This window comes from Vanellus vanellus (assembly GCF_965231255.1).
Source record: "Vanellus vanellus genome assembly, chromosome: 2".
Classification (NCBI taxonomy): domain Eukaryota; kingdom Metazoa; phylum Chordata; class Aves; order Charadriiformes; family Charadriidae; genus Vanellus; species Vanellus vanellus.
This window is the reverse complement of record NC_138906.1, coordinates 118,709,816-118,963,968: the sequence shown is the minus strand read 5'-3', so window position 1 is coordinate 118,963,968 and position 254,153 is coordinate 118,709,816. Positions and strand designations below refer to the sequence as shown.

Genomic DNA, 254,153 nt, shown 5'->3' with positions numbered 1-254,153 from the left:
ATCTCCTGCCAGCCCAGGGCTTTGGTAACATTTTGACTGCTACATGAAGCTCCATAAAAGTGATCCAGAGTGTTAAAAATTATGCCAAAAGCTACCAACTAAACAATAAGCAAGGAGATGTCCTCCTCAGATGTAGCATCTTTGTCTGTCAGTCTGTCCAGCAACAGAAACACAGCGGAGCAGTTGGCAGCATTTTGCAGTGCATATGCAGCACTATGGGGATCCATCCCTAACCCTACAGTCTATGTACGTGCATTTTTGTGGGTAGGGGAGGACCGGTTACTGAGCAAACCAACCAGGGCATATCTCTCACTGGCGCAAGTACATCAGAAATTTAGCTGTCGGGCGCAACAGCGCAGATGCTGTACAAGTGGTACACGTATTTTCTGCACAGGCATATGTGTGACACTGTGGTTTAGTACCCACAGCTACTATGCAATGCACCTCTTCCCCAGGTCTGTGACGCGAGTTAGGGGAGAAGTGCACAGTGTGCAGGTGTTCCAACAGCTGGTGAGGGTGTTGCATGTAGCCACACTCAGACAAGCCCACTAATTAATGCAGGCATGGGAAATGAATGCTCAGCAGCAATTTTTGGCCTTTGTTGTGGTTGAGATGCTTAGACATACTACTAGTGCCTGCGCGGGGAAGGTAGTGCAAATTGTAGATGGTTTGTGAAGAGCTGTGTTTTAACCATGTTGCTGGAAGACGTCCCATTAAAACCCAGTCATTTTTTCTGTATAAACAGTATATACTAAATCCTGTTAGCCACAAACCCATTAGAGATTATTTTATAGTGAGTTGTTTCAACTGAATTGTTGCACTTCTGCTTCAGTGAGTTAAAATCTTTTAGTGAGCTAGCACAAATGAATGTAGTTTACTTAATGCAAATTAGCCATACATATTACCAAATCATAAAGTTATTCTTTTTATGAATAAGTTAGGTAAGAAGTCAGGGTTCTGGTGAAGAGAACAGAAGTGGGCATACCTTTGCTTGCGAGCTGAACTGCTATTCAATTTCTGTTCAGTTTTAGAAAAGAAAGCTTTAAGTTTCCCAACACCACCAGAAAAATCTATTCGTTTAGGTAATTCATGCTGCTGTATTTTTAAATTATAATAATGTTGTGCCTAACAGAAACTTGCAGACAAACTGGTACAGAACCAAAGAATTATACAAGATGCTTAGAAGATGATTGTATCCAGGGCTAAGTTCTGCAAAAGACTGAAAAATACTGAGCATGCAGAAATCTCAAGAGCCTTATTGGGAACTTAAGTTGCACAGCACGTCATGGGACTGGACTCTAACTTCTTCAACAAGCAGCACTGGAGAGGATAGGTTTATTTGGAGCCCCCAGTGGATTGAAGATGAACATATTGTTTCGGAGAATGCTAGAGGGACTCTAGGCAGCCTGGCCTCAATATTGATCTTTCTCCCTAAAGTTTCTTCGGATCAACAGCTAGGAAGAGCCACGTTCTTAAGACGAAAAGTCCTTTCCCAGTTGTAAAGGAGGAGGATAATCATTAGAAGGCCTTCAGTAGTCATCATGGATGAGCAATAAATACACTTAACATCAGACAGGCTGTAATGATCAAGCAGTCTTCCTGAAAACTGTGGAAGCATTCACTGTTGGTGAGGATCTCCTATTTTTTCCTGACAGCAGAGCATAGGAGAGAGGACAGGGCAAGCCAACAGTGGTCCTGTGACAGCTGAAGTAAGCAAGTGGCCAGTATCTGCAGGTGACCTCTCCTTTCTGGTAGGTGTATTTTCTTGTGAGAGTGGTCTCATCCCAAAGGGGGCAGCTACTCAGCAAAAAGCTGCTTCTTGAACTTTGCCTGTCCATGGGAAGATGCATGTCTGCTCCCCACTGTTTAGAGTAGGACTTTCCAAGTTATGCGTCCAGCTGCCTCTGTGCCTGGCCACCACAGCCAGGGCTCTTGTGCAACAAGAAAAGAACACATGGGATGCTGCGTTCCATACAGAGCATCTGCTGACCACCTTCTGAGAGGATGCAGTTACCAGGTCCTCTTTTTTTGAGCGATATTGGACTATAACTGGCTTTTCTCATTTCTAAACAAAATTTGAAATGTGGGGCTAGTACATGTTGGCAGAAGAGGCTTGTAGCTCCCTCTTTGCTCTCATTAGTGCTGGCTGATATGGCACACGTCTGTGGGGGGCTCCGTGGTGGAGAACTGGCACTGAAGTCTTTCTCTGCCCCATCCAGGCTGAAGTTCAATCTAGCTTCAGCAAAGACACTTCAGCCAACACGGGATTTTTAGGCATGGAAGCCTTCCCGTTGGGAGTATCTGTTTTATCTCGGAGCCTTTGGAGAGAGGGCTGGGTTTAGTTTTGGGTTCCCTGTAACCAAAAGGTGCTTATTCTGCCTGTAGATGGCGTTGAAAGTTGCAATATCGTTTCTCACCATGCAATTAACCTTTTCACAAAGAAACCTTAATAATTCTTAGTGTTTCTGTAGCTGCTGTTATCTTTAAAGTGCTCAGTAAATACTGCTGTGGTTTGTTTGTTGTTCTAAAAGGCAAACCTGCTTTCCCTTTGTGGCTGAAGTGATTCACTAATATTGACAGTAGTTCTTTGCATAGTTGCCGTGCCTTTTGTGCAAGGCTTTCAAAGTGGTCTGTGGACACTATTACCTTTGTAAGTTCCAAAATGCATTGCTGGGGGAGGCAGGGAAATAGATTATTTCATTCACACGCCAGTGAAATGCAGCAGCTGTTCACCAGTTCATGTCAATAGACAAGGGTAAATTTAGACTAGAAATTAAGGGGCACCAAATCCATTTCATAGATGTCAGGGTGAAGGTAGGTACCATACAATGACGTGAACTAGAACAGGATAACAGGCCAAATTTTTTTTGTGTGTTGGCTTTTGGGGTTTCTTTTCCCCCAAAAGTGTCATATATATATGTATATATATATATATATCTCCATCTTACACCCCCAAAAGATCTGCTCCACTAGCACACTGCTTTTAGGCTTGCCCCTCTGCGCATTCAGATCACGGGGCCCAACTTGCTGTCCTCTCCACCTGGGATTTCTGCAGGTGCTATAGCCTGGTGACTTCCTATCAGCTGCAAGTGAGTACAAAGGATATGCAACCAAGAACAGGCTACACCAATGAGTCAAGGAAAAGTATAGGGCATCTTTCTTTTATTTCACTAGTATCAAGCCATTGTAGGATGGGGATGAGCACAAGGAAAGGCCCATGGAGTATAGAGAGAAGTGGTATCCCATCAGTGACATCATAATGGTGTAGCCTCAGAGGTCTCAAACACATGGAGCTCTTCATTTAAGATGCTCTCTGCAGTGCACTGTGCAGGGACATCTATTTAACAATGATACAAAAGGCAATGTTGTACCTCCTGACTTGCACATGCCGTTCTTCCCTTGGAGCAAAACCATCTCACTATTGATCCACCCACCTTTGTTTAGTTTAGAACAGCTGAGACGATTATACCACCACATCAAACACCTGCAGGTCATATTTAATGCACTTTAACAACAACTATTATTTACCTCAGAGTCAGAGCCTAATTGCAAGAATAATTCACGCTCTTTATTCAGCCAGTCATGGTGACTATTGGGAAATCTAAAAGTAAACTAAATCTTGTTTTGTCTGAGAAATTTCAGAATTGTTGTACAGAAAATGAGGTAGCACAAACCCTGGGCCATTTGTACTTCACTTAACATGAACACTGAACAGACATGAAACACTGCCTTTGTCTGGAACCCTTGAGTCAGCGGTGTTAAAATGTTGTTAGTTATGAGTCCAAACAGAGATTATACACAAGGCTCTTTTTTCCAGCAACAGAATATTGAACTGCACACATGGGACTAAATGAAGTTGGGCCTTCTCACAGCAGCTCTGCATTTGGTCCTTGGGAACATCACAATAGTTTCATACTTTTCTCAATTCCAGTTTGTTTTGACCTGCCCTTTTATGCATTTGATAAAACCTATATACATTTATGTAACTCTGTGTAAGACTAACATTCTGCAACAGGAATGTTGCTTTGCTAAGACACAGTTTTCCATACCATCATTTCAATAAAAAATAATATACTACTGGGATTATCTTGTCTGCACACTTCAATATTTCCTTCCTATTTTCTGCATTCTACTCTTTCTCTTTGTAGGATACCAGAATTAACTTCCTATTTACATAAAGACCACTGTTTTATTCCACTTGATTGATTAGACTTTTATTATTTTACAGGTCTTTACAGATGAGATAGCCATCACAAAACAAATAAAGCCAATGCCCTGGCTAGAGAAACAGGAAAACTTAATTTAGCATGACATAACAAGGTTTGTTTCAAAGATCCAGACATCACTGACAGACTCCCCTTGACATTAACATCCATTAGGTCAGATCTGAAGGGAAGATTATAAAAAGCAACTTAGGAACCAAAGGAATAAGACTATACTTTTGTTCAGTTAGTCAAACATGTCTTGGTGGTTCTGTTATTATTCCTAACTGTAAAACTGGCCCTTACACTGATCTGACCTACTTCAGTTTAAAAAAAAAAAAAGCCTATACTTTGCTGGTACGCTTATTATGGTATGCAGTGGATTATGAATGTTATAGAAGAGGAGTGAGTCTACACTGAAAACTGTATTTTTGACCTTGTGTTTGACATCCAAGGCTCTTTGCCTCATTCCTACAATTTTCTATTGTGGTGAGCAACATTTTAAACCATCATCAAAAATTCCTACAGCCAGAACTCGGTAAAGCATCTCCATCTATTCAGAGAGTATCAAGAGAAATTGCTGTAACTTGTTCATGGCCTAAATCACTACAAAGGATGATTTCTGGTAATGGAAAGCTCCTTAATTTTGAACATGAAAGCATAACAAAACAGTGTCAAGAGACTAAAACTAGACAAATTCAAACTTCAAGCTGTGGATTTTCAAGAGTGAGGATAATTATCCATTGAAAAAAATTGCTGAGATGATTCCTTCATCATTTGACTTTAAAAAACAAAAAACAAACAAACAAAAAAACCAACCAACCAAACAACAACAAACAAAACAAACAAACAAACAAACAAACAAAAAAAACAAATTACTTTTCATTCTGAAAGATGTGTTTCACCTGAAACATTTTGTGTTTGACTCAGAAATTACTAGACAAAATTATGTGATACGCAGGAACTAACATTATGTGATCATAATAGTCTCCTTGATCTTAAAATATATGAATCAATACCGTTTTTGCTTTATTTCCTCAGTGATTTAAAGAGATGCTAACTCTCATGAGATCAATAACAAGACCATATGCCTAGCAACTGTGACTGTAGCTGCACTGCAAAATGAAATATGAGACACATACCTAAGATGTCTCTAAAAAATCCATTTCGCTCTCACAATGTTGACAAGGCATTTTAACTGGACTAATACTTTAATGTCCTGCTTTTAACGCCGAGTCAGTTCATTCAGAGCTGGCACATGGGTTGTGTAGTGCTGCACCTTGCCAGGGAGCAGTGATCAGCAGAGCAATCTGGGATGTGCCAGTGGGGAACACAGCTAAGTCAGGAAGGAACAAGGGACGCGACTTTTTGTTATGGCAAATGTTTCACTGGCTTGGATGCGCAGATGGAGCATGACACTAACCTACAACACAGACCTGAAGCAGACTGCAATTTTGTAAGTACTGCACAGATGTGTTCTTGGGTGGTATACATGTATACGTGTATGCCTACATATTTTGTGTCCAGCATATGGGTATGGGCTCCTATAATCACCTTGGAAAAGTGATACCAGAACCTTCTGGTCTGCTTGTCCCACTATATCGCATGAAAGGGCAGAAGAACTATTCCACTTTCTGAGGACTCCAAGAACAGTCTCTCCAGGCACTCCCTTGGCCATGCTACTGCAGTGGACCATACTCAGTGGGGTAAACTGTTATAAAACTGACAAAATGTCTTCCAGTCCAGCCATAAACAGCCTGTTCCTCAGGTGAAGTGTGGCTCATAAACCCGTCTCCTGTTCCTCCTGCCAAGTCAGATTTCGGTAGCCCTGAGGGACTCCCCTCTGAGAGTTCTGCCCGTATTTTCCACTTTGACAGCAAATCCTGAATTACGCACCAAGGGGCAGCATGGTGCTCACGGGGACTCAGTAAACCCATGTTAATGCAAACCAGGAGCCATACACAGCCATTAATAGGTCAAACCTTGAATTTGTTAGCATATCAGTGCTTATGCACAGTATCTGGCACAAGTACACACTGCACCTATTTGCTCACAGCAACAAGCGCAGCTTGTCTCCAGAGTCTGCTGCAATAATAAGCTGCATTTCTACAGTGTTTTCCTTCAACAGCTCACTGGTTGACACCTGGTTTTGGAGTTCTTAGGCCACATGTTACCATACAACTGGCATGAGTTTACAGAAGAAGAAGTTGCACTGGAGAGGTTGGGACCTCCCCAGATCATCCAGCAAGTTTGTAGCAAAACTGGAGCAAACTTTGAAGTTCAAGTCCCAAGCTTTTGCTATTAGGCAATGAATAACTTTGCCTCATTGTAATAAAAATTAACAAGTTTCAACGGCTTCAATGATAAATGCAGAAAGGATGGGATCTTAAAGAGTAACTATAGGACTTTCTAAGATTAGATAGGGACACACTGGCACAGGTTGGTAGAGCAGCCATCAAAATACACTAGGGCAGATACAAAGATGAAAAGATAAAAAGGCTTGATTCAGCATCACCTGACATACTACGCATATACTTAAGTGAGTACTGGCAGCATCAGGCAGATTGCCGTCAGCCCCCTCAGTCTGATTTGATCCCACGTGGGAAGTCTGAAGCAAAGAGCATCTGACCAAAGTAATGGGTACGTCGAGGCGGGTATAATTAAAAGGCGAGCAGGCCGCCACAGGCGAGGAAGGCTGACAAATGGGAGCTGATGAAAAGCATACGATTTGCTTACAAAACCAAATAGGAAACACCAGCTTTGTCTAGTGCAAGTATTATTCTGGTTTAGCTGGAAAAACAGTCTTGGAACAAGTTGTAGTGGCTTGGGGCTGGCTCTACAAAAAAACGGAGGTGTGAGAAACTGAATGAAACTTCTCACCCACTTGTTGCAGCTTGTCTTCACACAGATTGCAAGATGTCCAAGGAGAATATCCTGCTTTCCCATGTGCTTGTGCATGGTGTTGCTTAACGTAGCTCCCACTTTTTGCAAGTGCTTCTGGATGCTATTGCAATAGAAATAATAAAGGCTCATAATAAATTATGGAGAATAAACAGCGATGGACATTTTAATTGATTTGCTGCAAAGCAATCACGTACTGTGTTTCCATTTCTACGTGCAAGTAATTCTTCAGATTGCCATCTAGAAATTGCAAGGTCATTATTACTACTAGGTGCTTGAGTTTCTAGTGGAAGCGGCAACACAGGTTTCATTTCTGCATTGAGCAAAGCAATGGAAACAGAGTGAGGCCCACACCTCTGAAAGCAACATTCAGGGCTTTCCATCAAAGATGTAGAACAGAACAAAGCAGGCAGCTATTTTACACGAGCTTCCCAGCAGGCACCTTTACACCATTCGGTGTATCCATTGAGGGAAAGAACTCATTTGATCCTAATGGACAATTAAAGGACTTGTTTGGTGTGATAGAGGCAACAAGTGACACCTTACATTGTGAATTAATATTGGCCTCTTCTTCCAGGCAGCAAAATTTTTGTCTGTGTTGCTGCAAACCAGAATAAGTATTCCCCATTAGCCTTCCAAGCGGACAGTTCCTAACAGCTATGCATAATCCTGTGTTTAAAAGGAAACCTTATAATACAACTTGATAAATATCCTTCAGTGAGAGCAGCTGGGGGTAGGGACGATCTCTTTTGGGCCATGTGTACCACAGACAAGGCAATGAGCTGTTGGCAGCATTGATCTGGGTTAACTAGTCAGGGCTACTTTTTCCCTGCCTGGAAGGAAAGAGATAACTTTAAGATGACCCAGTCAACGGTGCCAACTTTATCATCGTTAACACTCACACAACTGCACTTAAATGCCTGGGAGCTGCTAGGGATAGCTCAGCATCCTCACCCCCTGAATATGGCATGTGGCCACCATGAAGTCCGGAGGCTGCAGCAGGACTGAAGGAGTAGCCTGCTCTGGTTTGCTGACTGCCAGTGTACAGAGGAGACGTAAACCCAGATGTATGTTTGGGTTTCTGCATCTGCCATTATGCAAGACTTCAGAAGTCTGTAAGACCAAAGATAGGCTTAACCTGATTAGTGTTTGTTAATCAGTCTTCACACCTATACCACTTCACTTTAGCTTGTGAGTGCAAAAAGGCAAGCGCTCTCTGAGGGATTGCACTGGAATAACAGTGTGAATTTAGACGGCTATCTTGAGATAGACATCCATCAGAGATTTAGATAGATATTAAAATACTACCTCTTCTCTCTGTTTATACTGTAGGTGGTAGACAAGTGTGATATTATGGACTTAAGAGTTTCTGGTGGAAGTTGTCACTGCAATAGATTCCCTTTTGCTTGTTTCACAACATTATACATTGGTTCTCTCTCACCTGTGATTCCTAAATAACTTCTCTATGTAACTCATTCAGAAAGGAAAAGCCATTTCTGTTTAGTCAGTTTTGCTATCCTTCACCTTTTTCACAAGCACTGAAACAAGGTTCTTGTATTTTTTTAACCTGTAGATACGCAAGCTATGCTCACTGCATCCTCTACTTACGTAGAGTGCCTAGAAAATACGGCGGCAGCTGGGTCCCCTGCTTTTAGGATCACACTGCATAGTGCTGAATAACTTTGTTTTTATTTATGACCTCAAAGTTAAAACACAATATAACTTTAGCTACTCTAGCTTTGTTTAGCACTTGCTAAATGCCAAGTCCAGCACCTGGGATGGAATAACTCCATAGAAAAGTACAAGCCGGACAGCAACTGGGCGGAAAGCAATTTTGCAGAAAAGAACAAGGTGGTTGGGCTGGGCGAGATGCTGAACATGAGTCAGCGGGCTGTATCAGCAAGGGGGCAGACAGTCAATCAAGCATTGGGTTTATTCTTCTCTCTTTGAGACTTGTAAGACCACATCTGGAGTACTATGTCCAGGTTTGGGCTCCCCAGAATAAAAACAAAACAAAACAAAACAAAACACCACAACTGACATACTGGAGCAAGTCCAGTTTACTGCCACCGCGATGGCTGGGGCTGCTGGAGCACATGAGCTGTGTTTGCTCAGCCCTAAGCAGAAAGCGGGCTCTGGGGACACCTTACTGCTCTTGGCAGCTACCAAATGGGAGGTTGTAATGAAGGGGGAGCCACGCTCTTCTCAGGCAGGCACAGTGACAGGACAAGAGGCAACACACTCAAGCTGGAACATGGGAAAAATCTCTTTAGATAGAAGAAAAAAACACTTTACTTTAAGCGTGGCCGAAGAGTGGAACAGTTTGTCCAAAGAGGCTGTGAAATCTGTCCAAAACACAACCGGACAATTCCCGGAGCCACCTGATCTAACCGCATTCTGCTTTCAGTAGAAAGTTGGGACTGCGTGACCCTCCAGGGGGTCCCCGGCCAACACGTTAAGCTATGACGCCAAGACTAGCCCGCATTTTTGTCAGCAGAGGGCAATATCAGATACATTACACGTTTTCTTCCAGCGGCGCAGTGTGCGTTAACCCGCCCGCCCGCCCGCCCAGGCGATGAAGGCGGTGGGGAAATCAGAGAAGGGCGCCCCCCCCCCCCCCCCCGGGAACGCCTCGCACCCCGCCTTCAGCGCGCCTCCCGCCAGCCACGTCCCAAACAAACACACAAAACAAACGGCTCATAAGCAAACAAGCAGCTCCCAAAACAACAGAGGGGCAGAAGCCAATCGGCGCTCCCAAAACTGCTGACTGCAGGACCGGTCAGGCCACCCCCCTGTGAGCCGTTCAGCGGCCCCACCAGCCGCTTCCGCCAGCACCCGCAGCCCCCGGGACCGCCATTTTCTTCTACCCGGCGGCCGGAGCTGCCTCGCTTGGGAGTCCTATTTAACGGCGGCTGCACGGGACGGCGAGGCGAACGCTTGGAAGTCGTGAATTGGTAACTTGGAAGCCAAATTAAGGCGCTTCTGCCAAAGCCAGAATCTTTAATGCGACCTCGACACTTATAAGATACGGGATTAACACTCCCGCGCCCGTTACACAGCTGCTGACCGGCTGCCGCCGCAGCCTCAGCGGCTTTCCCTGCTCTAGAGAGCCACAGCTTCGCTCTGACGCCGGTCCCAGCTGCCCCACCGCCCCCTGGGCAGATCACCGCCACCGCCCCGTGAGGCGCGGGCCCGCCCGTGGCGTGAGGCGCGGCCCCGCCCCACCGCCGGCGGGAGGCGGTGCCCGGGGGCGGGGCGGCGGATGGCGGTTGGCGGTTGGCGGCGGCGCGTGGGCGCGGCTTACCCCCCTCGCCCAATCCCGCCCGCCCGTCCCCCGCCGCTCCTCGAAGGGGCCGGACTGGAACCGGCAGCACCGCCCGGCCTGGCGCGGCAGCGGGGCCCTTCCGGACCTGCGCGGGCGCGGCTGCCCGCCTCTTTCGCTTCCCTCCTCCTCCTCCTCCTCCTCCTGTTCTTCACCGCCTCTCGGTGACTGCGGCCGAGAGCCCTGCCGGCCCCCCGCACCCCTGCCTGCGCCGCCATGGGGAGCCTGCAAGGCAGCCCCGGGCGGGGCGGCCTCGGCCTGCTCGTCTTCCTCTTCCTTCTGCTTCTGTCCCCCGTGCGGGTGAGTCTCTCCCGGGGGAGGCCGGGCCCCCCGGCACCATTGGGAGGAGAGGGAGGGAGCAGCGGGCGTCCGCCGTGAGTGAGCGGGGTCCCCGCCGGGTGTTGCTTCAGGGCGGTGTAGGGGGGGGACGGACCCGCGGTGGCTCCCCGCGCTGCCTGGAGCCGACGGTCTCCCAGGAGGGGAAATGCGCTGAGGGAGGCGGCTGTCCCGTCAGCCGCCAGCTGCGAGTTAAGCCGGTGGGCTTGGGGCGGCGCGAAACTGAAGTGTGGTACCGGCGTGTGCTGCCCTCCGTGGGGCTCTCCCACCCCTTTTCCCCTCACTCCGCGGCTCGGTGGCGGGCGGGACGGCGCGGTGACACAGCAGGCCCGCCTTGCCAGCACCTGCGGCGCGAAAGCGGGGCGTGCTCGGGCTCGGCAAACTTCAACTTCTGCCCAGTCAGTCCCTAGCGCCCTGCTGTTACCGCAGGCAGCGGCGGCAGCTGCCCGGGATGCCGCGTTCCTGTGGTGTGCCCTGGTTATGCAATGCCCGGTGCATGTGAGTAGCCATCCAGTCACATGTTGGTGCAGAGGCTTGCGTGTGTCCTCAGTGTCTGCTTCGGTTTGCTCAAGAGTGTTTTTTATGCTAGGTGACAGCTTGCTGGAAGTAATAGGCTGTGTGTAGCAAGAGCTGCTATTTATTGATGCGCCAATATTAAGACCACGCATTTCCTTAAAATTGAGGACTAGAATAAGTTGGACATCTTGGTACTTTAGGAAAAAATAGTGTAAAACCTTTGCTCCTCTCTTTTCTGTCACCTTTTGTTTATGCTGTAGTCCAAGATAGGAGTGAAATACTCCACATTCCTCTGGACAAACAAGGAGTGTCTTGTAAGCCTTAGTAGTGGCTTGGTGGTTGTGTTTATTTTTTCCTCTCTAATCAACTTGGAAACATACTTTCTAGGTCCGGTTTTATGCTTAACCCTTTTTAAACTCACAAGTTTCTCATTCTGTGTGTGTTCTGAGGTTCTCCTATCCTCTTCAAACAACCTTTAAAGAGTTTGAACAAAAAACTAGGAATTCATTTGTTTACTAAACAATCAGCTTCTCCAGTGATAATAATGACTCATGATCTCCAGGTGGGTATGTAATGGACTCCACACCTTATCAAGACTCTTTTATAATGATCTTGGAGGGTGAGATACCATCTTGTAGTAATGAGGTGTGTTCTAGGCTGGTAAGGAAATTACAAGACGCTTTCCTTTAGGTGATGGAAGGATACTGAGCTAAAGGAACTTGAAACAAGTTCCCCTAAGATGTAGGAGATCCTTGTAGAGGGTGTGGCTTTGTGGTTCACAAGAAGTAAACATTGCAAAATGACTTTAAACGTGCAGGTTTCAGTTTTGTAAGACAGCAAAACTTGGTATTTTTTTTTCCGTTAACTCTTATTTACAGCCTAACACTCCACAAATTGGACCTTGATATCTTTCAAGTTGGTCCTTCAATTAAACTGGTTGCAGAAGAGAAACTTTGTGAAGTTGAACCTGTTTTCTCACTTAAGTATACTGGCAGTCTGATGTTTTTATGCTTTTGGTTGTGTAGTGTATAAACCAAAATGCCATATGTCATGTTTCTTCTTTTTAAAGAAGTCAGTGGACTAGAGTGGCATTTCAGTTTGCAGTCCTTCCATTATGTATGCTTTCACAATGAACTTGAAGTGTTCAGCCTGTATAGGATGCATCTTTCACTCTGAACAGTGCATGGTACAAGACTTGTGCCAGCTAGCCTGTTACTAGTTGATAGTTAACTACCCATTAATGCCATCCAAGAACTATGTTGAAAATCTCTGCTCCTTTAGTCCTATTTCTGAATGTGAACTTACAGGAGGGTGAAGTCTTAAAACTGTTCTTATTCTTTTATGAACATCCTGATGTACTGGATGGCATCTTGTGTGCAGCTGTTTTGGTTGATCCCGGTATAATTATACTAAAACACAGGCTGTCAAATTAGCGGCTAAGCATGGTTGGATACTGGTTTCCTATCAGCAACTGGGATCCCAAGCTGTAGGATATATTTGTTTCTGAAGTCCTATGGGAAGATGTTAATGGCAGGTGCTGCTCTGTTTCAAACTTGCCAAGTGGCCTTCAGTGCAATGTTACCTGACCTTGGGCACAAAGTTATGAAATGCCTGCGTGGAGCAACTTGCTTGGCAGGGATGGCAATGTGGCTTCACAAGATGGTAACCACTTTACTTAAGTTACTTCCTGGAAAATCAGGAGTGACTTGTTCATAGTCTTTCTGGATGGAAAGTGAGGCTGCCACCTTAGAAGGGGAGAGCTGACTGAAGGGGATGGCTGGTAGAACTGAACAGTACTTTGCTGGGTAGTAGACAAAACAATCTAAGTGTTGTGTGTTATTACTCTTCCCCTGCAGGGCATCAGAGGTATTTTTGGTGCAGATGGCCTTAGTTGCAGACAGCTGCTAGTCTGGGGCTCTGTGCTTTCTGATCATGCATGCATGCAGTAAGTGTGTCTTTCCCAATAAATCATTGTCAGCTAACAGCAGCTTGCTCCCCAAGATACAGAACTATTACCATTATTGCACCTTTCTTTTCCTACTTGACCTAGACTTTCCTGTGACAGGTGAAGTGTGCTTGGATAACTCCAGAACTGGGGCTTTCTTTGCCTGACCAGGAGTAGCTAATGATTTTCTGGCTGAAAGGTAACAGTCCATTACCTATGAACAAAGGAACAAGAGGAGCTTGGCAGTCAAAGCTTGTCTCTGAATTGGCTACCTCTGAACATGTTACTGAAAGAGGCAAAGTAAGAGTAAGAAGGAAACTTCACAGGTTTGATTTAGTCTGTGGGCATCCTCTCATAGGGAGGGCTGTGAGGTAATGTGCAACTTCTGGGGCAGATCTGCAAACTTGAGCTGGTCCCCTGTTTTCATAAACCAGTCTTGCTGTTTATTGAGGGTAATGTGGTATTATTTTTCCCTAGAACTCAATTTCTCAAGCTAGTGGGCAATATCAGCTATTAAGTGTGAGGTGGACTAGATACTAACAGGGGTGGTGGGGGGAGGTATGCTGTTTCCTGGAATCTTTCTTCTTGCCCTTCAAGATCCCAGATGTACCATCCTACATGAAGGAAGGGGAAACAGCTGTATCTGATGCTGTTGCCTTTTGCATGCATTAATAATCTTAATTTGGAGAGCCAAACAATGTTCACTTGTCATCTGGTATTTGCAAGACTACAAGTAGTTGCTGTTTCTGTATACAATGTCATCATTGTTCTTTGTCTGCTTAACAGCTACATAATCATTGTTGGTGATGGCTAATGTTGCTGGAAGCATTGAAGATTATTGATTTGTTTCAACATGCAGTTGAAGAAACTCGGACTGAAGTAAATGTGTTTATGATCTGTTGGAACACTAGTTTTATTACAAATAAATGATAATGGCTGAGAACCAGAAAGCTGTAATAGAACCTTTGTAGAATGCTAATAGGCATGAAATGTCCATACTTGCTTGTGTGGAAGTTCTTTATTAGGGTTCCTGGAGCTCTGACCTGAGGTGAAATTTCTCTTCAAACAGAATACGTCTACCAGAAGTAGGAATACACTTCTTCTGGACGCTGGGGATGTACTGAAGGCTAATGTTTGTGTACTGCCTGATAGTTTCTATGCTGTGCTGGGGGCAGGACAGAACAGGCTTAATGTAAGGTTATGTTGCTATTGCTTTGTAAAGTACTTGGGAAAGTCCGATTTTAAATATGGAACATTTAGTAATGTGATATCTAAAAAAATAACAAAAGCAACCCTATTTAAGTCTTATGGAGTATCTTGCTTTGTTTAGAAGGCAGTTGGGTTCAATATAGTGTTCCTCTGTTAATTTAGGGGCTAGGGGGGCTTTTGCCCATTTAAGAAAGGTGATTGTTCACGCAAATCTTAGTGACTCAAAAGTCTGACTCTGCAAGCAGTTAATTGTGACCTATTTACAACCACAGTGACTCATCCCTATCTCTTCCTAGCAGTTTAGGAATGTCCTTCTGAAAGAATGGAAAGAGCAAAGTACTTGTCTTATTCTGTAACTTAATCTAGTTTTTACTAGAGGGTTTTGGTGGGGAAGAACTTCAAGCTAGATCTTATCAGTGGTAGTGGAGTAGTTACATAGTTACTTGTAGTATCCCTGAATACTGTCTGAACCCTAGGGACCAGCCCTCTCGCATATTTTGTGGCTGACTTGGTGATGAGCATGCTATTGACTTGTTAATGTCTGAGAGCTATGTTCCTGACTTTAGGCTGCTGACTTCGAGTGATCTGGTGGTTTTTAGGCTTATTGACTTTGTTCAACCACTGTAAATCAAGGATCACCAAAGCTTATGGATTCAGAGGAAAAAAAAATCGGACTTTTACAGTGAGAATCTGCTAGGTTATGGCATAAATCTTAGGTTGCCTCTGAAATTGAATTCTTGGTGTTAATACTGAAATAGTGTTCAAACTTGGCAGTTCTAGGTCCAAGTGCTCTTCTAGTAGTTCAGAGTAACTGACCTGTTCAGCTTTTCTAAACAGGCTGAAAGTTTGTTTTTTCCATTGTAGGTTTTATCTTTTACTTCAGTAATATGGTTCTAAATTCTTTATTCAAATGACAAGTGTAAACTAACGCTAATCCAAAACACCTCATCTTGCTTCTTGTGTGTTTAACTGAATGATTTTTGGTGCATGACCAAGTGTCATGTGCAAGTAAGTTGCTTTATGCTTTCTCCTGAAAACGATGGCGAAAAGCCTTGTAAGTAAATTCATAGACATAATGCAGCTTGTGTTTTATTTTGTATCTGTGTAGTTAAAACCAAGGAAGTGTTACCTTGAAATACAGATAACGTTTTTAAAACAATAGAACTATCAGTCAGCCTGACATAGCTGAAATTTACTGTAAGCTTTTCTATGTAAGAAGTGCCCTGATAAGTGGTTTGGTTTTTTTGGTGGTGTTTTGGGTTTTTTTTTTGTAACTACTAAAACAAAGTTATACAAAGTTTACAAAGTTACTGTGAACTAGCATTACTAGTTTTACCACACTTTCCACTCTGGAAGAAGCTATGTATTTCTGAAAACAGTAGGTTGATAATTTTGTGGGGTTTAAAAATTGAGAAGTGTTAGATAACAAGACTTAATGAAGCATAGAAAACATTTGGGTTTGTGTTTTGTTGTGGTGTGTTTTTTTTTTTTTTTTTTTTTAGAAAGTGTTCATAGAAAGTATGATTACAAACCATTCTAGACTAAACATGGAAGCCAGCCTGATACCAAATAAATACCTAATTCTGTTCTCACGGGCAGTAGTAAGCTGCTTGAAATTCTTTGCCCTTTTGCAAGAATAACAGTGAATCTGTGCTATCTCTTGAAGAGATGATTAATTCACTTCTAACACCGGTACATCAAACATTAAACAATCTTCTTTCCCCACTAGTAGATTGTTTGCTATTAAAACTGAGGTATGCAGTTGTGAGGAAGCAGAGGTGGAGATAGCAAGATTACATTGTAAATTTCTTCATGCATCAAATTAGTTTCTGTAAATAGTCTCCAAGTTATGAGAATTTCACTTTTTGGTTTATGCTGGTGTAAAACATTCAGTGTTTACAAATGCAATCTTAAGGGGTGGTTTCCAATGTGCATGTAAGAATATGGTGATACTTGGTGATCTGGACGAGTGGTACTTAAAGTGACTTTTGGACCTGGCTTATAGTGAGTAACTTTGAATCGGGCTATGTTGTAGGTTGAGTTAAAGGAAAAACAATTCTAGCAGGTCAGGTAAACAGGTGATGGTTATTTTCCCAGATTTAAAACAAAACAAAACAAAAAAATTACTGATGTACTTTTTGAAGAACTGTCAGTGTTGTTCAGCACAAAAATGGATGTTGTGGAGGCATTGTAATTCTGGGTAGCTCTTGGGTATTATGAATACAGCCTTTCAGGGGCCTCTCTGGTCAGTAAACAATATTATTCATGGTCAAGCACAAAGCGCAGCAGTCTGTCCTTGCAGTGTAAGCATATGGTGTTTTTACAAATGCTAGGTCAAGGTTGTTCAGGAGATGAAAATAGGTAATTTATCTCTCGAACTGTATCATGCAAACTTCTGACCAGAGCTGGCAGAAGTGTAGTAAATGTTTGTGTAGTTTGCTTTCCACTTGCAGCCCAGGTGCATGGGAAGACCTTGGAGCTGTCTTAAAGCTTTTGCTGTAAATAACTTTTGTTATTGCAAGTGTTAATTTTCAGAATAAATACTTTGGTTTAGCATTTCGGATGTCTCACTGTCAGTACCACTGAACAAAAGTACAAGGCGTGCAAGGTGCTATTGTCCTCTTTCAATTTCCTTCCTTTATTTTATGCATGTAATAAATAACTGATTTCTGAATTTTTCAATAGTCCCTTAAATTGAAGCATATTTAAAATGAGATTTGAAGCTTTTTTTTTTACTTAGCACCTTAAGCCTATATAAATGTTGCATGCTTAGGCTTGAAAGTGGTGATGAAGAGCATCCTTTGAGATTGACAATACATGGCATTCTGTGGCAAGTGCAGAGCTGTGATGTTCTGCTTCAGAATTCTCTTTATGCTGCTACTTCCTCAGTTTATCACTGCAAGTGACTGAGTTTGCAAGGATTAAAAGGTGGCAGAAGGAACCGAAATATTGCATATAAGCAATGCACTTCTCTCTATGTACACTGATGCACGTGCTCTAAAGTGACAGTTCAACCCACTAATCATATGCTTTGTCTTGCATGAACAAATTATTTTCTGCATTGCCTTATGTGTGGGGATGCTTTTCAAGTATTGATTTAGGCTTTTCTTAAGTCACTTTTGTATTGGGTCTTAACTATAGTTGGTGCACTTCCTGTTTCTAGGCTAGGCAAGGAAGGGTGGGGTGCTGAGCTGGACATCAGTGGTGATGTGCACAGTGTCAAAACCACATGCTTTTGTTAATGGGTGTTTTAGGCCGTATATGCTGATGTTTAATTGAGCAGGAAGTTATCTAATCTGGATTGTAAATTACTTTTGGAATGGTAGTACATATATTCTACAGTAGCTGAGGAATTTGGCAACTGTTCCTTGCAGTTAATCAGTTATCTTATGTGATTAGGTACTTCCACAACTGTGTGTCTGGTATGGGGAATGTGGAATTGCTTCTGGAGACAAGAGATACAACTGTGCATATAATGGACCACCAATAGCACTACCAGAGGATGGCTATGACTTAATGCAGGTAAGCTTCTTATGGAGGTCTGCTGCTAAAATATAGCTCCCCTACATTTTAGAGTTCTGTCTTGAGTTCTGTTGGACCTGCGCTATGACCTGAAGCTCTCTCGTCCTAACTTGATGAGAAAGTCAGCAGGTTATCTCTGATTTCTCAGGTGCAGCTTGTAGCCCCGACTGTGTGAAGGTAATATACCTCAGTTTCTGTTCAGAGGTATGAAAAGTCTCCAACACGTGATTACAGGCTTTCACAAACATATGATTGCTTCACTTACCTGCATATTTTCCTCACACGTTTGAGCACTCTTTAGTCAGACTGTTCTTTTAGGACTCTTCCAAACTACAATACATTCTGCAGTTATGCACTTCTGATCTCTAAAGGACAAGACTAAACTGTGTTTTCCATCAAATGATCATTCCTGATCTCTTCCTTAAATAGGAAGGCAGTAACTGACACTTTGTCCAAGTTTGCTCCATTTGAATAAGTTCTCTCCTTAGCTGTGCCCAGTGTGAGACCGCATTTCTATATCTGGGCTTTAGCTATCAAAGTGAACAAAACCAAAGTCAAAATAGTGTTTGTGGATTTGATTCACAACATAGGATGATGTTGCCAAACTTGCCTTCTGGCAGATAGTTCAAAGCTTTAACGTGTGAAATAACTATAGAGTTAAACAATGGTTTGGGTAGTGGAAGGTGTGACTTAAATATGTAAGTGAGTTAAGTACTGTTTTGTACTGTTTCTGAAGACTTAATACACAGTTCTTGTATGTTACTATCAGTTATACTTGTATTAAATGCATTTGTCTCTTCAATAAACTGAACATGAAATAGCTCTTCCAGGTAATCAATGATTTTGTGGTTTGTGGCTTGCCTTCTGAGACTTTAGAATCTGATACTATCCAGAAGGTATACTAGAGGATAAGCTGCAGGAATACTTTCAACTTGGATAAACATGTGTTGTTGTCTTACTAATAGACTCTCAAATACTGTTATCTTTCTATATATAGACCCTGGTGACTAAAGATCATCTGAAGGAGCTTTTTAAAAGGAAGTGATGAGTTGAATAAAAGAAGTGATTCTTCTCCCTATTCTCTAAAGAATCTCGTTGGCTAGACTGATTTTTTTTTTTTTTTTTTTTTCTATGCATCTCCCACAGCAACAGCTACTGTCTTCTGAGATATGCAGTAGCAGAATCCATAACTATAAGTTCTGAAGTCTTAAACATGCTTTTTCCTTCCTCTGCCCCTGATCTCAATACTGTTTTTATTTAAGGAACTCTGTCCAGGTTTATTCTTTGGCAATGTTAGCACTTGCTGTGATGTTCGTCAGCTTCAGACTTTGAAAAACAACTTGCAGCTGCCTCTGCAGTTTCTCTCCAGGTATGCTAATGAATGGCAAAACTAGAGCTTTGTAACATAATAAGAAAGCACATTAAGACTCTTCTGTTGAAGTAGACTGCAGAAAACTTGGTAGTTTCATTTAAATGCTTATTGGAGCAAGCTCTTGGAGAGACTTTCTCATCCATATCAGGAGGCTTTAATTTCATGAAACAACTGCTTGTGGTCTGGATTGAGTTAGTTGGTAGAATACACATTACCTTCGTTTGTCTCAAGCTACTGTATTTGTAATGAAGGCTTCAGAAGAGGGTGACATAAAGTACTGTTCAATTTCCGTGTTCTAATAGAAGTCTTCCTGCAAACAGCATTAAAGTTTTCCTTCAAATTCTTCTTGTATTTGCTATTTGAGGTAGGCAATTTCGCTAGGAAGGAATTATGTTGATGCTACTGATGAGTAATAAGCAATTTTAAGCACAAGCTAATATTGTATTGCAAATGAAAAACTTGCAGAATTTAAATACTTTTTTTTCCTGTCACTCTGAGCAGAATGTGTATGCTTGCTGTGTAGGTCAAATCAAATATGCCTTGCATCTTTACCTCTTAATCTGATTGCTGTTCTTTGACTTTCCTACCCAGATGTCCATCGTGTTTTTACAACTTGATAAACCTTTTCTGTGAACTGACTTGCAGTCCCTATCAGTCTGACTTTTTGAATGTTACAAGCACCATACCTTATTATGATCCAGTTTTAAAAGAGAACAAAAGTAGCATTACAGAGCTGCAGTACTTTATTGGAGAAAGCTTTGCAAATGGTGAGTAAACAGCATGTTAATTTTATAGAATCATAGAATGGTTTGGATTGGAAAGGACCTTGAAGATCATCTAGTCCAACCCGCCTGCCATAGGCAGGGATACCTCCCACTAGACCAGGTTGCCCAAGGTCATGTCCAGCCTGGCCTTGAACACCTCCAGGGATGGGGCCTCAACAACCTCTCTGGGCAACCTGTTCCAGTGCCTTACCACCCTTAAAGTGAAAAAGTTCTTCCTAATGTTTAATCTAAACCTGCCCTCTTCCAGTTTAAAGCCATTCCCCCTCATCCCATCGCTACATGCCCTAGTAAAAAGTCCTTCCCCAGCTCTCCTGTAGGCCCCCTTTAGGTACTGGAAGGCTGCAATAAGATTTCCCTGGAGCCTTCTCTTCTCCCGGCTGAACAGCCCCAACTCTTTCAGCCTCTCCTCATAGGAGAGGTGCTCCAGCCCTCGAATCATCCTCGTGGCTCTCCTCTGGATATGCTCCAGCAGGTCCATGTCTTATGTTGGGGACTCCAGAGCTGGATGCAGTACTCCAGGTGGGGTCTCACAAGAGTGGAGTAGAGGGGCAGAATCATCTCCTTTGACCTGCTGGCCACACTTCTTTTGATGCAGCCCAGGATATGGTTGGCAATTCAGTCTTTGTACACTTTATGCAGAAACCTTTAATCAAGTTGAGACACTAGAAAGTTATATATGGCCTACAGGTCAGAAGAACCTTAAATATTTGTCATAACATTCCCTGAAAGGAACTTTATATTAAACTCATATTTACTGAAACAGTAAAGTAGGTTCTAGTGTAATTCAGATTAAGGTGGCCTACTCAGAGTAAGATATCTGTAATAAAGCATTGCAGCCTTGAATACTGTAAATACAACTGAAAGCATCATTTCACTATCTTAAGATGTTGCCTCTTGAAAGCTATAAGCATGTTCTTTGAACTTGGCAAGTCTTTAATTATTGGAAATATTTGGAATGCTCACTCAAATAATAACATTGGTTTAATGATTCTTCTGTCTTCATGCACTCTTCCTAGCAATGTATAATGCCTGCAAAGATGTGGAGGCTCCATCAAGTAATGTTAAAGCACTGGGACTGCTGTGTGGGAAGGATGTCAAGGACTGCAATGCAACCAACTGGATTGAGTACATGTTTAGTAAAGACAATGGGCAAACTCCTTTCAGCATTATTCCTATATTTTCAGGTAAGAAACTGAATAGTCCTTGCCTTTGAAGCCTCTGTCAAAGACTATGTGCTATAGCTAGTATACTGAGTTGTTAAATAGCTGCCCAGCAATGAATGGCTGCAGTTAGAGGTTTTCAAAGCAATGTAAGATAATCAGTTTATCTTTTTACGTTTCTGCTTGGAAGTCATACTCTGCTTACTTTGTATGCAGCTTCTTGCTGTATGGATATCTCAAACTCATTAAGGCATGGACAGAGCTTAGGCAACTGGATAGCTTGTATTCCTTGGTACTACCCTGATTCTTTAGGATTTCTTTGTAAGGAAATCGTTACACATTTCGCAATCTGAACAGATGAGGGGGATGACAAATCATTGCTGGGATGATAGAAGTATGTGCTTATTAGTTTAACAGACTGAAGCGTTCTAAAACATAACCAGTCATTTAGTTAGTAGAAAACTGCAAGTAGTCTTACCTGCTGTGGAAAAGGCAGTGGCTTCTTCAGCTTTAAGACCAAGCAAAGCTATTCTCTATATGGAAGCTCCTAGCCTCTAAAGGGTTAATGTGTTTAACTGGGAAGCTTGTGTTGTGAAGGTCTGAATTTTTACCAGGGTAGTAAACTGGCTTTGCAACTTGTGATTTGTTGTAGATGTTCCTGTCCATGGAATGAATCCTATGAACAATGCTACCAAAGGCTGTAATGAGTCTGTGGATGATTCGACAGGACCATGCAGCTGTCAGGACTGTGCAATTGTTTGCGGTCCAAAACCTCAACCCCCTCCATTGCCTGCTCCTTGGCTTTTGTTTGGTTTGGATGCTATGTATGTCATCATGTGGATCTCCTACATGGGATTTCTACTCATATTTTTTGCACTAGTTTTTGGAGTCTGGTGTTACAGGTAAAGCATTCAAAAATGCTCAGCTCTGAAAGTCAGTTGCCTTTTCCCTGAAAACTTCCTTTGCCCAGGACAGAATGCTTATATCTCTACTTCTTCACCCAGCCAAAAGTCATGTTCTGTGGCAGATGCTTATACTTACAGGGAATGTTCTAACAACTAAAGCCGTGTGGTAGAAAGTGAGCGCAGAAGTTGGTTTAGTTGATGTGCAACTCTACAATTGTCTGTAGCTACAGGATCAAATACACAAATCAATAACTTTCATAGCAAGAATTCGAGAGTATGCAAAAGTATGGGGAAATGCATATATCTGCTTCATCTGATTGACATTAAGCCTTTGTGGTAAAGAGTAAGGTCTCAGTTCAACTGTGCCTGTTCTTGGATGGTATACATTAAGATACCAGAGCACTGCCTTCCAGGAGCAGTGAACTGCCTTTGTGCTCAAATGTCAAACTTCTCTGGAAGCTGTGGGGTTTTACAGTGCTTTAAGACTGGGTCAGTATGCTAACAAACCAACATCTTGGAGAACCCATATGACTAAGTAAAAATGCAGTCCTGTTCTCGTCTTCAAATTACTTGTTCCCTAAGTTTTAATTGGAATGAGCTAGAAAATTCAAGCGATGGAGAGGGCTGTTTACCACATGCAGTGTTTTGTTAGTCTCCATTACTTCTGGCTATTGCTAAACACTTTTTTGCACGTGTGACACACCATACTTTGTCAGGAGATGTGGCTGAGTGGGAAAGAATCAACTAAAAATTTAAGTTAAAGATAATGGGATTGTAGGAACTCAATTCAGCATCAGTGGGAGAGAGAAAGATCTAGTATTGGCAGCAACATGGAATCATAACATAGTTTTCGTGCAGTCTAATACTTGCAACAAAACAATCATTGCAGTATTGCAAATTAAGTAATGAATACTTTTCCTGAGTCTCCTGTGTTGAAAAAATCTAAATTGAAGCTTAGCTTCTATTTAGTTAATGGTATTTTGTAAAGTAAGGGGCAGCAAGCTGGCTTCTTTGCGCTATGTGATACTTACTAGTAAAGTGCATAAGTAACTGAAGCTGTAAATGCGTTGGTGTGGGTGTGCTAGCAATCTGGAGCAGTGGAAACCTATTAGTAATTCTTTAAAGCGTTTTCCAGAGGCTTTCACTATCTAATATTGTTAAGTATAGTGGTACCTTTCAGTACAACTTTAATATTGTTCAATTATAATCAGGAATCTGAAATTGCTGTATAATAAGAACTAAATCTGTGTGGAAGAGGGTAGTGGGTATGACAAACTTATGACATGCTCAGCAGCCTTATCTCACTGGGCAACATGCATAGCAAACTACATGAAATGGTAAGGGTGTTTCAGCTGTCTGGTTCATAGCCCAAAACATCCTGCCATAACTGGAGGTCTGATTAGATTACCCTGAGGAGGCTATTGAACTTATCTCCTGCTCTGGGTATTAGGAATGAGTATAAACAATTTACCTATATCTAAATGTTCTGTGCTATAACTGCTTGTCTTCAGGACAGGAACAAAGTACCCTACTTTTCTTTTTTCTCACTTGACCCTTTCTTCATGTTTAGCAGGTGTAACTTAAGGAATTTGACTAATGAAGTAAAATATTTCTAATGTAGATATCTCTTGCAAATGTTTATCACCCTAAGTTATGACCAATTTAAATAGATTCTCTGTGCTGTTAATGCTGATGATCTTCTAAATATGCATAAAGAATGTATGCTTGATCCAAGCTGGAAAAGTTTATTAAGACAGCCAACATGAGTGTAAATTGTTCCAAAGAACCATAAAGCTGGAGACTGCTGTTCTTGAGTGGATAGGTGTAGGGGGAACATGGTGCCTATAGATTTTGGAGGAGTCAAATAGCAAATTTATTACTAATAATTCTTACTCTATTCTATTCTTACTGTACAAACCCCAAAAGATACACTTTTTGGGGATGCAGGGTAACATAGCTTTCTGTCTTGCAGGAGGCGGCACTTTGTCTCGGAGTACACACCAATTGACAGCAATATAACCTTTTCTGTGAATTCCCATCGTGACAATGGTATGTCTTGGATAAGAGTAATAGATTTATTGGAAACTCGGCTTAAGTGCATCCCCTTCCTGTGGGTGGGGTCTGGAATTTTAGCTTTGTTAGGCAATATAATTCATTCTTATGGGGCTTTATTTCAGTCTTTTAGCCAATATCTCTCTTCTTTCAGAGCAGTACTTAACCATATTTTGCTGGATGCTGAAAGCCCTGCTTTCACAGTTTATGGGTCTAGCTATGCTAATAGGAAGTTCTGGAGTGCTTTGTAGCTGGGTGTGAAGGGGACAACAACACTAAAATCAATTTGATCACGTTCTGACCCATCTATGTATCCGTTCAAAGCGTGCCATGAAAGAACTGTAGTTTAATTTGTGTAGCAGCTGAGGTAGCTCATTTTAATGCTTATGTATCTTTCAGCTGCTTCCTGCCTTTATTTGTTGTGCTGACAGCTGTCAAAGATAATTTTGCATTAGAAGGGGCAGTGTTAGGTACAAGCTGGTTTCTACCTTCTTGCCTTCAGTCAAGGATTGGTCCCTGGGTCTGACTGTCAGTGTAGACATAGCTTGTGGTGCTTACTACAAACAGAGCTAGAATAAAATTTCGTCTTTCCTAGTGGACTTCAAGAAAATGCTGCTTAACTGATTTCTCCAACATTTACTGTTTACTTCTTGCTCCTACAGGGAAAATTACCTGTGGTGAAAGGCTTGGTGAAAGGTTTGAAAATGGCCTAAGGATGACATTCACATCATGGGGGGCTTTCTGTGTCAGAAATCCACGTCCTGTTATCCTTTTCTCTGTGGTCTTCATTGCAATGTGTTGCTCAGGCTTTGTGTACGTTAAAGCAACTACAAACCCTGTAGATCTCTGGTCAGCCCCAAGCAGCCAAGCTCGCAAGGAGAAGGAGTACTTTGACACGCACTTTGGACCTTTCTTTCGTACTGAACAACTTATTATTCAAGCACCAAACAGTCATCCAGACACCTATGTGCCTTACCCATCGGGAGCAGATGTACCTTTTGGGCCTCCACTTAGCAAAGAGATTCTCCATCAGGTAATTACGACTTCCCAAGAGCAAAGACGTAAACATGTCTAACAGGTACAACCATATGGAGTTGGCTTCCATCTGTAATGCCGTGCATCCATCAAAGCAGTCACTAGATATTCGTATTAAAAATCCTAGTCTTACTATTAAAGCTTTTGGCTGAAAACCTTGTCTCTTGACCTCGTCTGTTAGAGGTAGACTTGCAAGCTAAGTCCCGGTAAGTATTCTTAGTGTGAACACAGAAATAATGATATTTAGTCACGTGCTTCTATTGATGTGTGCCACTCCTGTTGGAAGCTTACAGGAATATAGCATGCACTTAAGTCCTGTCTTGCAATGGAAATTCTTTCTTGTGCTGCTCTTAAACTATGGTTTGGTTTGTTATTTTGTTGGTTTTGGTTTTGTTTTCAAGGTGCTGGATTTGCAGGATGCTATTGTCAACATAACTGCTTCTTTTGACAATGAGACTGTAATGCTAAAAGACATTTGCCTGGCTCCTCTTGCTCCCTACAACAACAACTGCACTATCCTGAGTGTACTCAACTACTTTCAGAACAGTCATTCTGTACTAGATCACGCTGTTGGGGATGAGTTCTTTGTCTATGCTGACTACCACACTCACTTCTTATACTGTGTTCGGTAAGCAGTATGATTACATGTTTTTCCAGGCCAACTAGGTCTTTGTCTTGCTGGCAAACAAAACTAGCTAGTTTTCGCTGCCCCCTTGAACCTTTTCTTACTCCTTTTTAAACTCGCAATACTATGTGGAACTGCAGATTAGTACAGATTGCTTCTGTTTCTTTGTCTTGGTACTTCAGCAGGAGTTGCATTTTAATCAGTTTTCAGGCGAAGCATGGTTTGGTGCAGCCACTGGGTCTGTTTTACCTTAACTGTGTTTCAAACACTTCTGAGAAATAGAATTCTGATGCAGAAGACAGTTTCTGAGCTTTCACTTCAGTTTATAGTTCAGTTGGGTAGATGCCACTCCTTGTCTGGGAAGCTATAAGGAAGACACCTTAAAACTGTATTTAAATTCAATACAAACATAGCACAAGGGCAATGTCTGGCTAGCAGTCTTATCTCATTTCTTTCTTGATAGTCAGTTATAACACAACTGCTTTTTACTCTTTTGTCCTGTGGTGCTGTCCCTTAGTTGTCAAGCAGAAGCTAACAATTATTGCTGGTGATCTCTTTAGGGCTCCAGCATCACTGAATGACACAAGCTTTCTTCATGATCCCTGCTTAGGAACATTTGGTGGACCTGTATTTCCATGGCTGGTGTTGGGGGGATATGATGGTAGGTGGCAAACAGTGTTGTAGTTTAATTCTTGAAAGTACATACTTGTGTGCTACCTTTGGCACCAAAGGTGCATTTTCATTCAACACGTGTTTAAATGCACTTCAGAGAAGCTGGAGTTTTGTTAAACTTGCAGTAATAAGGGTATTTTAAATAACTTTTCAGTAGATCAGTGCTGGCATTGGAAGCATCAAATGCAAGCAGTCTACCTCCAGAGTAGTCTATTGCCAGAACATACTTGTCTTGTTGAGAAGTATGCAAGTGTTCAGTCTACTTTGGGCCTGCTAAAGGATCTTTAGTTTTTGGAGACTAGATACTTCATATCTTTATCTCAAGTTGACATGCAAAACGTGTATTCCAGCTTTTGACTTAAAGTTTTGTTACTGATCTGACAAAGCAGTTAAGAATAGATTAAGATGTTGACTAGGAAAACCCTTTCATAGTTATTCTGAAGCCAGAATTTTGTTGAGGCAATTTATCCAATTAAACATAATTTGATAAATACATCAAACACAAATGTACTAAAACAGCCCTTGAAGGCAAGCACTTGATTAAACTGTAGATTGTTGTACTTGCTTTGAGTAAAACCTGAGTAAGCAAGTGGCACCATGTTTAAGAAACTACATCCTGTTATCTCACTAGATAGAAAGTCATAAGGGCTGGTTATATAGTAGCCCATTGTCTAACCATGCAACAATTGAATGTTGGGGTGCCATGAATGTGGTAAGTAATAAATTATTACTTTTGAATACAATCTGGAGTGCTTATTAAGTTCCGTTCTTATTGCAGTAATATCTATTCTTATTTCAGCAGGTTTTTTTGAGGACTCAATGTTCTTTAAACAGATTGCATTTTACAGAGCTGTGGGGATGGGTTTGCTTTGGACAATGCTAATTTTAAACTTCATTGTACCTGTGTACCTGCCTATACTGGAATGTAAGCTTTATTTTGTAATGCCTAATATTTTTTTTTTTCCTATTTTATAGATGATAACTATAATAATGCTACAGCTCTTGTTATTACTTTTCCTGTCAACAACTACTACAATGACTCAAGAAAGCTAATGAAAGCCTTGGCATGGGAAAAAGAGTAAGTAGGCTTCCTGTATTCTGAAATGCGTACATTACTTAAAGCAACCTTTAAATGTAGATACATGAAAAACACCTGTACTGCACTGACAGTTTCTCAGTATAACTATGGGGATGTTTTGAGAAGCAGCAAAGCCTGTTAATAACAGACTATACCGATCATAAGACTTTCACTTTATCTGGCATACTTCACTTCCTTTAAGGAGATAGGTTCTGGTCTTGTTAGTGACCATCTAGTCCAGTAGTACTTGCTGATAAGTAATTTTAGAAAGGATTTAATATATTTAACTTTGGCTAAAATTACACAGGAAGAGTCTCCAGTCTGCTGGACCGCTACCACCAGTGGAAAGGTCCAGCATTATCCTGTAATTCTTAAACTGTAATTTTTACAAAAGTCTTCCAGATAAGGATCTAAAGCTTTCACCCCTTCACCATCTTGAAGAGCTGATGTTGGCTTACACAGGCCAACTGCTCTGGCTAACAGTTTAGTTGCGTACTACTAGAAAGTCTGAGACTTAAGTACAAGTATGACTAGTGTCGACTTGTTACAAGCACCTCGCTTCAGTTAGGGGAACTGAAATAAGGGCAAATAAATTGTTCGAATACTGTAACGAAGCTGCAGTCATATTATGTGCGTACTTTTAGGTCTAGCTTTGAGGGAAAACTGCACTTGTACTTTGAAATAGTTTGTGTATGCAAAGTATCTTGTCCTCAAATTCTGGAGAGAACGCGGAATGTATTTCAGCATAGTGTATTTCTAGTGCTTGGAGTAGAGTATGTGCTTGGATGTGTAGTCAGCATCCTGCTTTTAAAAAATAGGAAGGTCCCTCAAAGTACTGTTTGGCCTCAGTGCACTCTTGTACCACACATATGACTTAAATTTGCCTTCAGTGGACTTCCAGATATTTCTAATACTAGATGTTTTATCCTTTAAAGTGTGACTGACTTTTTTTCTTTTAGGTTTATTAACTTTTTGAAGAACTATGATAATCCAAACTTAACTATATCATTTTCTGCGGAACGGAGTATTGAAGATGAAATCAATCGTGAAAGTGAGAGTGATGTTGGCACTGTGTTGATAAGCTATATTGTAATGTTTGTGTACATCTCCATAGCTTTGGGACGTATCCAGGGCTGTAGAAGACTGCTGGTATGTGTATAGTTCTTATTGCTATAAACACTGAAGCTACAGCTTGCTGACTGTTTTTTCTTAGCTTTAAGTGACTGAAATGTTTTTGCAGACTGCTTGCATTCAATCTTATCTTTAAAACATTGAGTATTCTTGGGCAGGAGCTAGGGGGAGCATTGTCCTTCTTGTCATACTTGACAATTCTTGTGCTTTGTGGCCTCAACTGAGTCTATTTTCACTTGAGATATGCAGTTAACTTAAGCTTTAAGGCTCGTAGCCTCAAGTTTTTTTTCATACCTGGATCTTCAAAAGAACCAGAAAAGTAATCTTTCTACTAACTACACTAAATATAAGAATATGTTTTTTACCTTTGTTATAATCTGTCCTGTGTGATGATGCTGGTTTGGTTGACAGTCATTACAACTTTTTTAGGTGGATTCAAAGATCTCCCTGGGAATTGCAGGCATCCTGATTGTACTGAGCTCGGTGGCATGTTCTATAGGCATTTTCAGCTACTTTGGAATCCCACTGACACTGATTGTGATAGAAGTAATTCCCTTCTTGGTGCTGGCTATTGGGGTGGACAATATTTTCATTATAGTCCAGACACTTCAGGTATGTATTCTTTTATACAGACTCTCCTAAATGTGCCTGTTATCTTTGAAGGCTGTTAACTTGGCACAGAAGTTCTTTTGGCATTCCAGTACTCAGCCCAGTCTGACCAGCTCTGGACTCTCTCAGGATATCTAGTGGTCTTGAAGAGAGGCAAGATTATGTGTACCCCAATCCTCCACAAAAACAATAAAGCATCTGCTTTTTCTTACTGCTGGCTGATATCAAGCTCTGGTCCACATACTAATGATGTACAAATTAATAATAATTTTAACATCCTTCTCTGGTAGTTGTAGAACTTGACTATTTTGATCACTTGTAATTCTCGTGTATTGTGAGCAGTAATCATGGACTAAACTACATGCTTTGGACCAGGGACTTCTGACGTTAAGGCTTAGTGGGTAATCGGCTTTGTAATTTGACAGGCTCAATAACCCACTGAAACTGGCACTGCCCCTGGCAAGTGTGTAGTTTTGGCTGAAGCACTGAACTTGCTTCTGTATTTTAAGTTTGAAGCAAGGCAACAAGGGATGCTCATGCTGCTTTTGTACTAGAGAATCTCTGTTGTGTTTTTTTTTTTATCTAGCTCATGTTAAGGCAGTGAAAATGATAAAAGATAGATTTAGATGATTAAAAGTTGGTGGTTTCTTTAAGCCACATGAAAGCACTTTCTAAAGTACATGATTCCTAATTGTAATAAATTATTACCTTAAAACAGAGAGATGAACGCCTCCAGGGTGAAACTCTAGATAAACAGATTGGCAGAGTCTTGGGAGATGTGGCACCCAGTATGTTTCTCTCATCTTTTTCGGAGGCTGTGGCATTCTTTCTTGGTAAGACTTCTTTAATATTTGATAATAAGGGCCTTATCATAGCTGCCTGTTGCAAGAATAAATGCAAAGGTAAAATATAAAAACAAAGGAAGAATTTTTAGAATAAGTTTGGACTTGTTCATTGCTGTAACAAGTTTAACTTGACCTTTGCTGAGGATAGGCATTTTAGTACTTTGAGACTGGCACAGTTAAAAAGATGTAATTCTCAATCTGTCAAGCTCTTCAGCTTGAAAGACTGGAGCTTTTTACTGATTTGTAGTGACTGACAAGACTAAATTTGACTTCAGTAATGTATCAAATGTCAAGGTGTATTAAGTCCTATACTGCGATTGGTCATCTTGCCACTGCTTGGAAAAATGCCCTTATGACACGTTATGTTTGAGGTTCAATCTTACAGTATGTGTTAGAGGCATGTCTTATGCTGTTACCCTTCAAGTATGAATCAGCCTGCTTTCATAATGAACTTATTTACTGAGAGTGTAATTTGCCATTGGTTCAACTTGCATTCAGTGGTTTAATATTGAAGCAAGATCTTGCTTGGCAGCACTCCTTAACTACTCTCTTACACAGCAGCCTGCACAAGACTAGTAACTTTAGAATTGAGAAATGTCTTAAAGCTTGTCACTTTGCACAGCCTTAATGCTGTCAAACAGGTCAAAGACAGCAGTTATAGGCAGGCTTATATCAGCTGTTTTCTTTACTCTGAAGAGAAGGGCTCTTTGTCCTTCTATAAAGCTAGCACAAACTGGATATCTATTTAGAAAATGCTCATGCATTTCTAAGAGAAGGGAGCTTGCTTAACAAACTGGGTCACTTCCTTCAGGAACACTGTCTACGATGCCAGCGGTTCGCACATTCTCCCTTTTTGCTGGAATGGCTGTGCTCATAGACTTTATTCTTCAAGTCACTTGCTTTGTAAGTCTCCTGGGCTTGGATATTAAGCGTCAAGAGGTGAGTATAAATGCACATGTAACTGCAGTGTAATAGGGATGGCTTCTTGTGTGGAACTGTATAAACCTGGCATTTAATCCATTTTCAGAGGAATAGACTGGATATTCTGTGCTGCATCAAGAGCAATGAAGAAATGAGTGGAGTTCAGCGTTCAGAGAGCATCTTATTTTTGTTCTTCAAAAATCTGTATTCTCCATATCTGCTTATGGATTGGATGAGACCAATAGTAGTATGTATACTCTGTTTAAAGTAAATAGTAATCTAAACTTGAGCGAAAGTGTAGTGAGCCTGAAGATCTAAATACTGAAGAGAAATCTACAACTCAATGAAATAAATAAAGCTTTTAGTATTTTGCTTTCAGCATTAGTATTGGAATAAGCTTTTGTAACTACAGGTGTATTTCTAGTAAGTAGAGGCTTGATCTTGAATTGCCAAAAACACAGATTTAAGAGTTGCTTTACTGACAATCAAATCACTTTGGGCGTATGTCAAAAATCATCACGTGTTGGCTCCTACACTGCATTAATCTAGAGTGTTGTTGCTGAATCTGTGATACAGTTTGAGGTTACTATGCTTATTTACAGAAGGTGTTTCGCATATCTTTCACTGCTGCCTTCTAAGTATAAATTTCCCCTTTCAGCTCGAAAGGGAGCTTTGAGTAGCTAGGTTTTAGGTTTGTACTACACCTGTGTAGCATACTTAAACTAGAGCCTCTTTCTATTATTCCTTTTAACTTAACAAATTACTTCTATTGCTTGTTGTTTCTGCACAGTTCCACTTCCATGAATTTGCTTTTTTTTTTTTTGCAGATAGCAGTGTTTGTGGGTGTTCTGTCATTCAGCACAGCAGTTATGCACAATGTAGAGATTGGACTGGATCAGTCTCTCTCAATGCCAGATGTAAGTCTTAAGATCATGTTGCTCTTCAGCAATTTGTGGCTGAACTGAAACCTTGATACCTTGTTGTACTACCTGAACATTATGTAATAATAACTCAAAACTTTCCTTTTAAGGACTCCTATGTAATGGATTACTTCAGCCAACTCAGCAAGTACCTGCATGCAGGTCCTCCTGTCTACTTCGTCCTAGAAGAAGGGCACAACTACACCTCTTTGGAAGGGCAGAACATGGTGTGTGGTGGAATGGGATGTAATAATGATTCACTTGTCCAGCAAGTCTTCAATGCTGCAGAAATTGGTAGCTAGTAAGTTTTTCATACTTTTTTCTGCATAATCACATGGAAGAGATGTAGCTGACTGGTGTGTCCTTTTAATTTAGCTCAGGCTCAGCTGTTGATTGTACAACTGCACTATTGTACTTGCTTTATACTGTGGTTGGGGGGAAGGGAAGAAGCTGTGGCAATCTCCTAGAATGAGGCTAAAACCTGTCTGGACTGGTGGGATATATTCATTTACTTGAGTTTGGAAAAGGGGCTTGATCCTTCAAGGAATCTGGGAGGGGTAGGAATTAAAACTCATGAAAACTTCTCAGTATGGTTAAGCTCTCCTAGAAAATTACTTGCATGCTTCGCTTCTAAACTTGGTGGATAAATTAGCCTAGCCTAGTAAGGCTAAGCAGGAATTGTATCTAGAGTTTGGTACCTAACAACTGGAGAAAGTCTTTCCACTGTAGTTCAGTGGTTTTACTTTAGCCTAACTGAAGGAGAAGCCTTGCTTGAAAACTGAGGCAACAATATCTGGAATAAGATGGGGCATAGAGTGGACAGGGGAATGGATAGCCGAGCTTGGCAGTGGAATTTGAATGCAAGGAAAAAGCTCCTGCTGTTTGTTAGCTGCAGTGTTATGAGTGAGACTGGCTCCTGGATGGGGTACCAGAGCAGGGGACTTATATGGAGAGCTAAGTAGCTTGGGCCAGAATGAGTTGACATGGTGTAAGTCATCACTGGAGAGATCAAGGGATGTGTTCTGGGCTGAAACATACAATTACTGATGATGGATATGTTACATTATTTTATTAGCACGAGGATAGGCTATGCCCCATCATCCTGGATTGATGACTACTTTGACTGGGTGAAGCCGCAGTCATCCTGTTGCAGAATCTACAATACCACTGGACAGTTCTGCAATGCTTCAGGTATCAGCATCCATCTTGTTGCTAGGGGATTAGCTTGGTTTATAAGTTCTACAGCCAAAACATTTTATCATGGTGTGAGTGAGGTGAATAGCTGTGAGCAGGCACCTCTTGAGTTGCCCTCTAATTTGTTTGAATTGCTGTTTTGGTGAACTTAAATATTCTACTGGAATCTGCAGGCTGAAGATGGTTTATCTAGACAGCAAATGTAATGAGTATTCAAAAAAAAAAAACCAACTTGTTATAAAAATGTTGATCCTTCTGCTAGTTTCATTAGCGCACGCAAGCTTAGTGTTCTATTTTTGTTCAGATCCTTCAGTTTGGTATTGTTCTCATCGGTCTAATGTAGATAGTTCACAAGTGACAGTTCTCTGGTAACCCTTGCCTTAGTAGAAATAAACAAAGGGCTACAAATTTTATACAGAGTTTAAGGTCTGATCAATTATTTTATCAGAAAAAATGCTTTTTATGGAATTGTATCCTGTAGTGTTGCAAGTCAGAAGCTATTAGTGTTAGAACAAAGAATTCTTGAACCTGCAGCTGACCTTCTTCCTGTATTTTTTCAGTTACTGATCCATCCTGCACTCGTTGTCGACCACTGACTCCAGAAGGCAAGCAGAGGCCACAGGGCAAAGACTTCATGACGTTTTTGCCAATGTTCCTATCGGACAACCCTAATCCTAAATGTGGCAAAGGGTAAGAGCCATGATCTATATATCTTGCTTAGACCAGTGTGTCAAAGACATTTGCTGTGGAAGTGTGGCTTATGTCTGCAAGGGTGGATATCTAATGTCCTTCTAAAAGGCATACAAACATTGACATCTCACCTGTTATAGTAGTTTTCTGAAACAAAACCGGGAAAACAAATGCATCATCAACTAAATGGAACAGCAGCTTTCCCCTGTACAAAGAGGAACAACTTCTATAGTCAGTCTGTTCTAGTATATCCTGTGCGATCTTGAAATGTATTGTCCTCTGATGCTTTTGTCAGTTTTGGAAGCTGTTAGAAACACAATTTTAAGTTATAAAGCTAATACATTTGAATGGTACTCACTGACACTGACATATAAAATGTTACTATGTTTATGTAGAGGACATGCTGCGTATAACTCTGCTGTCAACTTTATAAACAACAAATCTGAGGTTGGAGCTACTTATTTTATGACTTACCATACTGTACTGAAAACATCATCTGATTTTATTGATGCTATGAAGAAAGCTCGGATGATAGCAGATAACATTACTGAAACCATGGGCATCAAAGAGAAGAACTACCGGGTGTTTCCTTACAGGTATGCTTAGATCTTTCTTGCCTTAGTGACAAATACTTAACTTGAGGAACTGAGAAAAAGTACTGGTGAATAACACCTTAGAGATTTGAGTTTTGTCTTACAGGAAGAGAGTTTTGTCTTACATTCCAGAGACTCTGGAATGTCTAGTGAAACTACAAAAATACAACTTGCATCCACAGCACTAACTTCACTTTACTGTGGTTGATAAGTAACTTAAATCAAGAAACCTGTCCTGTACCATAAAGGTAGCTCTGGCTTCAGCTTGGACACTTCCTAGCTTTCATAGTAGGGTTTAATAGTTCTAGCTTAAGCAGATATGTCAACCTGGGTTGTTGCAAGCGGTGATGTGAATGTATTGACTTCAAACTTATTTAAACTTAAAGCGAAGACAGCAGTGATGTCACGTACTACTTGTCTAATCCTTGCATAATTCACATTAACAAAAGACTCTGTATAAGAGTACCCCAATATAATTGAGTTGGAATTGGTATCTGCACAGCTGAAATAATAATGTTTCTGCTTCAAAGAATCCTATCCATCCTTATGGTCTGACTGCATAATGAATCAGTTCAGACCTGCAATAGTTCCTGCAGATACCACAATCAGCCTGAGGAGTTACCTTCTGGCAACTACTGCAGCTGCTTATACTGAAGTGTTGGAATTACCCTGATGTCCAGATACAACCTTTATTTGAAGCATTAGTGAAGAGTTGTCATATGCCAGCATTCCATAGGAGTCATTCCACTGATGCTAGGAAGCCATTTCCTGTTGGTGACTCCTATAAGGGGGAAACTTCTTTTATCCTTTGGACAGAAGCTAATCTAATATTAGCATGTAACAAGGAAGATGGCTAACTACAACTTCTGTTCTTTTCCACAGTGTGTTTTATGTCTTCTATGAACAATACTTGACAATTGTGCATGATGCTATCTTTAACCTCTGCATCTCCTTGGGATCAATATTTTTGGTGACAACTGTGCTGCTTGGTTTTGAAGTATGGGCTGCTGTTATAGTTTCAATAACTATTGCTATGATAATCATCAACATGTTTGGAGTGATGTGGCTCTGGGGCATCAGCTTGAATGCAGTTTCATTAGTAAATCTTGTCATGGTAAGTTAACAAGACATCCCTCTGCTTTTGGTTCAAGTCTTGAACACTTCTGTGTATCTTATGTATATATTCATCATGCCAAATAGTATTTTCTCTTAAACTTTGACAGGCATGTGAACAGTAGTGGAACTATCTTAATATGTCTAGATGCTGTGTAGAAAACAGGTTTATTCTGACAGCTAGTCCTAGAACTGGTAAGATACAGCAATTGAACTGTAAGCTATACTGCATCTGGTGGTGGGTCTTTTCTGTTCTGCAGCAACAGTTGTATTGCTACTATATAATCTAGGTGCTGTTGCACATCAACAGAGGCTCTTCACACCTAAGGTAAGGACACGTACGTTAGTGCTAAGGCTTCTGCTGTATTTATGTGCTACAGAGTAGATCTGTGACTTGCTAGTGCCAGCACTGTTCTTCCATAAATGGAAACCACTTGTGCAGAGAGTGCCTTGGTGAAACACTCCAGAACTTAGTCACTAATAGCTGAGTAGCTTACCTTGCTCTCCAGAGATTTACTGCAGATCTGAGAAACTTGTGAGAGTCAACTGGTGTTCCATCTTACAACTAGACATATGTTCATGCAAGTCTACCTGCTAGATAAGTCTAAGATTTGCCAACTATTCAATCAGTGTTATAAATGACTACTTAAACAGCTTGTTTTTAAGATTAAACTAAAGTGTTAAACTCTGCTGAATCTCTATGGTATCAGATCAGCATGTATACTCAGTGGTACTCTAAAGCAATGTTATTGTAGGTAATAACTGTAAACCAATTTTAGTGTTCATGACATGCACTGTGTTGAAGCCAGCTTTCTTCAACATCAAGAAACTTTTGTTCTCCAAAACAATCTTATGTTCTGATTCCTATTTAATCAGATTAACTGTCCATTAGTAATGACTGGTAGTAAAATGCCACACAGTAACCACATAATGCTGAGCTTTAACCCCGGGAACTGAACACAGCTGCTAGAACCTCTCTAGCCCATTTAGAGTTCAGAGTAGAGACCTTACATGAAAATATCATTTAGATGACCACTTGGTATGTTTCTTTTTATCTCTCTAGAGTTGTGGTATTGCTGTGGAATTCTGCAGTCATGTGACAAGAGCGTTCACTGTTAGTACTAAGGGCAGTAGAGTAGAGCGTGCAGAAGAAGCTCTGTCTCACATGGGCAGTTCAGTAAGTATCTAACTGTATGGGGGGAAATGAGTAGCCAAGCTACAACTTTACAGATTATGCCAATATCCTTAAGCCATAAGGATGGCCTTGCCTTTTCTTTTTGGAATACTTGATTAAAACTCTTAAAGGTCAACCTAGGGTTCTACTAGTAATAGGGTTGATCAAGACTCAATTTTTAGTCTGATGGTGCTACTACGTAATAGTAGGGAACAGAGCTAAAAGCCTTAGCTGAACTAGTAGTTTGGATTAACCTTGAATTGTCCTGTTAAACTTTAAGTGCTTCTCTTTTCCAAATAATCAGAGGTGCTTAGGAAAAGTTGTTCTGAATATGGGATGCAACTGAAGCTTTGGGAAGGCAAGCAGGGCTCAGCATTTAGGCAGTACTGTCGTGTCACTTAGACTAAGATAAGCACCCTGGGTGGGGTTGGACTAGACTGTTCTGGTGATACATGTACTGGACCCAGGTAAGGGACTTCACTGGAATGCGAGTTACTTTGGTAATGACTTTCATCTGTATCTGCCTAAGTAAAAATAAAGCTAGGTGGCTGTGCAGATTAGAGTGGACTTTTAATCATACTGAGCCTGGCCTGTGGTGTCAGGCTCTAGCGGGACCAAGAAGTTGAACTCTTGTCCTGAGCAGGTCTTGGATTTGGTTCTAAGGGCTAACAGGTAAGAAGGTATACTGCATATAGGAGCCTCAAATTACATAAGAATTTTAGCAAATGTTAAATACTTAACGTCCTCCTTACCACTTAAACCCACTTTTTTTATTGACAGGTTTTCAGTGGTATCACACTGACCAAATTTGGAGGAATTGTAGTACTGGCTTTTTCCAAATCTCAAATCTTCAAGATATTCTACTTCAGGATGTACCTAGCTATGGTTCTGCTGGGAGCAACACATGGGCTAATATTTCTTCCAGTTCTGCTTAGTTACATAGGTAAGGTGTGAACGTCTGCTCTAATACACAATTCAAACCAAAATAGCGAGCTACCTGTGGACACTTTGCAACCCTTCCTATTTAATGGATAGAAAGATTAAAAAGCAGTACTCGAACATACCTCCGTCATTCAAGTAGCCAGTCTGTTGGAAAGCAAGGGTTGACAGGTGGCAGTGCAAGCTCACCACTACAGGCATGCTGAACTGAAGCAACCACAGCCTGCCCCACATGGTTGCACTGTGCTGTTCTTCATGGAGGTGGCTGTCTAAGCCCATATACCCCAACGGAGAGCAGCATGATTAATGTCTCCAAACCTGGGGACAGGATGGTGGGGGGAAGCAACAAGCGTTCCTGCATCTCGCTTTGCAGTAAAGGATGGTCCAAACACTGTCCTCTTGAATTTGGAAATTCATGTCTATGGTGTAGTTCTTCAAAACAGACTTTAACTGAGCCTTACTTAAAGGGGTTAAGACTGATGGGGATTCACCTACTGCCCTTGCTGCTGCTGCTGACAGCTATTAACAGCTGAGCAGAAGCATGTTTCTGGTCTCATCAATGTCAGGCTAGACTTAGACAACTAAGATCGTGCAGGCTTCTTGATGACGGACTGATCTGCTGTAATGTTGAGACTTCGGAATAACTCTGTTTTCTCTCATTCAGGCCCATCAGTAAATAAAGCTAAAACTCGTGCTGCACAAGAGAGGACCAGAGGTACAGAACGGGAGAGACTCCTCTACTTCTAGTTTTTAACAGTGTTCAGTGGACTCTATGAACTGTGGCTTAAGCCCAACTCTTCTTAAGAACTGAAGCGCAGCAATGTTCAATGACTATCACACTGTAACCACCACTGACTTGACTCTTGCACAGATTCAACTAGAAGATATCAGCTGCAGCTTTGGACATAGCTTTAAACTCAGGAAATGCTACGTGTGGCTCATGTAACAGTATTACTAAAACTAGCTGTGTTAACAAGATGACTAAAACACTTCTGTTTTCAAGAGGTTCCATCTTTTTCTTCTAAAAACCTAAACCAGCTGTATTGCAAGTTGAATAGCTTTTTTGTCAATGAAACTGAGGTGACATGTGTACGAGACTGGACTGCTAAACTACTGACACTAATTTTAAATGCAGGTCAATGCAATTTTTGTCTCTTTTTAGGGGGAAGCCATCACAAGTTGTAATATTTTTAGTACTATTTGCCAAAATGTCTTGTATATACTTTATTATAAAATAGCAATTTTGTAGTTCAAAAATCTACTTAAATGCAATAAATTAAGTTTATACATTTCAGTGGAAGAGTCTTTCAGAATGTTGTGGGCTTCATGAGAGCTTGTTCTCCAAAAACTTGTTTGAAGAAGGCGACGTGTTCTTCACAGTGCTCACCTAAGGCAGGGCAGAATAAAAGTTAACATTAACTTTTTAAAACTCAAACTGAGAAGCAAGATTGCATAGTTTCACTTAACTCAAAACCTTATCTTTAATGCCTTTGAGTAAGGGAGTTTAACAATTTTAAAGCAGTAGAATACTGAGGTATCTCTAGTCCTGTGACAAGTATTCTTGTGGTGAAGCAGATGTCTGATCTAGTTCCTGTATCTAACCAGCAGATTTATATCCATAAGAGTTCTGTACTGTTGAGATACAAGATCTTAGAGTGGGATTCTGTGGCTATAAACTAGCTGGTTAAGAACGTGTTGCTGGAGCAAGCAGTTTAGTTTGTGGTTTTTTTTTTTTAAAGTGAGAGAAACTGCAGTATAAAACAGGCCTGGAATTTTTGTAATCCTTGGAACCAGACAACTGAGCTCACAGGTTTCTAGACCCAGTTCCTAGCTTCAGGAGAAAGCACTAATTAGAGATAATGGCTTTGCTAAACTAAGCAGTGGAAGCAACTGCTAAGCAAACAGGTTAGCTTAATCTGCAAGTTCCTGTTTGGCTCGGTCTGTCTACTCCTGGGTGCAGTATAAAAAGGAGTAAAACAAGTTAACCTTAGAACTATGCTTAAAGGAAGTCTAAAATACAGGCTAGAATGCACCAAGGGTTTTATCATATAATACAGGCTCAGCTGGATTGGAAGTGAAACAAGTCTTAGTTCTGTTTGTGTGACTGAGTATCTTGGTCTAACTGCTCATTGCTTACCTGGTGTGAAACTAGGGTTTCCTCGTAACCGCTGATTTCTTTGTTCAAAGAATCTGAATATAGTATAGAAAAGCATGTCATCTTCTGCTTGTTTTGCTGCGTCAAGGAATTTGCGGGCCGAAATGCTGTCGTGTCCTCCAATGCCCCTGATGAATCTCAAGGCAGCCAAAACTTGGTGTTTGGACAACAGAACTTCCACTATTTCATCATTTGCTGTGGAAAGTCTCTGTGAAGTCAATCACAGCTGTAAGACTATGCTTCTAACAAATGACTGAGATGCTAGCTAGTCACTTCAAGCTCAGTCAGGTAAGCTGTTTGACAAGTCTAACCCACATGTGACACGGAGTTACTATAGTCTGAAATGCTTACTTTTAACATGTCCAGAGAGAGCTGATGTGCAGGAGGGTAAATGCTTTCCAGGGACAGTAACAGACAAGCCTAGGGCAAAAGCAGAAATAACCTTAAAATTCTGAAGGCTTCCTACCTCCACCACTAGCTTATTGAAGCAATTTGTCTTACATACCAAAGGTTTTGAGTCACTGAGCACATGGTACTGCAGAAACTGATGGAGCATGTAGAACAAGTTGTGTTGAACGAGGGTTTTGATGACCAGCTCATACAAATAGTGCTGTGAATGCAGGAAGGAGACCATCAAAGGTATGTTTCAATACCAGTTTTTACAAACTAGAAGGTAGTATTGTATAGCACTTGGATGTGTGACCAAGACTGCTCTGAAACTCCATGTAATTCCATGGAGTGAGGTAATACACTTGGCATGTAAGTACTTTTACCTGAACTGCAATCTGGAACTGGTTAAGAGAGCGAATGTATTCCATCAAGACTGCTATAGTGAACTTATGAGGTGCTTCCTGGACAAGAAAGAAAAGTGTTAGGTGGAACTTGCATAGCTTCCCCTGGTAATGACAACCCTGTAAAAATGGGCATCAAAATACCCTAATCCTGACAATAAAGCCTTCTGCAGGCTATTTCAAGCAGACAAGCTTGCTGCTCTGAGACTGCTGCCAAACTAGCACTTAAAATTAACTTACCTTCTTCTCTGTAAATACAGATAAAACATGTGTGTACATGTCAGACTGGTCAATAACTGCTTGAGTGCGGACTGGACGTTTCAGGAGTGGATTACTTCTACTCAGGCCTGCTTCTACCACCTGCAAGAAGAAAGCCTTTTTAAAAGAAAACTGTAGTGTTGTAGTACAGTTTTAGTCAGTCTCATCTGCATAGGGACTGGTTTTCACTAGGAACATAATTATGCACATATTTTGTTACTGAGCAAACTAACACCTATGGTCATGTCATTCTAGATGCATTCTGTTCAGTGTGGGCTTTAGTATTAGATCTAAAACTGTTTTTAAAAGTTTTATGAATATAGCTGCTATTATATGACTAAAAGCCAGGAGATGACTCAAACTTACTACGATGACACAGGCATTCAGCTTTAGAAGGATTTTCAGTATGTGAGTTAGTGCTTGAACTTGGTATTTTAACAGAAGTAATTATGAGATGCAGTGGTATGATGTGCCATAAAATCAGTGGTTTGGAACCTGTAACTATCAAAATAGTTTCTAAATTGCTTTTTGAGCTTCTACCTTCTTTCTGCTTTCAAGCACTGGGGTATGTTACTTGTCATGCTGGAGATGGGCTACGCAGCATCTGCCAAAACAGAGTGCTACGTGGGGGTCTTAGTGCACCTTGCACAGTAGACCACCTTCTGTGAGCCTGAGGCAGCCAGGACCCGGGGGCAGGCCTAGATCTCCGAAGTAGGAAAGAGCAGGTATTTTGCCTTCACCATGATGCAACCTGAAATGCAAATAGCATCATCCTGTCTTTGTAAGCTGCTGTAGCTAACATGGTTTACCATAGTATAGCTTTGCTCAGCTTCCAAGTACTTCTTATATTCATGATTCAGTTTGTCAAAAACAGTTGCAATCACAGACAGTGATCCCCTTTCTGGCTCACTGAGCACTGAAAAGATAAAAAGAAAAAAGAACTATGAGGAGAAATAACCAGGGGCTTAATGTTGCCTTATTCAAAAGGTGATCCCTACTCAAAACTCGATTCTAAACTTCAGAGAAGCACTTTCAGTTCTGTCAGATGTATTTTAACTAAATAGGGGAAGTGGGGGAGTTAAATTGTTTCATGTGGTTATGTAATTCCTTTAGAATGGTGACTGAGGGTAGTCTACGCAAATGACATTTTACAGTCCAATTAACTTGTGTGAGCATTTATAAATAAGTGTACTTTCAAGATACAGACAAAATACATGAACTTACTTTGAGAGCATACAGATAAGATAACCATTTTGCATTCTTTCCTTTGGAGAAGGAAATCCATTAGTTTTCCTTTATCTAGCAAGAGGTTTACTACAGGTTCAAGTTTGACTTGAAGACTCCAGAGGTAACCTTGATTTGAAGGAGTAAAACAAAAAGTGAATTGCCTTATATAGTATAGCCTATACGTCCAACTTTTCCACCTTAAATAAGAATGCATCTTGATTATGACTTATTTGCCTTCCTCAATCTACATTTTATAGCAGCGTTACCCCTGAAAAGTTGTAGTAAAGATATGGGCATCCTCAGTTATCGCTACCAGGAGTAGTCATCTTACTAGGAACATCTGCTTAGTCCCTTTAAGTTGCTTTGTGCACTGAAGGTATCTAGCCCCCTTTGACACTGAGCAGAGTTGAGTCAAACAGGTCACCACTTACCTTCACTTGCACTGATGATAATATCAGGTTGAAAGACAATCCAAGAAGAAGAATCTAAATGTTAAAGTTCTAACATCCATATTAACATGATTCTAAACCATTGCTACTAAATTCACATTACTGTACTGAAGCAGATCCCATTAACATACTTTCGTTTACTGTCACCTTTTCTTGCAAGGTCTTGAACTATATTCTTGGAATTATATCCTCAATTTCATGATGTACTGTTCAGTAATTTCATACATGCATCTCGGATGACCAGGAAATGTGGTATTATGTTATACTAGATTTCCATATTTAGAACTATGAAAGCATTACAGTCTTTACAAAGCATACTATTTTGTCTTGAAGTAAATGTGCATTATCAGCTAAAGCTGGACTTAATGGGTTGATGTAACAAATGCAAGCTTCTTCCATGCTTGTATGTAGAATGAGGCTCCAGAAATACTCTACAAGTGCAAGAGTCTTAAAAGGATACAGAGTTTACATGGAACAGGAGACTGACTTGTCACAGAGGCTGGACCTGTAGAAAAATTAACATCAGGTGAAGAACAGTAGTACTCTGGCAGCTGTCCTACACTAACAAAATACAGTCTTACACTGAAAAGGCAAGTATGGATTGTAACATGTCTAGCAGTCCTACAGGTTGCAGGCAAAAGGTACACCCATTTGTGTAGCCAGATCTTCTACAAAGAAAGTCTGACACTGAGAAGGCAAATTCTTCAAAGCATGTTCGTTTTGTTTTTTTCAGGCAAGTGAAATCATGCATACAGAAATATTCCATCTCCAGTACTATAATTCTAAATACATAGACCCCATTTGCTGTATTTATATGTAACGACTTTAGTTTCTTAAAAAGTGAGACTGGTTTGTACTTTCTGATCCTAATCCTTGTTTCATATAAACCTACACCTGCAGATTTATCTGTCATAGTTGCTATTAGTGACTTCAAAATTCAGATGTTAAAGAGCTTTTAAGGTACAATCATTCCTATAGAAGCATCTTTCTCTTCTATAGAGAACCACACTGCTTTGCCATATGAACTATGTTCAGACTACTTGTAGCTACTTCCAGCTTGAGGCTAATTACCTGCTATGCTTCTAGGACAGGAGCACAGAAAGATAATCCAAGAAGATGACCAAGTGTTGAAGTCCTGACATGGATCTTAGCATTGCTTCTAAACTGGTCCGAAACTTCATTCTAAGCTTGGATTGACTTTCAGTCTCTTTATTATTTAACTTCCTAAGTCACATAATGACTTAAGCCAGAAAAGCATGAAGTGCTTTTGCGTACATACACTAGCTTTTATAGTTGTGGCCAAAAAAATAAAGACAACCACAACTTTGGAGTGTAAAAGCAAAGTACTATGGGAAGTATGCACCTTAAACAGCAACTCTTAGTTTTCTGCAATAGGCACAAGTTTGGAACACAAGTTTATGCTCAATTCCTTCTTACCTTCTTTCCTCACTCACCTAAATACGTATAATAGAATGTTAGTAACTAGCATCCTAAAAACTGAAATGCTCTTGTATACCAGCTGTTACATTTGAATAATCTTGATAACTGTGAGAGTATTTATCATGGAGTAGTTCTACCTGCTACAGGTATTTGATAGGGTTGTATAGATCGAGGCGGAAGTACAAATTGATGGATGGTAGTAGACCCATCAAATTCTCCTTTTAGCTTGATGTCAAATATAACTGAAGTCTGCAATTAAGAAGAAGAAATTAGTATTCACAAATGTGAATTACCACCCATTTGCATGTATTCAGGCTGCTTTTCATATTTCCATCTTGTGTTGTCCCTTACAATTGTAGAATGGTTTGGGGCGGAAGGGATGTGTTATGGGCAGGAACATCTTTCACTAGATGAGGTTGCTCAAAGCCCTTTCCAACCTGACATTGAACATTTCCAATGATCGGGCAATCCACAACTTATCTGAGCAAGCTGGTCCCTGGTCTCACCACCCTCATTGTAAAACATTTCTGTCTTGTATCCAATCTAAATCTACCTTCATTCAGTTTAAAACCATTGCCTGTTGAACTGTCACTACAGGCCTTGGTAAAAGCTCTCTCTCGTTCTGCCTTATAAAAGGGTGTATAAGAGATTTATGTCAAATCCACTGCTTAGTTATGAATGCTAGAAACTGTGAGGAAAATTCTGATTCTTCCTATGAAATCCTCATACTATTACCATTCAGTCTTGTTCAGCTCAGGTCACTAATGCTTCTAGCCAGTATGGACAACATTTTTAGCCTTGCACAGTGGAAGTTAGCTTCAATTCCAGCGCTAATGAAACATGACTTCAGTTATTGGTATCTATCCTATTCAGTCTGATTTTGTTTTCTGTGTTTATATAGTCATGTTTATAGCTTGACCAAAATATAGCTGGAGAATAAGTGCTCTGGGTTAAACGCTAATGTGGAGAATTAACATTAATTATAACTGAAACATCAACTAATCATCCTAATGAGATAACATGCTTCAGTTCTTGAAGCTGCCTAAGAGAAGTTAATACAAGAAGCCAAAGACTTTCCACAAGTTGAGCAAAGTACCATTTTAGCTTTACGCTGATCAAGCCTTGCTACTGAGACTACAGACAAGAAAGTTTTACTTATGCTACCATATGTCTAAGATCATTTGTGTTCATAGAAGTTTTTGTAGATCCAGGCCTTCAAACTAAAGGAGCATAAGTTTGTGTCATAGAAACATATCATTCAAATGTGTGTGACAGAGGTTTTTGGGATAAATAACTTAGTATCCAATTTAGCTCTTCGTATAATGCCTTAAAAGCCTACACAGTGCAGCAGCAAAGTATCATAGGAAACTAACAAGAAGAAAAAAAAAATAAGCGTAGGAAAAAACAGGCATTAACAACACCCCTGAATAAATGTTAGCGCAACAAAGTGAAAGGATAGTTTTGAATCTCTTATACCCTTATGGTTTTGTTCCTGCAAATACTCTGGCTTTTGGAAAAGCTAAGCACATGCAAATATATTTTCTAGAGCTAACAGGCATCATTATTAAAATCTGCCCAGAGCTTTTAAAAATTAAGGCACAACATAATAAAGATAAATCACACCTCAGTATCCTGATGATGTACTACCACCAAGTTATCCACAACATTAAGTGCAAACTTTCCAGTTCTATTCAGCTTTAAAATATGTGTCTTCTTACAGGAGCCCTCTCTACAGAAAGAGATGAGAAGAACTGGTCACTAAGCCTGTTTAAACAAGAAAAGCAGATGTCTCTTACACACGTGTGAATTGCCACTAGTGTTCTTCATTCTACTCTTACCTTGGTAAGTGATAGAGGACTACTTCTGCTCCTGTACTATTGGAAGTCCTTGAGTGATGCCTCAAATAGAGAACATAGAGCTGTCCATATCTAATAAGACAACAGGATTAAAGCATTAGTTTCAAATAAGAGCTCTACTAGTCTGTTAGAGCCACACATTTTATCCTAAAAGAACAGATGTGAGATTACCTAAGTCAAGTGATCAACTAATTAAAAGTGGAAGACTAAAACAACACTTGATAAATGAAAATGCACTGCCTATACTGATGCAAGTTAGGCATCTAATGACAACTCTACCAACACATCAATTCAAAAATTAAGCATTCTCAAAATTTCTGTACTAATCGAGAACAACTTCATGCGAGAATTCTCAGTTAGCTTCCCCTTCCTGCTTTGGCCCAGAGGAGTTGTTTAGATGCTTTGTTCAAGGCAGTAACTGAAGTACTTTAAAGCAGTAGCAATGCTAAAACAAGAAACAAGTGCAACCATGTTAATGTTCTTGTTTTTTCTTAGCATCCCCAAACTGTCATACTTTTCCAAGAAAGGCTTGATTTGTTAGATACCTACATGGTAGCCATAGCAATATCTCTTTCAGAAAGGCTGAGCTTGGAGGACTTGGGTGCTGCAGGTAACTCGATTTCAAATTTTGATAGTTTTGACATTGTTCCACTCTGTTAAACAGCAAAAAAACCCAAAGAAATCCATTGTTAAGACTTGAAACAGAAAGGTCGCCAGTAACCTTTAATCAAACGCTGCACCAATAGCACCCCCATGAGGTGAAGAATAATGAAAGCCGGAAAAAAAAAAAAAAAAAAAAAAAAAGGGTTGACACTTTTTTTCCTACTGTGCTCATAAACACGTACTTCTGGTATTATAATTTTAGCAGCTTTATCATCTTGATTTTATAACGCCAGCTTCAACTAGAAAAACACTTCAATTTTAATCAAGTCAAGACAAATTTGTATGCAGATCCTATTTACAACTGGTTTGGAGATCTCAAACAGGAGTTCTCTCTTCCATATGCTCCAACTCTTAAATAACTGCTTATTGGGAAGGGGAAAATATCAGTACCACCTACCAGTCACAATCTCCTTTGTTCCTGCTAACTCCAGAATCTGCTTTATGCTCAGACTATATTCCTGCTCTTGCCCAAGGTTTCCTCTCTCCTCTTCCTCTTTTCCCATAGAATTTATATTTAATCAAGTTTTCAGACTTTCCAAAACTTCTACTGAAATTCACTTCCCATTCTCATTAACTCATTCTTGAGTGTAAAGTGTGAACACTACAGAAATATATCATTTGCTAAAGCTCTGTTTTCAAAGACTTTTAATACAGTACCTTTCTCAGGAAATCTTTAAAGATTACCTTCTGAACACAAAGTAAAAAATTATTTCGCTTCAAGCTACAACTTGACACAAAAGGTCATGCTTCCTCCTCCTTAACATAAGTCCTTAAAAAAAAAAGGTGTGAAGGCTAGTAAGTTCCACCTAGCCGCCCTGTCATTTCAGGATCCAATACAGACCCTACACAAGATCAAAGCAGGAAACCCATTTGAACAAGCTTCTTTTTAATCTCTTCCCTTAGACTACCAGAGAAGTCTTCCTAATCCTTTGAATGAAGCAAGACAGACTCTGTAGTTCTTTTCCTCATTTTTTAAATCATCTTACTGCATGATTAACTTAAAACAGATTCTAATTTTTACTACATGCTTTTTCCAAGCCAAAAAGAAAAATATTTTCCCAGTAACCTTAAGTGTTGCCCACACAGAAGAACACTATGAGAAACACATACTGTAAACAAAGCACTCTCATGTTCAGAACAATAGTTGTTTCTTCAGCACTACCTTTTTATCTCTTTTTCAAATTCATCGACTCACATTTGGGAGGTTGTAGTTATAATCACAAGTGAAAGGCCCTTAATTTTTCTATATTAACACATTACACAATGCAAGTGCCCATAGTAAAATTAAATAATACACACACTTATTTAAGTGAAAAAAAAAGATCCCTTGAAAGCTATTTAAGTTGTCAAATATTGGGTCACTAATATTTTTGTTTTCCCCTTTCTCAAGGTCAACTGTCCAACATTAGCTGGACACACCTCTTTCCAAAGAGGACACGTGAAAGAGCAAATTACTTAATTTTAAGCCATGACCTAGGAGCTACCCTTTGTCCTTCACTTATAGAATCATAGAATTGCTGAGGTTGGAAGGGACCTTTAAGATCATCAAGTCCAACCATTAACCTACCCTGACAAAAAACACTTCTAAACCATGTCCCTAAGTACCACATCTACCCTTTTTTTTAAACACCTCCAGGGATGGCGAATCAACCACCTCCCTGGGCAGCCTATTCCAATGTTTAATAACCCTTTCAGTGAAAAAAATGTTTCCTAATATCCAATCTAAACCTCCTTGAACTCATTTCCTCTCATCCTTATTGTCATATAAGGATGTGAACACATGCACCTCTTGGAAGAAATCCAGGAAAAGCAATGGAATATTTAAGTGAAGAAGCAGCCTAAAAAAACAGAAGCACACAAAATGAAAAGTTTGGAACATATCCCTTTACCTTGAAATAGAATGGCTGCAGCACATTGCCAAGGACAGTGGTCGATAGAAGAATAACAGAGCTCTCGGGACAATACATGTACCAGTTGACATTAATACTCTGATTCTTTAGAAGTTTTAAACTTCGTTTCTCTGGTAATACCTGGAAACACAGAATATTAGAATTATATTACCATCAGGATTCCCACAGCATAATGGTACTACACAGTAGCTAGGAATGTTAAGTGAGAAACAGTGAAGTGTAAGTGCTAGAATTAAAAATCAGAAACTTGACAATTACAGCTTAGGCCACAATTTACTGTAGCTAAGGAAATGCACACCAAATCCTCCTCAAATTCTAATGAGTTGAAAGGCGCTGACTCTTCCCCCTCATCCAGGTCTGGGTATAAATTCTGTCCATAATGGAGAAAACACCTAGCTTGATGCAACTAGTGACGTTTTAGTAAAAACTTATTACAATATCTTTGCTGCCTTCACTCCCCAGCTTCCTTAGTCTTCTAAGAACTAAGATTGTATATAAATTTATTCTCTTTATTTTAAGGGCTTAAATAACTTCTCTTCACACTTACTTTATTTGGTGCTTTTACCTGCAGGGTTGACATTCATAATCCTTTTAGGAGCCAAATATATTTTTCTCCCTGAATCAGCAGGAAATAATGCTGCTTTTTCAGTTACGTACTTTAGTACTAGCTATTAGTAACACCATGTCTTTGCTCCAGGAGTGGAACTATTGAGAAGTGCACAACTTTGGAGGAAGTTTACAGTATCCCTCATCATGAATGTCAGAAAGGGCTTTTATTAATTAGATTTCTCCAAAAATCAAATGCAAAGGTAATTACACATAACACAGAGGAACTCGGGCAGAGATCAACATAGGAGGAAGCTGACAATTTGCAGAAGGATATCACTATCTTAGTCAATTATTTGTTCTTTACTGCTTTTTAAGCATGCACACATCCTCCCCAATGGTGACTTGTTTTGTGTGAAGTGATATTTGACATTAGATCTAGATACTCATTCCCATACAAGCCAAGACCACCTATCAATCTAGAGTTCTCAAGGCTTAATTCAGTACTCCTTTATACAAAGTCTTTGTTAGCTGTGCTAAATAACCTGTTAGTGTTAAGTTCCCCCTACCCCAAAAAGTATTCCTCTCAAAGAAAAATAATTGTAGTCTGCCAACAAAACAGCAGAATTTCTTTTTTTAAGTAGTGCTTTCTCAATCAGAGAGCTAGAAGAAAGGAATTCAAAGATACAGACACAAATTTACATTTTCAAATCTCTAAATACGTCTATCCTACAGGAGGAGTTATTTGTATTACCTGATAGAATTCAATTCCTTGATCTGTGATGAAGACTATTTCTGTAGAACTTGTCCAGCAGAATCCTAGAATATTGGCATTCTTTGTCTTTTAACAAACAAGCAAACAAACACTCTTTTACTTGGAAAAATTAACTATTCAGATAAGCTAATATTACTAAATGAAGAATGCGAGACCAAAGGCAATTTAGTTATCCAATCACTGGAGTTAATACTTTTGGCCAACTAGACACCCAGCACACATCAGCTACTTCTGTAAAGACTTCCAAAATTATGTATGAAAACAACTACTGTATGACCTGAAGTTTTGGTAGAATGTAAGACTTACAAGTTTATTACACAGCCAAATTTTCTTTTTGCCCTAAATACAACCAAGTTCTTCTGGTTCAAATCATACCACCAATTCAACCAATTCCTGACATGAAAAGCGGGTTCCTTCTGTTGACAGAAATTAAGAACTAAGTGGAAGTATTTGCCATGACTTCACTCAGAACACTATCATAAGCAGTTTGGTAGAATGCTTTACTCGAACACCTAATCCTAAATAATGAAGCAGAGTACTTCAGCTTTAAAGTCTACAGGAATAAAGGGATCCATGCAAATCAGATGTTTAAAAATTTACTTTAGCGTTCTATTACCCCAAAATGTAATTTATCTTAGTTAAAAGTTGGAAAGTACCAAACAATGACAATGTACTTGTTTCTGGTAAAATAATGATAAAAAAAATTACAAGGGCTGTTTAAAAATACCAAACATCGTATGCAAACTAGTAATAGTTTACTATCACTGATCAGTGAAATTAGGGTTAAACACCCACATTAACATATTTGGCATTAGTATAATTACTGTCTACTATTATTGCATCATCAGCACTCTGTCTCTTGATCTTCTCAAACCTTGACATTTGTTGCCTCCACAGCATTTACAGTCCTTTCTAGGAAAGAATTAAAGTGACTGGACCACGAAGTTCTTTATGATATTTTTAATACCTGTTCATTTACTTCAATTCAGATAGGTAGTAGTGACTACATATCTCATTTACTTCATGTTAGTGTTTTGGAAGGTATCTCAATTAGTTCTTTTGTAGAGAAGAGGCCACCAGAGTAACTAACATTAGAGTTTTACTTAAGCATATAGGCTTGAGAGACTTAACTCACCTTACATTCCTGTGTATATTCTACCTGAGGGCTATCTGGAATAAAATTCAAAAAATCCTGCAAAAACACCCATGAAGTGTATTAGCAATTACAAAGCACAGACAAGATACATACATACAAGAGAATAGATATTAGTTTATCAAATTATTTTGGATGAGATAACATAGAGGAAAAACTTGACTTACTATATTCCCCTTCACCCCTGCCAGGGAATTCTTTATAGAAGTTGGCTCCCTCCCCCCCACTTTTTCTTAAATGATGACACTAGCAAGACAACAATGTTGCCTGTTCAGCCTCTCAGGACGATAGAGGAACTTTCACTACAGCAGATGTTAGCCACCGGACCTCTTGAATATTTGTCTCAGAGGCTTCTACTCTGGTACTGTAAGTAGGTTTCCAGCTCCAATTCCCTATCTGCAGGGTGTAGGTTCCTTACCACACTCTTCAAAGTTCTCTGCATAGCCAGTATCTTGTTCCCCAAGGAAAACTTGATGCACTTCACTTCTCCTTTGTCTTCCATCCTGTACAGAATGAAAAAGAAGTTATGGAAATATCACCTAAAAGTTTCTTACAGAAGTCTGTAGTACACCATCAAAAAGACAATGACAGAAGAAAAAAGTGTAACACAAATGCTTTTGAATACAACTTATGGATGTTGCCTAACAAGTATAGGATTCAAAATTCAGACAGGAAGATAACGGCAGTTCACTCTTCAGAAGTTCTGAACACATCTGTTACAGAAACATGGCTAAGGTCACACAAATTAGTACCTGAAGTTACTACAAATGCTCAGCTCTGTTGGCCTATGACATGGAACTGGAAGACTGTGGGACTATTCAAACTGGTGTTCTCAGTTCTGCCCCAGTGAGTCTGAAGTTCTGTGACACTCACCGACGTCCTGCAATCAGCTCATTTACTTCCAGAACTACTGCTAATTGACACAAGCCTACTTGCTTCTCCATTAGGACACATCCTCTAGAAGAATTTCTGATGTTAAAGGGAGAGTGAGGCTGTTTTCACACCATTAAAAAAAAAATAAATGTATTCTTAACAAAGAGGCATCAGTACAATTTGCATAAATAAGGTAGTTCTACTTCCAGTATGCATTAACTCCAGGCAAAGAGACAGCTAGATAGTCAAGCAGGAAAACTGTGGAACTTTCTGAAGTTCACTGAGTATTTTCAGCTCCATCAGGATTTGTGACAAGGGCAGTCAAATAAAAAAGTCAAATGAAAACGGCAACTTTCAGGACAGGCCCTATGCAATGCCTGACAGACCACAGTAAACACACCTTAACTACAAATTGCTTCATCCATATGTCGATTGAAGCAAACTTCTGAGTAAAAGAATACTTCTTACGTATGGACAGCAGAGTTCAATGAGACATCATGCTTAACAGAGGCATATATAAAATAGTTTTCTAAAGACAAAGCAGTTTCATTGGAAGCACTGTTCTCAGACTTTGAAAATTAAAAATCCACAAGAAATGGAAGACATAAAAGAAGCCAATTTAGATTAGACATGAAACAGAATGCAAGAAACGTACCCGTAGGAAACACTGTACCTGAATCACAGGCCTGAAATTCAGAAATTACAGTTCTCTACACACTTAAATTTAGTTCATTTTGTTTAACTTGATAAACTGCATCAGTGGATAAGTCACTGCTGCAGTAGGAATCACAAGTTTGAATCCCCACACTCTCTCACATGTAGAATCGTAGAATCGTTTAGGGTGGAAGACATCTAAGATCATAGAGTCCAACCATTAACCTAGCACTGCCAAGTACACCGCTTAAACGCATCCGTAAGTACCACATCTACATGACTTTTAAATACCCCAGGGATGGTGACTCAAACACTTCCCTGGGCAGCCTGTTCCAACACTTGACAACCCTTCTGGTGAAGAAATTTTTCCTAATATCCAATCTAAACCTCCCTTAGTGCAACTTGAGGCCACTTCCTCTTGTCCTATTGCTTATTATTTGAGAAAAGGAACCAACCCCCACCTTGCTACAACCTCCTTTCAGGTAGTTGTAGAGAGCAATAAGGTCTCCCCTCAGTCTCCTTTTACCCAGACTAAACAACCCCAGCTCCTCGTGAGACTTGTGCTCTAGACCCCTCAGCAGCTTCATTGCCCTTCTCTGGACACACTCCAGCACCTCAATGTCTGTCTTGTAGTGAGGGGCCCAAATCAGAATGTAGTATTCGAGGTGCTGCCTCACCAGTGCCAAGTACAGGGGGATGATCACTTCCCTAGTCCTGCTGGCCACACTACTCCTGATACAAGCCAGGATGCTGTTGGCCTTGTTGGCCACCTGGGCACACTACTGGCTCACATTCAGTCAGCTGTCAACCAACACCACCAGGTCCTTTTCTGCCAGGCAGCTTTCCAGCCACTCTTCCCCGAACCTGTAGCATTGCATGGGGTTGTTGTGACTCAAGTGCAGGACCTGGCACCTGGCCTTGTTGAACCTCATACCACCGGCCTTGGACCATCGATCCAGCCTGTCCAGGTCCCTCTGTAGAACCTTTCTGTCCTCAAGCAGATCAAGAGTCCCATCCAACTTGGTGTCATCTGCAAACATACTGAGGGTGTGCTCAATATCCTCATCCAAATCACTGATAAAGATATTAAACAGGACTGGCCCTAATACTCAGCCATGGCGAACACCACTTGTAACTGGATGCCAACTGGATTTAACTCCACTCACAATTCTTTGGGCCTGACCATCCAGCCAGTTTTTTACCCAGCGGAGAGTACGCCCGTCCAAGCCATGAGCAGCCAGTTTCTCCAGGAGAATGCTGTGGGAAACAAAGGTTTTACTGAAGTCTAGGAAGACAACACCCACAGCCTTTTCCTCATCTACTAAGTGAGTCACCTTGTCATAGAAGGTGATCAGGTTAGTCAAGCAGGACCTACCTTTCATAAACCCATGCTGACTGGGCCTGGCTGTCCTGTACATGCCATGTGATGGCACTCAAGATGATCTGTTTCATAACCTTCCCAGCACTGAGGTCAGGCTGGCAGGCCTGTAGTTCCCCAGATCCTCCTTCCAGCCCTTCTTGTAGATGGGCATCACATTTGCTAACCTCCAGTCAATTGGGACCCCCCTGGTTTGCCAGGACTACTGATAAATGATGGAAAGTGAGCACTTCCGCCAGCTCTCTCAGTACCCTTGTGTGGATCCCATTCAGCCCCACAGACTTGCATGCATTTAAGTGGACCAGCAGGTTGCTAACCATTTCCACCTGGGTTATGGGGGCTTTACTCTGCTCCCCATCCCCATCTTCCAGCTCAGGGGGCTGGGTAACCCAAGAACTACTGGCCTTACTATTAAAGGCTGAGGCAAAGAAGGCATTAAGACCTCAGCCTTTTCCTCATCTTTTCTCACTATGTTTCCCCCTGCATCCAATAAAAGATCGAGATTGTCCTTAGCCCTCCTTTTGTTGTTAATGTATTTATAGAAATAATGTCTTTTACTGCAGTAGCCAAATGAAGTTCTAGCTGGGCTTTCGCCCTTCTAATTTCCTCCCTGCATAACCTCATGACATCCTTGTGGTCCTTCCGAGTTGCCTGCCCCTTCTTCCAAAGGTCATATACTCTCCTCTTTTTCCTGAGTTCCAGCCAAAGCTCTCTGTTCACTCAGGCCAGTCTTCCTCCCCGCTGGCTCATCTTTTGGCACATGGGGACAGCCTGCTCCTGCACCTTTAAGATTTCCTTCTTGAAGAATGTCCAAACTTCTTGGACTCCTTTGCCCTTCAGGACTGCCTCCCAAGGGATTCTGTCAACCAGTCTCCTAAGCAGGTCAAAGTTTGCCCTCTGGAAGTCCAACATAGCAGTTCTGCTGACACCCCCCCCCTCCTTACTTCTCCAAGAATTGAAAATTCTATCATTTCATGATCACTATGCCCAAGACAGCCTCCAACCGTCACATCACCCACTAGTCCTTCTCTGTTCACAAACAGGTCCAGTGGCACACCTTCCCTAGTTGGCTCCCTCACCAGCTGTGTCAGGAAGTTATCTTCCACACACTCCAGGAACTTCCTAGACTGTTTCCTCTCCGCTGTATTGTATTTCCAGCAGACATCTGGTAAGTTGAAGTCCTCCATGAGAACAAGGGCTAGCTATTGTGAGATGCCTCCCAGCTGCTTACAGAATATATATTATACATACATATATATATATATTCCTAGAAGCTATGCTAAGACACATGGAGGACAGGGAGGTGATTCAACACAGCCAGCATAGCTTCACCAAGGGCAAGTCCTGCCTGATCAACCTAGTGGCCTTCTATGATGGGGTGACTACATCAGTGGACAAGGGAAGAGCTATGGATGTCATCTATATGGATTTCTGTAAGGCCTTTGACACAGTTCCCCACAACATCCTTCCCTATATACTGGAGAGATACAGATTTGATGGGTGCACTGTTCAGTGGATGAGGAATTGATTGGATGGTCACATCCAGAGGGTAGTGGTCAACAGCTCAATGTCCAGATGGCGATGAGTGGTGTCCCTCAGGGATCCATACTGGGACCAGTACTGTTTAGTATCTTCATTAATGACACAGTGGGATTGAGGGCACCCTCAACAAGTTTGCAGATGACACCAAACTGAGTGGTGCAGTTGACTCACTAGAGGGACAGGATGCCACCCAGAGGGACCTAGACAAGCTTGAGAAGTGGGCCTATGTGAACCTCACGAGGTTCAACAAGGCCAAGTGCAGGGTCCCGCACCTGGTTCGGCACAACCCCTGGTATCAATACAGGCTGGGGGATGAAGGGATTGAGAGCAGCTCTGTGGAGAAGGACTTGGGGGTACTGGTGGAAGAAAACCTGGGCATGAGCCAACAATGTGTGCTCACAGCCCAGAAGACCAATCGTATCCTGAGCTGCATCAAAAGAGATGTGGCCAGCAGGGTGACGGAGGTGATTCTGCCCCTCTACTCTGCTCTCATGAGACCCCACCTGGAGTACTGCATCCAGCTCTGGGGCCCTCAGCACACAAAAGACACGGACCTGTTGGAGCGGGTCCAGAGGAAGGCCGCAAAAATGATCAGAGGGATGGAACAGCTCTCCTATGCGGACAGGCTTAGAGAGTTGGGGTTGTTCAGCCTGTAGAAGAGAAGGCTCCAGGAAGACCTTATTATGGCCTTTCAGTACTTAAAGGGGGCTTATAAGAAAGATGGGGACAAACTTCAACAGCATAGGGTCTTGCACCTTGGGAGCAATAACCCCATGCACCAGTACAGGTTAGGTGTTGACCTGCTGGAAAGGGACCCGGGTGTCCTGGTGGACAACAAGTTGACCATAAGCCAGCAATGTGCCCTTGTGGTGCATTACAAAGAGCATGGCCAGCAGGTTGAGGGAGCTTATCCTTCCCCTCTACTCTGCCCTGGTGAGGCAACATCTGGAGTACTGTGTCCAGTTTTGGGCTCCCCAGTTCAAGAAAGTGAAGGAACTAATGGAGAGAGTGAGGGAACTACTGGAGAGAGTCCAGCAGTGGGCTACGAAGATGATCAAGGGACTGGAGCATCTCGCTTACAAGAAAAGGCTGAAAAACCTGAGTCTGTTTAGCCTGGAGAAGAGAGGACTGAGAAGGGATCTCATCAATGCTTACAAATACCTAAAGGGTGGGTGTCAAGAGGATGGGGCCAGACTCATTCCAGTGGTGCACAGTGACAGGAGGCAAAGGGCACAAACTGGAACACAGGAAATTCCATATGAACATGAGGAAAAACTTTGTGGGTGACAGAGCACTGGAACATGCTGCCCAGAGAGGTTGTGGAGTCTCCCACTCTGGAGATACTCAAAACCTGCCTGGATGCATTCCTGTCCAGCCTGCTCCAGGCGAACCTACAGAATCACAGAATCACAGAATTATCAGAGTTGGAAGGGACCTCTAGAGATCATCTAGTCCAACTCTCCTGCTAAAGCAGGATTGCCTAGAGCACATTAGCAGGGAGTCAGATTAGACAATCTCCGAAGGTCCCTTCCAACCCCTACCATTCCATGACTCTGTGAAACGTTTTAGCAGTTGCGATAGGACAAGGGGTAATGGTTTTAAACTGAAAGAGGGAAGATTCAGACTGGATAGATGGAAGAAATTTTTTACAATGAGGGTGGTGAAAACACTGGCACAGGTTGCCCAGAGAGGTGGTGGTAGATGCCCATCCCTGGAAACGTTCAAGGTCAGGTTGGATGGGGCTCTGAGCAACCTGATCTAGTTGAAGACGTACCTGCTCATCCCAGGGTGCATTGCACTAGATGACCTTTAAAGGTCCCTTCCAACCCAAACTATTATATATATTCCTTATAAAATGCTTTAATTAAAAAAAAAAAGAAGCTATAGACAAATACACCCCCCCCAGAAGACTATAAATTCATGAGGGCAAAGCATGCCATCTTAATTGCAAGATTTTTTCTACAAACAAAATCAAAAGATGATGACAACTACTTATAAGTTTTATGCCTGAGTTACAGTAGATCAGAACTAAATATCCCACAATTTTAAGACTGCAGAATTCTATCCCAAGACAACAAAGATGAAGGTGCCTTACCTGAAGGAAATGGGATTTCTGTCCTCCAAACCTTTAACAACAACTCCTGTGGCTCCACCAGATCGAACAGCGAAAACCTATAAAAAAATTTTGAACACATTTGTAGCTTATTCAAAATCATAACCTTAACATTCTGTCTTAAATCCATACCTTTAATTTTTTTACTACACACAATTTTTATTCTTTCACAGATCTGCCAATTCACACTGAGATTCAGTAAATAATTAATTCTTTCCTCTGGAGTTCCAAGTTTACTTAGAGTTGACAGGTTTCCAATGGTACTGTAACAGTCTTGTAGGCATATGCTGAACTACTGGGCAAGTTAAATGAGTAAAAGTTCGTATAAGCTTTCTCTTTTTTATTTTTATATTTGTATTTTCCTATGTCACGTACTAGTAAAAGTATGTGAGACATCAGGGCATTGTTTAAAACAAAAAAAAACAACCTTGGGGATTGTGAAAAGATGTAACTCAATGACCCGGAGGCTTGATCTTGTCAGAACATGTTATTAGATAGGAATAGTTTAATAGTAATCTGCAGTTTTGTGTGTACCTAAGAACTTTCTGCCAACTTGCACTAGCAACTTAAAGAATTCCTTTAGCACAACTCTACATATATATGTATAGAACCTGCTACAGCTATACCACTTACTAAGCTGGAATAAGAGAACATTAAAAAAGTCATGCTGTTACTAACTTTAACTGGCTTAGAAGAAGAAAGTCAGGCAGATGCCTTATTTGTACTTGTGGTAAGTGCAGAAATACTAGACACCCAGATCAGGTCTCAGAATAACAGATATATTGTTTTGTAATATTAGCTATGCTATTGTTGCAGCGTGCTCATGCAATACAGGTGTCAAGGCTATAAATTGCAAGCAAGTCCACAGCCTTACTAGAATGATAAATAAATAGTTTAACTACTTTTAGTATCAACGTAGATAGAAAGTGAAGGCAACACTCTCTTACTTTTTGTGAGATGAGAAGATAGCAAGGACAGATCACTCAGAAGGTCATTCATGTGGGAAACTGTCATTGAAATGCTAGTTACAAATGATTTAGAGACACGGTGGAAATTAAACAATTTCAGAGCAGCAAGAAAACATGGGGAATTAAATTTACAGTTGAAAATAAGTTTCTTTCAAATGAGCTCTTAACAACCAATTTCTGTGCAGTTACATCACATCCACACTACGATATATTGTCTTCTGACAGGCCCATTTAAGTAATCTTATTTCAACTGGCCCTCAAAATATAAGTAAAGGATTATGGTTTATAAAGAGAAAAGACACCAATAATTCTGAACAGAGTGCAACAGCAAGAAACATCTCAGAAATACTCCTCCCTGTCCAAATATGCCATTGATCATGTCCACACCGCACGTGTCAAAACCATGCCATTCATATGAAGAAGCTTGAACGTTTCAGTTCTGTGAACACTGAGGTCACAGAACAGTTCTGGGAATTAGACAGCGGAATGCGTCCACATCTATATAAGTCTCATGACAGACTGTGGAGCTTTTAGCTATGAGTTGAGTACTCAGAAGCCCACAGGGATATCAAGAAGAAAGATGCTTAAAAGAACTAAAGCCAAGAAACGAAAAGCAAAGCATTGACTCAGGTCTGAGCTACAAGTAAAGCTACAAATATTATTTTTTATTAATATACTGAACTTTAGGAATAGAAAAGGGGAAAAAAAAAATCAGAGATACAAAACTAGCAGTGAAGTGACAAAGTTTGCCAGTGATGTTGGGACATTTGGAATAGAAAAAAGTGCTGACTGAAGAACTCCAGAAAGACTTTAAGGCAGTGAGTAAAGGCAGGTGAAATTCAACCTAAAAGATCTGTTGATGCATTTGAGAAAAGAAATTTCTATCGCCTCTAGCAAGATGACAGGTCCTGGAGCCAGCCACCCAGCAGCAGCAAGTAGCAGTTCCACAGAAGGGGAACAACCAGCCCCATGCTCAGCAGCCGAGGGGTAAGACACCAAACCAAGGCATGAGAGCCTCCAGATCCCTCTCCTCAGAGAGGCAACAGAGCAGCGGCGGGAACGGCTGAGGAAACAGGCCCGAAGCCGCGACCCCAGCCTGCAGAGCCCTGCGAGGCGCGGAGGGGGTGCCCGGGGACCCGCCGGCCGCTCCCTCTGCTCAGACGCCCACCAGGGCAGGCCGGGGGCTGGGCACCCACACACGGCAGCGGCTCTCCCTTACACAGCCCGCGGGTGGGCCGACGTCCTGAGGCGACGAGCCGTCGCCGGTCGACAAACACCACCACCACCACCACCACCCCTCCCTCATCTGCGGCCTGTCAGAAGCGGGGACGGAGCACGGCCTCCCCCCGCCGCCCCCACCTGCTTGTTGGCCTCGTCGAAGAAGACGCAGTTGACGGGGTTGGCCTTCTCGAAGTGCACGGGCCGCGCGCACAGCGCCAAGTAGCAGCCATCCTCCCCGGCTCTTGCTCTCCCTTCTCCGTCTCCTCCGCCTTCTCCTCCCGGCGCCTCTTCCTCCCCCGGCGGCGGCTCGCGGCTCATGGCGGCGGCGGCGCGCGCGGCGCAAGTCACCCGCCGCACAAACGGTACCTTCAACCGAACCCACCCCACCTACCCGGCCGGCCAGCCGGCCGCTTCCTGTTTACACTCCCCTCACACGTGACGCGGGACCGGCCTGCCTTAAAGGCGCAGGGCCGCCCAGGCGGCGGCAGGGGCGGGCGGGGAGCGCGCGGCTGACCACCACCACCGCCGGAGAAGGAGGAGGAAGCGGCGGGCCCCGCCCCCGCCCTCGGGCGCGCCGGCCTCTCCCACGCGCGGGGGAGGTGCCGCGGGCTGCCCCGCCCACCCCGTTGGTCTCTTCACGGTCTCGGTTGACCTCGGCGGGCGGCGGTCTCCGTGGGAAGGGGTCCGCCGTGGCCACAGGGATCCCGCCGTGGCAACCGGCGCCTTCCTTCCCGGAGAGGGGCCGCGGTTCATGCGCAGGCTGCGGTGACGGCGGGCTGGGAAGGGCGGGGTTTCGGTACGGGTCCGCCGTGCGGCCTGGCGCTGAAATGCCCTCCCGTGCGCGGGAAGGGGCTCTCGGGTGGGCGAGCGCTGGGTTTGATGGGCTCCGGGGTGGTAATAGTCACAGCCGAGACGTGTCGCGCAGGAGATAGCTCCGTAAAAGGTGGGGCCAAACGTATTTTTCTCATAAAACCCACCAAAGCTTTTTTTTTGGGGGGGGGGGGGAAGGACCCAGCAGCTGAAAAGCAGCAGCCGCTATTTATGCTGCTTTTGGGCGTGAAACTGCGCTGTGTAAAACAGAGCAGAAAGGGAAGTCATCCTCCAAAATACTGCTTATTTCAGGAACAATATTACTAAAGCATTACTGAAGTTGAAGTCTGCTATTTCTCAGCATTTATACTTATTTGTATTTTAGTTCAGACAAACTAGCAATAGGTTTTTTTGGTTGATGCACTGGCTAATACCTTAGTGCACTACTTGCAAAACCTACAGTATAATTTAGAAATGGTATAAGCACATCATCAATTGCATGTCTGCTTATTAGTTTAGAAAGGGAAATAAAGGAAATTAAAAAATAGAGGGGGGGAAGACTGAGATACCAACTTAAAAGTTCAGATTAGACTGGAGCGGCACAACTTAGTAAAGGAGAAATAAAAATTTAAGTACCTATGATTCTATAGTAACACAGTATCATGCAAACAACTGTTTGCTGACTTGGGATCCCGTTAGTCCAATTGTGATGATTTCACATCAGACTAGAGAAACTGAAGTCGGAACTAGGAATTACAGCAAGCTATTTGTCCTGCAGAACCCTCCTGCGTCATCAAACAATTCTACATTAACTAAAGAGGGAGCACAAGTATTTCCATAGCATATGAACTATCTTAAAGTTTATCATTCTTTACAAAATGAAAAAAACTCATTGCACATTAGCAAAAAAAGTTTAGTTAATCCAAGGTCAGAAGTTAAGAAATTCTACTGACGTTTAACCTTCTCCTACTTCCTTACAGGACAGCAAGCACATTTCTACAATTGCAGCAAGAATATTAAGGTAGTGGAAACCGAGGGGGAAATCAGCAGGCAAGTATATAGACACACAACTTGAAACTATTGCGATAGTTTTAGAATGGGCCCTTAGAGTAGTCATAATGTCAGAAAAAGTTAACTACGCCGATTATCAATGAAAAATCTAGGTTTACTTCTAAGATTCTGTTTGCTTAATAATAATCCTAGAACCTTTTATTTCAAAGGAGTCCAGCAAAATGCTTGTTTTAGCAACTTCTTGTTTTCAGCTACTCAACAACATGCCCGGATGCCAAAATCCCAAAGCAAATTCCTGAGCCAATTTTACTGCTGGAAATGAAGAGATGTTTAGGCAACAGAATCGGGCCCAGCAACTTTAAATCAGACTTGAGGACCACAGTTGTTTGTGTGCTTTTTTAATCTGTACTAGACATATTTTAGAAAGAAATTAAGCATGACAGTAACAACTGAAGCACAACGAAACAAGCAGATGCCCCCGTTTCAAATGACAGCTCAAAAAACACCCTCCCCTCTCTTCCCCTCACTTGATGCAGATCTCTTTAACAATCAACATCTTTCCTTGACAAACACATTGTAAGACATTAGCAACTGCTTTGAGGTAATTATTTCCGTAAGAAACATTAGAGTATTGAAACTTGCAATAAACCTAGCACAGGACTAGGCTTTTCTTTTTAAAAGCCTTCTCCTCTGAATGCTTTGAGGAAGATGTGGTTGTATTTGACAACAGCAGCTTTCAGTCTTCCTGAAGGAGTTAGATAACTGCAGCACCTCCCTTCGCAGTACCTACTCCGTTCTTTCCCCAACATTGTTATTTTGGGCAATGGCTTCACTGAGCAATTAGGAATACACTTAAGTCTCCAAAAGATGTAAGTTCCTTTATTTCAAAAGTAAGGGGTAAGTGAAGACAACTGTCTAATTTAGAAAAGGGAAGAGGATCCAAATACTGGGATGAAACTGGCAAAAACTTCAAGGTTGTTTACTGTCTATGTAATACGCACCATAACAGTCATTTTTCTGTTGTTTTAATAAATTAGTATAGTCCTTCCCTAACACTGCTTTAGTGCAGCACTAAGGATCAATGAAGGCTTGTACGAAGCAAAGAACCACGCAAGAGTACCACCACAAGATCTTGAGTTTTTACTTCACCACCATCTTTCCAACAACAAAAAAAATTAAAAAAAAAAAATCATCACTTTCACAGCACACTGTGAGAATGTCACATGTACCAACACTATAATATTCTGCTTGATAAAGAGCAGCATCAGAAACAGCAATCAGTTAAAATTAAGTTGATCAGAATTTCCCAATTCCAAGCCATCCCACTAGATCAGCTCATTTTTAAATGTGTTGTTTTGGAGAGAAACATTCCTAGATTTTTAGAACTTGCTAAAATAAAAAGACTGACATTAAGAATAAAAGCATGAGAAAAAGACAAATTTGAGTTTTCTTTTTGCACTTGTAAGCAAAAAGCTTCATTTAAAAATAACAATGACTGCTATTTAGTTTTCACAGTCTGCAATTATCTTTGGGGTAAGAATATTTGTTGCTTTACCCAGAATTTCCATTTAAAGACAGGATTATTATAGAGATTTATTTATTTGGGTTTTTCTTGCACTGAGTTCTTGGAACCATTTGTATATTAAGAGTGAAGACATCTGAACTTACGCTTTGTTATGCAACTTGGATGCAGCTCTCAGGATTTTCTGGCATATCACCAAAGTCGTCCTCTGCTGGTTGGATTAAAATCTGTTTCTCATATAGTACCCAATTATGTTTACAGAGATAGAGCCACATTCCGTGTACTTCAAATGAAAGGGTCCAGACTTTTGCATATATAAAGACATTGCTTTGTTAATTTAAACATTTTCATGTGATTGCAGCGCATAGTTTGGCTTTCCATTTTGCCCTTGGTGAAGAAGGATGAAAGGTTCACTGACATTGTGTCCATACACAATTTTTAATTAGTTTTTCAAGTAGCAATAGGGAAAAAAGAGGGATTCTCCTAGTGTGCTTTCCCACTAAATACTTTAGATGATCTAGATGATTTTTAATGAAAAAAAAAAAAAAACACAAACTAAAACATATAAGCTCTGAATCATGCAAAATACGACCCCCTCAGCTACATTAGTCTAACATAACTGGGCAATTGGTGAAGTTGTCAGACCATCCAAAGAGGTAGTGACAGTCCATTCTCACAGTGCCAGCCTGAAGTGTGGGCTAAGTTAAAAAAAAAAAAAAAAAAAAAAAGAAAAACCAAACCAAAAACCAAACCACTGAGGCACCACCATACGCTCGCTGTTTTCCTTTTTGGTATTCCCAGTCAACCACTCTCCCTTGACATTGGTAGTTGACGTTAACCACTGCACCAACATAGTCAGAAGCAGTAAATTTGTGTTTCGTTTTGTTAGTAGCTCTGCACACAGTGCTATTCATCATATATAGGTGGGTCTCCATCACCTGAAAACATTGCCAGTTTCTTTCCATGATTCTGCACGTGATCTTCGTTCATCTTCTCCAAAGCTTCAATCTAGAGAGCCAAAAATAAATCCATGCTGAAATCACAAAACCACACCTCCACCAGCATGTTTCTAAAGGGTGTTAAAAGGTTGCTTCAGATGACTGATCAGGCATGTACAATATTCATATTTCAACGATTCACTCACATGTGTGGGACAATATACTTTGGAAGTACAGCTTGAAACATTTGTTCTCAGCAAACTAGTGAAAGGAGTGCTCCTTTCAAGTTTCATGCTGTATAACTGAAATGTATGAGTTGCAGGGAGGACTGGATGATTCTAAAGACTTCAGCTGTATTCCCCAGAGCACAGAAGTGTCCCTTTCTCCAACTCTGAACACCTCTACTGTAACTCAGCAAGTCCATCAGCATTGCAGAAATTCCAAGTAATACTAAGATTAAAAATCCACTGCAATCGCTTTTAATGGTGAAAGTTGAAGACAGTTATACTTAAATGTTTTGTGCAATCAATGTAACACTATGGTAGCTTATTATCTTCAGATTGTTATGTTTGGGTTACTTCCTCTTTTACACTGGGGGAGATAATTTTCGTTTCTAGAGACTAAAGTCAAAATCTGAAGTTTAAGGATGGGCTGCTCAAATTCACCTACATGTAGACAGCAATGTAAGCCTTTCCCATAATACTTAACAGCAAAAAAGATGATGTAAAACAACAACAAAACCCACGCCCCACACCAACGCTCACAATACAGCCAGTGAGGGAATTGGTTTTTGCTTAACTGATACATAAGGATCTCTGAAAAGTGACATTGTGTTCCCTTTATGCCTCTTCCTCAGTTTGAGGACCTATCCCAGGAGTTAACTAGTTTCAAGCTCCCACCTACTACATGCTGGACTAGCATAAACCTACACTGTCATTGGAGATTTGGTAGAATTGCCATGTAACCCTTACTTTAATTAGTAAATATGGGATGTTTGACAACTTATTTTTATAAATGTCTGGTATCAGGATGCACATCTTGATGAGTTAGAGCTAAAATTTGAAAATTAGAAGCCAAAGGTGACTAAAGATTCCTAGTCCACATTTCTATTAGTGTGATTTTTAGGCTTGAAATTTGAAAATGCTAGCCTAAACTTTAAGTTCCAGTAAATTAAAATCTAAAACACGAAAAATAAGTAGTAGAACAATTACTATTTTTCACCCAGCTTTCCATTCTCTGCACATCCTTTAACATATGTAAGGAAAGACAACAAAGCTAGCTTAACACTGAAAGAAGCAACCATATGCAACATGAAGCCTTTTATACTTGGAAACAGGAAGATCAAGAAAGGGAGTAGAGAGCTCCGTCAAGCTCAGTTTCAGAAAACGTTTTTACTATGTTGAAATTATCAAGTTTGAAAAAAGATGCAGAACGATATATGAAATTATACACGCACACACTAATCATACAAACTAAACTTGGAAAGTTAACGTATTACAATAGCTACTAGCTAACAAATTAAAGTGTTAGACACAGAGAAAGCTATACCTCTGCTTGGAAGTCTACTTCATTGTCAGCTGTAATATTAAAACCTGAGACAGCATTGAAGAGTTCACGCTCATTAAGTGCTTCTGCTACACCTGCTTTCTGGAAGAACTAATCAAGATAAAAAGCATACATTAAACACTTCACTACACAAAACAAAACACTCCTCTTCCTTCCCCAAGTTACAATTACAATATTTAGTCAAAGTGACATTTTTGCTTTTGTTGACTTACAGATAAAAATAACTGAAAGAAGTTTTAAATTCCAGCAGTACCATTTTATTCTTCCACACTTTTTTCCACTTTTGGAGAACACCACCATCAGTATGGACAATACATAAGAGTGATCTTACACGTAGGTGGTGGTGATCAATTTTTACAGAGCTGTATTGGTTGATTTTTAGTTAGCTCTGAATTGATTTTATCTTTGAAAACATTCAGCATAACAGAGGATTGTCAAATGAAGTGGTCCTACCTGTGAAACATTCCTACAGTCTCTGAACAAAAACTCAAGTCCATGAGGATGGGTTGGCTCCACAGACTGACTGACATCAATAAGCCAGACCTGTAGTCAGAGAGAGACAGCAATTCACTTTGTATTAACATTTCACATTAGATGAAACCTTTCCTCCCCACATTAAGAATAAGCTTACCTTCCCATCATGCCAAAGCATGTTGTATTCACTCAGATCTGCATGGACCAGGTTGCACTCCTTATACAACTGTTGCATCATCTGCAAGAAACCAAATTAATGAATGAATTAAGTATGCTATATTCCAAATAAATATTGTTTGCATAACTATAACAAAAAAAACTTTCCCCAATCACCCACCCGGTTTACATAATTTTTTTCCAAGTCTTCAATGAAGTTTCATACACAGAATCGCAGTTTTGGTAAACTGCCAGCAAACTAAGCTTTTATCACTGAGCTTAGCTTTGGCAAGTCAGAAGAATCAGTCTGGTAAACTCATGTCAGCTCTGCCAACCAGTCCAAGTGCATGAGACAGATAAAGATGTTCGCTAAATATACCTGTCATTCTCACCCCTATCACACGAGAAAGTCGTCTCACAGTTTTAGATACTGAATCCTAACTAGTATGCATATTCACTTAAAACATGGTTGTGTTGCTCTACTGGTCTCAAGATTTGAGGCACAGAACATTTGTGTTATGAAGCTGCTAGGTTGGTTGGTTGTGTTTTGTTGCATTGTTTGGGTTTTTTTAATGTCTACAGGAAGCTAATAGCAAGTGGACAGTTAACAGGTACATGTTTGAACCAATTGCAGTAGAGTATCCACCATGCAATATTCTAATTCATTCACCGATTTCTAGATTTGTTAAAAAGGGGAATGAAGGGGGATTATCCACTGGAGAGGGCTTAAGCATTGTAAGTTAAGTATTTGGTGAGCTCAGAAAAACTTCAGAGAACTTTCTAAACCACATACTGCTTCTGTAAAAGCACGATTACTTGCTCACAATTCCTCTGCTGCTAAATTTTTGTTTATCATCAAGTTCCAGCATATTTTCTACTCAGATTAAGATTCAACTTATTGTATTTTTTTTTTTAGTGCATAATTTCTTGTTTGTTCTAAGTCACACATTAAACAGCAGCAAAATAAGCCTTTGGACTCCGTATCTTGAAAGTGATGCAAGCATCCTGAAAAGTAAATAAATGCTGATTTGTCCTTTAAGTTATTCCCCTAAAAGAAAACACAACCCAGAATTGGAGGAGAAATCAGCATTGTCTTACATTAAGAATCTGATAGTAGGCCTTTTTCATATCTTCACTACTAAGTGTTACATCCTTTAGTTTAGGAGCTGGGACTTGATCCTGGCCAATGAAAGACATAACCAAGACGTGTTTCTTAAGGATAACCACTTGAGGACAAGGAATTCCTGCATTTTGCATTCTGTGGATCAGAAAATAGATACCAATTAACAAAACAAAACCTCCAAATGCCTACAGTTCTAGTTCCTGCTTGCTCATTTCCAATCTTAGAGCTGTGTGTGAGAAACTTGATCCAGAGTCAAAAGTCTTCGACAATAGCCCAAATCAAAAACTGAATAAAAATATGTATTTCACATAGGAAAATTCAGATCTTAAAGTCATAAGTAGGTCTAAAACCACTGAAAACTAATTACTTTTACAGCTTGCCCCTGTTAACTTCACAGGCTTATAAATTCTTCAGCCAAATCCCTGAAGATGCTGACAATTCATTAAACTGTAAGAAACCAGAGGCTTATTCAATCTGTGTCAGGTTGTATATTATTTAGCCTAAAAAGCAAATCTAAACTTCCACCCAAACATAGTGTATCTTTCTTAAATAGAGAATAGGAAAACAACAGTCATTTGGCAACTATCCTTTTTATTTTTTCTGCATTACCTTGTTAAGTTATGCATTTCTTTCTCAGCCCACATACGAATAATCTTTCGTGGATTCAATTTACTGAAGCGGTCTTTAAATCTGTAGTCATCCTTAATGTATTTGTCACGGTTCTTGAATTCATTAAGAGTTGTTTTAAACACTTTGATGGCACATTCTGGAGGTATAACTTTATCTTCAGTTGCACTTCTCGTGGGAAAAGTAAAAAATATAAGAGTTAACTATTCACCTCTTTACAAGTAAATGGATGGGTTTAGGTTTTTTATAACATTGCAAGACACTGATTTTTAAATATAAGGGAGAAGATCTGATTTTCTATAAAATTTGGAAGCCAATTCAAGTTAATGCATGTACATGCTAATGGATGCACTTGCTTCAACAAATTACAAGTGAAAAAGTCTTGCATTAAAACAATAACGGTACTATCACAATATTTTGTTAAGCACCACAAAGATATCGCCCATTGAGTAATACTAAGCAAAAGAACACTCCTGAACATCATTCAAGCAAAGGTCAACTGAAAAAAAAAAAAAAAAAAAAAAGAGAAAGAGAAAGCACATCTTTTCTCCTCACCCTCAACTGACTTCTCTCTTGATGTGTTTAAATAGGCTACCTGTACTTGGGTTTTATTAGTTCTTTCTTACTTCACTTTAAACTAGCGGTGTTTCAATGCACTACAATCACTAACATACTACAATCCTTCCAGCATGGTAGTCTTTAAAACTGTACTGTTGCATGACTTGCAAATTGAACAGCATCCCAACACTATTCTCAAGGTAAACTAAAAAGTAACAAACAGCACCTCCACTGAACTGCACAGATGGAGCTGATAATACAGCGATCTGTACGGAAAGACAATCTTCAGGTAGACTGTGCTCAATATGACAGCTCTGTAGTCCGGGGCAGGTCAATGGAAAGAGTTCCCCAAAATCTCAATACCTCTTTATTTATTTTTTTTTAAAGGAGTACACGTTTTTCCATAGAAAGCTACAGTGGATTCGTCCCCATTCACTAAATGGTCCCCCAGACCCCAGAAGGATAGTGGGTTGTTTTTTTTTTTTTTTTTTTTTTTTTACTTTAAGTTTGGTACCATATGGTTTTCAGGTTTTATTATTATCTGCATATACGTGAATACAAACTTTAAGTCTTGGGAATCTCTGGTACTTAAAGCTACTGTCAGTAACAAACAATATACTTACTTTCCTCCATATGCATGAAAAACAACGGATTCTTTTCCTGTGCTGATGCAGCCTGTTATGGTCTCCAGCATCCCAGCATTGACCATCTTGTACAGAAGTAAACGTGTTTTAGGATCCACTGCTTTCTCCTACAGGCAAGAAATGAATACTCAGTTCTTAAAAATAATTCTTTGCTTTACACTGAGTTTAGAGTATGTATATACCGCAAGTATTCATTCAACTAGGTGGAAAGAATAATGTATTAAGAGCATTCTCTCAACTGATAGGAAAAAAAAAAAAAACAACCAAACAACACAAACACAAAACCACACACAACACAAACCAAACAAACAGATGAAGCAAAGCCAAACTGTGCTCCAGTACAGTCATATTAAGATTTCATACCCTCAGGTACCTTATCAGCTGTATTTTACATGATATTTTGCCAAGAACATAAAGTACAGACTGTGGCTCAAGAGCACTTTCTACAGTGTTTTAAATAAGTCTTTACAAATCATTAATCAAAATATCCCAAATATTATACTCCTTTTATATCAGTAATAATAAAATAAAGCAAAACACCCAAATTTGAAGAAGTCCACAGCAGGAATTACCAGAGGCCCTGCTCTAAACTCACCCATACATAAGCATACGAACTGACTTCCTAAGTTAAGGCACCTCATCTTCCTGAAACTTGCAAAGACGACAGATATTTGGAGCCACATGGTTCAACTGCAGAGGATTAGTCCTCTGGATGGTTTCTATGAATAATTTCTAGGTGGTTTATTCATTGTAGCTGATTAAGAGACAAGTTTAGGAAGACAAAGAGGAAAAAAAATGGAAGCTGCTTGCTTTTATTTTTATACGGCTCTCAGTAATGCAGCTCAAATAAAGACAGTCTTTTTTCCAGTAGGAGCTGGCTGATACCGTCTCCTTCAGCAATGTTAACACAATATTGCTTAACTGTTTTACTAAAAATTGAATGTTTCAAGAAATTACCAAAACAGCGTTCAGCTGTTACGCAAGATAACAAGTATACAGAGAGACTTTATTAAAACATACAGCAGTGGAGTGCTCCTTCTTTTCATGGAGCCTTGCACTTCGACGTTCCTCAGAGTACGCGTGTTGCTTTAAGGCATTGAAGACTTGATTTGACAGCTTTAAGTCCATCCCGATTCCATCCCCAACTTGGAATTCAGGTGCAAACTACAAGTAGAAATAACAGAAATTTAAGCATTACTCCTAGCAGACACCAAAAGTTGGCACAAGCAGAAGTTTCTCATTCTGATTTGCAAAAACCACCTAGGGTGGATTAGGACCTATGCGAAACCCACTTTGTGTAATGTTGTCGCTATGTTAAAAAAAACATATTGCTGTAAACTCTAGCACTTAAGTTCTGCCCAAATTGATACAAGATTACCTAACATCCTGTCAAAATAGCACTTGCAGCATTTCCTTATTTGCAGAAGTTACCAGCTACATTAAAGAAAACAGAAGGTATGTACTATGGATAAACAGACTGAAAAGCTCTATGTCAAACAATTGACTTACTCATAAGTTACACGGCTCATCAGGCAAAATGAATTAAAAAAAAAAAAAAAGAGTAGGTTACACAACAGCTGTGCTTTTCAAAAATAGCCTTGGTATTTTATTTGCCTGTGTACCAAACTTGCTGATAGTGTTGTTTTGTCAAAACAGTTCTGTGCAAATTCTTGAATCATGGTCATTAACAAACCATTATTAAACAAGAAACCCGCACAACTCAAACTGCCAATTTGAATAACTAATCCAGACATATTTTTTTTCCATCAGATGAAAGCAATGCAATCAGCACCGTATACAGTAGCACAGATGGACAAGCATTAGTTCTTTGGTTGAATTACAGCATTCCAGTTTTACACACAAAATAAGTTTTCACTTACATTTTCCATGCGAGCAGTGTTCTTTCTTCCACATACCACTTCATCATGTTTAGTAGTAATATCTTTTCCTTTTCCTATAAAGCCCTTTCTCGGTGTTGTAGTAGGTTTATCTGCCAACGGTGAGAAAAATAAATCTAACTTCACATCTAAACAAACATAACTAATGCTCATAAAGGTTCCACAATGCCCACAAGTGTAACCTCATTTTATCTATTAAACAGAATAAAATACTTCAATTGTATGATCTTAATGCAGTCTTCTCTTACCCTAAACATGACAACTTCTTTTGCTATGTTATTTCTGTCTTGTCTGGGTTGTCAGACACACTTTTGGCGTGTTAAAGACAGGAATATTCAATACCATGTGCAGATGCCACTAGCCAAACGTAGATGACATATGCATATCCCACAATACTTTCCACGTACAATAGTTATTTTACCAGATTCAGCCACCAAAGCCAATATACCAGCAGACAGAAGCCAGAAGTTTCCCACCCAGCTTCCTGCATAACACCTCCCAATTAGGTGACCTGTTTTTACATACAACGGGTATGTCTCCTTACATTCAAAAAACCTAATTTAACTATGTCATATTCTTAGGTCTACTAACCAAAGAAATTGTATTGTTTAAAACTGCCACATACCTGCTCTGTAAGGATCATGACGGGTATCCTGCCAATCAACCTCATCCTCTGAGCTGTCACTGTCATAGGGATGGACCTTCCGATAATTTTCGAAGGATATGGAGACTTGAGAAACAAAACAAATAAGTCTGTGATTATTAGGGATTTGCTACTTTCTCACAGCTCTGTCAACTTAAGCAGAGTGCCAAGAATAACTCCGAAGCAAAAAATATTTCTTCGGATGAGGGTACCTTTGCTATCTCCATTGATCTTCTTCTCTTCACGCCGAAGCTGTGCATCATATTCCCTGTCAAATTCCATCTGCAGCATCTGAGCTAGCATTAGGTCACTAGAAGTGTCAATATTTTCTCCTGTAATAAACGGTCCTTCAGCAACGCTATGTAAAATGAAAACAGAAGTTTAAAAAATTAAACATAATAATCTAAATAGAAACACCACTTCATGCCATTTCATCACTTTATACAAAAGACCTCATGCAGGCCTGCATGGAAACTAACAGATCTCAACTGTCTGCCCCCCACCGCCAAGCCAACACTAAATATTAATAGAGCATGACTTCATTTCTCTTTTCTACTCCTTTATAATGCAAATAGTACTTAAACTTTTACTTGTTTACCATTCTGTAAGAAGAACTAGGCTCTAGTTTTAAGATGCCTTTCATGAAAGGCAAAGAAGGCATACAGGTGCATGTGTACATATATTTTTATAAATAAATAAATAAAAATTAAAACCAAAACAAAACAGTATTGCTTTGCTCTGCTTTACCAAAAAGACCACAGGCAAAATTTGTATGACTTTAGCACTAGTAAGCTCTTGGCCTATGTTTAGAGCTTAAGTATGAGGAAGATACAGGTGATACACCTGACAGTTCTAGAAATAACGTACAGTTAATAAGAGTTTCTAAAAGGGAAGAAAAAAAAAATTCTGACAACTTTTCTCAAAACGTAGCTTACATACTGGCTTAATGCACCCAAAACAATGCAAAGAAAATATAAAGAAAGAAGGGCAGGCAACAGAGAAAAGAATCTAAGGAACATTTTTAACTGGGGAAGCCATCTTCACAAAAAAAACCACAGAAGAAGCAGAGTTAGGAGATAATAGGCAAAGCATTTCCTATATTGCTACTTCTTAAGCACACTGTAAGAAAACGCACAAGAGATAGAAGATGGCTTCACAACTATGGAGATCACTAATCCAGGATTTAAACTTACGCAACCACTTCAGGAAAAGCAGCATTTTCCTCTTCCAGCTGCAGCTCTTTTGCCAGCTGTTCACTCATTACGTCAGCAAGGGAACATGATATTGATGTTGTGCTGGGGGCTCCCCACGGACACTGTAAATAAATATTTTCTTCAAGTCAGGGAGAAATGCAGTGGCAACACAATAATCAGGATAATTAGCAAACACTGGCTCTAGAATAAGCTCATGTAATCTTATAAGAGCTTGTCTTCTACAGATACGTAGGGAATTACGATGAACTAAAGTACAGAAAACACCTCAAGGAGTAGTTTCATAAACTCAATAGGAAGAGCTGTGATTGAAAGGATGTTCACAGTCACTTACTAATGGGAGGCAAGGGGGGGAGAAGCCAGTTTGTCAGTACCTTCTGAAGACAGGGGCAAAGACTTCCCAGAAAGTTTGCTTACAAGTGTACAAACAGACTATGTGAAACTTCTCTTGGAGTAACACAATATTAATGGCTTATGCACAGCTTCCTCTCCCGCTTCTAGAGCCCTGGAAGGACCGTCATCATAAACATCTCCTCAAAAACGCAGAAACACACACACAACTTTGCCTGGAGAGGCCGGGGGGGGGGGGGGGGGGGGGGGTCAGGTGGTGGTGGCGTTGGGGAATGCTGAATCCAACCAAGCTGTGACTCACTCCCAAACTCACTCAGATCCAAGCCCCTGCTCACCAGCGGAGCTTGGAGAGAAGCCACTCGTTTATCAGCGCCTCAACAGCAACCTCTCTGCACCTCATTGCTAGCGGCAAGCGAACCACGCCGTACACCCGTCCAGCGCCGCTCACCGCTCCTCACTCCGGCAGCGCAGCCAAGCGCCCCCTTTGCCAAATAACTGTTGCCTTGTTGACACCGCTCCACAGCGCCCACTCGACAGCCTCAGCCCCGCTCAGAGGGAGGCGGGCGGAAAGTAGAGCAGTAGCAGGGCCCAGCCGCCGCCGTTAAGGCCCGGCGCGGCGGGCCCGCCGCGCCGGGCCTTAACGGCGGCGGCTGGGCCCATGTCGTCGTTGTCCCCCCGGCCCGGCCCGCCCCTCACCTTGCTCTGCCAGGCGGTACTCGGGCCGGCTTCGGGGGGAGCGGCGGCGACTCCTACCGGGTCCATCTGCGCATACAAAGGGCCGAGCGACAGGGCGAGAGCGGTGGTGGCGGCGGTGGGATCTCTCCTCAGGGCAGCGACGCTCCGAATGCCAAAACTTCCGGGTTCTCCTCCCCTTCTCTCTCAGCGTCACCTGCCGGCAGGCTCCCGATTGGCCGGCGGCGCGGGGCCTCACCCGCCTTTCCGGTGATGTCAGCGTTGGGCGGTCGGTGGGGTCGCGGAGTGGAGGCCGGAGCTTCTCTGGGGAGGGCGGGAGGTTGCCCGCCCGCCCGCCTACTCGCCCGCACCCCGGGGGCTAATGGCTGTCGCGGGGGGGCGAGGGTGATGGCGGCCGGGCCGATGGCGGGGAACCGTGCTGACGGCAAACCTAGTAGGATGACGTCGGATAGGTGACGTTTGCTTTTATCTAAGGAACTACCCGAGAGAAGGGTAAAAAAATCCCAACCAACAACCCACCCCATAAGCAAACAAATGGATGTGATCCCGATCCCATAACTCACTGTAAAGACAAAATTAAATACTTCATATGTGATCTTATCCCTAAATGAGGTTTTTCTCACCCGGTGCGCAAGAGCCAATCAACACACCCAGTCGTGATACTTGGGTTTATTGCAATTCTGCAGAATTGGGTGCCCAGCGTTTACCACCAGCCAGCACGGCTCAAACCGCCCAATATTTAGAGCGACAAAATACAGCTGGATGATCAATAATGATTCATTCGGTGCTGCTATACATACTATACATATGCATCTCAGCTCATGTTTAAACCATTTGGGGAGGTTAGCTGATTAGCACACTCATTATGCACAGAGGGGTGTATTTTAGCATTATAATTCCCCAAGGTTAGTTTGGGCGACACTCTTGGCTGAAATTTGGTCCAGAAGTTACGTTTTTTGTTATCTTACCTCTAAGTCTGTAACTGCAAAAGAACACATAAGACACATTGTTTTTTTTTCACATCCTGTTCAATGTTAGGTACACACCTTGAGGCCCCAACCATGTCCCAACCAAAACTTCTTGCTAAACTTTTAAAGTTTCTCTTTAGACCTCAATCTGACACCTGTTACACCTCAATTTTGCATGTAATGTTTATCTGGAAAATAGTACTGCAATTAAAATGCCTTATTTCCAGGACAGGGATGGTGTTTCGCTACAACACAGTCGCTGTCTGACATCTGCTTGAGCAAGTTTCCTAGCAGGAAGGAAGCCTAGAAACCTCCTCAGGCCTGGGTCACCACCAGCGATCAGAGGTTGTCTGCAAACACAGACAGATGTGCTGTCACAGCTGCTGTTGATAACCAGAAAACTGGCCTCATGAAGCTGGAGGGCTCCGGGTGCGGGAGGAGTGGTAAGGGGTCGTACCGCTCCTGCGGCATCCCCTGGCCTGCTTGGGGTAAGGTCCCTCTTACTGTCCTGGTTTGAGCAACACAGGACTAATTTCTTTCAGTGATCTTACTTTTCAGTAAAGTCTCTCCTAATGCTTGGGAAACCTGCACTATTAGAAGACTCTAGTGCCTGGATTTGTGAAAATATTTGCTTTATAGCCAGCTATGGTATGTGGGTTTCAAGGTCTCAGTGGTGTCAAGCTAGCCAGGTGCAGGGATGAGGATGAGCAAGACCCAGGCACTTGACCCAAGCTGGCCAACAGGATTATTTCATACCATTAATATCACATTCAATATAAATTAGAAAGTTTGCTGAGGAGTTCTCTCTTTCCCTTGATGGCTGCCACCCTGAGAACTTCTTGCCCTGGTGCCGGACCCCTGAGCCCTTCCCTTCCTCCCGAAACCGTAGCGCTGGCAGAGTCCCACATTTGCTGTCCACTGCTGTGAGTGCACGGCTTCCTACTGATAGCATGGGCCGAGTATAATCCTTGTATATTCTGTATTGGTATCAGGATCAATATTAGTTCTTTATTATTAATAATGTTAATTATTTAGTTGTATTGTGTAAAATCTGTTTAGATTTCAATTCTCGTTTTTCATTGTATTTCCAATTCCCCTTCCTGGGTGGGGAGGGGTCATCAGGTGGTAGAATAAGTGTCTAAACAACAGCAAATTGTTGTGGGTTCCTCAAACCATAACAGTTACACATCCAGCAAAGCCCACGGTGCCAGGGCAGGCCCAGCAAAAGCCACTCTCATCGACTCTCAGGCATGCAAGAATCAGCTTTGTCAGCCAAAGTTCATCTAATTTGTCCTTAACAACCTGCAATGACGTAAGCCATTACAATCTCCCAAGACAATCTGTTCCAGCGTTCATTACTGCAGAAAGTCCCCAAGTAAAGGGCAGATGGTTTGGAAGAGGGTGGGGACCCAGGTCGTAACGCACAACCTGTGCTGTGCACCACGTAGCACAGGCACGACACAGGCGTGTGCCATGGAGGCACGAGGGCAGCCGAGCCTGGTGATGGGGTACCAGCGTGGTTCTTATCCTCTCTGCCTTTAGCCCTGGCAGAAAGAGATTATTTCTTTCCCTTTGCAGCCACCTTTTGGGGCATGAAGATTGCTGCCATGCCCGCTTCAACCTCCTTTGGCTAAATTTATCAGTTCTATAAATGAGCGGAATGTCAAAGCAATGTCCTGCTGCCCCAAGAAAATCATTACTCCAGCTCAACTGTACAAGCACTGATTAAGAAAACTGGTTTGGGTAGTTTTTGATTCAAAAAGACATTAACAATGACTTAATATTCCTATGTCTTTTTATTCAGTTTTTAATTTTCAGAAATAAGTGCTTTATATTAGTCTCTTAAATATTACCTGATTAGGCTTTGACCCCACGAGCTCTTATACGAATGAATCAAGCTTTGAGCTGAATTATATTAAGAAGAAATGTTCTGTAAAATGACATGCAAATCAAATCATTTGCCACACATTCACATCTCCTAATAAAAAGTTAAAAATATAGATAGAGCAGAAACTTCCCTTCATATTACTCAAAATAATTCAAAAGCTGTATAGCAATTACTTAATATGTAATTCCAGTAAGTCGTGATAAACAACATTGGCAGAAATTTATATCTTCATTCTTAATCCCACATTGTAAATGACTTAGAAGAATTCAAATCTGCTTCTGCATTTTGCTGTAGGAAGATGTATCATCTTTGGCTGAGTCTCCCACTTTTAGTAAGAAGTAATACAGGAAACACAGAGGGAGATCATGGTAGTATTTTCCATGAAAATGATACTCCACTAAAATAAAAAGTCAAAAGTATTTTTATCACATCCTTACATTGGTCTTTGCAGATACCTGTAAACTTTCCTTATGCTTTTTTTAAGCTTTACAGGCTGTGTTTGTGGTGCAATGTAAAGTATACTTTTGCCTGCAAAGGACACATTTGATATGCATACAGATTTTCAGAGCTTTTTAACACATGGCCTGCGAAGTGGCAATGCTGTATCACTTACCCAGCCATCTCTATCGCATCCGTTACGGTGGCATGTCAGTGATCTCTGTAGGCCTGGATGGACCAAACCTTCCAGTGCTGGAAATCTGATGTGTGTTTTGCACCACCTTCTTACAAACCAGATAGGATTGTGTCTGGTGGACCAAAATGCTTGAATTTGTCTTGGTGCCATGGAGACCGTTCAGCTGTTGCACTGTCTGCTGCCTTTGTCTTTTGAGGCTAAATGTAGCAGGTCAGACAAACTCATTTTGTGGGCCGGATTTGGCCTCTGGTGTACCAGTTAGGGCCCCCCTCACCCCTCAGTTAAGGCCACGCTCTGTTCCTTATATATGGTGCTTTGCTCTGTCGTCTAAAACCAAGGTGTATGTGTACAGAGAGGGCCCTATACTTTGCATCACCTGAGCAAAGTCAAGGTGAGAACTGCTGAGATAGGGCCTTGCTAATACCAGATCTGTGAAGAACGAGGCTTACCTAGGCCATCATAAAGGAACGCCCAGTAAGCGTGACTAGGTAGGGCATGTCTTTCGCTGCTTCCCTACCTCCCTGGGATATTTATAGGTTACACCTCATGGATGAATCGTAGAATCACAGAATCATAGAATGGTTTAGGTTGGAAGGGACCTTTAAAGGTTACCTAGTCCAACCCCCCTGCAATAAGCAGGGACATCTTCAACTCGACCAGGTTGCTCAGAGCCCCATCCAACCTGACCTTGAATGTTTCCAGGGATGGGGCACCTACCACCTCTCTGGGCAACCTGTGCCAGTGTTTCACCACTCTCATCACAAAAAATTTCTTCCTTATATCTAGTCTAAATCTTCTTTTTTTCTTTTTCTTTTTTAGTTTAAAGGCATTACTCCTTGTCCTATTACAACTAAAAAGTTTGTCGCTATCTTTCTTATAAGCCCCCTTTAGGTACTGAAGGCCACTACAGGGTCTCCCCAAAGCCTTCTCTTCTCCAGGCTGAACACCCCCAACTCTCTCAGCCTCTCCTCACAGGAGAGGTGCTCCAGCCCTCGGATCATCTTCGTGGCCCTCCTCTGGACTCGCTCCAGCAGGTCCATGTCCTTCTTATGTTGGGGGCTCCAGAGCTGGACGCAGTACTCCAGGTGGGGTCTCACCAGATCAGGGGGGCAGAATCACCGGCCCCGGCCCAGACTGTCACTGTCACTGTCACTGTCACTGTCACTGTCACTGTCACTGTCACTGTCACTGTCACCCCCACCCCACCCCACCCCACCCCACCCCCACCCCCAGCCCCAGCCCCAGCCCCCCTTCGGCGGGGCCGCGCGGTCCCGCTGCCGGGCGGCAGCCGCGGCCCTTTAAGGAGGCGGCGCCCGGCGGCGGGGGCCCGGTGTCCCATTGGCGGCGGCGTCGCGGCGCCACGTCTGGCTGCCATGGCCGCCGCCGGCCGGGCCCGCGCAGCCCGGCGGGGCGTACGGTGACAGATGTATTTGAAGAGGCCGGCGGGCGGTCTCGCCTTCTGCCTCTTCTACCTGGCGTCCTGCTTCACCAACAAGGTGAGGGCGGGCGCGGAGCCGCCCCAGACGCGGGGGGGCCGGGCCGGGCAGCGGGAGAGGCCGGGCAGTTGCTCCGCTGTAGAATGAGCGGGGGGAGGGCGGGCGCGGCTGAGAGGGCGAGGTAAGTGCAGGGAGCCCGGAGGGGGAGGATGAGGGCGGCCGGTGCCCTCCGCTTGTCCAGCCCTGCTCAGGGAGAGCCGGCGGGTCAGCCCCTCCTGGGACAGGGCTACCTCACGAATTGGGAAAAAAATACCCAAAGCCCTGGCGTTTTGGTGGATAAGAAGCTCAACGTGAGCCGGCAAATGTGGGCTCGCAGCCCAGAAAGCCCACGGCGTCCTGGGGTGCACCCAAAGAAGCATGGCCAGCAGGGCAAGGGAGGTGATTCTGCCCCTCTGCCCCGCTCTGGTGAGACCCCACCTGGAGTACTGCGTCCAGCTCTGGAATCCTCAGCACAAGAAGGACGGGGACCTGTTGGAGCGGGCCCAGAGGAGGGCCACGAGGATGATCCGAGGGCTGGAGCACCTCTGCTATGAGGACAGGCTGAGAGAGTTGGGGGTGTTCAGCCTGGAGAAGAGAAGGCTCTGGGGAGACCCTGTAGTGGCCTTCCAGTACCTAAAGGGCACCTACAAGAGGGCTGGAGAGGGACTTTTTACAAGGGTGTGTAGTGATCAGACGAGGAGTAATGGCTTCAAACTGGAAGAGGGTAAATTTAGACTAGATATTAGGAAAAAAATTTTCGCCATGAGGGTGTTGAGGCACTGGAATAGGCTGCCCAGAGTTGTGGAGGCCCCATCCCTGGAGGTGTTCGAGGCCAGGTTGGATGGGGCTTTGAGCAACCTGGTCTAGTGGGACGTGTCCCTGTCCATGGCATGGGGTTGGAGCTATATGGTCTTTAAGGCCCCTTTCAACCCAAATCATGCTATGATTTCAGCCCAAAGGCCAGCCACCCATCAGCCATCCATCATTGAGGAGATCGATGTCTTCTCCCACTGGTCTCAATTTTCTGTGTGGGAGATGTCTTGACCTTTTCATGACATGTACGTTTCAACAACACCATATTTAAGACAGTAAAGGGGTGACATTGTATTATTCAAATGAATGAAATGTTAGTTATAGAGCCAGAAGTTATGCTGCTTTGAAAGCATCAGTGATGCTGCATGTATTTTATTATTGAGTATCTAGTGATCACTGAATGCATTGTCATTTCCAAAAGATCTGTTAACAGGAACAGTAATACAAAGTATCCAAGGAAAAGGTCTGAAATATTCAAAGCATTATAGTAGTGGTGAAACAAATACTAACTTCAACGGATCCTTTGACAGCTTAATTAACCTGCAAATTAAGGACAAGAAGTCTGTTTTCCACTGTGCAGCTTAATTGCCTGTTGGTAATGCTGAAATGTCTATGAAGGAGTAGGCTAAAGATAGTTACACTGTGAATAAAATTGTATAGTTTAAACATAGTTTGAAGTAGCTTGTTCACTCTGGGAGGAGGAAATAGAGTAACTACTCCTTAATGTCCTATTTATTAGAGAGTGTGTCTGTGTTTCTGGTGCAGATTTCTATAAGAAAAGATGTTTTTGGAGCAGGTAGGGTATGGATTTCCAAAGGGACAGTTAGAAAAAAAAGCAGCATTTTGGAGGTGAAAATGAAATCTTTTCTCAGCATTGGCTACTGGTTTTTGTGCCAAGGTACAGTTGCCATTAAGGATGTCAGAAGTAGACTGAAGTCCAGACGTGTAGCAAAGTTTGTAAGGAGAGATAATACACTTGATTTGACAGGCTGCTAGGAGCAGTGATTAGTTAAACAGAAAGGGGCTAGAAGAGCTGCCAGATTGTGTTGTGCATTGGAAAAGGTTCTTAACTGTAAGAAAGGCTTAGCTATACTTGAGAGGAAGTTGGAAGGACTTTGACACAGGGCCTTCATTTGCAAACCTGAATGTAGTTTTTAATGTATAAGTACCCAGAATATAGATGTTTTAGTTTTTGCAGGTGGTATGTAAATGCAAGTGGGGGTACAGACACCTGATTTAAAACCCTTGTGGCCGTTCAGACAAATGTATGTGTAACATGACTCTCTGTGAATCGGTACGCTTTGTCTCTGTATATTGATGCCAGCTTCTTGGGTGTTTTTTGGGTGTTCCTAAAACCTGGACCTTACAACGTGCTCAGCACAATTTCCTCTCTGTTGAAAGTTTCCGCTTCTTTTGCCATTGACAACTTCTGCTGGCTCCTGGAAGGAATGGCAGGTACCTTTCCTTTCCTCTGAGGAAGCTTCAGTCATAGAATCACAGAATGGTTTAGGTTGGAAGGGACCTTAAAGATCATCTTGTTCCAACCTCCCTGCTGTGGGCAGGGACACCTCCCACTAGACCGGGTTGCTCAAAGCCCCATCCAGCCTGGACTTGAATGTTTCCAGGGATGGGGCATCCCCAACTCTGGGCAACCTGTTCCAGTGCCTCACTACCTTTCTTCATAGGAGAGGTGCTCCAGCCCTCTGATCATCTTTGTGGCCCTTCTTTGGACTCATTTCAGCAGGTCCATGCCCTTCTTATGTTGGAGCTGGATGCAGTACTCCAGGTGGGGTCTTATGAGAGTGGAGTAGAGAGGCAGAATCACCTCCCTTGACCTGCTGGCCATGCTTCCTTTGATGCAGCCCAGGATACCGTCATTCTTCTCCTTTGCAGAAATGGTATTTATATACTTCATTACAGGAAGTTGATAGATCCTGATATACACATCAAAAGGCATATGCATTTCTGCCTCATGTTTGCTTGTATGCATATATAGTGGGAAAAAACACTAGCGTCCATATGTGCAGACCCCGACAAAGCGTGCTAAAGCAACGACACAGAGGCTTTGCTTTTTCTCCCACATCTTACATCTCCAAAGAGCTTCATGGGCTGCTTAATATTTTACACAAAATGGTGTGTGAACCGTGTGTGGGTCTGTAAGATGAGTTAATCATCAGGAGACAATTACATAGAGATCATTGGTCTTGATTCTGCTAAAGATTGCCTTGGTGGTATGATATGATTTTAATTGTCAAGTTCTTATGTCTTTTCGTTCCTGTTAATTCTTTTTCCATTCAGTGTGATACATGGAGTGTGTTTAGAAGGTGAAAGATCAGTTCAGAAGGTAGCCTTCTCCCCATTGTTCGGTGTGTCTGCTCCATATCTCATGTACTTTTGCAGCTGCTACCTTCCACAGTGACTTGGGCAGTGTCCAGAAGTTCTAGCCTGGGAAGAGAAATTGCTGAAAACTGTTTTTGTCTTTTTATTTTTCTTTGTTTTGGTAGAAACTTTTTGTGTTTTGTTGCTCTTGTGATTGTTTGTTAATGTTGTAATGCTGTAGGTGTTTGATGTCCATTAATTTCGTATTTGTTTTCCAGTATGTCCTGTCTGTCCTGAAATTTACCTACCCTACCCTTTTTCAAGGGTAAGTACTGTTTTAAGAATACAACTGTTTGAAAAATTACTTTAATCAGTAAATGTCTTGCTGTTTCGTGCTGAAACCTACTTTAGTACCTCTTGTCATTACTGGCTTTTGCTGTCTAGAGAACATACTTCATGAAGCCTTAGTAAAGCAGTCATTAATGTGTCTTGGTTAATTTTTAAACATCATGGTAGTGACATAATTAAGATATATAGACTCCATAATTTTTCATTTTTCTGGAAGTCTTATGCTTCAGCATAGAAAAGTAGCAATTATAGTACTGCCTGCCTTCTTTGGAAATGGCAGTCATGGATAATGTACAGTTGTGTATTCTTTCACTATGCTAATGAAAACCAGCCTTAAACCCATGTTTAGGCATACACAAACACCATGTTGCTTATTTTCATGCTTAGCTGTTGTTGTAACTCTGCATCGCAAGTCGCTATCATATCTTAACGACTGTAATGAGACATTTAATGTTTTGTCAAATATCCATATATACCATCAGTACTGTTAATTGGTGAGACATTTAGTGAAAATCTGGCCTCTTAGAGTCAAGACTTCCCCCATTTGTTCTTTTGAGATAGTGGTAAAGTCTGTAGACACTGCATATCTTTAATTTCTTTACTGCTGCTTAGCATGGCTTATGTTTTTGCCTGATGTGCAGCTCCAGGACTGCAGTCAACTCTAGGAATAATTGCCTTGGGAATCTCCATTTTCTTTGAGTGTACTCAGCTCTATTAAATATGCAATGAATGCTTTCTTCAGTTCTGACACACATACACGCACAGATTGTCTCTTGGACAATCTTTTATCATATGGGGAAAGGGTTTTGGGTAATGTATGTAAAATTCAAGTGTGGTAAATCAACAGTAAAAAAGTGGCAAGCAAATGCCTTATGGTATCTGTGTTACCACAGTTAATTCCTTTTTCTATTTTTTGGAAATGCATCTCAGCATCTTATTTTTCCATAAGTTCTGTCTTTTAAAGGTGACCTTTCCTTGAAAATTAAGTGGCTCAGATGTGCTTTCATTTAGAGTTATGACAAATGAGCAAAGGAGGAGGAGTGTTATTCTCAGTTCATATTGCTGTTTGTTGTCATTGGTTTTGTTCCCTATGTAATCTAAGACTATATTGCATTGTGCTAAGGATGTGGAACTCAGTTACTAACTTCACCTTTTTAAAATGAGCAGCATATGAGAGAAGTTGAAGTGAGCTGTGGTAGTAGCATTGAATATTCATCATACCCATGTGGACAGTGAGCTTGCTCTTCTCTGACACTGTCCAACTGTATGTAATTCTGCATAGAGTGAATATTTGTTTATTTGTGTATGTGTGAAAGAGATTTAAAATAATTGCTTAAATGAATTGCAATGAATGGGAATAATAAATAAATTCACCTCTGTATCTGTTACAGATGTACTACAGTGATTTAACACTGTAGTACAGTATCTCTGAACTATGCTAGATGTTCAAGGATTTTCATCAAAGAAACATGAAACATGTCTCTGAAAACCACTAGCTTAAGGAAGAAGGAAGCTAGTACCTTATTTTAAAGCTTAAAAAAATTCAGTGTGCATAACTACTAATTTAAGTTATCTGCAAGCATTTCCAAGGTCTCACCTACTGTTTCCATAACAGACTAAGGAAGACCTTTATGGTAGGGTAAGTCATTAGATAGGTAAGTCAATGCAGAATATATGTAATTGTTACATACCTTTTCAACGAGAAGACGGCAGTTTTGTGGTTTGTATGCAAGGTTATCTGGCTGGAAAGATATTTTCTCTAGAGGCTCTGAACCAGAGGCTCATGCAGCATAATGATGTTATTGTTGATGACACTTCACTTGGTGCTTGCTACACAAGATGCCGGGCGGGGGAAAAAGCAGTTTGAATTTGAGGGAGTGTGTAATTTAAGCCCAGCATGAATAACCATGGGAAGTCATAGAGCTAATGTTTGAAACTACTAGGACTACACACATCATCCTTGGGGCTTAATACTTCAGCTGAAACGAGTTTTTTAAATCCTAAAATCAGGTTTATTTATCCTAAGAATAACAGTTTCTGTATGAAAAGAGTTTCACCTCTTGTCACAAACCTTGCCTCACTTGCATCTTCAGATTGTCACAGTTGTAACATCACTATTATTATTGTAAACCTTGTGTGGGAAGAGATGATACAATGGGGATTCAGTAACATGACTAAGAGAATTGTGGTAGGTGGTAATTTACAAAACTTTTGAAACAGGAGCTGGAAGAACCAAAGTATTAGAAAATTTGGAGGAAATGAAGGCCCACAAAAATGAAATATTCAAAGGGGAATAGTGGCATCCCTGATAACCTGGAAAAAGGGTAGATAACTAGTCATGGGTGAGCTGTGAGAAATTCTGTGGTCATGCTCCACGTGGTTATAAAGGACAAACAATTCAGAGGGGCTGTTTTGTTTCTATTTTAGGTGGCAGACATTAGTGGGTGGACTTCTGCTTCACGTCTCCTGGAAGCTGGGCTGGGTGGAGATAAACTTGTGTTCAAGGTACCATGGGTTTTTCAGTATCTGCTAAATACTTATTTTCTGTAGGTGGGTTACAACATAGTTGAGTTGGTTGTGGAAGTTCCTAACTTGCTAAAATATGAGTCAGTGTGTGTGTGTTTGTATGTGTTCTACTTCACAGGTGTGGGAGAGATCTTGTGTTTTAGTCTAATGATTGTTCCACGACACACATTTCAACTGCTTACTAATGTAAAGTGGATTCAATTCAACCTTGGTAAGATGATCAAAAAAGCATAGCCATTAGTGAAAACTATAAGGTTAACTTATCCAACCGTCTGTCCACATCTCTTCCCTGGATTATTTACAATATTATAAGAGAAACCTTGGTAATGTTAGTTAAGAGCATTGACACATGCTTCCCCAAAACCTCAGTGTAGTGAAGTCCACAAATGTGATCTGCCTTTTTTTCTAAGAAGGGTGTTCCATAAATGGGAATCATTCATCCTTGCCTAACTCTAGCATTTATAACTGCCCAGCAAGAGCAGCCATTGCAGTACAGGATTGATATAATAACCAAACTCCAAATTAGAAGGTCCTTTGTCAACAAAGATCATCTGCTTGAACTGAGTGTGATGGCAATTCAGTAGAGTTGTCCAGCATAGTGTACTCTGCTCAGGTGGATCCATTCTGCAGTATGGACTGTGGCATATCTTTTTTATTTTGCAAAATGTTATAAGTTAGAAGATGTATGCCCACAGCAACTGTGTGACTTGACTCTGAAGCTGAGGAAATTGGATTAAATGATTGCCAGAGCTCCCTTCTAATGTAACTTTTTTTTCAGTGATTCTGTATTACCAAGTGACAACTGGTGAATTTTCTGTTTGGATTTCCAACAGTTGGCTTGCGAAACTGAATCTCCTCATTTGAAATGAAATCCTGTGTGTATGTCAGAAGAACCAGGCTAAGTTCTGTTTTCAAGTCCATGCAAATGACTACATCATCATTGAAACTTAAGTGAAGTTGTAAATGGAAACAGAATTTAACTTATCTTTTATCTGCAGTGTAGGCAAAACAAGGATATTGGTGGAAAAGCTGTCAGTGATAGAGGTAGAGACAGGATTAAGGTCCAAACCTTGCTTTAGTGGCAGTTACTGATACATATATTATTCTCAAATGTATATTGCTTATGCAGATTTTGTCTTCACAGAACAATCTAAAGGACAAAGAAATACAGCCATCAGTAATGTCCTTTTTAGTTCAACATTTTGTTACTAGATAGTTACTTTTGCTTTAAATCATGAAATTAAAGAAGTTGAATCTTTTTTTTCCAGCTTGGAAAAGATATTTTCATTTTTTTCAAAACTTGGAAGACATTAAAGAAAATACTGGACAAGAACCATTTTCTGCTGTTGAAGAGAATGTTTTTATCCACGAAAAGTTTTGGTGGAAATTTAGCTCACGTTTTGACAATGGAGACTTCAGACCACTAGATGTCAGCACGCTATAGGAAAAGTGATTAAAATGCATCTTGAGAAACCTCTTTATTAGTTTAGCTAATACAGAACGCCTGTTCTGGAATAGACTGAATGAAATGACCAGAATTAATTGACATATTTTGGCTATAATTCAGACAACTACTTAAGCATGTATTTAAATCTGTCTGTCTTCAGAAGGCTTAGGCACATGCTTAAATGCTTTGCTGAACTGGACTTGTAGCATATATCTCTTGTATTAAAAAAAACCCCAAACCAAAAAAACAACAAAAAACCACATCCAGGACCCCCCAAAAACCAACCAAACAAAAAACTCCCCAACAAAGAAACATAATGTCTCAAAGCTTCTGTCTACCACTTCCTCTCAAGCTCTCTTCCCCCTCCGAAGGTGAGGTCATTTCCCCCTTCTCTTACAGAATATTGGTTTCTGAATCTATCTGGTTTTTATTTTTTTGGTGCATGTGTAGGATACTTAAGAATACCATATCCAGTCCCTAGTCTTGTCACGCTTCAAATAATAAACTGCTGCCCATTTGTTTGTTTATTTCCAAAGTCTCAGTATTTCTGTCATGTGAACTGATCTCATATGCTTTCTGAGCCAGTTCAGGTTATCCCAAAGTGTCTCAGCAGAATTATTTTATTACATAGAGGTCATCACCCTTTGTCTAAAGTCAGGAATACTAGCTTCACAATAAAGACCAAATAAGAACATATTACTTAGAGTAATTTCTCTTCGGTTTTGTGGTTATCCTGCTTTTCATCTGCACACCCTCCCCCAGTACTCCCGACTTTAAGGGACTTTGCCACCATCATCGTTGCTTCTAAAGCGTGAATAGTGACTGTCTGCAAAACTTCTATGCAAAACAAGGGCTCTGTGGAGCACACAGAAATACGTGTAGCATCTGCATAATGCTTCCAGTGCTGTGATCTGCCACCCAGCTTCTGCCTAACCCTCGTAGGCACGAATCCTATGTGTTCTGGTTGGCATTTCTTGTAGGGCTGAAATTTTCCCCACAGCGAAGCAGCAGCTCAGAGCCTTGCTTAAACAAAAGCTCCAAAGTGTGATTTAGAGGAAGCTACCCCTTGTCTTTAGTTGGCTTCCGATCTAGTCCTACAATCACAGGCTCGTCACTGAGCTTTCCTGTTTTGCATGTACATCTCTGTATTGCCAACTTAAGAAGCTACTAATTGGTTTACATACAAGACAGATTGTTGGTGCTGACACGTTACATCAAACATCCATGCATTCTTTTTCAGTCTTGAAATTCCCACTTGGCAGCATAAAATTCTACCCTTACATCATGGAAAAAGCATCTGAAGTCCTTTTCCATTGCACTTTGCGGTATTGGTTTGGAGTTGAAGATATATTTGGGATTCCTGGAATTTGGTGGCGGGTAGCATGAAAGAGCGTTATGTTCTAAATGAAAATTCAGTTTTCATCGTGTCTTTCTTTCATCTTTTCTTTTCTTCCCTCCCCTGTTCTTCCATTTGTTGCAGTTCCAGTAGGGTGGGGGTATTTTTGTTGGTGTTTGATGTGAACTTGTTGGTAATGAGGTATGACAGTTTTAGATACTGGTCTTGGTGACATTCCAGTTGAAGTCAATAACCTTAAAAGAAACAGTGTTTTTATAAAAAAAATGATGGTGACTACCCCCAAAACCAGAGTAAATATTTATGCCAGTGAAAGGATCTAAAGATTACTCTATTTTTGTTATCCTGGGGTTTTGATCAAGTATAGAAAATTATGTATTAAAAACAAAAGAGGAAATGTGATGTTCAGGTTTTTTTTCCTTTTCTGTGTTCATATGACTCTTCCGGGTTGTTTCATCTTCATTCAGCCTGTTCTACTTTCAGCGTTTTGTGATCAATTTCTCTGGTGTTCCATGAAGTATGGTAGTGTAGCGGTACCTATAATTACATTTTAATTCTGACATGCTAGTTGGAAGTGTAATCCAAAATAAGGAACTAGAAGCAGTTTGATTTCCTTTTGAGAACCAGCATTATTCACTAACATTTTCTTGACTTCAGTTCAAAGCTTGGGAAGAGTAAATGGGGGTAGCATTGTCTTCCGTCCTGGGAAGCCTTTGGATCCTTTCCTCCCTTGCTCAAAATCTTACATTATTCTCTCTTAAATTTACCACCTACCCAATCCCTTTCTCCCCTTATGTACCAAGATCAAAAAAGGAAAAGTGCAAATTTTGAAGGCCCTTCTCAGAACTGAAACCTGACCCTACTGCAATAACCATGGCTAAAAAATATATCAGATCAATCTGTGATGACTTCATTCCTCCATTAGTTGTCAAACTGCCTCTAGGAGTTTGGCTTAGTCAAAGGAGTATCATTAGGAAATCTCAAGAGACAGGCTCCCACAGAGACAATCTGATCTTTAGGAAGAATCTCTTTGTAAATCTGGTTGAGAAATGAATGTGTGGGTGGGCAAGTGTATTTGTACGTAGTGAAAATGTGTGCTGTCTGTGCAAGTACACCATTTTATGCCTTCATTTGTCATTTTTTCTTCCTTTTACAGTGCATCAAGGAAATTAGTTGAAATTTCTCTCCTTTAGAACCAATAGGAGTAACTGCCATGAAACAAACAATTTTGCAGGGAGAGGAGCCAGGGAAAGAGTAAAAGAAAGAAAATATATCTGCAGAGAGCTCCTATCTGGGATTAGATGAAGTGATTAATTTCTGTCTCAGACTTCATTATTACATGGGAAGACTACTGAACAATCAGACAATGAATTTAATATGCACACCTTTGAAATATATGTACATAGATACATATTATTATATTCCTTGCAAGCAACTGTTGCTGACTGTATGTAAACAGAATGTGGTGAAGTAATGGGATTTTAATTGTTTTCACAGGTCTGAAATCCTGTCATGGCTTCCTGCTTCAGTACTGTTTGTTGGCATCATTTATGCTGGCTCTAGGGCACTATCTAGATTGGTAAGAAATGCACACAAGTAGAAGTCAGTTCTCTATTACCTCTATAAGCAAAGAACATTCCTTTCATACAAGGTGTTTAATGCTGCTCCTGGGCTGGGGGGAAAGGGGGAAGGAGGGGTTTAAATAATACATACATTGTTAATGGTGCTAGAGCAGCAGTCCAGTCCTATGAAGCGTAGAGCTGTTTCGAAAAGCACTTCCACGACAGTCCAAAGCACTCAGCATCTCTCCAGAGCACTCAGTGTTTTGCGGAACAGATCCTCAGTGATCTGAATTGTGCAAGTAGGGAAGAAGCTGAGGAAGTTACTAGCGGTAACTTTGAAAAAGGGGGAATGAGGCTGTGGGATCTGTGGAAAATACTTCCAGGCAAAGGATGAAGACCATTTCAGTGAGAGGCTTTTGATGCTTTACAGGATTTGAAAAAATAAATTGAAAGTTGGAAAGAGATTATGGGAAGGGTTAGGTTAATCAGTTTTATGATCCATTTGAATCACAATAACCTACTGAACGTTTAGAGGATATCAAATCTGCTTTGACTGAAGTTGAATGTTTTTTACTTAAATGATATAGTCTTTTGTAAAAAAAAAAGAAAAGTGGTGACATGAATTTTTAGAAAACAGCAATGTTTTACTGCTGTTATGCACTCTGCAAGGTCAGATTCTGCACGAGTTCCCTTCTGCGTTCTGTCAATGCGTTTTAATCTAACTCCAGAGCCAGCTCGCTCCTGCCAGCTCCTAAACCCCAAGAAGACTCAAAAGGGAATTTTTGACAAGATTCTGCTTGTAGTGATCCCTTGAACATCCCAGTGGAGAGGAAGGGCAGAAAAGGACAGGAGGTCTCTGTCCTCACAAACAAGACTGGGGGCCTCATCTCGGACCCAAGTGACCTCTGGAAACCACAGGCATGTGCTCAGAAGCCCCATGCCTCCAGGTTAGCTCTGTTTTGGGGTAATTGCATTTATTTCCTCTTAGTTCCTTGTGAAAGCAAGTTCGATTGGGCTTCCCTGGTGTAAACTGAGCAAAGATCCCTAAGGCAGAGCCCTGCCTAGAAACAGCAGTAAAGCCTTGGAAGCAGCACCTTTTCTGTCTGCTCACCTGGGAGGTGGAGGAGGTATGAATCACATCCTCTTTGCTATTTTTTCTTATTTCCTAGTCATCCTGTAAGTTACCTTGTTTCCCTCTGTCCCTGCTCTGGTCATCGAAGAGTGAGATGCACTGGAGCTTCAGAAGGGCTGTAAATGGTTTTGATTTGCATCCCAGCCCTTCTTAAGGAGCATCTCCCATTTCTGAATGGCTTTTTGTTGTACGTGAATGGGGATTTTGAGGCCATTCTGTTGGCCATTTTAGGAGGAAAGATGAAAGGATAAGTAGTCTTCGGCCATGGTTACAAGTAATGCCTTGTACTGGGGCTAAATTCAATCCTACATGGAAGCTTTACTTACAATGACTTTGCATACAACAATTTCATGACACAGTGAGAAGGAAAATGAACTATCCCAAACTCCTACCTGAACTGGGTCACCTCATCAGTGTATTTGAATTAAGTGGGTTTATTCCTGAAGCAGAAATTCCATGCACTTTTTTGATCAAAGCCAAGGAGACCCGCTTTCAAACACTCCTGTATACTGGCAGGGCTACAATCTTAATCTCTGTTTGTGCCTCTCCCTAGAGGTGCTGGCAGCCTCCCCTGCCCAGGAGTTCGGGGCTGGAACTGGAGGAGGGCTGCTTAGCTCTGGACTGTGATGCATTAACAGAAGTATGCAGAGCTGCGAGGGGAGGTTTGTACAGAGTCTATTCACCCTGCCTGCCCAACCAGTAAACCTTTCTTTTCGTAAGTATTAGGCCCACTCACAAATTTAAGAAATGCTCACATCAAAGACAGGAGACATATGGAGAAGGTTAACTGGGCTAGGCAAACTGGAGCCATTGTTGGCTCCAAAACATATTTGGAAGAGCCAAAAGCAGGGGGGAGGAAAGAAAAACCCAATAAATTGGCTTCACAAAAGGAAGAATGTAGATTCTGCTGTCACCTTTCCTTGTGTATGGTTATTTCTTGTATTCCCTATTATTGTGTCAGGCTCAGGATGCTTATGTTAGATACTTCTGGTTTTATGTTCTCAGTTGTCCAGCAACAAGGTTGAGAATTGGTTTTCAGAATTGGTGAAGCTGGGGCTGACAACTTCATGCCAGTTGTGTTTGCATGATTTTCATTCCTTGCTAATTTAGAGGTGTTAAAAGTTATCTTGGTGTAACTGTTGTGTTTGTGGATCCACCCAAGTTGTCATTATGACTTAAAATGTTTAATTAGTGATGTTTATCTAGCTTTATGGGCATGAAAAGAAAAAGGCAGAAAATACAGTTGTCTGAATACAAAGTCAAATTTGAGAGATATTTGCTGCTTATATTGCCTGGTACTTAAAAGGCATGGACATCACTGAGAAATTAACTCATTCTCTATTCATGTGATTTAAATACAATACACAAGTGGGGAAATACTGCTTCCTAAAACTGCTTTAGTCTTTATATTATCTTAATTGGAGCAGAGAATTGCTTCCGTTTCAGCTGTCTGAGAAACCATGGATCTGATTTGGAGGAAATATTATGAGCCACTAATTCTGGTTGGGTTTGCCTGGGGCAACGAGTGTTTGATTCATTATTGTTATCATTGGGGTTTGTTTCTTAATGATTTCATGTTGGGATGGTGTCCAGATACCTCAGTAGGTATAATTTCAACATCACTTGTGTATGAACATTTCTACCCTAATTTCAGGCAGCTCTTCCTAGCAGTAACTGAAAGCAATGACCTAACATCATCTTGCCCATAATTCTGTTGCTAGGAGTCACACTGTATTCTTAGTACCAGTAGACAGAGACAGGAAAATGAATGAGAACTGTTTACTGTGGAGGCTGCAGATATTTAAACAGAGAGGCAAAACTAGAGGCAGAAACCCGGACCAAATTTCACTGAGGTAACTGTGTACAAACACACCGACTGAGCACTCGAAAGTAGGAGAAGCAGCAAGCAGGGTCTGCATTTAAAGATGCCTATGCCATGTAATAGTGATTGGAATGGGTCTAAGTCCTTTTTAGGAGATGTGGCATGGGTTTACAGCTTAAAAAACAAAACCAAACCCAATACCACCAACATGGGGACAACTGTGCCTAAGAGGAGTGCCCCTTTCTATGTGTGTGACTGCTCTGGGTTGATTTGGGCATTTTTGTTCTCTCCCAATGGCAGCCAATCCCGGTGTTCCTCACCGTGCACAATGCGGCAGAAGTTATAACCTGTGGGTTCCAGAAGTTTGTGCAGAAAGAGGTAATTGATCTATTAATTGATACAATCAAGGTAACTCCTGTAATATAATTCCCCTATAACAAGACGCCTAATTTCTGTTAATATGGGTGTTAGTGCTTTTATAGTGTCGCTGTGATAGCTAGTCATTAATGAGACGCAGAGAGCTTTGCTGTTGACAAGTATCTATATTGATGTTTTCTTTTGCCCTTTAGTTAATGAAACACTGCAAATGTGTATCGATAGTTTGATCTGCATTTTTAAGACTGGCTTGGTCCTGCTTGTTCTTTCCTTTTGAAAATGAATATCACCTCTCTCTCTCATCCCATGTAAGAATCTCATTGTTTGAGCTGAGAGGGAGGAGGACTGGGACCTTAGATCTAACCAGTATAATATATCTAGTATTTGATGTATTGTATGGTTATAGATAGATCAGATCTCCACATGAAATGCTGGAAACAGTGCATTTTTTTTATTTGTTTTGAAAGCTTGAGAATCTGTCCCAAGACCTATTAAAGTCAGAAGAATAATTCATGTTCCCTTTAGTAAGAACTGGCTTTGTTTCTCACAACCTGTATTGGGGATCCCTCTTTTTAGGCTATGAAATGCTTTTCTAATTGACCAGAGAGATCCTGTGTGAGGTAACACTGGGAAATCATTCATCACAGAGTTGTTTCTACAGTGGCCTCTGGGTAGCTGTGGAAGGGATCTTCCATTCACTACCTTTGTTGTTTACTTAGAAGACAAATAAATGGCCCATGTTTGCTACTCTGAGCAAACTGAAGAGGTCACTGTGGTTATGCCTAAGGGACATAGCAGTGTGTACCATGGCATGGCCCTGTGGCATTGGCATTAGTGTCCCTGTCAAAGTGTTTCATATTTTCCTTCTAGCTCACGTATGTTATGTCTCCTCTCTTGGAAGGTGAAAGCACTATGGACAGGATAATGCAAACACAGGTCTTGCTGGGAAGCTTCTGGAGAATAATTTTGGACCACAGGATTGAGAAACTCTCATGAGTTTAGACCAAGACTGATTTGGCTGGGGTAGTACCTAATTAATTAAGAATACTCAATATTTGAGTACATACAATACATAATTATGGTATAGTTCTATTAAGTTTGAGGACCAGGTGTAAAGTTCATGTCTTGTTCTAGGTTTACCTGCTGGTAAATATAAAATATAAATCAGGTTGAAGTAGCCTAATCTGTAGTCCAGGTTCTTTTTTTCAAATTAAATTTGCTCAGCAGTGCTCAAACATAATGACCTGTTGAATGTTGCTTACTGGATTTTTTTAATGTGTCATTACTTTCCTTTTTTTGGAAGCAGAAAGCACTATTTCACCAGTTTTATATTTAAATTTTAGGTTTTTTAATCATACTTTCTCTTTTACAGCAGACCTCTCATCTGAAAGTCTGTAGGTAAGCTTTTAAAACTGCTCAGATTCTGCTTCAGACTTGTTTTGGCTCCAGCTTCTGTATTTGCTTCAGATAATGGCACACCAAAACAATGAAGAATGTAAGGCACATTCCCATGGGCAGTGAGCCTAAATTGCAACATAGGAGTAATTAAGTATTTTATTTTTTTTTTAACAATTTCCTAAACAGATACATTTTTTTTTCTCCTTATAAAAATAAAAAAATCTAGAAGGTCAGTCTTCCTGAATAACAAAGCTGTGCTTTTAAGTATGTTTTTGGAAAGGAGATAGAAATCAGGTTTGAAGTTCCAGTGGGTAATCTTAAACAGTAAGAGAAAGATAATTAATGTGATAGAAAATAGCTAAAAATGCCTTTCCTAAGAAAGAAAAGGTGACTGATACTCAGTTCTGCTAGAATCATTCATACTAAGCTACAACCTACCAACCCTCCTTGGCCCTAGTTGTTTAGGCTTCAAAAAGGAGACAAAGAGACAAACAGAAGTCAGCCAGTCGTGCATTAAAAGTTTCATTCTTCCCCCCTATCCCCTTGAAGAATGTGTATTTGCTGTCCTCCACATTCTGTAATTTTTTAGCTGTACTTAGCATAGATAATGTTGGGTTATTATCTAGTGTACTTACAGGCACCATCTTCCTTATTTCTTCCTGTTGTTTCCATTATCTGACTTACTGTGGCCTTGTTTTCACCACTGGATTATTGTCAAGGGTACCAGGGGTTTTATCATCTTTATTCTGTCTTTTCCTATGCCCCTAGAGAGCAGGAAAATAAGCTGCAAAAGCAAATGTTTGTTATTATTAATAGTGACAGTCCATAGAAATTTCACTTCGGTGTATTCAGTGTAGCCTGTAGAAATACTGACTGAGCCACAGGTTAAGAATTTATTTAGTTCAAGTCAAGGGACAAGGGAAGGACTTGTGCTGTCCTTAAGCCATTTCTAGTGTAATACCACTCAGTCCCACTTTGCTTTGTGCTCTGGAGTTACAACGTAACTTTTAATGGAATCAACCTCTTGATTCTTGCACAACTTTTTGGTAGCCATTCACATCTAGAAATTGGTTGATTTTGGGCTTTCTGAAGCAGCCTAGGGAAGCCACATGGCAAGTGAAGAATAATATTCCCTACCAAAAAACTTGTTTTCATCACTGCTGAGATGTTTTGTGCTGCTTCCCTTCGCATACACCTTTGCTGTGTAAGAGTTATGAAGGATGCATGATATAAAACTTAATTTTGATGGCAGAAATTACTTCTTAAGTATAGAATAAAAATTAAACAAATGAAATGTCAGTGTAAAATTGAGTGGAATTGCCTATACTTTGCTGAGCGTACAAATCCAGGTTACAAGCTTTCGGTCTTGTTTGTATTTTTTTTCTCTTCTCCACAGTGTGCTGTTCCTCCTGGTAGCAGCAGTGTGCCTTCCTTTATGTGACACACAGGTGAGCTCTGCTTTGTAAAGCAGCTCGAGTTGGACCTTGATGTTTGACATCTTGTTAGCATGAGAGGGCTGCAGTTTCACTTGCATGCTAGGGTGGGATTCCTTCGAAGGAATTGTAAATGCTACCTATTGCTATGTTGTAGTCTTGCTGGTTTTAATGTGTTTGCATCATGGTGAAACCTCTGAGCGGTGTGGACATACAGCACATCGGTGAAAGTGGTAGCTGGGGAAACCATGGCTTAACTTCTTACAGGGCTTGGAGCGAATCACTTAGGTTTGCATTAATTGCATGTATTTTCAGGGGTTTCCTAAATTAGCTTTGTAATCACTCTACATGCTTTCTGTAGCTACTGGAGAAAGAAAGGAGGTAACTTAAGAGAGAGTGCTTAGTCCAGCAAAGATCTATTTCTTGGAGATGCCTTTCTCTTTTGGAGACTTAGGAAGGCTGCTTCCTTGTCTTAGATACTTCAGTTAATATCAGTGCTCAGTTGGGGTGAATCTGGGAACTTGTCTGGATGCATCTGATCAAATGTAGCCATCACATCAGAAGTGTTGCACCTGCGCTAGCTCCCTTCATAGTCCATGGTGCAGAGCAGGAGCTTCTGGTGTATAAGTCATCTCTCCTGAAAGCAGACATCTAAAATATGGCAGGTGAATTCCTCTCAAAAATGTTTATTTTTTCCCATTGATTGTGAAGACAGCCTACCCTGTCTGTTTAAAGTACTCTTTTGGATACTCTGTGGTTAGTTGGAGCATTGGGGAGAGAGACTGCTTAGCTGCTGCAGAGTCTGAGAGGAGAAAGGAGACAAGACAAACACCTGAGTGATGTTCCTCTGATCCTCTCGCCCCTCCCTGACTGCCAGTATAAGACTAAACGGACTGTGGGCCATATGCTCAGATTGTTTAAAATGGTGTACGTACCTGAAAGAAATGGAGCTATTCTCGCCAAAACTAGCTGGGACCCTGGCTAACTGGCATATGCTGGGTCTCTAAGTGGGACAGGAAAAACTTTAGTCTTCCTAGTCTTCTTTAGTCATCTTCTCTTTCTTTGTAACATAGCTCCCACTCACTGTACTTGCTTTGTGAAGCTAACTGCAGGGAAATAACAATACTTGTGTTTATGCAAATGTGCTTTTATTTATGTAGATGTTCTTTATTGCAGTTTGATCCAAACGGTTATTTATGGGCTGTAATTCACTTGATCTGTGTTGGTAAGTCATTTTCTTTTGGAAAAAAAATAATTAGGAAGAGTAAATGTGTTGGAGAAATCAGCTTTACTATGAAATTACTGATGTTTAATGTTCTTGATGTAAGAAACACTTGGAAAGAATGAAGCAGCTCAGTAAATAAAGTGCATTCCTTTTATAGCTTTTACGTTGAAAAAACAACATAATAAACTAGATATTGCAGTCAGTTAACAGTGGATGAGAAAATGCACATACAATTTTAATCAGCATGGGAGTTTTTGATGGTTGCATACCAAGAGACACTTCTTTCTGAGGGGAGAAGAAACATAAAAAAACAAGCAATAGCTCATAGCTGGAGCTTTATTGAACACACTGATTTTATTTAAAAACAAAAAATATTCTAAAATATCATGGAATATGCTCCCAAAAGAAAGATGTTGAAATGTTGCGGGTTTTTATGCAATCGTATGCTTTTTTTTTTTTAAATTAACAACGAGTTGCATAACCTGTCAGGTTTTCTTTTGTCTTTTTCAAACTAAAAATTGATTTGGATAAATCATAATTCTTCCCTGAAAAGGTAGAAACAGTCAGACCCAGAAAACCTGAAAAAAAGAAGAGTAGTAATTTTTAACTAGGATATTTGTGTCTTTTAGAGTATTAGGCTGGATAATAAGGGACTTGTATTTGGTTCTTAGCTGTCTCATAGACTTAGTGAGTGACTCATTCATATGTTGTCTTGTCTGCAAATTAGGGATGATTCCTTCTTTATTTTGTCTATTCATACTGTAAAAGTTTCAGGGCAGAGGTAATGTGTTTATATGTATTTGTCTAGGGAGGTCTAGAAATCCCATTCTAAAATGTTGTTAACATACAAATAAGAAATAGCGTTTTTCTTTTCCTTTAGGAAATGTTATATGGTAAACATTTCATCATTTAGGTAAAACAAAAAGCTAAGGATTTTTCACTTCAAATACTTGTTTGCTGTAAGGAGTGATGTTTCTGCTTTCTCAAAGCCAAGAGGTCTCATTTGTAAAGCAGTGCTAGGTCACGGAGGTGGAAAACTGCTTAGAGAGTCTTCAGGAGGCCCCTTCTGTGTGCTTGAAATGCGTAGGAAGTGCCAACATAATGTTTAGGCTCAGAATATAGCTTCTTTCCATTTCTTTTGTTTTTGAGAGAAAGTTGTTGATATACTGTTGGGGTCTTTTTGTGTAATTAGATTTCCTATCAGCTGACACAGAATAAAGATGCTACGAGAAAGGGCAAACAGATGAACTAATTTATTGCACAGTTAATCAAGACAGCATTAGAGAAAGGACATGTGTTCTACCCTAGCTTGACTAACGGAGGCTGAATTGAGGACATCTATTACATACTGTTCTACTGGATTTGCTTTTCATGTTCTGGTTTTCTTTGTGAATCAAAAAACCCCAAACAACAAAGCCTTGAAGAAAGGGTCTGAAAAAACAGAGCCTGATGCTGTATTGTTCCTTCCTTGAGTGCTTAAAGCTTTTCCCAGAATAGAAATGGGAGCTAACCAAGAGGTGGGTAGGTCAAGAATGTAAAGAACCTGGAGACCCTAAAGCTGAGAGAGCTCTAAACAGGAAAGGTGGCTCAGAGCCAATAGCTGTAGGGGTCTACATAGATGAACACATCATAGAAGTTACCCAAAAAATGGGGTGGGCTGAAGAACCCATTCTGTGACACTTTTCTGTATGTATTGACACACACTCCTTTGTAGTTGCCATGAGCTAGGAGTTGTCTCTTCTTTAAAAGGACTAGCAGAAACACGTAGCATGACAGTACTCTGAGATGATAACACTATGAAAACCATTAATTTGAAGTGATAGGTTCATTTTACTCATGGTTTACACTTTGTGCGGTGTTGCTAAACTGTAATTCAGAGGGGTTTCACATCTGCCAGTACCACAGCCAAACAAGCTGTTGTTTGTCAGACTGATTGCATGTTATGGCAATTACACATGTCATTTCAATTACAGGGGCTTACAAAGTATTTCACAAGTTATGGAAACCTAGCTCTTTAAGGTAATGTGTTTTCATTTTCTTTTAAAAAGAAAGAGATTGCTATCAAAGAGTGTTAGAGACAATTCTGTGTAGCAGTCAGGTAAACTGTAGGGATCTCTGCATTATCAGTGTGAGCTGGGCCACTTGGTTAATCATTAATGACTTCTCTTGCAAGAGGAGCCTTATTTATTGTTGATAACAACAGCATGTGGTTATTGATAGTTATACTGTGAACTTGAACACTGAATTAGTTTTAAACAGTGTGTTATCAATTTATGATGACTCAGTCCTGGAAAAAGAACCCCTAATTACTGGCACAGGCATTAAGAGGAAATGTTAGTTTGTGTTGGTCTTGAAAGCTGCATGGTTTGAATCTCAGTATCTCCCTTTGTGACACAGTCTTGTAAGTGTTTAGCAGCTGGTGACTTGCCACGGGACTGGAATGGCTGAGTACCTTAAAAACCTTCAAACCTTGCACTAATCCCATGTGCGTGTTAGCCAGGCAATAGCTGTTTTGAAAGCAGGTGGCATTACATGTTCACAGTGTCTATAATCTGCAGTTGTCTGTAGGGATGGAGATAGATATGTTGCCCCTGCATGTTATATGTATGTACGTAATATGTGCCTGTATAGAATGTGGATAAGCTTATTTCAAAACCATTTTCCATCTCTGTTTAAAGGATCTAAATTTTAGTCAGTCTCACTTTATCTTCACTTTAAATGAGACTCCTACTGACATAGTAACAACAGAAGTAATGTGCAAATGATGTGTAAATTAGTATACTGATTAATGTATTGATAATATTATAGATTATGGTTATAATGCACATAATTATAATAGAATGTTAGTATTACCTAATTATAACATTGTGTCATATATTATATAATGTTAATATTATGTAATATTACATTGTTATAATACTACTTAATATACTGATCTCTTATACCAAATGAACTCCATTACTAAAAGAACAAACACCTTTTTTTCTTTTCCTCCTCTCCCAGTGATCTGGAGCAACAGTACATCAACTATGTATTCAGGTAAAATGAATAAGGCTTTGATACATGATAGCTGGTTTTATGTGGTATATGTTTTCATTTTCAACCGTGGCATGTTTAGGAAACTTATAGCTACTGCTACTTAAATGTATTTATTTAGCAGGACATTCACTGAAAGAACAGTGCTAAGCTGAATGGCTTAGCAGCTGAATTTTTTTGGCTCTGCTTATAGGTGGACATGCCAATATACACCTGGGGAGGTAACGAGGTGTTAATTATGAATTTTTTAATCACCATGTGCAGAAGTGATCTATCATTTCCAGAAATAATATTTACAGAGTAACTCCTTGGCAATACCTCACTTCAGAAAATAAAACTTGTACAAAATTGCCAGAAGGGGAGGTAGTGATTACAACAGTACGATGTGCAATGAACATGAGCATTAACTGATTGTTTGGAGTGCTGTTAGTGGGATTGAGTAATTCAGACTTTCAATTGTTTTTCTGATTTGGACATATAAAAGTGACTTGTTATTTTGTAGTTAGTGAGAGAGCCTGAGTCACTGACCAGACTCCCCTGCTTTTTTTTATTTAAAAAAAAAAAAAGTTATTTCTTTCCTTAAAGAGCCATATAAGCCAGAACATTCAGTGTGCATGGCTTCTGCTAGATTTTTATGAGGCTTTGTTTGAAGTGAGTAATATAGAAACTTTGCTAGATCCTCCTCCATCCATAATCACGTCCTGTATATGTTGACCTCTATTCTTGGAACGGTACCTAAAGCTGTATGGGAACACTCTGGAGTAGGGACACTAAGTTCTAAGAAAAGATTGTCAAAAGGAATGAGAGAGAGCAGAAGTTAGCAATAAGCATAACAAAAATGAAGTTGTGCTTGTCCATTTGTTTAGATGAGTGTGTGCTCTTGTCTGACCACATTAAAGATGCTTGGTAGGAACTCATCAGGGACACCAGTGTAGGACAGTTACTTCACTTCAATTCCCATTTACCTTGTGAGCATCATCAACATGATAATACTGTGTATCTCCTTCTATCTTAGTTCAATCAAATCTCCTATTTCCATAAATAAGTAATGCAGGCCTCTGATTTTGTGTTTGTATGATTCCACTGTATATTCACCAGGGTTTTATGTGTTCACAATATCTTAATATCAGTTTGCTTGAAGTATGTGCTTGTTTAAGTTGGTTGTTGTTTTCTATCTACCATGAAGTGCAAAGCAAGTCAGTTTTACTCAGAGAAGGTAGTTGTGTTTATTGAAAGTGTTTTGAAGTATTAGTCATGGAACTTGCAAATATGCTGCTGTGTGCAGAAATAACCAATGAAGTCTTGAATAAGCTGTAGCTATTTGTCTGTGTTGAAGGGACAATCATGAAACAAGCAGTAAAATCAATTGATTTTTCATTTGGCACCTGCCTCACTATGGCTCTCAGTTGTCGTTTTAGTTGAAAATTGTATCTGGGCCTGAACCTTTAAACTCAGATTTTGACTGAAGGTCTTAATTTTGCAGCTTTGATTGAAAAGTCAGGGCTGGGTTCCTGCTGTGTTAGTTGATGATATCCTTTGAAGTCTGTGAAGTTGTGTCCAGCAGAGAGCAGGAGTTCCACATTACATGGAAAGTATGATTATTGATTTAAAGGCTTTTGAAAGGAAGAAACTTCTTGCTGAGGAACTGTGAGGTGCAGTGGTATGTATTATAAAACTGTTCTTTTAAAAAACAAAAACAAAAACAAAAACAAAACCACAAAACACACAAAAAAAAGGAATTTTGCAAATTGGAAGATGGCTATTTTACCATCTGCTTAAAAGCACAAATGTGTTATCAAAGCTTGCAAAGATTTCCACCATTAAGGGGCTTAAAGATCAGTATAGCTTGTGAGATGATGGTGCAAAGCAATTGCTGGAAAACAGGTGGTTACAAGGAGGTTGAGGACCAGATGCTTATTTGTTTGGCTTGGGTCTGTGGATATCTATATGTCTGTGTGTCTATATATGTACGTATGTATGTACTTCTAAGTGTTAAAGAAGGTTGCAGTCCATAGCATTTGGACCTCATCTTGTCTAGGGAAAATAAATAGTACCATTGGCAATGGGATAAGTGACAACTGATTTTTGTTTTGTCCTGATAATGGATGATGTTTGAAAGGGTGTGAAATTTGGCAGAAGCGCTCTCCTTGTTTGTGACCTCCGTGATGTGCCACTGCTGTGAAAGTCCTCCAGTGTCTAATGGGGCTGAAATCTTTCTGCTGCAGAAGGCACTGGCAAGGTTTGTCTCTTTGTGAGACCTCAGCTGTGTGGGCACGGCCAGATAGTGTTTAGAATCATAGAATCGTAGAATCATTTAGGTTGGAAAAGACCCTTAAGATCATTGAGTCCAAATGTTAACCTAACACTGCCAAGTCCACCACTAAACCATGTCCCTCGGCACCACGTACACACGTCTTTTAAACACCTCCAGGGATGGTGACTCAACCACTTCCCTGGGCAGCCTGCTCCAGTGCTTGATGACCCTTTTGGTGAAGAAATTGTTTCCTAATATATAGGAAAATATATAGGCTTGTTACAGTAGAGGCTGTTCAATGCATTTCCGTTTGGTATGAAACCACAGTTGTACTCTGAGTGTAGAGACTGCCTGGACAGAACAGATCAAAAGTTCTGCCCCAAGATACTGTATGTTAGAATGTACCCATATGTTAGGTTAAAATATATATATATTTAGATTTAAAAGAAACTTTAACTGTATTGGCTCTGTTGGACACTTCCAGAGGTGTAACTGAAAGTCTCCTGACATATACTGTCCCTACATGCCATGCACTGTTTCTTGTTTTAAAATCTGGAACAATTTGGGAGGGGAGAACATCTTAAGCAAACGTACATGAACTTTCCAGAACCAAATAGATCTGAATAAATATTTGCTGATGTTGAAAGTGTGGTGTTCTTTTCACTTCATCACTTACAGCATGATTATTCAATGGCTTTTAAAAAAGGAGCCAGACCAGGAACAAGTGTAGGAGGGAAAACGAAGCTGTGCTATGCAGAGATGGGAGGGGTGATGTTGCTTCTCAGTGCCCAACCCCATCCTGTTCATCCATCTCCCTTGTGTTTAAGCATGTGGAGCAGGGAGGGGGAGGAATAGAAGAGAGCAAATGTACTTCCAAGAACCTCCCTCTAATCCTTCAGTCTTATTCCCACCACCTTCTTTTTACTGCAGTGCTGTATTTCCCTGCACTCTGACTTCTGCTGTAGTGTTCTACTTCCTAGTGGTTTTTCCAGTAATATTGCATTTTCTTTTATTTCTTTCCAGTCCCCCACTTTTTATCAAGGAGGGAGCCAGATTTCTGTCCCCCCAGCTACCTGGCAAGGGGTAGTGTTGGGGGTGGGTGTGTGTGTAGTAATGTCTACCTGGCATGTTGAGGGATACATAATGTGTCTTAGAAGTGGGTCGCAGCTCATCTTGGGCTTTTTCCTATGCTGAGGCAGGTAGAGATACGTTATTTCTTGTGGAGAACCTGGAAGAAAGTTTCAGTACATCCCAATACCTGTCACTGTCTGATGTTTGTTCACAAAGGCATGCCAGATAGCCAAGCAGTCACTGGTGAGGAGAAAACCAGACTTGCAGCCTGAATGTTGCAAATGGTGAATAAATGGCATTGACAAAGGTGTGAGGTAAAGGCTCTACTCTATGAAGCTGAACTGCAGCTGAACTACATCTGGCTTCTGGAAGAGCTGCTAACCTGTCACTCTTGTGAATTAAAAAAACTGCAGTAGATTTTCTGCAATAGGGAGGGCAGCTTTGCAGGCATGAATTGCTGTTCTTGCTGACAAAACCTCTTTTTAGCCAGAAAGAAAACCATGAGTGACCCAGCCCTCAGTATTGAGTACCTGGGGAAAAGGAGAGGAGCAGAGAGATCTGGCACAGGGATTTTGGTTTTGCTGCAGCCTGATGCTCAGGCTGTCCTGCTGGAAACCTCTGAATCCCTAATCTGGTTTTACAGCATCATCGTGTCTTTTCTACTGATGTTCCGGTCAGAGCAGAGTTACAGTACAGTTTTAATGCCATCTAACCCGTGTGCCTCAACCTGCCCCACACTTCGCAAAGAAGGTTTTGTTTTTCCTTCTATGTTTTCTTTGGATTGAGGCCTGGGATGTCTGGTAGGGTTATCAATTCCTTTTGGTTGCAGAAGGAAGTTTCTCTCTGAGCATTTCCCAATCTGACTGTTTTTTTGTTTAAAAATTAATAATGCAAAAAGCAAAAGCGGAGAAATATGGCTTAGTCATAATTCTCATCAATGTTGATACAGTTTCATTTGCCCTGCCAGTCTCCTGTTTTCTCTGTTATTCAGTCAAAAGTAATAGGCTTTTGCTTCCTTTTCTCTCTTTACCAGGAAGCTGAGGAATTGGGCCTGTTTATTGTGAATTCCTCTTGGCATCCCATGCGGGGAGAGCGCATATGTATGGGGAGGAGGGGTGGGGGGGGAATTGCCTACTGTAAGTGATCTGCATTGCCTTGCTTTGTATCTTTGTGACAACCACATCTTTTAAAAACATGTATAAATATTGACAACATGAACATACTGTACCAGCTGATGCCTTTCAAAGACATTGTATAAAACGTTAAGCCTAAAATACCCACCTGCCTGTCACTCATGGACTGTTTCCTCCTTCAGCCTATGTTCTTCCACAGCTGATTTCAGTGACAGGCTTCCCCCCGAGGCTTCCCTGGCCACGGGATTTCCATGCTCTTTGCAGTTCCTTTTGCAACCGATGTCTCTGCGAATGATGCTGGGGTTCACCAAAGCATGCTGAGGGCAGGCCACCAAGCGCAGTAGCCTGGTGGCTCACGTAGAGAACTGGGACCAGCTGAGAACGAGCAGGCTCGGACATGGTAGCTGCGCTAACGCTGGAAATGGGAGTTGGCCTGGTATAAGCACCACACTGATGACACTGTACTGCTGCAGGTACCTCATTTACAGCGAGTTCAGTTTTCTAGCTGTATCCTTGTGTGTTGGGAACCACTTCCAGCTCTTTTTCTGCCTTAACTTCATTTTGCAGACGTCCATTCCTCCACTGGCTGGGTTGGCACTTTACTGCTGTTACTGGGCCTAATGAATTTTAAGAATCACTGGTAATTCGCCAGGGAAAATAGCCTAGCTTTAGCATTCATAACATTAACAAATGTCTTTTCACCTTTGGAAGTGCAGTGCTTGCTGCTTATCAAGAGGAAACCTCTCTAGATACTATTTTCTCCTTCTCCCTCTTGTCTTCTGTGTTTGTCATGGACATGTATTGATGGCAATTGGAGGAAGCTGGGCTCTGCTTTGGAGACATGAACGCTTCTCCCATCTTACAATGCCCCAGAATGTGTTTCTGTAGACTTCTAACCTTGGAAACAACATGTAATGAAAAAACTTGGAAAAAAATCAGAAATTTACTAGGAGAATCAGTAGCACTGAAAAAGGCTCTGTACAGCCTATACTGCAAACTCAGAGGATGAAGTCTTTGTAGGACCTCAGAAATCTGAAGTTGTGCTCTAGGGAAAGAACTGGTCACAGCTGATTTTCTTGTTCACTTGCATCTTTCTGAAAACAGTGCATCATTTGGGCTGGTGTTTGGTTTCATTTTCATGCATTATTTTTTAAACTTGTTTAACTGCAGCATTTGTCCTTTCTCTGGCATTTTGGGCATGAATGTGCATTGCATGTACAATCACATGTGTAAGACTCTATATTGACTCTTAGATGCAATACATGCACATCCCTATAAAGCGGACATTGGTATGCACACAGCTGAAATTAATCCTCAGACAGAGAGACACTCAAGTCTAGACACAGGTACAATTCTCTGTAGATTCTGTCTCAGTGGTGTCACCAGCTGGCTGAACAGCAGGTCTGTTGAAAAGGACTTGGGGGTAACAGTGAATGCTGAGATATGTATGAGACAGTAGTGCGTGCTCATGGCAAATTAAGGCAAACCATTTATTTGGTTACATTAGAAGCAGTGTGGCTGTCAGATAAAGAGAAGTTATTACGAGCGTTGCTGAGGCGGTAGCTGGAATACTTTATTCAGTTTTGGGCGTCCCAGTTCAAGAAAGATACTGAGAAACTGAAGATCTAGCCGAGAGCTACTGGCGTTGTTAAGGACTTAAAACACATGGCCTACTGCAAGGAGAGTTTGAAGGAGCTAGTCTTGTTGAGACTCGCAAAGTGGATACCAAGGTGCAACCTAAAAACTACCTACACCTTGAAAGGGAGCTGCAAAGACGACAGAGCCAAACTCTTCTAAGGAACGGTAGATGGTATACCCTTTGCTTGAAGGGTAGGGTGGCCCTGGGACAAGTTACCCAGAGAAGTGTGGAATATCTATGCTGAGAGGTTTTTGAGACCTGGCTTTTTGAGATGGAGCACAGAGGACGTGATTAAATATTGATGATAGTCCTGCTTCGGGTGAGAGTTTGTATTTGGTGACACCGGAGATTCCTTCCCAACCAACTTTTTTTTTTTTTTAAATTGATACTTATGCCTCAGTTATTCTATTTAACTTGAATAAGTTTCACCATGAAAAAAAACAAACACAAAGCTGTCAATTTATAATGTTCATATAATATGTCATGCCATAAATTCTGTAGTATGCAATTAATCTTTTTTTATTTTTTAGTGTTGTGCTGTTGGCCTCTGCATCCCATCCAGCAGGTAAAGTGGATTAAGTTGTTCCTTTCTTAAGTTTCCATATTGCCTTTTATTTCCATGTATGTTTTTAGAGGCCAAACCCTATAGGATTTTAGCCCTGGTATTCAACAGGAATATGACCAATAATATGATATCATGTAGGAAGAGGAGAGGAGGGTATATAACACTGTGTAATTTGCGTGATATTTACTAACACCTTTCTTAGCTGCCCTTTGCAAAGAAGCAGCATAGGACAGACAAAGAACACCTTTTGAGGTTGTGCATAGTAAAGAATAAGGATTCCCTAGGAGAATATGTCCTCTTCAGAGCAGTGTCCCAGCAGTCCATATAGAACGGTTTCCTTCTCTGCATTGCCCTCAATGTTATGCAGAGATTTCATATTGTTGCTTTCATAAAATGTATCCCATCACTTGAGCCCATGGCAGGATTTGAAGTAGCGAAAATTCAAAGGCTAAAAATGGAGAAATTGAATGTTTGATGGTGGGTAGTATTCCTATCATGCTGGTGTTTAAATAGTTAGAAGGATAAAGATGATAATCTGTTGCTTTGACTAGACTTTTGCTCAGTCAGAAAAACAAAGGAAGAAGCATTTAAATAAACATAAATTCCCCCTTTTGCCTGGTGATGCATATTGTGTATATAGCATTCCCCCACCAGGATAGACAGACATGTTAAGCAAAATAGTCCTGTATTTCAAAAAGTGAAAGATGGTTCTTCCTCTGAATCTGTAAAGCCAAGAACAACCAGGGTCCAGGTTCCTGGAAATGCAAGTACTCGAGAGCTCTGCTTGGATCTGGGAGAACTTTGTTAAACCTCTCAACTTGCCCTGTGTGACAGAGTTCAAATGCCAGAGGGGGAGGCAGCCAACATATATGTCTGTGTTTCCTGTTGCTTCAGTAGGAACTATCATGAGCCCTGTAATAAAAGAAGTGGGGATGTGCATGTCTATCCACTAGCAACTGTTGCTTAAGCAGGATCTTCTGTATACTAGCAAAGAATACTCTTACATATCCCTTTCCCCTTTTTCAGCCGAAGGCAGGACCTAGCTAGAAGCAAGGTCGGAGAGAAATCATTAAACACATTAGAAATGTGGAAAGCATCATAAATGAAAAGTCAGCCAGCTGTAAAGGCTCAAAGGAATGTTAAACTAGTAATGTTCATATAATTGCTGTTCGCCTGCTTATAACAGTGGGTAATTTTCTTCCCCTGTGTTCCACTGTGTATATTGCTTTGTCCCTCAGGTGATCTCTTCAGTGCCTTGGACTTTCCATTCCTGTACTTCTACAGGTTTCATAGCAGCTGCTGCGCCAGGTAACCTCTCTATAACAGGACATGGGAATGTTTTCAAAAGAAGAGATCCCGTTGACTTCCAACCTTGACTCTCAGTTAAAAATTTTTGGAGCGTGCAAAACCTTAGTTATACTAGTTTCTGCTGGAATAAGCCAGTCAGACTGCAGAGAGTATGTATCTCTGGATATGCATTTGAAGGCCCAAGATTCAAATATGCTGGAAGTATATGTGTTTATTTGAGTGAGCATGTTCTGATCAGGAGAGTTCCCAGTCACCAGTAAAATAATTTTTACCTAACGTAGCAAAGCTTTGATAAATAGCATCTCTCAAATGCTTCTCAAGTCGGATTAGCCCTTGTAAAACTTGCTGTTTGCAGTGATTACAAAGTATTAGTCTTCAGCAGTATATGGGTGTACATGGATTTATTTGTCTGTACATCTTGTTATTTGGCAGAATGCTTTTTTTGGGTAAAAGGGAAAAGCTTTAACAAGCATTCCTTTATTTTGAGTAGCAAAAGTTCACTACCCAGCAGTGTAATTCTCACAGGACAATGTAAGTATGTTTTCTATAGGTCTTAATTATCTCAAAAAAAAATTATTCCTGTCGTTCCCCGCCTGTCTTTTGCCAAATGGAAGATGTTCTTTTAGAGGGGAAAAAATACTTTCATGCTAACTGATGGGAAAAATATTTCCCAATTCTTAGGGATTTTCTTAATTGTATCCATAATTTCCATTAAGATGGGATATTAAAAATGGTTGTTAAATAGTTTCCCTATGTACATATTTTTTTGGTATGAAAGTGTCTCTTTTCAAGAGTGGACTATCCGCACTACAAGTAACTTGCGATTAGGTATTAATGAATAAGTTGTTCCATGGTAGGTAGGTGAAATCTATTTCTTCTTGAAGGCAAGGTCTAACTGGAGCCACTTAAGAGATATATCTGTCTAGCCCAGGTATTCTTCTCTTCACTTCATTAGAATTTTACCACTGTTGTAGCCTCCCACTACTGTTTCCATTGGCTCAGCTTCAGTACATTTGTAGTAGACAGCACTGTACACTACAGCAAGTGGAAAGGAATAGTTAGATGGAGAAACAAGCATTTCAGCTGCTCTCCTACATCTTGTAATCTAGTGTCTTTGTAGATGTAAAGGATTCGAAGGAAAACTTCTGCAATGTAAAGTAAGGGTAACTGATGCAGCTAAATCTACTACCAGTGCGGAATGTCTGAAGCATTAATAATAAGGTGCAAAGTGCTCCACTTATTTAATGGAAGAAATCGGTGTTAACTGTTACATCAGTATTTCAGATATTATAATTAGCTGTTTCACTTTTGCCTCTGAATTTGTCTCTGAAGTCCTTCTCAGCAGGACAGAAGATGTGGAACAAACTTAAGACAGCTGCAGGACTTTCAAAAGTTTGTGCAATGCTGCTTCATTGAACTCACTGATTTCTCAGAGTGGAATGCTCTACTGTTCAGCGCTTCTCTGCAACAGGGAGCTGAGTTTGGGTCTATCTTTTATCATGAAAGCAGCATCTGCTTTCTTGGCTCCAGGCACAGCGGATAGTCCTTTGGGGTCTCATGTTACGGCTCAATGTAAGAAACCCTACTACCTTCTATTCCTGGGCAGTTATCTAACCATACTCTTTGGTGTGTCAAAAACACCTGTACTGACATGTGGCTGAGACACAACTTTGCCACATGTACTGAGCAGGGAGCAGAACTTGGCTGAGGTGCCAGAGCCCAGCATGGAACTTCTGACCTGGGGAGCTACCATCTTCCACTCTTCCTGCTATTGCAGAGAGGGCACCAACTGCATTGCATCAGTATCCAGAAGAGCATACCTTCTTTGAATACCAAGGCAGTTTTTGCCACACCATCTGTGTGTTGTGTTGATCCTATCTCCTTTCCCATGCAGCTTCCCACAGTACTTTGTAACCTCTTCTGCCTCTCAACCAGCCACACAGTAATTTATGCCTTACATATTTTGAAGTCCTTTTCTATTCCCTGCTTGCTGGTCTACACTATTTCACTGGTTCACAACCAGTGGGTTGTAAGTATGTCACAAGTGAAACAAAATCCAGAGCCAAAGCTTGTAAGCTCTGTGAGGTCCAGTGAGATGTGGAACAGAGTTTCCTTAAGAGTAGTCTTGGCTACAGGGGCACTGGGGACTACTGTCCTATATGACTTGAGAATCAAAATTTACTTAATTGTCAGCAGAGAGCTTTGGAGTGTTCTGTTCCCAGCACTACTGAGTCATCTGTCTATGTGTTACACAGTAGAGATGTATTTGACTTCCTAATTGGAATTTAGGCTTCATGAAGTTTAAACAGCTTGAAAGCTTCAGGCAGAAACTTTCCAGTGGTTATTTTTTCAGTTCAAGGCTCTGTGGAGGTTGAAGTGAGTTAGCTGCCAAACATGTGTGGCTCCTGTTGAAATTAGCATTGCCTTTATTCAGAGCCGTTTTAGTGCCTGAAGTTAATATTTCACCTCATGTTTCCAATAATCTCTACTTTTCTGATTATGCAAGTGCATTAGAGACCAGGCATAAGAGTGTCAGACTTACTTTACTCAGACTCTAGTCACTGACTGAACAAAACCCAAGATGTAGTGGATATAATGTAAGCTCTTTGTCCACCAGCTTTCTTTCTCCAAATGGGATTAACACTGCTTGAAGGGTGACTGTTCAGTTCTGCATTAGGAAAACCAAGGTGCCTGTAAGAGGTTGCTCAGTTGAAATTAAGAGACTTTGTTAACAAACTTTTGCTATCCCTTGCAGTGGACTGTTGGGATTCTTTCTGATGTTGCACACGGTGAAGCTAAAAAGCAGCACAACCTCAGGGCAATATGCAGCATGGAGTTTCCTTGCAAAGGTAAGAGAAAGACTGTCACAGGAACACAGTGGATCTGTGGTTCTCCCAGGAGAACTGAGGAATTTTTGCATCTCTCTAGTTTCCCTTGCTATTCCTGGTTGACGCTCCTAGGGCCTGTCTGTGCAGCCTGCATGTAGAGTTGAGGCAACAAATATCAGGTGCATAAGCCAGGATCATTAGCTGAGGTGAAATACTGTGTATATATAGACTGAGTTTAATGGAGCTGGGCTGGTTATTGCAGCTAAGAATTTGGCCTACTGAATCCCAGTAATACAGATCTATACCTTCCAAAGGTGTTTTGGAGAAGAATACTCCTTCTGAGAGTCTGTGCAGCAGCCATTGTTTCCAGTGTGTCTTCCCAGAGCCAAGAGTTAAAACTAGCTCCCTGAGGGTCAGTACCAGAACTCCCACTGCTATCATTGCAGGGGAGAGTGGTGGGTGTCACTTGCCTTGACGTTAACAAGGCTTTTGACAGTATCTCCAACAATGTTCTTATATCCAAATTAGACTGTTACAGTCTGGATGGGCAGACAGTTAGATGGGTAAAAAAAATGGTTGGATGGTCAGGCTCAGAAGGTAAAGGTTGATGATTTGTACTCTAACCAGCGGTTTGTGACAACTGGAGTAGCACAGGGGTCTGTCCTGGGACCCGTTCTGCTTAACGTCTTTATTGAACAATCAGAAGTAGAGCGCACTGACGTTTGCAAAGGACACCAAACTGGGAGGAGCAGTCAACGCTGAAGGACAGGGTTGCCTTCTAGAGGGACCTGGGCAGGGTGGAGGAATGGCCTTACAGAAATCTTAGAAAATTCAGCAAGGACAGATGCGATGCCCTGCACATGAGAAGGAGAGCCCCTGGCAATAATACACGGGGCACTGAATGGCTTAGAAGCAGCTCTGTTGCAAAGGACCCAGGGACTTTGGTAGACAGCAAGCTCAACATGAACCAGCAGTGTGCCCTGGCAGCTAAGAAAGCCAAAAGTATCTTGGGTCGTACTAACAGTAGCACAGGCAGTAAATTCATGGATGTGATCGTGCCCCTCTACTCACCACTTGTTAGACCACATCTGGAATAGGGAGCCTTGTTTTAGGCACCTCAGTACAAGGAAGACATTGGAGCTGGAGCGAGTTCAGCAGAGGGCTGCCAAGAAAGTCAGGGGGCTGGAGCACTTGCCTTGTGAGGAGTGACTGCCGGACCAGGCTTGTTCAGCCTGGAAGAGAGACAGCTTTGGGGGCACCTAACAAACAGCAGCCACCCAGTAGCTATGCAGAAATTACCGAGACGCAGCCAGGCTCTTCACAGTGGTGCATGGAGTGGGATAACAAGCGTAAGTTGAAATGAGAAATTCAAAATGGGTATAAGGAAAAACTTTTTCACCCCGAGGACAAGTCAGGCAGGGGCATAGGTTGCCCAGGGAGGCTGTGCAGTCTCCATCTTTGAAGGTTTTCAAGACTCAACTGGACAAAACCCTTAGCAACCTGGTCTGATCTCCTGAGGTCCATTCCTACTGGAATTATCCTATGATCTGCAGATCTAGGATCTGGCTGTACTTGATTTAAGTTATTAACAGCTCATTTGTTAAATTATCAGTGTAAATGCCATCAGAAGAGCTTGTCAGACACTTTTTCCTTGGTTAGATTTTACTTTGTTTCATCAATCTCAGCTAGGTCATCTGAAAACTGCAACCTTCACATGTGGTTTGTGATCACAGCTTTCCTACTACAGTGAATGAAGCTGTTACCTTAAAAAAAAAAAAAAGTAGACTTGCATAATATGCTTGTTTAGAAACTGTAGTCAAATAAGTCTTTAGTTTTTCTGGGGATAACAAGTAGGGAGTGATATGGCTTGTTTTGTGCTTTGCGAGCTGTTCCACACTGTACAAGTCACAGAGTTTCTCACCAGTTTGAATTTCTTCCAAACATTCTGACTGTGCAGATTTTAGTACCTTAGCTTTCTTCTTGCTCCTTGGTAGCAAGTCAACTGATCTAAAGCTTGTTCTTGCATCTTTTTTTTTATTTTTTTTATTTTTTTTAACATTCTGTGTTGGAGATGGGAATAGCTGGCTCTGCTAGTAGGTATTGTGAATAAGGAGAAATGGTTCTACATGTGGTATTTATGACCTATCTGGAAAAAAAATGCAGGCAAAGATGTGTTGTGAAATATATATTTTAAGTAGATTTGGGTCCTTCCCAGATGAAGTGGATCAGAGCCACAAAGTCTGGGCTGGATCAAAGCTTTCCTGAAGTTCAAGAGTTTCTAGATTTGTGGGGTTTTGGCCAACTCTAGACATAAATTAGTTTGTTATAGCCACTGTTGTCAATGAAGTTACGTGCCTTTATAGCAATTAAAGATTTGTCCCTGTGTCACTATGATAATTTAATCTGTTCTTCAGCCTTAAAAGTCTGCTTGTTAATGTGCATGGTTTAATTATCTTGCTTAGGAAGGTTTTTGTAACAGAGCAAATTAGTCCTTTTCCTGTTGTAGCTTCAACCAAGCACTCAAATTTTATGCCTTGAGTTCAAAGAGGGAAATAAGTAATAAGCACATGACATCTGTCTGTAGCACTAATAATTTTATCAAAAGTAGCAGTTTCCCTAATATCTTTCACTAGTGTTTTAAAGCTTGCTATAAGAATGGGCTCTGTCATACCCATCTGAGGCAGCATGAGGAGCACTGAGGAACTGCTGCTCCAGGTGCTAAAATGCAGCTGATTTTAGGGCAGAAGTCAGTGAATGCTTGAAAAAATCGCTAAAACTATACATCAGTTTTAGAACAGGGATAAAAAGAAACTGCAGAGACAGACATGGATAGGCAGAAAGCAAGAGCTGAGCTGGAGCTTGCCAGGGCTGATCTACCAGCTCTTGCAAAATTCTCGCAAGGTATCTTGTAGCTGTAAGGAACCATAAATCTACTTATGGGGTAGTTAAGAAGAGTCTTATCTATCTGATCACTAATGCTGCTTCCTGCAGGTGTTTGGAAGTGTTAAAACTGCATACTGATCAATACTGATCCAGCCCAACATTGCCTGCGTATGACAACCGTCTCAATAACATCTTAAGTCATCAGACGTGAAGAAAAGTAGTATTTAACTAGTACTGTAAAAATCTGTCTAAATCCAAGTGTGTGACTCCCTTTAGAAAAAAAAAAAAAAGAGGAAGGAAGTTAATGTGGATGAAGAATAAAGATAGAAACTGTTTGAATCTGGACTTGCAGAATGAGATACAGTGGAAAAAAAACAACAGCTTTGTGTTCCCACATGAGCATTTTTCTTGGATTGAGTAGTGCCCTAGATCATCCTCTTAATCTCTCAGACTGACTGGAGTTTTCACCAGCAGTTGGAAAGGAGCAGCATTTCAGGCCAGAATATGTTTATCTTGCTAATGAGCCAAGAAAGGAGAACGCTGTAGTCCTCAGACAACAGTGCAGGCCTCTAGGGAGGTGCAGAGAATCAGAAAATCTGTTTTCCATTTGGATGCTTTGTACCTGTGTGACTGATGAGCTGGGGCTGAGATTGTTGCCACCACTTCATTTCTTGTTAAGTGCTGATAGACCAATAAACTAACCATGAGATCTGATTGGGTCTGTTTTGCCGATTCAAAGAGACATTCTTTGTGAAGCCCACATATTTGGCCTCCCTGCCCTCTAATTTTTCATTCACTTAAAAACTGGAGCTGGGTCATAACTTGTTTTTATGACACTTACTTTGGCTGCGGCGATTTAATCATTGTATGAGGTTTTTAAATTCTTCCCCATAATGATTTCTGACAGCTTTCATGTCAAAGCATTGCTTTGTGCAGAGACAGACGAAACACAGGTTTCATCTCTATGTATAGCCCTGTGTGATATTCATAATGACAAATGCTCTCTGCACTTTTGCTGTGGAAGCAAATACTGTGTGTCTTAGTCATATCTGTATAGATTCGTAAGAAATGCCAAAAAATTGCTAAAGTGATCTGTAAAACAACAAAAAAATGCTTTTAAGAAGCCTGAGAAATATGGAGTGTTTTGTCATAGCCTTGCACAGATTTGATCCCCAGAAGAGCAAGGATTTGAACCTACACTGAGATTTCTTGTTTTAGTTTGAAAGCTGTGCTAGTATCATGGGTCATGTACTGGAAAGAAAAACTGGAGATGCTCATATATACAGACAGAAGCATCTGGTGAGAACACTAATGAGCTCTAACAGTGCTGTCAGTGAGTTTGTTTAAATTAAGGCTGCCAATCTATATCTGGTGGTGAAACCTGTTAGTGTCTCCAAAAGTTAAGCAGCAGAAATAATTTAAAACATGAATAGAAGAGGAAAATGGTATTTCAGAACATTTCTTCAGCAAGATACTGTTTACTCATGAATTCATACTCCCATGTCATGTTTAGTGTCATCCCAATAAGCTTGTAGTAGGGAATTCAGCATGTTTCCAACAGGGAACCTATTGAGACAGCTTGTTATAAAGAGAAAGAATTAATGGGAAGATCAGTGGAAAGTGGTTTTTGGATTCTCTTTTTCTTCATCCCTCCTCTGAAGAAATGAAGTTGGATAACTGAAATCAAGCTGCTTTGAGTTTTACACTGTTTTTCTTATGCATTGGTTGTAAGAAAATTTAGATTAATCTGAGTATGCAGCTCTTTTTTATATGGCCATCCCGTGCACCATTACGTAGTCTCTAGTGTATCTGAATAGTGTTGGAGGGTCCCTGATACAGAAAAGCATCCCCTGACAGCTGCTTTGGTTCCTTGTTTGTTACCTTTGGAAATGTTTGCACTGGGTCACCCTATATTGCCAGACATTGCGAAAGTACTTTTGCAGGAGCATCTGAAAGAGTATCTTATTTGTTGGTCTTATTTACCTAACGGTAGCCCACTGTACTTCTATTCCCAAAATATATAACAGCTATTCAGAATGCTTCCTGTAGTCTTTGCTTTTATATTTTGTGTCTGTGTATCTGCTTCTTTGGTCCCCACAGTCTCTTGAAGAGAATGGATAGATGAGATCCATCTTCATGTCAGAGCAAAAAAATGATGATATCCCTTCTAAAGACTGGAAAAGTACTGATGTTTTTTATTAAAGCAGAAATTCTCTTTTTCCTGCTTCTCATAAAACGGAGAGGCCACAACTGCAAGTCTTCTGGGGCTCCTAGCCTGGTTATGCTCACTGCACCTCTCTTCACAGATAGCATTCCACATGAGAATTTTATCTGCTTTAATTCCAGGGGCAAACCAACCAAGAGAAATAAAAGGAATTCATGTTTTTTCCACATTTTTGCAGTCTTAAAGCCTCTGCTAAAGCATGTGCTTCTATTTGTATATCTTAATTCCTCTCTCCCTGCTGCTTAGCATGCAAGTGCTATAAAATATTCTGGTCCAGAATGTCAAGTCCTTACTTCTGCTGAGGGCTGTTTGCTTGCAGAAATAGGTGCCACTTTAAGAGTCCTGCCATTGGTGCCTTCTGAAGCAAATGGCTCTCCTTGTTCATCTCTGCCCTGATGGGAGAGGGTTCTAGATTAAATAAACTGTTTAAAAATTTTATATGTATATCGTAACCAGAACAAGAATGTGTTTGGTTATCCAGCACTTGCCCACTTGGTTATATTGTAGACTGAAGTAGTCTCTTCTTTGCATGCTGCTGTGCTCAGACAAAAGCGACAGTGAGATTCTTGGCTGAAAATCACATTGCTTTCTTGGCTTGGACCTCCTAAAGCTTTATGCAAAAATGTCATAAACTCCCACTGGTATTCCATAAAGACAGTGCATTTTCATTGGGCAAAGATCCTGCACTGCATGCGAGGCTGTCTCAAGATCTGCCCAATCTGAAAAAAACGTGCAGCTCCAAGCCAAAGCCCTGGGAGACAGGAAGAATTGTGTGCTAGACCTGGCTGGACTCTGCTAGTAGGTACCATTCATGGCACCAGTGTGATCTGTAGTGCATCTCTAAAAGAGGGAGTTTCCACAACCCTAAAGCTTTCAATTATGGTGAGAAGGGGTTCATAAAAGAAAAAGTTAGCTTCTTCCATCTGTGCACCTTGTGTACTCTTATGCATGTGGATATGCATGCACATATGCATAAACACAATTAAAAATAGTGAAAATCCTTATTGATTTGTGGTTGGTCCTCACTGTATGTAATATGTACATTTATTCTTGACACATACATTTGATTCCTGTGAATCACCATGGGGACTAAGCACATACCTTGGAAAAGAAAATGTGTTTCTCTGCTGATCTTAACAAGCAGATAAGGCAATCATTGTGCTCTTATCTGCATCTTCAGGGTCTATAAAAAAGAGCAGTTGCTGAAACCTTTAAAGTATAGGTTTTTGGGTAGTTTCCATGGAGACAGCTTGATAGTTATGTTGTAGCATCCAACACTAATTACACCATATAATTGTTGGGAAGACATCAGTCTCCATAACAACTCCTTTGTGTGCTACATGACCACTAAGCTAAGTGGCACAGGCTCCCAGGGGCACAAATGCAACTTAAGGAAGCTGTCTTGTAAGAATAGCTGAGACTTGGAGATTCTGAATCTCCAGGTAATGGAAAATTTTAATATGTACACTAAGAGGTGATGTATAGGGCTGCAGTGGTGTATCTGTTGAAAAAGGCAGCTACACAGCTTTTGGGCATGACATAGTCACACGAATAATTACATAAAGTTATGTGTTGCAACTTGGGGGTAGTATCGCAGCACAATTTTCATCTGTGCTTGAGATTATAAATCTAGTCTCAGCTGACATTAATTGATAGATTGAGCCCCAAGAGATGCTCTGAACCAGTTTGTTTCCTTTTATCCATCATGATATCCGTTTGAAGTGCGTCATGTACATTCGGTATTGTCATTCTCTTGAACATAAAGCAAACTGCAGAACCGCTAGCTTGGAGTGTGTCTTTGGAAGGTATTTTTTTGCCCCTACCCTTGACAAACCATCTCTATATACTTGACAGTAGAAAATGACAATATAAAAGTAGATTTTGTCAAATCTAACAGAATGTTGAATTGCAGAGGATACAGGTTCATTGGTTCATCTGCATAACAGATTCCTGGTCTCTCATGTTTTTATTTGGTCTTTTAGAGTTACTTACGTATGTAGAGCTGAGGCTGGGAGATGAATCATAAGTGTGACAAAGAGAAGACAAAAGAATGAGGACTGTTTTGGAAATCATTTCTGTTGCTAATGTACTGATATAAATGCCAAAATTATATGAGAGAACCGTGCACTATATAACATACAAATGTAGAAGGTTTCAAAGCTAGCTAAGGCTAGGTTTTCAAAAATGAGCAAAAATACCCATATTCTCCTCCCGTTTGGGTTCCCTGTTCTTTTCAGGATCGCTAGCTGCTTTTTTGATTCTTAAAAACCTTCATGGGTGAAATGTCTCTGGACTGCCTGACAAATCTTGAGCCTGATCATTGGCGTCTCTGATAGGCACTTGGTGTCACACTCCATGTTGCTTTCTTCAGAAACTTCTCATGTTAGTGAGCTGCTGCTGTCTGAAATGGGGCTCCCTGTCTTTGTCTTCCTCTCCCTCCCTAACTCAGAACCAATCTTTGCAAAATCTCAAGTGTGTTCATTTCTCAATCCCATCCGTACGCTGCTGCTGTCTGAAATGGGCTCCCTGTCTTTGTCTTCCTCTCCCTCCCTAACTCAGAACCAATCTTTGCAAAATCTCAAGTGTGTTCATTTCTCAATCCCATCCGTACGCCTGTTTAAGGATTAGATTTTGACTTTCAACAGAAGTCAGCAAACAGCCATAGGGCTCGGGGCAAGGCAGACAGAATGGCTTATGGCCTGTCCCTGAAATGTGTATTGCTCAGGGAAATCACATAGCCTTCAAACAATCTTAGGAGATGACGGTGGGCTGTTCTTGTCCTGTCCACAGCTGGCACAGAGAGGAAGAGGGCAGAGTCCATCTTTCTCTCCATGCATGTTGCTGTGGATGGTTGTCCTAAGCGGGCAGAAAGGAACAGGTCTTCTTGCAGAGTCTTCCCCACCTTTTCTGAGGGAATGGGAGGCCAAAGACTGTAGTCAACCGTAGTCACTTCTGTCACTGTCTTCCCATGCACGGGACGCGCAGGGATCGCCGAGGCCCACAGGGCTAAGTGTGTAACTTTGTGACATGGCTCATAAAAGGCATTGCTCAAAATGGATTAGCTGTGTTAAAACTTTAAAAAACATTGTTTCAAGTATCACATTTTTTAAGGTTTCTGATTGACTATTTTGACCTTTTGTAACAGTGACTGGTTAGAAAGCCCTGCAAAGACTTTTGTTTTTGAATGGAAAAATAAAACCTTAAAGAATACCAATTCTTACTTGCAGTCCTTAGCATAATAATAATAATAATAATAGCATGTTGACTTCTTTCCATTACATCATTACTAAAACAGCATAAACACACCAGAGAATGACAATGCAGAGACTTTGTCTCTGTTATTATTGTTGGGTTGTACAGAAAGGGGTCAGCAGGGAGATTAAGTTATCTGGTCTGGGAATTGTTTGTTTATTAATTAGGTTTTCCCAAAGGAGTTGTGAGATGGGAAATACAATAGGAAATGGACTTTATACATGCACAGAAATACCAAAACTGTGTCATGTGGGAGAGAGGTTGATGGAAACTTGCTATTTTTGCTAACAGATTTTAAAAAAATACTTGATTACGCATCCCGAAGTTTCCTATGCTATTTTTGATACTAGTGATATCCTCCACAGAGTTCTGAGTTAGTCATGACAGAAAAATGTTTTACATCTGATAATGTTGACAAGGAACATAAGCACTTCAGGTGTTTCTATAGATTTTAACAATAGAAAAATGCACTGTATTGCTTTTCACTAAAATACTGCCCTTAAGCTGGGTGTCCTCATTGGTTCTGACAATGTCCTTGAACCCTTTCAGCAACGTTTGTACTTTCCATGTGTAAGTAAAGCAGCATGCATAGGATTTGTTCTCTGATAGTAGTGATACTGGGGGCAAGAAGAGGTTTGAAGATGTACTCAAAAACCATACAGTCTTGAACTGACAATGGCCTCAACCTGCAGTGTTCAGCTTGAGACCTTTGGGCAATCTAGCATGGAAAGAGCAGTCACTGAGGATGTGGGAAGCATCCTACCCAGCTCAAGAATTATCACAGCCACCGAGCGGTCTATTCTTAAAAATATTGTCTTCCACCACAGTGCCAATGTATTCTGCCTCCAGGAAACTCAAGTCAATTTTCCTTTTCTACGTGAACCCCAGCTGCCAGCAACTTTACACTCTGCCTGCTCGAACCAGCTTTTTTTTCCTCCTGGATGCCAGCTGAGCCATCACTGAGCCGCTGCTGTGGGAGGTCATGGTCCGCCTGTGCAGGGTTTGGAATTGCCTCCTCTCTCGCCTTCAGTCAGAGGTCCTGAGGTCCCGATACTGCAAGGCAGTTATAGTAACAGTTCCTGCCTGATCTGGCTACTGGCCCACCCACTGGCATCGAGCACTTAGGAGGAAGATAGACATAGGCAGATGCTGAGCTCAGTCCTTCCCCAGGAGCCAACTCCTTTTGTGCCAGATGAACGTAGCAAACTCTCAGCTTGCCTGTTCAATTCGCCACCTAAGTGTGACAATGAAAAGCATGATCATCTTATCCGGGTTATCAGCCTTCTCTGTCTCTTTATGGTAATCCCTGTTTCATGATCTCATAAGGGTTAGATGAGGTGAAGGATAAGTTGGAATGCCAAAAGGCTAGCTCTTGTTGAACTTAACATAAGATGAAGTGTATTTTATTGCGGTATTTTACAGTGGCAGAGTGTTAGAACAGCTGGCTGCTCCCCAAAACTGAAAAGCAATACTTTTCAGATCAGATAGAAAAAATAGTTCTTTAACACAGTATTCTGTATTACTGACCAGTAAAATTCAGGGTATCAAGCAGAAGAGAATACTGAGACAATTCACTGAGTAAAAGTATAGAGAGGTGTATATTTTTTACAGGTTCAGATCTGCTCAAAAGGTTTCAGTGACTGGGTCGCTAGTAATTTCAGCAGAAGCAGACATTATTTGTAAATCTTTCTAGGACAGAAGTGGAAAGATTAATAAACTGCATGCCATGGTATGCAAGTTTTGTATCAGCTAAAGGTCAAGATGCAAATCCCTCCTTTTCTCTGATGTGCACATCAACTGCAGACTTGCTGCATTAGGGAAGGATCATAAATTCTCCTGAATTCTCTGCCATCAACCACTACTTGATTAAACAAACCCTTGGTCCACTCCAGTTGGTGTCCATGATCCTAATGGGTTGAACACTTCACTGCTGTTGTTGCTGTTCCAATGCTTACTCCATTACACAAATATTTAATAATTCATAAAATAAGAACAACATGATGAATCACGTTGCCCTGTCAACTTCTGAGCTCAGAGGTTTCAGGGGAGAGACTAAATGGCAGGAGCAGTTTAAGGCCTTTGCAGTAATGGGGCAGCGTGTAAGGAAAAGAGACTCCTTGACAGACTGAAAAGACAGAGGAAAAGTACAGTTAAGCATTACAGTGCATTCCGCCTTTATAGGAAACAGGAGGCATTTGGTATAACCTGAAAATACAAGTATATTTCAGCTTTTGGTCAATTATATGTGCATCAATGGTCAATCTTGTAACAGCAAGAATGGACAAAGCCCTTTTTGGTAGAGTCAAAGAAAATCAAAGTTATTTGGGCTAAAGAAGCCTTCTCATGCAGGGCTGTGCAGGGTTTTCCCTTTGTGTCCTTAATATAGAACCGGAACACTGAGAGTAATAATGGTATCTGGATTACATTTTTAGTTGTCATATTTAAGAGAAATATTTAAATATGAACAGAGGCACTGTTAAAATTGAGGTCTGTACTATAACCACTCTACGTTTTATATGCTGAAGATTGGTAGTACTTCACCAGCTATCTCATTAGTCATAGGAAGGAAAAATATATGTTTTGGCCATTATCTCCAGTAGTGGAGGGCAAATGCTTCATGTTTTCACTTTCTCTTTATTATAACAGAAAGTCTGATGTTTTTGTTTGAGTGAAAGTGGGGTGGAGTGGCTACCTGATGTTCAAAAAGAAATAGCTACCATAATTTTCAACCCAACCTAGTATTTTACAAGGGGCCAAGAGTTTTGGTTTTCTTTAAAAGTCTCAGGATATCTTTCACTTTTTGTATGAGAGCAAAATGAGTTATGATGTGCTTGTAATAGTTCAGTCCTGTCTCATCAGTGATGTATGTTTATATATTTCTATGCTATATATAGTATGTGTTTATATATGAACCTATATATTGATATATGTTTATACATTGATAGGCCTTTCTGAAAGAAAGGTCTTGTCTTGTTCATGTCTGATCATTGTACATATGACCATAATACACTGTTTCTCACAAGAGAAGAATTTTCTTATGAATTCTGTTAATTACACCCAGTAACCTTCTTTACTTTTTGAACTTAAGTATTGTAAGGGGCCTCTGCAACATAAAATAATTGGTGTAGCTTTCTCTGTGGTGGCTTTTGTGAGGTTTAAAAAAATAAAGACACAGTGCAGAACCAAGGAAATTAAGGTATTGCCAAGAATCAGAAAGACTATCCATTAGCTACACGTTAAATCTTTGTATGTCTGAGAGCTGTAAGACAGGTACCACGTACTGTAAAGAGGTGAAGGCAGAGGGGTCTCTAGAATTAATTCGGAGGCAAGAAACAGAAGGGGTTTTTTGAGCCCTTTCTGCATTGTAGGATAGTGCTGGGTGTACAGCTGGGTTCCAGCATGACCTAGTAACTGCAGCTTCAGTATCCCCTAATGGCTCGTTTTCTCCAGCAGCCAAACTGCTAATGCGATGCATACGGTGCAAGAACAATAGCTTGGTCACCCCTTTGTCTGATGAGGAATAAAAGAATAATGAAGTTAGACAACAATTTGGCAGTTCTTTTAGCATTCACATGATGCTAAGGATTAAAAAATAGTTACTGTAGCATATTAATCTGAAAGGATTACGCATTAATCCGTGACAGTGTATTAATCTGATAAGACAGGATGCTGAATGACTTTAAGGAAGCTGATACAACCACCTTTTGCTTCAGTCTTGCAGGATCAATGTCTTGGTTGTATTGGTCGTCACATCCTGGAAACAAAAAGAACATTTGAAAAACAGCACTGAGAAAAATCTTCATAAATGCAATAGAAAGTAGCGGATGGATACCTAATTCTCGAAATACTTGAACTTCATATGAGTATCTAGGTATAGAAATGCAGAGGATTGTCTGCCCTTTAAAAGCATACTAGGGATAATTAGGAAATCTGCTTTCTTACAGCAATTGAATGCTCATATATAGAAATACTCCTCTGTGATAGAGATTATTGTTTTGGGTGTTGGTAAGGTAAAAAAAAAACAGTTTAAAAATATCCGATGATTTTGTTAGAGGTAAACATTTATACTGGTTCTGTTCTGAAAACATTTTAGGGGGCAGGTTGTTGATTTGATCTACCCTCCTTCTCTTTTTTAGTATGTTTTATGTTTTAAATACAACACAGATGATTTCAGGCTGGGTCAGAAGTTAATTGCTATGAAAACAAGATAGATTCATTTACACTAAAACTAAATTTTATCGTTCTCATTAGGCATTTGACAGCCAGGGCGTGTTTAAGCACTGGCTCTTTTGAGTCGCAATGCATGGAACTAATTGTGTTCTTAAAGAACCCCTGGAATTTACCATTATTGTTTTAATAATGCTCAAAAAAATAAAGAGGAATAAAATATAAGGAAAGGGCAGAAGGGAGTGACCAAAACCTCCTTTGAGAGAAACGTGCTTGAGGGAAGCTGGAGGTCGGAGAGCAGGCATTCAGGCAAATATGAAATAAAGGATCTCAAAGAATTTTACAGCAGCTGGTAAAACTTCTGTGTGGCTGGATCAAAGCTACGTGGATCATGAAGTTACTGTCACCGTTGCCATGGTGCCACCGTTGCCATGGTGCCAGCATCACTTATCATTTAAGCAACAATGCTGCCCAGGCCCATGCATCTCTTGATCAAGGGTGTCAGGGAGGGTTAAAGGGTTTTCTTCCTTCAGGAGAGCTGAGCAGAGTCCGCCTGTGAGCAATGTGCACCTACATATGCTGTAATGCCCAAACTCATTGCACTGTCTACTGAATTCATAGACTGACAGTCTCCGGTTAAGTCTGTCAGGAAACAAAAACCCTTAGGGCATGTGTGCACTTTGGTCAGGCTGTGATGCAGTAGACATGCTCAGGTTAGCTTTAAACTAATGAGCAGAATTGGGAGCAAAACCTGTTTTGCTTTCCCCCTTTCTCCAATGTATTTCACTTTGGATTGCTTCGTTCCCTGGTTTGGGCTGCTCGGCTTTTCAGGCAGGATCACAGCATTGCTTTTTCCTTTGGGAATAGCCATTATTTTGGTGATTCAAGGCTAAAGCTTCATTATTTTTCCTTGGAAAAAGCTGCATCTCTGCCTAAAATCCTTCCCTGTTGGTGGATTTATTAGTGCTGCTCCTTCCGGGGGCTGCGCTGTCACCCGGAACCATCAGGTTAAGCAGCATGTTTTGTATTTCCTTTCAATTGTTAACAACAAACCCTCAGAACAAAGTTGAAAACTCTCACAGGTCCTTTCAATGTGTTGATTAATACAATGGAATCAATATCTGGGGGAAGGAGGCTTTATAGGAGAATTGGTTGGAGGAATTTTGCCCCCATTTGCTATATCTCTTTTAACCAGAGATTGGCTTTGGCACTTTAAAGTTGGTTTAAAGTAGCTTTTGAGCTTCTAGAAATAATCTGGGTTGCATGGAAAGCCTTTTTGTTGCAATAGGCAATATGTTTGAAAGCTCCCAGGGAAGTTTTTATTTCCGTGATAGATATCCCCAAAGCTGACCTGAAATTAAACAATTAATGCTTGTTTGATTTTGGTCTGATTGTGCATGCAGTATTAAGTCAGGTACTGTGCAGGACTGGGAATATCTTCTGTGCACAGTATCTGCAGCTGTTAATGGTGCTTTATTTTGACTGATGACCATGGGAGGAAAATAGTATATTTATTTTTTCCCCGTGTTTTCTTTGTATTTTGTTTTTTCCTGCTGCCCTATTCACAAGCAGTCCGATTGTACTTGACTTTAGTTCTAGTCCTCTTTCTTGCAAGGAAGGATGTGTACCATGTTTGTCATCTTCAGCAGAGATTTTTGCTGCCTGCTTATGGCAGGTTTCCAGTGCCTGTACCAGCCTTCAACAATGAGTGTGCTTACTGGTGGTCATTGGTGCATCTCGTTGTTCATTGCTGACTTTCTGCGGTTTGTGAAATTTCACAGTCAGCACCTGCTCTATGAAGATCTCCTCCCAAGTCTGCATTATTTCAAAAAGGCTTGTCATTATACGCTGAACCACTTCAGTCAGGGGAGATCCAGGTACCCTTGGTGTCCTTCCATGTATTTGGCTGTCACAGTCAATGTGTTCTTCATCTGTTTCAGTAGATGCTGGATCTCTCTGAATCAAAGTATTCTTGCTGAGGTGCAGAGAAGTTACCCATCTGGCAATGTTTTGTTGCCTTAACTTTGGGTGTAGCAAAGCAGAGGAGATCTAGATAGAAATGGCTTGTAGTCCAAATGAGATGAAAACTGTATGTAAACAAGGAGGAATGGTGTTAATAGCTCAGAAAAATCATGTAAATTAATGAATACAGAAGATTAACTGTTCCTTTCTTCCTCTTCGAAGATTTTTGTTTCATTTTTGCTAGATCCCCATACCTGACATAGCATTTTATATTTGTGTACACGCATGTACATGTGCTTACTCTTAAGTAGTTGTATACACAAACGAGATGTAACTGAAATTTGGGAAATTATTTCAGTGGCTATCCCTCAAGAAACAGAAGAGTATATGTTGTTACTGGTGTTTGCCTGCTGTAATTTTTGCCTTTTTTGTAGTATTGGATTTCAGTTTTCAGTGGCACTAACACTGATCCATTTCCCTGGTGATTTTTGATGATTATCTTAGCATCTGGTTAAAACATGCAGAAGAGGGACAAAACAAATATTATGTCTATAAAAAGCTTGACATCATTGCTTTAATTCCACCAGTAGAGTGAAAACAAAGGTTATGTACATCAGAAGCTTTTTCCTGATGTTTTGAGAAGATGACCTGATGATAAATAGCATGATTTATTTTGAATAGTGAGTGAACTTGATGAGCCATTTCAAAACACTGTCTTTGGAAAAAATACGCGTTTTTTGTAAGGACAGAGGTTTTGGCAGTTTGGGGAAGTGAGGTTACAAAGATTGGCTCTGTGTACACAAACTAAGGAAAACTTTTGTAAAGTATTCTGTGTTCACTTACAGAAAAAACTATGACATTTAACTTTCTTGCAGCTTAAGGAAACACTTTTTATATGGTATATGCAAGTATAGTTGTAATATTAACAAATCATGGTCGTGCCTGGACTAAATCCCCCATATCTTTCCATTCCAGATAGGAAGATTAAATCAGAATCTAAATTTTGAAAATGTCCTCATCCTTGTTCTTGGCTATATAAACAACATGTTCTTGAACACCTCAGAAATGCTAGATACTCAAAAGTTACAGCCAGCTTTTGCAGCTTGAAAATCTTTCTCTAAAGTTATTGTGAAGTCAGAGATGGAAAGGACCAACAATAGCTTGGTCAAGAATGACATATTTATCTAGCCAGTGCTGGCTGGTTTGAACTGATCGAAAATTAACACCGTAGAGGCTGTGCTATAACCACAGCTGGTCGGTGGAGAAGGCAAGGCAGCAAAGAATGCAGAGCCCTGCATTTCTGTATCTCCCAGGATCCAAGTTTCTTCTTTGTCAGGGACCGGGAAGCCTTAGGAATGCCATTGCTATCTCCTGTCTTCAAGTCACATGTCAGACTTACCAGAATTTTCTGATGTTATGTGGTCAAGAAATAGATCTAATAGGGAGGCTGGCTCAGCAGTCATCTTGCCTGTTCTTAAGGCCCTCCAGCAAAGAATTCTCCAAACATTCTTTATTTTTTATTTCGTTATCTATAAAACTAAACTAATTTCTAATTCTAAATTAATTTCTATTTTTTTTCCTAATTTTTTAAAACCACTTTTAGGAAACAAATTTTGCCTTCTCTTCTGAACATTTTTTCTTGTCTGACCGTAATGTGATTAGGAGAAAGGAGGGGATCATTCATGTCATGAGTTGTGTAGTGGTCTGTCTATCAAAGGTCCTTGGGAACTCTTTAAAGCTAGTGGTAATAGTGCCTCCCTCCACTCATGAATCACTAAAGCAAATTTACAAATGCAGAGGCATGAGAACACATTCTTTCCTATTCCTGCTTTTGCCTGTGCAAGGGTCATTTTACATGCTGGATTTGTCCCTACTGTGCAACAAGTTCTTCCACACATTAGGATGTTTCTGCTTTATGAATCTTAGTCTGTTACCTGGCATTACAATGATGCTGTCGTGCTTATTGTTGCTGGTAATTCAGCCTGATAAGGAGCAGACTCTGGACCTGTGGAATCGACTCCCTTCTTCTCTTTGGATCCTGAAATTGAGCACTGTGTTGTCCTTCAGAGCAGCTTGTTAAATGTAAATGGTGATGTAAGCAGTGTGTGGGATGTTGTATGGCATCTGGGCCTGTCTTTTGTTCCCAGAATGATGGGAATGCCTGAAATTTTCACCCGTTTTTTGTGGGGAACTGAATCTGGGAATCTCTTCTAGCCAAGAAGAAATTTGAAACCTCTTGACTGTCCCACTTCTTGTGGGTTAATACTGTGGTGCCCCACATCCCTCTGCTTTGCCAGGCTGTGGTGTACCAGTACCCAGAGCTCAGCCTTTCAGACAGGCATTTCACCACTAAGCAGACACAGACTTTTCCCTTCCTAAGTGATTCCTCATGATTCTTTCTTAAAGCTTCACCAGAGTTGATGCCTTACCAACATCTGATGAGTTACCTTTGATGGCTGTGATTTCTCTGATGCACAAACCCTAGAGCTTTCGCGTGTCCATGGTCATTAGGTACAATGAGTTCAGCTTCAGCTGTTTCTGTTTCGGTGTTTACGATGAGGACATCTTTCCTATAACTGAATCTCCTTGAAATATGTTGCTTCTAGAGAGCTAGAATAGAGCTAGAACTGGTTTTGATTGAGATAACAAACAGTCTGAAATGCCAAGATTTTTGTTTATTTATAAAATTACTTGTAAATAACTCAGTGATTTGAACTACAGATATAGTTGAGATCAAGAAAAATAGGTGTTAATAAAGCGTTCCTTTAAATGGGTCTTGTTTCTACAGTACAATGTAGTGACACATTAAATTTAGACTGACTGTTTTAAGAAACAATCTTTTTTCCTTTTTTTTTTTTTTTTTTTTGTCCATGGACGTGTTTGAAATGATTTCTCAGGAAAGATTTCAGCTCACATGGAAATGTTTTGTTAAATGATGCTACACTTGGATTTTTTTCCTAATCAGTGAAAGCTGTGTCAGAATTTTGTAGAAATGTTCACGGTATGAATGTTTTTCGAAATAGCTATTGCAGTCCTGACTAGTCACAGTTCCTTTAAGTAAGTAGGCAGAGTCTGTCGAGCTATTCCTGTTTCTAAAAATTGTTGGGGTTCAAGCAGCCAGTCTGTATCTTTCGGTAGAAATAGTGACTGTATGTCAGAATCTCGGGGACCTTTGTTCAAAATACGCTGATTATAGCTAATTAAAATTTTCCTTTCCATCTTCTAGTTTTAAAGATTCAGCACCAAAATATATTTGGAAATCATTTACTTTAGATTGTCCTTTTAATTGCTTTCTTTTGTCTTGCAAGCTCATTCCTTTTCCTAAGGCATCTGAATGCCTAGGAAGACAACTGACCTTTAAAGTGAAGAAAGAGAGATTACTGCACTTAGCTGTTGGTTTGGTTTTGTTTTGTTTTTTTAAGGACATTCAGAACATCAATGTAGGTGGGTTTTTTTTAAAGCTAAATGTGCACTTAAAACACTTCAGAAAATGCTGAAATGTACTTGAAGGAAAATTACCTCCTGAACTATGTCCCTAGACTTTAGATTCTTCCCCTGGAACAAATTATATGGTTAGCTTCCCTGAAAAATTGTTTTTCATTTTTGAATGTATTCCTCTTTAGATAAACAATCAAAGGTGGATGTTTTAGCAATGTGTTTTCCTTTTGTGTTTTTTTTTCTTACACACGCGTACTTCATGTGCTCTTCCAACCCACATTTTGTTTCTCTTTGGCACTGAGACAGTCTTACATAATTTTTCAAAAATACAACAGTGTTCTGCTGTAATAGTCCAAAAGGCTACAGCCTGCATTTTTGCAGAGGTTTGGGGTGATCGCAGTAGAATGGTGTATTGTTTTTGATAAGGCCTGTGTTCGGAGGGTTCTTAAATGCCTTTTTCTCTGCTGTTGGCCTCTTCTCAAGTTCTAATAAACAGGACTCTACAAGGGAGTGGGTGACACAACTTTAACTCATGTCACTTCTCAAATACAGCACTTCAGTTTCTTTCAGGAGAACAGCTTAAAGACAAGAATGCTCTGTAGATACCACAGCTACCATCCTTCATTAGTTCCTGTTTACATACTTGGTAATGAATATTGTATATTTTTATGTAATAAACTAGTATTAGCCTAAGATAAACTCAGCGCAGTTGATTCTTCAATCATTCACATTGATGTGAAAAATTGTTCCTTGTAGGTCACTGCAGCTGCTGCAAGGTGTGTAAGGGGAGAATCCAGCCTGCTAGAACAAGATCCAGCTGTATTTGAGAGTGCTGCACTTGAACTGACAGATATCCAGCCTAGGAGCTGTATTTAGGTGAAGTGCATGAAAGATTCAGCTCCTGAATGGTTAACTTGCACTGTTTGTAGTAGGTGTCAGCTCCCTCTGGCTGCAAATGACTATGAGACAGGCCAAGGTGTGACCTGAATGTAGTCGGTTGCAATATCATCTTCTTGAGTTTTGAAGAATAACTCTCAGTTTGTGACTTGTCCTTCTCCTCTGTCAGTCTCTTTGGGGTGCATCTATTTAGTCTTATATTTGCTTGTATGTATACATTCAAGGCTGTAGGGGTAGAGTTGTTACGTATCTTTGATTTTTCCCCTGGAGTGGGAGCTCACTTTTTCTGTTAGCTTCGAGCTTTAGAGTATTGCCCATGTTGTATGCTACTGTCATAGGTAATGTGCAAATAGTTAGATGAATGAATAGTTTGTGTCAGGAGGTACGTCTGTGGTTATACTGATACCAGCAATTTGATTGCTATGCAGGAACGGAGTGGATCAAGTCCATCTCATGCCTCATTCCCTCTGGAAGCTGCCTGTGCTATAGGCAAATGGAGAACAGTCAGGGTGTGATTTATGGTCACGTCTAGGAAAAAAAAGCCATCTTCTGCGTGCGTGTATCTCCCTAAAGTAGAGAACATCCCCAAACAGGCCAGAGGAGGCACTCACTCTATAGTCCCCATGGAGCACCACCGCTCCTGTGTGGTGCTTACTGCCGTTGCGTGGTCTCACTACCAGCTGAAGATTATTATCCCTCTTAAAGTAGAGCTGGAGAAGTGATGTACAACCATCTCTTCATCATCCACTGCTGCTTGTGATCCTGCACTGATTACACTCCATAACAAATGTAGTGGGTATTGATTAACAAACTGTTAGTGCAAGGTCTGGTGCACAGAGTCTACTCTTTAATGGCATTTGCTTCCCTACTGCACATGTAGTAGTGTTTCAACAAGTAATAGATTATGGAATGAAGTTTCTGCTCTCTCCCCTGGGAGCCAACTAGACAAACAATGATTAGGAAATCTTAGCTGATAATTGTTTAAATGTTTTCTTTCTTAATTTCATCTTTTTCCTTGGGCAATTTTGTACTATCCTAAATAGTTCCTTTCATTCCTCAGTGCTTGTGTTTCCCAAGTATTTGTAAATCACTACCAAGTCTTCCTTTCCCACAGGCATTGCTTATCCTAACTGTTGACTGAAAATCAATCCCCCCATCTAATGACTCTGTCACTGTTCTCTGAACTCTTTCCATTTTACATTATCCATCTGGCAACAAAATGTCCAAAACTGCTCACAGGGCTGCAGATGTGGTAGCTCCGTAGCTGTTGAGGCAGGGATCTGTTACAAACCATTGTATGTCGGGATGTAGCATTTCTGGGATCAGGACCATGAAAATATAAAGTCGTTTGCCCCCAGCTTCTCTGCCCAGGACGCCTCGGTGTAATGAGAGTTTTGTAACATTAACCTACTGAAGTTACATTGCTTTTGTTTACCCCATACCCTGTTCCTTTTTTCGGCTTTTCTACACCCACAAACACATTTCAAGCTCTCATTCTCCTCAGAAATATAAGCCTTTTCAAGCCCAGGATCTGACTGCTCTCCCCAGTATGCTGTCGGCAAATAAAAGCTAGCAGGTTTCCAGGCCAGGCTGGCTGGGATGTGCGATAAGGGACCCTCTGCTCTGGTTCCCTGCCCTGCCTCTGCTGTCTTCCAGGTTCTGTTGGAGTTAAAATTGAACTGCGATGCGTGACCGTCCTGCTATTTTCTCCATTGGTATCCCAGCCTAATGAGCAGCACGTTTTGCATGTGCTTTTGCAGCAATACCCCACAGTCAGGTTCCTGCCCCAAGCTGGCTGCGCAGCTCTTGTGTCCCTCTCTGTTGGGTCTTTTTCTGCCGTTTCTGGCCTGTCTCCCACTGTCCAGAGGGGAAAGGAGGTGCCTGTATGTAGTCTCTGTACTTGCATAAGGAAGGGAGATTGGGCTGGAGTGGAAGCTCCCCGTTTAGCAATGTCTCACTGTGTAGTATGGACTCGTTGGGTTTCTCCCGCCCATTGACTATCTATTTTAGGTACTGCATCTAATGGTTAAGAAAACAAAGAAAAAAAAGAAAAGAAAAATATGTGACTGCACGCCTCAAAATTGAATTTCAGCAAAAGTATTTCAGTTTTCATTTGTGATATCACAAGTTCACAGAGTGGTGTTTTTTTTTCCTTTCAATTTAACAGGTTATCACTGCTAGCTTATCACCGTTCTTCTTTGTCATGACTGCCAATGTACTAACAATTTCTTGGTAAGTGCCTACGTGAGCTTTTTTCTTAACAGTAAAAATGAATTTCCACACAGTGCGTCATGTGGAAATAGTTTTTAAATGTCAAGTTCGGTTAGTGCCAGTAATATTTTGCATGTAAGGAGAACCAGGTGTGCAATGATGGATGCAGTACAGTAATACAAATAGAAGAGTGTTTCTTCTGCCTATGTGGGAGAATATGGACATTTTGGACATTAAGCCTCACCACAATTCACTCAGCATGTTTTACAGCCAGACAAATGGATGCAATAGGCAAATAAATGACCCATTCAAAGTCATGCTATAAATTAGTGGCCAAATTGGAAATAAAACACAGGAGTCATGGTTTGGTGACAGCGTCTTTTTAACCAATACAGTGCATTCATGTTTCCCTAACACAGTGTGTACTATGAATGCATAAAATGAAGACAGTAGAAAAATAATGATAATAAACTTTTTCCAAAGCTGTATCTGGATTTTGTAATGTGTGGCCACACACGATGAATCACCTAACCTGAATTTTTTAGGTAGTGATATAAAGGATTGGGGTGCAAACTTCTTTTGTTAGAGACCAAGGTTTTCGTCTGTACAGCACTCAGTGAAAGGGAATCCCAGCCCGTGGCTGATGCTCTTAAATGCTTCAACCATGCAAATAAAAAATAAATACAGGGTTAGGCATGTGTCTCTGAGGACAGATTTGTTGTTGGAAATAAAAATCTGTTTGCTCTTGAAAAGCTTTAAGCTTCCCCCCTCCACCCCCCCAGTTTGATTACCATCCTAAAGATTCAGCTCTGCACTGAATGGAATTAGCATATTCTTTTTTTCAGGTGTGATAAAGAAGTTACAGGAAGGAGAATCTCAGTTTAAATTAGCCCCATATACATATGTGTGAATATGCATCCCCATAGGTATGTTAGGCACATGTAATCTCAAATACTAAAATAAGTAATGTGTCATTTTTTTTAGCTCTTTGAATACATTTGTGGCCTATGTGTGTGTAAGAGGCTGAACTAATATCAATGCACCTAAACCACTCCTAGTCTGGACCATTAACTTGCCATTCCTCACCAGGTTTTACATGTGTTTGTGCAGGTCTGTCACGTGCGTGCTAGAGGTAGGCTTTTATAATATGTATGTATTCACTGACATGTATACTAAAAAATCACGTGTACCTTTGTTAATTTGAGCACATCGGCCCGTATAGTTGCACACATACCACATGCCCTATATGCACTGAAAGTAATATAAATGATGAGCACATCTTTATCTTTAAAAGAAACTTTGCTTTAGCCCTTGGGCCACTGTTCCACTTTGCTTATTGTAATTCAAAAAGATAACCATTCTATTTATTTATTTATTTATTTGAGTTCTGTTATTGCTTGTGGATCAGCAGTGCCTTGGCTATCAGCAAAGCTCTGGAAATAGTTTGTTAGATGATAGCAGCTGCAAAGCACTCACGAGATCATTAATCACTGAGTTTTTTAATGTTGCTCCAGTGTTGTCATGGACAATATCGTATGTTAATTTCTGAGTGATGGGCAAATGCAGTTAGCTGTCACCCCACCATAAACAGAAGCCAGAAGATTTGCCAGATGGTAAATTGAAGGTAAACCAAGGGTTGGCATTTAGCCATGTTTTTTGCGTTGCTTCGTCTTGAAGTTATAATGATGGTTTCTATTGGCCTAGTAATCTGGTGAGTATAGATTGCATGGGCATGTGAGTACCTGAGATTTCAAATGCTTCAGAAAGGAATTCTTCATCTCTCATATAGGACATAATATATAAATGAACAGTTTAGGTAGAGGCACCTTTTTACAGAACAGGCCTGTACGGTTTACTGATTTTTGTACAGAACTGCCAGTATAATTTTTAGAATGCTACAGCAGATAGCTGTGGGGTTTTTTTAAAGTCTCCATTAAAAATGTTGTAGAAAACAACGCATCTATAGAAGTGAAAAAAACAAAGATTGAGTCATTTCCAAGACTCTGTTAGGTTTAGTTCTTCCTGTATTCAGTAGGCTTTTTCCTTAGGATAAAGAAGAAGAATACAGTATCCACCCTTAGCTTCTGAAGGAATTAATGCAGAGGGTAGTTTATAACTGGAGCTGAAATCCAGGCAAGACATAAGGGTTAACCCTCTCCAGAGAGAAGTGCTCAGAGGTTGTTAGTTATTACAGGCGAACAGACTCACATGTTTTAGATCTTTTTGAAAAGCTTGCAGCCCTCCAAGCCCTTTGCTTCTTGTTCGTAATTCCACACCCAAAGGTATTCTGTCTCCACAGTAGACTGTCCACAGACTGTCCATAGCACCTACTTTCCGGGGCTGTTTCCTGTGTAATTGTAAGATACTGTATTGTTGTTATACAATGTTTGTTCCTCTCGGGAACAAGGGCAATTATGTGATTTTTAAAACGGCTCACCAAAGCTAAGATTTAAGTGATTGTAATGCTATTAAAGACCAGAGAGCCTTCAGCTTTACATGCTTTTTTTTTTTTCCCAAGAAAAAAAAAGCCCTCTCACAAATGAACTTAACAGAAGATTGTTTTGTTTATAAAGTTTGTTAAGGAGCTTTTCTGTTTCATAAGCTAACAGAGCTATGAGGCTAAGATGAAAGGTCAGTACACTTAGCTTTGCACTGTTATAAAAGGGGAGACGAGTCCGTATCTTACCATATTCCTGTCAGCTATGATAGATAGCAGAGGAGATTTGGGGATTGTTAACTATTGCATGGATTGAGAGGGTTGATAGCTTATTTCAGTGAATGGGTTTGTTTGTAAAACCATTCATCCTGATTTGGAACCCTGCTTCCAGCCCGAGTCTTGGAGAGAAGCGTCAGTGCCACCACTGCGCTGTGAGCAGCACAGGAAGGAAGCGCTTGGGCACACGTGCCATTGCGGCTGGGGCAGGTTCTTTCACCAGGTTCCTCACAAAGAGAAGCAAATACGGGAATTGCTACCAGCCTCGGTACACCAGTGGGATCTCCCCAGAGCAAAATTCTTTTTCCTGATTTCCTCAAGTCCCCAAAACTTAGGCTTTACATCTCCTCCTGACTTCATCAAGTGGCAAGTTTTCGGGACAGAACACAAACAGAAATTGCAAGAGGGAATCATTAACCTAATGAGGTTCAAGCTCTCGTGCCTTCCTTTCCTATTCTTGCTAGCGTGCAGCTATTCTTGTAATAACTAGGTGCAACCTTCTTTGTCTAGATTTCTGACCATGTATTTTCATGTGAATACTACCAGCCCTAAAATATAGGAAGGGTAGTGTCTGATAAGATTGGTTAAATACGACATTTCTGGTTTCAGCCTTTTCTTAGCACGATGAATGAAAAAATCACCTGGGTTACTGTCTCTAGGTTGAAATGTGTTTACACAAAATAATACCTTTCTCCTAGTGTTGTGCTGTTTGGCATTGTATCAAGTAGAGGGACTTGCCTGATGCTAAATTTGTGGTATACTTTGTTTACAGCCTTGTGATCAGTGGAGTTGGAGAAGCTTTGCTTGTTTACACTGAAAGGACAGGCTCATAAAGAGGAACCAGATCTCACCAGCTGGAAAAGAGCTGACTTGCAGCCGAGAGACCCTATCATGAATAAAATGCGGCAGCAGAAATGAAGAAGTGCGACCAAACACAAGGAAAGAGACCTATTGTTTTTCTATTAAGAAAGAAAAACTATGCTATTAATAGTGCTAGTAAGAGAGCAGCATAGTTGGCAGGATGGTTAGGAGCCTTTGCTTCAAAGCACAAGACAAACTATTTCTGATTGATGTGGTAAAGGAAAAACTGCACTGTCTCATGCTGATGGCTCTGTGTGAGAACGTCTCAGCAGCAGCTTCTTGCACAGGGAACCGAACTCAGGAAAAGCAGCATGCCCCACTGGATGCCCCCAGTTCTTTTGTTGGGAGCTGACAGCAGGTTGTGCCAAACAATGCGTGAGCCCAGATCCTGCCATGAATTCACGATCAGGAAGGATGAATTTTGTCTCCAACTGTTCTGTAAGCAGCAAGCTGCTGCACACAGGTCTCTAGTCACGTCATCTGAACTGGCACGGTGACTGAGGCCATGGGGCTTCTGGAGATAATTCCCTTCTGGAACTGTGGTGCGTTGACAGCTTTGCAGAATGGGGAAATCAGCAATAAATCTCAATATCTGTAGTGATGGCTCTCTGTGTATTTTTTTCCTCTCTCCTTCTCCGAGATTTCTCTTGAACTCTGCAAATTTTTGTCAGCTGGAGGGGGTGAAGGGACACATACTCTTCCCAGCAGTGGTTTGTCTCTTAAATTATTGCAAGAGGCAACAAAGATTATGAACCTTGAATGAATGTCATAAAGAGTGTAAGGCAATTAATCTCAAGAGTTCTTAAAATAATTATTTCATTTCTGGTTGCTTAATGGCTGTTAGAAATTAGTCTTGATGTATTAGTGCCCGGGAAAGCAATCTATGTGAAAGTAATATTAAATGATGAGTCGATAATATTGTGGGGAAGATCTACATGGTAAAGGGAGCTTGATAACAAATCTTCAATGAGGAGAGGGACTTGTCTCACGTGACAGTAGATATCCGAAGTGTAGTCCCTTAATCTAAGTTGACAGTTTCCTTCATAAGTCAATGGAAAGAGAGGGGTGCCCTCACAGAGATGATTCTTCTTGAATAGATTGCTGTGTTAAAATGACTGAAAGACCCTCTGGAAGTGCTCATCTCTTTGTAGATGGAAACTAGATGACTGGTCTGGACAAGACACATGGCTTTTAGAAGGCTACAGTTAGCAGAGTCATGTTGCTTCAATCTAACAAATTCCACCAGCTGTGTTTTAAAGCATAGCTACATTTTAACTTCAAATAAAACACCATAGTTTAACAAAGAAGGTAAATTTTACAAAGGATTGCAGTCAATTTCTATGATTGGAGAGTTTTAGGTAAAGATTAGTTGATTTTCAGAAAAAAATGCTGTAGTTTTTAAAAAAGAGCATTCGGAGAAGTACTCTGGCCTGTATTGTACCTAAGCTTATCCCAGTTAATCACAAGGGATGTGTTTATACTGGCATGTTGTCCATGTATGTTGGGTCGTGCTCTGGCTTGAGTTTGGTGTGAGCTGTTTTCTTGCCAGGTGATAAAACTCAGGTTTGGGAAGAAAGGAGGCGAGAGGGACAAGCGTGAAAGAAACACGTACTTGAACTTGAGCAACTAGTCCTGAAACCAACATGAGCCACCTGGCACGGGGACTCGAGCCCATACTCACACCCAGCGAGCCACGCCACAGCCAGCCATGGACCCTCGCGGCCCTCCTGTCTGTAAATTCTGACAGTGCTGGGAGCGACGGGTGCAGCATGCGGGCTCTCGCCAGACAACTAGCTCTGCCAGCCACTTGTGGCAATATGGTAGGATCCTTGCCATGCCACCTTTCTGCTGATTTAGAAGTGACTAGTGAAAGAGTCCCTGTGTGATAGCTGAGGTTTTGCAATCGTAGCTGGAACCGTTGCTGTGGGAAAAAGCTCATCGTGTACCTCTCTTCTTGCATAACTTTCAGGGGTAGGCTGCAGTCCGGATGGTTTTTTTCTTCCTCTCTTGTCTGTGCTGTTCGTAGCAGTATGCCAAACCCCAGAACACCCATTTGCTTTCTTGCTGGTGGTCTCAGCGGAAAGCCAGTGGCCAAATCAGCAGCTGGAGTTGCTGTAGCTCTTTGGTTGCAGAGGGCATGCGAGGGGCAGCTGCGGGAAGGTTGTTGGGCTGCAGCAGGCATTATGTTGTCCGGGCTGGGGGAAATTCAGTCTCTGCAGTTGCTGAATTAGTCTCCCCCTGCATAGTAAGTCCACTACCTTTCTATATAACTTCATGCATATGTACATATTTTATATAACTTCATGCAATGCTGAGCTGTGTGCTTCTGCTTTCATTTTTGTGCCTTATCACAATGTGCTTCCATTTCTAAGACTCTGCTTGATGTAAGTAAGTAAAATACTGCAGGTTTAAATTGATTTCCACATAAGCAAATCGAGGAGGCGGAGTTAACAGGGAAGTTGGGCTCCTCTGTCAAACATGACTGGGAAGAAAAGGCACCCCCTGAACCACTTTGATCTGCTTCAGGTGAGGATGACTCCTCCAGACCAGCACAAGACTCGTCAGTCTTGCTGAAGACTAGAAGTTGGGTGGAAGTGGAGCTCCAGGGCCTTCAAAACCCATCTTTGCATATCTGGAGTTGTCTCAAGGTGCTAAAGGCATGGGTTGGCTTCCTTCTTCAGGCCATGGCAGAAGTGACACCAGAACTGGGGGTCCGGTGTGGCAGCTGCCCCGGTGGGAGTGCCTGTGAGCAAAGGGTTGCTCAAGCACTGCCGGCAGCGAGCCGTCGGAGGCTTAGCCCCGCTCATGGGAAAAGGCTGCAGAGAGAGAGCCCTTTGGAGGGCTTCTGGCCATTGGGACAAGCGGTGCCTTTGTCAAGGCACAAGTGCTGGGGTGGAGATGTCAGCCCCGGAACGGTGAGCGGCAGCCCTAAGATGACGTCTCAGCCAGCAGTTCAGAGCAGGCGCGCGACACAACTCTACGGATGAGCCATGGGAGGGGAGACCCCGGCTCCCCCCTCCGCTGCTTGTGGGGAGGGGAGCGTTCCCACTTAGCGGCACCCAGGGGAGAAGAGACATGGAGAGATGCCGGTTGGGCTGCCTGGTCCTGGCAGCAAACAGCCCCAGGCAGGGAGGCGATCACAGCAGAGGGGAAATGTGGGGAGGATGGGGATGTACTGGGGGATTGTGGAGACTGGTGACTGGAGCGGACGCAGCAGAGCAAACCTCATGGTTTCTTGAGGAAGCAGCAGCCTAATCTTTAATTCAGTCCTGCCTCAGAAGGAGGGATACTGCATGGTAAAAAAAACACACTTCAGGGTTGTTATAATGATCTTCAAAGCAGGAAACCTCAGAAGTTCAGGCTTAAGATGGCTCTTGCAAGACTAGTGAATGGTTATGTTCAGTAATTTAGAGAACAAATGTGCAAAGGGTGGGTTATTTATATCTAATTGATCTTTTTTCCAGTCAAAGATACAAAGTGACAAACACACAGCTCTGAGGAAGGAAGAGTTCCTTTACGTTGCAAGGATGCAATGACGCTAATTAATGCCTGAAAGCAAAGCAATGGATCTGTCACTCGGCTGGCGAAAGAACCTCTGGTTTTATCAGTATGTGTCATTTAAGGAACTCACTGTCTGAAGGCTCCCCAGTTCTTGGCCATGTGGGACTAGCAAGAGAGAATTCAGAGTGCGCTGGTCTTTCTGAGGGACAGCAGGTCCCTGGAGGCTGTCCCATTACACCGTTTTCAAATCTACTGGTTTTGATCAAACCATTCTGACAGTGATTTTCCTGAATCCTGTAATACCTTTTTCACAGAATCACAGAATGGTCAGGGTTGGAAGGGACCTCTGGAGATTATCTAGGCCAATCCCCCTGCCAGAGCAGGGTCACCTACAAGAGGTTGCACAGGATGGCATCCAGGCGGGTTTTGAATATCTCCAGTGTGGGAGACTCCACAACATCTCTGGGCAGCCCGTCCCAGTGCTCTGCCACCCTCAAAGTAAAGAAGTCCTTCCTCAAGTTAAGATGGAACTTCCAATGTTCAAGTTTGTGCCCGTTCCCTCTTGTTCTATCACTGGGCACCACTGAAAAAAGACTGTTCCCATCCCCCTGGCACCCTCCCCTTAAGTATTTATAAGTATGGGTAAGATTCCCCCTGAGTCTTCTCTTCTCCAGACTAAAAAGACCCAAGTCCCTCAGTCTTTCCTCATAAAAAAGATGCTCCAGTCCCCTCATCATCTTTCTAGCCCTTTGCTGTGCCCTCTCCAGCAGCTCCCTGTCCTTCTTGAACGGGGGAGCCCAGAACTGGACACAGTACTCCAGATGTGGCCTCACCAGGGCAGAGTAGAGGGGGAGAATGACCTCTCTCCACCTGCTGACCACACTCTTCTTGATGTACCCCAGGATGCCATTGGCCTTCTTGGCCACCAGGGCACATTGCTGGCTCATGGTCACCCTGTTGTCCACCAGGACTCTTATCTATCTCTGATCTTATCTTGCTTACACTTTTATTTTCCATATGTCTTTTTTTTTTTTTTTTCTTGCTGAAGTAATTGGTTTGGGGCAAGGCTTGTATTATCTGCTGCAGAGGAGTGACTCGCGCGTGTGGCTGACCTTCATGATAAAGAGCCTTTACTTAAAGCCAAGAGCCATGGAAAGAAGCCTGAAATAGTGTAAAGCTGATGGATGTTGACTACAAGTGGGTTAGTAAAACGCAGGCAGCAGAGATGCTGTTTCAAAATAATCTTCTGGATCTGGCGGCTGTGACATTGCTTCCAGCAAAAAATGTTATTAAAGGAATTAAATGAACCTGATGCTTACCACTGAAGCGATTCTGTTGTTGCGTGGCTGTTTTGCTTTGTGTTGGAATAGAATCTATGCCAATCTTTCAGTACCAGTTTAATACTGAAGCTGAAAATCTGCAGAGCAAATGATCTTAGCAAAAAGCAATAGGAAAAGCTTTTTTTTTTTTTGGTATTTTTTAAAAAAAGCAATGGACCTATTAAAACACTCAATAAGGGAGAGAGTTCTGATGTACTATTACTCTTTTTAACAACTATGTCCAAGTTGGATGAGTGTATATATATGTTTATGTTCTTGTTTCTCATCCTCAAACAAGAAGATCTGAAGAATTCAAGAAAAGCGATGTCAACATAGGACATGTTTTGAAAAGGATGCTTTTATTAAGTATTGCAGAAAAGTTAGTTGCCGGGAGCTGTACTGAGTGCTGAGGAAAGGTTTCTTCCAGCTTTGTTTTACCTGTAAGCTAAAGGAGATGGGAGGGTTGAAGAAAACTCCAGAGCAAATTTGTCTTGCCCGGAGCAGAAGCTGAATGAAGAGCTTTCGAACAGATCATCTGCTACTGTGAACCGGGCAACAGGCTCAGTGTGAAACTTTAATCCTGTTCCAGACGACAGACACAGGGACAGGCTCATTTTGTTTGAAAAGAAGGCGTGGGTGAGGGGAGGGAGATCGGGGGCAGGACTGAAAAAAAATTCAGGCCAAAATACTTTTTGTACCAGGAGGTAAAATGGGAAGAGATTTGCTTCTGAAAAATGTGTTGCTTGTTCATAGTTTTTGGTGTTTGTTTTTTTTTTTTTTATTAGGGTATATTACAAATACATGTCTGTTTAGTCCCGAAAAGGAATTAGAGGAGCCCGTGAAGGTTGTGTAACCATTTCCATATTAATTGCCTGGTTTGAGATGCTTAACCCTTTTTTAACTATGCTTTGAAAGTGACATTGTGTAAGCCTTGATTTCTGCTGGAAAATTGTCTATTTTTTGGAAGAATGCAGGCGAAAAAGTTGTGCTTGCTCTTCTTGATCACTGAGGTGGAGAGTGTACCTCCTCTTTACTGTCTGGGATGGGAAGCAATCAGTGTTCTTCCTTTTAATAAACATCTTGGCTTCCAGAATCGGGGGGGGGGGGTGGGGGGTGGGGGTTGGCCACTTGGCGTGTTGAGTTCTTGATTTGATGGTATATAAAATCTCTTTGAAAACCAGACTGAGAGCGTGCTTAGTATATTTTACCTTATGCTCTGTCATTAAGATTTAAAAACATACAGCTCAGAACTTGTTCAGTTGCCAGCTTGTCGCCTGGATAGAGAAGCCGGTATGTAGAAGAATATAGTAAGATGGGTGCGAGCCTCTCTGAACGCTCCTGCCGGGCAATGGATGAAACCCCGTAACTGCATTTGCAGATGTGACTGTAGGATATGCTGTGTAATGTCAGGAACTGAGAGCGCTCGAGCTTTTCTTCCCGCTGTTTGCCATCAGCACTGCCGTACCTTTCATGACTCCCCACAAAAGTCATTTTGAGAGGGAGGCAAACCTGCGCTTTTACGGATGAGGCTGGTGAAGAGGTGGTTGCTCTACCCTAAGACTTATGTGTGTTCGCGCACTTGAGGGCCACTGCGCCTTGGGAAGCAGACGTAAGGCCCACTTTCGTGTAGAAGTTTGATCCATGTTTACACTTACACTTCTGATTTCTGTAGCCCCCGCCGATGGGGAAAGGTGGTGCACCGACAAGTTTGTTTACGCTGGAGTGGCAGGCATCCAGCGCCTTGCGATACCGCGTAAGAACGACGGCTGCCCGCGGCAAGCTGGCTCAATAAAACAAGCCTCCAGCACAACCCCTTCGAAACTGATAAGGAGAAGGGTTGATGTTGTTTGGAGGAAATGGGTATTCCAGTTGAGAAACTGCTAGTTTGGAGTTATGCTCCTTAAACCACTAGGCAACACAGATGGAAAGGAAAGGTGGAGAGGTGGGAACGCCATTTGCCGTGCCTCAGCGCAGAAGGAGTATCGCTAACACCAGCTAGAGTAACAAGAGGATTAAAGTTTCTACTAAGAGGACTGTGGTTCAAGCACGAAGCTGCTGTTAAGTCGAAATGTTTTGGACGCTTGCGAATGCCCACTGTAAGAATTACGCTGCTGTAATTAGCAGTCACATCGTAAGAGCAGAAAGCATTTGGGGGGGGGGGTGGGAAACACCACAGGACAAATATTTCTCAGACTTTCCTTTGAAAGCTGTGGTGGCTGAGCCAGTCTGGCTAATCGTCTCCTCTAGCTCTGGGTGGAGATGGGAACCACAAGGGATTTTTGCTGTTTTTCTGTCGCACACCTTCTGGGACACCAAGGGATGAGCTTTGGCTTCAAACAAGGCATGGAGAACTTCTCTTGAGGAGTCACCTCTCCCTCACTGATGCCTAAGAATCACTCTCTTCTTTGCCTTCTCAGGGGAGGGGTCCCTGTGCCTCCGTGCCAGTTACCTGCACAGGTTCACAAGTTAGCAAGCGAAGTTCATTCACGTTGGAGCAGTCAGAAGAAATTTTAATAGAGGCCCTCCCTCCCCATAAGTCTGCAGCCCTGTGGGCAGTCCAATGCCAGCAAAAAAAGATTATCAACATGTTGCCAGGGGTGCTCAGCAGCTCTCTGCGGGATCAGCCTTACAGTGAGTTTCTTCAATTAAGCTGAACGACGAAAGTGCCAATGCCATTTCGGTGTCACCGGAGATGAAGCTCGAGGTGAAGTTGTACGCGACTCTACAGGCATTGCCCTGGATCTCACTTGCCAGCCGTTGAACGACCCGCTCTACTTGGGTAGCAAACTTCAGCAGTTAGTGGAGAACACCCCAATAGCTCCAATAGCTGTAGTGCAAGAGACACAGTAACTTTTAGCAGGCAGAAGAAGACAGCGTCCAAGTTCTTCTCTTTGCCATCCTGCTTCTGGCTGTCCCACTGCCGAAGACTGAGATCCGCAAACCACTCCAGCGATGGCTGCGCAGAAAATGGAGTTGAACTTTCTTTCAAACATTACGTTCCTTCAGGGCGAAGTTAATTGTTTTCTCTCATTTAATGTCTCCAGTTACATTCAATGAATTAGGATGTAGGAGAGACACAGAAGCTAAACATTTCAGCAAGGCGGCTTTTATTTCTTTATTATACTTGTCTGTTCATACTGTCTTCGGTACGGGTGCTCCTTGGGCTTATTATTGATGATGAATAAGAACAGACTGTGCGGAGATTAGCGCAGATGGTTGTAGCCTCAAGACTTCATGAGCTGTAACCAAAGAAAATAAATCTCTACTTTCAAGGCGAGCCTTACACAACAGAATTGCATGTGGCTCCGCTGTATTCAAAGTGGAATATTAAAATTGCTGAGCAAGGAATTGAATGGCTCGTGTTGTGAATCGCCGTGTTGTATGGCTTACCGCAGCCTCGCGGATGGAAAAAACTCAACTATATTGTTTTCGTTTGGTTTTAAACAAACAAACAAACAAACAAGCCCAGAAAACAAACCCTCTGTGATTCAGAAATCTTTGCAGAAAAGCAGTGTAGTTCACCGGAGCAAATGCTGGATTGCCAAGGCAGCGCCACTGAAAATTTTGACAGAGGAACCCTTAACCTCCCGCTACAGTAATTGTTGTAAAAACTAGAAAATAACTTCCCCTTTCCCTTCAAAATCTGTCTCGTGTTTTTTGCTCTTCTTGTTTCTGAAAATGTGACACAAGGGCACCATTCCGGTTCAAACTCCTCTTTGAAACCATGGAAAGTCAGTTTTAAAGGAGTACATGCAGCAGGAAGCAGCTGAGATGATGGTGTGACCTCTTGCTGCCAACATCTGGGGCTTCAGCAAGAGTTTTCTAGACTAGCGGAAACTTGGGTCTATTACTGTGTTCTGCGCTGTGAGTTAATAAACAACATCTTCTTTTAAACTGATGCAACTTAAATCTGCTTATCAATCAATCACGATACTCTATTCACTTCGTATGGGCTTCAGGCTGGATACAGCTCCCGTAAACAGATGGCTGTGCTGATGGGAATGTCTTAGGCTGTGACTACAGCCAGGAGGAGGAAAATAACGGAGTATTGTATTGCACCAGCTCCCAGTCCACTCAATCGCTTCATCCAAAGGTAAAGACTGGAGGGTTTTGCAAGTGTTTATGTTTTTTAGGGAAAAGAGAGAAGCGAACATACTCTTAAAGAGCCAATGTCTTTCATGTTGGTCTCTCTGAGAGACTTCACGAACTCACTTCGTGACAAATTCTTTCATGAGCTGGAGATTGAGCTATCTTGCCTTAATAGGAAGGTACAAAGTACTCTGAAATATTTTTGACCACTCCAAAAATATATTCCTGCTATAGAATTCTATCATCGTTTTCCATGTGATAGTTTAAAAACAAACAATAAAGCGAGCCCGTGGCATGAGATTTCAGCTGGAGCATTCCTTAAGGTTTTGGAGTTGTGGAGTTTTTTTGGGTGTAGACTCCATTAAGTTTCCATGTCATCATACCGGTTTCATCTCCTCCTCTATTCTATAGTAGTCTTATGTAAATAACCATAGTTACAGTTATGCTAAAAATAAGTATTTCTTTTACTGTATTGCTACACTCAACTGAAAAAAAAATCATATGAGAACAGTATTGTTATTAAATCAATCAGTAGGTTTAAGAGCAGCAATTCTGCTTGTTTTTCCAGCTTTTTATTTATCTGGTTTGCCGCTTGAGAATCCCTTTGCTAGGAGCTAAGCTCAGTTGCACTTTGAAAAGTCTGTTCATTGATTTACTGGCTTCTGCTCTGTGGACAGCAGCAACAGAGGTGTAGATGGGTTTCCATGTGCCTTGATGGGCTTCTCCAATGCCTGCTCAGATCTTCAGTGAAGGCCACGACCATGACTTCTTCCCTCTACTCAGCTGCTTATTTTAATGAAACTATAGAATGGTGTCCCCGAGACTCCTACCACTTCCTCAGACCTAGTGACAAGTACAGAAGCGAGCAGGGGAGGCCCAAGTGTCATCAGGTGCGTCTCAGATCTTTAAGAAATTAAGGAGACAGTAACTTGGATGGTTAGCAAATTTACTGTCACAGTGATAGATGTCCTATCGTATACATTCAAAAGATCAATTTTGTGAAGTGTCTGAACTTCCTCCTGGTGAGGAATGTTTCAATTTCTCAGCCCTGTGCCTTTGCAAACTTTCATGCTACCCTCCTTCATCTTTCTAACTAACGAGCTGCTTTGGGTCACAGACTGCCATTTCTTTAATATTTGTCTGTAATAATTGTGCTGCCACCATCAATTAAATTCACCAGATATTTTTCTTCCTGATCTCCTGCAGCTTTAATCTGAAACTTTCCATTTTCCTGTCCATGGACACCATCACAGCCTGAACCGGGTCCAATTTTCCATTAATGGACACAGCAGGCTTTTAAAATAAATCAGACAAAGGGTGGAGTCTGCAGCTCCGGATGCATCGTGTGAAAAAGTCAGCCAGACCCAACTCCCAGAGCTGCACCAGCTTCTTTCTGCTTATCTTTGCCTTTACTGAAATAATAAAAGGTAAACCAAAAGCATGGGAAAAAAAAAAAACACCAACAGCAAACCACCTAAACAGCAGCAGTCGAGCAAAAAGCACCTAACAAGGAATAAAAGAGGAAACAGGATCTGACAGTTCATAATCTATCTACATGATCCATAATTTAAACTGTGGTACCTGAAATGAAATGTTCCTTAGAGGCTGCATCTGAATGCAATGCCTCAGATGCTCCACTGACTGGTAGAGGTCTCACTTGGCATGGTATTTCTCAGGGTAGAGGAAAGGAAAGATTGGGTACTGGACAAAAAAAAAAAAAAAGTCATTTTTTTCTTCTGTGTAGGTTGTTGCCTTAATTCAACTCCAATCTGCACAGAAAGAAGATGATATACAGGGCACCCTGGAAGGCAGATGACAGCTTGTGGAGTCTTAGATTCAGAAAACATTAATGAACCTCTCGGGCTGTCACGGGAGATGAGCACATTGCAGTTCTGGCGTTGGCTTTGTGTGCATGGTAATCTTTGCCCCACAGAAATACCCCAGATGCTGATTGGCGTTCAGTCTCTGCTGCTCACTGGAGGATGTTTCAAGATAGCCGGGAGGATGTCGCTCTGGAAGAAGGCACTAAACACTGAGCTTTCAAAAGCACTCTGTGCCTTTGAAAGATGTGCATCTAAATGCCGTGGGATTGCTTATAAGCTTGAGTTGGTCTAGTTTTGTCTAGAAAAAGTGCTCACAACTAGAAGAGACTGAGATTGGAACCACCTAGTGATGTTTGGAAATGTGATGGACTTTTGTCCATCTGAAATGTCCCAATCATGCTTAGATGTTTCATTAAAATTCTTGTGCTCCGTGAGGAGCTAAATTGCAGTTAGTGTGTGGGTTGCATCACGGTAGGACAGAGCACAGACCAAGTGCTCTTTGAATAGCTCACTTTGGGCCCTGAAGGCAGAAGGAAGGTTGCTGATGGTTGTATTCCAACCATGCTATTCAGCACCCTTTTAGTCCTCTCACAGCTGATGGGAGAAGAGAGATCCTTTTCTTAAGAAAAGATGATGAAGATGAAGATGATGATGATGATGATGATGATGATGATGATGAGTAGGTAGTCATTGCTTCAATTCTCCTTTCTTTAGATGGGCATGTCTTTAACATGGCCCAGTTCTCCCTTTTCCTATAGGGATGCTCGCGTGGACAAATGCGTCGATGGCTCCTTGCATCCCCTGTTTTTGCCAGTGCTGCGGGTTTCCTTTTAAAGGAAAGGTGAATGGGTGGTGGGTGGGTGCGCAGCCAGATCTTACCCCAACGTGCAACCAAGAGGTAGCCAATGTATACAGGTGGGAACCAGGCCCACCGTGCTCTCCTGCCCTGCACTGACAACAGAGCTTAGAACTTTCCTGGCTAGAAAGGACTGCGCGTGGCAGGAGCCGATTGCCTCGCAGGCTGTGCTCTCACTCACAGAAGTGGGAGGACATGAGGAAGGTGTCCGAGGTTCAGGCCTCTGGTTAAGGGTGTTCACACATGCATCGTTCTGAGGAACATCCAGCTGCCGGCAAGTGGGGAGGGACATGGGAAATAGCACGATCTGGGCCATTAATCCAATTCAGATGGTAACAATTCAGTCATTTTTGCTCTCAGTGGGATGACAGCAGTTTAGAAATAAAAGCCTTTTATCTGTCTTTTTAAAACTTTACAGCTACTATGTTTTTACTTTAGGTTTTAATCTTTTTTAACAACAACAACAAAAAATTACAATTAGGCTTCTTCGGTTGTCAGCAGAAAATACCGCTGGAAATCACCGACTCCCATTGTTTTCTGCATATTTATAATTTTGTGACCGGTTCCTCCCTCCCTCGCGCAGCTTATCAGGCCGTTCAGCTCTGCAATTCTTCTCAGTCTATGCCCCGTGCGTCATCAGCCCTCCCTGTCCACAGTGGCTATTTGGTCAAGGCAACGTCGAAGGGTGGAAGGGTGGGGGAGGCCATCACAAGTGTGTGGCTTTACCAGTCAGGGACTGCCACCCGAGCTCCTTGCAAGGGGGGAGCAGACCAACACGTAACGCATCTCTTGAGCTTACCATTTGGTAAGCTTGCCTTTTTTTTTTTTTTTTTTTTTTTTTTTAGCGTTCTATAAATATGTTGAGATTTGCCATCTTACCTGCTTTTTATTTCAATCTGCATGTATGGGATGCTTGGATAAGTGTGAGAGAAGGAGAAAGAGCTGAGACCAGTGGACCCCTAAGAACCCAGGGGTTCCTAAGATGCAAACAGATGGGCAGAAATTTAGGGACCAGTATGGGGACCCTTTTGCCTTCTGGTGTGAAAGACTACAAGCTGATGCTGCAACGGCCATTCCCGTGCTGCGACATGATGCCTTTGTCCTTTTTAAAAAGCCGGTAGAGTGCAATCATGTGAGCAACTAAATTACTGGTGTGACAACAAGAGGAGAAACAGGTGGCTTGAGGTAGTCTAGACGTCTCCAAATTTTTCCTCGCTTGTAAGGCCTCTACAGGCACTGAAGAAAAGCTCCTCTAAAGCTTAGGCTAAATACTGACAGAAAATCCCAATATTCTCTCTTCTAAATCAATGAACAGAATCCATTCCTGGTGAACCAGTCTCTGTTTATGAACACAGGGGATTTACTACTGGTTCATAAATAAACCCTTCTGCCTGTTCCTCCTCTTGGTCTCCCAGTCAACTCTCCAAGTAAAAACCCTCCAGCTGTTGGTGGAGGGAAGCGATGGGGAAGAGGGAAACCTGCCCTTCGTGTCTGTACGTGCTGGAAAGGAGAGAAGAGTACAAAGGCACGCTCTGGGTGCTGGTGAATTAAAAATAAGGGAAGTTTAGGCCTCGAGTCAGTGGTTCTGAAAACCTCAGTGGACATACCCACTGATGGGAGCCAAGGCAACACTTCACTGCGTTTGGAAGCTCTGGGAAGAGGATTATTTTCTTGCCTCTCCATTCTCGTTTTAGTGTCTTGTCTAACCAAATGCCAGAACTTTGTTAAGAATATCTGCTGCTGCGGAAGACACCCCCCATCCCAGAGTTCCCACAGGGAAAAGATTTCAGTTTCAAGTTACATGAGATACTGACATGAGTTCGAAAAGTTATAAACTAGTCACCAATGAAATTTGATTGCAAACTGGAAGGCTTCTTCTGGTTTGAGGAACTAAGTCACAGAGCATCTGCCTAAACAGCGTAGCAGAGGCGAGGGTCCAAGCTGGTTTAAGAGGATGCTCAGCAAGATTATGGAAAAGGGTGTATGATAGACTAGAGGAATACCTAGGAAGGGCAAATTAACTTGTGGTGGTAGCCAATATTTAGCTCCCGCTAAGGGAAGGAAGCATTTGCTGTTCAAGCCAGCAGCAGCTTCTTGGTCCCTCCTGCCTTGCTTTGAAGGTATACAAGCCATTTTCCAAGGTCACAGGTCCTGCTCTTTCCCAGTAGCACACGATATCCATTGCTTCTCCTCTCACTGTTGGTCCTGGTATTTTCTGTCGGGGGCCTGGGCAAGGTTTCTTTTGTTTACAGTGACTTGAAATCTCTCCTCTGAGCTCATCCGGGCCAGCAGGCTCCAGGCTGGGGAGGGGAGTCTCTGGCTGTATGGGCTCACGCTGAAGCTGGCGGGAAGGAACAAGGTTTAGGGTTTCAGAAAGGCCTTTTTGCTTCTCTGCAACTTTCTTTGAAGGGATGCACCTGAAGTTTCGTTTTCCTTGTTTTTTTTTTTTCTCCTGGTCTTCACTACAAAGTTTGAAATGGAAGATGAACACACCAAGTTCAAATCTGCCTCCCACAGTCCTCCTTCCACCCCCCAAAAGGTGCAACCTGGGACAGATTTCAGTCTCAGCTGGTGATGTTGGCATTGTTGCTGTGATGGCTCAGTCTCTCACCTCGCTAAACCACTTCTACTTTTTTTTTTTTTTTTTCCTTTTTAAATGTTTAACATGGGGCTTGGTGCCAAAATCCTTTAGCGTTGTGGGAAGGTGCTATCGTCTCCCAACAAACTACTCCTCACCGCTTCCAGGGAAGGCTTATGCTGTGGGCTCTGTATTTTAGGAGGCTGGAGCAATTAGCTGAAGTTACATCATTTAAAGACAATATAGACTATCCCAAAGAAACCATTGCCTGTTAGTGAGTAGTTTTGGATGACGATTAGTAAAGCATTTTTCTGTATATTTGTATGATCTGGGGGTCTGCATAAATCCAGCTAATACTTGTATGGCCACAAACATGATTTATGGTTAAGGTCTCTAGAGAACCCAGACAGTGATGGGTGGAGGTGGGGAGCCAAACCTCTGGCATAACTTTATTAGTGTGGAATGAAAATGGACAATAAATGGGTGTTGTTTGGTGAGAACACCTAAATAGGTGTTGGATTTAGGGGGTGTCATAGGTGGAAAAAAATAGCTGGAATGCCAATAGGTGGTGGATAATTGGGTGTGTGGTGGTGGATAATTGGGTGTGTGTGCACACGAATGTCCCAAACTGAACTTGCTACCTCCCACGGGGAAGAGGCTGTTTGTGAACTACAACTGGTACGGAGGCCAGTTGTAAATTTTACTACAACCTGGACTAAACCAAAGTGGCGTACCCCAAATTCTCCAGTGAATAAGGGGTTGTGAGACACGACCAACGCTGAGGAGCCTGCTAGTGCCTCATCCTTCACACCGATGGTTTGGACCAGGAGAACCAGGGGCTGGCAGCTCCAGGAGGAAGAGCTGCTGCCAAAAAGAAGAGCTTAAAAAAAAACCCCAAACCCAAAACAATGGTCTGGGAAAAAGAAGATTAAGATCTGGGCTGGAGGAAAGATCCTGGAAGTGAGGGCTCTACAGGGAGATGAATGACAGGAGATGGCGAGGGCCCTTGGGCAATCCCACCATTGGCTTCTTAATAAGCAGCTTTATGTCCCAGAGAAAGACGAAACCAAAACCATTTGACACATACAGGCGACAGAACAGAATAATTTTACATACTGTCACTGGTGGAAAAGAGTCTGGGTTTTTCAATTTTTTTTAAAACTTTTATTTATTTTTTTAGAAAAGGAATAAACTCTGCATGGTAGAGTGTACGGTATATAATTTCAAAACAGAACAAGTGATATGGAATGGATTATTTTCCCAAACTATTTCAAGTTGAACCTAAAATCATTTGTAAATCAACACTCATTACCATGTAAGACAAAGGCAAACAATCAACATGGTTTTTTGTTTGGTACAGATTTCCTCTACCACTTCAGCCTGAATTTTCCCAGGGTTGGGGAGAATAGGGGGGCAAATCCTGCCCGTTGTCCTAACCATAATTGTACTGACCAAGCTTTGTGCTCTGAGATCTAGCATCATATGGCTTTATATACGTTCCTAAGTGAACAGTGCAACATCATCACCATCTTAAGTGTTTATTCCACATTCAAACTGTAACTGAGCATCACTCTGAAACCCTTTCCCGCCCCCAAAACAACAACGACGAGAACAGCAATGAAAAGCAGAAAGCCTCCAGCAGTCAGATTTCATCCCAGAAATCTGTGTAAACTGTAGATCAGGGTTGGGTAGCAGCACAGAAGACAAAAGATGTGACAGCATGATTCAATAGCGTCTCTAAAGACTACTGTAAGACTGTCATTCTTTAGTCTGCATCTTGCAATCACAATTTGCTTTTTCCCTGCAATACTATAAAGCAACATAAAAAAAAAATCAAGACTCAAAACCAAAAGGCGGAAGCCTTTACGGAAAGGTAAAGCTTCTGCTTAGCCTTGAGTGGTCACTATTAGAAACAGATCTCTGCAATCAGAAGCAAATCTTGAACATATATACACGATTTCGGTGGGAAGGGATGCAGCCGAGGACGGAAGCCCCCCTGGCAGACCCACAGACCGTTTCGGCTTGCAGGTCAACACTGCCCTGCTGTTTTGGGTTGAATAACCTGGCAGGGCAGACGTAGGCGTTAGGCACGCTCCAGGCTCTCGGCTCCTCTGTTCCTTGGCTGCGTGGGGGTTGGGAGGAGGAGGAGGAGGAGGAGGGAGCGGGAGCGCCGTCGAAGGCCCCCTTCCCTCGCTCCACAGTCGGCCAAGTGATGCGTGGGTTGCAGAGGCACGGGGCGTTGCACCAGGGAGGTAAGTGTGCATGCTCTTCTCTTTACCCTCTCCTCCCCAATCCCGTTGGAATGTATCTAATCAGTAATTAGATAAGTATTAATAATGGTGGTAAGCTAGCACAGTCACCCTCCCCCTTAAAATGGAGGGAGAGCAACAGCATCAAACAAATTCCCCTTTGTCCTGACATGTGTAACCTTTCCAGATCCTATAGAGCAATCATACGCAGGCGTTCTTCATATTAGAATTTAAAGGAGTCAAAGCTGGTAAAGAAACTGGATGTTTCCTGGCCTAACTGAAGGAAATAATAAAACTGATTAAAGAGCGAAAGAAAGTAAGCATTAGTGTGTTTACGTCCTCTGGTATGTCCCATTTCTCTGTGTTCTGCTCACAAGCCCTTTCCATACTCTGAGCAAGCACTCCCAAACTTAGAGTGGTAAGGCTTCAGCTAAAATCTCATGCTTGAGATTTTATTTTATTTCATTTTTTTTAATAAATACCATAACTGTAAGTATTTGACTTTACTGGATCCGTGCAGGGCATGTTGAGGGCAAGGCTTGTTAAGTGAACCAGCACAGGAGAAGATTGGACAGGGGTGTAATCTCACGGGATAACGACAAGTGAAGGATGTCCGTAAGCATGGCGCTAGCTTAGTGGGTGCGCAGCGTCGGGGAGCTTGGATGAAACCCTCCGGCTTTCTGGGTGTCCAGTCAGAACCAGGGAAGCTGCAAGAAGTTTTACTGTAAAACTCCAGTACTGAAATGTCTAAAGGAACCGGACCTTTAACTTCAATGGGCACTGATTTTAGGTTTTGCACAGTCGATTCTAGTTAAAAGCCAAAAACTTTAACGATAGCTGATGCCCCTGCTGTCGGAGCCTTAAGACACCTGTTACACTGCTGAGCCCTACTCTTTTTTTTTTTTTTTTAATAAAACACTGTTTTAAGATACAGCACAATAAATGTGCTTATTACGCACTCTAACATAGAGCACAGAAATACAACACTACAGAGTGCAAGTCTAACCATCTCCACAGTGGGAAAAGTGCGAAGGTTAAAAATATGCATGTGGCTTAACACAAGATATTTTTAAAAAACATGACATGGAAATCTCATACTAATGATTTCATCTTTATCACAAACATGACTGAAAACTCAAGGTCAGTTGCCGATCCTTCTCTCGTAGTAGTAGTAGTAGTAGTAGTGTAATCCTTTCAAAGGTACAATGTTGGAAAGATCAGAGAATAAAAAAACCAAGTGTCCAAAAATGATCCCGTTTACCACTTTTCCAGTAGTTATGTTTTTCAAGAAGTAAACACGTAAGGTCACCTTGATCTTCGCCATCGGTAACTGATACACTCGGAAACAGCTAAGCCAACCACCTGCACTGAGATCAGTTCGGTGTCGCACACGCACACGCACACGGCTACACACACAAACACCCCACAGGAAAAAGTGCACTTTCAATTGCTGATACAAAAATAGATTGGCACATTCTTTTTGACACAGTGAAGATATCCTCTTTAAAAGCTTTTTCACGTTAAGAAGTCCTCTTGGAAGTTGCAGCAGGTCTGTAGAAAAAGCGCTATGAGAATGCACTCACGTGGGCTTCCAGGGTTTGTGTGATGGAGAGAGGGGTGGTCATGGAGGCTGCCCTTCAAATTTTTGCCTACTTTTCTAGCTGTAGTCCCCACAGGTAGGGTCAGTCACCACCCAGTTTCAGCACGATAACCATTTACCAACAGCTCAGTCTTCACCTGCTTTGAGAAAGTAACGATACGTAAATTTGTCAAAGCTGAGTCTCATGTCGATGCAGTGTTTCCTATAAGTTGACGGAAAAACTGTTTTGGGGAGAGAGAGAGTGAAGTGTTAGGAGTCTGATTTTGCATTTCCAGTAGTAACTGCGGCTCAGGAGAGCCAAGTGGGAACAGTCGGGAGCCCCTTCCCCGCAGGGCAGCCAGCGCTAGGAGTTCTGCACCAAGCGTCTGTAGTGCGGCATCACTTCGTGCTCAGGAAGGTGGAGAGCAAACTCCAAGGCCACCAGCACCGGGAACTCGAAGGCGATCAGCTCTCGCCTGTTCAGCCGGAACTTCTCTTCCAGTTTCTGCAACGACAGCCCAGGAGAAAAAAATAAATAAATAAAAAAAAAGTCTTTGTCAATGAGGCTTTGACTTTCTAGTGCTTTCTTACAGATGACATGATTCAAAACACGCGTGCTGCTGTCAGCAAACCTCTGCCCTGCTGGGCTCGCATGGCTCTAGGTTTAGAAAATGAGAGCAGGATGAACTGGATGTACTGATTCCTTGCTGTGAAGGTGAACTTACAAAGCTGAGCCAGCCATGCTATTTCTGACATGTTTGTCATTTCGCTCATTCCATCTCCAGCAGATACATCTTCTAATGATCACAGTGATTACCACTGCAGGAAGAGGAAAATCCTGGCTTCAAGCAAACATCGAAATCACTTGTGTAACAAAGACATGCGTCTCGCAACTGCCCACAACCTTCCTGCGCTGCTTGAAATCACTGATTTTCCTTTCAGCATCAGACTGTGTTACAACAGCCTATTGGGGAAATTGTTGCTGCTACAATTAGATACATTTGATCTTAATACCTTAGAGGCAGAAGGTGTCATCTGCAACAACCATAAGAACAGTGAGTAACAGAAACTACTATCCTCACGGGGGATGAGATGGGTTTCATAGTTGGCTTTCTGCTGTAACGTACTAAACCTCCCATCTGCTCTGCTGTTGTCACCGGATTTGGATGCTGCAAGTAGGCAACCAGCTGGTCAGGGATATTTCCCCCCTGCCCCATCTTCTTACGATCTCCCTGGCTTGCTACTTCTCTGCCCACTGGGTCTACTGAAAAGTTCAATGTGTCTTAAGGACGGACCAATGTTTCAGGAAACCAAGAGAGGCCAGATCTTCCAACTCCCACCAGGTTGAATTTTTTTCTTCGGAGGGCTTTCTAACAAACTGACTGTCGACCCAGCTCTGTGACTGTGGCAGAAGTCCAGTTCTGCTCCCCAGCCAAGTTTCCATGTCTCTTGAACCAAGTGAGTTGGTTGTAGGCAAGTGCCCAGCTACCTGCCCTAACTTTCTGTAGCGTTAAATCAGATTGGTGTCTCGGTGCTTGCAAACAGATTATGGAATAACACTCCCTTCTGTTAACTCTTTCATACGGAGTGAGTGGAAAACCAAACACCTTACTCTACAAAAAAACCCAAACAGCTGGGGTGAGGTGTTCTAATGGGAACACTTCTTTAGGTTGTCTTGCCCAAAAGCTTAACTTGATGAAAGAAGTACAAACTTGGGAGTCTATTAGACTCCCTCTGAAATCACTATCTGCATTTACCTCTCAAAGGAGAGTCCTTATTGACACTCCTGAAAACATAATTAAAAGCAAAATACATTTCCTGAGGTTTTAACTTTTGACTGGTATTGACAGGATCGTGGTCAGATACCTCTCGGACCTCACAGTATCTGACACCAGGGTCTTCAATCACATCAAACAAGCTTCCCACGCCTCTGCAGTGACATTGATCCCTACTACTTCCACATAAATGTATAACAAGAAAAGGCATTTAGCTGGCTGTACAGCTGGAAACCTAGATGAGAGGGTGACTACTGACAAGCAGGCTTGCGTAGACCACACACTGGCACTTCATGTAGAAGGAACACTGGAAACCTATGGATACGTACATCTATAAGATGCTTGACTTCATGTTTTCTGAGGTCACTGCCAATTTTGGCTGCTAAAAGAACACAGGCTCCAGCACAAAGCTTTCTATTCTGCTTGTTCAGCTTCCCCTTGAGAGCGAGCTTCTCAAAGTAGACAAAGGCCATGGCCACTGTAGGCTCTTCAAAACCACATTCTTCTTGAGCAAGCTTGCGCATTTCTCTCTTCAAGCTGAGTAAAGAGACCAGACAAGTATGCTGTGAACTGTGTTTTGAAGCATTTCTCATTTCACCCTAAGAGCCAACCTTTCAGAGATTCCTGCTTAGTCAAATGGAGGGGAAAAGGAAAACGTAATTTACGTTAATTATGTTATGTTAATTGCTCTGTTTTGGGGACACATTTCATGGCACATTTTGACCTCACCCTTCCCCCTCACTGCCCCCAACAGATAGTTGTGTCAACCTATAAAAGCAACTGAAAAGCTTTGACATTTTTAGTAAAAATATTTCATCGGCGGTCTTAAGCTGCATATAATTTATTTAACAATAACAGCTTGATTGCTTGTGCTCTACACGCAGCTTTGCTGCTGGTTATGGTTGGGCAAATCCAAACCGACAGTCTTTCCACGTACTGCAGTATTGTCTGGTTACAGAGCAACATGTCTCAGTATCCTTCTGGTCGCGTCAGTCAAATGAAATTATCATGACTTCAGTAAAGCAACTATGCCTACCCTGCTAGTCTGGAAACAGTGACGAAATGCTACAACTTTGCTGCAAAGCTGACCACTTGTTTTGCTTTTGGCCATGCTCTCTGGACAAGGCACAGAAGTCAGCATTTTTCTTTCCTCAGTCCCTTTTTAAGCGAATTGCCATGAGCTTAGAGACTCTGTTGTGTTATTTTTCTGGCTAGTGCATTGCCCAGCTCGCATCCTCATCCCATTAGATGCCACGTTTGACACCTGACCGATGTGTGTTTGTACATTCCCCTATCTTGTTTACTCAGCCCACTAATCAAAGCAACCATCTGACTTACTCCGCACCTCTGCCGGTCACTGCTCCTGGAAGATCAATCAGTGCTCTGCTTCCCCTCATGTACAGCAGCAATTGCACTGAAATGTGAGAGAGCTGCATCACGTTGCAGCCTGACCAAGCTTTGCAACGTACCTTCTTATTTTACTGAGGGTTAACTTGATGTGAGGGAACTTCTCCTTAAAGGTCTCATTCATGTCCTTCTTGAGATCTGATGGCTTCACGTAGTCTATGACTGTGGTCTGTAACACATGGTTAAGACAGAATTGCTCTTTTAGTTTGTAACAAACAAGATCACGCAATTTCCAGAACAGGGAATACCAAACAAGCACCAGTCAGTCCCAAAGCTTTCAGCAGAGGGGAAAATTAAGTCTGCATTAAGGCAACAATTTGTTTGTGACTGCTCCGTCAGAACAAGTGACCGGAAATCTGAGATGTCTGTTCAGCACACGCCCTGAACAACACAGACCTTATTAGGATCCTCCAACTACCCCTAAGAGTGAGTTTAAGCTAAATGTGAGTGGATAAAACCTAGCTGAGAAGTCTTGTTAAACCCCCCCAAAAAATCATCACAGTAACTGATTTGATGACCAGATTTTGTGTGCCTATCTCCATGCAGTTCTGAGACATATTGTGAGTTTCTCTCAAATGGATTCTTCAAAAGAACCCCTGGTACAAATTCTTGACCGCCGTAGCATACACTTGTGATAAAACAGGTAATTAGCCCACATTGCAGGTCATTCAGTAGAGTGCAAGATAGTAATGCTGTCATAAGTTAGGCAGCAAGTGGACAAAAATACTGAGTTAGGACAACATTCAAAGCGTACAGGCTATTTCCTTTACGTTGAGCTTGCTATTCTTTTTTATCACAACCTAAAGAATTTCCCCAAGTAGCAGAGGGTCCTGCCGGCCCATACTGCAATGCCAGCGCTCGCACCTCGGGGTGTGCAGCACTTCTCTCGTTCCTTCAGTCTTCATCCAGGAAGCGTTTTACCCAAATCCTCCGTCACCGCTCACCTGGCCAAAACCTATCAATCAGCTGAACAACAAACCAACCTTCATTTTGGCGACGTGCCAATTCTTTTCCTGGCTTTGGTTGTTCTGCCTCTCGGACAGAAGCAGAGAAGAGCCCCAGCTTGGGCAGCCAAGGGACAACCTGGTCCCCAGGCACCCAGCTCCCAGCCAGCTTCAAGCATGGGCAGCGGGAAAGCAGCAGTCTCCAGTGCAGTGCATTCTCCTTCCAGTAAAACAATTTTCCCTTCTAATTTCTGTTTATGATTAACCTATATTATGGCAAAGGGCTGTGAATGCTAAACAAGATGTGGAAAGAGGCATACAAAACACTTGTCGCATGTTATGCCTTTATAGAAGACGGAGCCTCACTGTATTATATCCTCATGGGAATCGAAATCAGCCAAAAAAGACTGACTGCATACGCTTGCAGGTTTTTTTCCAGTAATTAAAATAGTATATGGAAGGGCTTGGGGAAGAGAGAGTGTAATGGCTCTAGAGAGCAATCGGACAACTCTGGTTATCCGATCATGGATCGGTGATCATGTCCTTGTCTGGATCCAAAATGAGCATAAAGGGGAGTAAAACACACCTAACTTTTCCTGCACTTTATTTAGGGGATGTGGTACTGAAATAATTGATAATTATAGGAATTTAAAAGAAAGCAGAGCATGTGTTTCCCTGAATAGCACACAGCAGTATTTGAGGTGAACATACTATAATAGAGAGAAAAAACCCCAACTTCTTGCCACAAGGTGTTGTTACGGTCATACACACATTTTAAAATGTGGTCCATTCTGCTATCTAATTTGCAGTGTGAGAAACATTACCTGAACAGATAAATTGCTCCCCACTATGTCCTGGCAGGTAATTCTGCTGGGCACGTCACGCACAACAGTTGCCTGCAGTTTTCCTAAGTGTAAATGCTTATGAGCCCCCTCCAACAACAGTTACGTGTTAGGCACCAGTCCAAATTTTGCTCAATAAGGGGGATAATTTATTAAGGAAATTCAGCCCTGTTATGGAAAGCTGCCAGTTATAAGAAATCATCAAAAAGGAGAAGGCCACATCAACCCTCTTCAGCCACCCCTGCTGCCCTGCGTGTGCATGGATGAGCTCGAGCGCAGCTCCGGGCAGATGCTGCAGTGCCATTGAGGTTAAAAATTCAAAATTCATACGCTGTCTTGACGCTGAGGCAGGCAACGTGCTATCACGCCTGAATAAAAGGAAGAAAGGAAAAGACAGGGAGGAGAAACCTTGCCCTAGCCGGGGTGGGAGGGAAAGGCTTCAACCGAATGCGTGGGTCTTGCTGAGGTTGGAAGGATGTACGCATGCACCTGTGTGGCCATGGCTCTTCTGTCACAGACGGCTTCTCCTGTGCTTCATCTTGCCTGGCAGGGCTCAGCCCTCCGAAGCAGAAGAATGAAGATCTTACCGATTACTCCTCTCCTTTCTTTCCCTGGGAGGTCGCTGCCTGCCTGCCTGCCTACTCCCTGGTTTTGTGGCCAGAGGATCACCAGCAAGTTGGGTGCTTCCGACAAACAGATATGCCGCGAGTTTTACGTGTTATTAAGAGGGTTCCTCTTAGTACTGCTGTAAGACGACTATTGAAACAAGCCACATAACATTAATTTAGACCAGTGCCATCTGCTTCTCACAGTACAGAAGCATTGGTCCATGCTGCTCTTACTTAGAGAGTCAAGAGACACTGAGCACATAAAGGTTACCCGCTATTAAATCCAAAGACTGTTTTAGTTACTACCAGCATTTTTTGGTTGTCTTGGGCAATCCTAGAAAGACCAAGCTCGGTGCTACCGTGCAAAGCTACACAACACCTTATTTCATGCTTCACTGCAAACCTACCTGCCTGCTGTTTGCTCTCCATCACCGCGGAAGCACCTTAGTTTTATCTTAATTATGTCCCTCAAAAGTGATCACGGGTTCTCTGGCAGCCTTGCATTTGGCTCTCTCCAGGTAACCACCTACCCTCGCACAGAGGAGGATGCGATCGCGCACGAAACCTCGCCTGCACGACAGAAACCACCGGGCAGCAGAAAGGGCACGGCAGCGGCGGGAGGGCCCGACCCTCCTCCAGCCCCAGCTGCACAGAAATGATGCCGGACAGCACGTTTCAGTTGCTTTCCCCTCTAACAAGGAGGTGCCGGTGTGACCCCAGCTCCGGGGGTGACTGCGCAGAGGGGGGCAGCGAGCCCCGGGCTCTGCCACGCAGCCGCAGCAGCAGCCCCCCCCTGGGGTGTACCTTTCCCCATGGCCGCTCTGGGGGGACCATCCGTTTTACCTGGGACTCCTCCGGCCCCCGGGAGATTTGCCAGAATTCAGCTAAATTCTCTTTAGAAGGAGGAAAGCTCTTTTAAAAAAAATTTTGTTTAAAGCAAAACACTCAAGAGGCTTAAGAATAAGCAGACAGCTTAAAACTGGAAATGGTAAGGAGGTACAGCTATTTTTAAACAGAGAGATTTGTTAATTTTGTCCTGTTGATAGGAATCTGCTCCCCCCCCCCCCCCCCCAGCGACTCCGTATACTGCTGCTTCCTGCAAGACAACAGTCTCTATGATATAAATCACAATAATGAAATCCAGATGAAAGCTGGTGTGTGCTGGTTTTGATTCATGTAACAGGATAACAGCAGCATGTTTGAACACACTGGCTCTAAGGCAGCTGTCTCATCTTGTCAGTGCCATGCCGGAGAGCTCGGCTAACTGCCCTTATTCTCAAGAAAAGGAATTGTGCAACTTTATTTTTTTCCCCCCTTGATTTTTGGTTGGATTTTTTTTTTTTTTATGTAGCTGCTGCAGAAGCCCAACTTTGAGCATTGGGATGCTGTTTGTCCAGCTGGCGCCTATAGAAATGTGCGCATGTGGGACCCTGCCCACCCGAGGGGCCAGCAAAAAAAAAAAAAAAAAAAAAAAGGAAGAGTATCTATTGACGGGTAATTTAAAAGCAATACTGAATTAGTGTCTGTTGAGTGATCGAATCAGTTACTACAGTGCTATCCCTTTCTGACCAGGCACCCGAGCACTCCTCTTGCTGTGTGGCCGGGGCACAGCGCCCACGAGGCTACAGAGAAATCTTGGTCCCCGACCCCGCTCCTGCCCGGGGCACCTCCTGCACCCCGCAAACGGCTCTACACTGAGCAGCAACCCCTCTGCTGCTGCCCCTGCCCATCTGGGATGGAGCGGAGGAAACCTCCGGGGTGGCCCGGCGACCCCCAAGGACCAGCTGGGATCTGACGCGGGAGGGCTCCGACCTAATGTCATCTTTCGCTGCCCGCTCTCTGCTCAGTTTTTACACTTCTCTTCTCTGCTTTCATTGCGCTTGAGCTGCCCGCGAGTCCCAAACGGAGCTGCCATGTTGAAAAGACATGACTGTAAACTGCGTGGATTTTTGTCTGGAGCAATTCTGGTATCGCCCATGTAGGAACACCATTCAACACCGATGCCCCAAATTTTATGAAGGCTTTGCAAATATTTCCCTAAAAGGAGCGCAGCATTTTTCTATCCGAACGTGCTTTCTAGTACATATTGTTATTCCCTAAGCAGGCAGGCACTCTGCACTCCCAGAGCTGTCAGACACACGAGCGAGGCACTGGGAACCACCAAACCAGCTCTCTCATACTCTAATCTCGAATGTTTGTAACTTCTGTCATCCAGAAACGTCTGTCTTGTTTCTCACAGCTTATTTGCACAAAACACATTTCACTTCGCTGTTCAGCGATACTCCTTCGTGAGCTCTGTTCACGTTCTCTGTACACAAATCTGTGTATGTATATTTTAGTTCGGGGATGGAAGTCGCGCAAGACAAATGAAAGCCTTGATATATGGTAGCTGACAGATGCCTGGACAACGTGACGAATGCTTCGGCCGAAGTCTGTACTCTGCACGCTTTTTGCATGGCTGGCAGTTTTGAACTTGGAGGTTAGCTCGTGTGTTATTCACAAGCGTTTTCAAGCAGCTGCTTTCTCATAGGAAAGCTGTATATATAGTTTCATAAATATGGGAGGAGGGAGGATGCCTGAAATGGTTGGAAAGACTGGCAAGACGAAATATTGTTGAAAATAAATCCTACTTTGGCACGCTACCAGCAAAAGATGATCTAGCCTTGAATGCCTCTATCTCCCGCTTAAGAAGGATAAAATCAGAATAAAATAGGTGAATAGCATAAAGATACACACAGGCTCTCTTCAGCTGTCATTACTGGGTACCCCTGATAAATCTACTTCATGGAGAGCAGACAGAAGACTGATACGTTTAACAGAATTTCGGTAGGTTGATGGCAAGTTCTCAACCACGTAATAAATGAAAAGAAGTCAATGACTCTGCACTGCCTGGCTACCTTAACGCATACCATAGGTGACCAGCTACGTAGCTAGGAACTGTCAGTAACCTAATTCATATATTTACGGCTGAAGATGCATATATAAGGCAAAGCCTGATAGAGGAGAGGCTTAAAATGGTGACATAAAATGGGAGTGATTCCTATTTATGATTAAAAAAAACCCAAACAAAAAAAAAAAAAAAAAAAGGAAGACTAAAAGAAGATGTTTCTGTTGTAGGAAGTTATTAGCATTCAAGGATCTTAAACTGAAAGACTGAATTTCAGAAAGCAAATAATCTCAAAACTGCCTCTTTGAATTAAAGTACATGGAAGGATGCCAGTTTATTTTACACAGTTAACACACTGGAATCATTCTCAATTACAAAATAGTTCTTTACTGGAGTGTCAGCCAAATATAGCATCAACTGCATAGAACACAGGGTTTAAGTAGGAATATATACCACCATTGTGATCCTCTTCTCCCTGAGACTTTTGAGTACAAGGTCAGCAGCCGATAAGAAAGCAGTCTGGAGATGCTTAATTTACAACTACGGAAGCGGCTTGAAGAATAGGGTGACGGCACCAAGGGACGCTGGCTGCTGCGGAGTACTCCTGACCTTGATGCTCCTTGTGAAAGACAGAATGGGGGAGCGAGAGACCGACGGCGCTGTATCATCATGCAGGGCCTTTGTTAGACTTAAACGGCCAGGGCAGCAAGCAGTTCTGATCTTAAAATCACATTGGAGGACGAATATTTAGTAAGGCAGCCCGGCTGGGCTCGACGCTAGTGCAGGACCTGGCAAAGGCAGGCTGAGGGTCAGCCCGCACTAAGAGCACTGCAGAATTTTGCGACGTGCTTTTTTCATTAGTGGTGCAGAGACGCCAACTTATTTTGACATAATTAAACCAATACACTGAAATTGTAGTTATGTACCCATACCAATTTCCCAGTGTATCCCTTTGGGCACAGACAGACGGATATTGCCGGGATGTTATTATAGAAGGGTCACTCAAAGTCAAGATGCTACCGATATGGGCTTTTCCCCTTTTGCCGCAAGTTTTGGCAGGGCACAAGCAGCCAGCTGAAGATGCTCCTGTGTTTCTGTGTCACCAACAAAAAGCGGGACCGTGGGGGCCATCCGCAGGCCCCCTGCAGGGTGAGTTTTCCCCTTCTGCACGGGAGGAGTTTGTTTCTGCTGGCAGGAATGGAGGGAGGCCAGGGAGGCACTGAGGAGGTCGGATGTACCCTGGCCAACGCGAGACTCGAGCACAGAAATTACTGCTCTGCCTGGTAGATAAAAGTTCCCATTCTAGAGAGATCTAAGAATCTGCAAGTATTCCTGTTTTAGCAGTATCAGCCAGGAAGACATCTGTTAACCATGACATGATGTTTCCCTCCTCCCCCCGCCCCCCAGCATGAAATTCTTCTACCTCTTACTGTTTATATTGCAGTAGAGATTGTAGACTCTCCTACAAAGCCAACATAAGGCAAAATAATTTCTCTGGAGTAGACCAGAAGTTAAATAGAACTAACACAATTAATAGAAGCTGTAGAGTTTGTGTTGGGGAAGTACTGAAGCTGCTTTTTCAGGGTGACCCCCTGACAGGCTGTTTGTGGGTACGACTTTCAGAAATGCGACAGGGAAGTGTACTCCCTTTTTAAGCTAGGAACGTCGCTGTAAAAAAAAGACCAAACCAAAAGCACTTCTCTTTCCTTCCCCACAGCTATCTTCAAGAAGGAAGCTCAGCTACTCCTTGAAAACAGCTGAGGACTTGCAGTTAAAACTCCTCTGCGGGTCAGGGCTAATTCAGCCCAGTAAAGTTACAAGACTATAAAGTCAATGTCAGTGATGATAAACTCAGGTTCCACAAAAACAGAGGGAATGGCGTGTCGCATAGGCTCCAGTGCTAACCGCACGTATTTCAGAGTAAAATCCACACAGGACCACACGTTTTGCCTGTCCTGTGCCTCAGGATAAAGCCTGCAGCATTTACCGACACAGCATTCACACGGACCTCAACGGAGATTTACCGACGGAGAAATCCTGGCATGCAGAGCACGAGCCGGGCTCCCAGGAGTAACATCGGTGCGTGTAGCCCTATTCCGCAGTCAGCGCCGCAGCCCAGCATCCAGCTTCGCTCGTCCTCACCGCCACGCGTTCGCATTCCTCTCACACACCTTCCCCCCCCCCCCCCCCCCCGTTAATTGCTCCGACATCCGTAACAGGCGGAGGAAGGTGTGCGTGAGACATCTACAAGCTTCCAGCTGCCAAGCGTTAATGCTAAACGCTGGCCAAGTAACGAAACTTTTAATTACAAGCTGCAGCTCTCCACGCACAACAAAATGTTCGGCGCTGACATCAGAGCTGCTCTCAGCTGCTCTGGTGCTTGCGAAAGGCAGTAATTACAGCTATATTCCGCTCAGGACCAGAGACCGGTTTCAATCTGTGCCCAGCAGCTCTACAGCCCCGCGGTCACTTGGCAGAGGTCTGTCGATACCGCCCGCGATGGCTCTGCTCGGTCAGGAAAAAACCACAGGTTTCTCGCTGGCCTCAGGCTGCAATTTGCTTTAATTGCAGCATACGCCGATTTTTATATTTGGGGAAGAAAATGACTTGAAATTACAGCCTATTATGCTCCCGTTCACACTGATGTGAACTGCAGGGAGGGGGAATGTCAGCTGAGTCTGGAAAGTCTAATACGGATGCGAGTGAAGTCTTCTACATGGCCAACACAGCCCTATATTTACCAGCTCAAGGCACAAGCCCTCCTTACCCTCAGCCCGAGTTGCAAAATCCTATTTAACCCGCAAGCTCCTGGGACACTCCGACACTACCTTTTCTCCCACCTCAGGGCTGAACGAGGCACCAGCCCCTTGTGAAATCTCTCAGCCGAGCCCTGAAGAACAGCCACCCACTCTTTGGTTTCTTGCAAAGCCGTGCAGCTCCTGCGTGGCATCACAGCTACGCTGCTTCGACCAGGGGCAGGCAAAACCCTTGGACATGAGAGCTCCTGGCACCTGCCAGTTATTCCCGCCAACAAAAGAAACACAGCACTTAATGTCCTTCAGCCCTTTCTTAGATTAACGCCTGCCTTCAGAGAGGGAGATGCGAGTGCTGCAGACCCTCGGGCAGTGCTGAAGAAGTGACGGCTGGAAGGCAAATTCAGGCAAAAAAAAACCCAACAAAATGTGTGAAATAAGGCATTTTTCCAGACACAGCAGTAATTAACCCCTAGAGAAAATGAAAAAGCAGGGAGACCGCAGTCAACACAGATATATTCTAGGCAAATAATGATGTTGATTTTAACAATTGCCCTTGAAGTCCATTTTTCACCTTTAAAGCATCTAAATCACGCCTCCGTCACAGTGGAAATCCCCAGTCAGCTCCTTACTGCAATAAAAGTAGCTCAAAATGCTGTGGTTAACCAGCACATGGAAAAGAAGGGGGCATCAAACACCCGTTCCTGGCCAGAGACCTCCCCTGACCTATTTTGGCTCTCCCGACCATGTCCATCTCAACACCGAGTTGAAAACGGATCAAAGACCTCGGGTGATCCTAGAGGACTCAGATTGCCTGGCACACATTCGCAGCCTGAGGAAGACTGGAAACACAACCGTGACTGCTAAAGCTATATTCGCTTTGGATGCCAGGTAATGACGTCTTTCCGTTTGAGAGAAGACAGTTCCCTGTCCGTGACAATAACCATATCAAAACTTAACAAATATTTTCCCACCCAGAGGTAGCTGCCATAAAAGGTTGACACTTGGTGTGCTGGCAGCCAAAAAATAACTTGCCCACCCTAAAAGTAAAACTGGCTGAAATTAAGCAGAGGACATACCGGACTTCCAACTTGAAAATTTAGTGCAAACGCAGCCTCAGAGCTCGATTAAGCCTTTCTGTGCAACAGGCACAACACTCTCACCAGCAAGGAGTTAAGCTTCAGTCTACATAGAACACGTAAAATCCATTTATTTTGAAGAAGTAGCACCCAAGAGCCCTATTATCAAATAAAGACCAGGGTGAGGGGCAGAAAAGGTCCTACAAAGACTGTATCTCTACATACGTTAGTAGCTTCTTAAATCGTATCTCGGTTCCTAGTTAAGTGAGGACATGGACAAGGACAACACTTTAGACCTCGGTGTTTCAAATCCTACCCCATTTGTATACAGATGAGTACTAGGTCACCACTTCTGAAGAAAAAAAAAAACAAGCAGCTTTTCCATGCTGGATGTATAATTCAGACAGATACGTGCTCACACGCATATGACAGCACCGCACCTCGCAGCAGTCCTGCCGAAATTGCACACCAGTCTACAGACTTGGTGCAACCCAAAAAAGGCTATAGGAGTCTCTCACCACAGAAAACAGTGAGTTAGAGCACGCATCAAGGAACAGTTACGCGTCTGTATTGTTACAGGTTTGGATATAGTGAAAAACATATAGGCTCTGCTCATAATTGCTGCAATTAAAGGAAGGACTATCCCATGGTGAAATAAATACCTGGGAAACAAAGGCTCTACTAGACACAGAAGCGCTGTTCCAAGGAGTGAATGATAAGCATCAAAACACAATGCAGCTTCGTGGCTTTGGAAAAACCCTAATGGGCATCCTCCTATTTTGTAATAGATGCCAATTAGAGGAAGCATAAATTTTCCTCTGAATGCGAGAGAATGAACGCATTGTTCGAACAAGTCTTTCATCTAAAGCGTTTATGAAATACAGCAGTAATAAAAGCGTTTACTTTTGTAATACCTCCATGAGTTTGTTTTTACATGTCCCAGTAAGTAACTGTCATTTAGAACAAAGCATTCCAAACAGCTGTTATTAGTAGATTAAAAATAATAATAATCTTCTAAAAATATGGCCAAATGTAACCTCAACCTTCAAAATATCGTTACCAAAATTTATCTGTGCTGCACCTAATTTTGCATAGCACTTACCATATATGAAGGAAATATTAAAACCCGCTTATGTTTGCCGCATGGCCATTGGGGATCATCTAAAAGATTTGGGTCATATTCAACGAAGTCTCCCAGGTCGCTACCTATAAAACAACAGTAAATAAAAGAATGGAATTCATTACATCAAGAAATCTCTGGACTTAACAGAAGTGGCAATGAGTTGACAGATAATGCACAAGACAATCGTCACGCAAGATTTTTGAGAGAGTCAAAAGATTTCTCAGATCTTGAAAACCCCAAGTATTTCAATACTAATACAATTTGCAAAGACATAGAGGACCTACAGCTTATGAATTATCTGATACATGTGAATTTAGGGTGTACAGAACTGCAAAATCATATAAAGCTCCACAACGACTTTTATTCTCGGCAACAAGTTTCATCTGTGTACGCGGATGTTTTGGTTTGTTTCATTTAACATGCCAAAATATCTCAAGCATATAGTGCTTCAGCTTATGTTTTGTGCCTGGTTTTGTAAACACTGCCCTTTCCAGCCCAACAAAGGTCACAAGGATAATTTACACCTTCAGTTCATGACTACCGTGTTGGCACTGTAAATTTTCCATAGCAAAGGAAGGTAATGATGAGGCTGATGCAGGAGGAACAAACAATGCCAGTGACAGGAGGAGGCAGGTCGAGCGCCATCAGGGGCTAGCGATACGACCAGCTGACTTATTTACTTACCTTCCCATCATCCGTAAGCCAGCTTTGCTAAAGAAACAGGGAATGAGCTATTTCACCCATGACATGAGACTATATTTTGCTTAATTTAAGCAAAAACGGGGGCCAAAACATGACGTATGTCCATCCTTCACAATACCTGCCTATCACCAGGGTACCCAGGGGCATCAAAAAAAGCTTCTTGAGAAGTTACCTGCATCAATGCTCCCCTGGGTGCTGTTAGCTCTTGCCAAAGAAAGGCTACGATGGCTTGCATTGCGAAATTGGGAGAAGGATGAGGTGGAGTCTATCGTGTTCCTCCGAGTTCCCAGAGCATTGGTGGGAAACAGGAACTGTGTATAAGAAACCGTCTAAAAAGAAAGTCAGAACGGACAGGCAGTTACTATCAGCCCGGCTCAGCTGCAGCGGGATGCCTTCGGTGCATCCCAATTGGAAGCAAGAGAAGCCAAATTAGCAGAGGATTTTCTGGATTTAATAGTTAGGCACAGATGAATAAACACCAGTCACCTACATTTGCTTCAGTGCAGCCAGTTTATCCATGCAAAAAAAACCTTTTGCAAAGGCATTAATTCTTCAACAAAACCACAAACACACACACACAAGCCCTAATACAGTGGATTTACAAAATCCTACTCAAGGGTCAGATTTAAAAATCTGTCAGTTTGGTCAGGTTTTCGGTTTTGTTTTTTTTTTTTCAGTGGGCCTTCTCTGTAGCAGATTTCAGCTCCTTATTTACTGAAACAGCATCATCTAGATGGGTCCCTCAGCACAGCGCAGCCAGAGGCAAATCACTTGAACGCTGCTAAACTTAAGCAATTTCTCCGGTATTTTTGTCCTTTAGGATTTTGTCTGGCAGAGTCCTATTGGTGTTGTAAGTGAGCTACCAGTTTACAGCAATGGTTGTGGGAGACCATTTACTACCTCCTCACACGGACTCAATGGGAATTAATAACTTGTGACAAAATTATTTTTAGAGAGTACCAATTCTCTGCTTTCACCCTTGGCCTTGCTTCTCATAGGTTTATTTTCCAAAAATAACATTATATTGAAGAAAAAAAAAAAAGAGTCTCAGACTCTAGACTGGTTTACGAGGAGGTCAGAACAGGTATCAAATAAATCATGTGAGCTTTCATTTCTTTATAAGCAGACAGATTGTCCTCAGGAATTTACAGCCCGTGGTCTGGCCTGACACCTGGTTAGGTGAGCACACCACATGTAGCAGCGTTGACCTAGGGCCTCTAAATCCATAAATGACAGCAGACTGGGTAAACTGAACTGTAAAAGGTAAATCAAACTTTCAGCAAAGAATGTTTTAATTTACGATAAAAATTGTCTCTCCTCTATGTATTTGTTTAAAACAGATCGTTCTCCCTACAGATTCATAATTGCTTATTCTATTCAAGTGAATACACTCTTGGACTTTTGTACTACTACCTTCCTGCTCTTTAGGAAAACATACCATTAAGCAAAATTTATTTTATTAAATAAAATCGAGAGCAAACGGAATTACAGCTTACAACTCTTAATAGAAATTTTTTTCAAGCCTCTGACAACACACTCTGCAGCGATACCTCCTGTTAGAGCCAGGGGAAGGCTGCATGATTCAGTAATGCTTTACAGACTCGGAGGTTGCCACAGGCAAATTTCTTCAAGGAAAGAGAGTTGCTTGCATTGACAGCTTGGGCAGTCCTCCTGAATTTCAGTTTGCACATGCTGCTCTTTAACTATTGTGTTACACTGCACGTTATAATTTATTTTTGTATCTGTGCTTGTTATTAGTTACACAATTTTTTCACTTATTACAAAAATCTAACGGAGTAGGAACTGAAGCATCCCCACCTTCCCGTCTGCTCCGAGCTCCACACCTTCAAGACCAATTATCTCTTTGAGACACACTCCGGTAGAATGGCACTGGCGTCCACCATCCAGCTTCATATCCCTGGGGAACAGAAACAGCTTTTAATACACACATCTTGTTTACCTTCCACCACCCAATGCTGAAAAAATAAGACATAGCAGCATTAATCCAAACATGCCAACGCCAACGCAAAGCACAGATCAGACAATTTTTCCTACAGGCAGCACTTGTGTTCTCTAAAATACATTACAGAGAAAATCCAGGTTGCACCTCACACCCCACCTATGGTGTAGAGCAATGTTCCCCATCACTGGGTGCCTTTGACAGAACCTGGCACTGGGAAGGAACTGGAAGTCATATACATTTCAGGTGAGATCCAACAATCCAGCTTGAACACTTGACTGCCATGTATCCAGTAGATGGACGCTCCCAGAGTACGTATGCACATCCCCCCGTGCCGTCGGACAGAGGTAATTGCCCATCAAAGCCTCCGGGAGGGACTTCTGCTCCTCCGAGCGCAGGAGTGTCCAAAGCCCAATGACCCTCCTGCTGGAGGCCAGCAGGAGAAACCCAGCTCTCCACCGCCTCGGGACAGAAACTTGGGGATCTACTTTAGGAGGACTGACCCATTTGCCATCTTACACTTGGAGGTAAATGAGATGCCCGATGCAGGCTGTACCCCACGCCTTAGCCTCACGATAAATATGCGTGAAGTTAAAACAGACTATAGGCAAATTTAGGCTTTGCAAATGACAGCTGTATACTCTCCAGAGTATTTATCTCTCAGTATTTTCCTGGCTGATTTCCGCTGAGGTCCAAGTATGTGCTTAAAAATCTGTGGGAGAGACGCTGGTACCGAGGCAGGGAGAAGCCCTGCAGGCTCCTCACCCCGTTGCAGGGCTGGGCTATCTCCTACTGTGTCTCTGCACACCCTGTTGCCGCGTCTTCCCTTTCCAACCTGTCACTCATTTTATTTCTCTGAGACACGGCAACCAGTGAGTCCCCAGTAAATCATATTCCTTACTGCTGGAAAAATCCAACACGTCCATCTGCTAGAAAACATACTTCTGTGACAAAGGAAAAGACTGTATCAAGTTTCTAATCCCAACAAAACCCTCTTAGTTTCTTGACAGGGGTTCATTTAGCACAGTGTCGCATCGTCATTCTTGTTTCCTCATCTCGTGTTACTTAGGGGCTGGACAAATAATTATGTAAAAATAACCCTCTGTCAGCGGCATGGGATTAGCCACCCTGCTCTTCTGCAGAACGTGCTTAAAGGAACTCTTTCTCATAGAGAAAAATGCCAAATAGTAACCATTTCAGCAGGTCTTATCCAAGAAACAAACACACAACTTGAGGAAGCCCCCAACCCCAAAAATGAGAAAAATCTGAGTTACCTGAAATAATATAAGAACAGTTTAGTTTCCTTCCACTCAAAACCTTGCAGGCACAGAGTAAGGAACAATGCCACGACAACTTTGAAAACAAGTCATGGAGAAATTTATCCATGCAATTAACAGACAAGGATAGACAACTCTCTAATTCATCAAATGAAAATCTGGCACCCTTTGAAGAGTCAGCACAGCAGCTTTTAAAAAGAAGAGCAGCTCTGGGGACTGAAAAGAAATCAGTGCTCTGGGATCAGAGTCAGCCGGCAAGTGTGAGCACACACAGGAATGATCCCTGGACATTAGCAGAAGATCGATGGACATTAAGGCCTCCATTCGCCTCTTCTTTCTGATGTTTCTAAATAAGACTCTACCTTCAGGACCCTGTGAACAGCACTGTAGTTACTGTCCCTCATCCTTACTAGCAAGGGCAACTTGAGTCTCCTGCTCCTCTACATAGGCTCTATATTTTTAGGTAGTATGTGATTGCTTTTGTTGCAAAACAGAGTAATAAAATATTACTGTTCGGAGATAAACCTGTCCATAAAACAGAGAATTAAAGTCCTTCTCTTGAGGCAAATTGGAACTAATGTTAACGTACAAATTGAAAGGCTCATCCTAGCTTGTGCACATCCTCCTCTTGCTGGTAAAAAATCTCGGTGAACACTTAATGTGAAATCCCTAGGTGACTTTACGTTATCCTTTTTGAGTTCCTTATTACTACCACCAACATCAAGCTAGTCAAATCTGTGTAGAGCGACGCTTCATTTTTTCCTTCCCTCCTATTACAGACAAGTAAGTCCACAAATGCCTCAGCAAGCCCAGGGGCTGCCACCCTGCTGCTGGGGGAGCCCCAGCACAGCTGCTTCTCCCCACACCCCCAAAATTCCAAGAGCAACTAGGAAAGACCTGAGGGATGCCTTCTGCTTTGCCATCTGCAAACAGGTGAGTCTTGCTTGGGAATAGTCAGGACGGTTGTTTGGGTACAGCCACCGCACCAGTGTCGCCAACCGCTGTGTTTTAAGTGATTTAGATTACTGATGGGACTGAGGACCTGCACAAACCAATATCCAATAATAAAGGTGTTTACAAAATGCACAGTAGGATAGATGGTCCTTGCCAAAGAGGCTCTTAAGTGTAGAAAAGTTCCTCCTTTTCTTCATTTTTGGTTTTCCTGTTTTATTTTCCAAAAGTGCTTTTTAACAAAATTTTCTAAGGGCAGACATCGAAAAGCAAAAATCAATCACGGGAACTTAATTTTACTACCTTCACTTTATTCGACCAGAAAAACCTAAGGAAATGAGACGACCTGGGATGGTATTTCCTTAGGAGGCAAAAAAACAGATCCCAGTTTCTGACAAAGTCTGGGAATTTACCCTGATTTACATCAATGTCAAGCTCTAGATACTGTATTTGTGCATACCATTTCCAGGAAGCTGAGCAGAACTACACTCAAAACTAAGTATATTGCATTAGTTATCCAGCACTGCAGAAAAAATTGACAGTTTCTCCACCTAAAAGAGTTCACAGATTTTCTTGGAACAGTACCAGGTGTGTTGGATCCAAAATCTGTTGTGGGACGGTGAAAAGTTTTACTGAGCAGGTAGATAAAAATCAAAACAGGAAATTGCACCCTGTCTTTTATTAGTCAGTCCAGGATTAACAGAATATAAATCGGATGCTATTACCATTGGAAGTATAACATTTCTTTAATGAATCAAATGCTACGCTTTGACGTGATCTACAAAGCCCCATGCGAGACTCCTGCTGGGCACTTGCTCTTTAAATGACAGCAACAGTTGAACACTTTAACCTGTGAATAATTCAGGGTCCATTAAATATTAAATAGATTTCTAGATACATGAAAAAGCCTTCTGCTTGCTGCAAAAAGGAATCTTGATAATTTTTATTTAGCGGTGTAAGCCTTTTTTGTCTGTATTTTATGCTTAGTGATTCCTGACTGTGAAGATCTATTCTAAAAGCAAAGGCAGTTCATGAGACATCAAGAAAAGATACTGTTCTTATCCGTCCCTGTAAATACTTTCTACTTATCGTCTCTGTTTATAGGGACAAGGACAATGACAGCTTTTGAAAAGATGTGCTGCCAGCCAGTCCAGCAGCAGATCTCCCGCTGTCTGAGACTGCCTGCTTTAATTGATCGAGAGCTTTCAGATCCTAATTGCCATTAGTGTTGCTAGAACAACAACTCCAGAGGCAATTTACAGGGAGAGAAGGTGAAAAAAACTCCTGGAAAGATGGCTCTAATGGGCCAGTATCCTTTTTCTTCAGCACGTCAGCTCTTGTCCTGATGTTTTGCCCTCACAGAATAAAAGTTCAAAATGTAAATGTATTAGCTTTTAGAGATTCGTTGCTTAATTTCAATCTAAGGGAACAGGGCAGCTCACAAAAATGAGTAACAGTGGCTCTATAAATTTCATACGAGATGATTAGGTTTGAAACATCCTGTTGCGGGAATAAAACCCCCAGATTTGTGTGTCTTTCTGTGAAGCTAATACTCACTTGGTTTTGGTTTTTGGTTCAATTTGGGAGAAGCAGGGAAAATGGGCAATGGTAAAGAAAAGCAGGAGTATTTCAGTTTCCCTATTATCGGCTAAAAACAGATAGTTATTCTTCCCCAGGCCTGTGGAACGATAAACGCTCAGGAAAAGCACTTGAGATTGATGACTTAATCAAAATTGCCTCGCATACAAAATTCCGTTGGGGAAGAATAGCAAGGAACTTGGTAACGAATCTGAAGGACGTAAGAGACTATCCCGCTTTGCTGTCTGCTTATTGCTACTATCCTGATGGCAATTTAGATGCTCTCATTTCTCCTGTAAATATTCGCCTGTTTTCCACACTCATTGCAATGCTTGCTACCTGACCTGCCAAATAACTGGCAGCAGGGGTGCGGCGTGCAAGACGACCTCACCTAAATGCTTCTTTTTGCCTCACTTTTGCAAACGACTTTCTTAGCCAGTTTAAACACTGAAGATGAACAAAGATTTCAAAGTGTAGGTAACGAAGGCCGTTGGGAATGCCTGTCCCATGGACTCATTGATGGTTCTGGCTACGTGTTACTTTGGGTGATGGTATTGAAAACCTCTTGCTCTCAGCATCATTGAACTCATTAGTGTTCTGGCCAGCATCTAGTTAAATTAAAAGTTAAATTCAGCAGTGATTTATCTTTAGAACCTGGATGAAACTGGTTTGTAGCTTTTCTGAGAAGGACACAAATTCTTTTTATCTAATGACTTGCTCCTTTACTTCAGAAGAATGGTTTGTTTCCTGGGCTTTGGCCCATTTGATTATTCATATTACATTATTTCTCTTAACTGGAGGTAAGTTTAGTCAAATGAATACCTGTATTCTTGTCAAGACAGCAATATTCAGCAGCTATGCTTGCTGTAGGTAAGTTTCGAACCACTTAATGAGTTCAATGCCATGAAGAATAAAAGATGAGGTGAATCAGCCACTTTTATAAGGACATGCACTATCTGATGCTCTGGGTTTTCTGTCCTGCAGCTCATCACCTCCGGCCCCAGTGGCAGTCAGTCACTGCGAGCCCAGCGGCTGAGAGTCAAACATAAGACCAGCCGTGGTGCAGTGCCACATCCCTGCGACACCGCCAGCTCGCCTCCTCCCCCGCGTCCTCTAGATTCATCTTCCAGGCAGGACATCACAGGAATTTGGAAGCTCTTAAAAGGTTCTTACAACATCACAAAATAAAATATCATCAGAATAGATATGATTTCAATCTGTTAATGTTTTTGCCATTTACAAAAACAAGCCTAAAAAGTTCCTTTTCAGAAACATGTTTTTAAATTATGAACCATAATGATGTGTGCCAAAGAAAAAAACAAACAACACAACCCAACTATAAACCCAGCTGACTGCAATACCTTCTTTTCCTGGGGGGAAAGACAATACTGTTCCTTCTTCCTCCTTAATAACACCTCTAACAGCGACAGACATACATCGCCATCGCCTTTTTTGAAAATGAGGCACCTTAAAAGAACTGGATTGCTCTCAGTTGGCTGCAAGCATATGTAGAGCCTTTCTGCAGGCCACCATGTCCTGCAGGCCACATGGAGTGACTCTGACAACACCCACGAGGACTGCCAGAGTTGTACCATCTCCTTGGAAGTTGAAGGAGAAGTGGTGCCTGGAGAGCAGGTAAACAATGGAGAATGGGTTCCCTTCTTCTTTTCCTGGCCTCTTCCAGGTTAGCTACCTGCAGGCAGAGCTGAACCTGGTCCTTCTCCATCCCAGCTGGGGTCACATGGAGGGTCCACAGAGCACCCTTGCACTGGCCATGCTGGGGAGTGGGGTGAGCAGAAACCTGCAGGCACGTTCCCCATGATGGCCGCAAGGGAGAGCCTGGCCATAACAGTTCCTCTTTGGGGACATGTGCAGTGACTCCAGCACCCAGAGCACGACCTGCCTAATGGCCAAAAGGCTAATACCTGCTGTGTCTGATCCCTAGCTCCTGTCCCAAAGGCCTGAAATCCAATTCACCTCAAACCATCTGGAGCCCTTCTCCAAATGAGTAATTCCTTCAAGTCGTGTTTAATCCCTCTGCAAACGGCTCCACTCTTTGGCCTGTCATGACACGAATCCCCTCTGATGGCCTAGAGCAGGTCAGCATGCATGTCCTCAGTGGGTGCGTGGTGGGACAGCTATTAGCTAGTGACCTGAGGCATCTCCCCCTGTCCTGGAAGAGAAATGGCACAAAGGCTCAATTCCACTTGCTGTGAGCTTCACCGTGACAACCTTTGAGAAAGGAGGTGTGCGCCACAGCAGCTCAGGGGTTGCACAAGGAGTACCTCTGATAACTGTCATTACCTCCCATTTTCTGCCCATCTGCAGAACTACACGGGGAATAATTCTCATCTCCTGCAAGGAAGAGATAAAGTGGATGCTGAGCCAGAAATCCAGTTTCAATACCCTTCACAAAGTAGCTCATCCATCTTTTAGAGTATTATATTTAAATAAGAAAGAGGAACTTGAAGGATAGTATTAGCATAACATTACATATGATGCTTCAAGTTTGTAAGTATTCTTAAAGAATACTGGGGTGTCAACATGATCCATAGTATAACATCAGTGAATGGTGAGAAAGGAGAGGAGAAACAATTTTTATAAAGCACAAATATCTCTCCACAGTGGTAAAAAAGGTTCAGTAGTCACTGCTGCATCTCCTCATGCGTGTGCTTTGTTTGCAAACCTTACTGCAAAATCTCTGTGTGGTAACAGCATGCATGTTTCACAGGTGACCAAGACTTGGTTCAGCAGAAAGATTCAGACCATGAATACCCTGTAGCCCTGAAGTTTTCCAATATATTGAAAAAAAGAGTTGTGACTGCACACCTGATCCTGCAGTACCACCACTAGCACTTGAGTTGCCTCACCTCTAACCTTTGCATCACACAATGACTTTGTATTTCATAAAAACATAATTAAAGCCAAGCATTCAGACAACATGATCAGTGTTGCTGGATCCTGTAGGTGCTACAGATCTGCAGATCAGCCTGTAATGATGACGAGAGTTTGTGTGTGTGTCTGTTAATTTAATAACAGAGGCAATAACACTATTACAGTGCTCTCTGTACAAGACAACCCTCTCCTCACTGCCCTTAGCCACTGCTAAACCCTGCACAGGGTCTGACTGATGACTTTGGGCTTTAAAAGGACACTGGGGGGCCAAGGGCAACCAGCAGGCAAGATGCTCAGTGCCTCTTTCAGCTCCTGACCTCCAGTATAGCCTTCCTTACATTGCTTTCACCTGGCTACGTCTGCTCCCACAGCTGCTCTGCTGGTCTAGATGGGGGAAGAAAAGCAAGCTCTGGTCCTGCCCATTACCCTACTCTTGGCCATGGGAATAGGTGAAACTGTGCCTGTCTTCATGCCACCTGCAAAGGTGCCGGCAATCTTTATGTAGCCAGACCTGGAGAGGAAAATGTACAGCCCAGATCCATGAAAGTACCTGCCTCTCAGTCACTCCAGCAGGAGATAACACATCCCAAAACCTTTGCCAATTTAGTTTTAATTCTTCCCTTTTCCTTTGCACAAAAGCACTATAAGCTAAAGCATTAGGTTTCAATCAGATACAAAGTACAGACAAAATTTTGAGGACAGAAAATTCTAGTGATTACTTCTGTTCATGACTTTCCTTCTCCCCACCATGTCATTCTCTGCTTTGTAGTTTTCACTTCTCTTCAGCGTAATAGAGAAAACTAGAGAAACTAATTCCCTCGGCACATGCTGTCCTTCCTTCTCAGCCCCACCAAGCACCACCAGATTGGTCTTCTGAAACCGCAGGCAGAAAAACCTACCATCATCCCTGGCAGCCTCTGCACCGCTCTGGAGCGTGTTTCCCTTCAAAAGCCCACTGCCAGCCGTGCTCCAGTGAGCTGGCAGCTGCCCGGCTGCTGGGAAGGGGGATTTGGGAAACATATTCCAGGGAACAGCTCAAAGGTCATCCTCTCGTGTACTTCCACGGCTTTCCCCCCCGAACCCCCTAGACCTCCATTTGTGTTTGTACAACTACTTAAAAACACAGTTTGGGGGCTTGAGGAGGGTTCTCGCTATTGTAGCTTGACCTCAGTATGGAAGGTGGCCAAGCAAGGGCCACAGCCCAGAGGACACTGCTTGCACCTCCTTGGAAAGGGGCGATGCTGCCCCATCCACCCTGGCCAAGTACGCAGAGTTTAGCTGTGTCTGCAGGAACTGCCTTTCAGATCTTTTTTTTTTAAGTGGACCCGTTGGCATAGTTTAGCTGCCAGCATCGATACAGTAGAGCTCTTCTGCATACATACATCTTCTACAACATAACAGGGGCTGGAAGCCTCCCCAAAACACAGTTGTGCCTGGAGATTTCCTCACTGGCTGCAGTGCCCCTGAGTTGGAACAGAGGTGGAGAAGCAGCAGCAGCTCCACCATGTGCTCCTCTCACATGGAACAGTGAATCCCTCCTGCATTCATGTCCACCCCACTCCCCTGCTCCTGCCAGGGCTTACTCCAGTCTTGTTGCAGATGTGCCCGAAGTTCCCTGCAGTGATTTGTTTCTTCTCCTAAACTATGCAGTAAAGTTTGCAGAACGTAAACCAGGTATGACATCTTGCCCGGGGCCAGACACCAGCAATGCAGAGATTCAGAGAAAGCAAAGCTAAAGGATGCTGTCACTACAGCACTTCAACAGGGGACCAGTGTCTCTCCCCCCTCCTACCACACATCCAAAACGTGCAACGCAGTAAGCAAGCACTGTGCAGCCTGAACAGAGCGGCTACAGTTTACGCTATAGTGCCTCATCTGTTCTTTGCACCAGCTGTTCCTGGAAGGAGGTGCCATTGAATTGTTTCTCTCTTCCTCTGATGCTCTAGAAGAAAGACAGAGGTTTTTGTGGTTTGTTTTTTTTTTTTTAATCTCAGCTTTTTAGCAAAGGGAACAGGGCTGGATTGTTTTGTACTGGCACTTGCTACCTTCTCATCCTGTGCCCTTCTTGCTGCGCAAGCACGGTACAAGACATTAAATGCTGAAATAATATTTAGGTTTGCAGCTGGGCTCGTTACTGCTGTAATTTAGAAGGTATAACCAGTCATCAGCATTTCAAGATACATTCAATTTTCAATAAAGAGGCAATTTCCATAGGGCAATGACCATAAATGTATGACAGTCTACCCAAGACAAATGAACAAAGCTGCCAGTCTGTCAAGAATTTGCCTGATGTGTCATCCCAGTTTAATTAAGGGAAAAAATTTACTGTAAGAGACAGGAGAGCAAGTCAACTCTCCTATAAAGGTGCCTCCTTTCCTTTGTGCATTAAAAATAATCTCCCTTTATTTTGAATTACTGATGCACAAGCAGTTTGTGGCAAATCATTCTCCAGAATTAAACAGATGGCTGAAAAATACGAGCCAAATTCATCCTTTACTCACTGGACAAATTTGACTCTAGGTGATTTATGGGTCTTGCAAACCCACTTCAGTGCATCAGCTGAATATTTCCTGCAGATTTTGTGCCCTGCAGGTGCTGAGCCGACCCCAGCTACAGGCAACTCTCAGCTCTCCAGTGAGCAGCCACGGCGGCCAGGCTTCTCTCCTCCTGCCAACCAGCACTGCCCTTCCCAGCCTTGTGCTGCACCTCTGAAGGCACCCAGCAAGCAGTGCCCCAGAGCCAGCCAGACAACGTCTCCTTAGCCAAATCCAGTTTCTTCCACTTCTGCAGTTTCAGTGGAAGCGCAAAAAGCTTTCGCAGTCTTTGGAGAACTGCTTCAATCTGAATAAACTTTTCTATCAGAGGGCTAACGTCTCAGCACGTCAAGGGATGCAAGGCAGCTCCATGGACATTGCTTACACCAGCTAAGAACCCGTATGGTATTATAGCCAAAATAATCTGTTTCCACTGACTGAATGATCTGACCAATGGCTAAATGTACAATGAAAAGGTATTACATTTAAATCCAAGTATTTCTATATAGTTCTCGAAATCTAGATACAGTAGTACCATGTTTACGTGGAAAAATGAGAAGGCTAAGACTGCTTATAAAACAAAAGTTGTGCTGTATGAGTACTTGTTTTGTCAAAGATGAGTGAAGTCAGAAGAAACAATAAAAACAGTGCATTTTTCAAGAACATTGACTTCAGGGGGGTAGTTTTCTTCAGCTTAATAATCAAAGATACCACAACACATATAAATAAACTGGGGACTGTGAGCTGTAGTTTTAACCTGGTAATGTTCCAGAAGGCAAATATATCTAAGTGCATTTATCTCTTCTCAGAGCAGATATGTAAAAGCATTAGCCTCCGTCATGCTGTTGTCCGTTATCAGGTCTACATGCAGGCCCAGAAAGACTATGTAGTACATGTATAAATATACATACCCGACTTGGGTACAGTCTCGATATGGCAGCACTGAAAATATGCTACAGAAGGATCTTCTGCTGCTGATAAGGACTATTCTAAAATATAAAAGAAAATAAAAGAAATCAAAGACTAAAATTTAAAAATCCCACCACAATAAGCAAAGCAAGAGATGTTACCGTTGAGGAATCCGTAATCATAAAACTTCCACCATGGATGACTTCTCCCTCCTCTTTTTTATCTCACAGGTAGGGTATCGCGCTACTGAGTCTTTACAGAAGTGCTGAAGCCTGTGCCATGCATTACACAGTGAATGAGTAGTGGAGTCCCATCCCTTCTGCAGGCTTTCTAGGAAGACTATCTTGAATACATTACTTGGAATCCAGGATAGATGTTTTTCTAGTGAAAGCAGTCCTAGTGAAAGGAGTCCACCCAGAGAGGCGAGGAGCCATTCTGACAACTCACCACTATGGCTGAAACTAAACAAACCAACCCAGCAGCAACCCAGGTGATACACACCAACCACCACCTGTGATGCACACCACAACTCCGTGGCTGACCTGGAATCTGCATTTATCGGACAAGAATTTCCAGCTGCTGGTCATGACCTTTCTCTACTAAACCAAAGGACTCCATCAGTTTTCAGCTTCCTGTTCCTGAAATAGCCCAATTCATGGATGAAGTCAAACTTTGCTATTATCACAAGCTTTCAGATCCTCTCACTGTTTTCCAGGTTCTTCCTTGAGTCTTCTCCAGTTTTTCCCCATCACCTTTCTTGGTCTCTAGGCAGTATCGCTGGCCTCAGCAATTGCACGGAAGGCAGATACATACATCACATCTTTAAGTTTTATCTTTAAGATCAGTGCCTAGCTGTGATGATCTGCCAGCCTCTGCGCTCAGAAATCACATTGGCCTTCTTGGTTATGATGCTGCATTGACACTCAGGTGTGACTGATCCCACAGCTCCTCACCCCTTCTCCTCCAGCACCACGTCTATCCCAGTCACTAACTGTCAGGGCTGAATCCCTCCTCTAAGCATGGCTTGCCTTCATTCCTCATAGGCAGGTAGCTCAAGATTTGGTTACATGAAAGCCTACGTTATCTGCCTGCGCAGAGCTTATCTCAGAATCCAGGGCACTCTTACAGCAAACGCCTTGTGTTTTTAACCAGTCTCCCAACCTCCGCTTTATCTGCAAACTCACTTTGCGGCATTAAATCAAGTGCTATCTGTTTTAAATCAAACCAATCTGTTTTGCAGCCACACTACTACCTTTAGCCATCAAGCTCTGACATATCATTAAGCAACATCAAAACCACCTTGAGGTCAAGTCCCACTTTCCATAAAACTGCGTGGACTGTCAATAACCACATTATTATAGTTTTGGGAGATGCAGATTGGCAAGAAGCCAACAGAGGCTTGATCAAGATGTAAGATATAAAATGCCAATAAATAACAGTTTATAAATACGCCTTGTTTCCTTATTACCTTCAGGACATTGACAACTGTACAAATGTACAATGTACACTGAAAAGACACTTCTTCCCTCTAAAGTTGGACAACGGGCTGCATCCCCTCAAATTCCTCTAAGACACGGTGATAGCAATTTGTGCCAACTTCTAATCTGGTTAGTGTTAGAATTTACTGATCTTTTACCTTTCTAAAAATCTCCAGTCGCGGTCCACATGCTAGGACCTACAGCTAGGTTGGTTGTCAGGGCTATTGCACTTCCTTGGTCTGCCCTCCAACACTGATTTTTCTGATGTTGTGTGCCACAGATCTGTATGTGATGATTTCACCCAAAGTTTTCATCTTTTGTCCTACACTGGTTGAAGTTAGACAACAAACCCTCGCAAGGTATTTTGTTTACTGTCCAAAAACCACCACACGCACCTATAAACCTTGTACCAGTTATGCTGTTATTAAAACAGTATTTCCTTAAGGGACCAGCTTAGTCATTGTTCTTGGAAAAGGTTTAGATGCCCAAGAGAGCTGCTGCATGTAATGCTTGGAAAAATGCAGAATAATCAATTTTCCTTCTCCTAGATCATTCTGTTATAGCAATCCTATTTTCTTCCTTAAAAGCATGTTTAAAAGCAAAGTGGTATTTAACCTTTAATAAAGTAGGGTTTCTAATAATAAATGTGCATACAGCATCAGGAAGTTCTCCTGCAGCAGATAAAGTACGATTTCGTTGTTTGCCTGAATGCTACAGCACCCCTTACCTATGGGTAAATACCTCCGATCCTATAAGATGGTCTCATGGTGCAGCAGTAAGTTATAGAGCAGGGGGGAAATAATTTTTCGCATTTGAGAAAGGCAATCCACAAGCATAAAAACCCTGGCATATGATTAATTTTGTGCTTGCCACTGCTTATTGCTGAATGGTTGCTACTCACAACAGCTTGCTTATTCACTGGAAGCCTTGTTTGCTGATGTATGAAACTTGGCATGGATTTCGAGGCTGACATCAGAAAGTATCTTTGAATTCGGAAAACCATGGTACCCACTAAGCATATTCCCCCTGATCCCTCTGGTTGCTTCTGGAAACACAGCTCTTCCACACACACCCTACACCTCCCTGAAAAAAAACCAACCCAGCTCTTAATACTTGAAGAAAAACAAACTGGTGCTTCCATGTCCACAAGCAGAGACAACAGCGGGAAGTTACCACAGAAATCTTACTGTGTGTATCAGAAGGAATCAGACCAGAAAGGAAATAAAAAGCACCAGCCCAGCCTTGAGTTTTTTCAGATTTCTTTCCCTTGGGACCCAAGTATTGCCTCTCTCTCCATAGTTCCGGGGACCATCTTTATACAAAGATCTCCCAGGCAGAGTAGGAGAGGAGCCCATGGCCTCCACTGCCAGGATGCCACAAAACCTCATCTGCAGAGCTGCTGGAGGGGGGCGGTGCAAAACAGCCTTAAGAGCTGGAATGAAAGAGAAGGAATGAAAGAGAAGCAGGGAAGGCAGTGGTCAGCAGCTCATCATGGAGGGATAAAATGGCATTTTATTTAGAGGTCTGATGATATGCATGGAAAAGAAAAAATTCTGAGGGCCTGCAATGGTTTGCTGGAGCAGAAAGTCCAGGAACTTCTCACAGAGTATGCTTTGGAGAAGAAGGTGTGGTGGAAGCCTGTTGCTGTTCAAGAAAATCAAATTACCGTTTATGGGAGAAAAGCATTTTCCTGGATTTCAACTCTTCAGCAAAGGGTGTCTTACGATCCTGCGCAGCTCTGAATGAGCTATCTCCGACATCAGAAGCAGCCTGAGTCTGAGTGGCTTTACGTGCCCTGACTGCCATTGTGCCAACTAGACATGTTTAAAATGACTTCATGAAAGGTTTTCACTCTCTAACTCTCACATTTCACCAAGAAGTTGTACTAATTACTATGGTTCAGAGCAACCATTATTTGGCAGGAGAGCTCCAACAATGTGCAACTGTCCGAGACTGTAAAAGCTTATCTTCCAATTTATTTAATGAGGTGTATGCTATGAAACTACAAAAACTTACTGAGCACAAGGCTCTCAACAGAATCAGTAATTCACTTGACTTGAAGAAAAATAATGTCTGTTTTCTTCAGTGCCTGTCTAGGTTTGATTGTGTTGCACCAAAAGGCTCGGATCAGGCAATGGGATACACTTCATATGTACCATATACATGCAGAATACTGTCGCCTCTTTTCTCATGCCCGATTGATGATGGTTGATTACCAGGGCTTTGCTGTGATGCAGACAAAGGTGAACACACAAACCGTGGATGCTGTCTGGGTAGCAGCCATCATTTTGGAGTCTCCCAAGTTCATGCTGGGGCTACTGGAAAGTGGCCGAGAGTACTTATGAACCGGGAGGACGCTGCGAATAGTCAACCTCTTAGAGTGCACGTGTTTGCCTTTCCACAATTAAAAGTGCAGCCAAAGAGACCTTTCATAGCCCGTGGGTGCTATCTGGCCTTGGCTTAGATCTGTATGCTAACAAAAAAATTGAGAAAGCAATGGCATGGGGGTGGGAGAGAAGCATTGTTTTACTGCTTTTATATCTGCTATATAGGATGACTCTAGAAATGTTCTTGTCCCATTCTCACCATGAATTGTTTGTTCAGCTGGCTCAGGTTGCTGTTTCGGTGGTCTGTTTCTGCTAGATAGGAAATCTCATGCTTCACAGTTTATGGAACCAATAAACCTGCTGAGTAAAGCGGGTGAAACCACACACTGGTGGGAACCTGTGATAATTTGTATGTTAGGGTTAACTTGTCTTTGTCTTTTAATGGGAAAATTTATTTTGTGCTATTTTACAAGACTGCTTTGATAATAAAGTCTAGGAAAACTAATTTTCCAGCTCCTTTAATAAGCCACGTCCTACAAATCCAAAGAAACCGGTTTAACCAGTGCACAGAACCATCAACAGGAAGCTTTGCAAGGACTGGCTGATAAGCTGTGGTCCGCATACAAGTGGTTTTTCTCTGTGCTGAAATAGCTGAACTCTTATTTTAACCACAGCCGGTCCTGCCTTGCCACTGGACTGCCGAAAGCTGGACCCAGAGCACCGTCACTCAGCACGTGCCATCCCTGGGGCTGAGAGGCAAAGAGCTCTCAGTGCCACAGGACAAGGACATCTCACTTCACGGGTTGAGTGCCATAAATAAGGACAGTTAGCAGAGAAACGAGCCCCAGGCTATCATCCACACTGCAGTTTTCTTTGCTGTGACACTCACAGCCACAAGCCAGTGAAACAGTTACTGAAAGCGCTAGCTATTTTAAAGCCCAGCTATTAATTCACCACTCCAAAATATATTCTGTGTAGATGTTTTCAAAGCTGCGTTCCTCAAGTTAAGTGAAAGGCTGTCATGCCACAACAGAAGGGTCAGGGGTTTCAGAGAGCTCGGACAGCCTGACTCCAGCCCAGCTCAGTGCCTCTGTCCCGCACGACCATGCACAAGAAGCTGCCTGGGACGAGATCCCGGGCATGGGAAGGAGCCCCAGGAAGGTCTTCTGTCCATCACAATACCTGCGCTCCTCCGTGTCATAGGGAACCAAGGAGGATACCTGCTTTTAAGGTATTCAGAAACTCTGTTATTTTAGGATGAATGCATAAAGCAGATCCACCTGACTTTCCCGAGGTCATTTTCATCCAGAATGCCTATTAACTTCGGTGACTGCAACAGCATCCAGACCCCTCAGAAAACCGGGGTATCTGCTCAGATTACTCTGCTAGACTTAGCTGCTGGCCTTAGGGGCGACACTAAGTGATGACTTCGCATTTTATTTTTAGCTTAATATTGCTGTGGCTCTTTGTCTGTAGGACGAAAAGCATTTCCAAAACCGTGTATCTTATTCTTATTGTCTCCTTATTCTAGATAAAGAGATCTTTATTATGATTATGGAAATATTCTGGAAAACTGTGTCTGCTGATAAAGATAAGAAGCCAGTTGAATAACAGAAGCTTACTCACTGTTTTCTTAGCAAGAAAAATATTCAGTTATATTATCAGACATAATGACTGATCTATGAATTAAGACAAAATGCTGCATTTATCCTATAAATACTTTTTTGCAAAAGATGGAGAAAAGAGTTTACAAATCAAATATTTATTCACTTTTTTCAGGTAATACTTCTACCAAGTTTATGCATGTATTTTATATACACATCTCAGAAATTACTCTGTGGAATTTGCATAATTCCTTATGAATAAGTATTTTTTACTGTAAGAAATTCCCAGAGCATGCATCTATTTATGCACAAAACTGACTAAAATTAGAGGGCTGCTTTTCAGCATTTGATTCCACATGTATTTGTTGTAAAGACAATAAGCAGCTGCTAGTCAGACAATTGTCAAGTCAACAATTCTGCATGCGTCTGTTTGTTACAAAAGCTGTTTCTAAAAAGCTGTCGTCTCTCAGAGCCACCTTCTGCAATATTTATGATGATTATTACCTTTCACTGCATTTAATTGTACGTGCGAGAATAAACGTGAGGAAAATTTTGCTTGAGCCAAGTAACACCTACCAGAATTCAATTCATAAAACCCGTGCTGCAATGTAATGTCAGAATTTCTATGCACAAATCGGTCCACAGGAACGTACGTGGTTCTCACCCACGGCAGTTGTATGAGAACAGCTATGTGCAAGGGTCAGCTCTCAGTGGGACAGTTTAGTCTATATGCAACCTGTTCAGGTAGCTTATTTCAAACCTATTCAGGTTTGGGAGGACAAGAATAAAATCATAAGGCATATGGTGAAATGGTCTTGAGAAAATAGCAGGGAGGGCAGATGTCTTCTTCATAAGCAGGGAGGAGCTAGTTTCACCTCTGAGCTGGATGATACTGCAATAAAGGACCTATTCTGCTGATGGAAACATGATGACAGGCATCGTGCCTTTGCAGTAAGGGAAGTCCCGGCCGACCACTGCTGTACGGGTCCCACCGGTGCCTATGGCTGCAACACAGGCAGTGCACGACCCAGCTCGGGGTGTGCACCCCTCACACAGCCCCCGGGAGCCCCTCTGCCTTTGTCTGCCCCCAAAACAAGGATCCTGCTCCTCACCTTGCCACAACCACCCCCAGGTGAGCCTTTACCAACCAGCACTTTGTGTGCCCTAACAGATGTTGAAGCATCATTCAGCCGTCGGTAAACTCGTTCTGGGCAGGTTCTGCCCCGCACCCCTCTGACGCTTATCACCTGGCACTACCCTCGAAGAAACGCAACCAGATTATGCCTCGAGAACACCACACGGATTTTCCTTTTACGCAGGTTATTTGTATTAAGGAGACTCGGGTCTTAAAAATCTATGGGCTAGCACTTCCATCGACTCATACTTCACTCGAGGAAGGAGCGTGCACCGCAGCCTGCACCTTCACAGACTGTTTTAAAGGCATTAAAGACTATTTTAAATGCATTACTGTGCATGTGGTAAGTGGCAATGGCACGCTGTGTTCTTGCACGGGGATGCTGACTCTGCCCTTGCCCTCACGCCCCACGGATTGCCTTTGCAGAAGCAGCCTTTGGATGCACAGTACCTGCCGTTTCTTGTATCGTGTTGCCGCATGTTCTTGATAAAATGAACCTTCTTAAAGTTCTTTGGTCTGGGTGATCCTGAGAGTGTCCGACATCTGAAAAATAAATCAGTTGCGGGGTGGGGGTGGGGGGTGAGGGGGTGAGAAAAACAAAATAAAAGTACTCAGTTCCCTGCTGTATGGCCAAGAAGTCTACACAAAGGCAGGAAGGAAAGACAAGACAAATGATTCAAGTACCCTGTGTTAGGAATCTGCAAGAACAATAAAGACAATAAGTCTGGAAATGTGACAGCTCAAATAAAAAAAGTATTTAAAATAATAAGAAAAGGCACCGCCACCCCTCCTTTCATGCAAAAAAACACGTAATAAAAAAATCTCAGAAAAATAAAACTTCCTGTAATCTCCTGTGACAGCTTAGCCCAAGCTTTCAAAGGAAAAAAACCCACAACATTAAACTAAAACAAAACTTGGTAAATATGTGATTTTCCCCCTCACACCAACATCCACACTTTTGTATCCTCCTCAGCTACTGAAAAGGAGCTATTGAGGAAAGTTCTTTCTTGTTTTAATTTTAGAAAGATTTAAAATCTCTCATTTGCAAGGATAATTTCTATTTGCTTTTAACTCTAAATACTACTTTTTACGTTCCTGACAGCATACAAAACAACCAAAAATAAAATGAATTACCTCAGGAAAAAAAAAAAATCATTCTTCAAAACATTAATCCTTAAATCTATTTTATATCTGAACGCACTTTTCAAATTGCAGTTAGTGAAAGAAAGTGCCAGAGGGAAGAGATGAGACAAACAGCAATATCCCTGCCCTTGCAGCCTTGCTCTTTTTAATCAGCTGAAACCGCAACCCATGTAAAAGCTTCCTCTGTTTCATCTCAGCGCTGTTTTGTTGCAAGGCACGGTGGGCAGGCATCAGAGATAACTCCTGTGCTCGCTGCCCGGCCAGGGCAGCTGGACCGCAGCCACCGCATCCTCTGTGGGAGCTAAGGGACAAGCATCCTCCGCCGGCACGCAGAACCAGCACAGTCCCTCTGCAACCCGTTTTTCCCGTTCTCTCCTAAGCAAAGGCAGAGTTCAGCAGCTTCCCGACCCCAGAGGTCCTTTTTTTGGGCTGACACCACAGACCTCCAGCCCTAAGCCTCCAGGGACTGCCTGTACCCAAATGCCACCACCCTGCATGGGCACACCCCAGAAGGGGGGAACCCCATCACTTTGCCATTTCTGCCTATTCCTGTTAGTAAAACCCTTGAGATTGTCTCACCCTCTGTTTCCAATTAGCCTTGTTAGGCTTTCTTCACTGGGAAAATACCACCAAGAGAGAGGTTCTACCAATAACTCTGCAAATTAGCAAGTAAAAATACTGCCTTGCAAACCATACTTTGTTTAGATCTTTTGCCAATTATATGTGTTTGAATCATTTATGAGAACACTTCATAACATGCTGGTAAGCATTCAACAGTAAGCTTGGTAAAAATAATCAAGCCTTGGTAACAGGCCAGTCGGTACAGCCTCTGCCATTAAGTCTTTGCTTCGAGGTGGGGAGAGACAGTCCACCTGCATGTGGATAAACAAGGCTATAGGATAAACATCAATATAAACCAGCTGAATTACAGGTCCCAGGATAAGGACACACTCAAAATTAAGCTGCTGCCTTGCGGAACAGCTGACCTGGAAGTATAGCACACGCTGGTCAGATTACCGAGCAGCCCGTTTCTGAACTGTTAAGCAGTTGCTCCATTTTCCATCACCCCAGAGGATTGCCTAGTGACTAATTACTGCGGTCCCCAGAGAAGCTGTGGCCTCCTGGATGCAGAAATACAACCGCATTGAAGCTGCTGATATAGCAAGGATGGGGGCAGATTTATTAGTGAGGTAGCAGTCACAAACCTACCAGCCAACACAGGAAGACAGTAACACTGTTTACAAAAATAAGCTTGTGTGTGCTGAGAGAACAAATGATAAAAACACATGAAAATAAGAATACTAAAAATACCAGCCTTCAAAAGCTTACTTTATTAAACCAGCTGTACTTTTTAAAGGTACTACGTTAGAGGCTGGTCGTTCCTGTTAGTGACAACTAAACTTCTCTCTTAACCAAATCTGACCTTTTATTTCCTGACATTTTATTTAAATATGGACTTTGTATTTTATAACCTAAAGCCAGGGAACGTATAATGCCTGTCACCTACCACCTTGCAGGGTGTGTGAGGTTTCACTTTACCCACTATGAAGAACACCTTAAGGTGAAGACCCAGCTACTTTCCAACAAGCGCAGGGACAGCAAGTCTGTTTGTGCACGTGCCATGCAGACAAGTAACCAGAGAGAGAGTAAATAAATTTACCTCCGCAGTGGGGCATTTTCCTCGATGTCCTCCAGAGTCTCCAGAGAAGATCGCTGAGAGATCAGCCGACGTCTGCAGAGAAAACAGAACACAAAAGACCGCCGTGGATTAGAGGGCACGAGGAAGTCCTCAGAGCTGTTGTTTAGTAAAGCTCACAAATTGCCATTTACTAGCCGAGCTGTAACTTTGGATATTAATCAACTTTGTTCTCTTCTGTTTATTTTCCTAGATCAATTTGATCCCAATGAGAAGAAAACTTACTCCATACAAGCCTCTATAGCAAAGAAGAAGTCAAAACTTCCCAACAGCTCCTCCTCAGTTTGGGCTTTCATATTTTCCTTCCTTCAAGGATTAAACACCCACCAGTTAGGACACCAGTCCCACATTTGCTGTGGTAGAGTTTGCCATGCTACAAGTACAGTTCTTTGATAAAATAATGCAGACGTAGATCTACAGAGACTGCCCGTCCTTCACACTGCTGCAGGGGACACTCCTCTCTGCCCCTTGCCCTTTTTACTAAATAAAGGCCACTCATTTCTCAGTCATGTCCATCTCATCACTCCTCCGAGGAGTAACTCAAGAGAGATGAAGGATGACGCAGCCTGCAGCACTGGGTACAAACCAGCAGTTTAAAAAGGAGCTCAGAACAGATGAGTTTACTCATGTTTTAAACCAGTTTTCTATGGTTGAGTCAGATCCCTCCTCTACCTTTTAGGGGCTGGCTTGCTGGAAAGCAGCTCTGTGGAAAGGGACCTGGGAGTCCTGGTGGACAACAGGATGACCATGAGCCAGCAATGTGCCCTGGTGGCCAAGAAAGCCAATGGCATCCTGGGGTGCATCAAGACGAGTGTGGCCAGCAGGTGGAGTGAGGTCATCCTTCCCCTGTACTCTGGCCGGTGAGGCCACATCTGGAGCACTGTGTCCAGTTCTGGGCTCCCCAGTTCAAGAAGGACAGGGAACTGCTGGAGAGGGTCCAGCAAAGGGCTACAAAGATGATTAGGGGACTAGAACATCTCTCTTATGAGGAAAGACTGAGGGACTTGGGTCTTTTTAGTCTGGAGAAGAGAAGACTGAGGGGGGGATCTCACCAATACTTATGAATACTTAAAGGGAGGGTGCCAGGGGGATGGGAACAGTCTTTTTTAAGTGGTGCTCAGTGATAGGACAAGAGGGAACGGGCACAAACTTGAACACAGGAAGTTCCATCTAAACATGAGGAGAGACTTCTTCACTTTGAGGGTGGCAGAGCACTGGCACAGGCTGCCCAGAAAGGTTGTGGAGTCTCCCACACTGGGGACATTCAAAACCCACCTGGATGCTGTCCTGTGCAACCTGCTGTAGGTGACCCTGCTCTGGCAGGGGGATTGGCCTGGATGATCTCCAGAGGTCCCTTCCAACCCTGACCATTCTGTGAAATAAAGTAAGGGGATCTTAGCATTTCAAGTTTCCTGACTGTGTAGTGAGCAGGGAAGCAGCCCTGGTACAGGCTTGGTATTAGCAGCAATTGCTGCTGCACAACCTCCAAACACCCTGTGGTGAGTTGACCTTGGCCGGACGCCAGTTGCCCACCAAAGCTGCTCTATCACTCCCCCTCCTTTGCTGGACAAGGGACAGAAAATATAAGGAAAGGCTCGTGGGTCGAGATAAGGACAGGGAGAGATCATTCACCAATTACCATCATGGAAAAACAAGGAGCTGCACCCTGCCCTCCAAAAACCATCGTATATACAAAAAATAAATGTGTAAGAAAGATGCAGCCCACCCACAGGCACATAATGAAAAATAAAGCTGGCAACCATCAGAACGACCCCATTGGTGGGTGTTAAGCAGCTGTGACAGCCAGTAGAGTGAAGGCACCACGCCACAGCACCCGGCTAGCATGGGGGATGTCAGCACCCATCACTCCAGGGGCCATTGCTGAGGTGTACAGTACCTCACCAGTGATTTTATGAGTGTGAACTTAAATGACAAAAAGTCCCCATAGACCGCCACTATTTTTTCCCAATTACCTTACCATCCTTCCCACTGAGCTGCCTTACTCCCCTGATCTGCAAGGAAAGAGTTTCCAGAACCTCAGTATGTTACGAGCACTCTCCATGCTTGGGAGGCTGCTCATTAATTTATTTCCTGGGCTGTATTTTCACAATAAATTGTTTCCTCTGACGCCAGCGTAAGCAGTTTCTAATCCTTCTTGCAATTTGCTATTCCCTCCAGTTGTGCTGCTACAACTGTTCCTGCAGCCGTGCTGCAAATCTGATTACCGAAATGTTTTTCAGTTCAAAATAACCCTGAGGTTCAGTGATTCAGTTTACTACTAATTCAAACACCAGATTTCTATCACTAACCTCCAGACAACACATTTCAGGACAGTTTGAATGTGCATGCGGCTTTTCATATACTTAGAAAATCATAAAAAAAAAACCTCAAACAATTTATAGAGCAACTAAGTGTGAAGCGTAATCCTCTTAGGAAAATATGTAAACCTAAATCCCCTCAGGCTTTGTCTAAACTAGAATTTAAGAAGATCTGGCACAAGATAGGATACACCTTCAAAATGCTAAGAAAAAAAGAAAGAAATCTGCATTTCAAGGTGTGCTGAACTTGCTGGCATAGACAAGGAAGAAGAGACTTAAACATCTGTCTCCAGCGCCCACAGGTGCTCTCTCGGCTCCATCCACAGTCAGAGGACACAGAGATGCTCTCAGAGGGAGAAATTCAGACCAGGAGGAGCTCCCCCTCCATTTCCAGTTATGTTGGTCCATAAACAAAAGCTGGAAGTCTCAACTACCAGCACCACTGATGTAGCTGATGATAGCTGCTGCTTTTTAGTACCTCTTTATACGTCATTAGCTTAATAACACACTTAAACGATGGTACCCTCCCATCTTGTGGTGTCACAATACCAAAAGCATACTTTGCATGTTGTTACTCCAAGAGAGAAAAACAACAGTACAACCTTGCCACCTTCTTCGTACTAAACTTCTCAAACTAGTAATGCAGTATTTCCCCTAAGATGCCTGTTGGATGCCATAAGGCGCTTGTACAACACTCAGTGCACATTCGAGCCACCACCGCAACCTTCCTCCAAGCCTCTCCTTGCCCAAAGTTACCCACCACGCTACACCTCATTGCCAATGGCTTGGCAGAGATGGGTTTGAAGATTGCACGTCCTATATTTCCATCTGTTATTAAGGCAGATGCATTGGTTGGCAGAAATATACGTAACTACATTCCATCAGCTCCAGGGCAGCTTTAAACACCGGTCATCCAGTTGCCTGCTGACGGTTCCAACTCCTCTGGCATCCCTTGCTGGTCGCAACTTCTTAAACCCAGCACACCAGGGATGCTGCCTCCTGGTTTTCGCTTGCTAACCGTGAACGCAACACAGGCTGGACGGGAATCGCTGCCACCCCTCTTGGCACAAAAGAGCTCACACTAATTTTCACTGGTAGTGACTTTGCTGTATTTTGGGGACCTAACACAGCGAGTGAGTCTGCACAAGTCTGCTCCTTGGGAGAAGAGCACGGATACCTGAGCTCCCTTCTCAACTAGTGTGAATATAAGCACAACTCTGGATAAATTCATCCAGGAAGGAAGAAAGCAGATGAACACCCCCAGATCACCAGCAGCAATGAAGCACAGGTCACACAGAAGCCTGCAGTGATATAAATGGGGGCTGCCCCAGCCCTGTGCTGCCATTGGTAGCGGTGAGAGGGAGGATATCCAGTCCAGCACCGAACCCAGCTAAAAACCACCACATCTTTCACCTCTCCCCAAAATCATTAGTTTTAATCAGTTCAGCTCCCTGCACAATCACAGAAGCACCGGTGAGGTGGATTTGCAGCAACTCTGCTGAAATCAGTTCATGCTGCCCGTGAATTGCACCCTCTTTTCACTGAAGAAGCTCAGCCGCAATGGAGTACGTGCAATTATTGCATTTTATCTTAAATCTTTATTTCGAGGCCTAATTAAGATGACCTAAATACCAATATTTATAAGCTTTCCACAGCTGGATATTATACCAGAAAAGCCAATTAATGAACCTACCTGCTGTGAACCAAGTCACACATCCTGTGCCACACACATAGGAAAAAAAAACAATTTTGGAAAAGCAAAGCTTTTGAAAAGGTGTTCCAGGGAATACAAGCAAAACCAGTTTTTCATTGTCTTCATTAAAAATTAATCACCTCAACTGGTGTTTAATATTTAAACTAATTTATCATCTTTCTGCAGGCAAGCAGTCAGGGCTTGTCTATACAACTTCTAAAAGGGTTATTTTTCAAAAATTGATTAACGTGCTATAGCAGCTGCCATATGTAGACACGTGCACTGAAATAACCCAAACTGTTTTATATCACACATGACCATCATTCTGTATTGATACCTATTTTATAATAAAAAATGTCCTATTTCAATAATAATTAGGGGAAAATCCTTCTATTGTTAACAAAGTGTATCTATAAGCAGACTAAAACAAAATAGCACTGTGTGACATACAGGATTCAGGCTTTGGGATAAATCTTTAGGCAGACGCATTTGCAATACAAAATGCTTTAAATCTTGCGCAGAGTAAATGTCAGCCAGCTAAAACACACTAAAATAAAGTTTCAGTAAAAATGTTAATTTCTCCTAGTTCACAGAAAGCCTTAAAAGAATTTCTGCTAGTTTAACCACCACATCCTAGGTATACCAAACTCAACCCTCTCTCCTTGCAGCCCCATGCACACAGAAGAACGCAGTTTTGTTCTGCAAAGATGATGACCTCCTAGTTCTAACCATCAGCCCCTGTAGGACATTGTCAGTCAGAGTCTCATGCAACTTACAGTTGATTTTTTTGTTTGTTTTAAAATCATGTAGTACTACTTTCTGTTAAACACTTACCTAAAATACTGTTTTTCTTTTCTGTTTCCTCCCTGTTCCCTGTGCAATTGTTACATGAGCCTAGAAATAACTAATACTCTACAATCAAATTCCAAACCCAGTCCAAAGAAGGAGACTGAAGAGATATTTGATGCCCTGGTATTTTAAATGGTTGTTCTTTAAGATATTCATGACCCCGTTTGCATTCTGGATTTATCTTTGACCAGCTGTCTGAATCTCTGTGGAAGTTTCTTAAAACCCCAAATGTTGTCTCCATTTCACCTCTCCAAAGTCACTTTAACATATGGCTCAGTTGCAAAAATGAAATAAAATGCAAGGACAAAAAAAATAAAGCAGGTCTGTAACCAAAACAGCAAATAGCCAAAGTGAGTACACTGCAAAAAGATTCACTGTAACCAACCCATCAATCAGTGGAAAATTATCTTCACCGTCAATTGCTGCAAAATACTCAGCTCAATTATGTTAAACATACAAAATCTTAAGCCCTATAGACAGGAGGTGATAAAAAAACAGAGCTGCAATCAGAACACTGGATAAATTCATCAAAGGAAGGAAGGAAGGAAGACGATGATAATCCAAGAGATAAGGAAGAATAAATCCATGTGTAATTACTTTCTAGCACAGCTATAAAACCAGGAAGAAAAAGCTGCATTTTAAATACACCTAATTTTTGTGAAAGTTGTGGGTGTAGATGCCCCCTGCTTCTGTTAAGATGACAAACCTACAACGGCTGAAGCCAGTAGCACAGGTGCCGCTGGCTCCCAGCAGAGAAGCATCCCCCCGGACAAGCTTCTCCACTTTGTCTGGGACAACTGAAGCTCTTCAGAGATGCAGTGATGACAGGACAAACGAGTGCGAATCATCTGAACATCTGCTGACCGCATTAACACTGATGGGAGAACTTGGGAGGGCAGCAGGTTTCAGCAGGTGAGGACTGTTGGTAGTTCACATGCCTGCTGGGTCACTTCCTCCCTTCAGGTGGCCGGCGAAAATGAACTTGCATGAACAAGAGCCACAGGGCAGAAACATCAGGGCTATTTATTACCTTCTGGTCACAACTGTGTTTCTAGTACTGTGGCTTAGAAGCACCAGAAAAGCACCGAACTGCTGAAAATGTTGCATTCCTTGTTTTCACTATGCTTTCTTCACAAAGAACGTATCCTATGTGCAGGAAGACTACCCCAGGTATGCACACATATGGAGTGGAAAGAAAGTCAAAACTTGCAGCGATGGGGAATGAGATCAGGATACCTGTAAGGGTAGCTCAGGGCCTGCCTACAGAGGTGTTAAATCGAGGGTTTCCCTCTGCCATCCATCCACCCTTCTGAAAGGTGCCAGCTCCAGACTCAAAGAGGAGCTCTTGCCCAAAAGCCAACATACAGTTGCCCAAAAGCCAAGCTAGTCCTTTGCAAACGCTCCCTGGGAAGTTACCAAACATGCTCTAGACGTGCAGCTCCTGTAGGTCAAACCGGGCAGAGCATCACCTTGATCCTACTGTCTCTACAGGAACCGCAACCCTAGGGCTGTTTTCTCACTGTGCTTCATATTGTTCGCTCCGGCATCAAAATGGCTCGAACAGTAAAAGGGAAACAAGAAGAGTACTCAATGAGACCTAAGATTAGGCTTCTATGTGTTGGAATGGAAACAGAAAGATTAAAAGTAAATGCATTTATTACAAGTAAATAGATAAAAATATATATTTATGTATATAAATATATATAAATACATATATTTACTGGTAATATATAATATATATTATATATTTATATTTTCTCTCCAATTCCCTGCCAGCCTGCCCACTGAACGCCTCTGCCCAAACTCCCAGGCTAAGCTGCTGTCAATTAATACAGTCTTCTGAAATATTATACAAGACATCAGCTGTGTACGAATTCCCATTCACTTCCTGACCCCTGAATCCCTGACCCAGCACGAACCCAGATGAAAGACCCGCTAATGAGTCACCTCTCGCCCTCGCTCTGAAATTTTTACTGGGATTCCTATGTCCCAGCTCATTTTCTTCCTATCTTTTGCCAATATCACAGGAAGACAAACACAGGAAAAACAAACCCTGAGACTATTGAAAATTATTAAGGGAAACAGTTTCCAGGAGCTACCCAAATCGATATAAAGCAGTATTTAATTGTGTGCTATCATAATTAGGCAGCAGAGCCGTTCTCTGCAAAGAACATTAAACTCCATTTAGGACTTCTAAGCCGCACAGCGTATTGGCAACACTACCCACAACGGGAGTTAAATGCATCTAGCGTGCGCTGAAAGTGGGTTATTTTGTTAATTGAGCAGCCCAACCCAAACACACAGAGCATATACCAAGAGACCTCCATGTAGCTGTCACCTACACGCAGGCAGGATGCAAACGTGGTTTAAGACCACAGCCTTCTGCAGTGGGCTGTGAAGGAAAGTCTCCGACGCAGAAATCCTGAGCTAGCAGGACCCCCAAGAACCTGGTCCTCTCGGGGTACATATTGCAAGGAGAGAGACCTTCAAACCTTGGGCCAGTGATAATTAGGAGGACAATGCCATGCCAAATGCCTCCTTGGTCTCCATCAACCTTTTGGGGGTAAGCAGGAAGATGGGCAGAAAACAAGGGGAAGAGGGGAGAACTATGGCATGAACATGCCTCCATGCCAGACTCCTCCTAAACCAGATGTTCCCCTGCACTGAGTGTCCTACCTATATCCAAATCTTTGTCCAAGCCTCATCCTCCCACAATACCCAAGGCAGAAGCTCCGAAATACACAGCACTCCAACTTGCTGCCTGCTGACTTGTCTGCATGTAACATCTCAGCATAAAAAATACCTCCATTGCCATCCTGAAGGTAGGATTTTTTTTGTGTGTGTACAAATAGTATTAATGTCAAATACAAAGTACAAAAAGAAAGAAGTAAGAGAGAATGAAGGAAATCAGCATGACAATACAGAAGCATCCTGCTGACCTTTCACGGTGTGGCGATGCAACACAATGTTCTGTTCACAAATTATTACGTAGCTGTACATACCCATTCCTTCAAATGGCCCGCAAAATTCTAGCATGGATCTGTTCCAATGTCCCAGAGGGATCATTTGCATTTGGTTATATCGAATATAAAATCAGGAGTACCAGCACTGCGAAGAGACAGGGGACTTACACTAGAATTGCTGAGCAGCAAACTGTTCCCTGACAAAACATTTGTATAGTGTGAGTGTGTGCAGAAAAACAGCAGGTATGGTAGAACTGGTTTGAGGATTTTTTTTTAGCATCTTGCACAATTCAACTTGATACATTAATTATTAGTCTTGCTAGAAGACATGACACTGAGAGGAAACGCATTCAAAATTAGGCACTGATACGAAATCTCTAGTGAAGGAAAAGAACAGGGTTGAGCCTAGGGAGAATGCAAGAGCAATCACCACACGTTGCTGATGCTGAGGACCCTTTCATTTTCACCTTCCCCAGCTGGATTCCCAAATCACCCAAGACAGATCTTGTTTGAAACCTACCATTTTCCCTCTGCAGGCAGCTGCCTCTGCACCCAATCCTCCTACTGTTGGCTCTGCCCAAGCTGTAATGAGGAGCTACAGCTGCAATTCAGTAAGATTCATTTAAAGACAGCAGAGCCCTCACAGATCCTGAAGCGCCTAAAATCTACATCCTCTCTTTATCTGGAACTGATGATTTACAGATTCACTGCCTTCACTTTACTGACTCTGCAGCAACGTGATAGCTTTCAGAAGGCTTGTGCGCAGTAATTTATTTTGAATATGCCCCAACACTGTCACAGCTATATTTTTCAGAACAGCCATTACCTCATAATCTAACACATATTATCACGGTAAGACATCAATGGGCACCAGCTTAATTAAAGACATTCAAAACCAGCAAAGGAGGAAACAAGATTAATCATCTGTCCTTATGAAAACAAGGATGTTTGCCGAAGCAGATAAAATAGCACTGTAAAGAACATACAAATTCTCCATCTTCATGTCATCTTTCTACAATAAAACACACCCCATAATAGCCTTTCTTATCGACATTAATCTAACAGATTCTTCATGTGTCACCTCTGCCTGACAAACTCTATGCATTGTAAAACAATGAATATTTAGGTCTGTCCAGAAGCAACGCTGCTCCTTAAAGGTCACATTCTGAGGATACCTATTCCTAAGACAAGAAATAAAGAATCAACACTTAAACTGAGGACACTACTTGAGTAAGCCACACTGCAAGACCAGTTTTTAAAGTATCAAATCCCGTGATGTTGTATTTCAGAGCAGCCAAAGTTCTCACATGGAGACACACATAGACACTACTAAGTCATCGGAAAAAAAAAAAAAAAAGACTTTAATTCTAGCCTGCATACCTAATTACACAATTACAACTGCTGTTAAAACTTTTCCTGTTTGTTTTCCTTTATTTCATTTGCAGTATTTCTTAGGTTACCTACAGCCCTACCTCATATCCCTGTCTTGCCTCCAAATGCACATGTGCTATCTGGGAAAACTTATTCTCCAATCCTGCACCTGAATATTAGACTTAGAAGAGATCTGAACAGGCACTAATAAATCTCATTGCTAAAAAACGTACCCTAGACACCGTGAATTGCCTGGATAAAGTTCTCTTGATGGAAAAAAGAAAGTCCCCTATGTGAGCACGACATAAAGACCAAACCTAACCAGTGAAAGCCAGCATGAACCATTTCATGCATGATATATGAACGCTGGCACAGGTGGTGGCAATCATAGTGTTTAGTGGTGCATACTTCGGATTTAGTTCTAAGCACATTTGCTACAAGTTCCCTCAGGATCGGGCGCTTTTCCCACCATCCTATTACATACCCAGGAGTCAACGCCCTCCTATCCCTGGCCAGGCATTGCTAAAGCCCAAGCCAATCCATATTGTTCAGAGAAATCAAATATTGGATAGCTTAGATATCCAGTATCGGGTATACTTTTGGATATTTGTGATATCTGTGATAATGCAAGACAGCCCAGTACCATAATTATAGATATTACTACATGCACAGGGATGAATGCCTTCTTGCCTGTTAGTTCGCACACAGTCAGCTTTAATGCTGACTCTGAGCACAAAAAGACGCACTTACTTAAAATATTGCATTTGCTCATGCTTTACTTAAAAACACATTCGCGATAATGAAGACACGTTTCAAAACCAGTACAACGAGATCCATTATTAGGGTAAAGGAAGATCCCTACTGTGCAGCAGAACCGCTTCAACATGCCTGCGAGCGTGTGGGCCTGGGGCTCACAGGAGAGAGCTCGGTTCTTCCCTGCTCTTCTCGCTAGCGACAGATCCTGGAGCCAACCAGCGTTAATTGCTCTGGGAAAAAGCAAACTACCTTCTCTTTCCCTCCATCCCTGACAGTGTGACTGGGCACAACGTCTTCCTGTTACTGCTGGGCTGATAGGCGGTAGCAGAGGATTAGATCATTTTCTTCTCTCCCGGTTGAGGTCCCTTGCTCAGCGTGGTGTACCGTAATTGGCACATTCCCAGCCTGAGGTTGCTCTCTCGTGGTACAGATCTTTATTAAAAATTCAAATGTTTTCAGAAATCAGTTTACTCCAATCAGAACATTTAGTTTGCATGATCCTCAGGGTGAAAGACCAGCTATGAACCAAACAGCTTACCATAGGTACACATACCGAGGCTAATCACGGTTTAGAGGGTGACATTTAAAAGATCGGATCTCCACGAAGAGCCCTCACTTCTCCCCACCCCCAGTAAGCAAGTATTATGGGCATCCTCATAATACTGGTAACAGTTGATTGTGTAGCTGTACCATTTGCCCGCTGTTAAGGTATGGTGGTACAGAAGCGTCCAATATTCAGAGAAGCTTGCCAAGAAGTCTCCCCACCTGTTTTCACAACAGAGAGCTCCTAGCTGTCACTCTAATTAACTTTTCATTGACTTGGCAAATGCAGCCTACATCTACAGGCTCGGGAACTGCCTTTCCCGGGATCAATACCTCCCCGAGAGCGTACTCCATAATCAGAGGCTGGAGGCTCAGAAAGCATCTCCCCTACCCTCTACCGTAAGCAGCCTCTTCCACCGTCCCCACTCACTCACGCACTCACTCAGGGAGCGTGTGCTGCCACCAGAAATAGCTGGATGTAAAGACCTGAAAGGGTCCCAAATTTTTGGCCTTTTATATTCTCAAATTCCCTACATACTGTCAAAGCGCTGTGTTATCAGATGTAAAGGAATAATGTTTATTCTGGTAATCTGAGCAGTCTCCTACTTAGTAAATTACTTAATTATCAGCAGACTGTGTGTTCCAACTAGTTGGCCAGCAAATACCCAGTACTGAGATATCAGTTTTCAATCCGTTTGAAGGGGGGGGGGGGAAGCCTCCAAAAAATTAGGACAATGCCCTTAATACATACTTTAACTTTTGGTCAGCCCTGAAGTGGTCAGGCAGTTGGACTACATGATCGTTGCAGGTCCCTTCCAATGGAAATATTTTATTCTGTTCTTTCTATTCTATTCTAAAAGCAGATTCGTCAACACACGAAAAGCGAGGAAAGCTGCCGGAGCACTCTGCTAGACTGTGTCCACTAGTATTTTCTATTATCAGAGCAATAAAATGCATCTCATCGTGACAAATCGGGCCAACAAAGTGCAATTTAGAGGGCTGCTTTAAGACCAGGATTATTAGAAGGCAGCACAAGACCCAAATTTCGCATTTCTGTACTTGGCGAACTCCCCTGCCATGGTTCACACCCATGTCAGTGCTGTGCTCACTATCTCCACATACAGCCATGCTGCGCCAGAAGAACCAGGCAGCCCTCTTAAAGCACACTGATCACTGCACCAAATAACTCCAGTGATGACTCCTGACATGTTCAGTCTCTCCCCAGTTCACTCAAAAGATATGCTGCATTCATTTATGCAATGAAGAAGGGAAGAGGTTGGTTGACCTACTCCTACTGTCACAGTGATCCACTTCCAATGCCTCTTGAGCCCTTGATCTGATCTAATCTACAGCGCGTGTAAGAAAACAAATAGACAAAGCAATCATTAATAATATAGTTGCAACCCATCTTCTGGTAGAGATGATTAATTACGGGAAGTCTGGAGGATCTTCCCATCACAAACAAATCGTTAACACAAACGTTAAGCTGCCTATGGTGAGTTTATATATCCTGTACATACTTCAGATGGGGGGCTTAACACACAGGAGGTGGGGGCAAAAAGCCTAAAAATGACAGTAAAGTCCCAGGAGGGGCAGTGGATGTCCCTCCTCCACTTCCGAGGCTCAGGAGAGGCAGGGGTGGCTTCCACAATCCCGCATCTGATGATGGACCTCTCCCTTGTCAAAAGGGACTGCCATAAGCTTTACTAACAAAGCGTTTAGAAGGGTGTAAGACACCACACAAAGATTTGCAAATCTTCCCAGCAGTGAAAGCTGGCTGCTTGAGGTGGCTGTCTCCAAACATCTGGGAAGCACAGGACCCAATCACAGAACTGGACCTGGAAAAACACCTGGCACGGGAACCGGAGCCGATGCAGTCATTGGTCCTCCCAAAGCTGAGGTGCCATACCCTGACTTAGTTTGAATGATTTCCAGGGTCTGGGAGGAGTACTGTTGTGGTTACAACTGCAGCTGTGCTAAGAACAACCTTAGGCAGAGATTGCCTTTGGATGGCAAATGCCACGACTATAGATACAAAAAAAGTATTTAGCTCTTCTTTATCCGAGACGCTTATTTTTTTTGTATTTTTATTGTTGGTGTTTTTTCTATAAATGCACTTTTTAGACAGTTTTAGGAAGAAAAAACACTAAGACAATACAGAAATGTACGTATTTGATATTTAAGGCTTTGCCTATCTGCCTGGAACAAATCAATCACATTACCATTTCCCTAGGGTGAGCAGGCATAAGGATAAAACCTACGGGGATGCAAGTTAAGAAAGATGTTCTATTTTTCTGGTCTCCCCCTTCCTTCCTCTTCCCAAAATCGCTGCACTTCCACCCACAGCCTTTAGAGACAAGGGGCCCAAGACTTTTTTCAGAGTTGTGCTACTGCTTAGTCCTCCATCAATTGGAAAATTTTTCTTGATAACATAAAACAAGGCACTTTGTCATTTGACTCAGTGGCAATTTTAAAGCTCTGCAATGAATTGCAATGAACTTGCAGCTCGTTAGCAATGAATTAAGTTGATGAAAGGTTACAAGGAACCAAGGACAGTTTTTACGAGCATCTCCAGGCAGTGTTTCCAGGCCATCAGCTCTCTTTTGCTAACCAACGAACACATCTTGCACTCTTTAGAAAGTCAACCGCCTGTTTCCCCATAAAAACCCCCAAAGTGTTGCCTAATGAAACACACAAAGAGTCCTTCTCGTGCTATGGGAACACATTTCAGGATTCTGCTCACATGTTTTACTCGGGGATGCTTTGATGTAATAGCATGGGAGAGAAAATTTGAGAGATTTACAGATTAATCAGCCAAAGCAGGGATGTGGGTTAGGACTGCTAGAAATGTCCTCCTCTGGGACACTATCTGCAGCTCAACTTACCGCAGATGAAATGAAACACGCTTTGGGAATGCAAATGAATTAGGATGTCACAAAAAGTAATTCAATTTGGACCAGCAGGGTTTTAAATTTGGTTAGTTACCTACAAGATCTTTATTTAACTGTAAACCTGGCACAATACCTAGTATGATCACCAGTTTGACTTCATTTTACTACTATTCTAAAAATTAGGCCTGATAGCTTATTCTAATAGGTTTTCAGGTCACGTCTGTATTATATATATGTATATCTCTATGCACTTTCACGCTTATGCATGGTCTGTAACAGATTTGCAGAACAGTGGGATCTTTTATACACATAAAAACAAGGGTAAGATTTTCATTCATATCACCAGTGTGGAAGAGATAAGTGGAACAAGACAGCTAATTAGTCATTCTCCATTTCAATCCTCAATAACCATAAAGAGAGCTTATTTTTTTACTGCAGGCATTGTCTCACATCAAACAATTTGTAGATAAGAAAAATAAATTCTCTTCCTGAAGGCACATAAGCAACTATTTTGATATAAAAGATGAAACAGCATTAGAAATTAACTGTAACACTTCTTCCCTTCCCTAGCCACTAGAGTATGTCCATTAGGATGCATTGCTAATATGTAAACTATATTATCCAGACTGACAAATTTTGCGCAGTCTGCTGTTTCGGTACTACAGAGCGCAAGCCATTAGTAGCTGACTGCCTCATTCAAATGAAACAAGACAATTATCAGCTGTAACTTGCACAATTAATACTACTGCTGCCAGCATTTTCAGCAGAGATTTGGTTCTTTTATTGCTCATTTGAAGTCTTTAGGGGACGTGTTATTAGTACATCTGTCCTGCTGTAAACATAATTATCATGCAGAATTCCATTTATCATGCTGATCAGGAAGCACTTTCTATCAACCCTTCAGCTTGGGAGCACTGATAAACAGGCAGGGGAATTTGATTGCCCCGGCTAGCTGAGACCATGCTCATGGCCAGGAGCATTTCTGTTGCTTTCCAGCAGAGCCCACGGCAGTTTTCTGAATATCCACGAGTCTCGTGCTAACCTCTGAGCTTGGGGCATGTCATATTTGAGCTTGGGGTACATCGTGTTCGACACCGCTTGTTTGTCTCACTAGATGATTTTACGTTCTCCCGTAATTCTCTGCTCCTCGCTCCTCTCCAAGTCTGAGCAAATGCCTTGTAGGTGTCCAAGCTAATGGAGCTGCCACAGAGTAGGCGGCAACCAGATTCACCGTGATCATGACCCTTTATCAGTACCATAAATCACGTCCATGTCATAGACACCAGGCAACACCTACTTCAACGTAGCACCACTTTTAATATACAAAAATGGGCTTGGGCCAGGTGTGAACAGGCATCAGTTAAACAGATGCCAACCTACACGATACTGAATTTTGTCTAAGATGGGTATGAGGTTTTAAAAAGTGAACACTATTAAGACTTATCAAACTCTGGTACTGTACACGCAGAATAGCCCACAGCTGGAGGCTTGATGTGCAGAGAAACTGTCTTCATGGACAACTTAACCTTCAGAGACCTACAGAACATCCTGACACCAAAATAAGATTAAATGAAGAAAACGTCAGCCCTCACATAGACCTCCTGCAAACTATGGCTTCATAATTGGTTTAAACCAGACTCATTTATGCTAATAAGTTTATGCTGTGACCAAAAGGCACTGTGCTGCTTCAGTCATCTACCTCTTGCATCATGCCAGCACAAGGTCTCCTGCAGCCAGCCAAGTAATCGATCCTCCTAACAAGCACACAAGTGAAAAAAAAAAAAAAACTATTAGTGATCAGCTTTTTTGGGGGTTTGGGAGGGAGAAAAAGACCTGCTGCCCTCAATGGGATCAGCCCAAAACAATCCTCAAATCACAGCAACAGACTTGCTGTTCCTGCATTGCTGGTGGCTGCTCCCGCAGCTCGCGCCTGTCCCCAAGCTTTTCTCCATCGCAGCTATAGGTCTCACCTTAAACTCAGCCAGTTAGCGGGCACATAAAATAGTCACAGGGAACAGGTTTAGGCTGGAGTCCTTCAAGCTTGACAGGAACAGAGGCCAAATAGGCCTGTGGCCAATACCAACCAGATTCAGCCTTTAGGTACCCAACAGCACAACTCCAGCACAGTTGATGCTTTTCTGCTTGTTGCAAAGGAAAGAAAGCAACACAACAGCAGTAAAATGAGAACCTAATAATTTTTCTTTATCAGTTCAAACCTTCCTTTTTTTTTTTCCTGGTGTTTAAACACTGCCTGGCAGGACGTAAGGGACTCATAGGATTCCCTGTGGTTGATGGAATCATGCTGCTGAAGCGAAGGGAGACGGAGGAGGAGACCAATTACTGATGATATCAGAAAGCAAATGTTGTTTCAAAGAGAAATCATTTTACTGCTGATAAATGTGTGATAAAGTGTATGAATTTTTTTTTTCTAAATGTGGGAGAAACTCATACATCTAAACCAAGACAAGTGCTATTGCAGGCTGACACTGGTACATGCAGAACAACTGCACATCCACAGAAACGACTAAATTCACTATGTTAATACATTGACCCATTATGGATTGTATTTTAGGCAACTTATTCCCAGACCATTCTGATGTTTCATTTAATTTTGTTAAGAGAGGGTGGCTGTGACAAATGAGTTAGCACAGTGGCTCAATCAATTATTCTCTTTAAATTCAAGAACTGTGCATATCCAGACTGCTTAATTTCTCCCATACATCTGCATTTGCACATCTTTCTTCTCTGAAGAGCTTTCAAAAAGCTCAAGTTTTAATCAAAGGACTATTTTTGATCCTAATTTTCCAAGCTGCAGTAAAGCTGCTTCGTGACCTCATCTGATGGCAAATGTACCATCATTATACAGTAGTTTCAAGCCAGTTGTACAATAACTAGTCATAACGTTTCTTATTTTTAATCGCTGATGCACCAGGTGCGTTGTGCTCTATTAGAGCCATCAGTCTGCAGACATCGCTTGAACCGAGGTCAGCAAATGACTTGTTGAAGCAAGCGCTGCCTGATGTGAATAAAACACACTGCAGAACAGCGTCCGAACATCAACACCCTCAGCCATACCCCAGTGCACCAAGGCTGCCACCAAAGGCAGACCTGCTTTCCCTCACCTCCGGCTCAGACTTTTGCTAACAGAAACGAGCTGGCCAAAAGGTTATGCTGAGGTTCGTAACAGCAAAAGGATTTTTTTAATTTTCTATATAGGCACATATATATTTTAATCTGTATGGATTATATAATAGACTCACACTCAGGACAAAAACGTTTCCCACTGTTTGAACATGTCCCCTTTCTGAAGAATTTTGCTTCCTGAAAAAAAGCTCACAGAATTTCTCCTGGTTTGGCTTAACAGCATTAAAGGTTGTGTTTCCAGGCAGATGGAAAATCTGGCTTACCCACAGCTTTCCCCCTCTTCTCCACATTTAACAGTTCACTGTTGTGACCACAAGAAAGATGGCAACTGCAACTAAAACTTTAATCCCCCCCTTCCCAAAATCGTAATCTTTGTATAGCAAATATAATGAGCTTTCTCAGTGACATACTGCAACAATGTTTAACAGGATTGCATAACCAAAGTTATATTTAAATCCACTGAAAATGCTACCCAATTCACAGAGTCTGCTCTGGTGATAATTAATGACAGATTTCATTAATATCCACCTATCTCATTTTTTTTCCTTGTAGGCTTGTGCCCCACTAACACAAGGACAGCGGAGAAGAACTCTCTTCTACTAAAGCAGCTCCATTAGGCACCATAGATAATACACAAAGCCTGGCCATGCTGTTCGCTGTCCCTTATCATCCCTCAATTTTATTCTCTAGGAGCTCTTTCAGCAGCTACTTCCAGGCTGTAACCACAGGAGGAGCAGGAGGTATTCTGCCACTGCTGTCAGGCAAGCCAGCAGAGGATGGAAAAGAGGGGAAAAAAAAAAATTCAAAGTATTTTGCAAAGTGGTCCAAAGACTTCGAGGTGGCGAGGCGTCTCTCCTCCTGCCCCTCTGGCCACAGTGTGATGCTGTACCAAGGCATCACTAAACCAACATATTTATCCTATATCGCTGTGTATCCCCTGAGCTGTCCGACCTCTCTCATGAGGAGTCACTTTGAATTTAGTTCTTCTGGTTATTTGCCTCAAGCATTAGGAAAAAAAGAGTGAGAAGATCAACCTGACGGTCATTTGAACAACCTGCTCGGTTTCATTTGCAAGCAAACAGCGTGCGCGTCCCTTCACACACCCCAAACCCGCAACCTTTCATGCTAAAGGATGGCAATTTTCTCAGCAACTCAGAGCACCGACTCTCTGAAACAGGGAACGCCAAATTACCCAGCCTGTTCTTCAACAAGAACAATCAAGAGACACTTTTTTACGTCAGTGGAATTGCTGTTTCCCGAGGCAACGCAGAGGCTGACACTCCAACAGACCGTGGCGGCAGGGCATGCCGCGGGAACGCTCCTCTAGATCAGTCCTTAGCCCGAACATCAGAAAAATTACGTGAAGTTGTAACCCCTAACTGGTCTCCGGATTCACATCTCACTACAAACTAAGTCCTGAGCCCAAATCTCCGCAGCGTTTCAAGATCCTCCCTGCAAGGGGGGAGGGACGGGGAAGTGAAGAGGAAAGTGGGAGGAAGAAGGAAATGTCTGCTTTCCCTTCCCAACCTCGGATTTCCTCTGAAAGCTTTGCTCTCCCCTTTACACATACAGTAAAAGCAGGAGCTACTTTCTTTTCCTCTGCCCTGGAAAAAGAAAGACAAAACATCCCTACCCTCCTTCACTCTTGCAAACATCCCACCCTGTCCCTGCCAGGTTTACGGGGGAGCCGGAGCACCCTTTCCTTTCCCTGGGCTGCAGAATCCTGCATGTCGATGACCTTTATTCTCAGTGTTTCTTATTTTTAATTCCCATTTGAATCCCAGTGAACTACCCCAGAACATTACTAAATGCCCGTTAAGCATTTCACAGAATCAAGCCTTCAATATGCAAAATATTTATCTTGATCTCTAGAAGACATTCTAACCTCTGAATGCACAGGCAAGTGGTTTGACAGACCATACATACATAAAAAAAAGAACCACAAAGTGAAAGGAAACAGTAATACCAACCTCCTGAGCTACTACAGCCACAAAACCTGTCCAGTTCCACAGGGACCATGGAGCTGGCCATGGCATTGCCCAATTTTGTGAATATTCAGGAGGAGACGTGATGTTATTTCAGTTCACAGGCTACAACAACTAGAGAGAAATTCTTAAAAATAAAGGTCACAAATACAAGGGGCAGCTCCGTGTCCCTCCCACCCCAACGTTACGCGCTGTGACAATTTTGCAGTGCCACTCCTTGCTTTTCAAGGAACTTTCATTATTGTCGGTAATTCTGTTATTGTCAAAAATCACGAAGTCATCCAGACCCAGGTATTTTAATTAGACACTTCACGGCTGGCTTCATACCCCAAAGACGGGATTACGGGCAGCTGCCCGCCCCGCAACCACCGTAACCCAAGCGAGTGGCTGCTGTTGGGACTAGTTTCAGCAAGAGCCGGCGATGAGCCGCTCGCAGGCACCGCCCCCGGTGTGACCATAAAACACCATTACGAAACCCCTATTCGTGCGAAACAGGTAATTTTGAAAAAGCTCCAAGCTGGATTTGAACATCTCAGTCCAGCAGAAGATGATACCCCATCTTGTGACTGGTAAACAACCTGCCGGGGATTTAGCATGCTCCAGAGCAGCCGGCTGTTTTTTGTTGAGGCAGGCAACGGTGCCACCCGGTCACGTCCACAGGTGAACGGCATTTTCGAAACTAGAGGCAATTGCCTTGCAGAAAAAAAAAAAGAAGAAGTAATAATGAGAAAATAAAAACTGAAGTCCCTCCTGACTGAGTTCAGCATCACAAATTTCTGGGAGAAAAGGACAAAGGGGGTCCCTATATCCAGACCCTACCCACGAATACCCCCGGAGGGGTGAGGATGCGAGAACAAAGTTCAGCGGTTGGAAGGATGCATGGTTCTCCTTGCATTTCTCTACACCTCCTCCCATTAACTCAGGAACGACGTTGCTGGTTGTCAGGGCGTAATTGGCTTGTTTTCCAGTTTCACATCTACATTACCCTGGCTCCTGTTACGGGAGATGTCAGCGTGGGGTCAATTCACCAGACAGTCCTACTCCTGGGGGACACTCGGGTACCCAGCTGCCCCAGCCCAGCTGCGCTGTACCCACATCTGCCTCAGAAGCTGCATCTTCCCATGACCAGCAGTCCCTAGGCAGACGCTAAAAGCAATGTCTTCCATACCACTTCCATGGTGGTATTCAGGATTTTTCAGGTAGCCTTATCTCCATGAAAAAATGTAGGCAAGGACTCTGCATGTGCTCATGGTGCCTCCAGTATTCACTGCTGGTTCTCCGAAAGCAGAAGGCACAAGAGACCTGTGACTCTGTATTATCCATTTAAACAACAAATACAAAGCTAAAACATATTAAAAATTTATGAATTTCTGTGAATCCTTAAAGAGTCTTATTTTTGCCTTCTGGTATGTAGGTCTTTAAGGCTGCATCTTTTTAAAGCTTTTTTTGATCTTGAAAGTTAGGAACTTTGTCAAAAAGACAGAATACAAGGAGATTAGGCTGAGCATCTCCACCACATCCCAGCAGTCCAGGAACTTTAAAAAGTCTCTATCGTGCATTGCAAGACTTTCAAGTTGGTGATATTGGAATAAGTTTCTCCGCAGTAAAGATAGAATGGAGACATGGGATCCTTTATCGGATCATGTGATTTAGAAATGTTGCTAGTGCCTCCAACCATCATGAAAAAAGCATGCTAAAAATCTTAAAAACAGCTACTAAAAAACTTAAAAACTGTTAAGCTGCCGCTTGCTATCTGTTGTTGGCTCCTCCGTTTCCCCAAGCCAGGAGTGTGATGTGCATGCATATGTTACCTCTCAAACATGATTACTGAGTTCTGCTGAAGGCACTGGCATATGCAGGAAGAAAAGAAAAAAGTTTTGAGTCCCTGAAAACAGATGCAATGGATCTGGCTCTCCTGCTCCATTCAATCTAAAAAGCTATGTATTTCTGAAAGCTGAAAAACCTAAACGTGGGGTTGTAAGAGAGCAGAGCCAGACTCGCGTGTTAGCTTAAATCAGCAGCTAATTCATTTTAAGGTGATACTTTGGGTTGTGAAATAAAACGTTGGACTTGTGAGCCCATTTGCTTTGGCCAGCCACTGCTTTGGGGTCAGTAATCCCTTTAATTGCCCCAAATCACTTAAAGGCACCTCCAGGCAGAAGAGTCTTTGCTCTGTAAGCAACATCAGATGGACAACAAAAAACTTAGAGAAAAACCTTGGCAAAAAAATTCTGACAGCACAGCTCATCACGTCTCCTTTAAAGAATAAGCTTATAAAAGTGAATATAAAGTGTGAAATGTCTTGAAAAAAATCTCAGTGCCCACTGTTATCCCAGGTTGCTGTAAGTTATATTCAGCTTTTAACATTACAAGAAATAAATACATGTATTAATTTACAGAAACACCTCAAAGGTGACCACTGAAAACCCATTCTTGCCAGGAGTTTAAAATATACCAGACTAATAACTGGAAAAGAGTCACTAATACCAATAATTAGATCCGATTCTACAAAAGCTCATGCAGGTCAATACTCTAAACAAAGGTATTAACTGCATGACTAACCATGCACTTCTGCGGAAACCTCGGCTGATGGGGCTCCTGCTAAAATGAAACTACAAACTGCTCACTTTGACTGTGTTAGGCAATGACTTTGTAAGTCAAAAGCAGAGAGTTACCTGGGAGAGTAAGACTCAATGTATCTGCAAGCGTTCACAGGATCAGGCTCTATTTTTATACAGCCCTTTTTCAATGACAAAAGCTAATTTAGAAATACACGTTTCAAACTAATTGCCTCTCTCAAAAAACACGATTAAATATAATGCAAGAGAAGATTTACTTTAGAACTGCCTTGGGGGGGGGGGGTGAAAACACATGAAAAACTGAAAAACTATGTTTTAAAAAAGTAATGAAGACATATTTAGAAGGCATAGACATGAAATGCAGGCATAACAACTCTGATACAGACTTTAAATTATTTTCATGTGAAAAGGCTAACCTTATGATATCACACATCTTAGATCATCTGACTTGTGTGTCTGTCTCCATATTCAGCATCACAGCCCCAAGCTGAATAAACACGGGCAGAGAAGAAAGAGATTCTTGTTTCCTGGTAAAGCTTCTTGCATTAAAGAACTGAAAGCAGGGCAAAAGGCCCATTCAAAAATGTGTCACAAAACACTTCACCGCAGACCTAGGAGCTTTGTTGTGAGAGGGGAAAGAAAAAAGAAAAAAAAAGGATTTTGAACAATATCGCCTAATGGGATTATGTATACACAACAGCTTCCCATTTACGATATCCTACCAGTGAGCCGTACGCAAGCTCAAGTTTTACCTGCGCCAGTACCAGTTATATCATTTTATGCCTATCAGACAGGCAATGAAAGAAACAATATTCCTCCCCAAAACAATACATTTTATTATCTGTAAATATACATCTCTCTCTTTTGGCTTTAAGTAGAAGTTCAGGAAGCATACACTTTTGTAGCATATTTTTGGTAACTTAAAGCTTTCAAATTATATATAAAGTAGTATCTGGGTACATAAATAATACACAGAAAACAGTATCCTGATGACAATACTACAACATATGAAAACAAACTGTTTAGGATCCTTTCCCCTTCCCAATTCCTTCCTTTGTTTTTTTTTTTTATATCTGAACTAATTTTGCACCTAACCACAACAAGTACACCATGCTTTGAAGGTTTTTAAGAAAAAACAACAAAGAAAAAGAAAACCAAATTTGGGAATAGAACCACCGCAGCTCTAGACCAGAAAAAAAATGTGTTTTAGCAACTGAAAAAACTTATCCCTGCACCTCACAAAGAATAAATACAGCTATCAATACAGAATAAACATCCTTGCTTGTACTAATAAAGACAAATATAGTGGAACAATGTCACCAAGAGAAGGGATGGCCAAGTAACCCGTGTGCCACAGGGAAGCCTTCCAGAGCAAGAAGGTGTAAGGAGGCGGTGGGGAGGGGAGCGGAGCACGGGTTTGCAGCTGATGCTCAGACTCTCTCGGATGCTCCATCCCGACAGTGGGGAACCATCTGTACAAGTTCAACAAGTAAAATGGGAAATGCAAGCGCTAACCACTGCGGCAGTCAGTTACCTGCGACACGGAGACCCGGGAAGATTTCCTCTCTTGGGCAGCATCTGCTAACCAATATTTGGAAAATGGGAGATTTATATGCCTTTATTTTTCTTTTAGAAGCAGCAGCACCTTACAAAGAATCTGCTCAGCAAAGAACCTCAACCCACACTTCTGCCGCTGTCTCTCTGACTGCCCAAGCACTCACTTTTGGCTGGGTTTTTTTGGGGTCCCACCCCACCCCCCTCCTCCCTGCAGGTCTCTGCAGAGGAAGAATTTTGAACTAAGTGCCGCTATATGAGGCACATGGCCCCCACAACAGCAGAAAAAGCCAAATCATATAAAACCTGGATTGTTTTGCTGCTGTGTCACCCTTTGCCTCCTCAGACCTGAACAATAATGAGTTTGTCTCAGGAGGAGGGGAGGGGGGAATGCCTCTGTGCTTGGATGGGTCGGGGCCGATAGATGCATAGATGGATTTGCCAAATGTTGCCTGCACCTGGCTGGTCAAGGGGTGAAGCACAAACGTGGATGTAAGGACCTGCAGATGACGGGGCCGGAGGAGGAGCTCAACCCTCCACCTCCGCGCGAAACCCCGGAGTGGTTCCCCCTTGCAAATCTCGGGTGGGACTCAACATGAAAGCGCATTTGGTAACTACTTACATAGAAGTCATGGGCAAAATTTTGCCTTCTTGCTTCCACTGAAAGTGAAATTAGCTATACTTTGTATAAAAGTGGTTTGTTTTTTTTTTTCTTTTCTTTCTTTTAATTAAACAACTGAACCCACCTCCCCAGACCTCATGAACAGAAACCACTACTTCCTCAGCCGCTGCACGCTCGCGTCTAAAAACAGCACAGAGCAAGGGTAAAACCCTGCTGGGTACGACATGAGACCTCTGTGTTGATAAAGCTCACAAACTGCCATCAACATGTGACACCGAATTTTGAAATCTTGGGTTTCCTGTTTCACCTTTTCCACTAAACAGACGGGAAAGATGTCTGTTAATATGAATAACCGTAATTAAAAAAAAAAAATAAATAAAAGTCAATTTTCACAGAATTTACCATGTTACGAAATGAAGATTTAGAAAGCCCACAACTGACCAGTAAAAAGAAAACCGGTGCCCAGTGCTCTGATTCAACAAGCAAAAAAAGAAAAAAAAGTTTTCCCTATAAAATCTTTATAAAACCCCCAGTGGAAAGAGGGAAGTCAGTAATTTCCAATGGAAATGACTAGGGCAAAGGCATCTCAATTCAAACAAAAAGTGTATTAACCCAAGTGGAAGAAAGGGTGTAAGAAATTTAAATTAGCTCAGTATGAATCCCTTTGTCCTAGAACAGGGAACTGAGACTCTGTCTCTGTCTCCACCACGTTTGACTTTGGCTCAGCAGCACGCTTTCAAAGCGAGTCTCCCGACCGTTGCCTGCTTATGACGTGCTCTTCTTTGCAGCCGTTAGCAGTAGTGGAGCACAAAGGCCTCCCCTCCGATGGTGGGACTCCAGGTGGTCACACACTATAGGAACACAGTGCCCGTCCTCAAATTACTGCTGGGCATCCGGTCCACAGGTCCGGGCTAGAGCTGGTCTGAACGTCCATAGCATGGACATCTGTTCCTCAGCACCAAGCTCCTGGCTCTACAGACCCGCTCCTGCTGGGCCATGCTGCTTGTTGACACAGACACGGCCATTCTGGATGGAGAAGGCCCAGTTCTCTCACAAAGGCTCCAGGTTTAAATATTTCACAGTGCTGGTGGTTCTCGTTTAGCTTTGTTTCAGCACACTGGATGTTTAAACAGCTTGTGCAAAACAAGAAAGAGCGCAGCCCGGTGGGACTGACCATCACCCCAAAGCATGGCAGGGGCACATCATGTGAGGAGCTGACCAAGCCTTTCAGATGTCTCTTTATTCCAATTTTGCTGTCATTCTGAGCTTGTGGGAACAACAGCTTGAAAAAACAATCAGAGAATTCCAATCACATTGTGTTTAGAAAAGCACAACCCGCATCTCAATTTTCTGCTTCTTATGGCCCACATCCCTCCACAGGCTAAGATACAAAGGATTAGTAGTGCTGTGGCCTCCAAAGTCACATTTCACGTTTTATAAAGAGAATTTTTGTCCATTTCTATTAACGTGTTAGCACAAAGCAAGCTCTCTGACCCACTGATTAAACCAGAGGTGTGCTGCTAACTTCAGTAAAAGCAGAACCACAATTACAGTCCACAACAACATCAACAGCTACCCCAAAAACGCCAGGGAGGACAAGTATACAAATGGGAGCACGTCCAGACAGCGTGGTAAGCAAAATTTGTGAAAACCCGTAACAGAAAAGCACGTTGTCTTTTCAAAGTGAGATTTTCAAAGGAGCTCAGAGAGTTCCTCAAAATTCATGGTTCAGAGGCTCCTTCAAAAAACCCAGCTTGAATTGCTCGACTGCTCTGCTCTCTTCAGCTGGAATAACACCGGACAGACAACTAATTCAGAACAAACACTGGAGAAGTGAAGTCAAGTCTTCATTACCATCACCCCACATCTTGGGAAAGTGGATGTGAGGGTCAAGAGCCTTTCAAAAGCTGCGTTTCTTCTAACGTATGTAAATGACAGACACAGAAAAACCCCAGACAAGACCATGTTGAAATATTCCTGGGTATCGTACAAAACGGAGAACTGCAACAACTGCAAGACAACTACCAGTTACGTGAAAGACCATTCCACCCTTGACTGTTGATATCACGTTCATTTATCATAGAATCATAGAATGGTTTGAATTGGAAAGGACCTTGAAGATCATCTAGTCCAACCCCCCTGCCATAGGCAGGGACACCTCCTACTAGACCAGGTTGCCCAAGGGCACGTCCAGCCTGGCCTTGAACACCTCCAGGGATGGGGCCTCAACAACCTCTCTGGGCAACCTGTTCCAGTGCCAGATATCCAGTAAGATATTCGAGATATGCAATTGCTCAACAGGTTGGAAATATCACCTCCACACCTAAAATAGAACAGACAGGCCTAATCCTGTTGTCATTTGTACCCGAGAAACCCTGCAATTAATTCAGAGCCCGCTTGTTTTCAGATGCCTCGACCTCTGCAAACACACAGGAGGGCTTTTCCACTCCAGCCTGCCTTTGCTCCCACCCCATCCTCCCCAAGGGAGTTAATCCCAGTTACAATCCACACGCTTGTGCGGTGCCCTCCTGCACAGACCAGTTTGTGGGCTTGGGGCTTAGCTCCTAAGGGATATGAAGGAGTAACAGCATTTTGTACAGCACTGAGCACAGCCCCGGTACCACACCATAAAAAAGAAAAGAATCCTCACTCCTGCTGCAAGGCTATGTCCTTCCAGGAGAAGGAACTCTGCGAGCTCACAAACTCACTGCGAGAAAATACACATTTCCGTTCACATCATCCATTCAACCTTCACACACAGCATAGGGACAGCAACAGAAACTACTGCCTGGGAAGTGCCTTTTTAAGGGTGCTGGCAAATTCATGCAATTTGCATTTGCTCAAACTCTGCTCCCCGTTACACCCTCACACTAGCTTTGACTTGAATAGCCTTACATCAATAAGGAAACTAATGGACAAACAAGAAACCAATATTTATAATAATCTCTTTAAAACAAACAGAAGCAAAAAAACTTGGACGATGAAGCCTGTTCCTTAAAATGTGCGCAGACACTTGCTATTTGCGAGGCTGCTCGTGAGTTCTGCAGTACCTGGAGTGGTTTCTAAAATAGAAAAAGCATTTTATCTTGAGGCGAGTCATGCACATGGAAAAATACGGATTTTACAAATAAATCTCAAAGGTCACGATGGAGGTACTTGACAGTGGCACTTCATGTTCTACTGTAAATAATTCTGCCTTTTTAAGCAACCACCTTTTAGCTGCCACTTCTTCTGGATTAGGTTATGCTAAAAGATGGCATTCTACAACACAGTAAACACCGCCAATTAAAAATCAAACCCAGTTTCACTTTAATTAAGAAAACTGCCTCATAAAACTAAGGAGGTTCCTAAGATACACAATGGGTTGAAGACAGAAGGTTACATGAACTCCGTTTTAGAAAACGTAATTACACCTTTGTGCTTTAAAGACCACGCTTCCAAGACTATTAATAGCAGACGGCGAGCTTTCCACGCCTTTTTATGTACCCTGCCTGCAGCACCTGCGCCACTCACCTACCCAAGCGATTAAACCGTACTTTGCACTGTAGCATCTGAAAGCTGTTTTCCCTCTCTTCCTATTACCCAAAAAACCACCTCCATGTTTCACAGTCACAGTATCACTCGCTTAAGTAAATCTGTAGAACTACGAAGTCTGCTTGTTGTAACTTAACCAAGCCTGCTCAACTCTGCCCACATCCAAGGTATCAAGATGAAGTCTTTGCTTCCATGTAGCTCTCTGTCACCTAAGGAGGACTTCACTCCCTGCTGTGCAAGTCCACCGCACCCCATGGACACGTGGGCAATCCTTCTGTCACCCCACATTTGCCTGGGTGTAGCTGATTGCAACCTCAACTGAAAAAGGAGGAAATTAATCTCCTTTTCTGTTAGATCTGTAGGTACTAACGCAAGTGCAGAAGCAACAGGAAAATAAAAGGTTTGACTGTAGAGGGGTATGACAGACAAAACACAAGGAATAAAGTCGGTCAGTTGAAAAAAAAAAAAAAAGAGTAAGATGTCTTCAAGATACATTTCAGACCATAGCTGACATCTAGCTTCTGCTTTATGTTACTCCCTTCAGACAGGCTGAGTACAGTGGGGTGGGAAGTGCGGGTTCCTAGCACATGCCAGTGTGAACAAGGAATAAGGAGAGCGTCTTGAACTGTAGGTATGGACTGTAGTTGTGTACACACAAATGTATGTACGTGATCCAAGCAGGCCTGAAGGCAAAGGCATTCACCTTATGTGGCATTCATCTCCTGGTTCCCCTTTCTCCATCCCTACATGTGCTGGGGGTATCGGATGAAATCGGACATCCCTCCAGCTACAAAATGGTCCCCCCTGAGTGCTGAAGGCATCCTAGGTTCTTGGGGTGATGAGGCTCTGCTCTCCCCTCCTCCAGCACCAGAAAACTAAAACTCAGCAGATCTCCCTCTGAAGTAAGCTGGTAAAGCTGTGCTGCTCACACCTTTCAAAGGGCACACCACCGCCATGGGGTTACAATCCGCTCCTCTGCTATAGCAGCCACGGTGGGGACCAGGCTGCTCCAGTGCTGCGAGTTCTCCCTGTGAAAAGCAATGGTGACAGCATCTGACCCTTCCATCGTCGATGAAACTAAAATCCATGCCACTGTGCCAGCACGTACACCTCCTGTTGGACAGGGAGACAGCTCAGCTCAGGGTGTCTCACCTCCTTCTCTTCCCTTCTGGTACACTAACCTCTGTGCGATCCAGCCTTGTTGGAGGGCTGGGACCTCTCCCTGCACTTCCACCCAACAGCAGACCCACCAGAAACAACGATGCTGGGAACCCTGGAGCTGCCAACATATTTCCCCATCCACTTTCCTTACTGGGAGTTGCTGACCCTGTACCTGCAGTGGCTCTTTCTCCATCCTGAAATGGGAAAGGAAATGATGCCCCACGGAGGGGAGAGGACAGAGGGAGACCCATCACCAGCCTTCCCACGCTGCAGAAGGCACAAGCTCAACTCCAAGGACAGCAACTGCACCCAGTGGTTGGTGCCCCTTCAGGGTGGCACTGGCACCACCACCGCATCCCAGTATCGCTTCTCTGTCCCTTGGGTCTATGCAAAACATATGTGCAGGTATGTCCTGTACTGTCACAGTTGAGGCCACACACAGCAGACGGCACGCAGATGGCTGAAAAGAACAGTTACCTGCAAGGAGGCTGCAAACCCAGTGGCACTACTGACTTCTTGGTGCTCAACATCCCACACAGAGCCTGGGGAAGGGGAAAACAAGCTGAAGAGCTTCATCCCTGTTCCTTCCATGCGGCTCAGTTCCAGCTGCATGATGTGGTGCAGAAAGAAGTCAGCATAATGTCACCTTACAGATTTTTCCTGTTACACAAAATCAGCGGATTTTTTTTTGTTTTCTTTACAGGAAAATTTATGCTTCTTTTGAATGTCTTTACCCATAAACTGATGTGCCTATGTCTGATTTGCTTTGACAGCATGTAGATTTGAAAACCTAATCATATTTACCTTGGCAATATGATTATCTGTAGCAGCACCAAAATGCAATACACTGTGGTCTGAAAAATTATTATAAATAAAGTTATCTAGCTTTCCACCAATATTATACAGTAAAATGCCTGATATTGCAAAGATTTACTTACTAGCATAACTTTACACATAGCACTTGCTTTAACTAAGTAATTTTATACATATGTAAATGTACAATTCAGGCTTTGCAGGATCCTGGGTCAGAAAGGACATACCTGCCTCTGCCATCCAAGACAAGCTGGGGTAAACACATTTCACTTGTGGTGGATGAATCTTCTCCCCAAACCTCAATTTCACACAATTGCCAGCCTATTCTATAACAACACAGAGGAAAACGCAACTGCTTGCTAAGAACATGTTCTTGTCCTTTATATTCATATATAGGGTGAAAGGCTTTTTTAAAAAAAATACTTCTAGAAATGAAGGTAGCCTTTGCTTCACTTATCATTCACTTCTAAATTTTCCACAATAGAAGACCTTCCTTAGGTAAAAACTCTGCAACATAGCTGCTAAGAGCAGTGTTGACTTTGAAATACATCATGAGAACAGAAAATGCATTTAGCATTCACGACAGGAAAGCAGTTGCTACGAATATAACACAGTAACCCCTGTAAAGGCACTTCGCAGTTCCTGAAACGTGTACTCCTCTAAATCTGCATATTGCAGCCTGAAAAGCAAACCCTTAGAGTCCTAGAAGTTTCCCACTGGCACATCGTGTTTTCTCCAACCACCGGTGAAATTTTCTTCTCCTAACTGATTTGCCGAGCTCTTTACCCTACCCTTGCAGCACATAAAACTTCTGCTAAGCCCTTCTTATGAAATTAAATGCCGTTCCTTAAATTTCTCCAGTGTGTTATTTGCAAACTGCGGGCCGGCAGATGCGATACTCTCCATATGCCAAATTATGTCATTTCCATTTTCTAGGAATAATACTTCTTACAGCAAACTGGCAATGGGGTTTTTTAGTTGGGTTATGAAGAGAGTCAGCTCTGTGTCTTGCTGCGCCTGCCGCGTTGCTACGCCTGGTATCTGATGGCAGCCCCACAGCCGTCTATAGCAACTCTGGGTGCAGAAGAGACTGTTTGTCAGAAAGGACCGATTACATCCTTGGAGGTATTAGCGTACATCCAGAGGTGAATTTAGTGGATAAATGGCTCAAATGGAATGTGATTTCCGTGTTTATCATGGGATAATTTGGTGTCTACTGAAGTTTTAATGTACAGAGGTCCCAACATACAAAACTGAACTTCTGCATTTTCAGGTTGAATTATGAAGATAAGCCTTTGTTTGTGTAGTGGAGATCTTGCCTGAGAGACTATGAACAGCTGAAATTTAGGGGGAAAAATTTAAAAAAATAAAAAAAATCAGGATTTGGTTCTGCTTCTCGCCTTTACCTCCTATCACACTTGCCACTCTACAGAGCCTCTGGACAGCCCACCTGGCATATACTTCTTTGAAACAAGGATGCCATAGAATTACTAGAGGGTAGGTTTGTTTTTTTTCCTTTCAGAGAGCACACTTGAGAATCTCATATTTGCGTTTTAGCTGTTTTGAACTGTTCCAAGCTAAGCTATATCCTCCACCAGAAGTTCTCAAAGTCATAATAATTACAGATTAAAGCATACTTCCTAGCCAAAAGCTGCCATCAAACTATGACCTGTCATTATCCTATCTAGCTACCACCAAACTACGTTTTTGTGATGGTCTGGAGGGCTAGTGACTCACGTTGTTGCTACTGATCTTCATCATTTCAAGCTGCTTGCAGCAGTATTGTGCAGAGGAAAGCTGTGTAGCAGGCTCCTAAGCAAAAGGGCCAGTGTGGCTGCCTGCACAGGAGCTTTGCCAGTAAAGAAAAGGGTCAAAAGAAAGATCAAGTAATAAGAATGCACCGACCACATAAGCAAATTTGCTGAAACATCCCGCTCCTCCGCTCTCCTGATGGCTAATGAGTGGTCACTGCATACCACCTAGGCACCTGCGTGGTGTAACCGTGGGGTTTTCCAAGGCAGGGTTGGACCTCAAAAGCTTTGAATTGGTGGCCAGAGAAGGCAGCCAACACAAAGACGACTCTTCACGTGTTACTGGCTCAGGTTTTCTCACAGGGGTTAATGAGCACCCACCCAGGCAGAACCCTCTCACCCACCTGGCTCAAGTCCCAAGGTTTCAGCAGAGGCAGCTCCCTCTCAGCATCTGTCCCTCTCTGAAGGTGTCTAATTAATTCCCTAGCAGTCATGAATGCTACGTTCTGTCCCAGCTCATCTTCAGAATTGACAGCAAAGGATTTTTTTCCTTGTCTGATGAATATTAACCTTTGTATCTGCCAGAGATGCTTGCTAAGTAGTATAAGAAGAGCCTAAAATATGCCAGAGCAAACTTCTGCGGGATATGTTTTTAAAAGCTTTATGTATTAAGGGAACAAGGCTGCTGCATCTATGCTGCCCATCGGTCTGTGCATTGTTGTATTGCAGTGACTTCTAAACCACTGGTCAACTTCAGCGAACATCTGGAAGATGACCACATTTCCACAAGTTTCAAAGGAAGCAAGAGAGGGAGGCGCAAACCTGTGCCCTGAATAAGGGAAAAGGCCAGCAGAGACCAACAGTGATGGGTGACGGTCAGTGTGACGTGGGGCTGGCCGTGCTCCGCATACGCACAGCTAAGAAAGCCCACCAGCAGTCAGTGACTGCTCCTGCACAGCTCAAAGCGACCGTGAGGACCCAACCTCCCAGCGTCCCCACGCTAAAGGCCATGGGTGCACTCAGTGTCCCTTGCAGGACTCCTGGAGGAGCTCGCAAGCTGTGTGCATGGGGACTGTAAGCCCTTTCTCGGGGTGGGGGCAGTCCTTGGAAACAGCGTCAAAGGCTTACACAGGGCCTGTGGTACTGAAAACCAGCCGTGAGAGACCTGCCACCAAGAGATGCATCAGGACACTGGTGCAACCAGTGAAACAGCCCTTATTACCAGAGTCTTAACCCTGCTGTTGAATGTCCCCTCTTCAGGGTGGCACAGGGAGGCCATTTAGCCTGCTGAAGTGACAGCTGAAGTCAATAAGCATCCCCTCCTTTAGAGACAGCAACCATCAGTGGTATACAAGGTCACACACCTATGAAAAGACTTAGTTCAGCATGTGTACTTCTCATTCACTTCTCAGACCATTAAATTGCTGTTTTCACGCTATTCTGGTATACATCGTCCTGAAACTCGGGCTGCCTGAAAGGCTTTAGGTTCAGTGAATAGCAGGGGCTCCACCACACACAAAAGGTCCGATGTGCTTCCAGCGTCTCACAAGCCCACTTCTGATGCTGGGACGACCCTGCAGGGTGGACGGTGCCCCCAGCTCTTTGTTTCGCTCCTCTTTCAGGACTCTGCCTGTAAGGCATTTGTTTCTGAGAGACTCCTCTTTTTATCTCTGGCGTGTTCAGTTTGGAGGGATCTTCTGTGGTAGGCTGAACCTGCACTGCCTGCCCACCCAAGGCCATGGAGGACCAGGCTCTGACCTCACAGCCCTCCACCACAAAACTAAACAGTGGGATTCAGCTCCTCAGCAACATCCTGGAGGCTTCCTCCAGCACTATCAACCCATCACACTTTGCAAGCCCCACAAAAGCCAGGCAAGTCAACCGTTCCAGCATCCCCCTTCATTGCATCTCTCCACAAGATGAATAGTGAGGCCATACACAGTTCTGTATTTTCTAGTGGGCAGAAACAAATTGAATCTTCACAAACTTTACTAATCATAAATTAATTTTAGAATTACTCAGGAAATTAGATTTGTTTTGTAGGTCAATAAATTCTGAAGATAAATCTATTTGGACCACGATAACTTTAATGTCGTTTTCAGTGGACTTCCCCCCCAGCGATTACTCAGCAGATACTCTTCTCTGCTTCCTTCCCAGCACCAGCTGCTCCCAGAAGGAATTCTCCTGCCCATCTGCCTTCAAGCCTGACACAGCAACAGACAAATACAACTGTAAGCGATGTTTAAACTCCAAATCCAATCACTGATCTGCTTCCTTAGCAAAAAAAAAAAAAAAAACAAACAAAAAAAACCAAACCAAAAACAAACCAAAAAACAAACCACCAAAAAAACCCCACAACACAAAAAAGCATGCGCTTGTTTCTAACCACCCGGCGCAGTGGAAAAGGCCTTATGTAGAAAAGGAAACTTCACAGATGGAAACAGCAGTATTTTTCCCAGAGAAAACTATGGCAGCAAGAATTCTAGGCGTACACAAAAACATGCATCTGGGACCATCACCTAATCTACACAATCTGAAATGATTTTAAACCGGTGTTGCTGAAATCACGTTCCACAGAGCTCCTCGCTAATTTAAGATTAAGCTATTAAAATGAATTATAATTTGACATGAAGGAAAACCTGGCAGAACCTGGCCCTAGTTTCCAGCAGCCTCGTGTCCTCAGCCACCCATTCACCACAAAACTGAAACAAACTCCTTCCGCAGTAGACGGGAGCCTTTGGCATCAACAAGCCGACTTCTGGACAAGCGTTTTTTTTTTTTCCATTTACATGTAATTACATACTAGCCTCCAAACAGCTAGAAGCTCCGTGTTCTTTTTTTTTATATCGTTTGTTTCTTGTGAATACACACAGAGCACAAACCCAAACCACATTAATGATAACCTTGTTAAATATAAACTAGTACGCAATTATACAGACTGCTAACACAAACAAAAAAGCCAGGAAACTCTGATTATATGTTCACAATGGTTTCTGAAAACTAAATAAAAACAACAACACAAGGCAGCCTGTCTTGCCCGATACTGTAATAGAAAATGGTTTCACGTTACAACATAACTTACGTGTCTGAGCACAGAGGACTAGTCTGTCAAACGGCGCATCAAACTCAATTTCAAGCCTGCTGCAAGGAGAGCGGAAGGGTGGGAGGAGAGACAGCAGATGCACACATGAACTACAGAAAAAAAATGAATCTCTGATTTTCCTCTCTGCTTCTCCTCATCCTCCTTCAGGTGAGCTAATGCCTTTCTCTGGGCAGCGGCTGTGATTCCCGCCCCGCTGTGCCGAGGAGGGCAGGCCATGTGCTGGTGGGCATTTTGGCTCCTTCCTCTCCATTAACAGAGCAGCAGAAGGTCTGCTTGCACCCTCCATCCCTGGGCTTGTGCCAGCCCTCTGCACGCCTGCAATTCACCTTCCGTGCAGCTAAGAGTGAACCCAGCAATGGGAGCCCCGACCGCATCTTTTCATTGAGACAGTGAGGAGCAAACGCTCGATATAACCTCCCTCGTTTGCAGCTGTCACGTTCCTGATGCTTAAAAATATATACCTTTTCCAGAACGGAAACGAATCTATTGAAGGCAGGCCAAAGCCTGCCCCGGCCTGCAGGCGTGCAGCATCTTGGCAGTCAGCAAAGCCGGAGGGCAGGACCCAAAGCCCTCCCGCACCCAGCACTGGCCGTAAGCCACTGCTGCAACTGGGAGCCCCATGCTTATCAGGGGAGTTCTCCAAGGTCTCCACCACAGCTGAATCTAGCCCTCAAGAAAACAAAAGAGCATGACAAAACCAGCACTTTCTTACATCTCACACCACAAGAAAATATACGGCACAAAGGAGGGCCGTTATAGGATGGGAGCAGCACCCTGACAAGGTTTTGTTAGGTGATTTCCCTTGCCATGGGCTTGGGCTTATCCATTCAGCCTGTTTGCATGCCAGCAGCACAGCTGAACTTGCGCAACGCTGGACTTCTAGGTTGTTAACAAAAACAGTAATTACCTTTCCCTCTTAAACTCCACACTGTTCTTGTGTAACAAAAGAAAAAAGCAGCGGTTGTGGAAGGAAAAATTCAGAGTGGCAAACAGTGCCACGGGAAAGCAATGATGGGCAGAGGGAAGAAGGGATACAGGTGAGATCTGAGTATCCCTCCCAGAACTGACCACAGGATCAAAGTGTGCAAGCAAGGAAAACCAAGGAGGATCCTTGGGAATCCAGAAAGACGACACAGGAATCCTGCATGAATAATAAACTCGCTAACTGGGAAGCCAGGTTTCTTGAACACTAAGATGATTCTGCCAAGAGCATTACCACCACCAAGTAAAAAGTTCAGAAGTAAAAGAGTGATTCCCAAATCCTGGTCTGTGGGTCACTCTTTAACTCACAAGGCCGCAGACAGCACTGTGCACAACCGTGTCACAGAATAAAATGCACAAGTGTGTGCGTGTGTCACACTGCTGTGCTGGTGATCCACAGCGCAATCAGAGAGCTGTCACTGCAGGAAATGTTTTGAGAGACACATGACTGGGAGAAGATGGGTGGTAACCCACCAGCAGGCATTATACCTGGGAAGGTGGGGCTTCCTAGCACAGCACCCGAAAAGGGGCTGAAAAAAAGCCATCAGTACAATCCAGATGGAATTAAAAAAACCAACCAACAGTGGGGCACGCAACTAAGACTACTTTCTCCTGGAATACCTCCAATTTCTCCAAGCGGGTTGGTTTTGAAAGGGATTTTTCTACAGCAATCTATGCTCAATTACCCTTATAAACCCTTGCAATAACATGTGACTCAAAGTCTACCTATTTGTCCAAGGGAGAAACAAGAAGGGAGTGTGGCAAACGGGGAATGTGGGAGTGGCGACCGATGTGGGCTCGGGGAGCGCAGTCATTTCCTCCGGCTTCTTCCCTGGCTCTTCCCCCCCCCTCGCCTTCCCCAACCTTTGATAGCCGAATATATCGTTGAAGAAGTGAAGGAAGATGATTTTGTACCCGTGGAGCAATTAATCCGTATGCATTTGCACATTTTTATGTGATTGCACCTTCTCAGCCAAAAGTCGCGGCTTTTCAAGCAGGTGAGGTTATTCCTTTTGAGATGAGCTTGTCGAAAGGTAAAAGATGACCCGGCGGCAACCAAGCGGAACACCAAGTGCGGGTAGATAGCGAGCTTATTTAGGCAGGTAGCGAGACGCTGCTCGCACCATACGCATACACCGTAACCCCCGGACCTGGATGGAAAGATCTCCTTCCCCTTTGTGGGCTACAGAGGACTTGGCTCAGGGCTGGTTCCCAGCCTGCTGCCTAGAAGACAGGCAGGCAGCACGGCGGGCTGAACCCCCCCACCAGCCATGAGAAAAGGGGGTGTGGGGTGTGACAACCTCTCCGGAGCTCGGCTGGGCTGCAGTAAGGCGCCGGCGGCGGTGCAGCCCGACGCCTGCATTGCTCAGCGGGAGCCAAACTTTCAGCCACTTGCCGCCCAGGCGGGGGGGACACCGGGCACGGCTGCAGACCTGCCCCTGCGCATCCCCGCCGTGCCCCCGCTCCCCGCACGGCCGGGCCGGCCACCGAGCGCCCCGCCGCCCGCCCGGCCCCGCGGAGGGAGGCTGGACCGGCGCTCCCAGCCCGCGGCTAACGGGCCTCTCCTCACGGTTGCCTTCGCGGCTGCCCCCCCGCGCCGCCCGCCTGCCGTGCCCGCCCTTCCCCGAGGGGCGAGCCCACCGCCCGCGCATCCCTCGTCCCCGCCGCGCGGCTTACCGGGACCGCTGCAGCTCGAAGGCGGCGGCGGGGCCGGGTTGCCCCAGCTCCCCGCTGCCGCCGGCGGGGCCCTGGGGGCTGGCGCGGCCGAAGGGCGCCGGCAGCACCCCCGCCGTGAAGGAGTTGAGGCGGCCGCGGCTGCCCGCCGCCGCGGCGCCCAGGAAGGCGGCGGCCGGCACCTGCACCGCGGCGAAGGCGTCCTCCTCCTCCTCCTCTTCCTCCTCCTCCTGGGACCGGGGTGGGTCGGCGGGCGCCGCCGGGGGGCTGCCCAGCCGCGGCGGCGGCGGCGGCGGCGGGGCCTGGCGGGGCCTGGCGGCGGGGCCGTCGTTGCCCGGCGGCGGGGGCCGTCCGTCGAGGGAGATGCTGGTGAGGAAGGAGAGCGCGGCCTGCCTGCGGCGGGGGTCGCTGCGCGCCGGCGGCGGCTGCGGCGGCCCCGGCGGCGGCGGCCCCTTCCTGGGGCAAGGCTCCGGCGGCGGCAGGGGCCCGGCGGCGGGACTGCCGGGGCTGGCGGCGGTGGCGGCCGCCGCCATTGTCGGCCGGCTCCCCCTCCCCTTTCCTCCCCTCCGCGCTGGCCGGGCGCTGCCTCTGGCTGCCTTCCCCCTTAGGCGGGCGGGCGGCGGGGCATGGGTGCCGTCGGCCCGCCGGGGTGCATGGAGGGGTAGCGGCGGGTTACCCTCCGCCCGGCCGCGCCGCGCCGCGCTGCCCCGGGCCCCCGCCGCCCGCCCGCTCCGTATTTATAGGTGCAGCCGCGCCGCCGAGCGCCCTGTGCAATAACACGGCAATCACGTGTGGGAAACGGGGAGCTGGAGGAAAACAAAAGCCCGGCCAGCAGCCCGGAGGAGGAGGAGGAGGAGGAGGGAGGAGGGTGGGTCTCGGCGAGCTCCCTCCTTTCAACCTCTCTTTTTTTTTTTTTTTTTTTTTTTTCCCTTTCACCCTCTTCCCTCCTCCTCCTCCTCCTCCTCCTCCTCCTCCTCCTCCTCTTTTTCCCTTCCTGGATGCGTGGGGGCGGGCAGGAGCGGGGAAGGTGGAGTCTGCGCCCGTAGTACACGGCACATGGCCCTCGGAGGCTGGCACCGGCGGCACCGGACCCCAAGGATGGAGGCGGGGGAGGCTGCCCCCTCGGCCACGGCTACTGGAGCGGCACCGGGCTGTAGCCGCACCGTGGCAAGCGGCCCGGGTGCTGCCCCGCTGTTTTTCCCGGGTGGGGGCCCGGAGGGGAGCGGAGGGGGGAGCAGCCCCCGAGGATGCGCTCGGCTGCCGGCGGCGCGTCCCCCGCTGCGGCGCGCCTGGGCTGACCCGGCTGGCAGGGGCGGCCTGCGGCAGCGTGAGGGGGTGTGTGTGTGTGAGGGTGTGTGTGTATGTGATGGCCAACGAGTTCCCTAAATCGCTAAAGCAACCCCCTCCCCAGCCTTTCCCTCATCCCCCTCCCCAACCCTCCCTTCTCCCCTGCACCAAAGAAAGCGCGGCTATTTAGTTTGCCCTCTCGTGTGTAGCCCAAGACCCAGAATTTGTGTATTCCCTGGCCTTTTGCGAAGCGAGGGCTGTTGCGCAGCAGACTGCAGGTCGGCAGGTTCTCTCCTTCTGCGGCTGCGGCTGGGGAGGGTGAGCGGCCAGTCCCACCTCAGCAGAAAGCTCCTTCGATTCTTCATTACTTTATTTTGATCAACTCAACCGTGCTACAAGTGTTCTTGTCCTGTGATGATAATTTCATCAACAGCTTATGTAAGGGTTGGATAACAGACACACACAAACAGCAGAACATATGGTTGTTGCAAGATAGCGACGTGTGCCTTCTTCATAAAGCCTTACAATGATTAGTATTATATTCCAGTTATAGTTGGTGGATGATTTACAGTCATCCCAAACTGTCACAAATGTTGTAGTGCCCCCTACGATTTCATCAAAAGTTTGCTAATCTGATTTAAAAAAACGAGGTTGTTTGATCATAGAGGGGGACCTAATTCTATTGTTGGTGGAAGCTATGGACCCAGGTTTGTGTTCTTCTAAAAATTGACCTTTTGAGCATTCAATGACTTTGGAATCAAGCGCTGTGACTTGGATTGATTTCTGAAAGTTTGGCCTTTACTGACACTGAGTGCCACAAAACTCAAACTTTCAGGGGCCAACTCCCTGGGGTGGGTGGGCTCCTTACATGGTAAGAGTGATGCATCCTGAGCAGGAAGCACCGAGCAAGGGAAGGGGAAACGAGGGAGGAAAGGGATGTTTCCCTGATCCCACCTTCTTAGAGAGGTAAGTGCTATTTTGAGATGGCCATTCTCATTTCAGACTGCTGTCTTGAGGTTTAAGCTGATGCTTGTCTTTCCTAACAGAGGGCACTGGTGTGCCTGTCACTGTGGCGCATCAAGGATGGATCATTTGGATGTGAAGGGGATAGGCCTGAGTGCTAGACACACCTCCCCAGAAGAGCCCATCTGGCATCTCCCATCTGCTGGGAGGATGCTGTGTACCCCTGTGGTTGCAAAGTGTCCTTCAAACGTCTGTTGCAGAGCGGAAGTCCAAGGAATTCCAGGCCTGCCACCTTCCTTTGATGGGGCAGGCAATGCCCATTTCTGACCATCGGCTCTGTCCCTGCAGTGGGAACCAGCTGATGTTGGGACAACAATCCACTCAGCTCCCATGGAGGAGCTCCGTGCTCCTTTTGAGACAGTACCACTTTTAAAAGAATTCAGGAATTTTTGGAGGAAGGATCCTGGACCACAGAGAAGTGTCACGGCTCTGTAGCCTGATGGACAGCGTGTTCCCTGGATGCTGACTTCTGCTCCAAGGACTACTACTAGATGGTAGACAAGTCATGAAACTCAGGCATCCCACATTACAGCAGAGTAAGGTATACACTGGGATTTAATTTTTTTTTCCTCTTGCATTTCTGAGGGGAAGCATCCACAGTGTGTATTTTTCTCTGAAGCTCAAAATCTTGCTATGGCAACTGAGCGTATTTTCCAAATACAGCCTCTCACAAGAGGTAGGTCTGGGGAGGAGAACCACCACCAAAACTCCAGGTGGGGTTCCAGAGGTTGGTCTAACTTGGGACGATTTGTATGAGTGCAGAAGTGTGCATTCCTTTCACAAAATTACTCTTGTGATGGGATAAATCAGTCTCTATTGTAAGCATTATTTATAATGGGGCCACGATCTCTGCTCTAGAGCTCCTGTAGAGCTGTCCCAGAGGAAAGTGTTATCCCCTGCCCCCTTGTCCACACTTATGTCCAGATTCTTTTTGGCACCTGATTTTTACAACACCGTCTCCTACATTGGGAATGCTCATGTGAATCGTTGAGCTTATCAAACCTCCTTGCATCAAAATTAGAGGGGTTGGGATAAATTGTAGGTCTTTGCTAGCCTGGATCATTCAGCTGAGCTCACCTTGTCACCTGGTACAACCCCTGCAAAGTGCTTGTCTGTGCTCACCAGCGTAACTACCTCAGCGAACCTAAACTGATGCCCATGGTCTAATGTGCGCAGCTGCCTCTGGGGGTACCGTGTGTGCACAGACTGCCTTTTCCAAAAATTGTGTTGAAGGTGGGTTAAAACATCCCTTCCACTGCATGTGAGAACAAACCCTTTTGAGAACACCACATACAAGAAGAAAAGCATGACTTTCTCAGTCTGAAGTGAAGCTATTTTTGATAGTGAGTGGGGTACCACAGTACAAAGATAATTGTCACGTTAGAAATCCCAGGTTCTCTAGACCTATTTATACATCCAGAAGCAAATTTAAAATGAATGTGCACAACCTAAGGTGAATATTTTTTTCCAGTTACTTATGGCCTTTTGATCTGTGCTTAGCAAAACCATAGATGATTACATGTGCTATAGTAGTCCTGTCTGCTGGAGGGTATGTGAAAATGCTAAACAAATTGACTTTGCTGGCTGAAACTTTTTTTCTTTGATGGGCAACCAGTGGTTGACTAGAGGAAATAGCAAAGTTGAAAGGAAAACCAAAAAGACGTATTCTGGAAGCTTGCTTCTGTGACTGTTTTTTCAATCATTTCCCTCGCCGAGTTCTCTTCCAACCAACCAGCTCTACCCAAGTGCAAGCAAATGTTTTTATTTCAGAGGTCACAGGCTTATGTAAGCCGTTGGATGACAAGTGGTAAGGGTAGTGGTAGAGCACAATGGCTTTTTCACCCAGTGCACCAAGAGCTGGAAGAGAGACTTGTCAGCTGTAGGTGTTCAGGGGAAACACAGAATTTGGGAGGGGGGGTGGGGGCATTAACAGTGAGTGGAGACGCTGGCTGAAGAAGCTGGAGGGAGTTTGGACAAAAAAAGAAAGCTCAGCAATTTAACTGTCTGAGAAATAAGATTGGAGAAACGGTGCCTCTGCGTACCTGCCTTCAGAGGAACGTGAATCCAAGTGTGGAAGCCTCATGTTGTCTTGGGTTTCCTTTGACTAGCATGGAGGGTGGTCCTGCTGCAATGCAAGCGTGCAGGCAGCAGGACGTGAAGAGCCAGTCTGAAAGGTCACAGACCTTGAGCTAAAAGCTGGGCTCCCGAGTGGTGTGCCAAGCAAGTCAAGCTTAAAAATATCTTTGCAGGTGAATCAAAAACTTCACCTGGCATTTGAGTTAGAGGCAAGATTTGTATTATACCGAGAGTTAACTCTGCAGGAATAACCGGTCCTGAGTCACCAGTGTGAGTCACCAGGCCAGTTTTTGAGTGGCCTCAGCACAGTGTTTGCCTGCTTCGGTGACAAAAACCAGTTTCTTATTGTCAGAGGTAGAGCTGCAGGACCAAGGCAGCTAGGGGAAGAAAAAGTAAATGCAATTGTCTCTTCTAATTTTGACAGGCTTGTTTTCTGACTGTCGGGATGAGTCAGGTAATGCTGTTATGCAAAGCTCAGCAAAGATGTAGTCTGGAGATAACGCTTCTGCATTCCTGTAGTTGAGAACAGAGATCGTTAGTACCAGTGGTCATGGATATCACTATCAGGTCCCAAGAATCAGGCAGATTTCCCGTAGCCTATGAGCACTCTTGCTGTGCAAGACTTTGGAGAAATGAAAAATGTGCAATCTTTATAAATGCTTTTTTTCTTTCCTTCCCAGAGTCCATTTTCAGAAAAGAATTGCACTTCAAAAGAGGAAAGCAGTTGTAACATTGGAGAAAGACTTGGAATATGCATTTAATAATCCTTCTGCTTAGAAGGACTGTCTGGCAGAAAAAAAAAAGTAGAGGGAGTTTGAACACATTTCACTGAGAGCCATAGTTAAGAATGGAAATTGGATAAAGACAGTACAAATTCTTTATAAAAGACGAATACAGCATCTGGATAGCAAGGCCTGTTTTGGTGCCAGGCCCTAACCTTCAGTCTGTTGTAAATTTAGCCTGATTCTCAGAAATGCTAAGTACTTGTGCTTCCCATTGGTGATTTTTCAGGATCCTGAGTGTTTTACTTGTTGAGGGCCGCCTTTGCTAACTGAAACGTAAAAGCTTGACAGTAACGTGAGTGTCACCCTGTTCAAAGAACAACGTTCCTTGGCTATGTGTGGGTCCACACTTGCCTCTTTATGAAGAACCTAATTTTGTTTGCTTGCATTGTTCCAGGGTAGGTGCCAACAACAGCCAGTTAATGCGAAACCAAATTCATGTACGGCAGTGGGAAAGTGGGAGAGATTTGTGACTGCTTAACAGCATGGTTAGAGCAGTGTGGGTGACTGTGGGGCAGGACGTGCAGAAGCAGATGTCTTCAGCAAAGGTGAAACGGTGTCTCTGCAGGTCAGCCGAGGTGTGGACGGTCAGGGCACCCAACCTGCCGGTTGTTTTGGATGTCAGAGGTGCAGCATGCGTGGTGTTTGTGCATGCCTTGAAAGGTTCCTCAGCTCTTCAGCAGGCTAGTGGCACACATGTGGACAGGAGGGGCAATTTCATAGTCATTTGTCACTTGGAGAAATTAGGGCAGTCTAGTTAAGTGATCAAAACTGGAATCTGTATCATTACTCCAACTTATAGTTCCTTTAGGTGGGGCTGGTGGCAACAGCCATTTATTAAGAATACTTAACATTTTCCATTGCTAGATCCATGCTAGATCCAATTCAGGACAAACATTTCTTGGAAAACTTTGGTCAAAATGGTTATGCCAGCTCCAAGAGCAAGACCAAGAAAAACACATCGCTTCGCCCACATTAGAAATTCTTGTGACCTTTTCTTTGAAATACCCCAGCATCCCCGTGCCGAGACAAGAATTCAGGAGGTGGGCTTCTGTCTCTGAAGTGGGGCTGGGGATGGAGGGGGGGGTGCCCTTTCTGTCAAAATCCACCCACCCCTGTCCAATTTTAAGCCTTTGAATCATAGCTCGCGTAAGCTAGCTCAGGGACTTATTTCTACCTAGCAGCTAAAACTGCCAGTGAGGATATATCTTCACGGAGCAAACCTCAGCCTTCCGCATTTGCGGAACAGGCTGAGCACATGCGGCCCCCAGACCTATAGGAGCGTCAGGAGGGATGTTCCCAGCAACTCCGGGGCACGGTGGAGGCAGCTGCTGGACCACGGGCGCAGAGCTGGCGAGGGGAGCGGAGGAGGGAACAGCCTGTTTGGATGTGGAGAGGGAAGGAGCTGCAGGAGGAAAAGACGCCATCCTGGGGTCTGATGCATACATGCAGAGGGGCTGAGGGCTTGTGCATCCAACCTGAATTTCCCCTCACTTTTTATTGCATACTTGAATTTTTAAAGTTCCTCACTCAAGCTGGCTTTCAGGGTTTTTTTTTTTGTTGCTGTCGTCATTTGTTCGCTCTAAATACTATTGGATCCCTTAAAGACCCACACTAAACCAGGAGCTCTGTTTTACTGGGTGCTGCTAAAATGCCCTCCCATGCCTCAGTGAGCTTGTGGGATAACTAGACAAAACAAGGAAGGTGGCCATGTCACAACTGCAACTGGAATGTGGCCGTTGCTGGCTCCTACTGGAGTGATTAAATGGGAACAGGGCCACATAGCTCCTCCCTCCCTTGAAAAACAAAAACTGTGGGGACTTGTACAGAAAACAACCCCTGTCGCTGTTTGACCTTGTCTTGCTGCAGTTTTCTTCCGTGAAATCAGAATTGTTTTTTCTTTGCAGTATCATAATAATTTAACATAGGCATGAGGTTCAAAATGGAGTCGTCTTTTTTGAAACGAGGAATGGGCAAATGTCCTGTCTGCCTGGAAATCTCCTTAAGCAGCGGCGTAAATAAAAAGCAACTTGTCATTACAGTAGAACAGAACGACTGGTTCCTAAAAAGAGCTTTTTTTAAGGTTTTCATTAAGTGACAGCTGTGATTTATCCTATTCTTTACCGTTTTGAGACAATTTGGAGTCAAGTACAGAATCACTAGACATTAAGATTTTAGAGGGAAGCCTGGAAGAACATCCATCTTCATCACGGCATCTGTTAATTTTTAATAGCCTCGGGATAATTTTAAAACAGGCTGCGGCTTTCTGAAACATTCATGTGAGCAAGTCCTTCAGTTTGCTGGCTGCCTAGGGTAGGAAAACACTCCAGTTCACTGGACAGTCAGACTGAGGAGCTGGGTGAGAGTGAAAATGCTGTTGACACCTTCTCAGACACAGTCTTCAATGAGTAGAAACATTAAATAAATAGGATCTGAAGTTCCCAGAGGGACATGCTGGTGGAGTGTTTCACTTCAGAGGCTCTCCTATGAGTTCAGCTCTGCTGGAAATGTTTAATATCCAAGAAAAAGAAAAAAAAAAGTTCAAAGGGTTGGGTTTTTTTCTCCTCTTGAAAATATTAAATTCAGGGAGTGTGACTCCAAGGGGAATGAAGGAGGCAAATGGAAAACTTTTTGGCAGTGGGAGCTGGGGTTTTGCGTTCAGCTCAATGGCATTTTTCAGTCTGCATGCAATGTGATATCCCGTGAGCACCGCGCTCGGTTCACTCCAAAATTTCAGGGAAGATTTTTAGAGCCCTTTGAACTTCGGGAGATCTTCAGCGGGTTGTGCTCATCAGAGGCTGGTGTGGAAAGTCAGGCAGCCAGAGAGAAGAAATAAAACCTGCGCCTGTACCCTTGTGTCCTGTCACCTCGGGCCACCTGCATGGGAGTTCAGGGGGTCTGCAGCCACTTCTCCTTGCTGCCAGGTCCTGCCTGGATCCTCCAAGCAATACTACTGGGCACGTATTTGCCACTGGCATATTTTCAGCATAGTAATATCCAGCCAGGTCAGCTCTGCCTCTGCCCCAGGGTGGCCAGAAAGACTGGCACAAGCGACTGGGCTGCTGAGAAGGAACATGAAATGGTGGAAACCTTGGTGTTGGTGGTGGGGAATATGGGGTCAGCCTCAGCTGCGGGCTGGGTGAGAGGAGGATGGTGGGAAGCTCCTCTCCCCAAAAACCTCTGAGCTGCCAAAGGTCGCACACCTCCAATGCTGCCATATGCCTGGCTCTGGGGGTCTCATCGTGGGCTGGGCCAGGTCACGGGCTTCCCACCACAGCCCTCCGGAGGTCTTTCACTGCAGCCCGGTGCCACCACCGTGGTGCTGATACGGGGCTGCTGCCTGCACTTCCCAAATCCTTCTGCTTGCCTTCGTGGTGGGAGGGGAGGGAGTCCAGACCCCTCCTCAAGGAACAGCAAATCCACTGGCAGAGGAATGGCCAGGGGCACCCTGGCTCCGCGCTGGCTGCCCACAGGGAAGGGGATGGATGGCTTGCCGGCCATGGCGGGGGGGGGGGAACCAGCAGCTCAACCCTACCCCAAATAACCATAACTTACCACATGCACGTCTCGCGTAATCCAATAGAAATTAAAGCTGCTGAAAATTGGTCTGAACAGGATACATTTCTCGTCTGAAGGTTTTGGCAGCAAATTTTTGTAAGCAGCAAATGGAAATCACATAAATGGAAAGGCAATCGATCCCCTGGTAAAGACAGATCCAAAGTCTTATGCTGTCTTTGCTCAAATTGAATAGCACCATAGTGTAATAATCTTCATGTCGAGATCAATGAGGCTGTTTAAATAAATGAAGCCTTCAAGTGTAGAAGAAAGTAAGGGAAGAGAGACGGCATTCAAATCAAAAGACTAAAATTCAAACCTCCTTACCCCCCAAGGAAAAGATAAATCCATTAGGCTATGAAGAAATAAGAGCTGGAAAGAGTCTGTCAGACCCATCCTAAAATTTATTACAAAATAAAACTTAGTTAGGGGCAAACTGAAAGAAATGGCTGTGTAGCAGGAGGGTATGGCTCCCTTAGCACGGCATTTGGTACATACTGGGTGCATCTGCGAGTGTCTCCGTTGGGAAGTTTGACATACCAATAATTCCTTCTTCCAAAGTAAAAAAGAATGGTTCAGTTCTAATTTAGTGCAATGTCTTTGGAGGTGGCTGATTTTTGTGCCAGCCCCTCAGGAAAAAAAAAAAAAAAAGAAAGGAAATTGTTCAAATACACACCAAAATGAATTAACAAGATTTTGTCTCTCTATATATATATGTGAGTGCATGTGTGTGTACATATGTGTGTATATATATTTCACTTTGCCCTGCGGGGATGTAATTCCAACTAGATATGATAGGGCATAATACATACACTCAAACTAGAGCAGTAGAAGGAATACGCAGTAGAATTATTCTGCTGGCTGTTTTTGGAAATGTTTTAGCCATCTCCACGATGCCAGTGCGACTGCGTTCCTATGGGAACAAGCTGCCTCAAAGTAAGAGGCTTCCATAGCAAGAGTAGGTGAATCCTGGCTAAAAACTTGGGGTTTAGCACAAAACTAAATATTCTGTAAATACCAAGTATTTGGCAATATTCTGATCAAATTCACTCATTTACAAAACTAATTGAAACACTTCTTTTCTACTCTGCCAACGAAGCAAGATGCAATCAGCCAGATTCAAACCATCGTTAGGACTAACTGGTAGCTCCTCAGTAGTAAAAGCTTGTTCGCACCCTCCTTGCAGCCAGAATGTTACTTCCCAGAGCCGTACCCTAATGATGATACCCCTTTTGAAAAGCACCATACTGCGAGAGTAATACGGCTTTAATGGGACTACTGCTGGATTAAAGTATTGTTCTTTCTAAGGGAGCATATTAAAACCTGGCTATACATTAACGTTTGCCTTAAATGCATTATCTCCTCTGAAAAACAAGGTCTTGTGTTGTATGTTGTAAGTGTTATGTTGCCTTAATGTTGACTTGCAGCAGGAGCAATGCTTACAGAAGAAAACCCTGGAACTTCAATGTTCTCTCGAATATGCCTTGAAAAGAAAGGATTCTGGGGAAGAAAAGCATCAATCTGACCAGTTGGTCAGAGACCAGAGCGATTGCTGCAGCTAGCTGAATGCTTCTTTGAATCAATATTCTGACTGTTCATTCCCTGAACTGAAGCTGATCAAATTTATCTGTGCTTTATTTTTAATTCCAAGCTGTTAAAATTGCCAGCAAAGTAGCTCTTATGCCTGTAAGTGATATAAAGGAGGCAGAACTTAACCTGCAGTTCTTTGCCAGCAGGTAATGAATGAACGGACTGGAAGTTACGGGGACACTGGGACTCAGATTTCAAGGCAAGATTGTAAACTGGGGGAAATACGCAATTAAATGGAGTCAGATGTGCTGTACATCAAGGGTACCGAATGAAACATCAAGTGTGGTCCCATCATGTCCCATCTGGTACTATGAGTCCGTAAATACCAGTTTTCTAGTGGAAAGAAATGAAACAAGGATATCAGAGTTGTATCTTCCACTCCTGGTCTTATCCCTCCTGTAACAGCTGCTCAAACGCCTGTGCTAGCTCTGTTCGCAGTGCTACTTGGCACTGCTGGCGTAGTCCTGGCTTCCCTCACTGATGCTCCAGCATCAGTACAACTCCCCTTGCACCTCGCTTGAGGTGCAGAGGGTGGCCAGGGTGAGACATCCACATGCTGAAGGCACAGCGACCATTTGTGTGTACCGTTTCCCCTCTCATCCTTAGGGCAGATGATGGTGAGACTGGCCCTATGAAGAAATCCTAACGGTGCCTAAGACACCTTTAGATTTAAGGCACCAGTAAAAACCTCCGAGGTCTTGGTGGTGGTATGGTAGGATTGACACTTGCTGTTGAGAAACTTGAAGCACATTTTAGAAGGGATCTGCTATCTGCACTGGTTTATGCAGTAGTGGTGTTACGGGCCACATCAGCAGCTCACAAGGGGCCATGTGGTCCCACCTCCCTGTACAGTTTCATCTGAGTGGTTATTTTTGGGGGTAGAAAGCATGTTTGTGAGAAAAAGAAGTGAAGAAGAACAGGCTATAGAGAAAGGTTTAAAAATCGCAGAACTTCAATTAGTGTTGAAATTCCTCTTTCTTATCTCAAGAAATTTCCTGGTTTAAATTTCATGCTGCTCTAAACAGCAATGACATGTTGTCATCTCTCCCTGTTTTTGTTTTTAAGAAGGTACAGGAATTTTAAACTGACTGACGCCTAATCAGCGTTTCAGCGGACCGAGTATAACATTTGATAATATATCATGAAGCTTACTGTGCCCTTGGAAACAACTGTTTGCAGTTTCTGCCTTTCGAACAACCCTTATAGCTCACAGGAGAACTACACAGTGAAAACATGGGTGTGTTAATCCTTTGTAGGCTCGATAAGACGTGAATTTGTTTGAATAGCCGTCTGCTGGTCTTGAGCCTTTAGTATTTGCTTGCCAACCAGAACAAGATAGGTGAGGGATATGTTGCTTTTATTGCTCTGTACGAAGCATACCTGGACTGCAGACAGAAGCAGGAGGATGATGCCCGTAAAGGTAAGAGGATGACAAATGTAGGTAGGGTCATTTGTCCCAGAACTTCAAATGCTGAAATTCGGTATGGAATTGTTTCCGAAGTGGATATTTTTAAAGGGCATCAAGCCAAGTAATTTTAGGCCAAATGTGTGGCTATTTCAGGAAATACATTACAAAGCATTAAGAGTGAGTCCTGTGAAACATCCTTTTAATTGTGCCCAAATCTGTGCAGTTTTGCCCCAATTCAGAGCCAGAGGACAGCACGCGGCGAGGCAGGACACTGTAATGCTCAGTGCCAAACAGACGGAGGGCCAAAGCTCTGAAAGGGGCAGATCACATTCAGGGAGGATCTCCTGTTTCTCTCTCCCCTTTGAACGTTCCCTTGCGAGCGTTATGAAATGTAAATGCAAGAGCCTTGTGTGGGTGGAACCTACAAAGAGCAGCTCCCCGCGTGAAACGTGCCAGCCCTGTTCTTCACCATTCGCAGGATAAACCCTGTTTGGGGCCAGGGCACCCCGCTTTGAATAGGGAGTTTCCTCTCCCCAGACAACAGCGGCATGGGTCAGCGATGCCCCGAGGGAGAGTGTTTTTAGAGGGGAGGAGGTGCACAGGTGGAAGAGAAATAGTTTGCAAGGGAAGCAGGACTACTTCTTCCCGTGAATGCACCAGGATGGTGCTATGCGAAACCCCCTCGGCGTGGGGTTTGCTGGTTTTCCACCCGCCATGTGGACAAAGAGCCTTTCCCCTGGATGAGGACATGTCCCTGACCAGGGCAGCGCTCTCCGCTCCATCCCTCTGCCCTCCTGCAGCATCTCTGCTAGAAGCAGAGCAGCTCTGCATGCACCGAGGAAGATTTCAGCAGGCCGTTTGAAGTCCATCAAAGAGATCTTTAACACAGTGTGATGGACTTAGAGGCTTTTTTTCTTTTGCATTAGCCTCATGAGGAATAAAGCACATCTGATGCAGGACATGGCAATGCTTTGTCTTGTGCCGGAGCACGGATGCTTCAGCAGGACAGACTGCCAGAGGAACATAGTCTCTGCCCTCACTCTTCCTGACCAGGGCTGATGGAGCTGTTTTTTTCCAGCGAATTTCCGGGTAGGCTACTAAAACAAACTTCTCCCCAAAAGCTTCTGCCTTGAAGCAGCCACCCTGCCTCTGTGTATGCCTTCTTCCTATAAATCTCCATGCTGCTGAATGGGGCTCTCCTCTCCCAGGCTTTGCCCTCTACGGCTGAAATTACCCCCAACGCAATCTGAGAGCGCACTAATACCTCACTCTAGTCACACAAACCCACTATTTTAAGGGCTTAGAGGTGTCCTGCCCTTGTGATAGTTATCTGAATGCCACGCATCAGCTATATCACAGCCTGAAGTGAACTGGATGTTGTGCTGTGCCTTGTGCATATTTTGTCATTAAGTCACTAAGCAAGAGGGTTGGGCTTTGTCTGTTTTTATTTTGTTTTGTTTGTGTTTTAATCATCATTATTTGCAGCCAAATTCTAAAGTCCATGTTTAGGGCCCCTATGGTCAAATTTCCTTTAACTCTTGCTGGGGGGGGCAGAAAATTGAGTCACAACCTTATGATCTGAAGATAAGCAAACAATCTGTTGTGGCCAACTCACGGGGGAATTAAAAAAATATGATGATTCAAGGCAAGAATATCCTCAACCTGAGATCATCATTTTCACAAAGGCAGGGGGTAACAGCTGTTTGTTGATCAGAAGATTATATCTTCCCACTGTTACTGCCATGACCCTAAATAAAACCTCTAATGCCAGTGCAGCGGCGCAGTCGGGGAACACAACGATGGCGGGAATAAATCCCTCACTTCTGCTTTGGGGGGGAGGGGGGTGTCTGTAGACAGGGTTGTCTTTCTGGAGCCTTAACTAATTTATTTTTTCCCGTTAGGTCCAGAACTTGGAGATCCAAATACTCTCTCTCCTACCACAGATGCCTTTCTAAAATCATAGGTAAGGGGTCCCCATCCTGCTGAAGATGTAATTGAAAGGCATACACAAACAGTGTTTAATTCCAAGATTTTCCTGTATTTTGGTTAAAAACCTGCTGGATTCTGAAGCTTAGGTTGTGCTAGATTTAAAAACACATGTCCATCCAAGAGCACAATATGAATGAATACGTGCATTAAATTCTGCTGACCATTCACTTGCAAATTTTTCCGCCGCATGTGATTCCAGGACAAATATTGATTGAATAACCTCCGCGTGCGTGAAGTGTGGTCTGACACCCAGAGCAACCTTTCTCTTCCGTGTCTAATCACCAGAGATAGCCATAAGCTTCCTTTTGTATCAAAACTCGTGTTTCATAACCCAGCTCCCCTGCTCTTTGGAACCTGAGTTTCTCCGTTTGTTTGTTCAGCCAGTTGAGGTCTGCTGGGATATTTCTCTGTTTGATTTGCTTGTTAGCTTTGTCGCTGGCTGAAATGGCCCGGGGCTGGTTTGTTCAAGGCTTTTTTTTTTTTTTTTTTTTTTCTTTTTTTATGGAAGAGTTGGTGGAGGGATTTGTTCTCCACAAGCCGTCCGGCATCGCTGCACATGAGGTTTGCCTCACTGCCCGCTGCTCATCTGCCCAGGCGGGCAGCATGGTGTGCGTGCACACGCGCGGGCACCGAGCATCTGCTGGGTCTTTGATGCGTTTTATCCGATGGACCTCCCTTTTTATTTACAAAAGCACCAGCTGATGGGTTTAGATGCAAAGTGACAACACCCTTTCTTACAGAGGTGCTGAGCCCCTGGGGCAGACAGAGAGGGGAGGGGGTCAGGATCGGTGTTTGTCCCGGGCTGGCTTGGCTGAAGCTGGGGAAATGCAGAGTGCAGCAGAGCAAAGGAGTTTGAATGGGATGCTGTCTTCTTTAGGGATGCTTGTTATTATAGGGAAAGAAGAAAAGTATTATAATTGACCTTGTAATTGCTTTTCATAAATGTGGGGCACAGCACATAAGGTTCCCACAGATCCCAGAGCCCCCCAGTAGGCTTCCCATGGGAAAGCTGGGGGAGCACCCAGGCCCCTGTGCACACCTCTCCGTGCCCAGCCACCCTCCATGTCCTGGGCACGTGTGCTAGGAGCTATGGTGGTGGGAACCAGGGCCTGGATTTTTTTGTCTGTCATTCATACCCTCACCAAAACTACTAATGTCCAGGTCTCCAGCTCCCAGCAAGGACGTACGCGTTGGTGGAGCACACATTGCTCCCTTCTAGCCTAAGAAACAGTAGTATTTCTTCTCATGTTAACTAACAATATTCATATGGGTTTCTTCTGAGATTATCATTCTTCTACATATAAATATATAAAATATATATGTAAATATATATAAATAAACACACACACTATATATATCAATAAATACATACATACATACATATATATATAGCCCTGCTCTCCCGTTATTTCTCTTCTCACAGCCTGAGCAGTCACAGTGAGAGGACAGTAACTTTCCATCACAAATGCTTTCCCTGTGACTGTTTTTTGTTTTTGAAGCCTGCCACATGAAAATAGGCAAAATATTTTCATTTTGGTTGTCTATAAATAAATAGAAAGTCGACTTCCAGAATGTGTTACTAGAGCAAATCAAGTTGTTGTAGGATTACTACCTTTAAAAAAAATACTCTTATGATTTCATAGAATCATAGAATGGTTTAGGTTGGAAAGGACCTTGAAGATCATCGAGTTCCAACCTCTCTGCCATAGACAGGGACACGTCCCACCAGACCAGGTTGCCCAAGGCCATGTCCAGCCTGGCCTTGAACACCTCCAGGGATGGGGCCTCAACAACCTCTCTGGGCAACCTGTTCCAGTGCCTCACCATCCTCAAAGTGAAAAACTTCTTCCTAATGTTCAATCTGAACCTGTCCTCTTCTAGTTTAAAGCCATTTACATGCAGATAACTCTCTACTTTAAAAAGTACCCTGATGATGAACTGAAATCTCTGTTACATAGTGGTTAGTTACAGAAGCTTTCGGTTTTGGTTGGTATTTGCTCCATTAGGTATTCATACCTCAAACTAAGATGCTCACATCTTTCTGTCACATTCTATTAAAGACTTGATTAAAACCAAATCTTAGCCTTCATAGATCCGAACCTGCATCTGAAGCCATGAGCGCGCTGAACCGAGGGGATGAAGTGCCGTAGGAAGCCCTTTTCCTCCCCTGCCTGGCCTAACCTGGCCAGTAAAGGCTGGTGCGCAGACTTCAGCTGCCAGCAGAGCTTCCCTGGGGATTGCATCCTCCTCCTCAGTGTAATGGCAGAAGATTGCTTTCTCTGTGGATTTTTCATGAAGACAGTCTATGCTTTTAATGTTATCTCAGCCGGCAGAAGGCAGCAGTGCCCCAAGCGTAGCGCTGGCAGTGCAGTTTGTAGGGAGAAAGCACGTCTCTTCTCTACTGCTGAACCCCATCGCACCTCCTGAGATCATACTGGGACCTCCAGGTGGGTCATAAGTCAATGCGGACACTGTCAACTTCTGCTGGCCTATTCCTTCTCCTTGGCTTCAAGTTGGTGCTGGGCATACAGCTCGTTCCTGCACAAGCTGGTCTGCTTGAGGGAGATGGGTCCTAAAGCAAGACCTAGGAGAGACTTAACATCACCCAAGATTTGGATTTTGCATGCCATGAGCAAGCAGGCTCCAAGCTGGGACCCTTTGGCAGGGTGGCAGGATGGTCCCAACCCTTGGTGTCGGGGCATGTAGGACAGTGCTGTCCCACAGAGACATTTTGCTCATTACTGTTTCCATTGGGATATCTGCTTATTTCACAGGGCAATAATACTCCCTGCTCCATGGAGGGTGTAAGTAAGCTGGATGTCCATACATAACCTCAGGTGCAGGAAATCTCCAAACTGCTGGAAGCTGGGAAGAACTTTACCCGTATCTTTTTCTGCACTCTTTTTTTAAGTCAAAGCTGTGGTTTAGTGGACCTCTGCTCCAAGTAGATGTGCTACTCTTCCTATGGCTATTTTAGACATACGGACCAAGCCTTGAAGCTGCATTTCAGTTTTAAAATTCCAGTATGGGGGAAAGGGGAGCTTCATCAGGATCTGGCCCTTGCTGAAGAGGACCGTCCGTGCAGCATGCATGAATGCTCGGTGCACTGATGTGGAACAGACCATGCCAGACCATTTTGCGTTTGGGTCACTGTATTGACTGCTCACTTTGACCGGCATGTTGCGCTGCTGATTTCCCTGATACATACTTTGGAAATCCCTGCTCCAGAAATGTCTAACTGCTGAGTGAGCAGGCTGAATATTAGGTGGAGGCTGGAGAGATCTTTGCTGTTTTCCTTAAGACATGCACGGTCAGAGGGTTTTGCAGCTCAAGCGTAGATGACACTGCACATCTGCCTTCACCCAGCTGTTTCAGCCACTTTAGAGTTTCTTTGCTATATAGCATGGAGCTGTTGAGATGTGGGGTCAGTCTTCCTTCTCCTAGAGAGTTGAATTTGAAATCCCATCTCAGCCTCCTTTAGACTGATGGTTAAGCCACCTTTATTATGCGCCACTCTGAGCCCGCTCACCACTACCAAAAATGGCTGCTCCTCCATGTCTCCTTTCTTCTTTAAGGCCCCTTACTGCGACAGGGATGCTTGCTTTGTTAACTCCAGTTTCCCTACTGATCTAACCCTTCTGGGCACTGCAACATTACCCAATGGAGGTACATAGAAGAGGTACCAAGAGTGCTGTGCACTTTCTCCTATGTTCGTCTCCCTGGAAGCTACACGTGCCCACTTGCCTCTGTACAGCACCTTCCTCCCTGCCCTCCCCTGTCTTCTGAGACTCACTGACCCCACATTCATGGTGGCTTTGCTGTGTCAAGGAACTTACCGAGAAGAGGAAACTGCAAGTCTTAGCAAGGGGAGAGATGAGGGACCATGAGACTTTTCTCTTCCCCCAGCCCCAGAGAAGAGAGATCATGCAAGGTAGAAATGCTCCGGCTTTAGAGAGGAGGCTGGGGGCACAGGCACAAGCCAGGGAGATGAGCATCTTGGAAAAAGGGGGGGCCAGGACAAGCTGTGCAACATGCTGCAGAGTGGGACGTAAGACTTGCAGGGAAAGTCACATGGTGGTATCGGCACCTGGCAGTATTGTTCTGGGCTGGGAATGCTTCTGTACCGTACCCCATGGAGCTGGTGCATTATTATGGTTCCTGGGTTATGACTTTTAAATTAGTATGTTCCTCCAAGATTTAATCTTTTTCTTATCACGAGGCTGTTGGTGGAATTAAATCCTAACTCACATCCATATGGGAGCTGAAAATGTGATTGGGGCTGAAAAGTGATTTCTGAAAAGTGGCCTCTGCTGAGGGACCATGACATTGAGATGTGCTGCACACTCCTGCTGGTACAGCTCTCTGAAGCAGAGGATGTTCCTGCTTTGTGGCAGCAATGGTCGCACCTGCATGTGGGTGGAGGACGTCAGTATGGTGTGATGTAGATGGGGACGGATACCTGTCCCCATCCCTCAGGCAGGACTCCGAGTGACCTTTCTGCCTATCTAAGCACCTGCAGGAGCGCAACTTGGGCAGAAGCAAGCGGGAGATGATGATAAAGAGTAAAACAGAGTAAAAAAGAGTAAAACAATGACCTTGGCTGCCCAGCTTGCAAACACCACCAGGTAAACCCAAGCTTTTCCCCAAGGACACCTCCAAAGCAGTCCTCTGCATTAGGAATCAGGAAGGAATTATTTTTTTTTCTTGCCCTTTTTTTCAACCTAGGGCTGCAACCAAAGCATTCAGCACAGGGCTGTGTCAGATCCCCAGGTACGCGTGCATCCTTGTGTGACAGGACTGCCTCATATCAACTCATGGCTTAAAAAAGGTTACTCAAAAATGCTACTTCACAGGGGAAAGGGAGAGTGTGGACCAGCTATTCACACTTAGCAATGCTTGCCAAGTGAAATCGGCTTACTTGGGACCAAAAGCCAGACAAGTGAATAAAGCTGACCTGCTTCCACTGTGTCTTTTGTTCTCCTGGCGGGAGGACACGGACATCACCTGTGAAGCTTGCCGTCTCCGCTCAGTCAGACAGCGGATCAGTTGTTCCAAGCAGCGTCGCAGCTAACCCAGCCGGTCATCCCAGCACGTGCTGAGGCAACGTTTCCGCTTGATACCACGTCTCGGGAATTTGCAAGGGAATTTTAAAGGATCTCAGGAATTTTAAAGTGTTCGAAAGCTTCCCATCACTCTGCTTTCCCAAGAAGTTTTTTTCCTTGTGCTTGTTTATGGTTTTGATGCTCAGAGTAAATAGATGCTTGGTTAGAAACAGGTCAGAATTCCCAGGCTCATAGGAAATACTCTCTGCTTTATTTTGCACTGTTTAGTACCCGAAGCTAAGCAGGCGAACTGCCCCCGTGAATAACCTGAGCTGTTCCCCCATCCAGGGCACTTCTTGCTCAGGCTGAGAGCTCTCTCACAGCATAAGTTGTGGACACCATCTGTGCCTGAGCTGGAGAAACTTATGTAAATATTGCTGTTTTGGGGCTGTTATTTAGAAGGTGCTGAGCTAAATGATTTATTAGTGTGCTCAGCGCTGATGCTGAGAGGGTTCTTCTCAGGTTGGCTTTTATCACTGACACCTCCTCATGGGGTCTCGCTTACTGGAAAATTCCTGGTAACTGGATAGTGGGAGGGATCTGAAGCTCCAGGTCATGTAGCTGATGATCTTGTGCTCAAAGCTATGTAATCTGTCGCAGCATTACAGAATGAAGCCCACAGGCACAGCCATCCTGGAGGCATGGCCCTGCGCTACTGAAATCCAATGGGAGAAGCTGCAGCCTCTGCACTAGCTGCAGCTCAAAGTTTCTCCCTCCGTAGTTCCTTTCTCTTATTTTTGGGTAGGGGCTGAGTTAGAGGTGCCAGCGCAGCAGTCAGAACTTCCCCCTGTACAGATCTCTGAGCAATCACCAGCAAGATACCCACTGGGCTCCGTGTGTCTGTGAGCATTCCCTGTTTAAGGGAAATCCTTCATTTAGAAACCCTGACAGTCTAAACCTCATTTAATAACAGACTTTAGGTCACTTATTCATCCCCATCACTTTCAGCAGAGCAGAGTTGCAAACATGGGGACTGTTTTGATGTTCATGAAGCTTTATTTGTTGGGGTTTGTTGGATCCAGCAGCCCAACAGGCGAGGATAGCCTGCAGGCTGAGCACGAATTCCCAACAGGCACACACACAAACCCTGTATACTTGTGGCCACACAACACAACCCAGAAAACACAGCACTTGCACAAGCAGCACAAACAGCTTCAGCCCTGTCCTCCTCTGTGTCTGATGAGGTTGAAGGTCCATCAGTGAGAGATACAAGCATACACACCACATGGACAGCAGTTGTCCTCATACACCCAGTCTATCCAGTAGCTGCTGGCACCAGGGGGGCACACAAGCCCCTGATGCTCCCAGCCCCACTCCAGTTGCAGGCACGCAGACCCCCTTGCATGTATGTACACACACACACACACAGAGGCTATGGACCCCTCCAGTAACCATGCGTGGAGACCCAGTCTACCTGGCGGCTGTCCCTGGATGCTCACATCTCCATTTGCACAGACACACACACATGTGGAGATGGGTCTTGCAGTGGTCTCCAGACCCCACAGTCATTCCCGTCCCCCCCGCCCCAGCCCTGGACCCCCTGGCCCTGCCAGTAGCCAACTCCTCCAGCTGTCTCACAGGCAGGGACACACATGCATCTGGCCTGGGCTTATCTCCACTTTGATAACTAGCTCCCAAGCCACCTATCCTGCTTGCTTCCCAGCAAGAGTAGGGACCACCCTACTCAGGAAAATAATCAGAAATGGAGTTTAATGAGCAGGCAGGACAGACGGCAGCAACGAGATGCAGGGCATGGCCAGACAGGCATACTGACGAGCAGCTGTTGATGTGCACTGGCCTCTTTTATCCTCTAGTTTTACCACACTCATCATTCCCCAGACCACCATGATCCTTCCCTTTCACCGCTTTTGGTTTCTCCCCATAACATCCTATAAGTTTGCACAGTCCCAAGATGCTGTTCCCCTGCGTCCCATAATGTGCCACCCCAACTCAGTCTGAGGTGCTCGCTAGAGCCTCTCCTGCTGTCTCAACCTGATGGATGTCAATGTCACCCCTGGCCCATGGGGCTGAGGCTCCCCTGGGACAACCCTGCAAGGGGCAGGGAGGGACTTGTGTCCCCAGTGAGGTTACTGGGGCCTTCCCACCTGCTGTCGTGCCTCCGGTCTCCTCTGTGTGGGGGGGTGAGCCTTTTGTCACATAACAACACGAGGTGCAACATATGGAAAACTTCTTGGCCTCCCAGGTTATTTTGAAAACTTTGCTTAAATAAAAGCAGAAATGTATACAATTATGTGATTGTAGGGGCTGGAGCTTTAGCAGTGCAGCAACTGCGGGCTGGGCGGTGAGATCACAACTCTCAAAAGCATTGCAGCAGTGAAAATGGGAAAGCAGAAAGGTCTGAAAACAGAACCGAAATATGTCAATGTACACACATAAGTAGCAAAAGAGAAAGAGCTCAGAAGTGCTGTCAGTAGGCCAGGAAAACCCTGGAATTTCATGTGCTGAAAGTTCATCAAACCTCCTTGATATAAAGTTACATGCAAGCCACTTCTGAGCAATAAATGAGTCTTTGTTATCCCAAAGCCTTAAAAAATGGAATAGGCTAGTCAGTGGGCAGTTCAGAAATCCTCCCTGGAAAATTCTCCCCTTTGGCATCAGCCATGGCCAAGGAACGTCGGGTCGTTTATGTTGTAGCTTTTTTTTACCTTTCAAAAGGATGAGAGATGTGCAGAGCAGCAGATATTGTCCATGAGGTCTGCAGGGACAGCAGCCACAGACAAAATCACATTGTTTTATTTTTCTACACTCTCTTCCCGATATTTTTTCACTTGCAGGATTTATTCTTGGTTAGTATATAGCATAAATAGCATAAATGTATAAAAAAAGATGCAGTTCCCTCTGCCTGTGTGGTAAAAAATACAGAAAAAGAGGCGACTAAGATTTAAAGTATATTAAGTGAATTTGAAATATTTGACTCAACAGTCACCAGTTGTATGATGGCTCAAGGTAAGCCACCAAAGCAGGGGGTTAATACAGATCGGTTAGTTTTAAAAGCAGCTGTAGAATAGGCCAGGATCTGACAAAATGGTCTTGGCCATCCTTATGTTAACAAGCTTCACACAAAATGTTTTCACACAAAACTCCCTCCACATGGGTTGTCCTCTGCCAGTGCCCCAGCCTACAGCGAAGCTTTTTGCAATGGGATGGGAATTAGAGCGCCTTGCTTTCTAATTGCTGAACTCTACTGCTTTTCAGAGCATCTTGAGCCTCTTGCCCTTTGAAACAAGATCCCCCTTTGAAAACATTTCAAGTTAGCTTGAAGCAAAAGTCAGAATCCAGAATGGTGAGAGAGATGGGAAATTGCTGAGGAAAATATTTTACCACGAGGAATGCAGATGATGGCCCTTGGCAGGCAAGCATCAGTTTTGTTCCTGAAAAGGTACGTACCTCTAGGACTTGAAAGAGTTGAGCAGATTAAAGCAGGGTGCTACCTCTAGGTAGCAAATTAGAGTGGCAGAAAGAAGTGTTTGGTTTTGGGAGACTCCTGTGAGTCTGGTAACTGTACATGGAAGGCAGTTCCCTCTAGGAAAATGAGTCAGTGCTTACTACAGCTTGTGGGTGTCTTTGCCTGGTGTAAAAAGAGCTACCATGGGTTATGGGGACATGGGGAAGTGCCCCTAGAGTGGGTCACGTCAAGTTTACATACCCATTTGGAATAATAATTTGTAGTCTCTTGGTAATAAATGCCTTAAGTCTTACTGTTCATATTCTCATGTCCTTCCCGTTTCGGTCCTAGGATAAACAGATTCCGCAGAAGTTTTCTTCTGAGAAAGCCCACGAGATCCATTATAAATGAATCCCTTTCTGTGAGGAGATCATATATGCAGTAACTTTAAACAGCTAGCACAGCCTGGAGACCACCAGTCCCCAGAGCCCATACTGGTCTTTTTTAAAAAGTATCGATCACATTTAATGACTTATGAAATCTTAGTTTCCATAATGCTATGTTAGCACTGTTTGGTCATCTCACGTCTTGACAAAATTTTCACAAAAGCCTCTTTTGCATATTCTTAGTGTGGAGAAGAGCATTAATGACGTCTTGATGAGTGCAGTTGTGGACGGGCTTACTAGTAAGCACCCCTAACCCAAGACTCCTCCAGCTCGATGCTCTCCATTAACTAAGGCAGAAGATGGAGCAGATGAGACATATATGCAATTCCTTCCTCAGGAATGTGTAATACCTTTCAAGAGTCACTAAGAAAATACTCTGTGTCAATACTCGGAGGCTGAGGAATAAGAAGGGCTTTTTAACACCCCCCTCCCCTTTAAACAGTTAACTAATTCAAAACAGGCTTGAGAAGAAGAGAGTCATGATGATTTCATGTGCTTATATATTATAGACCAAGAGAGAAGCAGAAGGAAGCATGGCTAAAACCATATTCTTTATAACTTGTTATAATCCCCCTTTTCCTTGCTTAAGTGTCAAATTATTAGGACTAAACTTCAGAAGTCCCATTGGTTTTTCTGAATAATTTGCCAAGCATTTAAGAATTTATTAGCAATTAATAGAGTGTATTTGGCAGGCTAGCGAACTGAAAAGTATTCAGTTGATACCCAGCAAGCAAAACACTTCAGAAATGCATATAAAGAGACCAGTGATTTTAGAGAGGGTTGTCATGATGAGTTTGAGTTTCTTGCCTGCTTCTATTAATTTGACAGTAATGATATAAACTGAATTGCATTAGGACAGAGTGAAATACTTCAAGAAGTCCAAACCAAATCCTTTTAGATCTAATTTTGTGGAAAATTTTGGCTTTTTGTTCCAAAGTGGAATGCTACTACAATTTGAGATACTGGCTGTTTCCACGGAATAGGAAATCAGCTTTTCTGATTTGCAAGTTCCAGTGTCTTGGTTCTAATTATATTCACCCTTACACTTGTATGATAGAGTACCTGTATTTTTTGCAATCTGGCTTAAATGAAAGAAAATTTGAATTAAAATAATTGCCTCTTCTAGGACATCTGTTCAACATTAAAAGAATATCAACTCATTCTCTGATACACATTATCCAAGATAACGTTAGCATTTTTTTTTATTATTTTATGCTTCTTTTCAATTGCGGCTTAAATTCCCAAGCTCTCGGAAATGGTGAGTCATTAGGAATGTCATTTCAAAGACTGTATTTAATCTCTTTATCTTTTCCCACAACTGATTTACCCAAGGGCACGAGTAAAGCACATGTAACAGATTCCCGAAGGCCCCCAAATCGTTGTTTCTTCCTTATCTAGCCTTATTTTATTCTCTATTTAAAACTGTTCTAAAAAGACTCATCTAGTTGTAATTTTGACTGTGAGGGAATTGGGTGGCTTTTATCACAACACGGATTTGAGCTGATGACTGGATCTGAATTTTGTCTCCTCTACTTCTTGTTTCACGTGTCTGATCCACAGCACAGTCTCCTGTCTATTTCTGCTGTCTTTGGAGTACAGGCATATAAAGGTCTTGTCTTTTCTTTCACTATGTTTTTTTTTTTAAAGCCTCTTCCACGTGAAACTGTCAGCTAAGTATAAACAACATCAGGTAAGACATAAGGTAAGTGAAAATGAATTAATTCAAAACAGTTATGGAAGTTGGTGAATATCACACATAAAAAAAGCAAAAGACTTAACTGATCTCTACTCTGAAGTTTAAAGTCCTACGTAAGAACATCAAGGAAGTTTGTTCTACATAAACTACTCAGAAATAAGAGGGAAAAAAAAAGGAAAATCTTCTGTATTTCCAAATTGTGGTTAAAATGGTATCTATTCTGGTACAGTAGTTGAAATGTATTAATATGTGTCATCACCACATACAAGTGGTATCTTTGGAGAAGAAATGTGTGGAATAGAGCTAGACATGGGACTCTTCCTACCATTATTTTTAGGGATATTTTCCTCACTTTTCTTGTCTGAATATCTGAGGTATGTCACCAGACTCTATTTAAAACTTTGCTTGTGCATTGGCTAGTTCCAACTGTAGCCACTTATTGGTGTAGAAATCATGTATCAAATGTTACTGTTCTGATCTAGCAACATATTATAGTTTGAGGATGCCTTCCCAATAAATACATGCTTTTAGCTTAAATCAGCTTTCCCGTCTGTAATGAAAAACTTTTCTCCCGTGTTGACCTTAAGCTCCAACGAATTTTCCTAACAATTGCTAAAAAGGAGCCTTGGCTATAAATGAGGCTCTGATTAGCCTCGTTGGTGGCTGCAGCTGGAATGCAGACAAAAACCACCCAAGGGCAAGCAGTCTTCAAATGTCCTTCTCAAAGTTCCTGCTGGGCAGGGTTATCTCCCACCATTGTCAAGTGTGGGAGACAGACATCGCTGTCCATGACTGGAGACTCCCAGTGCCTCTCTTCCCAATGAACGTGATGCAATACCTCCTCCCAGGCACCTGGGAGCCACGTGGCTCTGCTGTGATGACGCTTGCACCTCAAGCTCTGTGCCCGGGATGCCAAATGTCACATGTGTATCCTAAAATTATTCTAAAGGGGAGAAGCAGATTAAAAAGACTGGGAGACAAAAGACACAATTGTAACCCAGAAAAAATCTCATATTAACATGACCAGCAAGGGGAGAAGAGATCTATCTGTATTTACAGCACTCATAATTTCAAACTTGATGGTCAAAATGCATTATGTATTTTTACAGCGCATTCTTGTTCTAAGACACAGCAACGCAACCTGTGCTGACCCATCACTTTGTAACCTGTGAAATAATTCACAGAAGACAACACTGTTTATATCATCTACAGCACATCATTTTTTCCACGTGCTGACATACAGGAACGCGAATTGTCCTCCAAGACTGCACGCAAAGCACAGACTAAAGAAGCAAGAGGAATTCTGAGGAAAATGCTTTACATTTCAGTTTTTATCCAATAAAAATGCTCTATGTGGGCATGAAGCAAGCTTGGTCCATCTTCCATTGAGTCAAACTTTGGGCTTATTCCTGCACTGTCTCGCTCCCTCCCTTGGTAGTTGTTCATGCTTGTACACAGAGAACACTCCTGGAAATTTTATGCTCACTCTCTGCAGGAACAAAGCGAAGAGTGAATCTGTTCAGACTGAGCAGTCTTTCTGCACTAACACACACAAGAGAAGGTATCATTAGTTCTTTTTTCCAAATTTTCCACAGCTAATTAATTTAAATACAGCAAAGACCTTTCTTTAAGGATCAGGGTCAACAAGGCCAGGCTGATTTTAGTGTGGATTATGTCTAAAAAGAAGAGTCCGCTGATACCTCATGATGTATCAACAACTAACACCTCACCACTCTCTTCCCCTCTGTCCTCTTCTTCCTCTTCTCTTCCCCTGCCTATCATTTGGTTCCCTTTTATTGTTGGTTTTTTTTTTTTATAGTAGTTTCTATTAATCAGCAGACAGACATAATCTTCCTCCTGCTTCGTTAAGGACAAACCATTCCTCCTTTCTGCGTGAGAAAGGCAAAGTTCAAAAGCACAAGTAATTAAAAGCAACTAATGACCAAGCTGGCCTTGCAGGCAGTGCAGGAAACACAGCTTGCCTGAGAACATTTTAACAACAGTCTGTCTGACTTCTGGGCTCCATGCAGCCCGAGAAACGGTTTATGATCAAAGGTTTGCTTTTCAGACCCAGATCTGCTTGCGGGTTGGACAGATAGCCCTCTGGATGTGCTAGAGCCATCAGCTTGACATCTTTATGTTTTTGGGAATGACACTAAGCCACTGACTTGAAGGCTGTACCACCATTGGGCCCATGCCAGTGTCTTAACATCACCAACTTGAATATATGCTAGGAATCACTAGGAATACTGTGGCGATGCTCTGTGACCCAGTACTCCAGACGCAGCTCTGCTGGAACCCCTGAGAGCTACCTTGGATGCGGGTTAAGAAAAGCGGACTTTCATAAACCACTCCAACCCATTCCAAACGTCCAAAAGGGGATGTTTTTGATGATATCAAATGGATGGGTTTGTAAATATTAGTGTCTCTTTGTGGGTTGTTACTATGACAGATTCTTATAAACAGAAGTGGGATGAGGCTGCCATGCGAACACAACGTTGTCAAATTCTCCCAGTCGTGGCTAATGTGGTAGCATTGTACATCTACATATTCGTTAAAAGATGCACAAATCCCAGCATTAATTACCCTAAGTTTTCCCTTATTTCATACAATGAGAAGAGGCAGCATGCACCAAGACACTGCCACAGACAGGGAAAGGCAACCAGAAGATAGCTGTGGTTGTCCTGGCAGGAGTGCCAGGTGGCGGAGGTATGACCCAACAGGCACTGCTGTTCAAAGATCCCCATTTGGATGCTCACAGCTGAATACACTTGAAGAAATTCCACCTGCCCCCTCAACTTGTGAGTAGTGGCTTCATGTGAGAAAGTGTATGAATACTTGGCTCATAAACATTGGCTTTAGTCAACCGTCCCAATCTCTTCCAAAGACACTAACCTACTTCAGCTTGCAGCTTTTATCCAAAATTCCCTTTCTTCTTCACTGCTTACAGATGTGGAGAAAAACAGCTTACCAAAGAACACGGTCCACTGCCCTGACATCAATTGCAACGTGCTGCTGTGCCATAAAGAGTATAAAGACGGCCAATGCTGATTCTGAGCATAACAATCTTTGAGGTTACTGTTTTAGCAGACTTTTATTGCTGGGTTTGACTGACTCTCTTTCTCCTTCCATTGTCTCTGGGCAAAAAATACACATTATAGCAAGAGCTTGCTAAAAATATAGGTAAGCCATAATTAGAAATTGCAATTAGAAATTACTGCATATAGAAATCTGTAACTGAATTTCTAAAATTCATAAATTTCCATATTTTTTTTGGTATACAAAAGTTGCTCAGACTTCCGGCATTTCTTTCAGAATTTCTCTTATTCATAGTCTATCAGCTGTTCTGTTTCTATTCTTGTTGCTAGATATTTTCTTTTCAATTGATCTCTTACTTGTCAAGATGTAGTTTGGTTCTTAATAGAGAAATATTTTTCTGGCATTGGAAGAGCTGGGCAAGAGATCTAAATTTTTAAAGGCAACTTAAGTCTTAAAAAATTGGGTAACTAAACAGGAAAAAAGTGTAGCTTTTATATTGTTTTACATATAAAGACAGTTCCTTGCTGTCCCCTAGTGGAGCTGTGCTATCCTCACAGACACTAACCACCTTTCATAAAAATAAGGGTGTATTGCTAAAAAATTCAATTGTATGTTGTTCACTCTTATGTATCAAAAATCTATACAAATTGTCTCTTGTATTTTTCAGTTGAAATACTAACAAACTCTGAAGTAAGCAGAAGTTAATATCAAACTGCAGACTCTAAATAATGGCACATTTCAACAAGCTTTACAACTATAGATCTGTGGACACAGGGTACATGTCACATATTCAGTGACACAATTCTTAAGATATACCTAAGTTGGCAGATGCAAACCAACAGCTGGGGTACCTGACCTTTTGATGGGGAAATAGTATTTCAGATAGTAAGACTGTCTAGTAAATATACTGTGGAATTTTGGCAGTATGAAACAGGAAGTATGGCCAGACTGAGGGACACCTACAGAAACACAGATACTTCCCCTAGGATACTCTCCCAGCTTCCTGTAATGTCGACTTCAAAAACTCCTGAGGCAGTGGTAGTATCTTTAACACATCCTTGATGACTTCTTTCCACTTTACAGTCCTTTTGACCTGCCCAAACTTTTTGTGTCCATAACATCCTGCAGCAGTTCCATAACATAACCCAAGGTTCAATTGGGTTATGTACGAAGATGCTCCTTTCTGCTTGTAACTAAACCTGCTGCCTGATGCCCCTTAGTGAGCAACACCTCCTGTTTACTGTTGCCGTATTTCATTACTTTATTGGCATCTACTACACCCCTTCTGTGTCTTCTTTTCAGCTGGAATCTTACCTTCTGCTTTGCAAATTCCCTCCTTCTGGTCTATATCGTAGTTCTACTTGCACAGTAAATAATTTAACCAACTTTCTACTTTGCTCTCCACCCTTTCTCAAAACATTTATAAATAGGCCGAATGTAACAGGTCGCAGCAGAACCCCACGGTAATTTCCTCCTGCTGTGTTGATTTGATATACTTTTAAACAGGTATAATCTATGACCAAATCTATGTTTATACCGCAACAGGTTGGTTCTACTATGAGCTGTCAGATGAACCATGCTTTCACACCTTCAAAGAGTCTAAAGAGACCAGCAGAATGACTTGCCTTTAAAAAGTACTGGTTCTTCACATTGTATTTATCCATTGTCTGCAAACATTGTTCATTACATTACACTCTTACCAATTACCCCAGTGTTTCTAATACTCCATAAAACTCATCAGGCT

At 42.9% G+C, this 254,153-nt stretch overlaps 5 protein-coding genes across 5 annotated transcripts; 2 read left to right on the top strand and 3 right to left on the bottom strand.

Annotated features, from left to right (window-relative positions):
• Positions 1–10,641: 10,641 nt before the first annotated feature.
• NPC1 (NPC intracellular cholesterol transporter 1) lies at positions 10,642–38,553 on the top strand (the record flags this gene model as incomplete). The annotated part of the gene is made up of 25 exons (XM_082499125.1): positions 10,642–10,725; positions 17,831–17,953; positions 19,216–19,322; positions 19,917–20,092; positions 21,127–21,294; positions 21,923–22,172; positions 24,148–24,224; positions 24,890–25,260; positions 25,664–25,890; positions 26,448–26,548; positions 27,535–27,637; positions 28,597–28,786; positions 29,198–29,380; positions 30,096–30,210; positions 31,034–31,161; positions 31,250–31,390; positions 31,971–32,060; positions 32,174–32,364; positions 33,139–33,254; positions 33,818–33,947; positions 34,343–34,543; positions 35,423–35,654; positions 36,717–36,830; positions 37,608–37,770; positions 38,431–38,553. The coding sequence occupies 25 exons, from the start codon at positions 10,642–10,644 to the stop codon at positions 38,511–38,513; spliced, it is 3,864 nt and encodes a 1,287-aa protein (XP_082355251.1). The 3' UTR covers positions 38,514–38,553.
• Positions 38,554–39,035: 482 nt separating this feature from the next.
• Positions 39,036–60,237, bottom strand: RMC1 (regulator of MON1-CCZ1). Its single transcript, XM_082499124.1, has 20 exons — positions 59,877–60,237; positions 57,532–57,608; positions 51,408–51,492; positions 50,972–51,028; positions 49,816–49,902; positions 48,495–48,635; positions 46,492–46,595; positions 45,925–46,014; positions 45,710–45,815; positions 44,224–44,335; positions 43,107–43,151; positions 42,629–42,682; positions 42,195–42,323; positions 41,780–41,886; positions 40,953–41,072; positions 40,695–40,772; positions 40,427–40,531; positions 40,273–40,341; positions 39,904–40,129; positions 39,036–39,153 (listed from the first exon to the last, which is right to left on the bottom strand). The coding sequence occupies exons 1-20, from the start codon at positions 60,054–60,056 to the stop codon at positions 39,074–39,076; spliced, it is 2,052 nt and encodes a 683-aa protein (XP_082355250.1). The 5' UTR covers positions 60,057–60,237; the 3' UTR covers positions 39,036–39,073.
• A 2,447-nt stretch (positions 60,238–62,684) lies between these two features.
• On the bottom strand, positions 62,685–74,079 carry RIOK3 (RIO kinase 3). The gene is made up of 13 exons (XM_082479531.1): positions 73,967–74,079; positions 72,902–73,023; positions 71,921–72,066; positions 71,691–71,795; positions 71,048–71,157; positions 70,188–70,331; positions 69,147–69,274; positions 67,948–68,133; positions 67,314–67,473; positions 66,217–66,297; positions 66,039–66,128; positions 65,568–65,675; positions 62,685–64,089 (listed from the first exon to the last, which is right to left on the bottom strand). Exons 1-13 carry the CDS (start codon positions 74,030–74,032, stop codon positions 63,988–63,990), a joined length of 1,548 nt encoding a protein of 515 aa, XP_082335657.1. The 5' UTR covers positions 74,033–74,079; the 3' UTR covers positions 62,685–63,987.
• A 4,751-nt stretch (positions 74,080–78,830) lies between these two features.
• On the top strand, positions 78,831–135,688 carry TMEM241 (transmembrane protein 241). Its single transcript, XM_082479679.1, has 15 exons — positions 78,831–78,949; positions 82,339–82,385; positions 84,836–84,913; positions 89,233–89,314; positions 92,552–92,629; positions 93,999–94,024; positions 95,421–95,472; positions 96,634–96,682; positions 98,656–98,701; positions 99,686–99,721; positions 106,346–106,380; positions 107,619–107,688; positions 110,444–110,537; positions 131,507–131,571; positions 135,036–135,688. Exons 1-15 carry the CDS (start codon positions 78,878–78,880, stop codon positions 135,094–135,096), a joined length of 891 nt encoding a protein of 296 aa, XP_082335805.1. The 5' UTR covers positions 78,831–78,877; the 3' UTR covers positions 135,097–135,688.
• A 17,680-nt stretch (positions 135,689–153,368) lies between these two features.
• On the bottom strand, positions 153,369–225,543 carry CABLES1 (Cdk5 and Abl enzyme substrate 1; the record flags this gene model as incomplete). The annotated part of the gene is made up of 10 exons (XM_082479457.1): positions 153,369–153,623; positions 155,223–155,430; positions 156,363–156,469; positions 166,516–166,619; positions 167,411–167,567; positions 169,057–169,156; positions 179,345–179,422; positions 186,337–186,429; positions 188,690–188,761; positions 225,014–225,543. 10 exons carry the CDS (start codon positions 225,541–225,543, stop codon positions 153,483–153,485), a joined length of 1,590 nt encoding a protein of 529 aa, XP_082335583.1. The 3' UTR covers positions 153,369–153,482.
• Between the last annotated feature and the right edge of the window lie 28,610 nt (positions 225,544–254,153).

What these genes read in the sequence shown, in the direction of transcription:
- RMC1 (XM_082499124.1), bottom strand. Translation starts at nt 60,056, where the DNA reads ATGAGCCGCGAGCCGCCGCCGGGGGAGGAAGAGGCGCCGGGAGGAGAA. An exon ending in GATATTGCTATGGCTACCAT is followed by an intron (nt 46,015 to 46,491) that starts GTAGGTATCTAA and finishes TTGTCTTATTAG; the next exon opens with ATATGGACAGCTCTATGTTC. An exon ending in TATCATCAGTGCAAGTGAAG is followed by an intron (nt 42,324 to 42,628) that starts GTAAGTGGTGAC and finishes CTTCAAATCAAG; the next exon opens with GTTACCTCTGGAGTCTTCAA.
- RIOK3 (XM_082479531.1), bottom strand. Translation starts at nt 74,032, where the DNA reads ATGGACCCGGTAGGAGTCGCCGCCGCTCCCCCCGAAGCCGGCCCGAGT. An exon ending in CCTACTATCAGATTCTTAAT is followed by an intron (nt 66,298 to 67,313) that starts GTAAGACAATGC and finishes GGTTTCTTGCAG; the next exon opens with ATGATGCAACAGTTGTATAA. An exon ending in AAGTAGACTTCCAAGCAGAG is followed by an intron (nt 64,090 to 65,567) that starts GTATAGCTTTCT and finishes TTGGCTCTCTAG; the next exon opens with ATTGAAGCTTTGGAGAAGAT.
- TMEM241 (XM_082479679.1), top strand. Translation starts at nt 78,878, where the DNA reads ATGTATTTGAAGAGGCCGGCGGGCGGTCTCGCCTTCTGCCTCTTCTAC. An exon ending in CGTCCTGCTTCACCAACAAG is followed by an intron (nt 78,950 to 82,338) that starts GTGAGGGCGGGC and finishes TTTGTTTTCCAG; the next exon opens with TATGTCCTGTCTGTCCTGAA. An exon ending in TACATCAACTATGTATTCAG is followed by an intron (nt 99,722 to 106,345) that starts GTAAAATGAATA and finishes TTTATTTTTTAG; the next exon opens with TGTTGTGCTGTTGGCCTCTG.